Source organism: Amblyomma americanum, chromosome 9, assembly GCF_052857255.1.
Source record: "Amblyomma americanum isolate KBUSLIRL-KWMA chromosome 9, ASM5285725v1, whole genome shotgun sequence".
Lineage (NCBI taxonomy): Eukaryota > Metazoa > Arthropoda > Arachnida > Ixodida > Ixodidae > Amblyomma > Amblyomma americanum.
Genome location: NC_135505.1, coordinates 150,275,004 through 150,561,948, shown reverse-complemented (window position 1 = coordinate 150,561,948; position 286,945 = coordinate 150,275,004). Strand labels below are relative to the sequence as shown.

General features: G+C 49.5%; 7 protein-coding genes and 1 long non-coding RNA gene across 17 annotated transcripts; 5 read left to right on the top strand and 3 right to left on the bottom strand.

The window, feature by feature from the left end:
* Positions 1–24,868: 24,868 nt before the first annotated feature.
* On the top strand, positions 24,869–27,849 carry LOC144105747 (uncharacterized). The gene is made up of 3 exons (XR_013308875.1): positions 24,869–25,278; positions 25,775–25,872; positions 27,499–27,849. It is a non-coding gene; the product is annotated as an uncharacterized LOC144105747 (long non-coding RNA).
* A 19,144-nt stretch (positions 27,850–46,993) lies between these two features.
* LOC144104875 (uncharacterized) lies at positions 46,994–98,819 on the bottom strand. 2 transcript variants are annotated; one of them, XM_077638098.1, is made up of 2 exons: positions 98,344–98,819; positions 46,994–52,885 (listed from the first exon to the last, which is right to left on the bottom strand). In XM_077638098.1, exons 1-2 carry the CDS (start codon positions 98,374–98,376, stop codon positions 51,695–51,697), a joined length of 1,224 nt encoding a protein of 407 aa, XP_077494224.1. In that variant the 5' UTR covers positions 98,377–98,819; the 3' UTR covers positions 46,994–51,694. The 2 variants fall into 2 exon arrangements, with proteins under 2 accessions (XP_077494224.1, XP_077494223.1); XM_077638097.1 differs by lacking the exon at positions 98,344–98,819 and adding an exon at positions 57,563–57,974.
* On the top strand, positions 98,242–118,063 carry LOC144104876 (p53 and DNA damage-regulated protein 1-like). Of its 4 annotated transcripts, none has more exons than XM_077638102.1 (5): positions 98,242–98,344; positions 104,280–104,412; positions 104,930–105,033; positions 106,486–106,655; positions 117,906–118,063. In XM_077638102.1, exons 2-4 carry the CDS (start codon positions 104,282–104,284, stop codon positions 106,650–106,652), a joined length of 402 nt encoding a protein of 133 aa, XP_077494228.1. In that variant the 5' UTR covers positions 98,242–98,344; positions 104,280–104,281; the 3' UTR covers positions 106,653–106,655; positions 117,906–118,063. The 4 variants fall into 4 exon arrangements, with proteins under 4 accessions (XP_077494228.1, XP_077494226.1, XP_077494227.1 ...); XM_077638100.1 differs by lacking the exon at positions 98,242–98,344 and adding an exon at positions 102,494–102,651; XM_077638101.1 differs by lacking the exon at positions 98,242–98,344 and adding an exon at positions 102,494–103,750.
* On the bottom strand, positions 116,642–153,932 carry LOC144104874 (hapless 2). The gene is made up of 14 exons (XM_077638096.1): positions 153,702–153,932; positions 152,314–152,454; positions 151,332–151,466; positions 149,784–149,896; positions 145,606–145,762; positions 140,703–140,831; positions 139,695–139,825; positions 137,582–137,624; positions 128,327–128,511; positions 122,680–122,921; positions 121,951–122,048; positions 120,433–120,679; positions 119,425–119,548; positions 116,642–117,983 (listed from the first exon to the last, which is right to left on the bottom strand). Exons 1-14 carry the CDS (start codon positions 153,930–153,932, stop codon positions 117,806–117,808), a joined length of 2,154 nt encoding a protein of 717 aa, XP_077494222.1. The 3' UTR covers positions 116,642–117,805.
* Positions 144,166–168,930, top strand: LOC144104878 (transmembrane protein 229B-like). Of its 5 annotated transcripts, none has more exons than XM_077638105.1 (3): positions 144,166–144,385; positions 158,987–159,168; positions 166,078–168,930. In XM_077638105.1, the coding sequence occupies exon 3, from the start codon at positions 166,106–166,108 to the stop codon at positions 166,670–166,672; it is 567 nt and encodes a 188-aa protein (XP_077494231.1). In that variant the 5' UTR covers positions 144,166–144,385; positions 158,987–159,168; positions 166,078–166,105; the 3' UTR covers positions 166,673–168,930. The 5 variants fall into 5 exon arrangements, with proteins under 5 accessions (XP_077494231.1, XP_077494229.1, XP_077494232.1 ...); XM_077638103.1 differs by lacking the exon at positions 158,987–159,168 and adding an exon at positions 144,463–144,602; XM_077638106.1 differs by lacking the exon at positions 158,987–159,168.
* A 2,481-nt stretch (positions 168,931–171,411) lies between these two features.
* On the top strand, positions 171,412–175,563 carry LOC144105746 (transmembrane protein 229B-like). Of its 2 annotated transcripts, none has more exons than XM_077638851.1 (3): positions 171,412–171,891; positions 172,918–173,027; positions 174,270–175,268. In XM_077638851.1, the coding sequence occupies exon 3, from the start codon at positions 174,308–174,310 to the stop codon at positions 174,869–174,871; it is 564 nt and encodes a 187-aa protein (XP_077494977.1). In that variant the 5' UTR covers positions 171,412–171,891; positions 172,918–173,027; positions 174,270–174,307; the 3' UTR covers positions 174,872–175,268. The 2 variants fall into 2 exon arrangements, 1 of the variants encoding a protein (XP_077494977.1); XR_013308874.1 differs by lacking the exons at positions 171,412–171,891; positions 172,918–173,027 and adding exons at positions 173,522–173,742; positions 175,461–175,563 and having other exon boundaries at positions 174,270–174,922.
* Positions 175,564–210,065: 34,502 nt separating this feature from the next.
* On the top strand, positions 210,066–225,632 carry LOC144105745 (chitinase-3-like protein 1). The gene is made up of 3 exons (XM_077638850.1): positions 210,066–210,263; positions 214,732–214,895; positions 223,940–225,632. The coding sequence occupies exons 1-3, from the start codon at positions 210,069–210,071 to the stop codon at positions 225,435–225,437; spliced, it is 1,857 nt and encodes a 618-aa protein (XP_077494976.1). The 5' UTR covers positions 210,066–210,068; the 3' UTR covers positions 225,438–225,632.
* Positions 225,633–233,363: 7,731 nt separating this feature from the next.
* Positions 233,364–245,367, bottom strand: LOC144103788 (neprilysin-1-like). Its single transcript, XM_077636441.1, has 10 exons — positions 245,161–245,367; positions 244,243–244,408; positions 243,955–244,112; positions 242,509–242,786; positions 240,981–241,091; positions 240,625–240,866; positions 238,932–239,256; positions 237,104–237,315; positions 236,434–236,811; positions 233,364–233,947 (listed from the first exon to the last, which is right to left on the bottom strand). The coding sequence occupies exons 1-10, from the start codon at positions 245,300–245,302 to the stop codon at positions 233,713–233,715; spliced, it is 2,247 nt and encodes a 748-aa protein (XP_077492567.1). The 5' UTR covers positions 245,303–245,367; the 3' UTR covers positions 233,364–233,712.
* Positions 245,368–286,945: the final 41,578 nt, after the last annotated feature.

Genomic DNA, 286,945 nt, shown 5'->3' with positions numbered 1-286,945 from the left:
TAAAAATTCACAAATATAACAATAAAAATGAAAATAAAAATAGAAGTAAGTTAAAATATATAAATGGTAAAACCTCCTTTGAAAACAGGAATACTGCATACAGCTCAGTACTCGTTTTTATTAAGAAAAAATACAAAACAAGCATCAAAACCGCATGATGGATAAGGCGCGTGTGAACAATGGGAACACCGTTTCAGCAATGCAACTCAACCAGCCACCATTCATGGTTCATGCACTGATTTAACCTTAGCAAAGAGTATCTCTACAGTTAGAGCTGAAAATCTCAGTATATTTCATACCGATCATAAAGCACTCGCGAATGTCGTTGTGAAGTAATAAAGGGCAATATAAGTACATTTCACTTGTATCTCATTTCACTCTTTGTAGAGCCACGTGCGTGAAATTTTGGGTGACGTCGCAATGGGTAACTGGGTTTCGTTTTACAGCTTCGCTGTCCAACCACCTTCACAGCGTGGATTGGAGTCACCATTTTTCTTTTCCACATCGCCACGCGGTCTCCGAGGCGCAAACGAGGCGACGCGCAGGGCGACGACGCATGCGTCACTCACAGCAGCCGCCGCCTACAACGCGACGACGGAGACGTTGCCGGATGCGCAGCTCTCGAGAGCCCCCGATAACGCGGCTGTCGCTGCCGCTGCTGGAGTGCCGAGCTAGCTGGCCGGCATGTTTGCACTATCGGCAACGGGTCATCGTCAATAAGGACAGCGCATTTGCGAACCCATGTGTGATGCATGCGGGGAAATGGCCACAATAGTCCGCATCTAATTGTCGCCCACAAGAGAAAGTAAGAAAAAAAATCCACACGACTTAGCGGCGAACACGTCCCTTTTCGCCAGCGCTTGTCCTCAGTGGAGATGTACTCGTTGTCATTACGCGTGCTGTTGGATTCTTAAAAGAAGACAACCTTCTGCCCAAACGCTGATATTTGAAAGCACGCTTTAGCTCGTTCTTTAACACACACACGCAAACAAATATAATTGGCCCTTTGTTTTCACAACAATCTTAGCCACTTATGCGTCGCAGACACATGCACAACAGCAGCAGCAGCAGCAGGTAGAGAACATCGTGAGGCAAACGGGGATAAGCGTTTACGAGAACAATAAACCACCTGCGAACAAGAGCACCATCACATCTGCCTGATCACTGCGGGGCTCCCGGATACGGCAGAGGTGCGTACTGCTCCGATACAGAATCATTTTTATTTAACCGCCGAGCAACTCCCGCGTGACAATAATAGCCTCCGGCAGCCCCTGCTATGTGTGGCAAGTGCTGCAATTAAAAATATTCTTGGAACTGCCGCTACAGGGATCAGCCATTTGAGCTGAATCCAGCCGGGCACGTCGGAAGGGGGCGTTAAAATGTTGGCGTAAGGGAAGGAGGAGCGAGCGCGAAATGAGTCGGGCTGGAGAGACGAGTGTGGACTTTTCGAAGGATGTAGGTGTCAATAGAGGTGTTTAGCATACCGGAGACGTACTAGCGGAGACGTATACCGGTATACCGTACCCCTCCTGCGCACGCGCAGTGGTCCCCCTGACCCCAACAATGCCACTGCGCGTGCGCAAGAGGGTTCCGGTAAACCGGTATACGTCACGAGTCCGCGACACTAAAGAGTTAAGAAGCCCGCGCGCACCACCTCTTGTTCAGGAGTAGTACGCACCGCCGTAGCGCCTTTGCTGGGCCTGCGCAGCCTCTAGGCATTCAAGCACTCTATTCCGCTTTCATTGTGGCATTGAATGTCACAAACGCGTCTGACCTCAGAGGCTACCTTATTCTCGCTTCGGCAGACAGTGCCTCGACACTCCAACGCACACTTGTTTACTTTTATGTTTTGTAAATAGTCCACTGCAGCGCTCCCTTCTGTCCTTCCCCGCTATCGCTCCTCTCTCTACTTCTCCGCGCTATCTCCCGCTGCCTCTTTTATTTACGCCAGCCACAGCTAGGGTATGAAGGTATTAAACAGGAATTGCCGCGGCCGGTAACATTCCTTCCTTTTTTGTATTCTGTTAAAAACTACTACTACTACTACTACTACTACTACTACTACTACTACTACTGTTTCTGCTCAAATCCGCATGTGTCCAGGCTGACAGCAGAAACGACAGTGCTTGAATACGTGAAGGCGGGTTGAAGACGGCCCGTCTGCTGTGGCGATGCGTAAGTTCACAGTGAAGTTCGCGTACTCATCGATAATGCAGGGAAGTAAGCTTGAAGCTCTCCAACTTCTCGTTCGATAGCACAAACTTACTCCCACACTAGTCCTGGTCGTGCGCGGCATCTTGCCGCTTCCAGCTCAGTGCTGTCAATGTTCGCCTTCAAATACACTTCGGTTGCTTACTCTACCTCCAGGCAAGGTAGCGCCAAAGCATTGCGTTAACATGGCCAATGTTTACTCACCGATAGTCCCGCCCCAGCCTTGAGTATAGTAATGATAAAAAAAAAGAGGATAGCGACTTGGGGGGGTATGGGTTCAATAAAGTTTTCTTCACCTTCCCCAATGATGGTGTGCGTGAAGCCGGGGCGCGGGGCTCCGACCTGAGGGGCTTGGCCCACTCGCCTTTCAGCTCTGCATGCGAGAGGAACTGGAAAGTGGTTTGAGCGGCCAGGCTCGTACGGCGACGCACCGTGGGCTAGGTTCTTCTGGGGCTCGCGGACGGACAGCCCAGCCCGCGCGTCGCTCCAGCCATGGCAACAGCGCTTCCCCAGAGGAGGGGCTGCAGCTTGAGAAAGCGCGGGCGAGAACGGCAAAGCGAAATATAAACGAGAAAAAAAGAAAGGCGATAAGAGGGTCGGGGGCGGCAAAAAGAAAAATACGAAGCGCGCGCTGCGAGGCCTTGAGAAACGCGGAAATACGAAACGACCGCTCTTCGATGCCGCCGACTCGGCGGAGGAGAAACGGGACGCGCGCACAAAGCGAGAAGGCGGCTGGGACGCGCGAACGGGCCTTCGCGACGACCGCCTTTTCTGCTCGTTTTTCTCCCCCCCCCCCCCTTCCATCGTCTGTTTACCTTAGTTCTTCAGTTACTTGTTATTATTCCTCGAATGGCGACCCTCAACTGCAGGGGCTCCCTGAAGGCTCCTCAGTGCTGGTGTTTAAAGTGGGTTCTGTATTTATTCGCGATGATTTTTTTTCCCTCGTTCTCCAGCTTCTTCTAGAAGGCAAAGTTTCACCCCTCGTACGGTATTTACTGCTTCTTTATTCGTGACCTAGCATCACCCCAGCCTCCCCGGTGGCTTTCAGAAGCACGGCCGTGGCTTGCACGTGACACAACACGTAGCAAAACACAAAAACGACGCCGGGAATCGTTCTTGCCCTTCTGTATGGGTATGAACTTTTTTTTTTTTCACCTGTTTTATTGCTCCCGTCCCCGCGGTTTCGCCTCGTACGTGCTCTGCACTGCCACAGCGGCTCGCGTTTTCGCTTCTCGTTTTCTTTTCTCCCTTTCCACAGCGTAACTTCATGCGCCGACGAAAAGCCACGGGGGAGAGCGGGAATAATGACGAGAGAGAGGAACGGAGCTGGCGAAGGGAACCGGAAGGACAAGAAAAAAAAAAGCTGCAGAAAGCAACAAGGGCGATTACAAGCGACGGGGGAAGAGTGCGTCGCCGGCGCTCTGCGCAGCAGTGGGTCAGCCAGCAACAGCGGAGACAGCGAGGCGCTATTCCCCTCCGGCCTCCGCTAAAAGTGCCCTCTCTCAGTCCTTAGCGTCCTTCCTTTCTCTCTCTTTCTGTGAAGAAAGAACGGGGGGGATTAATACCGAGGTGAGCGAGGAGGGCTTCACGAGTTAGGCTTAACATGACGGGAGACCGTTGCAAGTGGTTGGTGTGTGTCGGAACAGTGGTGGGGGAAGCAGCCTGATTGTAGCTTGCATGCACCGGGCAGGGTCTTGTGGGGCGGGGAGGGGGGCAAGCGCATGCCAGCAGGACCAGCTAAAGCATGGGGCACAATGCGACCCCCCATCCTCCCCTCCCCTACCCCCTCGAAGGGCTGAGGAGAACACCTGCAGTCGTTAGGGGCCCGGGGATATTCCCGCTCGCCTGGGAACTGGGGGCATCTCTCCTGCCCCTCTTCCTCCCGCCTCTTTGGATGGCCCGAACTGCGGAAGGTTTCTATGCGCGCAGGGGCGTACAGAGAAGACGGGGACGGAGGGTGCGGTGTTCTCGGCTCTGCGCATCGGAGAAGGTGGGGTAATGCGAACACGCATCGCCGGCAGCGGGGGCATGCCTGCGGGCAAGAGGAGGGGGAGCTGAAAAGGTGCCCGTGAAAAGAAAAAAAAAACACGAGAGGGGGCACGTTTCGAAATTATGATGCCCCTGGCTCCCCACCGATGCTATCTCCGACCGCGTTTCTTTTTCTTTTCGCTCGCCGCGCGCTCTTTTCCATGCTGGCTTGAATTGGTGCCACTTGCTTCGCCATCCCTCGCCAGCAGCGATGCAAGGTGCCCACGGCGGAAGCGCGCAGGCCACGACGGGGCTCCCTTACCTGCTGCGCCTGCTCTTTGCCTGGCTTCGCTTGATTCTCCCGGTTCGAGCTCTTGTGCTCGATCACCGTTTTGTTTTCGCTCTGCTTGTTGCCGCAACGTATGAGGGCACAGGCGCAACGCCGTACGACGTAATGAACACTTGTTGCGGGTGCTTCGCGGAAGGTGTTTGCCTGCGCGCTTTGCCGGGGTTCTCCCTTTTGTTATTGCTAGTTTCAACGCCTGGTGGCATCGAAGTGCGTTTTATTTTATTTTGCGCCCCACCCAAAAACAAATGCGTCCGAGCACGTCGCGCGCAAATTGATCTTGCCTTCTGCCGTGTGCCTTGCATGGCTGCGAAATGAGACCTTGCCCTGGGGAAGATGAGAGCTTTCAATGCACTTTGACATGCAGTGGCGATATGGGAGTGAGATGAATGATGTTCTTAGCTCATCAAATTATTTTATTTATTTATCTATTTATTCATTTATTTCAGATACCCTCTTGGCCCACAGGGCATTATAGAGCGGAGTCATACAGCACAAAAAAAAAAGCGCAACAGATGCAGCAAACTACAACTTATTATTCCCACATAAGTTTTGCCAATAGCGGTCAGCGTACCCTTTAAAAATCTTCCGAGGCTTTTTTTGGTATTTTCTCTTTTCGCTCAAAGTGTTTTCCTTTCTCGGCAACAGAAGACAGATTTGTGAGGTGACCCTCGGATAGTTCCCCTTGTAGAGGAGGAACGCGTGTCATTAGAGAGTTTTGGCACCGTGCACAGAAAACAGCAACTACGGCCGTACTGGAAATGCGGGCTAGGCAAGCAAGGCAACATGCGGATGTGCTAAAACTCTGCGTTTCCCCGGAGCGCCGAAGCTCGCCGTAACTTTCGCACCGACTGATAACCTTTAGCTCCACCTGTCATCATCTCTGGTGTAAAAGATGGAACATAAAAGACAGCATTAAGAAGAAAACATGCCGGTGTCTACGCTGCTTCAAGACCCACAGTGAGGTTGCAAAAGAACGAGTCCTTGCAGGGAGGATAGCAAAAGAGGGGACGCCAACACCAAGGGGAAGACCAACGAAACGCCGTAGCCACCAACAAGCGCACCTTCAAAAGCCGATAACCATCGGCAGTCCTAACCAGTCTCTCTCGAACACTTCTACGAAGCGGGTCAAACCGCTCTTCGCGGATTGCGAGCATGTGGCTCAACCAAACGTATGGGCGCAAACGACAGCTCACCCCGTCGAGACACGTGTCTACGACACGAGTTTGTCACTGTCTACCGCGGGTATGCTTAGGGCTGGGTTTCAGCTGCAGGCGGTAACGATTAACCATTGGCTGCGTGATTTCATGAGTTTGTTAGACTTGCTTCGAGTTAGGTTAACTAACCTCAGAGGGTTTTAAAGGCAGGCGTTAACAATCAACGGTTAACAATAAAAAAGTGTGTGCGTTCATGCGGCTAATTAGATTAGGTTAGGCTTAAGGCTAGATTAGGTTTAAAATAAGAGCGCTAAAAAGTCACAAAAAACTGTAAGTCATTAGAGTTAACCGTAGTTTTTGCGAAGCTTAGACTCGGCTTAAGGTTCGGATTATATTATAACTGGAGCCGTTAAAATGAACGGTTGTGTTAACAAACAGCAAGGTACCGGTGCGGTGAACTTTTGTTCAGGTCATTTCAAAATTGTCCGATGAGCTTGCTTTCATCCAAGATTAAATGTTTATTCACTAGGGAAAGAGGTCACCTCGGCTTTTAAATCTGTCTCTGCTGGTGAATCGCGCTCTAAAGCGCTGACCAGTCTCGGTTTATCGAGCCACGGTGCATTGTGTCTTTTTACGGCAACAAACTTCGCGCGCGAGTAGCCCGCAAAGCGCGGATCGCAGAACGACCGCTGCCGGCAGCTGAACGACAGCCGGCACCCCCCCCCCCCCCCCTTCCCGGGGGTGTTCACTTTGTCCGCGCAGCAAAGTCCGCAGGTTTGGAATCCGGCGGCAACAGCGCGCGGCTTCCTCTTGTTTCAGAAACCCGAGAGCGCGCTCGACAATTTGTCGGTGCAGCGATACACAGGCCGGGCTATTTAAAAACACACGTGCGCTGCGTGACGCACAGCAGAGCAGGCTTCTTACATTGGGCGGCTTCGCTATTGTCTCTGTGCTCTTGTGTAGCCGCGCGGCTGCAGGTGCGCAGCCCTTCCGCGACCGGGTGCGCTCAGCTGCCTCTCGCTGCTGACGGGGAGGCAAAAGAGAAAAGCACAGAAAGTGTAAATGACGAGGCCGAGGGGAAATGTGCAGGTGAAAAAAGAAAAAAGCTCGGTTGCTGTGCTCGACTGTCGCTGCTGCCGGCCACCCGAACCTATAGTAGAATAACAGTAACAATAGTAGTAGTGGTTTATTGAAAGAAACATACGGAAAGGAAGGGAAAGATGTTGCCGTCCACGGCAACTGCTGTCTGAGCTATTGCTATCGGAGCATCTGAGCCGGGTAGAAATTAGTAACACGCTTAAGTCAATGCATTGGTTCACAGTGGCGAGTCGCCGAAGTTGCGCTCCCCACCCGTTTTCCTAGCGCTGCGAAACCGTAACTAAGCGAACCACCACTAGCCCGGACCATCACCTTGTTAAGAAATAAATCGCATATGCGACCCGTTAATGTGATTCTGCCTGAAGAGTGCAATGCGGTATCGTTACATTTCACATCCGTCGGAGCTGCTGTTTCAACTTATGCATCTGTCTGCGTTAACATCTTTGCCGATATTTGAACATACCCCCCTTTTTTTTCTGATTTCCGATTCTCTGTCTAGGTTGCTGTCTTAGAAACTAGGTTTCTCAAAACACCGTGGGCAGAGCGCGAGGACGTCACGAGGTAACGCCAACCCTACATATTTATTTATACTCATTGCCAGCAAATATTTATTAAACTAAATATTGCCAGTAAATATTGGCAACATATTTATTGCCAGTAAATGTTCCGTATTTTGTGCGTCCGGAAGTGAACGAAGCATTTCTGGGCGGCTTGCTTCGCGATAAGTCTACTGTAAATTTGTATATTTTCCACAAATGTTTCTCCCGTATGACTGGCTACATGGTCTCGCTTTTGTAACAGTATTTTTTTTATTTTTCTTCGCATTTTCATGGTTATTGCATATCCCCCCGTTTCAACACCCCTTCTAGTGAAGTTGCGGCATTGCGAATAAATAAAATGCTTCAGAACACGCAGTCCACAATTCCTGCAGGGAGGAATACGAGACTGCAGAGCGCACCGCTTCGCTCCGAGTGGTGGGAGGCTCGGCGCGATCCGCGCGGGCAGCGGGCGTAGCGGAAACTGCCGCGCGCACCTGTTTCCACAGCCGCCGGCAGAAAAACAGAGCGGCGGCGCAGCGAGATAAAAAGGTCGACAGGAAGATAGGCGCGCGAACAATGCACGCAGCCCCTTTGCAGAGCAGCGCCGCGTGTGTGTGTGTGACTCAGGGTGGCTTTGACGCATGTGCACGCCGACCGGCATTTGCTGTCGCACGCAGGAGGGGGGGGGGGGGGGGGGGGCTCTTTCTCCTCGCGTGATTCGGACACCGAGGACGATCGTGTGACGCGAGCCCCAGACTTCACAGCGCCGCTCTGCAAGCAAGGACAGGCTGACGATCCACGTTGACTGGGCATTCCATTCAGCCGCGGCTGTTGCATTGCAGATGCGCGCATTGCTAAGCAAACTTGCCTCGAACGAGAGTCAACGAAAAAAGAAGGGAGAGGGGAAAGAAGCGCTTGCGCTAATTGCGAAATACGAATCAAAATTGGTAAGCGAAAGCGGGATATACACTCGTTTCGTCATCTTGGTGTTTGTGGCTGCAATGCAAACGGCGTGATGCACTGCTAAGTTACGTAATGCATTGCAACGGTTATTGATGTCCACATAATCACGCTCCTGATCTGATCTGATCTCCGGAAAGCGATATCACGCCATCCTAGATAGCGTTGGTCTGAACTTTTGCGAAGGATATGCGCTTGTTCCGCATTCAGTGACCGGTGGGGTTGGGGTAAGAACGAGTGAGCGCTTTCCCTCGTGTTCTGGTAGCTATTTGCTCTTTGCTCATTGGAGCGTCCTCCGTTGGCGTTGAATGTCGCTGGGGGATCCAAGGCATCCGCACGTTAATTTTGCGGGATAGCTGATGAACCCTCGTTCCCAGCATGACCGAATATCCAACGCAGAATGATTGTAATGTTGTGGTTGCGGTTACGACATTTAGCTTTAACTATGATAGCGTCTATTTAAAGCGCGAACGTTACTTTGCTATCCTCTTCGCGACACAGGTGCGTTGCCTGTTACTACTTCCTTTCGCCACAGAATATGCTGAAAAGAGAAAGAGGCTAGGAAGCTGGCTTTTTTGTTTTCTGTGCCTTTGAACCACTGCGCGCGCACAAAGTGAAGCGGTAAGCTAAAAAAAAAAAAAGGCAGCAAGAACACAAAGCTTTAATGCCTGACACGAACGACCGGGCTTTTTGCCGCTAGCTGGAAAATTGCTTTTTCGTCGTCACATGCATTTCCGGAAACGTATCGAAACCGCTGCACAGCTACTAAGGATGTTCAAACGTCGGCTCAGTGTCACGTCCCCCCCAGTCTCGAGGGTTCGATTCCGGTCGCGGTGGATGCATTTAGGTGGAGGCGAAATGCAATATTTCCCTGCCACTAAACTGAAACTCGTGACGTCACGGGCGATAACGACTCCGTGATTATATACACCATCCGGGCAGTGAATGGCACCGTAGCCTGGCTTCAGGTATCCGCAAGAAACGGCTCTCAACGTCACCGCAGTTGTGAAATTGGCGGGCGGTGACGGTGCCCGTGTTTCATTGGAGATATTAGCGTAGCGCGATCCGCTCCAGCGGGGAGCCACTGCGCATGCGCAGGTCGCCTGAGGTCGCCGTCAGGTGTCGGCCAGCTGCAGGCACGCCATCAGCTCGTGCGCACTGGCGGCGCTCGGAAGCAGATCGCGCTACGCTAAAGCTGTCTATTATTTTTTTTTTGTTAAAACATTATCCGTTTTAAGTGAAATAAGCTTCACCATGCTTAGAACGTGGTGATCTATCGACACAGGCCAACTTCAACTGCCCCCCTAACTGCCCCTTCGAAGTACACCTTGCAACAGTAGGGAAAGAAAAGGGAGGCGAACAGTCACAGAGAACAAACAGTCACAGAATAGCGACTGTGGTGCATTACCTGTCATTTTCACGAGGTGAGGCGCCTATTAAGAGCTGGACGACCTGCAGCCACAGGTGCACCTTCGAGGCAAAGTGAACGGCTCGACGATTTATTGCAGGGTGAGCTTCGAGAAAAAACAGATCGCTGGAGGTATTACCTTCTTCCTCCGAAGTGCGATCGGCGCTAGCTGTTTCTATTTAACGCCGTCCTTCCTCCACAAAAAAACTTAGATAATAGGTCGGCCATAGGTTGGCGTTGGACGCATGCGCAGAGCGACACCCGGATCGCCTTACGCGCAGGGAGCGACCCCGCACCGCCTCTCCAACTTCCCCCTTGACAACACCGCACCCCTAACCCGAACTACAAACAACGCACTCCCTACGAAAGGGCGGCAATGGCCCGTCTCCTCCCCTTTCCTTCCTAGCGTTTGCTACAGTGCCACGCAAAAGTTGAAAGGTTAAATTTCCCCCTCACCCTTCATCCAGATGCGCATTATTGTAAACTCTGTACTTTGCGTTTCTGCTCCCTGAAGTGTGATTCCTGCTGCAGAGAACAAAAAAAAAGAAAAGAAGAACTACCCTTCCTACTCAAAAGGCAGCCTGGCATGTGCCTTTCATGTGCAATAACTGCGCGGAAGGCATTTAGCGTGATGTGCAGATGTTCACTTGTCCACGGGGAGATGGAAAACAGACGGGCGGCATTTGCACAGCGAGATCAGCGACAGCGCGCACCTTCACACAAAGTTCGAGGTTGGTATATATTGACTCTGCAATACGCTAGGGAAAAACAGGAAAAAACCGGCTGTGTGTTCTGCATGCGCAAAATGCGTTGTGAATTCTCGGAATTCGTAGGGCGCCCGTGAGCTGTAGCCGCAAGTCAGACTGCATCGTGGACATTAACATACAGAATAGAAGTGTTCCAAGCATATGCCAGGATAGCAAAACAGCGCAAAAGACAAGGAACTATAGGCACACACGGCGCTCAAGTACGTTAGGCTTTAAACAGAGGCCTAGACAATTAATAATTTTGCTAATAAGGGACTACGACGTTGCGGTGTAGCCTTGGTTTTGCATTGCTGATCGTGGTTATATGCTTTGTTAATCATTATACTGGTATATGATTAAAGTGTTATGTCAAGTGTATCCTATTTGTTTGCATGCCATGGATGAAACACCGTAGATACATGACACAGTGTTTTTAAAGTCGTTCTCTATGCATGCATATAAGTCGCGGATCCCGTTCTGCAGAAAATCCAGCAGCATCGTCGGCGGTGTTGTGAGCGGAAAAGCAGGTGACCGACCTGCCACCTAGGTCACATGACCTGGTGACGTTATCAAAGCCTGCCAGGTGAGTGTGTGCTCACGGGCGATTAACGTCCTAAAGAGACTCAGGCTATAAGGGACGCCGTAGTGAAGGGCTCCGGAAATTTCAACCACCTGGGGTTCTTTAACGTGCACTGACATCGCACAGTACACGGACCTCTAGAATTTCGCCTCCATCGAAATTCGACCGCCGAGGCCGGGATCGAACCCGCGTCTTTCGGGTCAGCAGCCGAGCGCCATATCCACTGAGCCACCCCGGCGGCTGTGCGTGTGTGTGTGCGTACGTCACGTTAAAATTTGTGAGCTTTTGTCCCGTGAGCCTGTGTCCGGTGAGCTTATATTGCGGCGTTTACATGAACCCGACAGTACAAGGCTGAGTCAAGTTGTCGGGTAGAAAACAGGTCACTGGGTTCATGTCAACGCCATCGAGTCAGTTCAGGATGTCGACTGGATCCCTCAACTCAGCCGCAAGGGGTGGGCTGACTCTCAGCCTCTCCACAGATTCACTTACTCCTTTTCCACGCTTAGCAAAATCATTTTCTGCGATCGCGTCTAGCCACCAAAGTGGACTCGTCTGTACCGAGTTCGTGTAAAGAGACAGTCGTCGAGTTGGGCTAACTTTTCTCATCTCGACCCTCCGCTGTCGGGTTCATGTAACCAGGAGGCCGCAGAGCGGTACAAGCATGCTGGGTCGGGGCGGCACTGCAAGAGGAGGGCGCTCCAAATATGCCAGTGAGCGCCTTCTCGACTGTTTGGTTGTTCCTTGGTGAGACTCCTTTCGTCACACGGCACGGTGTTCACCTGCGCACCAACGCATAAAGCGCCGTCGTCTCTCTCGCAATGCTAGTACTCAGTTCTTCGTGCTGTTCTTGTCACTCTGGCCAGGCTGCACCGCGGACATTGTGTCAAGGTTGGCCCTCACACGCTGAATCCCAATCTAGTCGATAAAGAAAGTTCACGTGGGACGCCCCTCTTGTCTGGAAGCGGCGTTTTGCCGCTCGATCAGAGAAACCTTCGCAGCATCCTGCAGTTTCCGTGGAGAGCAGCAGCGAGCAGCTGCGCGCTGGACACAAAGCGGCGTCGCTGGCAAGGCGATCCTGCATCGTGGCGGCATCCTCGGGGCTTTCTTATTATATGGTGGGAGTGGATTTAGATGCGGGAAGTTAGCTGGACTTGCAGGTCAACTTGACTTTAGGCGCCGTGACCTTCACGCTGTGCGGACGAAGCTGTCTGTCGGTGCTCTTTCTTGCCTCCTCCAGGACTGCTCTTTGATAACCACGACGTCGCAGTGACGTCAGCTGCGAGCGCAGCGGTTGGCCAGCGCGTCGCTCGTCCGTCCTGCCGCCCACCCGCCACCTGGCCCCCGCATTCCTCGGCGCTTGTGCACCCGGCTCCAGCCGCCGTTCAGTCATCCGCCCGCGGCGGAATCCGAGCCGCGCCGCGTGAGAACACGGCCTCCGCCGCAGCTGCGATCACTTACTTCCTCGTTCGCTGCGGCTCGCACTCTGGCCGGTGTTTGTCCCGCCTGGTCGTCGCTTTCGCCGATCCTCGCGCCTTGCACGGCGCTGCCTCGGCTGCTTTTCAGGCAGGCCGACGTGGAAGAAGAAAGCACTCGGCTCAGCGGTCGTAAAACACGCGCGTGCCAGTGCGGAGGAGGGGCCGCGCCTTCGCTCTACGCCTCCCCCCTCTCTCTCTGGAATCAGAAGTTACGCGCCGCTTGTTGTGAAGTGATAGATCAACGGCCGAACGACGTGCCAACCGCTGCGGGGGACTCCCAGAGGAAGTTGCGCCACCTCTTCATTGAGGGAACAGTCTCTCCGCTGCGGCTACACGGCGCGACAGTTTCGCCAGTAGCTCGGTCACGTTCGGCGCTGAGCGTGACGTCACAGCCAGACGGAATCATGCCCCTATGCAGGCCTAAAGTGGGAACGCGAGGTGTCACTAATATATCGAAAAACATTCAACAGTGCATCAGCCAATTCCATGCTATTCTTTGCGAACGATCGTTTTACTTCACCGGTAAAGGCATATCGACAAACCTTGCTCTATACGGGACGCATTTGTTTATTTTTATTCCTTTACTCATCGGCATCTTCGCTCTAGCAGTGTAATACGCTGTCACTTTGCACATATTTCCCTTTTTATTAACGTGTCGCTGCGAGTTAGCGCTGAGCATGTTTAAAGTGTTTTCTTCCAATAGCCGTCGTGGCATTCGCGCTGCGTCAATTCCACTGGTCATGAACACCAAATTTTTGGTTGCCTGTTTTCTTCTTTCAAGTGGTACGTAGTAATTGTCCGTGATTAGTGCGCATGGATCGGCATGTGGAATTCGCCTGTGCACGATAAATAATTTGTAACTGATTTTTTTTTTCTCATGCACCTTCGGACTCCATTTCAACAGCCCAATGGTGGCTACGACTGCAAGTTAAGCTTCGGTGACGCGAGGCTTAAAGTGACTGCGAAATAATCGCAGCTTTGTCATTTTATTTCACGCCAGCCTTCCCTCAAAGACGGAACGCCAACGAATGAAGAAGCGACTGAGCTAAACTAAACGTTGACGTCATTGGCACTGCTCGGCTGCTGAAACCGAGTACGAGAGAAAAAATTAAGTTGTTGGGCATAGGTAATGTCGCGACTCCGGATGTAGGGCCGGAGCCGAAGGTAGTGAAGACCGGCTCGGCGTTGAAAGACCACGGAGAAGAGGAGCTCTCGTAACAGAACGAATTTATTTTCGTCTTACATGTTGCAATCTTAGCGAGATTCCGAAGAATGCTCTTATTCCGGACTTGTTTTGCGGCTGAGGAAATTCAGCTACTGCCTCGACTTTCAAGTCATCTGGTCTCCTCTTTCCTTGCCCCACTACGTGTCCCAAATATCTCACTTCGGCTCGTGCGAGTTGGCACTTCGCGGGTTTCACCGTTAGCCCTGCCCTCTTCAAGCGGTCGAAAATGTCTTTCAGGTGAGAAAGATGCTCGTCCCATGTAGCTGAAAATATAGCTATATCATCCAAGTAGGGGAGAGCGTAACTCTCTGCGCCTTTTAGAACTCGGTCCATGAGCCTTGAGAAGCAAAATGGTGCATTCTTTAGGCCGAAACTTAACGCAAGGGGTCTAAAGGTGCCCGCAGGTGTGGTAAATGCGGCATACTGGCTAGCCCGTTCGGTCATAGGTACTTGCCAGTACCCCCGAACTAAGTCCAAAGTGGATACATAGTTCGCAGTACTAACTCTCTCCACCCGCTCTTCTACGTTTGGGATCGGGTACGTCTGATCTTTCGTTATGGCATTAAGCTTCCGATAATCTATGCAAGGACGAGGGTCCTTTCCCGGAACTTCCACAAGTATCATAGGAGACGCGTAGGCGCTTTCGCACGGTTCGATAACTCCCAGTTCAAGCATACGCTCCACCTCCTTCTTTAGCATTTCCTGCTGACGCGGAGCCATTCTGTAAGGCCGCAACTTAACTGGAACGTCGGACGTTAGCTCTATGTCATGAGCAATGAGAGCTGTCCTCCCAGGTGTCGCCGAAAAAAGGCCGTCGTACTCCGAGATTAAACTGTGCAAGTCAGCCCATTGCGTTTCGGTCAGTCCCTCAGCAGGAGCTGCCACTTCCATAACGGCATCAGCGTCAATGCTTTGGGCAGGACCATCCAGCTGAGGAATGTCCGTCGTTAGTTCCTCACTGGCGTTAAGAGCCATATTGACTGTCTGAACCTCGTCCACATAGCGTTTCATGAGGTTGTGGTGATATATCATGATATCTCGGCGCTTTCCTTTCCGCTCAATGGCGTAATTAGTGTCCGAAAGTTTCTTTACAACTCTAAATGGTCCTTCCCATTGAACCTCGAGCTTATTCTTACGGGATGGCCTCAGAACAAGGACCTGATCTCCTTCCTGATACGACCGCAACTTCGCATTCCGATCGTAATAACATTTAGCCCTAGTCTGAGCCTCCTTCATGTTAGCTTCTGCGATTTCCCGGCATCGGCAGCAGCCTGCCTAACAAGTCCAATATATATTCGACTACAGTCGGGTCTGTGTCTTTTGACTCCCAAGATTCCCTTAGCAAGCGTAAAGGGGAGCGTAAAGCCCGCCCGTACACGAGCTCTGCCGGACTGAATCCGGTCGCCTCATGAGTGACTGTCCGCAAAGCAAATAGCATAGCAGGGACACATTCATCCCACTGGCGTTTCTTTTCAAAAATCAGCGCTCTCAGTATGCGCTTCATTACGGAGTGGCACCGTTCAACGCTGTTCGACTGCGGGTGATATACAGAGCTATGAATTAGTTTCACCCCGCACTTCTCCAGAAAGCCGCAAGTTAGAACACTCGTGAACATGGTGCCCTGGTCGCACTGAATTTCCTGCGGAAATCCTACTCTTGCGAAGATGGATAGGAGTGCGTTGACTACTTCCACTGAGCTCTGTTCTTTGATGGGAATAGCCTCCGGGAACTTCGTGGCGGGACAAACCGCAGTCAGCAAGTATCGGTGCCCTGCTTTTGTTATTGGGAGCGGTCCCACGATGTCTATCACCAGCCGGCGAAAGGGCTCCGATATTAGCGGTACCAGTTTTAGCGGTGCCTTGGACTTCTCGTGTGGTTTCCCCACTCTCTGGCAAGTGTCGCATGCCCTGATGTAGTTTTCGACGTCCTTGAAGCAACCCGGCCAATAAAATTCAGATAGCAGGCGGTTTTTAGTCTTACGGACCCCTAAATGTCCCGACCAACCTGCTCCGTGACAAAGCGACAAAATGTCAGTTCGATACTTGGCCGGCACTACCAGCTGATCAAGGACGCGCCCTTTTGCACATCTGTAGTGGCGATACAATATTCCGTTTTTCACAGAAAATCTCACATTCTTACGAGCGATTCCTTCCTTAGCCGTATCCCACACATGCTTGAGAGTCTGATCTTCTTCTTGCTCCTTAATCAGAGCGTCTCTGGTCACCTTTCCTAGAATTCGGTCTAGTGAATCTGATGATGGAAGAGCGAACAGCCCTTCACAATCCAATCCTTCCCTACCTGATTGCCCTGGCTTGCCTTGATTAGCTCCTTCCATCTCAGTCCCCTCTTCATCCGAGTTCGTAGCGAACGGTTGCTCTGACATTTCGGTATTATCTCTGTTTGATTCCTCATCTTCTATCTCTTTCTGTCCGCGCTTCTGCGCTGTCTGAGGCTGTGTACCCGTGTCACGTGCGCGCAGCCCTTCCCCTGAGTTCGGCTCTGCCGTCTCTAACTTAGCCGCTAGAGCACGCGCCTTAGCTCTTGTGAGAGCTTGAACAACTCCTGTCAAGGTTTTCCCTTCATCCTTTAGAAGTCGATCAGTTCGGTTCGAGAGCAAGTAAGGATACTGGGGTGGTAGCTTGTTGGAAACTGCTGCCTCCGTGTGAACCTCACCGAACGGCCCGCTTATGGTCACGTCAGCAACTGGAAGGCAAACGCTTGCTTCCTCCAGTATAGGCTTGATCCATGCACATTTGCCGTTGTATTGGGTTTGCTCAATGTAGTCCGGATGCACCAGGTCAATCGTTGCTCCACTGTCCCTGAGCACCCGACATTTCTTGCCGTTCACAATGAGATCCAATAAATATGGTCTCAGAAGCTGGTCGTTAGTCGCTGAATCGCATGCGTAAGCAAATGCTACTTTAGGTTTGCGACATCCTGCAGCGATATGCCCAGTTTCCTGACAGTTATAGCAAGTGGGCGGCTTGCGCGCTTCAAAAATTTTTCTCTTTGAGCGGTCATCAACCTCCTTTCTTTCCGTTTCACTTTCAGACCTGTCAACCTTTGTAGGCTTTAAATTAGCCTCCGATGTCCCACTCTTGGGTTTAGGTACCCCTTTCCACTGGCGCTCTGTCCAGCTCTTTCCTCTCTCAACCGACCTGGCGGAAAAAACTTCCTCTCGTACTCCTCGGCGAGAGACATACTCGTCCGCCAGTTCGGCCGCTGCCTGCACCGAGCTGACTGTCGCCCTGTCCTGAATCCAAATTTTCATCGACTCAGGCACTTTGGACAGAAACTGCTCTATAGCGATTATTTCTAGAGCCTTACTGAACTCATCATTAGCTTTGGCGCCTTTCATCCATTCCACCAGATTTGCCTTCAACTCATAGGCAAACTCTGCGTAACTGGCACCTTGCTTTCTTGTAAGGCTCCGAAACCTTTGCCTGAAAGCCTCTGCCGATAGACGAAATCTCTTGAGAAGGCTTTCTTTCACTTTATCGTAATCGTCAGAGTCCTCTGCAGAGAGTCTGGCGATGACATCCGCCGCCTCGCAGGGCAGCAAGCCCAACAAACGTCGCGGCCAAGAGCTGCGACTGAACTGTGCTTTTTCGCAAGCTCTTTCGAAGTTAACGAGATAGAGGCCTATATCCTGCCCAATCGTGAAGGGCTGCAATAGTTTCGATAGATCGTAAAGATCTTTTCGTGCCACTTCCTCTACTGCTCGAACACCACTCGTCTTTTTGAGCTCAACCTCTAGGCGAAGTTTCTCCACTTCCAGCTCTAGTTGCTTTCGCTCAACCGCTTGGCATCTCTGAATCTCATTCCATGCTTCCTCTACTTGCCCACTCTCGGCATCAGAAGATTCTATAGCCACGATGATCTCTGCTTTTGTCATCTCAGGGCTAATCTTCACTCCTAACTCCTCACTCAGACTCACGAGCTGAGTCTTGAGCAGCCGCTTCAAATCCATGGCTGACAGCAAGCAGTGTGACAATGCAGTGGCCTCCACCCAGAAGTACTTTAAATCACGCTTCTGCGGCTGGCCTTGCCAGGGAAAAGATTACACCTCTATCTTATCAGCCTGGTACCCTAAAAGCAATGCCAACACTCACCCGTCCGCAACTGCCAGTCTGCGATCTCGGCGTGCTGTCCTCCGTCGGTCAGCCAGGCTCGATCCCACCGCTGCCACCAGTTGTCGCGACTCCGGATGTAGGGCCGGAGCCGAAGGTAGTGAAGACCGGCTCGGCGTTGAAAGACCACGGAGAAGAGGAGCTCTCGTAACAGAACGAATTTATTTTCGTCTTACATGTTGCAATCTTAGCGAGATTCAGAAGAATGCTCTTATTCCGGACTTGTTTTGCGGCTGAGGAAATTCAGCTACTGCCTCGACTTTCAAGTCATCTGGTCTCCTCTTTCCTTGCCCCACTACGTGTCCCAAATATCTCACTTCGGCTCGTGCGAGTTGGCACTTCGCGGGTTTGCCACCAGTTGTCGCGACTCCGGATGTAGGGCCGGAGCCGAAGGTAGTGAAGACCGGCTCGGCGTTGAAAGACCACGGAGAATAGGAGCTCTCGTAACAGAACGAATTTATTTTCGTCTTACATGTTGCAATCTTAGCGAGATTCAGAAGAATGCTCTCTGGTCCTGAACCATGGCTTTTTTTTAACCCCTCTCTATTTCCCCAGGTCCCTAGTAAAAGAATTGGCGCGGACCAATCAACGAGCACATATCCACTCGGCGCCACTGAGACCCGCCTCCCAGATGCGAGCACGTATATCACCGCGTAAAACAAACACAACCAGCAGTCCGCAGGCAACCACGGTCTTCCTGGCATGTCGGTCCGTTTCACCGCCGTTCTTGAGTGCGCCTCCTCTGCGGCGTGTCGGCTCCGCTGAAAGGACGTAACAGTAAACCGACCTCCAAGCGAAGCCGGCGATGCTGTCCATCACTCTTTCCCCGCCGCACCGGGGTCCGTTGGGTCACCCGCGGTAGCGTCCGCCGCTTACGGGTTCGGGAAACGACTCAAACTGGCGTCCCGTCCACACATTCCAAAGCGCGGCAGCCGTTGAGGCGTGTTGTTTTCCAGGCCTTGGTTGCGATCCGCTGGCTTCCGTGGAAATGCACTGGTGTTCTTGCTGTCACCATATGTCGTACTTTTCAGCTCTTCCGCCGACTTAACAGGCCATTCATTACAGTAACTTCTATGTGACGATTTATGTTTATTTGCTATTGTCTTGCTCATCATAACAAACAAAACACGCAGTCAAAGCACGACCTCCGTACTCTTTTAAACGTAACGCTCCACATCACACCCAGACTCGGGTTACGACGACCATCGTGCTGGTGAATGTGTGCCGTTTCCCACCAGTAACAGGCAGTGTTTATTTTTCCAGTAGTTGCCACGCTGGCCATGAGTTTTTAGTGCGCATATATACTATTTTTAGTGCGCATATATACTACCAACATGCGCACTACAAGCAGCACGACCGTCCTCATAATTGGACTAGAGTCTGGACGCTTCAAAGCCGCACGGGGGGTGCGAGAAACGCCCAAGTCGAGGGCTCCGTACTAATTTTGCCCCGTGGTTGCATGATGCACTTACTTTTGACACCGCCTGTACTTTCTGCAATGTATCCCGCTGTTTGCTTTGTTAGCTTTGACTCCCGAATCCATAGTATAGGCCACTTTGTCACGTTGCACTTGTGCTGTAAGCAGCTTACTACTGACCCATCAAGTACAGCTTGAAGGAGATAACTACTAAGGTTGCAGAGTGCGTACCTCCTTATCAATTTTCCCCATGCAGTAACGCAAAAGAGACCGCGATAGGAGGCGGGAAACATGGAAATCAACATTTTGTGGAAAGCGAGGGGGACAGGTCCCCGGGCCATGGGCTGCCTCAGCCCCACGGTGTAAGAATAACATACTGCCCAGCCCTAGCGATCCCGCACCGTGCCTCCGACTTCACCCTTCCGCACCTATAGCCCCAACAGTGAACTCCCCCCCCCCCCCCTCCCTCCCTCCCTCCCTCCCTCCCTCCACGGCATGGGAACAAAGGCCATGCTCCTACCCTTTCCTGCCTAGCCTTGGCTTCTCCAGTGCACAGTGCCTGCAGGTTTCTAATCGTCTACTGGGACGTCACAAGGCTTGAGCGCTGCAGGCGTTGCTAACCGTGGAGCTCATCGCACATGTTCCGGCATGAACAGAGCCGTGGAGTCACCGCAATCGTGCAACTGACGAGCCTTTTAAGGAAAACATATCAAGAAGAGCGCACTAAAAAGAAAACGCAGCGGCAGCTGCTGACGGACGAGCTGATCTCAGCGGCCTGTGCGCTCCAATCCAAAGGGCGCCGCAAGAGCTGCGCTGATATTCTTCCGGTTCACAGAAGGAGCCAGGTCGAACACCTTTGATGGGACGAAGTGCACTGACGCCATGGATTTCCGCGATTCGATGTTTCAGTTCTTTTGTCGGCACTCGCAGACATGCTGAGGCGAAGAAGACGCAAGCGGAGCAACGTTGAAAGGTGCAACGGGTCATCCGTTCCACCACGGTGTATCAAAGATCCCGTCTGGCTGCAGCCACTCCGTGAAGTTGAGAGATCCTGTCGAAGGCCGGCTGCACCGAGGAGGAAGCTGCCAGGCAAGCCAACAACGTGCTTTTAAGAAACGTCAGCTGAGCAAGTTGCAACCACAGTTCCAGAAGATGCCTGATGAGGAGCTGCCACAAACGATGTACACACGCAGTGGGACAGCTTGTTGCTAAGAGCCAATACTGAATAGAAAGAAGCCTTCGAGCCTCGAAGGCTCAAATTTGAGCAGCCGTCAATGCACGCGCTCAATGGACACCACTCGGCTATTGTATATGACAGGGTGTGACAAAGACAGCAGAAAAAATAGCTGAAAATATAAAGAACTCTCAAGTGGCGTCTGCACACTCTGCAATGCAGGAGAGTATTCTGATTTGATCGCACTTTGTTTCTCTGTAATCACCACGCTTGAGAGGCTATGAAGTTTTTTTTTTTTTCAAGCTGTTTTTTTGTTTCAAGGACTTCAAGCTGTTTTTCTCTTTTTTTTTAGGAGGATAACTTCTTAGACATACATATATGGTAGCGAAAAATAGCAGCTGATTAAAAAATTCCTTAAAAACTACAATCTTATGTAGAACAGAACCGGACAACAGTAATATTTTTTAGGTCTTCCTTCCCACCTGAAAAGTAAGCATGATGTAATGGCTAAACCCGAAACCGTTTTGGAAGTGAAACATGTTACTAGAATGAAGCGCACTTTCCGAGTTGTTATTTTTCTGACGCAGCTCGCCGTCGACCACAGTTTTAAATCACCCTTTAATATTTTTTCAATACCTCATTTACGAGCCTTCTAGATCACGCCCGGTTTTTTCCTGTTTTTCATACCTCATTAAAAAAAAAGTTTTCCTCTCAGATTCTCGTTTTTTCTTCTTATTTTTCCGAGCCCTCCCATCGCTACCGAGAGGCTGGGTCGGTGTCCTCCGTTCCCTCTCCCTGGTGCGACGTTCCTCGTCAGCTTAGGGTCACCCTTTCTTGGCCTCCTCACCCGCTTTTAAACGAGCCACCATCAGGGAGTCATCCCCGAACCTCGTTCGTCGACACAGACTTTCGGGACAAGGGATTATCAGTTCGGAGAATCGCAGAGAGGTCGATGACTCCCAACACAAAGTCTGCAGTTCTGACCGCAAAGCAGCTGCCACAATCGCACATGGGAAGAGACGTGCGCTGGCGATGAAGCCACTACAGGCGCTGCATGTCCAACCATCCCGATGTGTCACTTTTGGTGAAGTTCAGTCGCAGATTCGGAGTTTTCCGCATGAGGCTTTTCTGCTTATTTCGGAGCAAGCGGCATATCGGGACCGGAGATCGCGTGTTCCAATGGCAGATTGGGAGCACTCGCCGAGCGAAGATGGCCCCGTGGAGCAGGCCGAAATCGCCGCATGCGACCGGACGGCTGCCGTTCCATAGCAGATGACGCGCGCGGGGGAGCGCAAGGAACGCTGGGCACTTTTCTCTGTCAGCGGTGACGCGGGCTTGGTCCAGCCGGAGCGCCACTGCTCGAAGCGCAGATTAGGGACGATTGCTCTCTGCCGGATTCAGACGCTCGCTCCTGATCTCCGACTGGAATCCAGCATCTGCGCACAAACCCCGTCTTGTATCGTTGCACACTGGTCTTACTGTTGCTGTTTTCTGTGCACAAACCCCGTCTTGTATCGTTGCACACTGGTCTTACTGTTGCTGTTTTCTCCTATGCCCTCTGTGTTTGTTGTGCTATGAATGTGAACATTGAGGGATAGAGGCAACACAGACTCCGCGGCACATAGCCGCTTCTTAGCATTGTTCATCAAAGTTTGTTAATGTACAATTCTTAAAAAGTAAAAGAGAATCCGCCATTAATCCGACTCCAACGCCCAAATTAGTCAATAGTGCATGTGATGAACTTAGGAGGAAAGCTGCGAGCAACCTCTTTATTTCGGCAAGCAGAGACTGTACGTTGTTGGTACATAAGGCATTTAAAAGTCGTGGCATAGCATAACACAACATCTCGCACGCGAGCTTCAACTTGGAACAAACCAAAATTCTTGCTGTCGAAGTAGGTAAGTGACAGCATTGACCTTCAAGTCTGCTCACTGCAGAAACACAGTCTGATAATTGTTAACAGACTTCTTATATTCAACACTTAAACAGTAGACAAGTTATGTACTAAGAGAATATTAGAGACAATATTAGAACTTTTGAATAGTCCTTGAGCATGTAATGAGGGAGTAATTACTCATTGATATCCACCCGAGCGCAGCCATACGGCTATAGAGGAAAGCTATACAGCTTTCTCGGAAACTTCGTAGTTAAAGAAAAATTCGTCCTGGTCCGGGGCTAGAATCCGGGACCGCTGCTTCACTAGGGCAGTCGCTCTACCAACTGAGCTAACTGGGACGGCAAGCTTATGGTAGGGCGAGAGCGAATTGATCAATAACTCGAAGTGGGAACGGTGATGGTCAAATGTTTAGGGGACATTTGACCAGTCCTTGAGTATGAGCGCAAAAACTCATATTTTCGATACTTTCCAATACATTTCCAACAAAGGTATACTCCGTTCACATTTTTCTGTGCAGAATTCCCCACACCAAAAAGCTGTAACTAAGGTCAGAAAGAAAGAGGGCTTTATAGGCTTTATGGAAAGAGGAGGAACAGAACGAAATCTGACGAGTTTTCCCGCGCTTCTTGAGAGCTGGGTTTGCACATATTCAAAGTGGGCATCCCATGACATGTTTGTGTAGACGAAAGCACCTAGAGCTTTTATTGCGCCAACAAATTCTATTCAGCAATCACTAAGATATAACTCGTAGTCTATTGGCGTCACACGCTGTCGTGAATGGAAGAGGGCGGCCTTTGTTTTTGCTAGGTTAATGGGCAGCGAGTAGAACGCACTACATTTATTTAATTCTCCAGGGTGTGATTGACTGTGCGTAACAGTGACTGCGTATCGCTGCCCGAAAGCTACATAACGGTTTGCTAGAAACTGCAAGCTGATGTGCAGCTCAGAGTTGGCAGAATAATCTGATTCTAAGCTGGTCGGTGCTTAGCAAAGAGCGTGACAGCTAACAGGCTGCGTCGTGTGTCCTTATTTTGTTGCCGCTTCCTTGTTGGCTGTCACACTGTTCGCTTCTCAACCCTGGCCCAGCTGCAGAAGACACCGCATCGTTGCCATTTGCAAACCTCAACCCGTTGAGAGTGAGCCAACTTTCCGCTGGGAGCAGTGGACGAATGCGAGCCTTTCGTACGATTGGTGCTCGCCCCCCGCTCTCTCTGTGCCGTTCCACTTGCCCGCCTTATCGGAAAAGCTGACACTGCATGCCTGGGTTCGCCAGTACACACGAGCCGCTGTCGTAGAGCAGCACACACGCGAAGTGGGCGGCTGGTTTGTGCATACATGGCGTAGCACAAACAGCATATCTACACACTCTAGAGGCAGGGAAGGAAGGGTCCCCGTACTACAGGTCACATCAGTCGCTGAAGTAAGGTAGGCACGCCCGCACGTGAAGTGGCTGTGCATTGCTGGCAAAATTGAGTTCGGCCACTCTAGCCGTTGCCGGTCTCACAATGGCAGAAGAAATGGCAGAAGAGACAGAACAGCATAGCGTGACTTTGCTTCGACGTGAGGAGAGCAGCTGGCATATCTAAAAAAGAAAAAAAAAACCGTCTTGCGACGTTTACCTCGTGGATTATACCCCGCTATTCCAGCGCACTACGCCAGAATAGTGTCATGCCCAGCGTTCCTGGACGTTCAGCAACTAATCGCGCCATCGCTTGGCCGCCACAAGCGAGCACAGCTTAACTCAATGGGGGTGGTAATATAAACATTTAATTTAGAGACAACTAGAGAGTCCCTAGTGTTTCTGCGCGAACAGAGTGATTATCATGGCTGACCCTTCTTCCTCGCTGCAAAGTCTGACCAACAAAATGCTTCGCGCGCTCACACCAACTATTTCCGACGATCATAAGGAACATTCGGAAGTACCGCGATGGACGGACGGACGGATGGAGGCTGAACCCTCCAGTCGTGACTCCCTGGGCTTGATTGCGCCATATGACGCTACTCTAACATCGGTTCACCCCACTGTGTTGCAACTTAAAGAGAGAAAAGAAAAAATACTGCGTAAAAAGGACATAAAATCCGATGGGAAGTAAACAGTACGGGAAACAACGAGAATTATCCGCCTTCACCCCCGGCGCCCTTGTCACACAAGTAGCACTGCGAGGGGAGGAAGAAGCCCAAACCAGAAAACTAATTTGCCAACGTATACTGCCGGCGGCACAATGGCAAGGGAAAGAAAAGGTCAAACGAGCAGAAAGCTGGATGGGTTGAATGTGCAGCTCGTTAGGTGTCAGCCAACGGATGAGACTTCCGTGAGAAGTACCAACAGAGGTGAAAACCTCGACGATACCTTCCCACGTCAGGCGACGTCACAGTGAGAAGGCGGAAAGATTAAAATATTTCTTCTCAATCCATACGGACCCCTTTCGCCATTGTTCGCGGGGCTTCCGCAGTGCCGCTTAGATCACAGCGATGTTACAAGTATTGCAATGTCGACATTTCCGCGAGGGTGGCGACTCGGACGGCATCCCTGAACGTTCGCGCTCCTGTCGTCGCCCGGCCTTGGCGACGAGGACTCGTGGCGTCGCGCACAGCGACATCTTTTTTTTCTTTTTCTTCCCAGGGCGCGTCTGCCAGCGCAGGAATCTGCGGTCCGCCCCTCCCCGCCGGCACTGTGGAATGCCGACCGAGCGAACGCCCTCGGCGGGAAAGTGTTGGCCACGTGGTGCTTGACTGATCCCCGAAGCGGCGTCGTGTTATGCAAAGAAAGCGCCCTGTGTTTGCCCTTGGCGGGGCGCCTCGTCCCCCGAGGAACGCCAGAGACGTGGTCGGTTTTTTTTTTCCAGCTCAGTTTACACGGCGCTTTCTTCGACCCAAACGCTTGCTCCAACGTCCGACATGCTCAGCTGTGAGCGACCGTGCCCATTCTGCCCTCAAAGTGTTGGCGGTAAGCCTTCTTTGGGGTCCTCCCCATTTTCTGGAGAATCGCATCGATCACTGATGTAGCGGCTACCACGAGAAATGGCCCGCACCGAACATTTGAGTAGTGTTATAAAAAAATGTTATGCAAGTTTCAGTAACGTTATAAGTTGCATTAGAACTTTATTTTAATTTTAAAAATTCCCATGTAACGTTATAATTCTTGTAAGTTATTAAGAAAACATTCGTTAAACATTTAAAGTAAATATTATTCTAATGCTCACTTTTAAATGCTATTATGAGATCAAGAACTAACAAATAATGTTGTGTAGCATCACAAACGTCAGTTTCACGTTCTGAATCAGTTTTTAAAGCAGTCTCCAAACCTAAATAGTAATGTTTGAGTTACAACAATAAAACATCATTACAAATATATTTCAAGCACTGGTTCTAGGAATTTTCCCCACTATTCTAGCAGCAAAGATGTTTTTCAACTAGCAGTGCTTTGCAACTACATCTCGTAGCTGGTACTCGCCACGCACAGCCCCATCATTTTGTCAGGAAACTTTGGCTATCACCGATTCGCCACCACCAGCCATGGGACACCCCTCCTCAGTAATCGGTATGTGAGCTTGACTCCATGGTATCATACGAGTTGCATGTTGCAGTGTTGCCGTCGTTGTTGGTACTTGCAAAGAGTTGTAAGTTGTGTACCGTCACAACTGGCAGACCTGCAACAATGCACAAGCATGTTTGCGCAAGGTTTCATTTCATTTCATTACAGTTTATTTGTTTCATTCTGATTTACAGAAACCGGAGCAAAGGCCAAAGGCAAGAATTCTGACAAAGGCCTCTGCTTCGTATGCAGTTAAGCAGACAGGCATTAGAAACATACAAATCCACAATTGCGAACAATTGATTCCCTTTTTAGGGGACAAAAGGGATAAAACAAGGAACACTGAAAGGCCATAAATGCTAACAAAGCACAAGAAAAATAAATCAAATGATTTCAATGTTTCTTGCAGTATTACATTCTTCAGGAACATTTAGGGAATTGGCTTGCTGAAATCAAGTAGTTTTTAAGCGCGATTTAGTACAGGCGGTATTTGGAACTGTACGTGTTGCCTACCGTAGTTTGTCCTTGCTGTAGGGATTTTTCTGCTATGTGTGCGGAAGCAGTACTCTGCAGCGGAGTTTGCTGCACTGTAAAGTTTCTGGCTCTGGATAAGTTGCAAGAGCATATAAGAGTATAATTGGTTAGCCTTTATCAGAGAATACTTTCTGAATAATGGATCTGTCGGTAAATATTGCGAATGCCTGTGGTAGTTTTCAAATATGTGCAAGACTCGCTTCTGTAGAGTAATCAGCTTATGAAAATTGCCCTGCGTGGTTGTTCCCCAGATTAGCGAGCAATAAGACATTCTGGTGTAGAAAAGCGTATAATATAGTGAGGTTCTAAGCCATTGTGGTACCAATGGGCTTAGTTTATAAAGACACCTACTGCCTTAACTCGGCCGCCAGTTTCGACACGTGAACATTCCACGACAAGGTGTCCTGAAACCACACGCCCAAAAGTTTTTGAACCTTAACCCGCTCTAGACTGACACCACGAAAATTAAGCTCAATATTAAAGGTGATTGTTTTATTTATGTGCGCGAATATCACATACTTTGTCTTGCTGGTATTCAGCTGCAAGTTATTCTTGTTAAGCCAGCCCGAAAGGAGTTTCAAGTAATAATTAATATCATATTGAAGTTGAATAAGTGAATCACTCACGAAAAAAAAACGTTAGTGTCGTCTGTGTACATATTTTCGGAGAGTTTGGTATGCTGCAGAGATTATTTACGCAGATTAAAAACAACAGCGGTCCGAGAATAGACCTCTGGGGAACACCATTCTTTAATTTGGCATATGAAGAAGATTCTTGATTAACGCTGACGTATTGATACCGGTCGGATAAGTAGCTGTATATAAATCTAGAGCTTTTTCATTTACGAGAATCTCATGTTTATGTTGTTGAAATGTTTTTAATTAATGTCAGGGATAGGTGGTTCGAACGTTTACTGTAACGTTGCAAATACATTAGAAAAATGACATTAAGAACATTCAATTAACATTTGACAAAAAAAAAATGTAACGCTGTTGTAATATTTCGGTGCTACCGGAGTTGTTGCGATTCAGTCAGGATGCAAATCCCGCTCCAGCGTTGGAGACCAGCAGAGACTTTTATTCCGCTCCACTTTTGCAGTTAGCAGAAGCAACAGCACTGCAGACACTTGAAAGCGGCCGGAAGAGAGCCCACAGATGCTCGAAGGAAAAGCGCAGTGTGACTCACCTAACCGATGATCGTCGAGCGCTGAGTGTAATAAACATCAGTAGCTAGATCTGACTGGCACCTCCTTTAAATCCGGGTGGTGGCGAGCACCACCTTGCTGGTTTATGTATTGTGGTGGTCTGAAAAAAACCTATTTGTTTCCCAGTATGATACCTATTTTCCACGCTTCCTTTTTCTCTAACCTATTTCGTAACTATTTTTGCCATACGTCCTTGTTTAAGCTGTTGTACTTATCAACGCGTGCAACACGTCCGATTTGTTGTATGTACCATTAAGAGCCCTTTCTGTTGCAGTCCCTGATGACACTCACAGTAGCAAATAAAAAGATAAAAAAGCTTCACTTGTGGCCCACAGTTTTTCGTGCTCAACCTGCGTGCGGTGCGCCCGCAGGGCTGACTCGACCGCACCATCCTCCTCCTCCTCGGGCCCGAGCAGGCGCCGTCTTTCTTCCCCCGTGGGGGTTCAAGCGGGTCAGCGCGTTTTCCTCCTGGCCGGTTTTTCCTTTCGACGGCGTCGGCAGAGACTGGGAGACCCGGTCAGGCGGGCACTCCAGCAGGAGGAACCCTGCGGCGGCGATCGGCAATGCCGCTGCTCCGCTGGCCGCCTTCCTCGGCGGGGCTCCCTCCCGTCCGAGGCAGATGCCGCGGGCTGCAGAAGCTCAGCACCACCACGCAAGCGGTCGAACCTCGTTATAACGAAAGGCTTTATAGCGAAACAATGAATATAACGAAGGAATGACGATTCCCCTTTGGAAGCTCGGTCAACACGCGCTATAACGAAGCTACGGCTATAACGAAGTAATACACTCGCTCCTTCAACTTCGTTATGAAGGGGTTCAACTGTAAGATACAACTTAAAAGCAACAGCAGTTGTAGCAATGGGTCATGCACCGCGGCATCCGTGCAGTATTACTCCGCTGAACAATCACATCAGTGAACTGAATCAGCTTTTTGATGTCTGACCACGTCGAACAAGTCAGACGCATCAAAATACTTGAGCTTATTATCTCGCCTGGTGATCAGACTTTTGTGTAGGCAACGAGAAAAGATTTACCAGCGGACTACATTTACAGTGACAGCTGTTAAGAGCCCGTTCCTGGGTTTCGCGTCGTAGTATATAGTGTGTCGTAGTCTGTCGTAGTCGTCGGCGTAACCGCTGGGCGCATTGCCATTGACACCGCTTTGCCATTGGAGGAAGGTATGACGTCAGCGGAGAAATGCGTAGCCCGTGGGTGGTTACGATAGGAACCATCCGGAGGATGTGGTTACCCTGGAGCGAGGAGGGTATGGCGAGACTCTAAGAAGGCGCAACCGACCGGCGGTTACCTTGTAAGGACGAGGAGGGTTACCATGGAAAGACGTTTTATGGCGAGAGCGCAGGAAGGCGTATCCAGAGGATGGTTACAAAGCTAACCATCTACAAGGTAGTTAGTTACCTTGGAAGAAGGAGGGTGTGTCCGCAGCGGAGAAATCCCCAACCGGAGGGTAATTACCGTGGAATGACGAGCGTATGGCGAGAGCGTGAAAAGGCGCAACCGGTAAGTGGTCGCCATAGGAAGCAACCGTAGGGTGGTAATCCTAGAAGGAGAAGGATGGTTGCCATAGAACGAGGGAAAGCGTGTGAGTAGAAAGGTGTACCAGGGTAACCACCTGGAGCATAATTACCCTAGAATGAGGAGGCAGAGTATGGCGGCAGAGGAGGAATGTAGCACTGTCCATCTGAGACAACTGCTGCGAAACGCGTCGCCCGAAGAGAGGCTCACCGGCGGCGATGCCCTTCTAGAACGGAGGACTGGAGAGAAAGAGGACCCAGAGGAAAAAAAGATGACTATATCTGGAAAACTAAAAAGAGTGCTCTAGAACTCTACAGACGTGAGGTCGCTCTTATATTCCCTACCACAACATATCGTAAAGTACAAATACCTTAACAGCTGTCGCTGAATCTCGCCTCAAACGTTGGTAACGATCCTCTCAATTTTTTTTTGTCACGGAGGAATTCGGTGCGATGGTGTCTGCAGACTTAAGTTGCATTCGGCATAGCATGCAGCCAGCAAGTCGCGACCTGCAACGGTGGGCTGTAGATGCGGACAAAACAGGAGTCCACAGAGCAAGACTGGACGAGACGAGCGGTGCGTTTCAGAGAACAGCGGCCTCTGGCAAAAGAAACACCGGCTCGCACGCGCCGCTGTATTTCACCATCGCTCATATATTCTTAGTGCCCCCTTTACCTTGCAATCACTTCGATCATTTTTTTTCGGCATTCCTCACCGAACCCTGGCCAATCCTCCCTCGTAGTGTGTGCCTTGTCTGAAGAGACGAACAAGAACAAACAACAACAAGATACAACTCCTGTCGTGTTTGCATATTCTCCTGTATTGAGTACTGGCAGTGCAGTGCTTGCACGGGGTGTCGAGCAGTAAACATAAAAATAAAAAACAAGGGCCGCATACGTCATGGACCAACACCACATGAACGTTTAGACCGTGAGCGGGGTCGTGCGGAGACCCAGGAGGCCTGCGGGCCTCGAATTCCCTCGCTAAATATAAGGTTTTTCCATCCACCCATATATACAGCGCACGTTGGGGGAATGAAACTGACACACCTTTGTTGACGTCGGCTACAGCATGGAGGAGCGTTTTTAATTCTCGCCTGCTAAATTAATTAGTTGGTCTGGACAATAAACTCGGGAGATGCCCAGAATTTTAATTGAAAACTTCGAAACAACAACCTCTAATGGCGCAGATTTTGTTGCGGGGGCGTTATTCGCGCTCCGGAGAAAACGTTAGAAATCTGAAACGATATCGCTCTCAGCAGCACGTGTCGTAAACATCCCGCGATGCCGATGACGCGGTGCGCAGCCGCATTGAGTGACTTCACTGTTTTGAGCCGGCATCTCGATCGGTTCATCGCGTAATAAAGCGAGCGAAAATGTAACAGTTTTAGAAGCAACGAGCAATAGGCCTCTCCAATGCCTCGAAAAACAAAGCAGGGACTATGAAACGTACCACCCGATATGTGCTTATGTAAAAAGAACATCAAATAGAATAAATTTGTAATCGTTTAAGAAATTACGCTATTAGCCGTTTCTTTTGGCACCACTGCAATTTTCGAATTTCAAATTCTTGCATACTTCCAGAAATTTTAAAGTAAACAATGGTTTTACCAAAGTAACTGGAGAAGCATAAACATAAACATGCGCACGTATGTTATCGTCGGATGAAAACAAACGCGGTTTATGCTCCATTTCCGCCGTACGAACAAGCTTTTTTTTTTTCGTTTAATTGGCCAGTTCACCCGGATGTGGTTATACTGGCCTACTTGAATGCTTCGAAAACCACAACTTTTTTAATGCGAAAGCATTATACGGCTCATCGGCAACGAAACTCGGCGTTGTCGGCATTGACCAGTAGCAGTGGTCCCAAAAATACCAGATGACGTCACCGTGGTATCAAAGAAAAATAAAATTAATTTCTAAGGTGCGGGAATTGAACCCAGGGTTTTCAGATTGCGGGCTGAGCAGGCAACTCATTGGCCATGAAACCGCGTTGCTTTTTGGAGAACAAAGGCGAACCTACAATATGCGTTACTTTACGACAGTATGCTAATGAGTATACGTGAGCGACGAGAAAAGGAGAGGAAAACATTAAAAAGAAATTAAAAATGGAAAGTCAAAAGGAAATGAAAAAAAAAAATGTTTTCGCATTCAAAGCTGGTAAGCCTAGTCTTAAGTGCCCTCCGTGATTTTTTCCCCCCGTTTTATTGCGCAGCACTTTCTCTCGCGAGGATTGCACAGCTGCTTTTGGTGTTTCCCTCTCTGTCTTCACAACAACTGGCATGGCCACAAATTCGCGTCCTTTCTGTGCGGCCTCCGCCTGCTCTATCCGTGGTGTATCTGGACTGACCACTGGCCGTTTCCGGTGTACGGGCCTATCGTGCTTTTATCCTGAAACTGCGTCCCTTTGTTTTGACGCTTGTGAGTCCGCCAGTGTGCGCCAGAGCTCCGCTTGTCCCTAGGCGCTTTGAACAAACATTGACAGGTTTGTTTATTTCTTTGTTCAGAGCATCTACGAAACCCCTCCCTTCTTTGTGAATTATTATTCGTGAACTATTCAGTGACTACCTTTTTACAAAGTAATCAGCACTTTTTTTTTTCGGACAAGTTTTACGTCCACAGTTCTTCAGTGACAGCGTGGTTCTTGCTCTTACTGAGGGAGTCGGGTAGCTAGCTACAGTCGGATACAACTTAAATCCGCAGTGAAGCTCTGCCAACATTCTGGACCGCCGCACAGAATTTCTCCACGACGAAAAAATAGCCCGCTGTTGAAACTTTTCTTGTTAGCTATAAACAAGAAAAAATTTACAAGCTATATAATTTCGATACTTAGCTTGTTTAATATAGTCGGACAATAAAAACCTGACTTCGTTTACTGTTGCGGTTGACCAGCGCAGTATACAGGAAGCCGCGGACCGTGGCCCAGTGTTAGAAACTGCTGCTTTTTAAAGTTGCATCAGAGTCCTTGAAGGACTCTGGTCGTATCCTATTATATCGTCGGTGCTAAGAGAAGACGCGTTAGTGGGAAGCCTCGCCGCCGCCGCCAGGGCTGCGCTGCTGGAGGCTGCCTGCAGGGCACGCTGTCCGGTTTCACGGTTTCGTTCGCAGTTCCCGGACCGCAAGTCCACACTGCTAGCCGCGCGAGCCTCCCGAATGATCTATCCACCAGCTTACGCATTAATTAGGAGACTCCCCTCCGAGGGGTACACATTTCCCCCTTTCCTTGCAACGCCGCGCCAGTGTAAAGGATGCGCGACACAAGAGAAGACGAGCCAACAGGACAATCGCTCGACTGCCTGAATTCACTTCTGAGACGAGCGGAGTTTTGTTTGGGCCAGACAGTCGCCGTGTGTGTCGTCATGCGGTCGAGCAGGCATGCACGGCCCCGCGAGGCTCGCTTTGTTTGCGGGGATAGGCAGGGCAGCGAGCGTGTGTGGGCAGACGAAGCAGCGGGTCCCTTATCGGGCGCAGATAGCCGAGCATCCGGCGCCAGCCCTTGGGACTTTGAGCCGCGGCTGCAATCTAATCGGCGGCCGTCTCCGCCGCGGTACGATTCCATGCGGCTGCGCTCTGCCCTCACGTCGGCGAGGACGTTCGCTTTCTGCGCCGCCCAGACAGGCGGCGCGACCAACCCGGGGACGGACACCCTGGAGGCGAACTGCACACCTTAATTAACGGAACACCGAAGTTACCAAATACTGATTCCCCGGCTCTTTGACGTTTGTCCGAAATCCCCATTTATCGGCGAGAAAATTGAATTCAAAGAGATTAAACTGGTGCCGTGCTCAATGAGAACTGAATTAAAAAAAATGAATTGAGCGTAAGTTCATCGCTTTTCTTTTTGGCTGACACCGAAAACTCCACCCCGTATCTATATTGCGTGCGATAGCTCAGGCTTGCGTCTGGAGACATATTCTGTAAACAGCCATTGCAAGTTTTGTTATGTTCTCATGTTTTGGGTGTTCTTTTTAGCTATGTTTTGTGCATTTCACTGTTTGAAGAGCATTCCCTCATTCGACGCCTCATCTGAGAGGAGGTGTGGAAATAAATAAATATAACGGGGACTGCGTCGTTACCACGTGCTGGTATCCCGTGTGACCCAACGGAGCCGCGATGTGGCGCGGCGCTCTGCCCTCGCGCAGCGTAACTATACTGCGACATAGCATTATGGCGCCGAACCCCGACCGTAAAAGGGTCCTCCTCATCTCACTGCTCTATCAGCGCAACTTCTGAGCCGCTTCTCTCCTAACCCAGACAAAATGGCGGGCGCAGACAGTACTAGCCCCTCCTCATGGGAGGCTGCTTCTGCGGGTTGCTCGACCAAGTGGCCAAATATAGTGGACACAACTCTCCGTGAAGCCCGTGGACTCCTGCACACGTAGGAGCGCACCATTGCTGAGGAGCTTCTTTGGTTTTCCTTTCAAATAATCACCACGCAGTGTAGCTCCCTCTGCTCACACACTGTCAGCACCTTATCAGAGCCGTTACTTCGTTAAGGCGCTCTCGGGCAAGGACATTGACAACGTCCGTAACCGTACAAACTGCCGTCAACCCGATGCACGTGTATACTACGAAAAAGTGTTGCGCTCGGGTTTCTGCGAATGTTCTCCAGCACTTCCATCACGGCCGTCATCGTGCGGATATACACGTGATCGGAGGACCTGTGGCTTCTTCTGGACTTCGGCCGGTGTCACATTTTCTTTGCAATTCGAAACTGTGCAGCTTATTTAGGCTTTCTGCATAGACAAGTTTTTGAAAAAAAAAAAGTTTACCGTTCTGTCTCGCTGCCCGATCATTTAATTTGCACGCAGTTAGTTTAGGGCGATAGTACTTTACATAGCAACCGCTATTCTAAACTCGAACGTTTGTGTGCTAGTTGCACACAAACTTCATGCTATGTAGAAAAAAACAAAACAAGCCAAGATGAAGTATAAATCGCGTTCTGTAATACATCCCGAAGGAAGTCGGCCGAGTTTTCCGAAAATAAGTCTAAGAACGCCGGACGGAGCGTCAGAGCCATGCGTCCTGGCGACAGGTCGGGCAGTGAGTGCATCAGCGCCTGCGCCCCCCCCCCCCCTCGGCCTTGGGGAGCGTCTCGTACACGCACGCGTGCGGCGGCGCGTGAACTGCGCGCGCCCTCCTCCGCTCGTGGCAGCTTCAACCCCTTTTGCTGCTGCACCTCGGCGAGGTACTGGTCGTAATGGAGGCGTTTTATAGCCGGGTACAACTCAAGAACGTAGCACCTTTTTCCCGTCAAAGGACCCCCTTCCAGCCAGTGACGTCGGCCGATTCTCATGAGCCTGCTAGCATGACATTGCCACCCTGGCAGGTGGTGAATTAATGGCTGATCGCGAGAGACTGGTCACCCAATTAACGCTGCGGCCTATTGCTGCAGCGGTGCGTGTCTGCCACTACGTTGTCAGCGCTAATTCATGCAGCCCACATCTCTCTCTCACCACCGCCACGTACCTCAAAGCGCGAGTGAGGCGTCCACTGACCCAGGAAGCCAGCTTCCCCAAGATCATCCTAGCCTAGAACTTTGTCAACGCCAATGAACGCAAAGAACGCACGCCGACAACTTTCGCTCTGTATATCCTGGATTAGCTGAGCTAATCCACATCCGAATTATTGAAGCTGCTGCAAACCACCCGCTTCGCCCTTGCGCAGCTGTGTGCAGGCAAGAGCGGAGGGAGAAGCAAGCACTGAGTACCGTTATTTCCACGTACAGTCCGCATATACGGCGTATGGTCCGCACCAGGTACAGATAATCGCGTTCGGCATTTCACGCTGTGCTATAGTAGGTGATATCGAAGAAAAAGAAAAGCAATTTGTAAATCCCAAAAATTCACCTTTTTAAACAAGTATAGCACGTGGGCTGTATACCGGAATTTGTGGTAGTCGCGCATCCCTCCCGGCCCTGAGTGTCGGTATTTCAGCGCTGCTGAGTCGCATTCGGCGAGGCGAGGTCGCCGCGACATCGCAAGCACGGAGGGACAGGTCGGGAGACCACAGTCGCCGACTCGAAACCGAAAACCCGCAATGGGAACCTCGAATACTTCTTGCTTCATTACCCAGCTGGGTCATTCCATGCCAAAACTACCAGAGTTTGCGCACGACCCCCTCCGATATTTTAGATAAAATTTGTGGCTCTCTCTATTGACCTGGCTAAAATAATTTTACCCTTAACATTGGCGAAAAAAATTTCCTGGTCATCTGACAGCCCTTTGAATTTCTCAGGAGTGCAAAAGTTGGTCTCGCTAAAAATTTACAAAAATAAAATATTTTATTGTTGTACTTGACAATTTTTTAGGGAGAATGAAAATACATTGTGGGTTTTTGTGTTGCTTTATGTCAATGATTGTTTGCCCAGAAAACGCCGTTTTTGCAATTTTTATACTCTTGCGCAACATTGCTGAGCAACATCACATGTTTCGCCGTTTCTCTATAATATGTGCTATCTCATTAAATTGTTTAAAGTATGGTACAACGCAGTGTATCTCAGAAAAAAAAATGTCGAACTTAAAAAAAAAAGTTTGCTGTGCAGCGTTTTCCGGCATAAATTTCGTACAGAGGCGTTCCTAGCAAAAATATAAATTGTAGTTGAACTGATAGCTAGTTGCACTGAAATTTTGCTCAGCGCTTTTTATGGGAAACTTTTTTCGTTTTAAGCGAGAAAAAACTTCCAGCGTTTCACCTCGAGCCATTGTTGCCCCGTGCTGCCACTGCACTGCAGAACACGGTCGTGGCGCCGCTCACATTTCTATGTTGGGCCAGGATGGAACCCGCTTCTGTAGGGCCAGCAGAGGAGCACCATAGCCACTCAGCCAACGCAGCAGCTATAGGAAGGGAAAAGAGGCTGTGGCCTATATCTCGACCAGTTATTCATATAGTATCAGCAGCTTAAAATACAGTGAGCGGCACTGCGCGTGTGTATACAGTGTCAGAGATTTTCCATCATTGATCTTATCAATCCTCATGGGGGGTCACACATTCTTGATAACGCGAGCCGACTGAATGTTGAAGCGGTAGCCATGCAATGAAAACGCGCTGTTCGATAGCCAAGGCTCTTCGCCTCGTGGCCAGCGGCGCACCTTCGCCTCCCTAATGCAGCCCCCGTATAATGCAAGTAGTGTATACGGTCTAAATTACGCTCACTGTGGCCGGAGGACAACTGAAATGCGGTGGCTCACCTCCGTGACGATTTTCAAAGGCCGCAGATTGACTTGCCTGCACTGGTTCTTGTGTTGTCAGGATTGAACAGCGCACACAGGACGAGGACACCGGAAGAAACGACAAGACGCTGTCTCTTGTCGATGCACCAACTAGCTCAACTCTCCGTGCGTCTTGTGCTGTCTCCATTGCCACTGCCGAAGCTGCATGACGTCTTACGCACAGCGCGCAGCCTACTAAAGCCACCCTTCTGCGCTGCCTAGCGATCGGCCCATGTAGCAGTGGTGAGGACAGAATATCGTTTCCCTGCGTCATGCGTTTACTCGGCCACTGCGATGAAGCCGTCGCGACACTAGTCATGGCGCTGTGGGCCGATTTTGATTTTCAGAGCCGGCCAACACACCGGCTTCGTCGACCAGACAGTGGAGCACTCTTATCTCTTTAATATTAGTTCGTTGCAGCGCGCTTCCCGGGCAACGTACGACTCTCGGGAACCGGCAAAAGCGTGCCGAGCAGCGCAGTGGCGGAACGGGGCAACCATGGCTCGCGGTGCGGCGCCGAACTTCAAAACTCTTTTTCTCGCTTAAAACAAAAAAGGCTGCGATAAAAATCGCTCAGCAAAATTTCAATGCAACTAGCTATCAATTGAGCTACAATTTATATTTTACTACGAACGCCTCTGTACGAAAATTATGTCCGAAAAAGCTGCACAGCAAACATTTTTTTTAAGTTCGAAATTTTTTTAATGAAATATACTGCGTTGTATCATCTATTAAACCATTAATGAGATAGTTCATCCGAGGGCGATTCAGATGAAAGTTTTTCTTACCCATCGTCAGCAATTTGTTGCCGTTAACAGCGTTAATTCCACCGTTCACCCTGTCCTTTCCGGTGTGCCCCAAGGCACCGTCTTGGGGCCCCATGGTTTTTCTCATATTTATCGACGACTTACCCAGTAACCTTTCTTCTTCTGTACATCTTTTTGCCGATGACTGCGTCCTTTTTCGGGAAATAACAAATGATAGTGACAAGCACATGATTCAGTCTGACCTTAACGCTATCTCAACATGGTACAAAACTTGGAATATGACTTTAAATGCTGAAAAGTGCAAACTAATGCGCATTTCTCGCGTTAATAGTGAATTGCCCGTATATACTCTTAATGATGTGTTGCTTGATCCAGTTACAAGATATAAGTACCTCGGAATTCATATTACGTCTGACCTTAGCTGGCATGCGAACATTGAGCACATCACTAACAAAGCTAATCGCATGCTCGGATATCTGAGACGTAACTTTCACGCAGCCCCAACTAACATCAAACTTATACTCTATACGACACTCGTACGTTCACAACTAGAATATGCTTCATCAATCTGGGACCCTGGTGTTAAGAGTTTGAGCTACCTACTGGAGATGGTACCTACAACACAAATCAGCGCGGTTTATTCTCTCTCACTTTCGGCGTACATCAAGCGTAACCGCTATGAAAACTACCCTAGGCCTATCTTCACTTGCATCCCGACGCAAAATTGCACGCCTGTGCCTTTTTCACAAAATATTTCATCATGAGTATATTCGCTACGCGTTACTTCTTCCCCCTTCATATATTTCACGCCGCACAGATCCCATACATAAGGTAGGCATTGCTACATGCAAAACTAAAACATTCTCGGATTCTTTTATTCCTCGCACGTCATATGACTGGAAACACCTTCCTTCCTCAGTTGCCACAATTCCTGACCCTGTATTGTTCAGGTCTGCTGTTACCGCTTCTATTGAATGATATATTGTGTTGATCACTTATTCTAACTTATCTATGTTGTGATAATTTATTGCCCTCTGCTGTTGTTTGTATTTCGAGTGTTATTATGTATTACCCACTCCCCTCTGTAATGATTTGCCCTGAGGGTAAAATAAATAAATAAATTTACGAAAGTGACGCGCAGGTTTGAGGAGAGAAGCGTTCTTTAATGCGCTCATACACTGGGCCGAACGCGGTTGCGTGACATGCTCCAGAAGTTGAGCAGCGTGGTTTCCCGAGGTTTTTGACAGCTCAAGGCGCTTCCCGACGAGAATTCAGTCGCCGTATGGCTGCCGTGTATACGGTGAACGTTGCATTTCATTGGCCTCTGCCAAGCGTGGTACTTGTTCAGAGAAAAGCGTGCAAGTCGCAGAGACGATCCAAGACCGGGCCGAAGCCACCCTGCAACCGCCCACAACGCGACTGCAAAGCTCGATGAGCTGATCAGACAACAACCCAGGGCAAGCCTCGATGGACTGGCAGGGCGTGCGAACATCAGTCGCGGTTCGGTTGTTCGCACCGCAATTCATGCATCCATCTCGGTCGTGTGCGCAATGGATGTCCTCTTAGATTGTGAACGACCGCAAGCAGACGAAGGACGCTGCCTCGACCCATATCTGATCTTGTCTGCGTGCATTTGTGACCGGGGACAAATCACGGTGTGCCACTACTACGAGCCTCGAACAGCTTACAGTGGAAGCATTCCAGTTCGCCACGCGCAGGGGAAAAACAGCTGGTCAAGGGAGCCTGATTCGTGTCGGACGATGACGTGAAAGAGTAAGTCGCAGACTTTTTGAAGCACAATTGACCCAAGGAGTTTCACGAGACGGGAATTACGCGACTCCTCAGTCGATGGGACAGATGTCTGAATGCTCATGGACACTACTTTCAAATAAAGCACCCCGTTTGTCATACGTCGCATTGGCTCACTTTCATTTGACTCGCCCTCGTATTATAAAGAAGCGACGAAACATGCGATGTTACTCGCCAATGTCGAGAAAAAGTATAAAAAAATTGCCAAAACTGTTTTTTTGGGAAAAATAATGCAATAACGCAACACAAAAAATCTGCGCTACAATTTTTTTTTTTTGCTGTGCGAACAGAAACCAATGCATATTCATCTAAAGACATTTGAAGCGCACAAGTAAAATATTTGATTTTTTGTAAATTTTTTTCTGGCACCAACTTTTGCATTCCTCCGAGAAATTCGAAGGGCTGTCACATGACCAGCAAATTTTTTTCGCCAAAGTTATCAAGCGTAATTACACTAGCCGGTTAAATAAAGAGCCACAAATTTTATCGAGAAGGTCGAAGGGAGTCAGCGCAAACTCTGGTACGTCTAGCATTGAATCACCCCCCTCTAACAAAACCTATCACATTTACAAGCGCTGAAAATGACAAAATGACTAAAACCACGCGTTGCCGATCAGCGTTAGTCGGTGCAGTTCCGAAAGCCCGACGCTGCGCTTCCTGCGCGTGTATTTTTATCAGCGGATTTTCATCGTGGCGCGTGCACCTGCTCGAAAATCGAAAGCAGATCGCATGCACTGCGACGGGTCACGACAGCTCCGTTCGCGACCGCGCTTGCCAATGCGGCAGGGAGCCTTCCTTGCCTGCAATGCTGCGGCAGACACATACGCGGAGCGCGCTGCGCTCTCTCCAATGGGGACGAGCTCGCCCTCCCGGCGTCCTTGGCTTCCAGCCTGCTTGTCGTCAGCACCACGTGACGCACCGAAGCAACCGCCGGATAACGCACACGCGAGCACAGTCTCGCGAGCGGCGACTGCGCGACGCTGCACCCGTTTGGTTTTCGCCACCTACGCAGCCGATTTCTCGAGCTGCGGCAATACGGTTCATCACTAGCCATCAGGACACGCTTTCTTTTAATTCGCGCGCGCACGCACTTTCACAACAGGCGACTGATGGGCAGCTGTGCCGCGCCGCTTGGCAACTGGAGCGCGCTCTTCAATCATGAAGCACCACGCAGAAAGACACACGCGGAGTAAGGGATGATGCAACGCACAAGCTGGCAACTCAACTTTGTTTTACAGCGCGGAGAAATTTGTACCGGAAGAAGGGAAAGCATAACCACAAAAAGCGAGGACGCAAGCGCAAACTGCAGGAAGCCTCAAGAAGTCAACGTGATAATCGCACAAGTCGTGGAGCCTCGTGATGTCTTGTTGCCGAGGCAGGAGGTTATTCCCGACAGGGATGCGAGAACACGCGGCGGGGCACCGACCGACGACGAAGCACGCGTTGATAGCGGCGCTCGCCGAGGGCACGCGATATCGCGCAGTGCAAGCTACGCAGGCGACGTCCGTTGGACGCTCTTCGGAGTGTGTCGAAGCCAAGAAGAGTATACCCGACGCCAGGTATGCACACGCTGGGGAATAGTAGTTCCTCAGTCAGGGAACGGTGCCTCCGGATCAAGTGATCTTATGCAAGGTGTCCACCTGGGCGGCCATGGACAGCGCGCACTTTCGTGCGTGTTTTAAAAGCAACTTTATTTCTAATTTCGACCACCTGGGGATCTTTAACGTGCACTGATATCGCACAGTGCACATTAAAGATCCCCAGGTGGTCGAAATTATTCCGGAGCCCTCCACTACGGCACCTATTCTTCCTTTCTTCTTTCACTCCCTCCTTTATCCCTTCCCTTACGGCGCGGTTCAGGTGTCCAAAGATATATGAGACAGATACTGCGCCATTTCCTTTCCCCAAAAACCAATTATATTTCTTCAGCCGTAAGAGGTCTACGGAACTTGCGTAACACCACAGTTGGGCAGCATGCGCTGCAGGCGAAAATACTCACACGATGATTGCCAAGCTGTGCAGTGCATAGTCAATCACAGCTGTTCGCTGGGGTGACTAACGTTTTCATTTTTATTAAGATTCTTTTCAAGCAAAACGCGCGTGACTTCACTACGTTGTCACCCGTGACGTCACTGTGTTCGGACCACTCCGTCTTTTGCGTTGGCATCCCACGTTGTACTGTCCGGGCAATGCATGCGAACCAGTCAGCGTGGCGTGTTGCACTGACGTCGTGCGTGACGTCACTGCATGGTAACCAATATGCGTGGCCTGGTGTTGCGCCCACGATGTCAACGCCTACCATGCTAACGCCAACGCCGCAAAAAAACAAAAAAAGAGAAAAAAATGGGATATGTGCCCTTTTTCCCCGCTGTCACTGTAAAAAGAAACCTTGACTTCTCAACCTCCAAACAGACTACTTCCTTGGTAGCACTGAATTATCCGCAGTTTCAACTTATAAGTACTTGGGAGTCTTTTTTTCTACTGACCTATCATGGAATACACACGTAAATTACATATCTGCTAAAGCCAGTCGCACATTAAACTTTCTCAGACGTAACTTTAAGGACGCTCCCCTTACGCTGAAGGAGACATTATACATGTCTACTGTACGTCCGATACTTGAGTATGCTTTCGCGGTTTGGGACCCGCATACAAAACTGAATATTGAGGAGCTGGAGCGCGTCCAGAAACGGGCTGCTAGGTTTGTGTCCGCCGATTACAATTTCCAAAAAAGTTCTTCTGGTTTGCGCGAGAAGTTGGGATGGCCATTACTTGAAAACAGGCGCAAATATTTGAGACTCTCTTTCTTTTATAATGTGCTTAATAATAAAACTGGAATTCCAAAAGAGAAATACATTAGTGAACCCAGCTACATTTCCGCCCGCACTGACCACCCACTTAAGGTGCGCGAGTACAATTGCCGTATAAACGTATTCAAATATAGTTTTTTCCCACGAACAGTGCATGATTGGAACTGTCTCCCTTCGCGGGTCGCTAGCGCTCCTCCTACATCGTTTCTGACCGATTTGCAAAGCCACCTGTCAATATAAGTGCAATAATTCTTGTCCGAGTGTATTATGTTTTAAGCAGTGCTGTATTTTAAAATGTATCTTTTTTTTGTGTGTGTATGTGTGTGTTTAGGGTATGTTTGCCTTTCTACAATGGTTTTTATTTTGTTTGTTTGTTTGTTTTTGCTTCCGTGTGCATGGGTTTATTGTATTTTCTGTGTAGACCGCATCATTTGCCTAATTTATTATGTACTAGATGTTTGTTCTTATTTATGATGTTTCCCCCCTACAATAATGCCCCAATGAGGGCGCTGTAGGTACTGTGTATAAATAAATAAAATAAAAAACTATGTGTTTTGCAATGCGTATCCAGCTTCAGTGCAGCGATGCGTGGGACATAGCCAAACCTAGACACCGCGTGCATAAAATCACTGCGTGCTTTGACTTCGCCACGAGCTCATTACGCGCTGTAGGTTCCAGTCCTGGGATGGGAGACAACGGCCAGAGTAGCCAAGCAGAAAAAAAAAAAGTAAGAACCGAAAGTAACGATAAAACAAAATTGGTCAAGTATAACACCGCTCTTAAGCACAAAGGATGGCTGTCCACGAGTAGCAAAGCACCCTTCCAAGCTCCCACGGCGAAGCATGCGACACACAACACAAATGAACGCGATCATGAATCGCAAGCAAAGCTCTGCAGGTTCGCAGTATAGATCCACACGGTGGCATTTACGCCTCCGGCAAGTGGATAGTCTAGGGGAAAAACCGGAGTCAGGCTATCGTTTATCACAGAGCACAATCCAACTTTTAATGCCATGGGGCCGTCGATATCAAAGCGAATTATTAACCACTTAGTAATGTAAAGTTATCAATTTTCTTATCAGCCTGGGGACTGCTGATGCCGATCTAGGGATAACACACTGACCGGAGTTGGCAACGCACACTCTCATGTGTCTTGTCTGCGGAGCGTTTCGTTGTGCATGCCACGGGAGCGTAGCGCAGTCAAGGACTGCCTCAGTCCGGCTGCAATTAGACACCGAGCGCTTTGAAATCAACTCCAGAGGTCGGCCTGTGAGTCACGCCAGAGCGCTGCCATTTTGCTTTCTCCGAGAGGGGTGGCGAAACTGATAGCACGATCGACCGGCAATTTGTTCCCCGGTTCGCGTTGTTACCGGACGTTGTGCCGGTATTTATGCCTCGCAGAAAAGCTAAATGCCTGTACCCGCTTATCAGCTCAAGCAGGCAGCTCTACACAGAGGGCTTTCCATAGCGTCCGGAAACCCGGCGTCCGCCACTAGGGTTGAGGGCGCCCAAAATCAAGTTGGCCTAATCGCGTGGAAAGGTTAAAATGGTCTGCACACTTCCCCTAATCTCCGGCGAGCGAAGCGGATTCAGCCGCTTCTGACGCCGGCATGGGCGGGAAGCTCGCGGTGACAGCGATTGGAACATCGGTGACATTTTCTCCCTCCTTTGCCGCTGACTTTTGAAGTCACACCCCGCCCAATGTAACCACGTCGGCTAGCACGTCATCTGCGGCCGGTCGAGTCACCCACCAGTTTTACACTGGAAACATCGTATGCCCTTTCTGGGGCTCCGAGTCAAGGTCGGGGACCAGGGGCTGGTGCTAGTTGGCCGCCTCAGCCCTTCGCGGTCCATGCAACATGGTTAAAGCAGAACTTGGAAGTATGAGGACTCGCTTCCGAACACTAACCAGCGCGCAGAAGCCTGGAGTTACAATGCAGGCAAGCAGCTCACAGACCACAATCATTACCCGAGACTCGCCAAAAAGAGTTGACGTAAAATGTCGCAGCATTGGCGAAGTTGTGAAATCGAAACGAGAAGCCTCTCGTCGGAATTATTTTTCGGCTACGAATGTAAGAGCGGGGATGGCTCCGACTGCTGCTTCCGTGCGGTGACTAAACTATTTCGCGCCAAGACGCCAAGCGGAACCAGCGGCGGCGACAATGCTTCGCGCAGCCATGCGTCTGCGGGGCGCACCATTGAGGCGATCCACTCGGCCGAGCAGCGCACAGGCGCCTAAAGACAGCGCGCCGTGGCGGCCTTGCGGGCGGTCCGCCGAGGGCAACCTTTCGCCGCGCTCCGACTGCCGCGCAGGCTCTCGGCTGGACTCGATCGGGCAGATGCCGCACTCCGGCGTGAATATATATTGCGAGGCTGCCGAACGAACGCCGACGGGGCACGCTTGGGACTACAGCGCCATATGCAATATGGCTTCAGTACTACATGCCACTAATACAACCGCCTGCAGAGTCTCCGAACACGTGCGACACTAGTTGTGCTACGCCACAAATCAGCGCAAGCCTGTTCGCTGGATTTCTGCGCACTCCGAGAACGGCACGAGCCAAGTAACGAGGCAGTTGTTGTTAGTGGCTGCTTATTAATAAAGTAACAATGCAAGCGAAAAATAATGTTGCTAGCCGCGACATCTGCCATCGGAACCTGAGCTGCGGCTGGCGGGAATAAAAGGACAGGGGGAGGGAAAGAAAGGGGGGAGCGATAGTAACAAATAAGTAGGGAGTAATATATACCATGTACAAATACAGAATTTGGAAATAGGCAGTTGCCCTTGGGGAATTTCGCACCTGCTCTCGCTCGGTGGGTAGAAGGGGTTTTTCAACAAAAATACAAAAAGGAAGGAAAAGATTTTGCCAGCCGCGGTAATTGCTATCTGATATCTTTAGCACCCGAGCTGCGGCCGGCGGAAATAAGGGTAGCGGATAGCAAGAAGTTCAGGGGGGAGTGATAGCGAGAAAGAACAGGGGAGGGCTTACGCACTATTTACAAAAGTATAAATCGCTCACTGAGTGCAAAGGTGCCTTTCTGATCTCGGGCATGAGTAACCAACAGACAGAGGCCCGAGCCGGCTCCATGAAGACTCGTCCCAACGGAAGCGTGTAGTACCTTATCGGCATGCCTTGCTCGAAGTACCTTATCTCAAAAAGTACGCTCATTAGGATCCTGTGTTAAGCTAGCTGCCGGTCCCAGCTGGCACGTGCGCGCAAGCAGTGCCCGCAGCGTCGGCGCACTCTCTCCAAGAGGGAGAGGCCGCATTAGCCTCTGCTGCTGCACCGGTAGCCGCCGCGACAGTTATGGATGCTGCATTGTGCGCAGCAGCTTTGCTTTCTCCCCGGCGCTGTCGCAATTCTTACAGCCGCGTACGCTGACAAGCAACGCACGGCGAGAAAGAAGACGGCTGTTTCTGGGAAGCACCGGTTGTCGTCCGCTGGCAGCCCGGCTGTGCGAAGAAGCTCAGTGCGTGGAGTTGATTAGCCGACTCCGGAGCGAAGGTGGTGACCTCGCACATCCTCTGCGTCATAAGCATCCATAACCATCCAGCCGCACTGCCACGGAAATGAAAAAAATACAGGCAGCGATCCTACGACGCTTTGAAAGAAAGAAAAACCTGCGGTGCTTCTTCACAGGTGCGGGAATACTGGTGGGCCATTAATTTTGTAGCTCTTCTGTGCAAGCATTCCTGCCATGGCACCGCTGAGGTTTAGTGTTAATCCCTACCACTTTGTGCGGAGCTGCAATGGCCAAAGTCTATCAAAACATACGAAGCTCTTCTTCCAAATGTGTACTGAGAGATGCCAGGCGGAATAGGTCTATCCCAGGGACAGACTTCAAGAATGCGTGATCAAGTTTCATTGCGACCGCAGATACTGCGTCTCTCTATGGGAGAGGGCGATTGACGGTTTTGTGTTCCTCATCGCACCCGACGCCTTCAAGTCTGCGCTATATCTTCATTAATATCTCTACTACGCATGTATTTTTTTTTGTTAATCACCCAATCCTCTCTGTAACGCCAATCGGCCCCCGAGAGTAAATAAATGAAAAGCACATGTCACCTTATCTGCCTCGTTAATTTCACGAGTCGGCTGGCCGCCCTTCTTGCTGACATCAGCGCACTTTTCAAATGTACGACAGCAACCGCAAGGCCCGAGGTGTAAATCAGGAAACCCTCTGCTTCGTTTGTTTAGGCTGTCACAAAGCACACGCTGGCGATTGCTTTGCACTCCCGGTCAGGTCTATTGATTTTGTCGGCAGGTCCAACAGATTAATGTACTATTGCGATCAAAATACTACGCAACGCGTGTTCTCGGAAAAAAGTTCATAGCAGTGCTGCCTCGCTACCCAGCGGATACAGCATGCACAAAACGAGGAAAATGTTGGAACCAGGAACGTGGCGAGACAAAGGTATCCGAGGAATTTAGTACAGTGAGTTATCTGCGAACTCACACGCCGTTGCAGATAGGAATGCTCAACCAGTTAGCTAAGCGCTATTGGATTGGCTAGCGTAGTACCGACTGCTCAGGATCACCACCGACTTGGGGCCGTCGCTTCTTTAAGTACGTTTTACCGCTGCATGTAAGGACACTGAAAACTTGTCAACGCGAAACCATGCATTAACGGCACGAAGCGACGGTTCAGCAGGAGTTCCATCGCTGCTTCAGCACGCGGAGCATAGGGTGCTCTGTCCTGTACGACTTTCTTCGACAAATACAGCTCTTAAAACTACCATTTATGTGGTACGTACTGATACATGAGCGGCTGGTTTGAAAAAAGAAAAGGTTAATGCATACTCTATGCCACTTTTAACCGCACAGAGGGATTAATATTTCGCCGATAAAAACAAAAAAATCATATCTAGATAATAATATTCACCGAAAAAAAAAAAAACGCGTTTTGAAATAAACAGGGAAATAAGTCCGCCGAATTTTCGAAAATTAAAAGCCGAAAAGTCCAACTCCTAGATATAATTGAGCACGAAGGTAATCTGAGATTCTTCGCTGGCGCTTTTGATATCCTCGTGGCCTGTGCTCTTGACATAAAACACCTACCGTGCTATCAGCGAGCACAGAGTCCCAGATCCGTGCGTGAAGGCTGAGGACAACGCAGACTTAAAAATTCAAATGGCGACTGAACGTCGCACGGCTGCGACATTGATTTTTTGTCAGCAGCCCAGCAAGACTCCTTCGAAGGAGCTGGCAGAGACAGACATGCATCCGCCGACGCGAAAGAAACATGACACGACACAACGGTTTAATAACTTAAACATCTTGTATTTGTCTCTCTCAAAATCCATTAAGGTCTCCTGACACACACACACACATACACAAGTAAAAACAAATCTCTTCAGAATACAAAGTCTAGGTTTTTTTGTCATTTTGAAGTTGGTCGCATTTTTGTCATTGTTTATATCGTTCTGAAACAAACCAACAAAGGCACATGCACAAAAAAAAAAGCAATAAAAAGGAGGGAGAAGCCAACAATATAGAATTTGAGTTCTTTTTGCTTTGTACAAAATATATATGTCTATATATATATATGCACTAGTATAATATCCATACTCCGAACTGCAAATGCGGTTAAGGCCACTTGGAAACGGGGCGCTCTTTCTGAAGGCGAGGCGTTTGGTACAACAGTACAGTTCCCGGGTGCAGAAAACCGCGCCGCGTGAACGTTAGTCCAGAATGCAAGAACTGCAACGAACAAGAGAACGTCGCGCTGGGACGCCTAGAGGGGGCGCCATGAGTCGTCATTCGTTAGGAATGCTGAGTCTGCACAGACCTAGAAATTGGGCTGAGCCGTGAAATGCGCACTTGGTCCTTGTACGAAGAAAAAACACTCGGTGGCACAGCTCTTTCAAGGGAGGAAGCGAATGCAAGAGGCCGCGCGATGCGCCCAGTCTGGTCCACTGGCGAGAAGGTACAAGAGAGAGATGATGGAAGGCACTTTCGGTAGATAATGCAGGGGAAGCCTCGGGGGAGAACCGAAGGACAAGATCGTGACGGGTGGCCACGGACACACCAAGCATCACGTTTCAAAGCAGGGAAGCGTTCCTCGGCCCAGACCAGTGGTGCAGACAGGCAACGCTGGCGAAAGAGCAGTGTGATCTGCGGTACTTGATCTCGGGGCAAGTGACCCTCTCCCCTGTAACTCGTTCTGGGAGGTCGGGGAACGAGGGAAGCTATCACAATTAGTGCATCCGATAGGTTTGTTGCTTTCTAAGTTTGCCTCTCAGCGGGAAACCGCGTTTCTCTGTTCCATGAATCACCCTGAAACGGTGCACCGCGGCACATTTTGAGATCCCCACTGCATTTGGAATGGCACTGCTAACGAGTCCAGTGCGCCAAGCGGTGCTCCTGCGAGTCACGATCGGAAATAGCCAGCTGCTGACGAGACGCACTGCTTGCCGAACGGTCCCCGCAATGGCTCCTTCCACGTGGCGACAAGTGCAAGGATACAGACCTGCACTCAACCGGGCTACAACTGTCTAACACTGAATGTCGGCCAATAACAGCCTACGTGTGGCCACCATGCCTGTAATTTTTGCTAGACGTTCTGGTTTCTGCCCAACTTTGAACTTCAGCTCATAGCGTGAGTAGCCCCCGTCAAAATCTTGCATGCTGTATTGATAGCGCACCAATTAAGCACATTTTTTCAGGAGCCGTGGCAGGGATGCCACTACCGTTGCTCAACCAGAACTTGGGCACCCAGCACCACCGACAAACGGAATCACAAACACAGCGACCCATACGCTGCTAAAAAGGCCACGGTGCTGCTGACCACCTCTGAAGTAGCAAGGAGAGTGGCAGCGCAACTAGAATTACGCGGACAACAGCGAGTATGCACCACATCCATAGCATAGTCTAGGTACTGCGGCCAGGCTGCCCTGCACAAATTGCAGCCTGGCATAGTTGCATTGCAGTCAGTGCCACTAAATAATTTCACCAGTTTCCAACATGGCAGGACAAGTTTCCTTATGCTGTTTTTGACTTATCACACAATTTCTAGAAACTAAAAGAAATATTCAATGCACAGTAAAATTTCAACCTGAGGCGTTAACAGTAGACGTACCTAGGTGCTCTAGAATGCTTTCAACAAATGCGCATAAAGGCAGTATACGAACCATGGTAACTGTGCTAACAGTGGCAACCTTATCACTGCGACTGTGAAGGCAAAAGGGCAGGAAAAGTACGGCGAGAGGAAGAGGCCCACTTGCAATCCTGCGTCTTACTGGAGCTGAGATCTCGTACAATGTGTACCTGTCAAGTTTGTGTGTCTCTACTTTGAACAATGTGTATCTGTCTTGTCACTTGATAACCTAAACTCTACAATGCAAGTCTTAAATAACGAGTTGTGATGATTTGCACAAGACAACGAGGCACATGAATGACAAACCTCTACTGCAAAGGCACTAGATCAGTGGAAGACTGCACGTTTGTTTTACCATTTCCCATCACATAAATAATTCTTTGAACAAGTATGTAGGTGACTGACAGTCACACTCTGGTACCCAAGTAAAAGCAAGTGTAAAGCAGCTCCGAGAGGCCCCACTTGCAGCAAAGCTCCACGGATTATGGCAGCGCCAGTCTTAAATGGTCAAAACCCGACCAAGTCTTGTGTTTATTGCCCTTCAATCCAAATACCTCTTCCTAATCATGAAAATAACAAACCCTCGATGCACTGTTCTCGAGAGTAGCATTACAATAGAGGATGCGTATTCTTCCCCCCAATGTGTGCTTTGGAAGGCAGATATGTGCCGCGTGGTGTGTGTCAGTGCGGACTCAAAGGGCGGAGAGTGAGAGAAACTGGCTCGCCTTTTTGCGACGTAGCTTCGAACCTAGGTTGAATACGAAAATAGAGAAGGCAACGAATGCCTCAATGTCAATAAATAAATTAAATTCTCATTAAATACAAAAGTACACGCAAGAATTCACTTGGAACCAAAAAAACGGACAACGGCAGCTTGAATGAAGAGCAAACATGTGGGCATCAACTGAGCCTCATACGAAAGAGGAGAAAAAAAATCAATGAAAAAAGAAGAACCCTTGCACGGTGGTAGAAAATCACCAAGAGCCGTAAGCAGTACAGTTTGACTGCGGCCCAAGCAAAGAAGGGCAAGGTACTCCTTTCGGTGGTCGCAGCATGGGGAAGAGTGCTGAAAGATTGAGGACCTTTGCTGACAGCACAGATGGTCCTTTTCCACTATTGCCTATGTACAAAGCCCAGCAGGAAAGGTGGGGTAGACTCAATCACCAATCTGACACCGAATGCACTCAGCTGGCTGAGTGAAGCTAACACAACAGAAAATGTGAAAGCTGCTTATTTTAGTACCAAAGAAAGAAAAAAGGAAAACAAGAACCAGATGGATGTCCTGCTGACTGCAAACATGTTTTGCTTCTCACGATTTCACAGAGTCGATGACATAGTGTACAATGCATAATATAATAATAATAATTAATATAATATTATAATTAATAATCAAATAAATACGACAGATATCAGAAAGAATGGAAAGGCGAGGAGAACAACACAAGCACACTCAATAATTCGTAAAACCTGCAAAGGAGTAGCACACAGAATAAAACAGAACTTTGTAAGCCTGTGTATCTCTTGACCCAAACAACATAAGAAGGCACTATGGTGATGCTCAGCCAGAAGGTAAGCTTTTTCTTCTTCAGCGATTAGGTTATGACAAACTAAGACCATCATCTGGCCTAGTTAAACAAACGTAACAAAAATGTGCACTGTCCATGGAGTGCATCTGCAGCTCAAGAAAGCATACCAAAAGCAGCGATTACCTTTCGCGAGCAAGGAATGGTACGAAAAAGCAAAACCGACAAGAATCTAAACCAGGTTACTCACTGCACAGGCACAGAAAAATGCCACATCTTCATAAATTTTCTCGAGTCTCTGCTTACAAAGTTCAGAAAGAGACGTGATGCAGATGTGTATAGCTAGGCTATATTATGGCAAACATGTATTGGACTATAGAAGCACGGTTGACATTGGTGGCTCCTGTTCTGTTGGTTTGTCGAGTTCTTCACACATTCATGTTTCAGGGAGCTTGGTCCTCAGGACTTGAGCAGTGTGCCATTAAATATTTGTAATAATAAAATTATTAGCACACACACATACACACATAAAAAAAAAACAAACTAAATAAACACTGAAATGGCAGGCCCAGGCCTGTGCTGCCACCCAAAATGCCCAAACTTAAAGAAAGCCAGTGCTCCCCAGCAAGGCCTTATATGGAACGTTTGCCTCATGTTGGTTTGAACAGCAAATCGCTTTCATGACTGAGCGAGCGACAGACACTGAGCTAATAAATGCTTTCACTTGAAGCCCACTGGGGAAGCACAACTTGAGCTGAACTGCCACCACGGTGTTTTGTGCCAGACAGGGGGGCGGTTGTACCAAAGAACTCGTTCATGAGCACATATAATAAATAGGTGAAGACGTTTTCTCGACACGATTGTGACAATGCTTTCTGCCAGAAAACCATGCTTGAGAAACAAAAAAGGGCTGAAGACAGGCGACAGCAGGCTCTGAAGAATCAATCTTCCACCAGTCTATATAACCCGCTAATCGGTGCTTGCGCCAGGGTTAACTTATATTTAAAAAACGTGATTGATGAACAATGGTTGCGCATGAGAAGTTAGAATCCCTGATCACATCAGTGCTGTACAAGCTTTCGTCAATGTTACATGCGAGAAAGCTGCGATTATAGCTTGCCCTCCCCGCCGACCAAACACTAGTGGGCAGTTGAGGCTCTTTTGACTACTGCGTGTAGCACATGTGAATGGTGTGGCAGACACAGGATCCTGGGATAAGGGAAGGGTCAAAGGGTTTCATACAAAGCAGGCTACTCCCTGCTTGGTACCACCACAAGCTCGTTACCTTCTAAGCGAAAACAAAACAGAGAGAAAATACGGGGCCGCCTTCAAAGCCGCCGCTCAGTCGGAGTCCCGGCCATTGGCGAGCCGGTTGAAGATGGGCAGCCTGGACAGTGGAGAGCTGCACGAGCCCGGCGCCGGCGAGCCGCCGCCCCCGTTGACACTCATCGTGTCCAGCTCGGAGCCGAGCGAGTCGACGGGCGACGGCGGGCCCTCGATGATGGCGCCGCGGTGCGCGCCGCCAGTCCCGACCAGCGCGGGGAACGGGAACGCGCTGGTGTCGGGCAGCGACAGCGCCGAGAACGGGCTCATGGCTGCGGCCAGCGCGGGCTGCGAGCCGCCGAAGCCGTGGTGGAAGCCGCCCACTCCGCCGGACGAGACCCCGGGCGACGGCGCGTTGGGCCCCTTGAGCGCGTTTGCGGCCACGAGCGTGGCGAAGTCTTGCGAGAAGGAGAAGGCCGTGTTGCAGGTGGTCGAGTTGGGCGTGAAGCTGCCGCCGGAGAACGGGTCGTCGTACATGGGGCTGGACGGCGGCGACAGGTCGCCGGCCGAGCCGAGGCTCCCGAAGCTGCCCACGGAGAGCGCCTTGGGCCGGGCCTGCACAGGCACCGCGGCGGGCTGGCCACTGCTGCCGTTGATGTTGTTGAGCAGGTTCTTGCGCGACTCGTCCGAGTTGTGGATGAAGTGGCAGCGCGGCCCGTACGGGCAGAAGCCCGTCGTGTGGAACGTGCGGCACAGCTCGGTCTTGTACTTGGGGTGCCTGGCCAGCGTGCGCAGCTCGTGGCCGCCGTGCGCGAACTGGCACTTGTCGCCGTACTTGCAGGTGCCGCTCTCCTCGAAGGGCCGGCACAGCTCCGTCTTGTAGCGGCTCGAGTTCTGCGCCGGCGGCGGGCTCGTCGGCGTCGCCGCCGCCGAGATGGGCGAAGCCGTGGGCGGCACGGCGCCCAGCGAGGCCCTCCGGTCGACGGGCTCGCTGTAGCTGCGGTCCAGCTTGCGGTGGTCGGTGCGCGCCACGAGGGCCGCCGCGCTCACCATGCCTCCGGCGGGGGCTCCCTGCACGGGGGGCATCCGGCAAGGCTTGGGCGACGTCGTCCGCAGCACGACCGGCGTCACCGACGACGTGGAGCGGCGCAGCGGCGGCACGCCGTGGTGGTGCATCCCGTGGCCCGCCACGCTGGACGACGAGTGCCGGCGCGACTCCAGCACCTGCTGCGGACCCCGGGACGCTGCCGCCGCGAAGTTGCCGCCGTTCTGCGAGAGAGAGAGAGGAGAATGGCTCGGTCAGCACGCCATGCAGTGGTCGAGTAGTGAGCACGGCCGCAAGTAAACACTACCCAGTCCCGTGGGGCTGCGATCTGGCCGCTTGAGGAGGCAACGATCTAGGACGACAGAAATAAAATGCAACATGATCATATGCAATGCTTAGGTTGACAAGTCTCAGTTGATAGATTGCGCTTAACCGTTCATGTTGTCTAATTCTGTCCTTGTCAACCTAACTAAGCAGCGCACGTCTTACATATGACAACACATGCGCTTGTTCGTTGCCAACTAGTCCAAAGTGCCACTCTACATTTGACTTGCACTGTTTCCTTTTTGAAACACACAAGAAACCACTGTCCGTGCTCCCACGAAGCACAAAACGACACCTGTACGTCCCGGACAAGTGCGCACACTGCGAAGGCCGTTTTACTTAGTGGTACGGGCCCTTTATTTTTCATTCTCCCACCATAATTTTTGTCCTGCAGTACAGCCCATTGTGCCAAACGGCGGCGCGGGCTTTTCTTTTTCCCGCCCTTTCTAATTTATGCCCAGCAGCAGCCGCACATCATCTATCCGTATGTGCCCGAGACCAGCTGCAGTGAGGACGCGACTGTTTTCCGCGATGACGCCGCCGCTTAGCAGAGGGCTCAGGCTGTGGAGACTACTTTCTGCCTGGTTTCACCGTCATCGTTTCTGATGAAAGTAAAACGCCTGAAATAAATTTTATTACTCCATTCACAACACTGCGAGCGCATAAAGTTTAACCTTATTTTCAAAGCATTCAGGAGTCAGCGCCGTCGGATACGGGCCCCTCGAGACCATCCACGCCAAAAATTGGTCTACGGAGATATAGAAATTTATGAACGTCAGCCAGCACGTGACTTGCGAAGCTTCGGCTGTGCACGCAACGAGACACGATTCACGGCACTTCAAGGCGCTCGGCGACAAGCGAACGCAACAAAGGCGTAAAGAAACCAACAGACGGTGGCACCAGAGTACCTCCCACGAAATGGTTTTTATGAAACAGTTTTCCCCGCCAGCTTGCCAACGACCTCATTGGCTCGCAACAGTGTCAGTGCGCGGCTTTCACTGGCAAGCCATTCCGAGGCAGCGATGGGAGGAAAAGGCAGCAACGATCGCCAACGGTAACTATAAGCAGCAGCAGCAGTCGCTCGAGGAAAAAGAGGCACGCAAATATAACACACGCGAAAAGAAGAAGAGAGAGAAGCCCCACGAAACAGGCTCACGCGGAGCGGGGCTATCCTGACCCACTTCGGCGGCGAGACCTAAAATTGGGACTGCCCGCAAATGGGAGGAAAAAAGGGGGCCACAAAGAAGAAGCCCACCGGCGCGGTAACGCACCGCGGGCGAAGAAGCGTGTCTGCACGACCAAGGGACGCCGTCGTCGTGCACCAGGCTCCATCCAGGCCGACGGCATCGGCACCCGAGGCGGAAAACGCCGTCCATCGGGAGAAAGTGAGGCGCGCACCTACGGCGATTCGTCTCTCCTCAACCGCTGTCGTCTCTCGCTGTCTGGCCAGCGAAAGGGCTCGCGTTTCTCCGTCGCAAAGCGGGCCTGCCTACCAGCTAATGGCTTCGCCCGACCGTTGTGACGTCGTGTTTAATCCCCCGCGATGTCACTCTAGGTGACTGCTACAGCCGGACACAGTCCGCAGTGCCTACATTCATGATCGTCACACACTATGCTCCGTGCTACGGAAACGAAACGCCAATCCACAAAGACATTATAAGCACGAGAATTTTCAAGTCCGCGGCCTTCTTGGTTCCTGCAAAGGGTGGGCCTTGCGGATTCCTTCGTGAGGACTCTTCGGAAACTGTCCTAGTCTAGCGGGTGTTCCAGCCATTCTGAGGTGTCTTCAATTCCAAGTGGACGCTTCCACTGCACCACCACACCCCCTCCGAGATCCCCACCGCTGTTCTACCGCGCAGAGCCAGCTTCGCGATCGGAAAAGGCCACAGCTGCCTCACTGTGCACAGAAGGAGCGACCACGCAGAGACGACTGCGAAAGGTCGCCGAATCTCCGCCCCCCTCAGCGAGATTCTCCAGAGCATTCCGACAAGAAAAACCAGGCAAACCGAACTGCGGTCGAACGTGCTGCTGCGGCGTCTCAGAGCCCTTGTGAATAGGCGCACGCGTGACGTAGCAGGCTTTCGAGGCCAGATCACGTACGCGCGCTCGCGTCTGGAACCGGATCCCAGCAGCCATCGTTGGCGCTGGAATAGGAAAACCAAAAATTGGGAAGAGAGAGCGGACAGAACTAACGACGAGCGCGAAAGATCTCTTTTCCGAATGGAGTTGGGCGCTTTCTCGGAGAGGTGGTCCCCAGAGGCGGGAAACCAGTTCTCCAGGACGGCTGCGCAGAAAAAGAGCCGACGTTCGGCGCGGCCAGAAACGTCGCACTTTCATCGGAGGCGGCGAACAACGCGCCTGTTCGCTACTTTTCCAGGAAGGTCTGCGCGCACAGGAGGAGGCCTTCTCTTTTTCCCGGCCCGAATGACTCGTCGCAGCTGCGGCAAAAAGGCGACCGCTCTCGGCGTGTGGGCCGACGGCAGCGGAAGGAGTCCTTGGCGCGTCCTACTTGGCGCGCCTGTACGCGGCCTGCCTACTGGGATGGCTGCGCGCGAAATATTTGAGCCCTGAAACAAAAAAGCACCGCAAACTCGGAACATTTACAGTACTTTATCGAAGCAGTGAAACAAATGATCAAAGCGTCACGCCAGATTAGTCGTTCCGTTCATACAAACAAGCACCCACAATACTTAAACCCTAAGCTGTTCGCTGTTCAGTCGGTTTTGTGCTCTTATTGTGGTGCATTCGTTTTCTATTTGTGCAGATCATTTCTTTAAGTATCCTCTTTGTTTAATTTAAAGAGCCCTCAGACAAAGAGTAGAGAGGTACCTCCTTAAAAACAAAACCTAGTGCAAAGTCAGTTCCGATTCTTGCGACAGTACTCATTCGCCGGCCCTGAGCCCCATGTTTTCTATCCCTAAGCGTTAAGGGAATACAGCAGCGATGATGTTTACTTCCCTCTCCCAGGGTGGAGCAAATTTGTGATAAAAGAGTAATTACTCATTTCCATCCACTCAAGCGCAGTCATACGGACACAAAGGAAATATATACAGCTTTCTCAGAAACTTCGCAGGTAAAGAAAAATTTGCCCTGCGCGGGACCGCCGCCTCACCGGAGCAGTCGCTCTACCAACTGAGCTAGGCAAATCAGCAATTATCGGTTAAGAAAAAGGTTAAAGAAACAGAGAGAGCTTTGTGGAAAACAGGGATGCTGACGAAATCGGCACTGGGAACATACCGGACCTTTAAACAGGAAATTGTCAAAGAAAATATCTATGACAATTGTAGGGGAAGCTCTTTGTTGTTTGAGGCCAGGACTGCAGTTTTCCGGACTAGGACGCATAGAGTCAGGTACCATGAGATAGACACTTTGTGCGTTGCGTGCGGAGAGGCGTGCGGAAACGGCTGAACACTTGATACTTTTCCGCAAAGGGCTTCACCCTACAGTGGAAGGCAGCGGGGCTGACTTACCCAAGGCATTGGGGTTTAGGGATGAAAGTGGATTTTAAGAGGTTAGAAGTAACCAAGCGAAGGTTATCCGATTGGTGGCTAAAAGCAAGACAGGAGTAAAATTTCACAAGACATGGCTAGGTGGCTGGAGCCACCGCCCGATTTAAAGTGTTCAGCCGTATCCATCCATCCATCCATAACCGGGACGGCAAGCTTATGGTAGGGCGAGAGCGAATTGACCAACACCGTTCCCACTTCGAGTTATTGATCAATTCTCTCTCGCCCTACCATAAGCTTGCCGTCCCGGTTAGCTCAGTTGGTAGAGCGACTGATCCGGTGGAGCGGTGGTACCGGGTTCGAACCCCGGACCAGGACAAATTTTTCTTTACCTGCGAAGTTTCTGAGAAAGCTGTATAGCTTTTCTTTATAGGCATATGGCTGTGCTTGGGTGGATGGCAATGAGTAATTACTCCCTTATTACCGCAACAAGATGCGAGCTCAAAGGCAACGAAAACAATGTTCGGCAGCACTGACAATGCTTGGAAACCATATCAACTGAACGACTTATCAGTGCTGAACTTCGTTGCAGACTGAAAAGCCGAAACGCTTACGAGGCGGCCACGGGCAAGCTTTCCACACAACCGCGGCACGAAGGGCGTTCACGAGGAGATCCAAAACGGAGGGAAAAAGTTTGGGAATCGACCCATGGAACGGAAGCCGAGACCCCGTTCGTCGGAAAGCCTACGCTGCGGTCCGAAATCTCCCCGAACATTCGAGAGGCTTCGCCAGGCCGCGCTCCGAACCCCGCGACAACAAGTGGCGTTGGGAGAGCGCACGTAGCAACAGGTGGTTCCGACCGAGCGCGCTGTGAACGCGCGCCCTTCCTTGCCAAACAGCACAAGTTACGGTCGTGTACGGACAATGCCGGGTAAGAAACTCGTGTCTCGAGCGTTTTATGGGCCTATTACGAATGCTCGCTGTCAATAGGCACGGATGAAAGCCGCCTGGCGCCTCGAGTCGAAAGCTCGCATTCCTCTACATCAAGACGAAACCACTGATCGCCCGAAATCCGACCGTAACAACAGAACACATAGCGCGAAGAACGGCACAATATCCTCGTTCGCCTACCTTTCCGTACATAACATTGGGACTGTAGTCGTTGAAGAATGAGGTAACCATGGCTGCGCTCATGTCGTCTGCTGCCCTCTGTGCTCGAACACCGCGCTCCTTCGCCTGGGTCCGCGGACGACGGCTACTCGAAACTCAGTCCGCGCGCGCGCCGAAGCGACAGCACAAAATCCACGTCCTTCGGCCAGGGCGCGCTACACGTCTTGTCTTGTGTCGTTCGTTTCGTCGTCGCTCCGACGCGCGAGGGGGGGCCGCCGCCACACAGGCCAGCTCTTCTTCCAGCGGACAAAACACTCACACGACACACTTCCCTCGTTGTCGTCGCTGCTGGCGGCCCGACACACAGCACGCACACGCGTCCGTAGCCGCTCAACGCCAGCCGCGCGCTGGAGCGAGTTTTCTCGGCCGCCCGAGAGCGTAACCAACTTTTCAATGTGGCGGACGCGGCGTGACGTCATGGCGCCGAGTAGGCGGAGCTTCGCGCCCGCGCCGACCAATGGGGACGCACGGCGGAATTCAAACACGTAGACAAGAGAGAAAGGGACGCTGCCATCCCCCTCCGCGCTCCTCAACGCCCCCCCCCACCCGCCATTTTCTCTCTTCGGGGCGCTGGCGCTGTGAGAGAGGGGAACGGCTTTTTCCAGTGAGGGCATCAAACGACGTCACGAGTATGGGGGGAGCTCAAGCAACAAAACAGAACCATCAGCCAGCCCTGCTCAATCTCAAGCGAGAGGAGGAAGCAAACACAAGCGGCGAGCCGACTCAGGCGCCAAGATGGAGTCTGCTCGGACGAACTACGCGATAACAACCGCGCACCAAAACCCAAGCGCCCACCGCAGGACGCGGCGACGCGCGTATTTTTGTATTTTTTCTCCCTCAGCTGAATTTTCGCTCGCCAGCTAGGCACAGCACCTCCACTCATTCGGCCATTGCCAATTTTCGTTTACGACCTCTCCTGTCCAGTACGTGCCCGTTATCTTTTTTTTCTTTTTCCCCCGCGCCATCCCTCGAACAGGGTGGGGGGTTGTTCCCGGGGAGAAGGCGTGTCAAGTGGTTTGACTCCACAACCGTGGCGCAGACGGCGATGCTTGCTGCGCCTTGCGCTTTCTCTCAAGCTGTTTTCTTTGCAGCACGGGACAAACAATGCGGCCGTGTATGGTCCCCGCCGCGTACAACTTGTCGCAGACGCTGCCGGGTCCGCACGCACGTGGCATCACCAGGCGATCCACTCGCTTTGAGACTGCACGCAGCGGAGAGGTCTTCCCGTTATGATCTCCGCCTTGCGCGAATATGCGTTCTCTCCGTTCGCTGTGTGCGTGCTTAGAAGTCTCCACATATACAGCGAGTGACACTGTCGCCCCTACACGACGCCAGTGAATCCGCAACTGGTAAGCACGAAGAATCACTCGGCGCCTGGACAGGACGACGTCTATCCGAAGTTACCAGCAATGAGCAAACGCGTACAGACTAATGCACATTAAACTTGCGCCGATTAAAATGGTTTATTTTCACGAGAAGGCTGCAAAGAATAAACGAGCTTAGCTTGCCGAACGATTGCTCGTTCCTGCACAGTAATGCCCGTTACGGACTAAGCGACCGTCAGAGCAGGAGAAAAACAAACACTATTGGACGTGTTGAACGGAAATAACGTGATTAACCTTCAAATAGTGCTGGACTGTTCATGTTCGAGATGCCACATGCCGGACATCGCGTGACAGAGCCAACGCGTCGAAAGCTCGGAAAATTATCATGCCTCTTGAGCCATCTTCGAGCCGATCTCCCCTCCTGAATTGTCAACTCATCAAAGCATAGCGTACGCTGCAAATGAATCTGACATACCACATCGCCGCCATTTGTGAAACATCTAAACAAAACTCTTGTTGCTGACAAAAATTCCCCACATTCCCTCATTAATCACACTCGACCATCCCAACGACAAGAAAGAAAACACAGTGAAAACTAAGTACTATCCCCCTCAATAAAGTCGTTTCTGTTGCAAACACTCTTGTCACGGATGAAAGGACGGGAACTACTACTTGTTATTCAAACCACTGAGAACAAAGGGGCCCCAACAGCATAGGGATACCATGCTGATTCCCATTTTTTTCTACTAAAAAAATACAAGAAACGCACAGTTCAAACCAAGCCGCTGCCCACCGCCCAACCTTCAAGGGTGATCCCTAAATCCGCCCGTCTTCGTGCACCAACCGATCACACACTGGAGTCGGCCCTTGGCGCCCTGAAGCGAAGGCTATGGCATTTCGCAGAGACACTAATATTCAGCTGAACTTACACAGCCAGTGCGAACTGGGTTGGTCCTGCCACCGAAAACGCTCCGAGGCTTGACACCCATATGACTTCCAACAGGCGGGTTTATCGGGAGAAGGCCGCTACCCTGCATCTCGTTGGCTCGCTAGAATGTCGGACGCGCATCAATCACTTAAAATCGAAGCCAACATATAATCCAACAAACAAGAAAACGCGCACCCAACTACACAACAGCGACAATCATAAAGTAATAGACGCTGTTTTGACTGCTTGTTTTTTTCAGGCCTTTTGTTGCATATTTGTATTCCACTGTTCACACCACTCGTATATTGTTCCTGACAGGATCGATGGAATGCCTAATAAATAAACAAACAAATTAATTAATAAATAAAGCTTGCAGCCACTGAAGCTTGATTTTGCAAGGAAATCGAATTTCACTGAATGAAAGGATACTGACGACAAGAAAGTAGGTAAGAAAAACATCACTGGCGCCTGAAATATCTATATTTGCAAAGGCAGAGGGAAATATTTCACGAAACCAGCCTTGAAATGATTATGCGTTAGCTCCGCGGCAGCAGCCACAATCACCGGATAACATGGAACTGCTCATTCTGATACTGCATAGGCAAGAACAGCCGGAGATACGAGTTTACCAAAAAACAGGGTCAGTCCTCCGCATTCGAGGCGGCGAATGCGCGTCAGCTGGTGTGCCGACGGTAATAATGCACAGCGCGCGTCGTGTGTTTTGTTGGCACGGCTCTGTGCGGGCCGTAAGAAACTCCGCGTTCGTTGACGTCACACGGTGCAGGTGCGGAGCACTCACTGCAAAATCGCCAAGGCTCCAACACAATCAAAATAACTCGGATTACCAATGCGTTAAACGAGATTCAACGAGAGCTATCTGAGGGTGTTAAATATAATAACGTTAGTTCGCTATTAGTCGCCTCGTTCTCAGGTAGAGTGGCCGACATGTGTTCGGACCGCTTGGCATGGCGCATTGCCCCGACATCATGCGTGACGTCACCGTGGCGCGATGCACCTTTGTTCGCTTCCCTTTTCCCCCATGCACTCCTTCGAGTTTCGCCAACGCCGCAGAACCGGGAACGTGCTTCGAACAGTTGTCGAGGGCGCATCTGCAAATTTCCCGGCAAACACGCGAACCACGTACTACACAGTCGGCTGCCCACGATGCAGGAACAGGAAGCAGAAGAGGACACGCGGCATCGAGTTCTCCGTTTACGCGGCGTTTCCGGTTCAAGAACAATGACAAAGCTGACACGCTCAAGCTGCAACTAAACTGGCGCGTGCCCGTAACGAACAGTTCACGAGGGTTTCGCGAAACGCAAGAGCGCGAAGCTGTTCCGACTCGCGGGCAGCAGCAGCACTTGTTCGCTGCCACGCAGCCGTGCAGGCCGAAGCACACTCCAGCTCTGCCGTCTTTAGTCGCGTTTGCATGAATAATAATAATAACTGGTTTTTGTGGAAAGGAAATGGCGCAGTATCTGTCTCATATATATCGACGGACACCTGAACCGCGCCGTAAGGGAAGGGATAAAGGAGGGAGTGGAAGAAGAAAGGAAGAAGGAGGTGCCGTAGTGGAGGGCTCCGGAATAATTTCGACCACCTGGGGATCTTTAACGTGCACTGACGCATCGCACAGCACACGGGCGCCTTAGCGTTTTTCCTCCATAAAAGCGCAGCGGCCGCGGTCGGGTTCAAACCCGGGAACTCCGGATCAGTAGTCGAGCGCCCTAACCACTGAGCCACCGCGGCGGGGCGCATGAATGCGCCTTGAATCGACTTTTCGAGAGAAGGAGCGAATTTCGAGAAGGAAAGGCGCGACTCGTCCTCTACTCTTTTCCTCGATGTTTTTGCACTTTCCTTCAAAAAGTGGACTCGAATCGACTTCCGTCGCATTCACGTAAACGCGACTTTGTACTCGCGGTCCGCCTGAGCTCGACTCGGAAGAGCGGTATGCGCACGTCTTCCCTGACCGTGTCTCCGGTGGAGAAGTATACGAAGCGGTTAATTCGCTCTGCAAACAGCGCACATATTATTTGGCGCGAACGTGCTCTTCGCTTTGTAAGGACATGAAAAGGTAGGAAACTTCCCCCATAGCGATTACCACTAAAACAAGAAAATAACATCAGGTCATATGTCTCCACAACATTTATGGATGGTACCCCACGCGCACGACATCGAGAAGTGTTCAGGGCATCGTATGTAAAAACTTGTGAAACGCGGTGGCTCAATGGTTATGACGCTCGGCTGTTGGCCCGAAAGACGCGGGTCTGATCCCCGCCGCGGCAGTCACATTTAGGTGGAGGCGAAATTCTAGAGGCCCGTGTACTGTGCGATATGAATGCACGTTAAAGAACCCCAGGAGGTCGAAATTTCCGAAGCCCTTCGCTTGTTTGTCTCGCTTGTCCTCGTTTTTGCGCGCCAACTTCTTCAGTATGCATTTCAACCAACTAGCCCAACTTTCCGCCCTCGTAGCCTGAGTTGGGGCGTTAAACCACCATAAACCTTTCAAGGGAGTAATTACTCATTAGCATCCACCCTAGCGCAACCAAATGAGCAATTACTCCCTAATTACAAATATATGCTCTACCTTGGGGGGCTTACCATAAACATCAGACCTTACAAGGAGTACGCACCGTTTCACGGTGGCCGCCATTTTGGCGTACATGGAGCGCAGCGAAAGGTCACACGCATGTCTATAGCGAGATATAACTAAAGCATGCAGAGGCCTTCCTCAGGAGGCCCTACAGCCAATGGCACCGACCGACTGTGACGACGTCGCGGTTACTCCCCCTTGCGACTGCTAGTGTGAATCCCAGGGCGCTGGGGAGGGCAAGGGGTCAGCCGCGATGTCACGAAAAACGGTTGACGCCATGGGCTGGAGGGCGTCCTTTGATGTGCCGCTGCGTCCTTGCATTGCACCCGACTACGGTCAGCCACCTGCTCTGGCTTGCAGGGCTAAAGCTGTGTGAAGCCAGATATTAACTTGAAACCCCGCGGGAGATACGAAGCAGGCTACGACGAAGGTCAGCTGATCTGTGCGTACAGGGTTGTCCACTATTAAGGGGAACAAGCGAGTGCGTGGCCTTACGCCAGTGCGCGCATCGAACTTAAGAGGCATACGACGCGAAGCACTCATTCCAGGCTCCTCAGAGCATGCGCCAACATGGCTTAGATGCGCGGCCCGTGTCGAACGCACCGGCGCTCCGCGTATTCCCCTTGAGAGAGGTCAACCCTGCACGTAATGCCGAAGCCAATTCCAGCCACAAATCGCCACAGACGGCGCTTTCCTGAACAGCCTTTACAGTGTAATGTACAACCTTTGGCAAAAGTAACCAGGCTGCCCTGACCGCTGCACAGGCGGCCTTCATGTTTACCATCCGAGCCTGGTTATACATCTGGCAAAGACGATGCATTAAATGGACAGGGCAAACTTTACTGCTCGCTGGGCAGAGCGGTCCTAACAATTGAGGAAACGTAACGCGCCTGCCCTAATCCCTCTATCACAGTGAGCAGGAGGTAATCAATGAACTGCGTCGTGAGGACAGGGATGAAGAACCCTTGCCAAGCCGTACACCCACTTTCGCAGCGCAAATCGCGTTTGTCGTCGTACGCACAAAACGTCCGTGCAGCAGCCGAGCTCGACCATTGCTTGACAGACACGAGGGGGGGGCTTCATCTTTCTGTGCGTGACAGCATGTCATTTCCGCATTACCAGTTGTGTAACTCCCGTCCAATTTTCCGTAGAATTTTTTGCGCCGCTACGAAACCCGCGCAGCAGATTCGACCCAACATTCGCAGAGCGCACAGACACCGCGAGCGCCTGTCGCAAGCAGGGAGGAAAATGTTTCTAGCTGGGCCCCGCTCGGCCCAAGGTCGGCAGCTCGTCCCCATCGACGACGCTTCGGCGCCGGAAATGGGCTCAGCTGCCAAGCCGCCCCTGGAAGCGGTCGCCCGATCATTACCATATACTATACTGCAGCTCGGCTCGGACCAGGATGGGGGTAAAAACTGTTGAAATGTGCGAGCACCATCCCGTTGATCTCGACTCGCTCAAACACCCGTCGCTACGTCAACCGAAGACGAGAGCCTCACAGCAGCGTGCCGCTCGAAACCCCGGCAGGCGCAGCAGCTTCGCCGCAGCTGCTTCAACCTGCGCCGCGTTTCCAAGCTAAGAAAAAGCTGCGCGGAGGAAAGTTGTTGCGGTCGTGAAGGGAGCCAAGGCTCAATGCACGCGGGAAGACAAAATCTGGGGTTTCAACGAAGAGACGTGCACCACAGGCTAACGCGCATGACACGCCTCGGCCACATTATGGGACACTGGACTTAATTTATCTCAAGTTCTGACGAGTCACCTGGGCTTTGTAAAAGCCGTAGGCAAACGGCTTGATAAGGCCCAGGTAACTTTTACGGAGCAGAGTACGTCACACTCTGATCAGGAAATAAACATAAATATGCATGTGTTGCTTTCGGATAAAGAAAAATAAAAAAATACGGGACGACAATATGCGCGGGCGCCCACGTAATTAATCATCGCAACATTAAGGAAACAACACAAATTGCACGAACCAGCAGAACACACCTACATGAGGAAATGGAGAAGAAAAAAAAAAGAATGGAGAAAGCACAGCCGGGAACAAAAAAAGGGGGTGATTACAAGTCTGCAAAAAGCTGCAATAGGTGACGATTCTCGGCCGCTTTTCTTCACCTAAGTTTTATACTGAAGTAAAAAAAAAATGTCATTAGGAGTGGGCAGCAAAAGTGGAAATTAGTAACACTGGGAGCTTCAAGTGCACTATCTCGTTCGCCGTTATCTTTAGATAGTGAGGCACAGTCTCCATAGGTGGCAGGATGACGTCTCATGGCGTGATGGAGCATCTCCCACTGCGACTATAACTCAGTGGTCGGCTGACAACCGCAGTGCTGAATTCGACTTTCAATAAAGCACAAGCAGTTGAGGGAGTTTCCTTTACACTCATTCATGCAATACGGTAAAGTGACCGGGCCACTTCGCGCTACAAAGCATGAAGAAACTCGAAGGAAGGCCATAACTCAGACGTTGGAAATATCGCACTGCCTTTCGCCTCTGTCGTGAAGCCAAAATATAGGAGCGGAAACACCGGGTGACGGAACTTGAGATTTTGCAATGATAATGTCTGTCCATATTAGCGTGGCAACAATACGTGGGCCTCAATGGCCTCTGTACATTTTCACCATGTCAGTTGTCCAGACTGCGAATTTCGATATTAGCGAGGCGTGAATGCTTTGAAAAGGCTTCGTCCATGAAAACAAAAAACAAAAACAAAAAACTACGGATTTCGAGTTTCTCATTTACAGTACGGGGAACGATTGCACACTGAAATGCAGCCTGTTCTCTCTTCTCAATCCCACTCTGAAAAATATGGCGCGCACATCGAACGTTCGAGCCTCGCAACGACTGCAAGCAACGCTGTCCAAAAACTGCGTTCACTTAACGCAGCACCACCACTCGCAATAAGGCTGGTCAAACACAGGGGTTTAAGGGCATCACTGTTGTGCGGACTAAAGATTTTTAAAGTGTCACAGTTTATTGTTTATAACATTTCCCTCTTTCAGAAAGAATTCAGAACAAGTCTTTATGCTGCAGTCTCTCATAAGATTTAGGTGCGGTGGAATGGAATGTGGTTGTTGTAAAATACCGCGAAATGCTTTTTTCTTGACTTCTAGACTTGTCTGCACCAAAATAAAATATGGTTTACTGAGACCACTTCGCCAAATGGCTCACAAAGTGTCTTTCCTCGTTTCACCAGCATAGAGCTGTGAGTAAGTTGTGTACGTCCGTATATTCAAGAAAACGTCATTGGCACCAACTGTTTCTAAATCTATCGCGCCTGCCAACGCATAAGGTAATTAAGCGTCCCTGTGAACTTGTTAAAATCAGTTTACTCTCTGCCAGCTTCGAGCAATCTTTGCCCGGAATATCTGTAGATTACTTGAGTCAGCTCGTGCGTGGCGCGCACATGCACGCCCATGTCCGTGCGAGCGGAGGAAGCAAACGTTTTTGCGTTCCCCACCGTCGAAAGCCAACACTGCGCAGTGTGTCCAAGATAGCCCCAAGAGTATCTCCGGCGGGGGCCCTAATCGCCGCCACCACTCGACGCTAAATCGAAGGCAGGCACTTCCGGGGGAGCAAAGCGACGGCCGATCGTCTCCGGGAATGCGCGTACACTGGACTCGTCTGGCGCCGAACGGCCTTCGCGCCACATGCAGTGGAGACGGAATGCCAATGGTTGTCCGCGAGATGGCCCTTTTTCCCCTACAGTGCGAGCCGTGCATTTCCGAGTCGGCCACGCGGAGACACGGCGCGAGAAATGACGACGCAGACAGCAGTGCCGGTCTATTAATACGAAAAGGAAGGAGAAGACGTCGCCAGCCACGGTGATTGCTGTGGAACATCTAAACCAGCCGGCTGCTGCCGCTGGCGGAAATAAATGGAGAGGATAGCGAGGAGAAGGACGAGGGAGCGATAGGGAGAAAGGACAGGGGAGGGCTCACAATATTTATCAAGTATAAAAAACAAGTTTGCGCTGCTCGCGCGCGAGTGTCCAGGCACTGTCCAAATTATAATCGCACGCGAGCGACAACCGCACACATCTACAATATAGAAACACCGAAGCGGCCTACAAAATATGCTGACAAAATTATAACTCGGTTGACGGTTATGGCATCGAACAGTTAATGACACAAAGACCAACTTCTTTGCGCGAACAAGAGCTCCGAGGGGGCACTGGAAAGAGAGACACAGCAGCAAAGAAGTCTACACGGCTCCATCCCAAGTATTGCTGCCAACAAAAATCGATTCTCTGTCTCTTTCTGGGCTTGTCCGACAGCAAAACACGCATTTACGGCTAAAAAAAAATGAAGAAAAAATTGTTTTGAAGCCAATGACAATGTATACCTTAGCCTCCGGGTAAAATCAGTGTTGACGCGCATGCAGTTAAATGCGAAATTGGCCGGTGAGGGCGACACCTGCATTTCGCTTTGGGGTCTCTTCTATACGACAAAAGCTCCGCTTCCGGTGAGAGTGGCCTCTCTGTCACTGGCACACTGTAATCCATCGCTATATGCAGGCCGGCCAGTGTCAATTTATGTTCGGTGTGCCTTCAATACAGCGTCGTCACAACCACTTTACCTCCAAAAAGAGTAATTAAAGGACTCTAGACACTGCTATGAACGGGATGCACACCCGCCCAAGTGGATTAAGGCGCAGACTCCTATCGGGATGACCACGGTGGCAGTGACAGCAGCGGCAATTCGACAGAGGACGACTCGCTGGGAAAGAGCCTGTGGAAGTTTTCTCCGCCTCTGGACTCGGTGCGAATGACCTTTCCCCTATGACTGGTTCCCGGAGAAGGATGCCCGGCAGCAACCGACGACGGGGGAATAAAAGGGAAGGCACGCCAAGTAATTAGCCGTGTCCGACAGGAGCCCGCCGGACCGGAGAGAGCTCGAGGCCCGCGCCCCATAGCATGTGATTTGACACGGAGCCGCTTGAACCAACTTGCCGCAGGGCTGTGCAACTTTTCCCATCTTGGAGAAATGTGCCTCGTGTTGAATTAGCCTCCGCCGTATGAAGGTAATCACGCGAGCAACCAGTACACATTTATTATTGTGTAAATAGTTTGTACATATTACTTCTCCCCCTGTCCTCTATTCCTGTCCCCTCACCTCTTTCATTTCATTTCTCCATTCTGCCTGCTGTCCTTTATTTCCGCTGCCCCAGCTCAGGTGCTTCAGTATCGATGGCAGATGCCGGGGCTAGCAAAAATCTTTTCCTTCCTTTTTCATTATCATTTTAATAAAGCACTTACTCCTACTACTATGAAGGGGCGGATCCTTAGGGGATTTAAGGAGCGTGCTGAGTGAGAACGGACGTTCTGGGCCCGGGCGACAAGGCTCATCCAGTCGACGCTATGAACTTTGAATTTTTTATCACTTTTTATTTATTTTATCGCTATACCCACAGCGCCGTGAGGCATTACAGTGGGGAATTTTCGACTGTTTGCTGTTTTGTTTTTAAATACGTAAATAAGGTTCTTCAAAGTGCCATTAAACCCGCTTGTTTTCCTTTTCCATCCTTCCTCGTCGCTTCTCCGGCCCAACCATGTCCACGCTACCCTGCATCCCACAACTGATGGCAGCAGTGGGGTGATGCTACCCGAGTTACAACACTACCTAATTTTATTGCGTACTTTCTTCTTTCAAACGATGCGTTAGGCATTAGAATGCATGGATACCAACGTGATATTCACCTACGACCGTTAAATAATTGAATTTCTTCTCTAATGCTGTTTCGGCTTGATCAGCCGCATGATGGCTGTGACGAGTACAGTTGCACTTTAGGTCACGTGAGGCACGAAAAAACTGCAATATAAACCCCGACACGTAGTTTTAACTCACTACGCCACTTAAAAACCAGGCTGCTTGAAGAGCTATAATTAGAACAAACGATGTATCAGCAGTTATACTGCCGTTTTTTCGTGCCTCACGTGAAGTTCAGCCACACGTCACAGCCATCGTTCGGTTGATAATAATAATAATAATAATAATAATAATAATAATAATAATAATAATAATAATAATAATAATTGGTTTTTGGGGAAAGGAAATGGCACAGTATATCTGCCTCGTATATCGTTGGACACGTGAACCGTCGTTCGGTTGACGAAATCGAAACAGAAACGGTGTCAAGAAGATGGTTTATTGTTTATGGGGGTTTTAACATCCCAAAGCAACTCAGGCTATGGGGATGCCGCAGTGAAGGGCTCCGGAAGTTTCGACCACATGGGGTATCTTTAACCTGCACTGCCATCGCACAGTATAGGGGCCTCTAACATTTTGTCTTTACCGAAATACGACCGACGCGGCCGAGATAGAACCCGCGTCTTTCGGGTCACCACCCGAGCACCATAACCACTGAGCCAACGCGGCGAATCCGCGTCAATACGAAATTTAATAATAAATTATTTAGCGTTCGTTGGCGAATACCACGGGGTGCTCCATGTATATCAATGTCTAACGCACAGTTTGAAAGAAGAACACACGCAAGCATTAACTTGGTGTGTGTAGTGCTTTAATTGGCACGCCATGTGATTCACTTGGTCCGCGTTGCAATGAACTATCACACGCACCACCCCTTCAGTGTAATCATGCACAGCGTTAGGCTAGCCAGAAGCAATACGAGCAAAAAATGGCCACGAGAAAAAACAGCCGGCGTGATGGCACGCTACCTCAGTCGACGCCTATTTTGACAGCCTCGCAGAGCACTTCCCTACGCAGGCGTACAGGCATTACGATCACCACACGACATGCTGCACGCAAATGTGCACAGAAAGCCAGCCACAGTTGCTTTACGATGACTTCGTCTCTATGGAAACCAAAGCTCCCTCCCTGTCACGCAGACAGAGGAGGTGCTTGATGCACCGGCTGCACGTTTCCCTTGCTTCCCGAATTTCGGGACACACACGTGATTTAGCCGCGCACACGAAATCTGACCCCTCTGCTCGATGATTTCGTGCTGCAGCTTCGCCCGAATCTCTCCCACACGCCACCCCACGAAGCGGGACCAGGCTGCGAGACAAGCGGGACCAGCCTGCGGGCGAGCATCCCAGCCACACGCGCGAAGCTCTGTCGGCCGCGACGAGCGGGCAGGTCTACCGGGCACGGGTGCGCGAGTATTCGGTATTTTCGAATATCGAACCGAAAGTTGTGGCGTTCGATTCGGTAATCGAATCAACCGGTGAATGTTCAAAATTATTCGAATCGAACTCGTTTTCAAGTCTTAGAATATATGGAAAAAAGTCATATTAGAGCACGCCGGAGATTTCTTTTTTTCGAAGACTGCTTAAAAAACGGGGCCACTCCGAGGCCTCAAGCACGCTGCTGCGATCGGTCTGTGCAGCAAGGAGGGTTCAGCACCGCGACGCGGTCCGCTCGTGTGGGGGCATTTACAATACTCGTATACGTGACCTTCAAAGATTTCACGACGCGCCAGGGTTCAGTCAGGTTTAGCAAACCCTGCCGGCATCCCTGATCTCGGAGGCCATGCATGGCTCTAACTCCTGTCTCCCTCTCATCAACTGTCATTTCGCATTGGTTTGCACGCTGTCGTCGTCAGCACAAGATAACTTTCCTACGAGTATTACTTGAAGGCCACAGAGTTAATACACAAAGTTTCGTGTTGCGCCTTTCGGCAACTACAGCCGAAATTCCTTGCGCTTCGCACGAATATTCGTTTTGTACGAACATTCGCCAAAGTATACCGAATAACCACAAAAATATTCGATTCGGTTTCGAAAAAGCACAATTCACACACCCCTCCTACCGAGGACTACAACAGGGCGCTTTACGGTGGTGCGTTCAATTCTGCCGTCCTCCTCTGCGCGGGCATCGCACACGGGAGGGGCGGCGAATTAAGGGCAGCACTGCATCTGCGCTGCATTCGGAACAAAACTCGGGGCACGCCGCTGCCCGTGAATGCGGCGCACTTGGCGGCGGCGAGGAAGACGCCGCCATTCAGACAGGTTTCACGGCGCGTGAGGCAAACGACACGCGCGTTCGTCACCGTCGCGCGCAGTGCACGTAGCAGTGGGACCACGTGCAAACAACCTGACCCCATCATCACGCTACGCTAACGCTGCCCCTGAAACGGGCGCGAAAGTCTCCGTCGCCCCGACGCATTCATCGCCGCCGCGCGCGCGACAGCAGTCCCCGCGTGACGTCGCCGATTGCCCCACGGGGCGGAAACAGGCGCGCAAGAACACGCGTGGGCGGACTGCTCCAACGAAGAGAGGGAGGGCGGCCTTCCTCCGGTGAGTTGAACGACGACGCACCTGCGACACGAACCCGTCCGAGAGTCGCCGATGCTCGCGCCTGAGCGTGCCTCTTCTGCGGCCGGGTCCAAACACCTTCTCTTCACAACCCTCCAACACGCACCTCAGAGACTGCGATTGCTCGCCGCTGCTAGCCACAGACTTTTTTGTGCTGCACTCTGCAGTCCCCTTCATACTACGCCACCCATCTCCACCAACATGGGACTGGTGGCGCACCGCGAGTGCCCATCAGCCTCAACACGCTCCGACTAGCCACGTTTGATCAGAGCATAAAATCCACCTATCTCCCTGCGCCCACGCGGCTGACCGCAATGTTACTGCGGTAGCAGCGAGGAGCTCAGGCGCGGTAGAATTTCACTACGCACCACTGTCGACTTTTTTGTTTTTTCTATTTCGCCCACCAGTTCACGACACAAGTGAGACCCCTCGGCGGCGCGCTTGCTGTGAAGCCAGCCTGAGCCTGCGTTCTCCGCGTGCCAGCACGTGTGCTCGATGAGGTGGAGCAGTGAACAAGTGGTCCGCACGTTTCCCAGCAAAGGCGAGTCCCATTGTCACGACCTGAAGCATTGCCGGCCAAACCTTATCTTCCCGAACGGCTCCAGCGCCGAACAGAACCGATCCCTTCCTTAGGCCTCAGCGAACACTCATGGACAAGCCTGCGAGATGCGGGTTAACCAAAAAATAATGAAAAAAAAGGTTACTTCCGCGCCGCTTCGTCAGCTGGTGTTGTCCCAGTGAATGCACCACGCATGTTCCCTCGGTGTTCTGCGCTTTTCATTCACCCGTTTTGCCCCACTGCACAGAAATATTTTTTTCCCCTTCGAGCCCGCATCGCGCAAACTTTTTTTTTTTCATGACTGTGCGCGAAGTGCATGCTTATTGTTAATTCACTCTACACGCATGTTCACCCGGAGACACAGCGTTTCCGGCGGTCCAGAACAGCTATGATTACAGCTAGGACATTTGGACATGTCCAGAAGAACGCCTTTGACAATGCTCTCTCAAATTCTACAAATCCAGAGGGCCAAACACAGGCGCCCGTACAGGGCAGCACATCTCACCGGAGTCTGCAAACCAGGCCAGCATTCCAAGACAAAAAAAAAAAAAAGAAGGGGGCGAATTGAGCAGAGTCGCGGGGTGGGTACCCCAGCTCGAGGCAAACTAAATAGCGCAAACCGGCGCGCACCGAACGCAAAACGGGGTCGTGTTTACGAAACAACGGCAAACAATGCCGCGGGAGTGACCGTACAACGGCGACAGCGGGACCTGACGTAGCAGCTGGGTCATCGCAATTTCGCGACGCCGCGCCGTATTTTCTTCTGGGGCGCGTTAGAGGCGCCACCCGCCAACGATCCCGGGGCCCCGGTTACATAAAGCGACAATTTCGCCTCGTTCCCCGCAGTTAGGCGCGGCCGAGTGTCAAGGCCCGTCCAATGAAAAGGAAAGGAGAGAAGAAGAAGCAAAAAGGGGAGCAACGACCACGGGCTGCCGCCGCTGTTGTTGCTCGGGGGCCCCGTTACGCCACCCGGAGCTTAGCAGTGAAAAGCCGCAATGCCTCCGAGGCTCCCCTGATGAGCTGCCGGCCGACGGCACCGGGCTCACTGAAATGGCCTTCGAATCGACAGCGCACTGTCAAAAAAAAAAAAACAACGAAACGCTAAGTGTATACGCAGTGTGTAGTGTAGCAGATCAAAATGCACTAGTATTTGTTTGTGTGTATGTGTTTGGTTAGGTTAATGGGAATTTAACGTCCCAAAGCGACTCAGGCTATATGAGGGACGCCGTAGTGAAGGGCTCCGGAAATTTCGACCGCCTGGGGTTCTTTAACGTGCACTGACATCGCACAGCATACGGGCCTCTAGCATTTCGCCTCCATCGAAATTCTACCGCCACGGCCGGGATCGAACCCGCATCTTTTTTCCAGTCAGCAGCCGAGGGCCATAACCACTGACCACTGATTCACCGCAGCGGCGGCCGCTGTGTGTGTGTGTGTGGGTGTGTATGTCATCAGCTGACACTACCTGCCCTAAGTATTCCTTTACCACTTCCGGCACCTCGCTACCAATTACGAACTTCTGTTCCCTTGCGAGACTGTTAAACATTACTTTGGTTTTCTGCATGATAATTTTTACACCCATCCGTTTTGCTCTGCCTGTCTGACTCATTGATAGTGCTTTGCAGTTCAGCTCCTGAGTGACTCAGCAAGGCAATGTCATCACCGAATCGCAGATTACTTAGGTATTCTCCATTAACTCTTATCCCCGACTGTTCCCAATTCAGGCCTCGGAATACCCCCCGCAAAGAGGCAGTGAACAGCATTGGCGGGATTCCAGGCCGCCGCATAAAATCTATAACATTTCCAAATTTCCACCACTCATATACGTATATCCATCCTATAGCCAATATTCTGACATATGCCCATGGCGCGGAGGCATGACACACATTACTTGGACATGTCCCCACAAACCACAACACATTCAAGACGCGCAACGTGGCCTTGGAGCAGTGGGAGCTATATAGGTACTGCTGACTATACGGCACGACGTATGTCTGACCAACTTGCCCATCAGTTCATGTTGAGCAGCCCGGCCTTGGAGACCCAGGAGGCGCTGATCGCCACCGAGTCAGCCCGGGGATCTTGGACTGAGGACACCGCCCATTCCCTTCCAATCGCCTCCTTCCGGAACTAATAAATATTTATTTCTTCTTCTCGTTCTAAATGGTACAATCACAACGCACTAGTCAGAAGCTCCTAACGGTCCGTGAGGTGCGTGAAGGCGTCTCATGGCTTCATATGCTGGGTACGACTGTTCACATTCCGCCAACCGGTATAGTCTGTACCCAGATGGCTGACAGCTGCTGAACGCGTTTGTCAACACTTAAGAGGTACCTGCAAAGCCATTTATGCATCACGGCAGATGTAAAGACGCCTCGACGTCACCACTGTAATGGATGAAGGCCTAAAACTAAAGGTCGGCATCACTAAGGCACTGCCTTTCGCTTGTGTCCCACGCTCCAAGCACAGAAAAGGGACCGGGCGGTTGGCGCTGTCGACCGTTAATCCTGATCACAGTCCATAATTAAAGAAAACAAAGGTCCCAATGTGCTCTGCTATCCATTACCCGAACAGCAAGTTTCCGCTTAACGAGGCGAAAATGCAGTCGGAAAAGACTTGGTCCCCGGAAAAAATAATCCATAGTTCCAACTGTCAACATTTACGGGCCACGTATTCATATCCTAGCCTCGCGAATGAAACATAGTTGTGAGTAGCATTTAGTCCTTTCCTTTCGTGTCCCGAGGACAGTGTGGATCGACTGTGCTTCCACGAATTTCCCACACAGACGAAAGCGCCCAGCGCAGCAGTGGCCCTCGGGAAAAATAAGTTCGGCTCGCAGCTGGCCCACCCGGAGCCGACTGCACAGACACCGTCACGAGCCCGTACACCGGTGACGTCACGCCCGATGACAGCCGAGGGCGAACGGCCGCCACGGACACGCAGGGTTCCCTATCTGCGTCACCAGTTCATCGGTCCCGGAATGTGTGCGAAGACGATAAGCGCGGCCTCCCGCTTTTGTCCTTCCTCATTTGTCTTGCACTCCGGCGCGGTCTATTACCCCGTAGCCGAATATATGAGCGTCAGCGAGGGGTTAACCGCTGCAGCCCCGTACAAGCGACGTTATTCCCGGCAGCACCAGAACCTGAGCGCGGCACAAATCCAAGAACGACCCCCCCCCCATCCACACACACACACGCACGCACGCGCGCACACACACAAAAGCTGGCCTCCTGATGAGTCAGAAATGACAGTCGGCTTATGACGAGCCTGGCTCGTCCAAGACCGCTTGGGGGTTAAAGATAAAGGGGGGGGGGGGGTGGCGAGTAGTAAAGCACGCAGACTAGTTACATTTGGCAAAAACGGTACTCAGTCGCGGCCACAGGGATACGGAGCACGCTTCGAACTCCTCTCACAGAAGACCTTACCCAGAGGAAGTGTGGAGGTACAGCCGGGGTCAAAAGTATCCGACCCCTCTCCAAGTTTCGAACCATGCCGCCATGAATACGGGCGCCAAATGCCGCGACGCCAGGGATGCATCGTCAGGTGGCGCCCGCACGCAGCACGGCACGCGTTTCGGAACTTGGGGCAGCCCGGCTGTACTTGGCACAGACAGATCAGCGGCAACACTGAGCCACGTATTGGGCACTTGCCCCGGACTTCGGGCAGCGCGCGAACGACATCTACGCAGCCGGGGTTACACATCAAGACGCCCTCCCGGCACCGGCACACGGGCCCTAAAATCATGCCCTCTTCGTATTCACCAAAGAAAAGAACTCTGTCCCCTGTCCTTTAATTTCTGCAGAAGCACGAATCCTGCGCAATAAGAAAAAATGCATACGCTAGCAAATGCCGCTGGTGCGCTTGCGCACAACCTCAAATTTATTTCATCCACGCTACGCGTCAGAAAAGTTCGAACGCCGAAGCGTGGTGCGCATTATTTTGGCCGCACCTGCATACGCTTCGATAACAGCGCCGTCGATTCAGTGTCCGTGCCGCGGTGCCCGGGAGCACGTCACGATGAGCCGAGGAAAAGAACGCAGCGGGCGCTGTCACCGTGCAGAGGCACCATCAGGCGACCCAAAGCCAGCACCGAACGAGTCAGCTGGGCCTGGTACCAGGTCATGCGCACCAGCGAGAGGAGATAAGCGCGTCATTGCTACCACCTCTCCGGGCCAAAGGTCAAGCAATCGCTTCACTGCCGAAACCAGCTGCACGGCTTTTTATTACTGTGTAGACCGACTCGAGATTGTCGACTACGCCATCCAACGACCGTATATCGAAAGAAAGCTGCACGAGAGATAATCAGCGCATCAGTAAATCAGCGCTACAGGGACGTGTGATAGCGGTTCCAATTCGTGCTTGCGGAGTAAGCTCCAGTTGAGCACCAAATTTGCTGTCGTCCGCGGCGCTAAACAGCACTGCGCACGGGAGAATTTCGTATCGAGTAGTGAGGGTAATGCTGAATGAAGCCACCAATGGACATAACACAAACATGAAGTTCATTTCACCGTGACGCCTTACGTGATTACGCAGGCGGACCAAATAAAATAAAATAATAAAAAGATGCAGTGGCCAGGTCTAATGCAGTGTTCGCCCGCCGCGGATTCGAGACCCAATCGTGGCCAGAGAGTGTTTTGCCACAAAGCGTTTTGCATAGCTTCCTATCAAAGCCTGTTGGAAGGCTGTCCACAACACGGCGTAACAGGTGGGCCACCTGTTGCAGGCTTCGGACAGGCAAACAACGGCCAAGTCCGACGCTGGGGGGTTTTTAGTGCTAGCACACTAAAAGCTGTCGTTCAACAAGCTTCACAAAGCCAGGGCCCCCTTTTTTGGCCATACCCCCCACGTGGCGCGAAAAAAAGAAACAAAGTGTATATTACAAAGATAGCTGCACCTGCCACAGACGTTAGAAAGAAAATGAAACCATGAACAAATGGCAAAACAAATGAAGTATTTACACAATGCAAAGACATGGCAAGGCGTTTAAAGAGGAAGCAGAGAAATAACAAGGAGTAACATTCTGCAAAGCGGTTGTTTTTTTGTTGCTCGAAGAAGGAACGAGGAAAATTTGAACAATGAAAACAGGCCTAACAGTGTCTGAAACGTGACACATTGCGCTTTTTTTTTGTCCTGTCTGATAGACCGCTAAGAAGTCGCGGAGGCCGGTTATCAATGCGAAAGCATCGGATGGCTCATTGACACGAAAACCCGGCGTCGCCCAAAAAGTGCCGGCGTTACAAAACTCGCGATTGGTCGAAACAGTGTATTGACGTAAGCAAAGCCGGAAAAAAAAAACGAAATGTTAACCAACTACAAGTACTTGCAAACGCACCAACTACAAAGGAAAATTGTAACACAATTGGAATATAATCAGAACAGAATTTTAATGGAATTTCAGTGCTTTCGTAGCATAAGTTCCTTAAGTGCCCCCGAGAATTTTTAGGTCCAATGGGGCCAATACGTACACGAACGAAAGTTGACGGCCGCAGCCGCAATCGATTGCTGCCCGAAATCCAGGAAATACAGATTTACTCCGCCTCCTTCTTTTACACGCCGCGGTGGCTCAGTGGTTAGGTCGCTCGGCTACTGATCCGGAGTTCCCGGGTTCGAACCCGACCGCGGCGGCTGCGTTTTTATGGAGGAAAAACGCTAAGGCGCCCGTGTGCTGTGCGAATGTCAGTGCACGTTAAAGATCCCCAGGTGGTCGAAATTATTCCGGAGCCCTCCACTACGGCACCTCTTTCTTCATTTCTTCTTTCACTCCCTCCTTATCTATTCCCTTACGGCGCGGTTCAGGTGTCCACCGATATATGAGACAGATACTGCGCCATTTCCTTTCCCCCCAAAAAACCAATTATTATTACTCCGCCTCCTTCGGGAATAACCAAAAATTGGGCATTCGCAAGCTGCAGCAACATCTCGTGCCGCCCTGCAGGCAGAACACGGAAAGGAAAATCGACGCGTCCCAGGAGCCCAGCTGCCACGAGCTTGCCATCGCCCACACACGTACACGCAGGACCCAAATACATGTTGGAGGAGGAAGGAAAAACGACGGCTCGACGAAACTTGCTGCTCGTGAAGCAGCAAATTTAAATTCAGTCACTGCTGCAAGCGTATTGTACAACTGAAATTTCGGAGAACTTCTTCGAAGTCGGGAAATAGTAACATTTCTTGTAAAACAGCTGCGCAGCTCGGAAACGTGAACATTCTGCAACGCACCTCCAAGGACGTTCAAGCGAAGAAAATATCCATGCTAAGTGCCACTCCATGCTCGCCCATTACTTCAATGTGAAAGTTTCAAGCTCAAACGGTAGACGTTACGCATCACATACAATGCAAATTGGCATTTCAATGCTGCCCGCATTAAGGTAGGTAGGTAGGAAAAACTTTATTGAAAATGCCGGCAACCGACGGTTTGACGCGTCGTGACGTTGGCCAAGCGTCGACCCGGGGTTATGCCCTCCTCTGCACTACCCCCGTTCGGCCCGTTTGTGGTGGGTCGTGAGGCTTGTGCTTTTCGAGCGCACCCCGGGCCTGCTGGACGGCCCATAGTTGAATGTCCTTGTCTGCAGACTGCACTGCACTTTGAAGTTCGGGCGGGTATATCCTGGAGGTAGCCTCGGTCGGGAACCTGGCACAGTCCCACATGATGTGCCATTGGTCCGCCGGACCAGCTGCACAAACATTGCACACATCGCTCGGATAGAGTTCTGGGTGAAGTACGTGTAGCACTGCCGGGGCGAGGAGTGACCCGGTCTGTATCTGTCTTAGGATGACGGCCTCCTCCCGACTGAGTGCCGGGTGGGGAGGCGGCATTGTACGTCGAGATAGGCGGTAACACATGGTAACTTCGCCATAACTGGTTACGCGGTCCTTGGTTTCGAACCACCACACGGAACGGTCACTCTCGGGGGCGCGGAGGGTAAGCGCTCGCGCCGCCGAATGGGCCGTCTCGTTGTGGTTCGGCGAGGATGCACACTCGCCCGCGTGCGCCGGGAACCACTTGATACGGATGGTGCTGCGGCGGTCTTGGGGCTGTAGCTTGCCGATGATGGCGGCCGCCGGCGCGCTCACTCGCCCCTTGGCAAAGTTGCGCACGGCGTTCCTCGAGTCACTGAGCACGGTGTGACACTCGGCCTCGGAGATCGCCAGAGCGATGGCAACCTCCTCGGCGTCTGTGGCGTCCGTGCACCGCACGCTCGCTGCCGTTGTCGTGGTGCCGGTAGCCGCCGCAACGACCACTGCCGCGAAGCCTTCTCGTTTGTATTCCGCTGCGTCCACGTACCGGGCGTGCGGGTCTTGGGCGTGTTTCTCGATGAGGGCCTGGGCCCGTGCCTGCCGCCGTTCTTGGTTGTATTCGGGGTGCACGTTCTTCGGGATGGGGTCCACATGGATGTGAGCCCGCGCCTCCTCGCTGATCTCGCATGGTTGCCGGCTGGGGGTTCGGGGGTTGTAACCCAGGGATGTCAGTATACTGCGCCCCGTCTTGGTGGTAGAGAGGCGCTCCATTTGCGCGGTGAGCTGCGCCTCGGCTATTTCTTCTAGGGTGTTATGGACGCCGAGCTGCAGGAGCCGAGCCGTACTCGTGGTCTCCGTTAAGCCCAGCGCCGTCTTGTAAGCCCGTCTGATCAGCGTGTTGATCTTGTTCCTGTCAGTGACCAGCCAGTTGAGGTAGGCCGCAACGTAGGCGATGTGACTGATCACGAACGACTGGACGAGGCGCACGAGACTGTCTTCACGCATGCCCGCCCGTCGTGTCGAGACTCGGTGTATGAGCCGGATGGCGTCCATTGCCTTGGTGGTAAGTTTGTTGATGGTCTCGTCGTTGCGGCCGCTCTTGTTTAGCAGCAGGCCCAGGACTCTGATCTTGGGAACTTCGGGGATGCGTTGCCCCGATGCGGTCATGATCTTGATGTGATCGCACTCCCGAGGGGGAGCGCGAAATACCCTCGTGTTTAGTGAGGTAAAAAAAAATCAAAGCCTCGAAATACCGATGCCTTACAACTGTCATAGAAATCTAGAGCCTAAATCTATAGATTAAGCCTTCAGGACGTTTTAGCTTCTTTTTTTAATACGCAACAAACGCGATCAAGACTAACAACGGTATTTTTTTTTTTTGGGGGGGGGGGGGTGCCGTAACATCGACGCAACGTTTATTATTGTTTCTTCTTTACTAAAACGAACGTGTAGGAAACTTGTATGGTGTGCTGCATATGGAGTTCAACGTCTCAAAGCGACATTTGAGCTATGAGACACGCCGTAGTGGAGGGCTCCGGATTAATTTCCGCCACGTGGGTGGCATCGCACAGCACGCGAGCGCCCGGGATTTGACTCCGCTTTCTGGGGCTCTGCCATGCTACCCCCCCCCCCCCCCCCCCCCCCTTCACTTTGGTGTCCACCGCGTACTCTCATCGCTGAGACGGACAACCGCCGGCAACGTCGTACCCAACACGACACAGCCGCAACACATGAAAAACACGAGGCAAGCGGCTGTCCAATGAGGATATTCCCGCGTTCTCACCAGTCGCATACAACTCGAGAACGAAGCGGCAAAGGCCACTCGAAGAAGGCCTCCAGCCAATGGCGTTGAGCGGTTCTCATGACGCCGTGGTTAGTCCCCTTGGACCCGTTAGCGTGACATCTCGGGGCGTGGGAGATGAAAGGAGATTAACCAGGGCTTAATCGAATTAACCGAAGCCTAAAGGAAATCGGCTGACGCCATTGGCTGGAGGGCCTCCTTCGCTCTGCCGCTTCGTTCTCGAGTTGTATCTGACTGCAGTATAGTAACATGACCGCTCAATCCCCGTGCCCACTCGGAAACAACTGCCGCAGACGGCGCACGGTTCGCGTCGGCACGGTTCAAACAGCGCTCGGGGCAAAGCCGCAACGTCGCGCGCTGCCCGGACAACCGGCGCGATCCGCGGCTGAGGCCACGGTGGAGTGCGAAGAGGGCGGCCGGCCTGGAAATGGAAACGAACGCAGCCGCAACTTAACAGCGCCCTCGTCTCTCCCAGAGCCCTTTCCTAGCGTAGCCGGCGTCTCCTAACGTTGCCGCGTCGACGGAGGTCGATGAATGGCGAACCGGATTGCAGCAGCGGCGGCGTGGCGCGAGTACGCGTCAGAGTGGTTTCCAGAGCTCCTCTACAAGGCGCTGCTCCCTACGTCAGCGCAGTGGCGGCTGCCCCTTCAGGGCTCATGACGCGACCGGACTGTGACGTCAGCGCCTTCTTCTTCGCGCCCCAAGCCCGTGAACCACCTGCGGAGGAAACGGAGGGGGAGGTGTCTCAACGAACGAGCTCCGTCCCACCGTTTCGAGCACGCATCGTTGCGACAAGCCTTAACCGTTTCCCTCCTGTCATCTCTCCTTCCCGATGCACGCGCGCGAAATTGACGCTTCCAGTGAGACCCGCGTTGGACCGGGCCTTCCAGGGGAAGGCTTAGCAAGAAGTACAATTGGAGGACGCTTAAGATTCGTCCTTCAGAGTGGAACACGGCAGCGTTATCGGGTCCCGGTCGCATCGCCTTCTCATGCTCTTGAGCCGCGCAGCAAACTACCTCTCATGACACAACACACCTTGATACGTCCACATCGCGACTTTGTTGTCTGGTTTATGGGGCCTAACGTCCCAAAGCAACTCAGGTTATTAGAGACGCTCCACTTAACGCACACAGGCCCGTTCGCCACTGCCTGCGCGTCTGAAGCCCGAAGAGGTCTCGAAGGGTTGCACCCACGCTGTCGCCCCCTGCAGGGGGAGAAACCGTCGTGTTATCACCGGGCTCCGACCAGTTGACGTCTTCAAATGTTTCGTCTGCCAGTTCTCCACGTTAAAGAACCCCGGGTCGCCGAAATTACCGAAGCCCTCCACTACGACTTCCCTCATAGACCGAGTCGCTTTTGAAGGTACAACTGCATAAACCCAAACCGAACACGGTCATAACACCGCCTATCGTACATCATATCAATGCAAGCTACTCGCATTTACTTTCATCTCTACAACATCGATGGCACCGCAGCTCATGGCAGTCAAGTGAAATACTTTATAGCGTAGAACGCGATTGTTATCGCATCCTGTTTCAGAACTCGCATACTCATAGTTACTCATGTACGCATCAGTACACAAAGACACTTCATAAAGTCAAAGACCAACACGCATTCCCTAGGTCCACATTTATTCAGTTCGAACCAACGAGCCTTACAAGGTGCTATGTTTTGGAAATGTTATCAAGCAGAGCACAATATGTTCGTGACCTATTGTAAACTGTCCAAACAGGCTATAAAGAGGCGTGTACTCGCCTCGCAACCTGAAAGAGCTGGGTCGATTCCCTGTATCTCCACGTGATTTTTTTTTTATTTGGAGATTCGAGATTCTCCTGTTACAACCGATACGCGCTTTTCTGCGGCACGGGGCCCTTAACGCGTTAGAACGTCCCGTTGTCACTTCTCTCCAGTGCCAGATAGTAAGAAATACACGGTGCAAATCGAATCCGAATCGCCTCCTCCAAAAGTGACCCATTAACACGCCCTTGGCTCCTCCTCGCGCAGGCGAAGCTGATGCTCGAATCAATAGGGCAACGCTGCGACTGTCGTCTACGATCTACTGTTAATGAAAACTAAAGCTTAGTAACCATGCGTCCAGACGGCCTCGCTGTTCACCCCCGGCAACGACACAGCAGCCATCACTACGCTATCATTCTAGTACAGGTTTCAAACAATTATGGGATAGCCTTTAATGGAACGACATGTCCAAATGCACGCTCGGAAGACCCATCAAGAGCTGACAGAGGCTGAAGCCGATAGAGAAAAGCAGCCAAATAGCGGCTATCAAATGCGAACAGAAATCCGCATTTCTGACACGACCCCCGGGATCGAGTAACTTTCCGGTTACCCGATCACGGATGTCGTTTTCAATAAATTTTGCCCCGAGAAGGCGAACGTACGCCCATTAGTGACGCGCAGGCGACCGTAGAAAACAATAAATCTGCCGCGCGAAACACCGAATTAACAATTCTTGGTCGCAGTGGGCCCGTTTAAACCGCTATGACGTCAGTGCGGTGGTACATGCACGCTGTGGAAGAGTACAGCGTTTGCAAAGAGAAGCAGCAGGAGACAGCGCACACGCAGGAATACTACATTCAGCAGCTCCATGGAGAGGAGGAGGAGACGAGAGGGAGAGACCTCTAAAACGAGAATTTGTGCAGCTGCTTTGTCAAGCTGTAGCACGTGTGAGGAAAGAAGTACAAAACTAAAATAAATAAGGCAGGTAAGATAAAACCGGTCGGAGATCGGCAACGCTCAGAGAGAGCGGGCACGCAGCAAGAGTCAAAACCAGGAGAGGGGGGAGCGTGGCACTGAGGAATAAAATAAATAAAGGGGCGACGGACCTAAAAAACAACAAAAAGCAAAGCAAAACAGAGACTGGAGTCCAACAGGTCTCCGAGCACCTGCAGCGAAGCGCCAGGGGGATGTGGAAAAGCCGCAAAGCGGAAACTAGACAGCATTCGGCCCCCTCCCCTCCCCCAAGCAGAGGCTTTTTTCTCTTTATTTCCTAGGGAGGGCCAATGAGTGATGACGATAACAAAACAGAAGGAACACCGAGCTTGGAATGACGATAATGAAAGCAAGGACAACGGAAATTTCAGAGAGAGAGAGAGAGAGAGAGAGAGAGAAGGGAACAGGGCATCGCGCCCACTGCGTGCACTGGGCACATTTGCTCGAGAACTTTGCAGCCACGGTCGTCGCAACATGCCGCTTGAGGGAGAGGAGAGGCTGCGGTGACTGCAGCTCCACATCACTTATTAGAATCCGAAACAAACAAACATACGTCGCGGAAATTAGGTGGGAAGACTATTCACAAACGCATGCGACAAGAAGGAAACGTTGTGCGTGTGTGTGCGTCGGGTTTTATGGCGCGCTAAAGCAGGTGAGCTTATCATGCGCCAAACGCAGGTTTGGAAGGATCCGACTGATCTGCTGACGGAGTACCAGTTTTTTAAGTGCTACAGTTTGCTTATAACATTTCCTTCTTTCAGAAACCCAACTCGCGACGAGAGACAGAAGAGAGTAAAGGCAGGGAGGTTAACCAGGCGATGCCCAGCAGGCTACCCTACACGCGGGGAGGGGTGACAAGTGTACTATACTGCATTCGCGCATAAGAGTACGCTGGGGTGGAGAGGGCTGTCGTAGAAAAATGCGAATGTGAGTGTTTTTGCTTAGCTTGTGGAGTTTTTCATCAGGGAGCAAATAACTCATTTGGTATGCACCTGAGCGCAGCCATAAGGCTACGAAAATAATATACACTTTACTGTGACAGCTTCGGCACATAGTCAGAAAGAGGTAATTCCCCGTTTCACGAGTATGAAGCAACGTCCGGTGCGAAGGCGGCGTAAGGTTCAATAAAGCGGTCCTGGCGCTGACACGACGTCCATTTGCCGCAGATCGGCTTGAACAGGCGCAGCTCAGGTGCACGATTTTTTATGCCGGAAAACCAAGCTAAACCCGATTTCTTCGAAGAAAAAATGCCAAGAAAAACGTGGTTCAAATGAAATTGCCCCTTCACACACACACACACACACACACACACACACACACACACACACACACACACACACACACACACACACACACACACACACACACACACACACACACACACACACACACACACACACACGCGCGCACGCACGCACGCACGCACGCTACTAGCGCATAAACAGACACGGGCAAGAGAGGGAACAGGTCTGTTTATATGCGACACACAAATCCGGCCCTGGAGCAGTTAAGTTCATTATGCGAAGTCTATCTGCCTATTTTGTTATTAATCTACTCTCTACCAACTTACAACAATATTCGTGCGGAATATTTACTCGATGTACTTTACCCTGGTGAGCTCGTGAAGCACACGCGCAAGCTCTTCCGTTACCTCGACGAGTCGGGAGCCAGCACAATCTCAATGTCTGTCCGCGCGTTGTGGCTGTCCCTATATCGATGTTCCCCCTATTATCGATCGTGCAGCGTTTCTGAAGAGCAGCGCTTTCAGCGAGCTTAGCGAGTCCTCTCGTAACACTTCGCTGGTTGCTGCACAGGCAGCGCAGCATGCGTTCTGCGGTAATCGCATCGTTTTCTCCCGGTTCTCTTGCACGTGCGACATTAAGTGGTGCGTTATTACATGGAGTGCATTTCTCATACTTTTCTTCCATTCTATAATGGAGGTGTAATCCGTACGCAGTACAGACAGGCAGTCAGTCACTCGCAATCCCCCAAAGGTAAATCAGACGGCCAAGCTATCGTGAAGGCGACGCCGAAGAAGCGGCGCGGTTTAGGGTATGGAACGACATGAACGAAAAAAGGAAACGCGAAAGCACGCGCCCTTTCCAGTCCGCTTAAGCATTAATGAGGAGCACATCAAGCACTTTCCCGGGCCTCTCCCCTACAACACGAAACGAGAGAGTGTCGGGCAGCTTAATTCTTCCGTTAATTAACGCCCAGACAAGACGGCTTTTTCGCCAGCGAGGCACTTGGTGCACCAAAAGCACGCAGTGCTGCAGTAGAGCAGTAGTCGTAGTACGTGCGCAGCAGCGCGGCCCCTCCCCACTGCGGCGAACTGTGACAGGGCTCCGTTCCGTCTTCCCGAGACCCGCTCTGTGGCGTTTCCACGCAGTTGTCCCATTTCAACCACGAGTTGGGCATGATTTCCCTGTGCTCGGGGCTGGGGACCGCCTCCCATCAATTCGCGTTAAGGGGACAAGCTGAACCTGGCGTGTGTCGATAGGTCATTTGCGTTCGTACGACTTAAACGCTGTCTGTTCACTGAAGCTGGAAAAAGGAAAAAATAATACACGTGTCGCGGATATAAGGCCGATTCTGCAAGTAAATAAACTTTGTGGGTCGACAACAGTTTTTGAGACGCGGGTTCCAGAGGCCATTCACTTCGTAACAGTGATCACGGTGTCCCTGCAGTGAGGACGTCACGCATTCGGCTCGGTAGCAGGGAGATTTGTAAACGCAAATTCCACACCTTTCTGACGTTTTCCGCAGCTGATAGGCCTTGTGACTGCCTGCGTATATAATCTCTGTCTTTTAGCAAAATAATCGGTTGTCAGTGGCGCGTTGTCCCGTCGTTCTCACTTGAGACTGTCTGTACGTTGCGCTAAATTTTACTCAAGAGAAACGCAAATTACTACTCAGCAATAATTGCGTTCTTCGCTATCGGATGAGCAAGGTCCAGTGAATGGACTTTTACTGCGAACAAAAACTGGGTGGCGGTGTCTTAAAGTGTTCCTAAACCGGTACACTGGGCGCGAGCGGCACTGCACGGAACAGGCGACACGGTCCTCGGCTCTACGAAGCCACTGCGCGGCCCACGCACGCAGGGGAGGGGATAAGAAATGAAAACAGCAGGAGCGACCGCGGTGAAAAATGCGCCAGCAACAGAGTGACGTGCGGCTCTGCAGAAGAGCGGGAAATGGGAGCGGCCACGGCAGGCAGGTGCACAAAATGGCGGGAAAAGGTGCGCGATGACGTATACGCTACGGCCGTGAAGAGCGATAAAGGGAGGGACATTCCCTCTGTTACTTTCGAACTGCAATCCCCCCTCATCGATGAGACAACCGAGCTAAGCGATAATGCTTACTCGCTAATGCGTTTGACCGTGCTCTCGCGGTTTAAGCTTTTGCGTTTGTTTCCGACCGAACGAAGACACTACCCCGACAGCTGTGCGGAGCGTGCGCTTGGACGAGTCCTTTTCCCTTGCCGGTGACGTCGCCTGTCACGTGACGCGCACGCCCTCGACGACAACGCCGCTCACGCGCCGAGTGATCCACTAATTAACAGTTTCGGTTTAAAAAATCGACAGCCTCGTGAGACGCACCACTGTCGATGTTCCAAACTCGGCAGAGTTTGCGTGCACTCGGAATTGGTCCCAGAGACAGCGTTGCGCCCTAAATGCGGGAACAACGGAAGTATTGTGCAGTAGTGCAGCTTTGTCCAATGGTAAACGAATGTAACACCGCTGCAGTGCCGTGCTCCAATATGGTCTGATGAGCGCGAGACCAGGAGGAGGGGGGGTTCGCTACAGCACACGGCGGGTACCGTAATACCACCAAAAAGTCGTAAGTTACTCAAAGCGCATCCCGTGACCTGATGCGCGCCAAGACCTAGGACCTGCCACTGGTCCGACCAGAGCTGGCCTCCGTGACACACGCGCTCTCTGCAATCTCAATGAAACGGTGTTTTCGCACCAGAGCGCTCGCGAAATCGCCGACTGCAAGGCAACTCGCAGGCTCTTCCAAACGCGCTCCTCCTCTGCTCGCACGATACAGCCGAGCTCAGTCAGGGCCGCGGTTTGCTCCGCAAAGCGCGCAGCGGGGCCCAGCCCAGCGAGCAGCAGCAGCTACGCGGCCCACGAGAACAGCTGCGGCGGCGGCAAAGCAGGAGAGAGAGAGGGGGGCAACGCACACTTGCGCTCGTTCGCCGACGCACGTGGGAAAGCGCGCATCCGAGACCGCCGAGGATGGAACGAAGAGAATTCGCACATGCCACATAACGCCCCGCCTAACGAGCGAAGAACGAGCTCGGCACGAGGTTCCTCCTCCGCGAGGGGAATGAATGAACGCCCGCACAGAGCGGCTGCTGCACTGCACGAACCAAAAATCGGCACTGGATGCGTGTCCGTCCCTCTTACCTGCATATTTACAACTCGTCAAGCATCGCAGGTTTACGTCGATCGAAAAAGAAAGGCAGACACCGCTTTGCCCGTTTTCTTGCGCGGCGGTTGCCATCGAGACGACGACGACCATCAGAAGACCGAATCCGCAGCGCCAGAGACCCTTCACCACCCCTCCTCCTCCTCTTCCGCGCTGACGCAAGCGCATGTATCTCCCTCCCTCGCAGCTCAGGGACGCGCCTTGCGCAACGCGGGGAGGGGCGAAGCTCCGGCAACGAGAAGCAATCCCGGACACGCGGCGAAGGCATGCTCCGCCGTGTGCAGCATCTGCACGTCGCGCGCATGCAAAGAGGCTCCCCGTAGTAAACAAACTACAGCGAAATCATAACAGCAGCGGCTGCGTCAAAACACGACGCGCGCCTACCTCTCGACCGAAGAGGGGAGACACACGGGCGTGCAATGCAGCCTCTGCCCTGGTTGGCCGCCACTTTCCCTGGCCTCGCCCGCAAGAAGCGTGCCTCGGAGGTTTAATACAGGCTCCGCAGCGAATACGGCGGCCGCGCACAGCCGCTACGCATTTTCGTTACACGCGGTGGAAGTATAGTAATGCCTCTTGACAGAGAGACAGCGCGGCAAATACTCTCTCTTCGCATTGAGCTATTCCATGACGGTGCCCCTGTGCATTCACAGGAGGAGTTAGGGAAATAAATATCTCGTGCGCGCGCACGTTTGTGCGTGTGCGTCGGCTCAAGAGACGACGGCAGGACACAGTCAAGATGCCTCAAATGATGACCGACGAACCACTGGTCCAAATAGACGCCTGTGCAGACAGACACCAAGTCACTTTCACGGTGTAACTGGGGCTACTCAGATGCAGGAAGGAGACATTCTAACTGACCCCGCAAATAGCCACATTACGATGGGGCTGGTGTTGTCAAGGGAGCGGACAGAACGCAGGACAACGCCGGGCCAGTCGTCTGTGCGCACATTACCCTTCGACGTTTCGTTAGGCTGTGTCACGGAATGCCGAAGCTGAGCTAGCACTGCCGGTGAGGCCGACCGACGACGGGCACGGCTCAAAGCGCGACACTGCTATTCGCGTTCAGACGCATGCCTCATAACCGGCACCTGCCTACACAATCATCACGGAGGAGGGGAGAAGGGAACCATCCTTATTCCCGAAACATCTACCCGCTCACGAGGGGACACAGGGTACCGTCGAAGCCAGGACGCAGCGAGCCACGGAGAGTAGGGCTCCCTTGCGCTCCATCAGTTCCTTCTGCATCTGAAAGGCGCCCCAGAAGCTTAGGGAGCTTTCTTTAGACATTCCTCCGTTTCTCGAACCCCGTCCTCCCCAAGGAAGGGTCATGACAGAGCCCTTCTTCCCCGCACCCCCAGACAAATGCCGCCGCGACTGGAAGGAAGCATACACTAAACAAGCAACAAACAAACAGAAAAAGAGACGAAAGCAGTTCTCCCAACTTTTCAGTCCAAAGACCAAGTGGCTGCTCGTCAGCAGCGGCTGCGCAGCAGATGCCTCCCCGCAGGAGCCAGGCACAATGCCGCTCCTCCTCGGCTGGCAGCGGGGGAGGAGAAGGGAAAGAGGCACAGACCGCGGCCAGACGGGGGCCCAACCAACACCCTCTAAAGGGTGTTGGCCCAACCACCGGCGGCACCGAGCGTGGGAAAAAGGAGTCCCCGCACCCCCGTGCCGCTCCCTCGGTGAACACAGAAGAGGACGAGGAGGCTTCAAGTGGGGGTGGTGGATTTGTCGCCGCGAGAAAAACGGGCCGGAGGGGGGACACACCAGACGGCGACGACATGCTTTCGTTCCGCCACTGGCCTCGCCTCGGTCGCCCGGCGCACACGCCTGTTTGCAGGCTAACCCTCCTCCGCTACTCCTCCCCTTTTTTTTCTTCGCTGTCTCTCCCATCGCCCTCGCCTGGGAGCATGACGCGCCGACGCACGATGAAGCAGTCAGCGGGAAGCCGACGGAGGGAGACGGCAAGGGAAGGGTGCTAGGAAAAGAGGGAACAACGCAGCAACCGGTTTGAAACTCCCTAATTGCCGCCAAATGTTAGCCTACTGGGCCCAGTATGGCAGACCCTCTTTTGTCTCTTGCGCGTCATGCTTCAATAGCGATCCCATACAGCTAGCCGCGCAGCTGCTAAAGGGGGCTTAATAGCCGCAACTCCTTATGCTCATCTCTTGACCTTAAGAAAAAAAAAAAAAAACTTCCTTCGTTGCGATTCTGGAGTATGCGTGGCGTGTTTGGAGTTTGGGACCAACCCCAGAAGACCCCGACCAACCCCTCAAATCGCGAGGATACATAAGCACACTTGACATCGAGTGGAAGTAAGACATTTACTTTGAAAAAAAAAAAAAAAAACTTCCACATCTACGAGAAATCGTAGAATACCGGACTAGGACGAACTTTTATATACTTGCTCATTTCCTGCGCCAACTGTAATAGACTCGAACTGACTGCCTCGTAGCCGAGTGTGCTGTGCCAATGAAGATTTGTTCCTTTGTTCGAATTCCTTGCAGCCAGCCGGAAACGCTCTCGGAACCGCAGCTCATGGATAGCGCCCAGATGGCTATGAAGAAGCTTGACACAAGTGTATGATATCCAGGCCGATACAGAGATGAAGGAAGGAACTTGAGAAAGAAGACATTTCATCTGTGGAACCGATAACTGACGCGCTCTTGGAGCCACAGAGTAAATACCAAGGGAAGGAAGGAACGGGAGGGACTGCGATCGCAGGGTACAGAACAATCAAGCCGTGATAAGGTTAGGAAATCTGCGGCCATAGGGTGGCGCTAGACGGCGATAACTGGTGAACAATGGCAGAACAAAGGCAGAGGCACTTGTTGGCAGTGAAATGAGGTGCCAGACAGGAAGTCACCGAAGTGCGTACGCGTTGCAGCCGTTGCTCACGGAGAGCACGTATGTACGCTCACTTACTCTAAAAAACCGCCCATCGAAGACGAGTGGATTTTGCGACACTGCTCCGCACCTGCTCAATGGATTCCGGTGCAAATGACGTCGTCGACCGGAAGTGAAACGGACCCCCAGAATGGAGCACTCATCAAAGCCGCCGGAAATATCGTGCCTCCCTTGTAGGCTCCCCGGGTTCTTGAGATCCGATACATGCGTCGCTGAGCACTATTATGGCGCCGTTACTGCCTGAGTTGCCGATTCAGAAAGGCGCATCGTAGAAACGAAGCAGAATCAACAGAAAAGAAGGCCGGCATGATATAAGCGCTTCGATGAAAACAAAACAACATCTGCAAGGTATCCAAGCACTTATATCATGCTTGTAAGAAAAAATGCACAGGCGATCAGACGACAAGATGCAACAGATGCGCTTTCACAATGATTACTTTTCCACTGCGTCTTTGAATCTGACCTTGCCATCAATTTTTCGCTTGTGTAGACTGTGAAGGTAGGCGTGGTGGCGGCGGTGCAGTTTCTGGAGGGTGGAGGCTCATAGGTGATGTGTTTTTACAGGCGGGTCCCCTGATCTAGCGGGGCGCTGGATACGCACGCACGCACAGGAAGAGGGGTGCCACGGCTTTTTGTTGAAAGAGGTCTGTACTGCTACACAGCATGTATTTTATGCAATAGAATTTCCAAAGAACATGGCAAGTTTGAAATTCAAATCACTGCTGCCACCGATAACTTGGGCAGTTTAATTTTGTTATAATTCAATTCCGCTATCTTGTAGGTAGTGCGAGCACTATGTACGGTACGCACTTTCAGTTTCTGTGCACTATTTTTCTCAATCGCTGTTTTCATGTTAAGCGAGCCTCTTGCCACCAATCACTGCCCAGAGCACTGCGCCATCTGCCTGTCACTCTTCAAAACTGTACCCCGCCCCGGAATGGGCTCACCTGAGAGGAATATAGCTCTGCAATGAATGCTGGTATTAGAAATAGACATTCGCCAAGTTAATTTCCCTGCTATGAGATGCAGCTTGCATACAGGGAAAACCAAATAAAAAGAAAGGCCATACATCTTGAGGTCATACAAACTGCAAAGCTGTAGATTCCTTTCAGAGGTTCCATGCACAATTGTTTTGAAGAGGGCAATGTTCGTATAGGTGCCCATACATACACAATCTGGCAGAATTCAGTCATGCTCGCAATTCATACATAAACTCAAAAACCTAAACTTGCTGGCTTTAATCGGGAGACAAGCTGAAATGGCAGCAATCTAGTTACGGGGGAACTTGCAAACACGACATTATACATCAGGAATTCGCGGAGAAATTAATTATATACGAGTATGTGACACGTCCAAACACACGAGTTCATCACTTATAATTGTGCACAAGCTCGCACTTCTACTGTGCGGACCTCGCCCCTCTCCGTCCCCTTTAGGGCTTCCTTCCCCGCAATGCACCCTCCTTAGTTTAACTAACAAGGGAGGGTGCCGGCGTCCAACCAACACGAGTGCCATGGACAGCGTGATTGCTGCGCGTGCGATAGATAGCACTCCATCTTCGGCTGGGGAAACTCGACGCGTGCTGCGCGACGCTCCGCTCTTCCAGCGGGGCGAGGCCTCGTGGGGGATAACGTTCTCCCACATCTCGTCCCGTCCGGCTGCGCAGTACCTCCCCTGCCCTAGCGTGGGCGAACATTCGCTCGTAAGGTAACCTTGCCGGTGAGTCGGGCAACCTCGATTCCTGAGCGTATTTAGTTGCTAGCTGGCGTTATTGTTGCTGTAGCAATGACTGCCTGTTCGTGTCAGCCAGAGTGTCGTTCCTTTGTTTCCCAGAGCAAGGCCTGCCGTGGACAGCGTGCGCGATTACAGGGTGGGGTGTGGCTGCCCTGAACTGTGTCAGCCGCGATTAGGCGGGGAGAACGTATTTATCTCCCCCTATTATAACACCACACAACACAGATGAAATCATTGAAAATATTTTCTTACGCTCCAAAGCAGTGAACCCTCCACAAATCTTTTAACCTCATCAATTTTTGTTCTCAAAGTCAAATTTTACATTTGTCAAACACTGTAACAACACTCTACTTATCTATTCTGTTCTCCTCACAATTAACAATTTTACTTTTGTGAAAATTATTTTATTATCTATTTGTGCTGCTTGCTGCTGGAAAGCTTGATTGCAACCATTCTGTTGCAGTTGTATAGCACTGCTGGTGCATTGCACATGAAAGGTACACATATGTATAAAAAAGAAACAGGTGCTGTAGCACAACATGCAAACGACTATTATGTACACGTACCACACAATTACACTAAACAGCTTTGCTCACAACATGAGTTAAGTCAGCAGCATCACTGATGTAAACAACACTGCTTATGAAATTTAAAATGGAACAGGCAAGTGAGATTCAGAGAGCTGTCTTGTGTAGTAGTTTCAAATCATACGTGGAGTTCTACTCTGCTGGTGGACCTTGTGGTGCAATTTTTGTTCATACTAAGAGCTCTGAAGCTCATTTAATATTGTTACGATCAGGGGTTAATTCAGACCACGACAGGAAACTGAAACCAGCTGGGTCCGCTTGCCGAGCACGAGACGCAACCAACCACCTCGTTCTCCTCCTCGTCTGCGTACTCAGCGATGCCGACAAATATACTAGGCATCGCCTCTTCATGGGCGATGCCTTCCCCCTATGCAGCCAAAGCCCGCCAGGCGAGTCAAAAAGCACCGCGCGAATGGTAGGGCTTCAGCCGGGCAACGTGAGTCACGTCAGTTAGTGCAGAACGACGGCCGCTTGCTGTGAGACGCGCTATGCGGTAGTTCAGCTCACTAATTTTCACAATAACAACATAGGGTCCATCGTAGTGACACAGCAGCTTCTGGGACAGTCCCCACTTTGAGACAGGGCGCCATAAGAAGACCAAATCACCAGGGCTGTAAGTGACGTGACGGCGGTGGGCATCATAGCGCGCTTTGGTCCGATCTTGGGAGGCGAGTATACGAAGGCGGGCAAGACGTCGGGCCTCTTCGGCGATACGAAGTGTCTCGGAAATGGAGGGATCTTCATGAGGCTCTGCAGAAAATGGCAATATGGTGTGCAGGGTGTAGCGTGGAGGGCGAGTGTACAGTAAAAAGAATGGCGAAAATGCGATGCGCAAGAACCGAGAAGCTGCTCCACGACGTCGGCAGTGAACTGCCGACCACGTTCACTGCCGACCACGGTCACTGATGACAACTTTTGGGGGTCCATGGCGGAGAACTATGGAGCGCAGCATAAACGAGGACACATGATACGCCGTAGACGAGGGTAGGGCGGCGGTTTCACAATACTGAGTGAGGTAATCAACACAAACCACTATCCAGCGGTTCCCATGATAGGATTTGGGAAATGGGCCAAGGTCTATGCCCACTTGCTCGAAGGGTGCGGCAGGTGGTGTCACAGGGTGACCAGATGCAACGCTAGTAGGGCGCTTATATCGTTGACAGAGTGTAGCTGGCCCGCATTTTCAGGCAATAGGAGGGGGGCCTGGGCACAGTGGAGCGTTCGTGCCAACCCAAGATGTCCAGATGTAGGGTCGTCGTGCATGGCCTGCAAGACGGAGGTGTACAGGCTCTTCGGAACTACCAGAAGGAAGGGCTGTCCCGTAGAAGAATAATTTTTCTTACAGAGCAGACCATCTCGCAAGCAGAAGTGGTTTGCACCGGAGGGGTCTTCAGCCTCCGCAAGAAGAGACCGCAGGGTCGAAGCTCTCTGCTGTTCGGCTTGGAATGTGGCGAGGTCGAGAAAACACGGTGAGACTGACGCGACGCAGTGGTCGAAACCATCGATGTTAGACTCCGTCTCAGGAAGGGGCAACCGCAAAAGACAGTCCGTGTCAGCGTGCCGGCAACCGCTCTTGTAGGCGACTGTGTAGTCAAACTCTTGAAGCCAGAGAGCCCACTGTGCAGGTGCCCACACGGGTCACGAAGGTTACCGAGCCAGCAGAGGGCATGACGGTCGGTGACAATGGTGAACGGGCGTCCGTAGAGATACGAACGGAAACGCTGCGTGGCGAAGACGACAACGAGGCATTCCTGCTCGGTGACCGTATAATTGCACTCCAGCTTACTGAGCGAGTGACTTGCATACGCAAAAACGTGCTCTTTGTTGTCGCAGCGCTGGATGAGCACAGCACCGAAAACAACACCGCTGGTGTCGGTATGAATCTCTGTGGGAGCGGAGGGATCGAAGTGGCGAAGTACAGGGTGGGACGTAAGAAGGAATTTCAGGTGGCGGAAGGCGGAGTCGCACCCAGAGGTCCACTCGAAAGCCACATCTTTTTGAAGCAGGCCTGTCAGGGGCTATGCGATGTCCGCAAAGCGATGGATAAAGCGGCGAAAGTATGAGCATAAGCCCAAGAAACTTCGCAGCTCTTTGACAGACTGTGGTGGCTTGAATGACTTGACAGCTGCAGTCTTGGTTGGATCAGGTCTGACGCCGTCCTTGTCTACGAGGTGTCCAAGCACTAACGCTTGACATGCACCAAAGTGACACTTTTTAGAGTTAAGCACAAGGCCAGCTTTGCGCATGCAGTCCGGTAAATGGCCAACTTTGTCCTCTTCTGTCATGAGAGGAGAGACAACCTTGCATAATTTGACGATTTCTTCAATATACTTCGTACATGTCTCACCGGGAAGCTGAGCCTTTTGTGCCAGCGCTTGTTCAGCCCCATTCTTCCTCGCGACCGAGTCACCAAAGCACTTCTTGAGCTCCTCTACAAAGCGGTCCCCTGTCGTGAACGAATCCTCGTGGTTGTCGTACCACGTTAGTGCAGTGTCGGTTAGAGAAAAGACGGCGTTGGCAAGTCGAGCGGAGGAGTTCCACTTGTAGCGACTCACCCGTTGGCAGTGGGTGAGCCATTCATCAACGTCGTCGCTGGATGAACCTGCAAACGACCGTGGCTCCCGGTAATGCTACCATGAACTGCTGGGCACAGACCTCGGAGCGTCGCCGTCCAGGGACATCATGGGAACAGAAGGCGGCAGACCAGCAATGCAACGACTCTGGCGAAGGTGAAGCTGGAGATCAGTCTTCGGGGAACCTGTTATCCCAGCACCTCCACCAAGATGTTACGACCAGGGGCTTATTCAGACCACGACGGGAGACTGAAACCAGCTGGGTCCGCTTGCCGAGCTTGAGACGCAACCAACCACCTCGTTCTCCTCTTCTGCGTACTCAGCGATGCCGACAAAACAGACTAGGCATCGCCTCTTCATGGGCGTCACAATATATTCCTGAAGCTTAAGACGTTCAACCTAATTTGCCTTTACTAGCATGGAATAACTTCCCAACAGTGGTCTTGCCTCTAGGTGTTGTACAAAGTCGTGAAATAGATGGCTGGCATGTGACGTCAGGCGTGCCATGTGCCACGCACAGCTTCCATCGAGCTACCAAGGGCCAGGTGTTGTAAGTGGATTAGGAGATTAAATAGGCTTTCACAGTGCACCCAGTTCATCATTGTAGTAGCCTGCATGATTTCAAGGCAAGCCATCTTATAGTAACCCTTTATAACACCCAAATTATGAAGACAACAAATAATCATTACCTTTTCATTATGCTAGGTAATGTACAACCTTTGTCAAAACTTTGGAGCCCAGGGGTTTTGCTTCCGAGTCACACCGTGTGGCTTGTAATACATTCCAACTAGCCTGAAGGTAAGAAGATTTCTGGTCGTGCCCCCTACAGTTGGTAGGAATGCTACATGAGCCCTCTCTCTGCCCCCTTTCTCATCCTCTTGGTACTTCCTTTCTCATGATCTAGATCTGCGAATCATATCTGGTCAAAGTAGACAGTAGTAGTAGAAAGTAGACTTCAAATATCTCTATATAAAATTTCAAGCCTAATGATGTATCTTTTCTGTTTACACCTGCAAGACGCCCCGCAATTCATCCCTCAATTTACACAGCAGAGCAATGTCATCAGCAAATTGAAACAAACTAATGTGCGCTAGATTAATTCTTATTTGCAGTTATCCCCACCCAACTATATGAATACCTCTTACAAGCATACTGCGAGCAAGAGTGGAGTTGGTGTGCCCCCCTGCTTAAAGCCCTTCCAATTCTTTCACTACTCCTGCAAAGGCCTATGGCACAACATGTTTTGCCAGAAGTAACAGCAACCAATTTGGAATATTCGCATACCACAGTTCTGAGTCGAATGGCCTTACATTTAGTAGTTCCTTAACTAAAGCATGCAACCATTGCCCCTTCGTTCTGTTAGTGGAAAACTGCAACATGAGTAGTTTTGATAAAGTGGGTGGTTATACTCCGCAGACAACCTCTGAGTGCAGTATACAATCAAAGCTATGTAATATAAGCCCAAAAGCCAATATTCTTCGCTATGCTAAGCGTGCTTTCAAGCAGAAAAGAAATTAAGCTGTTTACGCATTACGAATTAATGAAAGACTGAATGGTGCACTGGGGATTCATACACTACATCTTGATGTTGCATTCAAGTTCACCACAGTGTTTCAGAGCCTGTCATATCTTATAAAGATTACTCTCATGAGCAGTGTATACAGTATCAGTATATTGCCAATATACCTTCTCAATGGCTTTCTTTTGAATGACTGGAATAAGTTTTTTGATGGTCAAGTTTATGGCTGACAGCTATACCTAAAAGCCTTTTCAGTGAAGGGCAAATTAAGCTCATTTATGTTGATCACTGATAAGTCAGTGAGGTTCATTTTCACCCTGTGGCCTTTTCCGGCAGACTGCAGGTCATGCCATGACGTGGGCGCAAATAAACAGATGAGCAAAATGCAGCTCACTGGCCCACAGGCAAAAAGGAATGAACCATGTGTAGTAAACATATCTTTGAGTTCAGCATGAGCAACGCAATGAAACATATAGGCTCCTGAGTGGACACAGCCAAAAATGTCAGCAATTAAAATATCTTTATAAATTGACATAAATATAAGAGGCCACGTGTCACTATTTGTTCAATTAAAATAGGTCAGCTGGCATGGCTGAGAAAGGAGCAATAATAAGCAATTGTTAACCAGCTCAATGCTTCGCTGTGCACAGGCAAACGAAACAAGACAGGCTGGAGGCAATCATTATAGAAACTTAATGAGGTATAAATGAACAAAAGGCACACAAAAAAAGAAAAACACGATGCGACTGATTGATTCTATCCCCCACAGTTGTCTAAATTATTACAAAGGTTCCTCAAGAGAAACAAAGCTATGGCTCCTGGCAACAAAAGCATTTCAATCATGCACATGCTTGTAAGAAACGATGCACAACATTATGCGGACAAAAAAAGTGACTTCAGTAGATTCACAAGTATTCAGCAAACATGGTCACTAACACAATACCGCTACTCAGGCACCGCACAGTATGTCTGAACAGCTAACCAAGTTAAAGGATTAGAGATACCTCATTTTAGTTGAATGCTTTCTTCTCTGCACTGATGCATAAGACATTAGAAGAAACTGACCACCCCGTGGTATTCGCCTACGACCTTTACAACTGAATTTCTTCTCATGCTGTTTCGGTTTCATCCATCCAGCAAGGGCTGTGACGTGCAAGGCCGTGCAAGGCACGTGTGGCATAAAAAAAATTGCCATAAATGCTGTTAATTTGTACTTTGAAGTTTACACGCAGGCTAGCTTCAGCGTTTTATTTCATTAAAAACTATGTATCAGCGATTACATTACAGTTTTTTCATGCCTAACGCGACAAAAACTCCTTACACGTTGCCGAAACCGCATCAAGATATTCGATTATAAATTATGACCCATATAAGCTAATGTCTAACAGAAAGTATGGTGTCCAGAGCAAACAATTGGGGTCTAGAGTCCTTTACAAGTTGCCACGACCACCGGAAGGGGAGGAGGAGATAAAACTTTATTAATTAAAAAAATAAAAACAGAACTCGCGGTCGACGCTCGGTGATCAGAAAACGGCGCTTCGTGATGACCTCGGTGGCTCACTCGAGGGCCCGGCGTTGGACTGCCGGGTCCGAGCTGAGTGAGTGAAAAAACATCCGAGCTGAGCAGCGCCGCCTCCAGAAAGGGAAAAATTTGAGGCGCGGCCACGTGCGTCGCGCACACCCTGCGGCGTCTTCAGGCTTACAATGCAAGTTCGAACTCTTAGCGAACTCCGCACAGAAACGCTACCCTCCGACGGACAGCAGCTCCGCGTTTTTAGTTCAGCCTGAAAATGCGGTGCGTTGACCAGTCGCCACGGAGCGCAAACGACTGCAGCTAATGGCTTTCCCGCCATTTCTGCGTCCCACTCTACCGAGTCAGCCCAACAACGCTGGCGCTCCAAGCGGAGGAAAAGCGTACCGCTCACCTACTCGGAACTGCTTTCGCTCTCAACAGGCGAATGCCACATGGCGTTATGCTTATTGAAATAAATTTCACGCGCCCATCCGGGCGACCACGAGCAACGCAGGGAACTGTTAACTTACCGTGAGTAGCATTCGTGATTGGTTCAGTCGCATAACACCAAGTCGATGGTCGGAACTTGAGCAGGCGCGGCCAGCGCAGCGCACGGCTTTCAAGCGAAGATCATCGAAGTGTAAATTCCACTTTCTCTTGGGGAGCACCGGAAGCACCAGCTGTCGTCGGCGGACACGTTAGGGCGCGTCACACTTCACTCCTGTCGGTGTCACAATGAAAATAACGCCGAAACTACAGGCCAAATGAGCCCGGTTGAAAGAGGCAAGCGGGCTCGCGGGGCTTGACACGGGCGCGTCACTCGCTAGGTCAGCAGCTGTCGCGTTGCCGGAGCACAGATCGGCCACGAGACGCTGCGTTAGAACATCGATGATAGCTGGATTTCGGGAACAAAAGCACTTCGCTTCGCACACGTGCCACGCGAGAAGGCAAACAATCGTAGTAAGCGGTCCAAGCCTCGGCAATGCTTCGCCGTCCCACGCACGCTCGCGCTGCACCACGCAACTCCGTCACTGCTGGACGCCACTTGCCGGCACCCAGCAGGGCTGCTGGCGCCATCTCTCGCATAGGGCGCCCACTATATCACGCAAAAAAAAAGAAAAAAGAAAACATGTTGGGCAAATGAAAGCGAAACAAAGGCACTGCCGCGTGGCACGAAACCGAATGTTACAAGAGCGCTGTTCTTTTCAATTGTTTTGTTGTTAATAACATTTAACCATTTGCGGTGGCATGTTATCAGGTTTCCAAGTACGGATTTAAGATTTTCTAGGGCGTTGTCGTGTACGTTGGGTGCAACTTGTGTTTAAAAGTTCGTTCCTCACGGCGGCATAGTGTTTGGTTAGACATTTTTGTTGCAGAAGCGGGTTGCCGTACGTGAAAACAAAAAAGAAAGTGTTTCCCTCCTCCTTACGCGAGAGCTTTCGTCGCAATAGTGTGCGGCACGCGACCACCCTCAGAAAGCCAGTATGCCTGAGTGTATTTACAGTTTACATGCCCCACTGACATTGTGCGAGCTGGTGGAGCGAGCCATGTGCCTCTTGCACTTTAAAGCTGTTCGATCGCACACCTACGCTGGTCCATTCAGCGCAGACGCATCTATTGAAAAGAACGAGCCAGTCTTTAAGCGCTGAGCCGCAGCTGTACGAGACAGCGCTCGATGGCGAACACCTGTTTGCGGCTGCACATCTGTCAGGTCTCACTCACTCATTTCTCGCGTATGTCGGCTCTGGCGCTCGCGGAGCACGTAAAGAGAATGTAACGCTATCTGTCATGCGCAGCTTATTTTGGTCTTTTGCCTTGAGGGAAAGGGCAAGGCACGCGTTAGCCGTGCATTAAAGCTGCTCCCGCGAAGCATGACGGATGATGACAGCATACCGGAAAGGTCAATGCAAGGGCCCGCTATGGATGCAGGCGCTCGAACGGCGTTGCTTTCGGGCGTGACGAATCGCTGCAATTACTTCACAATTAATTTAATTAAAGTGTGCATGCACACGCAGAGCGAACCATATGACAGCCTCAGGTCATATCCGTGCGCAAAAGGACCTCTTCGGTCATAACGTCGTATGCAGAAGAGAATGAGCATTAAATCAGTCATGGCAAACTACACGAAGTGTGGAGTCTCGTAGCTTGCTGAAACATTCAAATTTGGCCCAACTTGTGTTAACCACGAGATGTCACACCAAATGGCGTGGTAATCTATAGTGCCGCTGTTAAAGCAGTTAAAGCTCCAATTAAAGCTCTTATTCATAGTGTAAAGCCCATTAGCAGCTGAAGAACTTCCCATAGAAGCAAAAAAACTTTTATTAAGCGCATATATGCTGTAGGGAACACGGTGGCCGGAGCTGGCGAAGGACAGGGTTAATTAGAGAGACATGGGAGAGGCCCTTGCTCGGCCTGTGACGATCGAGAGGTGAATTCTCCCCACTAAGAATCCAGGTCAGGGTCTTTGTGGCTTTCGGGTCGCGAGAGGATGGCCCTACCCGCCGTGGTGGTGAAGAGAGAAGTGCGCTGGGAGTCCGAAACAGCACCCTGCATTTCTGAAAAAGTGTCGTGAACCACGAGAGCAAGCGAGGAGTCTAGTGGTAGACGTGCACCACTTGGGGAGACCCAGAGCTGAATTAAAGAGGGTACGAATAATCCTTCCCTTGGCGGCACAATAGTGAACTAGATATATCCAGTTCAATACAGCACTACTATGAAACGTGGTACGGCCGGAGGCCATATTGAATTCGATTGATGGCTGCAGGGCCATGGCGAGGGCGAGGCGCAGAGTGTCCTCTTCGCGCATGCCTTTGCGATGTCCAGCGACTTACAACCATGGATAAAAAAAAAGAAAGAAAGGATGGTCCGAGGTGGCCAAAATTCGAGTGTTTATGGGTTGCCGCGTCACTCGAACACGATCGCGGTCGCAAACTTCTAAACACACAACCATTTGGCAACACTATCAGTGAAACCCACTGATACAGTGAACTAGAATAAGAATAATATTCTAGTTCACTGTACCACTGATCTCCACTAGGTGGCTGGATGCCGAATTTCCGCTTTGCGAAGTAGGCGCTAGTGAAGCTATATTAGCTATATAGAAAGTTGGGCGGCATGTCCCGGAAGTTCAGACTGCTGTATATTTCAATGGAAAAAGTCGCGTCTTTCGCCCTTCCGTCCTCAGTTTTTCGCGTTGTTTTCGTGTAACGTCTACTGTAATATCAAAGGAATAAGCAAGCTTAATGTGAGAAATGTGGCCATTGTTCGGGTAACCCTGCAATTTCACAGAAACCGAAGAAAACAGGCATGACCCTGCCGCGGCAAAGGGGTACGTGCATTAAACACTATGTTCTTATCAGGTTCTTGTATTCCAAGCATAATTAGGAGAAGCAGTACAATGACGATGAGGCTAGGCCATCTTAAAACCGAATTTTCATGTAGCAAAGAAAAGGCGAATTATGGCGCGGAAATCCTGACACTCGAAGGGCCTCACAGCTGCCGCAGTTTCAGTTTCGAGTTGGTGGCGGACAAAGTCTTTTCTCATCTATGGCAGGTGATGTTTGTCACTTTAGGGTGCCATTTACTTTCCAGACGTGCTTTTAACCTAACTCCATAACACAGCTACGTTTCAGCTATGCAGCGCGCATGAGAAACGGCTAACGTACGAGAAAGACGAATGCTGCAGTGCGCGTGACGCTGTTAGAGGTCAACTGCACCAAGCATCATGAATAAAAGCCCATTCAGGCATAATTTGATGTAGTACGCAACAGTACATGATACACCCCCTACATGATACACCCCGTAGAAAAAGCAGTACCATACCTTATGGAGGCGCTAATGTGCACCAGCAGAACACCGCAGCACCTCACCAGATAGCCTCGCCCTCGCTCCGGTTCGGTCTAAACATAATTTGGTAAAATGGTCACTGCAAAGCCGTCTTCCTGGTGAAGGCTTCCATTCTTTCTTAAATTTATCGCCCATTGACGGCATAACTTGGGCTTAGAGCGCAACAACGTGCATCACTACAAAGAGCAGAGTTGACAACGCTAGCTCAACGGGACGACACAGAGCTGAGCAGACGAGGCTCATTACGTGATGTGTGTAGCGACGTCCTATCATCTGCTAGTGTCGTCCCATTGCGATGCAATGGACCCTTATTTTTTTAAACGTCTTTACCGAAGACTTTGCTGGTCGTGAAAAAAGACGAGAACGGTAAAAAAAAAAAAGAAACGAAATGTTGAGCGGAAAACGAGAACCGAAACTGAAAAATCGCACTGCCAAAGGTTGATTTCCGGGACAAGGCCGCTTACTTCCGTTGGTTTCACTTTCGGGCGCTCGATGCGCCATCCATCCCGTTAGTAGAGATCAATGGTGAAGCCACTGTAAAATAAATACAAATACATTAAAAATTTATAAATATATTAACAAAACTAAAAAGTAAAAACAAAAATAAATCAATGTAAAATTGTTGGAGTAATTTTTGGATGTGAAAAACATGAAACAAACATTATCTTAAATAAACACTGCTAAAAACAAAAATATCAATGAATTTTTATATTTATTGTGATATTTTTGAGTCTAATAATTATTTTTTAATCTATTATTATAACGTACTTACGACCAGCTTACAGCGCCAAGCTACAGAACATGGCGGCCAGAATATCCGCTTGTTGTTTACAAGCCTTACATGCATTACAGGCCGTGCGCGTGTGCAATGGTTTGATGTGTACAACCAGCCGTAGTTTTCCACGGTTCCAAGCGATTGATTCTTACGTCGCATGTCGGCGGCCAGATCTTCCAGCGCTGGGACTTCACTAGCAAATCATCAGTTTAAGAAGGTAAATTGAAGTGCAGGAATAACTGACGAGCGATCATGGCCTTCCTTCGGAGGGTCACATTTGTGCGAGGAGTTGAACAGGAGCAACAAGCCATCGAAGCGCACAATTTTCGATCTGCACAAGCCGCCGAGTTATTGAGTGGGGAATGCGCTAAGAGATTTTACGAAGACGTTGTTTCGCAACCCTCAACGTCGTCCGCTGACACGCATAGGCCTGTGACCTCGCCGGGCGTCGGTTCCGAGTGCAGCAATAACGGGCGACGACCGTCCCCCACTCGAGCTAGAGCTGTAAAAGTCAGCGAGTATTTCACTGCAGCTCAGAGGAACGATCTATCCGAGCTTAAGAGGTGTCTCCTTGCGGGTGTCGATGTGGACGCAACGGACGTTTTCGGTTGGACGGCTCTCATGTGCGCCTCCTGCGATGGCGCCGAACGTAGCGTGCGGTACCTTCTGAATAAAGGCGCCAACAAGCATTTGAAAAACACCCAGGGAAGAACCGCTGTCGAGTTAGCCGCGCGGCAGGGGCACGTGAACGTCGTCGAACTGCTGTGTAAGCCCGAGAAGCTTGACAGAGCGGAGAAAGCTTCCGACGTCTCGAAGACGAGTCGCGAGGCCCCCGGAAGCGATTCAGAGGAGTTCTGCAGCGTCTGCGGCAGGCCGTTCAGTTCCGCTGAGATGAAGGCGCACGAAACGTCCATAGTGCACCAGTTCAACCTTCGGCTGGGTAGGTCGCCCAGCTCTACTCACTACGAGATTCCGGAGAACAACGCGGGCTTCCAGATGCTCCTCGGGATGGGCTGGAACAGGGACAGAGGGTTCGGACCTCGGGAGCAGGGACGGAAGTTTCCCGTGAAAACCGTGCTCAAACGAGATCGCAGCGGACTGGGCGTCGAGCCGTCGGCGCCCAGGGTCACGCATTTTGGCCCTCATGACAGGGCCGCGATTGAAAACTTGCGCCGAAAAGGGTCGCGCGAAGACGCGGAGAGATCGCTGAAGAGGAAGAGGAAAGATGAAGAGGCAAAATTTCGAAGAATGAAAGAAATGGAGATCGAGTTTCGACGATCCTTCCACTAGCTCAGCAACAGCAAATGCCGCCTTTTGTAAGTATCACACTTCTTGCCATCTGTGGCAAGAGGATAGCTCATCAACTGCGAAGATAATGTAATGTGGGTACCCTGAAATTGCTGGCAAACATTTTTATTGGTTTACAGACGTTGTGCTACCCTGTGAGTAGCTCCAGTTGGGCTATTCAAGTATGGTTTCTCTGTGATGCGATAGCATAAGGCGCCCGTCGGACCATTTTGTGTTGGTAGCGTGATGTCACATTGGAGTCTAGGCAGTACGTAGTGGCGTTTTGGTATATGAGAGGGCTACGATGCTGTGTGTGGCACCTGTATGTGTGTGTATCAGTCGTATGACCAGCCATGACTCGTGACGGACGACGCCATCGGGCCTGAAATTACGGGTGCTTTTTTGCCCAGGCATTCCTGCAGTATAATTAGCAAATTTGGGTGCATATCTATGCAGGGTTCTCACTTCGTATGAGACTGATCAGTGTATATGTTCTGTGACAGAGTTCAAAATGGAAGGTTACATCCTTGTGCTTTTTCTCTTGTTCCTTTTTTGCAGAAATGAACCCTGCAACAGCGAGAGTGAAGCAGTTCTTGGCGGACATAGAGTCCACTGCTGAGACGATTCTGGCTGACAAGGAGCAAGCAGTCGAGCTTGACCGGCGCCGACAGAAGAACAGAGAAGCCCTGAGGTACAGGTTGTTCTTGTGATGTGTCATATCTCGATCTTTGTATTATAGTGTTAGACATGGCGAGCTTTCTTAATGTACAGGTTAAGCAGACATTAGTCGATAAGTGCCTTAGTTTGTGGTACTGCACACTGCAGTCTGCATAGATCAGTGGAAAATCACTCTTATTTCTAGCTATTTTGGAGCCTAGACATCGAAATGTGAAGTCCTCATATGTGGGAGAAAAAATATGCTCATCCGACATTGAGAAGGTTGGGTAGTTAAGTGTGTGACTGTGTTGCAGCAGAGCAGGGCTGTACTATAAAGGTATACTAAGCGTGCACTTTTCCTGAATGTCGAACTGTTCAGCATGTTTTGCATCTCGTATTATTCAGCTTCTAAGTACAGTAAGCCATAGATGTGAGCAGCCCTCGAGAGTAACTATGGCGCTTTTCATTATCAGAGCAGCTGCACGAAATGTGTGACCATTACAGCCAATACTGCTGGTAAGTCTCTAGTAATTTCTTCTTGCACTGCTCAGAGCTCTGCAAACCATGGAAGAGGATGTCCGAAGGCCCTGGGTCTGCATTGGAAACATGTTCATGAAGATCCCCAAGCAGAGGACCAAGGAACTTCTTGAGCAGGGTGAGCAAACCAAGTTGTAATGCACAGTCTTAGTTGCACAACAGAGCAGTCACTTGTTCAATGAATGTAGTAGTGGAAGCGGCCTGTCATGATTGTATTGGTGGTTGAGTGAGCTTCTGTTTGTGATGTGTCAAAAACAACAAAAAAGGCGGTCGATTTGCATAGTTAGGCCAAATGCAAATTATGTACGCTAGCACTTCGTTTTTCACTTCAATTCCGGTGTTCGGATAGCGTTAATGGGTTAATGCTTATATATGTGGAATTAGTCATTCTCTGCTTTACATTCATGGATTCCTAGGAGTCCTCTACCACTCCTGGCACAGCAGTTAAACGATGCACCACTGCTGCCACCGATGGGGCTTGTCAGACCCAGGTTGCTCTGCATGAGCAACCTTTTGTGTCCAAACATTAGTTGAACTGCCGCCTGCCACGGTGGGCAGTTTGCTCACGATACGATGGGCAGCTTGCGAGGTGCACACACGCATGCATGCTCATACGCACACAAGGGCAACCTGCCACAAAGTAGGCTTCAGACAAGTAGACACGCAACTGCCAAGTGCAGGGAATGGCCATTATAAGTGCTAGTGCACTAAAACATCTCGCATTCATCATGCTTGTCTTACCAGCAGCCAATGCTGTCGAAGCTGGTATGGTGGCCAAGTTAATCCTCCTCACAATGACTGGCACTGAAACTTGCCGACCCACATTTACATAGCTGAAATGTGCATGAAATGGACTAAATTGTGCCCAAGGACTGAACTCCACTTCCTAATTTAAGGCAGTTGATGTATGAAAGAGTGTGCTGAGTAAATGAGCAGGGATCAAATTTTTGCATGGAAATAAAAAAATTGCGTGTTGTATTATTATTATTGGGGCTCTAGAATTTCGCCATCAAGATTCGGCCGTGGTGGTTGAATTTCGATGCGGGCGAAATTCTAGAGGCCCGTGTACAATGCAATGTCAGTGCACGTTAAAGAACCCCAGGTGGTCGAAACTTCCGGAGCCCCTCACTACGGAATCCCTCATAGTCTGAGTCGCTTTGGGACGTTAAACCCCCATGAACCATAAACCATGTACTTGATGGTGCTTGCTCTTAGCTACCAGCTGCTGCTTCTCATTGCAGCAGTAGCTTATAGCTGAGAACAAGCACCACCGAGTAACCATAAAAATTATTTTATATCAAATAGCTTTATTTTGCTGTTTTTATCTGTTATATGTTTTATAGTTTTCAAGTAATGAAATGGGGAAGCCTAATATATTCTTTGAGCATTGGTTAGAGCACAATCACCTTTTCACTGCAATGTCACGATAATGCTTCTGACAGCTGTGAGACAGTGCATTGAGTAGCAGGTTAGGCTAGGGTAGTGATGAGCTGCTATGGTTTGAGAGGCCTGTTGCGCATGTCTTCTTGTGAGATGGTGATGCGTTTGTGACAGCCTTTTTCTCTTCTAGAACAAGAAAAGTTGGAAGAGGAGATTGTGTCTCTGCGAAAGAAGCTCAGAAAGAATCTCCAGGCCCTGCGTGAGATGGAAGGCAGATCAGAGGTCCAGGGCTTTTCCCTGGAGCCTCTCAACCGGGAAGAGATGCAGGCGATAAGCAAGGTTATCGGACAATCCTGAACGGTGAGCCGTTGTGCACTTCTGTATGAAGGCTACAACAAAGTTGCATATCACACTTTTTACTCAGCATTAAATGTGTGCATTGGTGCTTTGAACACATTTGTGTCATCACAGGAGCATCAGTTCATGCTGTGAAGGGCAGAAGTACAGAGAGAAAAGTATAAAAAAAAGAAGGCTGCTCAAGTACTGATCCGTGCTCCTCAGCATGGCTAGTTTCTGATCATTTGCATTCCTGCCTTGTAAAAAATGAGCACATGTCACTGTAGTTAGCTGGATGTATTGGTGCTGGTGTCAAGGTGTACAGTTGGGCGACAAGATTTTGTACCACCATATCATACAAAGACATCATGTATTATTTTTTAAAAAGAATTTCAAAAATTGGCACATAGTATGAACTAAAATTATTCCCCTCGCAGCCCATGCCAGAACTGTGCTTTTACAGTGTTGTCATTACAGCCCTTGCCGTACATACGTCACATACAGGTCAGGTTTGAACATGGGGGGACCTTCCCGATCCCTGCTATCTTCCTTTGGTTGCGAGTAGGGTTGGAAAGCTTTTGCAATAGCTTCTCTTCCTATCCTTATTTGTTTTCTTTTTTGTTTTTGGCTGTGCTGCTAGTTTATTATTTTTTCTTGCCGCCTTGCTCAATAGATGTAGCTTGGAGCGGCCACCTCTACAGGGGAGAGAGAAGTGACATACTGCACCTGTAGCGTTACTTGTATTCTTTTTCATTCAGTTCTAATGCTTGTTTGCATTTGTATATTACTCAGCAAAGCTAAAAAACATGGGGGAACTCTTTTTACTAATTTGCCAACCATAAGGAAACTGTGTTTTCCACCTCACATCTGTTGCTCAGGGTTACCGCAGAATTTTGGCTTCATAAGCCTGAAATTGGCTTTTCTGCAGCAGAATAAAATTGCTTGTAGCAATGAAGCTGACTGTGCAGCCGAGTGGCAGCACTGTTAGAAAACGATGAAGGAGTTGAGGATGCGAGTATGTGTCTTGCAGCCGTGAACTGAGCCATCATCAGTGTTTCTTTGTATTTCATGGCCTGTGAATAAATATCCTACATATACATCCCTAATTTCATTAAGATAAAATGTTCATTTCAAGACCCGCATCTTTCCTTAAGGGGAGACGTGGACCTTGAAATGAAATTTTTTTTATTAGAGATGTTTTAACGATATTAAGCTTATGTATGTATTTATTCTTTCCTCCTGTTTTCAAAAATATAATTACTTTTAGTATCCAATTAGTTCTCATATTATGGAAAAATAACCAAAGCCTAATTAGCTAATTTCTTACGGGCCCTGAAGACACTTTCCATCAACCTTTTTTGGTTCTGATTGAAATGGAGCTGTAGCCAAAGACCTTCCATGCAGAGCTATGCTATTAATATTCTTATTGAGATATATCATTCTATAAAAACGTTCAGTTATGTCAAAGCTCCCTAATTACTAAATATACTTCGGTTACATCATTTTTCAGCAAATTTGATATGTTTGACTCAGCCACCCAAAAATAGCATACTTCCATACTTCGGTTCTTTCCGAATTCAACAGCATAATATTAATTAAAAGTGTACTATAAAAACAATGAAAGCTTCTGTAAGGCTTAGTCATGTTGGCAAAAAATGGGAAGCTGAGGAAATGGCATTTGAAATGCGTGTGCTAGTCATTTGGAGGTTATTGTAGAGGCCTCAGAAAACGGCGAAATGCAGATGTTACAGGAGGATTTCTGAATGGTTAGTAATACCAGTATATAGGGAAAAGATCCAGCTTTCGTCGAGTGTGCGGTTGCGGGAAGCAAAGGGCTAGAAGAGCTGCCACATTTTGCTCCAAACTCGCCATTTTGCTGCTTCGGAGGCATCAAATCCATCGATTTTTATCGTATTTAGAGGTTGAATGAGAACTTGAAACTTTGCAAGTAGGTGCTCTAGTGTATTGAATCCAAATATGCTATTTCTGAAAAATCTAAATTTTCGCTTTTTTTCTTACCATTTCAGTACCTGCGTCTCCCCGTAAGGAGTTTTTTATAGCAGCAGTTTAATATTAAAGGCCTCTTCCTTGGGTTTCGTGTCATAACAGTAGTGTGTAACTGGAGGGTGGTTGCTGCGGGAACCACTCGGAGGGTGATAGATAGATAGATATGTTTATTTGAGTGTGCCTCAACAGCCAAGTGGCCTAAACGAGCGCACACTAGGTCAGATACATCAAAAACACCACTTCAAAAGATTTAAAAGCAGGCACGAAAACAACAATTAGGCAAATATGTCCATGTCATTAAACGTTTTGTTATATAAGATTTGTAAACGAGTCATTGGACAGATGGCGTGCAAATCGGGATAAAATGTGTCGAAACATTTTGTAGCTTTTGCATGCGGCACACGAAAATTCAGCGACATCAGTAAGGTCCCACAGTTAATGTAACCGCGCACGACGTTTTGCAGAAACTGCATGTCACGTATGCGTCGCCTGTCGCCAAGGGTAGACATATTGAGGTCTGCCAAGAGAGAATCATAGTCGTAGAAACGACGGGGACCAATATATCTATCATAATAGATGCGTATGAACTTACGCTGGACATTTTCAATTTTCGTGCAATAGGCGACAGATACGCTATTCCAGGCTACTGACGCGAACTCAAGACGCGGTCTCACAAGGGCACAGTATAGAGTGCGTAGACATTCGTGCCGTCGAAATTTTTTTGTTAATCTAGAGATAAGACCAATATGCCTCAATGCGCGTAACACAATTGAATTTACATGCAGTCTAAAATCAAGCTTTGAATCAACAACAACACCAAGGTCTCGTACATGAGCCACGCGAGAAATCTCACCCGCCAAAAGTGTGTAATCAAACGTAACTGTGTCGCGTTTCCTAGTTAGAGACAGAACGGAAGTCTTCTTAATATTCCATGGAAGGAAGAGGGTATGGTGAGAGTAGAGGAATGAGCTTGGTTGCCACCGAAATCATACGAAGGTTGGTTGCAGTGTGAGGAGAAGGGTGTGAAGTGAGCATAGGAATAAGTAACCAGATGGTGGTTACTGTGGGAATCATCCAGAATGTAGTTTCTGTGGAAGGAGGAGAGTATGGCAAGAGTGGGGTAATGTGTGACTGGAGCCTGTTTGCCTTGGGAACTGTGGATGGAGGAGGATATGGTGAGTGGAGGGATGCACAACCAGAGGGTGGCTGCCACGGGAACCACCCAGAGTTTGTCGTGGAAGGAGGAGAGAGAGCATGGTGAGAGCGGAGTAGAATGACGGTATTCTGAGCCACAGAGCCGGAGCAGTTCTTCCATGTCGGCAGTGATCTTTTGACCGGGGTCACTGATGATTACTTAAGGCGTGCCGTGGCGAAGGACGGTTTGGTGAAGCAAGAAGTAGGACATGTTGGCTGCTTTGGCAGAAACGAGTGCAGCCGTTTCTGAGGAGTAGTGCATTGCTTCAGGTGTAATGCAGAGGGCACAGCTTGCGACGTAGCGCTGTGTTGTTGTGTATATCATAGGCCAATAAAAATGTTATCCGATCCTCGAGAGGGTGCAGGCCTAACCTTGATGGAGGTGCTGGGTGAAGGTACTTGATGTGTTTTGATGTGGGTAAAGGTACTTGATGGAGATGCTGGGTAAAGCCGAGATGACCTGAAGTGATGTCATCATGAATGGCACATAGGACGACACCGCAGAGAGAAGCCAAAACGACAAGCAGCAGATGGGTGCCATCATTTGGTGCCATCAGCACCGAAGGAAAATAATAAAAAAAGCAGTATATAACTGCACCAAAAAGCACTTTTGGCTGCTCTAAAAGCTGCTGCAAAGTGACCTCGGCCAATCACATCACTGCGTCTGTGATTGGTCAAGAGGTCGCAATGACACATTGAGGACATTGGGTGCGGATCACAGCTTTCTGTGGTGTTGTAAAACCAATCATGGCAACTTTTTTTTTCGCTGACCTTCAAAGAAAACATACCCCAGTTCATTCATATCACGTATCACATGAAAGTAAAAAAAACACAACCAAAGTAATTCTATGTCTAGCCCAAGCATGTGCCGGCAGGAAAGATGCGTATGCAATCTATGTATAAAAGGTGTCGGCAAAACCTCAGCTTGCATCCTCGGAAAGGAATGGGTACAAACAATGCTCAAGCTAATTACCAACACCGGATGTCTCCTGCCTCACTTGGTAGACCGTCATCCCAAAGAAAAGGCTCAAGGTGTTGTGCACAAAGTACCCTGCTCTGAATGCCCAGCATTGTAGGTTCGAGCTTGCATCCTCGGAAAGGAATGGGTACAAACAATGCTCAAGCTAATTACCAACACCGGATGTCTCCTGCCTCACTTGGTAGACCGTCATCCCAAAGAAAAGGCTCGAGGTGTTGTGCACAAAGTACCCTGCTCTGAGTGCCCAGCATTGTAGGTTCGGGAAACGAAATACCTGTTTCACGGAAAGGATGAAGCAGCCCAAAGCTGACGTCAAAGTGAGCAAAGCGGAGTAACTGGCGAGGTCACATGAGGCGTGTGACCACAGAATAGGTTTTGATGGAACTATTGTGCTGAGATCAAGCTAAATTCTTGCACAAGGCTGCTGCTTCAGTCATGGAACCCTTCCCTTTTCCTAGACCCACAGTTTTATGTTCAGTGACCTGGCAGTCAATTATATCTGTGTTTAAAAGCCAAGCTGCAATTTGCCCGCAATCACACCTTGACAAAGGAACCAAGTAAGGTTTCAAAACATCGTGTTTTCTTAGAAATTGGTTTGCATTAAATTTAGATCCAAAACCAGACAGACCTCTGTTGAACGTTTTCATTTTAATCTTGTAGCTGTGATTGGTGACGAGGCCGCAGCGGGTGGAAAAACAAGATGCCGCATATGGACAGCTTCAATGCTTGCTTGCTTGTGTGGACGTGTCGAACCGAACCTTGCTCAACGCACCCCAGGTGGTCTGGCTGTGCCTGTGCTGAGGAGAGTGACACATACCTGAGCCTCTATAAAGCTGCTGCAAGGGCTCTGTGAGCATGTAAAGCATGTGCCATGCGGCAAAACATCTTGCAGAGCCACCATGGCCTCCCACTCAACAATGGGCTCTTCTCAACAGCTAGTCCGCACAGAATAATTGTGTCCTACATGGTTAACACAACGCGATTAGCACAGAGGCCTGCTGTGTGCCCCCTTGCATGAAAAAACCAACACGCAGATGCAGCCACATTAACATAGGGTGTATTATGCAATTGGCTAGCTTTATGTAAAGTATTTCAGTCCTTGGCATAGATTTTTCTGTCGCGCATTATTCCCCAATAATTATTTTGTCTCAAGAATATGTTAGTCATTTTAGTTTTCATAAACGCTTAGGTTGTTAGGAAATAACTGACCCCTTTCTTATAGAAGTTCTCAAAAGAATGTGGGCGGACTGTAACTGCCCCGAAGGTCATCCTCAAATTCTGTGCTGTGAAGGCGAAAGTTGCTGCTACGAGAGCTAGTTATGCAAGGCACATTTATTAAACTGCTGTTGCTGGAATTGCCTTCTGAGACGAACTCAGTTGGGCTGAATTAGCTGATGAGGTGAACAGTTCAGTTGAGGGACCAGTTTAGATATTCACGCACAAAGTTAGGAGAAAATCTGGTTAGCATCAAGCACTTAACTTGTTTCTGCGTTCCAATTTATGTGAACTGTTGCGACCGGAGCATGATTGAGGTGGGGTTTTAAGTGGAGATATTTCAGCATGGCAAAGCAGCGGTGGAGTACATCCGACATTTAGCAAGGTGCATTCTGCTCTTTAAGTGCAACAACCGGTTTATCAGCTTCTTAACACTTATGAGCAGAGCATGGCAAATATGGGCATGAAAGTGAAGTTGTCACAGATAAGGCTAGAACTCTCATATCTCAATATTTGACTGTAGGGCATTTTCAAAATTATTTTTTTTCCAGGGTTTCGAAAGGGGCATCCCGAACACTTTTGGTCAAAGGTCTGAAATATGTGGAGTGTGAAGGGTCCACCCCTTGTGGATGTGTCTGCTGTGATAATTTTTCAGAGGTCTCTTGTATTGTTGGCAGTTAAAAGCGAAAAATTAACCCTTAGTGTTTCTGGGGCTTTCCCTTTCCTCTTGTCATTTCTGTTAAATTTTATGGCAGTTAAACTACTTGTTTGGTAATAGCTGGACAGTATAAAATGGCGAGCGCAGTCTTGGAGTGCTTTCAAATTGGGAATGAGTGAATCAGGGCCAGGGCTCCAGACAGATGCAGCATATGCTAATTTAGAGTGTGCCAATGCTTTATAAAGTAATTATTTTAATGAGCTAGATGACTGAGAGAAATTTCTGCAAAGATACCCAAGCATGTGGTTAGTATTATTTATTATTTAGTCAGCACGAGTTTTCCAGGACAGGTTAGAATGCAAACACCCAGGTACCTATAAGATAACACATTTTCAAGAGAAAAATTTCTGATGTGATAAGTAGAAGGTGTATTTGAGACACTGGAAATGCTCACTTTCTTACACTTATTAATGTTTAGTTTCATGTTCCAACTATTACACTAATCCAGGACCTTGCTAATGTTGGATTGAAGGTGAGACATCATTATCATGATTAATTTGCAGTAGGTAACACGGTCATCAGAAAAAGTATTAATTGAAGAAGAAATGTTAGCCGTTAGGTCATCTGTATAGATGAAAAAGAGGAGGGACCTAAGAACGGACCCTTGAGGCATGCCAGAACAGGGGTAAAAAAATGAGAATAAGTGTTGTTCGCCGTTACAAACTGTGAATAATTTGAAAGAAAATATTTTAGCCATACAAGAACATTAGAGACTAATGAACATTACCTAATTTAAGAAAGAGAAGTTCATGAGGAAATGTGCCAAATGGATAGGAGTAGCCCAAAAATAAGCAGTTTGCCATAGACCCGCTGTCAAAGATGTAACGAAGGTAATGTGTGAAACATATTAGCTGAGTTTCAGATGAAAATACTTACAGAACCCCATGCTGGGCAATGCTGAAAGAGGAATCTGATTCTGAAGAGGGAATAAGATGATAGTACATGACATTTTCATAATCTCAAATGGAATACTTGAGTGACATAGGTAGAAAGTTATAAGGGCAATGTTTATTTCCAGACGTATGCAGATGCAACATGAGAGTTAGGCGCACGATTTGAGCAGTTTTTTTAATTCTGTGAGTGCAAGGCTTATAGTATTGTTACACAACTTTTAACTTATTTGCTGCAAAGCTATACCTTGTGTTTCACCTAAGTTGTTCTCCATTAAGTTTTTGAGTTAGGAGTGTGCTTCTTACGGCATAGCATTGTCAGTGGTGTAGCAAACTAGAATAAAGCTGAGACATGGTAACTATAGTGGGGTGGTTAATTAATGGTGAATAGTTAATTTTTTTAACTAGTGCTGTTAGTATCCGTATTTATTGAGAGGCATATAGCCTACCGTAAGTAGTATCTATGTCAGTTTTTATAATTCCGAAAAATTAGTTGGTCTCAGCGCCTTGGCCAAGAAATATTGGTTACATCGTGCCGAAATAGGTGCGCTTTGGAGAAGCTTGCAGGCAAAACAACCCCACCAGTGCATGTAACTAGTCAAAATAGCCAAAATTTGTTGGGCCACAGTGCCGAGGGTAACTGCGTTTTCGAAATTCTAAAAACAGATATGAATATTACTTATGGTGGGTGACACACCTTTAAATAAATAAGGAGACTAAAGGAAATAGTTGAGAAGTGAACTACTACTCAATTTTAGTTAAACAGCCCACTACTAGTTGGCACATCTTAGCTGTATTCTGATGCACTACATTGTTGACAATGCTATGCCATAAAAAGCACTCTTCAGACTCAAAAAGCCTATTTTTAAAAATTGCAGAATATTTTAGGTGGAACACCCGGTATTGCACTGCCACAGCTGATGTGCATCACTGGTCTGTTGTGAACTTGTCATGGGGATGAATACTATAGATCTGGCAGATGTGTCGTCATTTAGCATGCTCTCTTGTGACTAAGCATGAATGCATGCTTAGAATCGGACACATGGCTTTCTCGTTGTTTGAGGTGCAGTCTGTTCTTTCTGTGCCGCCTGCCATAGGCAGTCAGTTGCTTATTCATGGCCAGCGTAAGCTCTGCTCGTCGAAGGCGCTCAAGAGAGAGCTGTATTGTGGACGCAATTGCGAAATCACCGGGTACTTTTCATAATTCGTGAGCACTGTTTAGAGCCCAGAAACTAGAACTTGTGTGAGACGTTATTTGCGGAAGACTATGGACAGGGAGTCTCTGAGTGAACATTTCAGAGTTAGTGTAGTGCTTTGAGATGAGCTATTAAAATAAATCGTACTTAATATTTTAATTAGGGTTTAAGGACTGATTAGCATCCACCGTAGTCCAGCCATATGCATACAGAGGAAAGCTTTATAGCTGTCTTTTGTCATCTTCAATAAATGACACCGGTATGCACTGGTGCTTAATCTGATCTGAGAAATTGCACCAGCGCGCTTACAGCTCCGTGGGCCCCCGCATACAACACTGGTTTTGGGATAGCTCAGGTTTAAGTTTATTGAAGGCGCCGTTTTTGCAGCATGAAGAAAATCGCCGCTGCCTGTGGCCGGGGCAAAATTTTCTTACATTGCAGAATTTTTGAAATGGCTGCATAGATAATGGCAATGGCTGTATGGCTGCACTTGGGTGAATGCTAATGAGTAATCAATTTATAATTAAAACCCATTCCCCATTGGGGATTTCCCCTGAATTGCCGCTGAGGTGCGTTATCATGCATACTCTGATCTGTGCTGCACACGTGACATTTCACCATTTTTTTTAACGCTAGGCTCAGGTTATATCCCCTTCAGTCTCTGTATTCACAAATGTCGTCATGATAAAATGTGCTTAGGTCTGAAAAATCTTGTTTGAAAAGATATCGAGTTAGGCATGCAAAATGAACGCAAGAATTTGTTGTTGTTTTTTAAATGAATAGCGGCCTGTTTTCATGAATAGCTGTATTGTGGCTCCAGTAAGTGTCAATTTTTGTTTGCTTGTTTTGCAAAAATAAATGCTTTGAAGTGCCTAAATTTTGTTGATTCGTTTAACATTGACATATTATGTGACAGAAATGAACCAAAAATCTATAATTGAAAGCTTGAAGAAAGTGATGTCACAGTATGGATATATGAGGACCCAGCAGAAATTGCATAATTAATAATTGAGGAAGGCTGGAAGTTTGTTTTTCTGTGCAATTCTGGCAAACTTGATTCCTAACAAGAATCTGAAATGAAAATTTTCTCCCCACTGGATCATAATTTGTGCCTAAAGGGGATATGAACACCCTACTATTTTGGGTGGTTTTTATGTTTCATTGTCATGAGAATTGTTCAAGTGATAGATATTGGGCATTATATCTTTTTGTTTAAAAATAAGGTGAAAAATTGGGTTTTTTATTCCTCAAAGAAGCCAGATAAACACAAACTTTTAGCCCACTTACTTATTGTTTTTTTCTGAGAACTTTCGCCTGGTTGCATTGCCACTTTTATTTGTTGCCTGTGCGTGCTTGTTCCACAGAACCAAGGCCCCTACCTACATCCTAACTGTGAAAGAAATTCTTTAGCTTCGAATCTGACAGTTGGCACAACAGGTGTAAAAGAGTACACGATAGTGACAGATGTAATGATGCTGTATATTCTTCTTGGCTAGGTTTTATGAAATACTCTTCAACCTCATCTGCAAGCAGAGCCTTGTCTTTAGTGAAAGTTGCTATAAATTGGGACAGTGCGGGTTAGATCACCAGGAATGAACAGTTAAAGCCTTTCTCAAATGGGCTTGTACTTGCTGGTACTTTGTGCGTGGTAGCTCAGTTAAGCTGTTTCCATAGCTGCAGAATAGGAGATTTTTTTTCTCAGGAATCTTATTTAACCCTAATCCTCACTCTCTCAGGAGTATAAATCAGGAACGATCAGTTGTGCCTTACAGCCTTACATTGTTTCTCGTGAGGAGGTAGAAACCATGCTCTACAGTTATGCATATGTTTTATTCATGTTAAAAATAATTGGCGTTTTACATCCTCAGTGATGAAAAAAAAAGGCGCATTGCGTGCTAGATTGGCGGCCATGACGCAAATGAGGTAATAGCAGTTATGTCTGAAATGTCTTCTGCCTTCATGGCGTGTCCTGACCCATTGCGTCAAAACCAAAAATCTTTGCTTCTAGCTCTTCTCTCTGGAAGAAAAAGAGGGAACTGACAATGTAAACCATCCCTGCAGTGTTAAAATGCCACTGCAGTTGAAGACATTAAATTAAAGTGACATGCGTGCTCCCAGTTGTCGGGTCCCCTCTCTAGAAACAAAATGGCAGTTGCTACAGTGACTCAGAAATGCACATCACATAGCTTTGAACTGTGAGTCAACCCTTTATATAAAAGGCGCAAGATCTGTGCATGTCTCACATGCACACAAACGGAAAAATTGTACTCAGAATATCTAGGAACTCAATGAAATCACTTTGAAGCTGTTCCACCCATTGTTTTTGTAGGATAAAATGGTGCACAGTTGTGCCAATGGCTCCGTTAAAACGACCTCAAAGTTGTTATGTATCCATGCCTCAGTCTTTTGTATGTATAAGACAACTTCCATTAGAATTTAAAATTGCTTCATGAAGTATTACCGAGGTAGTTTGACTGATGGAAAAGGCTCAAAAGCTAAACAATTTTTCACATTTCATTTTTCAAATTTCATTTTTCCTGCCAAGATGAGTCTTGTTGAGCTGTACACTATCATTTTTTTAAAAACACAGAATACCAAGCGGGCCAATTAGCGAAAGATAAAACACATTGAATGGTTTAATAGTTTGGTAGTGTTCAGCATGCAAAAGTATAACACATGGATACACAGTTTTCTGTTTGCCAGTACTTGAAGCAAGTGGGGGGCATATGTCACGCTGCCCTACAAAGGGTCAAACGTGAAAAGCATCTTGGAGAGAAGACGCACACATGCAATCGTGTGCATCACTGTCATGTGTATATGTCTGCAGTGTCTTCATTTAACATGCTAATGTATGTAAGTCACTTCATTTTTGCATTTGTTCAGGCACATATGGTCATGGATGACAGTGTGCATGCATTCATTTCCCGAATCGTCACCTCAAGAAAGGAGAGGCTTGAGGTTCAGGGTGCAGAAAGTTACATCAGGGTGGTAGAATAGTCTTGTATTGATACATGCATTATCCTTGGCTGGCTACATACCTGGCTCTGACGGAATTCTTTTCTTCTTCCTCTACAGAGAATGAAGGGGAGTATGCAGAAGCAGAACAGGTTCATGCAGAAGAGGGAGCCCGGACCGACAGCCTTCTTGTCATCTCTTAAACATGAAAAGACCTGCTTTGTTCACTTCATCATAACAGGCACTTTAAATGCTCATAAATATAAATTGAATGAGAACTTTGTGTGAACTTTCTGTGGCAATAGAGCGCTTTCTTCAGGCATTACAGACAACAGAAATCAGTTGCATGCTCCTTCTCTGTAATCATACTCGAGACAATCGCGGACATAAATTCCTCATAAATTTTCCTGTGGGAGATAGGTTACAATGAATTTCCTTTCTTATGCTGTTCTGGATTCTGTCTCAGCAGCTAAAGGGTGGCTGTGATGTCAAAATTTAGTTTAGCTCATGCGAGCCGTGCGAAAACATATTTTAGTTGCTTCTTTGTTGTGATTTCCGACTCTTGGGACAGGTATTGTTTAGTCAGCACAAAGGTATGATTGTACTTGAGTTTTCTAAGGTCACTTGAGACCTGAACTAGGCTTTGACGTCATAGCTATCATTCGTCTCCTGAAACCTAAACCAACACAACATCAGAAGAATGAATTATTTTCTGGGTGGAGCCGAATTCCACGTTGTGATCCATGCGCACCGCATTTACATGAATATAATGTGAATTTTTTTTCTTCCTGAGTTCATCGGTTTTCGAATGCAGCGAGCATATAACGATTTTTTTTTCCTCACTGCTCCTCAAGATAGCTTCAGCAAGCTTCACCACCTGACTTCAGAAATGCTACGAGAAGCGAACTTTTCTATGACCATGAGGCCGCGTGGTGCACACGAGCAAAGGAGAGGGTGGCTATAAAAATGAACACAAACTGACATGGGTCGTTGAGAAAGGGAGGGCACTGAAGAAGATGGCCGCAGTAGGGAAAGGAAAAGGGAAAACAGGCACAGTACTGGGCTGTACGAAACGAAGCAGTGACTGCAGCCGTAGGTGCGTGGGAGAGTGCATGCGTTAACACGTCGGAGGCTTTGCTGCGCATGATGTTGTGTGCATTTCGGAAATGTTGACTTTGAAACGATATTGATTTATCCATTGCTTCCATAATTTTGCGCGGCTGCTGTGTTTTTTCGAGCTCTCTATATATATTATATTTTTTTTATTTTCACGAGGTCTTGAACTCCCCTTCGCATGTACATGTAAATACGGTAGCAATGTCTTGTGAACCATTCCAAAGAAAACTCACAACCAAAAATTTGGTGTTCACACTGCTTTCAGCCTTTAGGCAGTCAAGGGAGCTGTTGCAGCTTGGTTTCTACTCCTTCGTGCATTGTTTAGTCAGCATAAATTTTCTTAGTTGTGGGGTTTACTAAATAAAGATATTTGACATTTGATTACAGGAATGATAGGTATGCAAATTGTTGCTGCGTGATAACATTGTATAAGCATGCAGTGAGTGTCTTAGTGACATGATTTGTTGATGTGGCACATTAGCTAAGCTACAGTGTTGTCCTTGTAATGCATGGCAGTACTTACACGTTGTATGTTAATGAGGCATTTGGATCTGTGTCGTTGGGCTGTTCAAGTAGAGAAATATAACTTCGCAGGCCCCATCTTGCAACTGGAGGACTTGCAAGACCAAGCACTGCTTTGAGCAGACCTGCACACAGAGGCCATTTTATAGTGTTGGCTGTATGAGAGGGTTTTTGGGGGGTAAATGGCATTATAGAATGAGCAAGCTAACTCTTGAGCTGTCTCATAAGTGTGTATATTCTATTGCATACTGTTTTTTTTTTGGCCGCATGGCCAGTTTTCATAGTTTACATATACTGCGAAAACTGCGAAAAGCACGAACTGACGCTGCATGCATGCTTTGCCTATAGTAGTAGTGGTTGTATAGTTTCCTTGCCTTTCTCTGGGCGTGTACCAGAACAGCAGCTGGTACAAATTTGTATAAGCAGTTCAAAAAAAGTTCTGGGAAGGAATTTGGCATCAAAAAGCATCGCTCAAGCCGAGCAAGAATCCTGACAAGTGGCTTAGGTCAGCAATGAGAATGTATAGAGCTGTGCCTTCCAGACCTTGAAATGTCCCACCTATCAGTAATTCTCATTTCTGCTTGCAGAATTGCTAACATAATTGCAGAAATCTTTTACAACATATATGAGAGAGAAAGGTAAAAGGGTCATTTGCCAAAGATGCAGGAGGCCTACTGAAAGATGAATTTAAGTAAAAGCTAACTTGAGCGGTGAACTAGCCTAAAATTTTTATAGAATGTAATTCCGCATAGGCAGGTGGTGGAGCAGTTTAAAAATTTTCTCCTGATTTACTGCATGCATGTGCGTATTTACTTGCAGTTTTATCATCCTTAGACGTTCAATTTGTATATGCTCTAATATTGTTTGCTTGATAAGTACATAATTGTTATATTTCTACAACGAAGGGACCATTAGATATGAAATGTTGGAAGTTATAACGTTACTTCAATGTTTTCCATGCCTGGGCAGCGTCAGTGGAGACAGCGCAGTCACTTGTGCAGGTTCTTACCCATGGAGAGAAGAACTTCGAGGATGACGACTGTGATGGACAAGCCGCAGGACACGGGATCTGCAGTGTCCTCTATAGCCGGGGCACTAAACAGGGGTTCGGGTATTACGTAGTGGTGGGATGAAGTCGTTGTCGGTGGCGTTGTTTGCTGCACGGCAGCCGCAGCGGGCTTGGTGTGGGAGTTGTCGCTTCGCTTATCTCGGTCCTCCACACCGTCCACCTTGCATGCCACCTGCTCACCCAGGCACTGCAAACCGCGGTAGGTAGGACATCGATGTCTGCTCATACGTTCACGCTGCACCTGTGGTTCTGTATTGTAGAGACAAATATTTTATGCATTTTACTAGAAAGGCCACGATTGAGTCCCATGGAAAAAAGGGCGGTGAAAACGTGTACTGTTGTCATATGGGAACTGGACGTAATGCCTAGACAGACCATGTTCCAGAGCGTGATAGCACTCATTGAACACACACCCACACATACCAGCTTCCGGGTAACAGTAACAATCTCTAGCATTGGCGTTCGGCTGCTGATCCGAAGGTCGCGGGATCGAACGCGGCAGCATTTCGATAGTGACGAGCAGAAAAAATGTCGGCAAAGACATTTGAGACTGCTTACGTGTGAGAAGGCGTAAGCCCGCCCGCTCAATTCGTGAACGCAGTCGCCGTGTGCTGGGGCGTGATATAGCCCGATGCCGTGCAGCTTGCAGTCTACCTCTGCATGCCTCTATGTAGGGGAGGGGGAGAGTTTCAGTCCGTTAGTCCGCAAAGATCCTTCGATCTTTGTTCAGTTTGCTGTCAATAACGCCATCTTCCCGCCTTCTTTTTGCTGTGAGATATGTTAACTAGCCTGATAGCACATCTTGACCTTGACTCTTCTATTCTAATGTCTGCCACCGGCTAGAGCATTATGTCGAAAGTAAAAAAAAAAAGTGAATAGTAAACTTTGCTGAAACGCTCTGCAGTATCCGGGCACCGGGGATCCCATGGACGAGCCCACCGACAGTGCATGCAGTCGGGGCTTACAAGGTCACTGTCCACGAATACTACATGCGGCAAAAATTGGCCTTTGCTAATTTACCACCGTCACACCCAATCTTTTTGGATACGTGAAGTTCGCATCCTTCGCCGAATACAATTTAATCTGCTTCATACACCAGCCAAACTTTCTAAGTGCCACACAGCCTTTAAATTCCCGGCTATCCTTTCCCCCCACCACTACCGTGGGTCATCTGGCTCGCCTCCCAAGACTTTAACCTGCAACGTGCCCTCGTCACCGTGGCTCAGGAACTGTTAAGCACTTGACATAAAGGCTGTTTTAATAAACGTGCCACACCACCAGCACCTATCAAGGGGTCATTTTCGCGGAGGCTATATATACCTCTGCAAATAATGCGTAGTAGATTCGGGTGCAGCTTCAAAGCTCGCGTCTGTTTACAGTTCTCCCAAGTGTCAAGCGCGGTTTCTGTCCGCTCGGGTATTCCAGTTATACGTAAGTGAAATTCGTAGCAGGGCGTACCGTGCACTGGCAGTGGAGGTAGCAGAGGCAACGCCCCTTTGGACGGATGAGGACACTCCTTGACGTGATGACATGGCGGCCGTCGCCTTCGAGGGCCACTGCAGGCATAAATATAGCAAATATTAAGCGTCGACACTTCGCAGAACATCCAGCACAATTCTGCCGTGAATTCAGCCCACGCCCTTTTATCTCCCAAGCAGTGTGCTAGTGTACGAACGAGCAGCCGCTCATTGCCTTTGATCCACATGAGTAGTACTCCATAATTGCTTCGTGTACTTTTAGTCCCCATTTGTCAGTCTGACGTGTCACTGCCTTTAGGATGCAAAAGACTGGTTCGGTTTTACGGGGCTGATGTCATCACAACCTACGCACTGTGGCAGGTGGACCCCGAAATTCCGGAAGTAGGCCCACCGCAGAAAATGGATTAAGGTGTATTAGAGGGTGTATTACAGTGAATTAGTGAATCGGATAGTGTAATGCCGTAAGGTTATCTAGTGGACGGTACTTGAACGTTTGTCAAAGTGACTCATGCATACCATTTAAGGGCAATGTAACCAGTTCCAACTGGAGTTTAGGCGGGAAAATCGCAACAAGAACATTATACACTCATGGTTGCTATAGCAGGTAGCCTAAAGGTTGTCGCATTTTGTGTGACATTAAGAGAGCCCCCAAGTTTTTTGTTCCGTGCTCTCGCGAGGCGCATTCTGGTGGTAGCGGCTGGCCTCGTACCGGTGCACCAGACGTCGGCCGTGGGCATGGTGCTGTTGAGGCGCAGTGAGAGCAGCATGAGCCGCTTCTCTCCCGGCGAGAGCGGAACCAGGTCGGTGCTGGCCGACCCGAAGCCAAAGCTGCAGCCCCGGATTGAGGCCTTCACCAGAGCGGGCCTGTGGCCCTTGTTGGTCGCATACAGCCGGATCAGCACCGGATTGGTCACGGCTGTGGTGGTCACCTCGGACAGGGACTGCCTCGCGCTGCACCGTGAGGAGCGTCGGAGATTGCTCGAAGAGAATTCCTAGACCAGAACTCATAAGCCTGTTCACTTATCATTGCATTTCATTTTATTACCTTAAAGGCCCCAAAAGAGTGGTGTTACATATGTGGTGGCAACAATTAAAAGCACAGATTCACAATAACAGGAAAGTTTTTACATTTTCAGCGAAAGGACTTGGGCAAGTGATGATGGCAACGTTGTTTGGAAGGCCGTTCCAGTCTGCGGCTGCACGAGGAAAGAAGGAATTAGAAAAAGTAACGGTGCGTGAGCGTGGACGGGCAACTTGTAGGTGATGGCTGGTGCGATGAGGTGTGCGTGCTGGGGGAAGAATATAAGGTGCCATGTGCATAGGGCTGTGGAAGAATTTGTGAAATAAAGACAAGCTGGTAATGCGATGGCGGAGCGATAAGGGTGATAATCCGGATGCTGTTTTTAAGGAAGAAACGCTGATGTCATAAGAGTACGATGAATGAATGAATCGACCAGCGCGATTTTGAAGATTCGAGGGCATTGGTGAGGTAAGCTTGATGAGGATTCCAAATGGGCGATGCAAATTCTAGTTTAGACCTGACGAATGATTTGTAAGCTAATAACGACGAATTGGCAGTTAGCCTCATAAGAAATGCGTAAAAGGGAAAAATATGATAGGCTATTACATTCTGTGACACATTTGCAGTGCCACGGCCGCTTGATCTCCCGTAGCCGCGGAAGAACCACCGAAGTGAGGGAAGTCTCCATTTCAGGTACGTGTAGTACATTAAGTCCTCTGGGAACAAAGTCACGTCATAGGGGCTTGCTGAGCTTTTCTCTAGAGTTTGTTTGTTTGTTTGTGCGCGCGCGCGCGCGCGCGCGTGTGTGTGTGTGTGTAGGCAGCCTTCACTGGGCTTTTATAACAGTGTGGTCATATGTACTGGTGGAGAGTTGTTGATCAACGAAGCTATCTGATTAAATATTGCGACCAGATATTTGCTATGTGCCGCGAAAACTGTACAGGTTTGCCTTTGACGCTCTGTTAATTGAAGAGCTCAAAACTTTAGATGTCAAAGGACTAATGTGCTCTGCTTGTTTCAGAATGTACATATTGCTCCCTCTGATTAATTCAAGCCCATATCAGGCTAACTGGGAACTTATTCAGCAAATGCAGGAATATTTTAGAATTTTCACTAGGGTTCAAAGGGGGCGCGAGAAGGCTTCCACCGCCGCGGAACGTCCACTGAGCAGCGTTTAAGGTCGCAACAAAGGATCGTGGAGGGCAGGAATGCAACAGTGGCGCCCATTTTTGTGCTCAGTTACTCGTTATCTTCCCACTGACGTGCTCTGTTTTAGTTGGAAGGGCAGAAGCCAAGCGACATGCATTAATATGCCGCGGAGGGTTGCCAGTGATAATAATAATAATTGGTTTTTGGGGAAAGGAAATGGCGCAGTATCTGTCTCATATATCTTTGGACACCTGAACCGCGCCGTAAGGGAAGGGATAAAGGAGGGAGTGAAAGAAGAAAGGAAGAATAGGTGCCGTAGTGGAGGGCTCCGGAATAATTTCGACCACCTGGGGATCTTTAACGTGCACTGACATCGCACAGCACACGGGCGCCTTAGCGTTTTTCCTCCTTAAAAACGCAGCCGCCGCGGTCGGGTTCGAACCCGGGAACTCCGGATCAGTAGTCGAGCGCCCTAACCACTGAGCCACCGCGGCGGGGCTTGCCAGTGATGCTGTTTCATTTTTCGTGACGCCGCTAATAGAAGAACAATATATGAAGACGTTTTAGCTTTGCAGTGATTAAGAATGATTGTTGGGAGGCAAAAATATTAGTGACGGACGAAACAAGAGATCTCGGATAAGCGCCCACTTATCCACACAAAAATGCGCACACAATTTCTTTTTGTTAGGGCAGATGCACGAATATAAACGATTATGTAAGTATTCAAGAAGTAATATATAAAAAAAGACGCTACAGGTAACGTGTCGTCTCATTTGAGCTCCCCTGACACCAGGAATTCCATTTTTTTTTTACATAATGTAATGGAATGCTCCCCTCCACATGCAGAAACATTTCGCGCAGTTTCAGCCGCCGTTGCAATTTATCGTGCGGAACACCAGGTTGGCCGTCACCCGTTAAATGTACAGGTGGTTGTGATTGCATGAATTTTTTCCAGGTGTGCAAGAGAGTCTTCCACTGCACTACTACGTAAAAAGAATTGAAATTCTTTTGGTACGCGGCTTGTAAGCGAGGGGAATTCTTATCTTCAGTTGTGAATTTTTAATTAATTTTTTTCTTCTTCCTATGGCAGGCATATGTGTACCGACACTGTCAATAAAAATTCGTTGGAGGCACTTAGATATTTTCCTGTAAATAATTGTGTGCAGTGGCCGCTCGCGCGCACTTATTTTCGAACAGAGCCTGGACATTAGAGCGCGAGTGGCGCGGACTTGATTACTTTACGTATTTTGTAAATAGTGTAAAAAGCTCTCCCCTGTCCTTTCTTGCTATCGCTCCCCTCTGTTTCTCCTCTCTATCCTCTCCCTTTCACCTCCGCCGGCTGCAGCTCGGGTGCTTAATATTAGCAATTGCCGCGTCCGGCAACATTCTTTTCTTTCATTTTTTTTATTTTTTAATAAACCACTAATACTACTGCTACTTAGATATCTCTTAACTGCGGCAAGGCGAAAGGCGTTTGCGACTCATTGACTCATTGCACTGATCTGAATTTGAGCGGTGACATCACCCTGCGCATGCGCAGTTGTTGCTTGGCTGCGGATCACGCCACCCGCCAGTGGGCAGTTAGCTCACAGTCCAGTTGGCAGGTTGTGATCAAGTGACACGGTCACGTGACCTAGGATGTAATGCACAGGCACGGTCACCGCGAGTATGAGCCATTAAAGGCTTCCGCCTTAAAATTGCGTTGCAAGTTAGCGGTTGTCAAGGTCCCCTTGTTTTATCCGTCGTGCTTCTTCTATCCGCAATAATCAGTCAATAACGAAATACCAACTTGCCCGCACGTGCAGACTAGATTTTGTTGATTACAGAAGGTGCCGCACGAAGTAACTTTTGGAGCGCATTATCGTGTCAACGCGTTTAAAAGCGGCACGTTAGTAGTCGGTGTGTACAGTTGCCATTTCACTGGTTCGCCATCTCTTGTGCGGTTTCCAAGGGAGATTTCTGTCTGCATCGCACCCGTTGTGTGTAGCGTTCCTTGCCAACACTCCGCTGGACAGACAAGCGAGCTCCAGTCTAACGAACTGACTTTTGCCAAAGGACGACCTTATGGTTTGACGCTGACGACTCTATTCATAATTTCTAGCCTCTCATCGCGCCACTGTTGGGCAGACAAAGTTTAGTACATAGTAATGGAACAGTAAATCATCCATGCCGTCGTTATTTCCGACGGAGGGGTGACAGTACAGAACACGAGGCAACACTGTGCCTTACTGCGCAGACTTGCTTCTTGTGCGTCATTCACTTGAAGAAAGTTCGTCGTCGTCACTTTCGCTGAAAGCAATGTGCATCATTCACGCGTTTGTCAAGACAGAGGCGTCGTCGTGGCTTTTGCCGTTCAATATTTGACGACCGACTAGCCTAATACTGGAAACGGGGCATTGAAAGTAGGAAGTTGAATGGATTAAGCTCGTCTGCTATATAGAACGTGTCCTCGCACCGATACTGGCACAGTGGTGCAGCGGTTAAGCGATGCGCCACCGCCCCGTCAGGTAGCGGCTGGTGCCGCTACCGGTAGGGCTTATGAGGCCCAGGTTGCTCTTCCCGGGCATTAATTTAATTGCAATCTGCCACGGCGGTCAGTTTGCTCACAATCCGGTGGGCAGGTTGTAATGACGCCGCAAGGTCACGTGACCTAGGTGGGCCACCTAGGGTGCATGCTTCTCCGGGGATTTTTTCCTCGCAACGCCGACGTTGAATTTTCTGTAAGATTTTTTTTCAAGGCCAAAAAAATTGAAACGACTGTTACCACTGTGTAACATGAGAGTCAGTAACAGCTGCTAATATATTTATACCTTACGGCGTTTATCTCTGTTTTCCCCACATACTCGTTTTTCGACTAGCCCTCCTCTCCAGCCCAGCGCTCTAGGCGCGCGGTGCAAAGGACCTTCTCCTCGGGCGGCGCATTTCTCAAAGCTTGCATTTCTCAGCAGCTGCCGCGTATGGATCACGATACATTCCTCCGTTCTCGCCTCTCTCTCCCTCCTCCCACGGTAATCCACGATCCTCCTGCTCCGTGCCACCCCTTTCCGCTAGCGCCTTACGCTCTCGCTTCCTCCTTCCAGGATAACCACCCTCCGGTCAAGCTTCCACACGCTCTCGGCATACCTCATTCTTCCACGGTAACCTTTGGCGATTCCGCCGCTCTCACCACACCTTTCTCCTTTCATGGTAACAACCTTCCGGACGGTTTTCGTGGCCATCTTCTTCATGTACGCCTTCATACGCTCTCGCCATACCGTAGTCCTCTTTCCAAGGTAACTACCCTCCGGCTGGTTATCGTGGCAGCCACCCACCGGTTGCGCATCTTTACGCTCTCGCCATACCCTACTCCTTTTATGCTAACCTCCGGTTGGGGATTTCTTCGTTCTCGCGATACTCTCCTTCTTCCACGGTAACCACACTCCGGATGTTTCCGGTGGTAACCGCCCACCGGTTAGATTCTTCCACTGACGTTATGCCCTCCTCTTTCCACAGTAACCGCCCTCCGAGTGGTCCACACGGCAAGGCACCCACAGGTTCCGCCGACGATTGTAACATGCCACCCCTACGGCGCGAAACCCAGGAGCGGGCGCGATATATCCTAGCCTCAAAGATTAGCGTTGAAAAATGTCTTGGCATGACCGCAGTTTGCTTGCGATAACGCCCTTCTTCTAGCTTGTGAAAGCTCAGTTTTCAGTGAGGGCGCCTCATCGAAAGAAAAGGCCTCTGCATTCCTCCTGTGAAGTCACGCACCTTACCAGGTTTACCATACATGGTCAACCGGGCAAGCTTCGTGTTCTAAATTCGTGCCGTGATATGGTGACGTCACAGGAGGAGTGCACTGGCCTTTTCTTAAGAGGAGTCACTTTACTGAAAACGGAGCTTTCAAAAGCTAGAAGAAATGATAAGCAGACCTAGCCACCACCGGGTGTTATCGCAGGCAAACTGCAGTCAAGTCAGAACATTTGACCGCATATGGTCAACCGTGCAAAGTGCGTCACGTCACGGGTGCAGTGCAGAAGGCACTAGAGTGGCCACATGTGTCCTTGGAACGCGGCAACACAGGCCAAGTTCAATTTGTGCCCCTTTCACTGAGGCACCCTAGGTGCTTCCGTGTGCCTCAACGCTGGAGCGACCGAGGAGGCGGCGCAAGGGCAGTCGCTCCCATGGAGCGTTGGGGCGTGCTTACGCGGAGGCGCGCAGTTTGAATCTGTCGGCGCTGATCTCGAGGAAAGCCATGCTGAGGTGCTGGCCCGCGTAGCGGAGGGCCAGGTACCGCCGCCCCGTCCTCTCGTTCACCACGATCGGCTCGTCCATGGGCGTCGCGAAGCCCTCCAGGAGGTACTCGCCCCGCTGGCCCTGCACCCGCGCTTCCTGCAGGCGAGGGCAGAAAGACCGGGCGGCACGAAGCGAGGCATTGCATAGAACTGCTAAGACATTTACACAAAAGGGGCGAAGGCTCAGTATGTGTGCACGTATATTAGACAACGGTGGTATTGCATAGAACTGCTAAGACGTTTACACAAAAGGGGCGAAGGCTCAGTATGTGTGCACGTATATTAGACAACGGTGGTATTAGCTGTTCTTATGACAATCACCTAAGGTAATGGAAAAGTTTGAGCTGGAAAGGACGCAGACAAGCGCTGTCAGTGTCCGTTATCCACTAGTCCCTGTGCTTTTCTGGTGCAATTTTCTGCTCATTACAATAGCCTAAAGCGTTTTAAGTAATAGCAAAGTGCGCATTTAATAACATGCCGCTCTGCGCTTAGACCGCCTGCGCAACCAATGGGACCATTCGCGTGACCGAAGCAGAGACTGCGCTCTCGGCGTCACAACGTACAAACGCTTGGAGTTGCATCATCTCCGCTTCACCACGTGGGCATATTTCCCGCGCGTGTGAATGCCAACTGGCGCGCGCGCGCTCCTAGCTTCCGTTTGTGAACACGAATGGGAACACACTTCGTTTGAACGCGCGTTACGTAATATACCTGTTTTTTCTTTTTTTTTTTGCCTCGTCGTTATTGCGTCACCAGTGATTGATGATGGTGATGGACGAAACACAGAATACGTGGATGAGGAGGATCGTAAATACAGTGTCATTTTATTTAGACGTGCGCAAAATCGGCGCGAAGGGCACGCTTCGGGGACGGCGCAAACGCGAGGTTTAGTTTGTACGCAACGAACTTTAGGAGAGCCTTTCGAACGGGACCAGTTTTTCCTCTGCCGCTTTATCACCACGAAGCCTGCGAAACGTCCCCAGTGTAACGGTTATCTCGGCTGACGTTAATGCCGCTCAGTGTGTGCCCACGCATTCCAGATCCTTCGCTTTTATGACGACCCCCATTTCTGTAATCTGTACTGTAATCGGGTCTCAGCCTGATTCTTAGAATGCGGAGAACACCGGCCTGATTTCGCGACCTGATTACTTCGCTCAGGAATCGTCGCGGGGTTCCTGGCAAGGCGCTGATTGCAAGCACATTGACGCTGCACTGCAAGCACATTGACGCTGCACTGTGAGCTGTCGCGTGGTTCGATGAAGTGAAGATAGCAGCAATGTCACCGGAATAAGTGGAGAGGGGAAAGCGTGATAAGCAGCGTTCTCGGTAAAGGTGAGAAGGGGGAACTGCCTGTGCGTTCCTACAACTGCACTGACGCATTTTGAGATAAGCTGCATTCCGGCTGCCTCAAATGCTGATGGTGGTGGTGAAAAACATTTATAAGCAATAAATTTTTTTACAGAAAGGTGATTGGGGTAGGACCCTATTGGCCCTTTCCCCTCACAGTACTAGGTGGAGCCCCTATTCCGGGGCCCCATTGGCAAGCAACGCCGCCCGCGTCCGTTGAACCAAGGCCTTTTGGCTCTTCAGGTCTTGACAGCCGAGCAGGGCCGCCTCCCAGTCCTCTCTGGTGGGGTTGGGGTTGGGGGGGATAGATGGGTTAGATTGACACGCCCAAACCATGTGGAAGGTGTCAGACACCTCCCCACAGAACTGGCACGTGCCATCAAAGGATGTATTGAAGTGTTTAAGCACCGCCGGGCACAGTACAGTGTTAGTGAGAATTTTGATGAGGAGGCGCTCGTCAGCGCGATCCAGACCCTTACAAGGGGCCGGGTAGCGCCGGTGCTCCTCCTTGTAGTAATCGGTGATTTGTTTGAATGTAATGGCCAGATTGTCTGATTGGGAGTACCCTTCCAAGGACAGGGAGATAGCCCGGGGAGAGAGTGCGCGGGCGGCCTGATCGGCCTGTTCGTTTCCCTGGAGGCCCTGGTGACCGGGGGCCCAAATCAGGTTGCGTGGAGTTGGATCTTCAGATCGACAGCGATATTCCAGTATGCGCCAGGCAAGCGGGGGAGCCCAGCCCAACTCGTAGTTCCGACAGGCCCCTCGCGAGTCGGTGATGATGTGTTTTGACTTGGGATTCGTGAGAGCCAGAGCAATGGCAATCTCCTCCGCGTGTGTTGCGCTGTAGGCTTTGAAAGTGAGCCCGTTAACTGTGTTTGTGTTGTGTACGACTGCGGCCGTGTACCACCCCCCGTGGTGTGGGCCGGCAACGTCTACGTAATACACATGTTCTTGGTTACCATAGTATCGCGCCAACGCTTCCGCGCGCGCCTGGCGACGACCGCTATGGTCTTCACTGGACATGTTGCGGGGAAGGGGTCGGACCCGGAGGGCGCGTCTCCAGGGTTCTGGCACTCTCTCCCTTTCCTCAATGTGGTAGTCGTGTTTGATGTGTAGCCGGTCCAAGAGGCGGCGACCGGACGTGGTCTGTGCAAGACGCGTGTATTGGTTGCATAAGTGGGCCTCTCGAAGCTCCCGAAATGTGTTCACCACGCCCAAGGCCAGAAGCCTCTGGTTGGACGTGGCGATCGGAAGATCGAGAGCCCGCTTGACGACTTTCCGCAGGATGACCTCCAGTTGGTCATCATCATGTTTGCGCAGGTGCAAGTAGGGAGTTGAGTAGAGGATTCTACTCGTTACGAAAGCATGGGCAAGCCGCAGTGCATCCTTGCTTCGTAATCCGCCCCGCTTGTTTGAGACCCGGCGGACCATTCGGCCCACCTGGTCTCCCACCGTGCGAAGTTTGGCTATGGTGGTGTCGACTCTGCGTTGGTGGTGTATGAAGAGGCCAAGGACGCGGATCTCCTTGGCCTCCCGGATCGGTCCCGAGGGGAGACTGATGCGAAGCGGAGTTGTGTCCCGGGGGGAGGGACGTAAGTGCACAAATTCTGATTTAGCTGGGGCGCACTGGAGTCCGCAGTAGGCCGCGTAGTCGTCGACTAGGGTCGCTGCTGCTTGCAGGCAGGACTCCATGTGGCCCAGGTTGCCTTGCGTGGCCCAGATTGTAATGTCATCCGCATAAAGAGCGTGATGTATCCCGGGCAGAGAAGACAATTTGGAGGGAAGGCGAAGCATTGCCAAATTGAAGAGCAGGGGAGACAGGACCGCGCCTTGAGGTGTTCCCCTCGAGCCGATGGTGTATGGCCCGTGTTCCGCATCTTGTATGCGTATATAGGCTTGACGGTCTGTAAGAAATTGACTTATGTAATGGAATGTTTTGTGGCCACAGTTGGTGTTACTGAGGTGGTCCAGGATTACTGCATGTTTGACGTTGTCGAATGCGCCTTTAAGATCCAAGGCCAGGACCACCTTGTCGTTTTGGGGACATTCGACAGGATCTAAGATGTCGTGGTGGAGCTGCAGAAGTATATCCTGTGCTGACTTGTGAGGACGAAAACCGAACATGGTGTCCGCGAAAATGTGCTGTGTTTCGAGATAATCGGAGAGTCTGTCGCGCACCATCGTCTCCATCAGCTTGCCGACACAAGACGTCAGAGAGATGGGGCGAAGGTTCTCCACATCGATAGGTTTGCCGGCCTTCGGAATGAAGGTCACGAGAGCCGATTTCCAATCGAGAGGGAGAGGAGTCTCTCCGTCCCAAATGCTATTGATGTATTTGAGGAGCGCGGTGTAGGCTGCGTCGGGAAGGTTGGCCAAAAGCTTGACCGTAACCTTGTCGCGCCCAGGTGCAGTGCCCCGCTTCATCTTGCTTAAGGCCGCCCGGAGGTCGTGGAGCTGGAACGGCTTGTCCAGCTCCGCGTTCTCTTCGCCTGCATACGAGTACGCCGCCTGCCGGGGGTCCTTAGTGGTACAAAGGTATCGATCCCTGAGCGTGTGCGCTAGCTGTGTTGTCGTTCCTGTAAAATTGTGCAATGCCCTATGTAAGTGGCGTTGGGTTTCCGTGCGTGTTTGTATTGGATCGATGAGAGCGCGGAATAGGCGCCACGTGTTGCGGCCAGACATCTGGCGCGCAGCCGCGTTGCACCGGTCCACCCAGTTAGTGTCGGCTAGCTGAGTAGCATATTCCGCTGCTTGTTGTGTGAGTTCGAGGATGCGTTTCTTTAGGCGTCTGTTATGTTTCTGTTTCTTCCATCGTTTGGTGAGGCTGCGGCGGGCCTCCCAAAGGTGGAGCAAGTGGTTGTCCACGTCCGTTTGTGTTTCTGTGAGCTGTATCTGCTTCTCGTGTTGCGTGAGTGTAGACGTGAGCGATTTGGACCATGCGTCGTATCCCGACTGGAGGGGATCTACGATAGGTAGAGATGTGCGGAAAGTCGTCCAGTCCGGTACACGAGCTTGTGTTAGTGGGCGTTTCAGGGGACGCATGTAAATGGTGGTGTTGATTATACAGTGATCACTACCCAGAGTGTCCTCTGTATTCAGCCAGTCGGCATGGCGTATGTTGCGTGTAAATGTGAGGTCCGGGCAAGTATCTCGTTGAATCGAATTTCCGACTCGTGTTGGGTTGGCGGGATCAGTGTGTAAAGTAAGTCCAAGTGTGGAAAGAAGTTCCGCAAGCTTCCGCCCACGTCTGTCCTCCCGGGGGTACCCCCATAGCCTGCTCGGGGCGTTGAAGTCGCCGACGATCAGAAGGGGATCCCTTCCCGCCACCTGCATTGCTTGGGTGAAAATTTCATTGAACGTGACGTTCTTAAGTTTAGGTGGGCAGTAAATGTTTAGAATGTGTACAGGTGGGTCAGACCGCTTTAGGGGCAGCACGGACACCATCGTGTATGGGAAAGGCGGTGTTGTGGGGAGCGTGACTTCCTGCGCAGTATACTGCTTGTGAACAAGTATACATGTCTGCGGGTTGTGTTGAAATGTAGTGTAGTTTGTGAGTTTGGCACCGGCGCCGGGTTCCTGAAGGGCAACCACGGCGACGAGAAACTCAAAGGCCTCAAGATAGATGCGCAGATGAGTCCGCTTCGTGCGGTTCTTGAGACCTCGGCAGTTCCACTGCGTTATTGTAAGCGGCTGAGTTGCTCTTGCTCGCGACTTAGGGTTGGGGGCCATGGTCGGAGGCAGAGGGTGGGGTTACGTTGTTAAGACTCCCCAGTCCGCTAGTGCCCGGCGCAGACGTGGAGGAGTCTTCCGAGAAGTCAAATTCATCGGGAATAACTCTGTTGAATTTGGAGGGGCGGTTATCGTCCCTGATGGGCCCTACGCGTTTAAGGACGCGCGGATTGTCTTTTATCCATTTTTGGATAATGTGAGTTACTGCTTGGGTCACCTGTGCGATGACACTCTCCACCTGACGCGCAATGGTATCGTGGATAATTTGGGGGAGGTCAGCCAATTGTGTTTCAATTGCGGTCACCCGGCTCTCCAGGGCCGCGGCGCGACTCTCCACATTAGTAGGAATCTCCCTGTCTGTGATATTTTCTTCCTCTTCGCTCGACGCGGGCTGAGTAGGGAATTTGGCTTTGAGCGAGTTAAGCTCGCTGGCTAGTTTTTCGTTTTGAGCTCGCAAGAGGGCGAGCTCGCGCTTGAGTTCTTGCGTCTCGGCGGTGCTGGTGGGGGAGGAGGGAGGAGGGGAAGAAGAGGAGGCGACCCTCGCCCAGCTGCCTACCTTGGGTTGGTTGCAGGCGGCTCCGCCAGGTGAAGCGCCGAGAGCTGGGAACTCCGCTGCTCCGGGTGGTGGCGTTACCGTTGCTGTCTTGCCTGGGGGAGGCATCACGCCACGTCGTGGCGTCTTCTGGTTGTTTTGCTGCCGCCCTCCCCGTGTAGCGCCGGAATTGGCTCCCTTGGATGGCGTCCTGGGCCCTGGCTGCGGCAGCTTGATGAATTTGGCGGTGCATTCGCGGGAGCTGGTGAGGTGCGGGCCCCCGCAGATTAAGCACATAGGGTTGCAGACGTGGGGGGCCATCCCCTCAGTACCAAGCCCCACGTTTTGACCACAAAGGCCGCATCTTTCCTTGACCGGGGTGGGACAGTTGTCCACCCGGTGCCCCAGTGTGCCGCAACGGTAGCACGCTGGCACCGTTTTTTTATACTCCTTGACGGGAGTCAGTTCTGCATTATAATGGACGTAACGCGGAACGCTGCGTCCCTCGAAAGTCAACACAGCTACATTCGATTTTCCCAGCTTGCGCACATGGACTAAATCACCACCGCGCCACTGCACACTATGTTTCAAGGATTCGCTGGTTTCAAGGTTATGCACAGAAATCACACCACGACACACATCACCGGTGAGCTTGAGGTGTCCGTGAAGCGGGAGCGATCCTTTGCTGGTTGTAATTTGGATGTCCGTCAGAAGCTTTTGAGCTACCTCGGGGTTCTGCGTGCCGCAGACGATAATGTTTTGCTCCCAATTGGGAGAAATTGTAATCGCATTCATATGCTGTCTGCCGATGAGTTCCGAAATGGCAGCGCCGAGCTCACCTTGCTGGAATGCTGTCTTGAGGGCGACCGTACTGCGTGGCCGCAGCACGATCACGTAATCGTCAGGGTTCATCCTGACCGTCGGCTTCGGCGTCCACTTGGAGACTGGTGAAAATGACTTTTGTGGACCTTTAGAAGACGGAGCGCGAGCGTCTCCCGTTGCTGATTTGTCGAGAGGAGTCTTGGGCGTTGCAGCTCCTCGTGCGTTCTGCCGGCGGCGGCGCCGGCTTTCAACGACTTGAAAAAGGGCAGCTTGCTGCGCCGAAATGGTGGATGGGCCATCCTCTGGTTGGCTTGCAGGGACAGACGACCACGACAGAGTCGTGGGGTCGTATCCGCGTTGTTCAGGCAGAGCCATGTTGAGCGGTTGACCGGCGGGCGTCTCCGCAGCCAGCGGCGGGGGAGCCGAAGCCGTTAGGCTTAGCTCGACCGCTACGTGGTGATGCGGAGGGTTGCTCGAAATGGCCGAAAATTGGGCGTACCTGGGTCAGATCGGTGTCTCCAGGATCCTGCTGACTTCACAGATGCAGTCGCACAGGTTTGATAGGTGTTACACCAGATTGCCGCGGTTCCAGTCGAAAATCGACGGAGCCGATGTGCAACGCGTCCGATCGCTGCGTCTGCTGTCGCCAAATGCTGATGGCAGAGTGTAGTGAGTTGAATGGCAGAGGGCATATAGTTTCTAAATATTAGGGAAAGCTGGCACCACCGTCTATGCGAGTTTCTTAGAGCACTTCACCCACCGCGGGAATACCGGGAAGGCCAGGTTTGACATGGATATAGTTTGAGGACGAAAACTTGGACTGTGCCCAGAAATTGGTAGTTGCGCCCCGATGCTCTCCTCAGATGAAATTATTTCAAACACTGCGTTTGAAATATTTTTCTTTAAATAATAAAGGCAGAAATTTCTATTATTAAAAATAACAGTTTAAATAATAAAACTTCAATACATTTAACGCAAGTGAAAGTTCGGCGTTATGCTGGAATGGAAACTTTCACAGCATTTCTTCGAGGTTTTCCTCGAGAAGAGTCGCATTTTCACGGCTGAATCTGCATTTTGTGCCCAACCATAGTCAAGCCATTTAAGAAACCTCGTCGTACCGGCAATCCTGTGCCTCTCCATGGTGGATCAAGTGCAGCGCCGCCAACTTTCCCTCTGGTTATATTAAGAAACTCTGTGGGCAGAGGGCACTGCAATCTCCCTGCTGTTAGCTGCGTTTTAAAAATAAATATTTTTCCGCCTAAATAGTATAGTTACGCCTTAAGAAAGACAATTTGTTAGTATTCCAGCGCAAAGTACTAGCGGTTAACTTTTTTTTGCAGGAATGTGCACAATTTCGTACTATGTTGATGGAAATAGCAACATCGAAATGCTGCGACTCATCAAGTAAACCCGAAGGATTGTAGAAATAATTTCTATTTCAAAGGTGCATATGACGCTTGAAATAGCGAAAAAAAAATAGATTGACGTTACTACTGGTGACAAAATATATCTGCGCAAAAATGGCGGACAACGTGCTCTCTGACTCGCTGTTTCGCGTATTATTTACTGTGTTCGCTATATGGATAAAAAAAAAAAAACTTTATTTCCAAGATGAAACACGCAAAACTGAGCTGAAACAATGAAATCAGTGCTAGGCGCAGCAAACTACCAGTGGCAAAGTAAAATTGGTAAAGTAATCCTTGCCTATAAATCTGGCGATAAAAATGCAGTTAGTAAATACCGCCTCATATCACTAACAAGAGTACCATGTAAGTCACTTGTACATATGCATTTAATATAACTTGCCATCTGGAGAGGAACGACCTTTTTTTTCCACGCCAAGACGGGTTCAGAAAAGGGTTCCCCTGTGACACCATCCCCAGAAAAAATGCCCGCCGAAAAAATGCTCCGGAAACAACAATCTAGGGAACAAACGTCCCCATTTTCGAAGTAGGAAAAAATGTCCCCAGAGCCGGTGTCACAAAACGTCTCGTACGTAACCCCACTAATGCCACTTTCAAGACCAATTCGCACTTCACGCCGCCCACATAACAATCAATAGGGTTTCAACGTGTATTTGGCCGAACGCTCGCTTTTGACTCATCTGCACTGCCGCGTGCTGCAAAGTGTTGGGATAGTCTTCCGGAGAGCATGTGAGCCATTAAGATTTAAAAATTAATTGAGCACCTTCCTGCAGTCATAATCACTCATTGTATAGTTTGTTCATGACGTGAAAGTTTTGTCCGCACATTGCCGCTATTGTAGACGGTAATTATTTCCTGTGTGTCGATATGATACGTTTTTCTTACATGATTTATTAATTGCTTGCAGTACAGAACGTGTAATATTGTTTTGCTTTGTATTCTTATACCTTCTACTATTTCCTGTCTCTAAATTACTGCAGCACCTTCTCCTTTAATATATAAGCTACTTAAACAAACAAAAAATCGTGAGTTCCTTTTGTACACAACTGTGCCTCTCTCCTCTTAGCACGTAAGAAGTGCCCGCATATTTGAACAGTTGATAGCTGCCACTTTTGTCTCCTTTCTGTCAGCGGCGCTTTGCTCTGGATTGTTGAGGCGTAGTAACAAAAGCGCCATCCCCAGCAATGCGTCGAAGCATTTTCTGTAGTCGTTATTGCGGGATGTTAAGAGACGACTGTTGGCTGCTGAAAAATTTCTCGCGTTCATGGATTAGCCCAGCAACGAAATGCTGCCAAGGCGCAGCTTTCTCTTACGTTGTCTTGGGACCACATGTCCAGAGGCTGGTACTCGAGGCAGCTGCGAGGAAAAGGACAAGAAAGAGAAGCACAAACTTCAGGCCACTGGTTTAAAGGACTCCCCCCCCCCCCCCCCCCCCCCTCAACACACACACGCGCGCGCACACACATGCAGCCGTCGCGGTGGCTCAGTGGTTATGGTACTCGGCTGCTGACACTAAAGATAAGGGTTCGATCCCGGCCGCGGCGGTCGAATTTCGATGGAGGCGAAACGCTAGAGGCCCATGTACTGTGCGATGTCAGTGCACGTTAAAGAACACTGGCTGTCGAAATTAACCGGAGCCCTCCACTACGGTGTCCCTCATAGCCTGAGTCGCTTTGGGGCGTAAAATTCAATAAAACCATAAATGACGTCGACAATTTGAACGTTTGCAAGCTGGCTATGTTCACACGTATTGCGGAAGGAAGGGGGGAAGGGGGGGGGGAAGGGGGGGGATTGCAATTACAACCGCAATCTTCTAGTTGCCTCTGAGAGAAAACCAGTCGCAGACGGCCCGAGTGTACGGGAGACTTTTGCAGACGCCAGCAAACGATAGTCAAGCAGACAACTTCCTCACAAAGTTAAGAGCAGCGCATAAATGGGGATCAACATAATATATGATTAGTAATTAAAGCGGGACAGAACCAATTAAAAAAACAAACGAGAGTGTCAAATAAAAAAAATAGTCGATTTGGGTAATTATGCCATATGCGGATATGTGCTCTAGCATGGCGTCAATTGTCGGTTGGAGCTACGACCTAGTAGGTGGTACCAGGCTACCACCTAATTACCACCCCACTTCCGTTTAGCTACTGTGCAAGCGTCGTTCGAATCACGTTCTCCTCCCAACCGCTGCTGCTCATTCCGCTTAGACTTGATGCGCTTAGGGGCGGTGCCGCCTAATTGGTGCGCCAGGTTCTCGCCTAGTTGTCACTGGATGCACCTTGGCAAATAAGCCACCCGGTGGGCAGGTGAGCAGTGGCACAAGGCAGGTGTTATGGCAGGTGTTTCCATCGGTGGAACTGGGGACTTTTGCCATCGGTGGGACTTCTTAACGCTATTCTGTTAAAAAAAAAAAAACTAATATGAAGCATCAGTCGTGCGCAAACACGCATAATTCTACAAGAGCATTACATAAGGATATGGTAAAAACGCAGCACTTGGTTATCACTGTGTAATTCGAAGTTCAGAGACAGATGTCTGCGATGGTGGATAGTGTCATTAATTCGTTATTCTTTGTTTTCTTGTAAAGAAGAGCGTACGTTAGAATGCTGTCACTCAGGACGGCACTGTGTTTGGACCACTCAGCTTGGTGCGTTTCCATGCCGCGTTGCAGTAACGCCACTTGTTGTCGAAGAATAAATTTTACCAGCCGAAAAGATACGAGGGACAAGAGGAGAACTACACAGGACAAGGCTGGACTAACAACTGACATCTTTCTTGTGCACATTCCTTCGAGTAACCGTCACGCGTGCACCAAGCCAAAGCAGACAATCTACGTTTAATCGCCATTTTGTTTAATCGCCCAAAATGGCATTAAACGTAGGTTGTCTGCTTTGGCTTGGCGCACGCGTGACGGTTACTCGAAGGAATGTGCACAAGAAAGGTGTCAGTTGTTAGTCCAGCCTTGTCCTGTGTAGTTCTCCTCTTGTCCCTCGTCTTCTTTTCGGCTGGTAAAATTTATTCTTCGACGTGTCATGCCAACTGGCCCACCATTCAGCCTTGCTTCGTCACTTGTTGATGTCACTGCAACTGCAATCGCTCACTGCACTGCCATTCATTGTGGCGCGGAGTTACGCCGACGCGGCGCAGACGCCTCGGAACCGGGAAACGTGAAGTTAACAGCTCGCTGTGAAACAAAAAATGCAATGCATGGCATTTCATTCTTTATTATTATTGCTATTTTTGTTTTATTATATCAGCTTTATTAGTATATGATATATGTTACGTCATTGCATTTTTATTTATTGTACCGAATATAGCGTTAAACGAATAACACCGGTCGACCATTGGAAGTGAACGTTTAGATTTCACTGGAAATATCGCGATCTGCTGCTGCTTCCTTTCGGGCGCAGGCTCGTGCAGCCTCACCTGCCGACTTGCTGCAGACAGCGGTCGTCTTGGTTCCAGAAGGCCCTGAAGTAGGACCCGATTTTGGAACAGGCCGTGTCGCCAAGGTCCAGCAGGTGGTTCGGAACGACGAGGTAGTCTCTCGCCCCGTTCTGCCACCGTTGTGGGAAACAAACCCTGCTGTCGGGCTATCTCGTTCTCAGCACAAGGCGACACTTCGATGCTATGTTGTCCTGTGTGGTCCTTTCTTGTGCTCGTCTTGGTTGCGCTATAGTTCTTACAGCTTCGATGCTACAAGTGAGGCGCGACTGCTATGTTTAACTCGCTTTTCCCTGTGCTTGTAACCATATATCAAACTCAAAGGCACTTAGAGTGATTTGATTAGATATGGCATTGTACGAAATTTCTTCTTCATGAACGAGCTTCACTGGATCTGCAGCAGCTGCGACGTCTGTTTTCGGCACAGAAATTACGGAGGGCACTTATGACTAATTACATGCTGTGAATGCGATGGCATGCACGTGGGGTGTTGTGCTGTCATGTAAGCACGCGGGATGGCGCACTATAACGTAGCGGCCAGCGAAGTTGACATGTTCGCGCCACCCGAATGGCAGTTGAAGACGACGATACGTAAACCCAGCGCGAGAGATTGGCAGTTGAGCGCGCGCGGTGTAGTGCTACGGTGATAGCGTAGTGCTGGCTGTTCTGCAGAACGGGACCCTTGTATACGCTGTCGTGTAACAAATTTTTTCTCTCTCTTTCTGCCGTTCTGGCAACCCAGCTCGGTTAAGTAATTAGCCGGTTCCATCCAGTCCACGTCCGCTCGGTTTCTAAATGTTGGAGAGGGGGGTTAGCCGAGATGGGCGCACCAACTGCACGCGCAATGAGCATGCGCGCGACTCCGCCGCTGGCGACACCTTCGTGCTTCTCCTCACCACAGCGCGCGAAAAAAGAGAACGCGAACGGACAATCTCCGTTTCCAGCGCTGTGACAGTGAACTCAAGCATGTGGAGTTCAGCAGCAATGCACCTTCATGTGCGGCGGCAGATCGTCGGGCGCCATGCCTGCCGCGAAGTGCGGCACCAGGAGCCGGTGCGACTGGAAAGGAAGGCCTCCCGCCGAGTAGGGCTGCGCGCTGCTCAGGTACTTCGCCACCACCTGCGACAGAAAGCGGTTGAATGCTTGCGAGCAGTACATATCGCATTGTCCGGTTATCATCCGCCGCAGTGGGTAAGTGGTTAAGGCGCTCGGCTACTGATCCGGAGTACCCGGGCTCGAACCCGACCGCGGCGGCTGCGTTTTTATGCAGGAAAAACGCGAAGGCGCCCGTGTGCTCTGCGACGTCAGTGCACGTTGAGGCTCCCCAGGTGGTCGAAATTATTCCGGAGCCCTCCAGTACGGCACCTCTTTCTTCCTTTCCTCTTTCACTCCCTCCTTCATCGCTTCCCTTATGGCGCGGTTCACGTGTCCGCCGAGGTGTGAGACAGATACTGCGCCATTTTCTGTCCCCCCCCCCCCCCCCTAAAAGAACTAATTTAAACTGTCTGGTTATCTGAACTGTGCGGGAAACAACAGCGTTGACATTAATTCCATTTCAAAGAGACAAAGAGAGAGAGAAAAGAAAACAACTGGCAGACGATTACGATAGTGGGTAATGCGGAATTTGAGCGCTGCTCTTAAGCTGCGGTACCTGCCATGGATGACAGGCGGCGTGATACGCTGCTAGCCACCTTCCGGTGCTACATTCCTCCTCCCTTGCCGCGGCAGGTGGCGTTTCGCTCTGCTACCGCCTGCCAACACGCCGCCTGTCACACACCTACACATGCCGCCTGTCAGGTGGCCTATTCCGACTACGCATACGACTGCGACGCGGAACGCTGGAGCGGGCGCCTATAAGAGCTGCACTTTAAAAAAGAAAGGAGATGATGGGAACGACTTGGACGAAGTGATTGCGCGCGTGCCCTGCGCCCTGGGTGTCCTTAATGAACGGTGACCTGGTGCTTCTTCTGTATTCCGCGCGTTCTATGGCAACATTACCAGGAAGCGAGTATACTGCTGCATATATGTTTTCAGCGTGGTTTCTAAGTCCTTATGTTTCTGTCGGACATAACGCGTCACTCCTCTCCGTGCCACGATGAGTATTCTTTAAGCAGTGTTGGAAACAATTTTTATGTTTTGAATGTCGGTAAAGTGCGCGCGCATAAACTTACATATTGTTTATAAAAAATAAATAAAAACTCGGCATTATTCTAAAAGAAACGGCACCCAAAAAAGCATGGAACTAATCAAAGAAAAGCGCGGGTTGAGGGCTGCTCCTTATAGAGTGAAGTGGTAAAACTCGCCAGATCTATCTTCATTGAACTCTGCATGTATATTCGTATTTGACCTCCCGAAGCGACTCATGGGCTATCAGGGACGCGGTATAGTGGAGGGCTCAGGATTAATTTCTACCCCCTGGGGGTCCTTTTAACGTTGTGGTGCGCTGACATACGCAGGGAACGCGTTTGACCTCAATCGCTGGGATTTGATTCCCGCCCGCCGTGGCAGCTCAGTGGTTATGGTTTATGTTTTATGAGGGTTTAACGTCCCAAAGCGACTCAGGCTATGAGGGACGCCGTAGCGAAGGGCTCCGGATAATTTCGACCACAAGGGGTTCTTTAGCGTGCACTGACATCGCACAGTACACGGGCCTCCTGATTATCGCCTCCATTGAATTTCAACCGTCGCAGCGAGGATCGAACCCACGTCTTTCGGGGCAGCAGCCGAGCACCGTAACCACTGAGCCACCACGGCGGGTGCTCAGTGGTTAGAGCGCCCGGCTACTGATACGGAGTTTCCGGGTTCGAACCCGACTGCGGCGGCAGAGTTTCGATGGAGGCGAGACGCTAAGGCGCCCGCGTGCTGTGCAATGTCAGTGCACGTTAAAGATCCCCAGGTGGTAGAAATTATTCCGGAGCCCTCCACTACGGCACCTCTTTCTTCTCTCACTCCATCCTTTATTCCTTTTCTTGCGGCGCGGTTCAGGTGCCCGCCGATATGTGACACAGATACTGCGCCATTTCCTTTCCTCAAAAACCAGCTTTCATTTTCATTTCGATTCCGCGACCTTGGGATCAGCACCTGAACGCCGAAGCAGCTGAGTGCTGAAATGGGAACAGCGCGCACACAGGGCGAAGAGAGGAACGTACGACACAGGCGCTGACTTACAACTTCAAAACAGGGGCGACACGTGTGTCAGCAGTCCATCCATCAGCCTGATGTCTAAGGAGACTGCCTATCTAGACAAATGATTTTATCTCGCTTTTTAAGTTCTTAACTATTTTACACCAAGTGTTAGCCTCGTTCCCGTTTTTACCTGACCGCATGTTCCATCATCCATCCTTCACCTGCATCTTGTTGTTTGCTTTCTCTCATGTCACCCTTCCCACAGGCATCGTTTCTTGTTAGAACTTTTATAGCTTTTAAGATTCTATCGCTTTTATCCGGCCCTTTATACCGCCCCTGACGTTGACTCAGCTGACAGCTTGCCGCGAGACTACTTATATGTGTGTGCACCTTTAGAATTAACATCAGTTGTTCGCGCTGTTCCATTTTCAGCAATGTTATACCAACTAGCCCGCAACAACACCGTCGTAAGCAGCTCAGTCACAGCGGCGAGCGTTTGTTTATAAGTGCCTACCTGCTGTGCATTTTTCCCGCCTTTGTCGTAAAGAAAATAGGACCCAAGTTCCAGGCATGCGAGGTAAACATTTGCTGCTGCCTGCTCGGAACAAAGAGAGTCGGTGGCGCTGTTCCTAGCATTTCCTGCCTACTTGTAGAGAATGCTGAGCACGAGTGGGAAGCTGCTGCTGTCGACTGCACTTTGGGAGTGCTGAGGCGGCGCACCACATTTCGCGATAACAAGCGCCTGAAAAAAAAACGCTAACTTGGGCTTGTTGGTCAGTCGTCATAATGATTGACATGGACACAGCGGAGAAGGAGAGTACACACCTCCTCCCCTTTGTCTTTGTCGTGAAGGTCTTCAGGGCAGGAATGCCCAGCCGAAAGCGATCGAAAAGAGTCTTCAGGAAACCTATAGTGCCAGTCTCGAGTCACTTTTACCAGATTACCGGCCGCGGCGGCCGCATTGGTGGAGGCGAAAAGCAAGTAAGATTATGTATGGTGAGCGCAAAAAAAAAAAAAAACAGAACCTAATGCGATTCAGACTTAACCCGAAGCTCTTGACCACGGCGTCAAAGTACGGTTGGGCATATCAGTGGCACGCAAAAAAACACATTGTCTTCATTGTGACGCAACAAAAGCAACGCAAACTATCGTTTTTTCCACCGACAAGCGACCGGCCTGTGTACCGACTGTTATCACGGGTGAAAAATGCGTGGACGTGCTAACCGCTAAGCTGCTACTAGTGCTCGTGTCCACTTACTGCCAGATAGTGCGACAGAGGCCCGCGCAGCGCGATTAAAGTGACAAGAGCCTATCTCTGCAGCCATGATAGGGGCGAAAGTGAACGTGAACACATAAGGTGCTGGCCATATGTTGTCTCCGCGCAAAGGCCCCTGCATCTGCCCGTTAGCGATTAGGTGACTACGAGGGAGACAAATCCACAGCAGTGAAACTGATATTGGACGACAGAAAATAAGGCGCGTATGTCGATGGCGCTGATGTAGGGAAGCATTGCATGCGCACAGCTACTTCACTGCCTGGAATAGCAGGTCGGTTTCCTCTTATTTTTTACAGACTTTGTTAGCCGGCTATCACGACTTCCTCCTTTCCTCTCACGCTATGCTAGCCACGACGGCGTTTAGTTTCTGGCTGCTCAGCTAGCTCCGTCGTGACGTCAGAAGCACCGAAACACCGCGGGCGAGTTTCCGCCGGCATCACAGATCGGCTGTGCAAGCAAAGGAAGGCAACGGACTGACTGGACATTCGGTGAGCACCACGCTGTGCGTTGAGGTTTTTGCTTTCGAGCAGTTGCCGGCTACGTTAGACTCCTCCAGCAGTGTGCGGAATTTTGAATGGGGGCGAAATGAAAACATTCTTGTGTATAGGACTTCGGTGCACTGTCACCATCCCCAGATGGCCGAAATAAATCCGGAGCTCTCCATACGGAGTCTGTCAGAGCCCAAAGCGTCGCTTCGGCACTTAAAACTCCGCAAGTCAAATCAAATTAGACCAAATCCATTTTCTCCGAGGCAGACATAATCTATAACGAGAGGGCATGTGCACGAGTTAGTTCTTCGCAATTTCCATGTATATCGCCTTGTTTGTCATTTTGTTTTCTGTTTCGGCCGTGAGACCTGCTTAATGAGCACTACAAATTTGATGCAAGAACTATATATTTTAAACGACCTTAAACGCTTTTCAACAGAATAGAAAGCTGAGCGAATTGGAGGCTATTCATGCAGTTTTCGTGGGCGCAAACTTTACAAAGAAGCACAGAAGGACACACGACCCGTCTTTTCTGCGTCTTTGTAAAGTCTGCGCCCACTAACACGGCATGAAAAGCCTCCAACGCGCCTGGATGCTTAGTCTGTCCAACTACATCTCTTGTACCAATAGCTGCTTTACGTGTGGTAATACGGTACGTATACTGTATACCTTATTTTCTGCGTCTTTGTTAAGCTTGCATCCACAAAAAAAACAAGATGAATCTTAGATTATATTAACACGATAGGATATTGGTGTCAAGCTAGGGACAAAATGTAGTCAGTATTAACCCGCAGTGCCTCCGCTTTCGCACATTTATTTTGCGTGCCTACGAAGCTTTCCGTATCGACACATGAGCTCTGTGTCCTTCGCCTAGCGGTTGTCCCCGTCCGAACGGAGGAGGGTAGTTCCCGTTGGGAGTCCAATGGTAGCGCTAACAGCTCACACTGTCGCTGCCTTAGAGAGAGAAAAATTGTCGGGCCGTCGGAAGACAGCGGCTGCTCACAGAGCCGTCGTCTGCGCGACTGGCCGGGTAGTCGGTGCTGACGAATGCACCCCGGGGCCCGGTCACGCTCTGCCACGACTGAGGCCCGGTCTTCTTGAACACGTGCAGCTCCAACGCGTGGTACACCACGGCCGGGCCGAGCGCCGTGGCGAAGTACCTGCACCGCCACGTGTCCAGCTTCCTTCGCGCTCATGTTGCAATGTCGGTGGACGAGAGCCTCCAGCACACGCGAGCGGCGATCCAGGTGTATGGCTGCCCTGTCTGCTGACGTGCGCCCCATTTCGCTATCGTGTGAGAGAAGAGCACGTGAGCCTAGCTCACCTTCTCCACTAGTGCGGCCTCTGAATGATAACAGAACTATGCGCTTCGACTGCCGCTCACAGGTCCCGGAGGCTTTTGTCCCTGATTGTGTACAGTTGTGAAGCATCGAGAACACTCGACGGCGCTCTTATAGAGGTATATACATCGAAAGTGAAAACTCTGCTGGCTGTAACTGAAGAGCGTGCCTTCCTTCGTTCTACTTCCGCAACGAGTGCATTGCCTACACTCTACACGTATACAGGCTTTACAGCGCCGTATCATGGGGGCTGCCATCTTTGATCTCGTGATCACGCCGCCATTACACGCCTCCTGACTGCTCGGCGCGGGCCACTTCGTGACGGCTGCTGCGCCTGATGGTCCGGTTCCGAGAGGCAGTGTCTCGGCTGATACGATTGTAAAGGAGTGGGCAGACAACACTATGGTTTGGCCAAAGCTTCGAAGGACACGTGAGAGCGCCAAAACGAGATCGGGCTTCATGTCGCAGAGAGCCGTTCGGCTCTCCTTCTTCGAGCCCAGGGATGGATCGCATGAATGCTTGTATTTGCATCCGCTGAAGGCTTTGCTGAATGTTTTTATTGTTATTGTCTAAAACGGCAAGGTTCAATGCTGCTGCGGCAGCGCAGGTCGTTGTCGTGTTGCGTACATGCATGCAGGCACCGCTCTAAAACGCTCACATGCACGTCGTACGCATTTCTTTACAACCTGTTAGCGGTGCTTACAAAACCTAAAATATTTTCTGGTGGTTTGTTACACAGAAAGGCGACACAAATAAATAGGCACAAATTTTAACTATCATTTAGCAACTTCATATGCATAAGACAGTCTTCAGGAGCTGGCGTGCAATCGTTTCGAAGGATTCCGCGATATTTTTGTTAGAACGCGCGCATGGAAACGTTGTAATAATACACGAAGTTCAGAATTATGTCAGCCTCAAATATAAAATTGTGGTACGCTCCACGCTCGATATGCGGCCATGAAATTGCTCAAGGTCTCGTTGGTGGTAAGTAAACAGTTTCACTCTGAGCACTGGCCTGCGTAGTCACATTTAGCGACTGTCTCGCATGGACCGCGAGGAAGTGACAACCACCCAGCATACCAGCCGTAGCGAAAATGCTTTATTCCGAATATGGTCCACGAAAACCGCGCTACATGGACAGAAGTTCAACAATAGCACCAAAACAACATAATCTGCAGTAGCGGTATGTAGGAGCGTAAGTAATCTTTCTTTTCAGTTCCTAATTCATCCTCGGGCGCTCCTGTTAGTAAAGGCCGCACACCCTAACTTTCGAGCAACGGGGTCTGGCTACACACGCGGACGCAACAGCACAGCACCTGAAAGCACGAAGTGATGGTTTCGGTGCCGGAACAGCTGTTCATGTGGCTATGTTGTGCACTTACCCCCGCAGATTTTCCAAGTTCGAAACCTCTCTTTTTATATTGGCTATCTAGCGCTGGCGAACGTGTTGCGTTCGCCCGTTCCGAAAGGTTGCATGCCGAACGGGCGCGACAGGGGCAGTACGTCCTTGTGCGGTTCGGTTTCGTGAAGCTCGCAAACGATCGCATCCCGCACCTGTCTGTCGCAATTCTTGCGATCCACAACAAAGCACGTATTTCCTCTACCAATACATTCGGCAGCCACCCGCGATATTTCCACTGCTGCGTCGAGGAGTACCCGCTGGCGACTGACGAGGCCCGTAAGGGCGCCGTGTTCCGAGCAAGCCTGTGGCGCCCTCTGGTCTCAAACGGAAGAAGTGCACTGTAAACGGTCTATGCAAAAAAAAAAAAGAAAAATTAATTGCAGCCTATCTTGTTTGCTACGCCGCCACGCAGGGAGGAGTTGAAAATGAAATTCGTTTTTGAGGAAAAGAAATGGCGCAGTAATTGTCTCACATATTCCGTTGGACATCGGAACCGCACCGTAAGCGAAGGAAGGAAGGTGGGAGGGAAAGAAGAGAGAAAGAGGTGCCTAGTGGAGGGCGCCTTTGCGTTTCGCCCCCATCGAAACGCGGCCGCCGCGGCCGGGTTCGAACCCGGGTACTCCATGAGTGCCCTAACCGCTGAGCCACCGTGAAGGGTATGTTGTTGTTGTTAATGGCTATTCATTAATAAAATAACAATGGAAGGAAAAGATGTTGCTAGCCGCTGCATCTGCCATCGCAACGTGAAGCACCTGAGCTGCGGATAGCGGGAATAAAAGGACAGAGAGAAGGAAAGAAAGGGGGAGAGATAGAGAGAATGGATAGGGGGTAATATACACTATGCACAAATAGAGAAACCCGCCGCGGTGGCTCAGTGGTTAGGGCGCTCGACTACTGATCCGGAGTTCCCGGGTTCGAACCCGACCGCGGCGGCTGCGTCTTTATGGAGGAAAAACGCTAAGGCGCCCGTGTGCTGTGCGATGTCAGTGCACGTTAAAGATCCCCAGGTGGTCGAAATTATTCCGGAGCTCTCCACTACGGCACCTCTTGCTTCCTTTCTTCTTTCACTCCCTCTCTTATCCCTCCCCTTACGGCGCGGTTCAAGTGTCCAACGATATATGAGACAGATACTGCGCCATTTCCTTTCCCCAAAAAACCAATTATTATTCACAAATAGAGAATATGAAATAAATGTGGGGTGGTGCGCCGCGCATGATAGGAGTACTCGGTGCGCGGGCTTGCGAATTGCTTGGGGGGAGGCGGGTATATATGCACACAGATCCTGCCGCGGGAGGGAGCGGCGTGTGGTAGACTGTTCTTCTTGGTGAACACTGACCCCACCGGAGCCTAAATTATATCATGCTCGAGAGTTCTTGCTCCGTTTCCACCGCGCGTGTGTGGCTCTGGCTGCCCGCATATATACGTGCTGCGTTCCGAGTGCGGAGCCAACTCGGCTGCGTTTGCGGCTGCTGTCCCGAGAGCGTTGTCTTTACGTTGTTAAAGCGCCGACATCCTCTCAGACTTTGTTTTAAAGCAGGAGTTGCTTATGAGACACACTGAGTCGCCAATCGCGCAAAGCTCCCCCAGCCACGGGGATCACGACCACCCCGATGAGGTGACCACCCCGAGCGCGCAACCCTCGTTCCTGTTGCCAACTTCATGACCACTGGGTGGGACGCGCGGCCGCAGGACGTTGCCAAATGATTCGAAACGGCGCTTGGTCACTCTGTGCGTTTCTGTGTAGGGGTTATAGGTGGTTAGGAGGAAGGGCGCGGAAGCAGTTTTACCGTGAGTGACCATTGGGTCGTGTTCTGTAAATGAAGGAAAAGGGAGAGTTCAAAGAAATAAAGCGTTTACGCGTACTCTGGCTGGGTTTCGCGAATTAAGCAGCACAGCACGAGCGAAGTAAGTTGTAAATTTTAAGATCTGTAAGAGTTTAATATTTGTAAGAGACCCGAAGCGGGCAGAGTGGGTGAGGGAACAAAAGCGGGTTAGTGACATCCTAGTCGAAATCAAGAGGAAGAAATGGGTTTGGGCAGGGCATGTAATCCGAAGGCAAGATAACCGCTGGTCCTTAAGGGTAACATAGTGTATTCCAAGAGAAGACAAGCGTGGCAAGGGGCGGTAGAAAGTTAGGTAGGCGGATGAGATTAGGAAGTTTGCGGCGATACACTGGATGCAGCTGGCAAAGGACAGGGTTAATTGGAGAGACATAGGAGAGGCCTTTGCCCTGGAGTGGGTGTAGTCAGGCTGATGATGATGATGATGATGAACGTCCCGAAGCGACACATGGGCTACGCCCCGTTTCCTTTCCTCAAAGACCAATTTTTGTACGTGAGATCACGCGTTGCCGGTGACCGTATGCTGTGGTTCATTACAACTGCAGGTGAGCGGCTGCCTGGGCGCCCTCCGGGGGTTAGTATAGGCATGCGGGCTCACCAGTAGGGGCTCTCTCGTAGGCAGTGAGTGGTGGGACTGCGCCCCGTGGCGTCGCACCTCCGCTGCCGGGAGCGCGGCGCGCACTCTTCCTCCGAGCACGGGCAGCAGAAGCCCTGTGCGGAAGAAGGCCTCCGTGCTGTACTTCTGTGCATGCATTATACTTTAGATAGATAAACTAAATCACAATTACTGTCAGAAAAATCACGAAGAAATTGCTCTCCAACGAAAACTGAGCTTCTCTTAAAAGACGACCATACATAACAAAACACAGGTGTCGCCATCACCGGCCGATTTCGCAGATAGAATGCCTGCACCGATCTATGGGCGCGAAGGCCGTTCAATTAAAAACGGCGGCACCTCTACGGTAAGGATGTCACTGTCGACTGGAGGGAAAACTTTTAAATTATCTCAACCATGCATGCGTTTTTGCTGCCGGACAAAAAGGAGTCAGAGAATCAGTTTTTACTGAGAACGACAACCGGATGGAGTTGGCCTTAGTGTCCATTCATTACGTCACTGAACTACTGTACCAGCAAAGTAATTGCATTAATCTGATCCCATCACGGTAATTTCATTACTACCGTCTGTGCTTTTCCGTACTGTCAATGGCTGGCCACGAGCTGATCACCTCATGCGCCTCGCGGTTCTCAGTGGCCGTCATGCGGAGACGAAGCTGAGGGCTTGCGAGTGAGCGAACAGTGGGCGCGAACGACGGAAGCGTTCGTTGGCGATGGGGTGGTAAGCAGTAGTTCTAATTCGGCAAATTTCAAGCGAAGCCATGAGGTTATTAAAAGTGAATATTCAAAGAAGCGCGGGTCTTTCGCTTCTTGCGGTGCCAATGTGCACTGATGGACACCATCAGCTTAAATGAAACGGGGGACCGAGTGGCTTCACTACTCTGAGGCGCCGGATGAAGCGCACTGTCGACAGAGGGAAATAAATACCCCGCTGCAGTTGACTCCTCCCTCGAGTAGTAGAAGTATTCCTCGGCGGCGCATTACCCGCCCAGAAACTGAAATTGAATATTCGTTTTGGGGGAAAAGAAATGGCGCAGTAATTGTCTCGCATCCAATTGGACACCTGAACCGTGCCGTGGGGGGAATAGATAAAGGAGGGATTAAGAGAAGAAAGGAAGAGAGAGGTGCTCGTAGGGGAGGGCTCCGGAATAATTTCGACCACCTGGGGATTTTGAACGTGCATTGACATCGCAGAACATACGGGCGCCTTAGCGTTTCGCCTCCATCGAAACGCGGCCGCCGCGGTCGGGTTCGAATGCGCCAAGAACGAGGATAATTTTGTAAGGCAAGACAAAATACTCTGTCATACCATCGATTGAAGGGACGGCTGGCCTTAGTCAATTAGTGCAAGTGATTTCGACTGCCGCTTCTGCGCTGTGTGTCTCAGATGCCAGGAGGATGTATCCACACAGTCTGTTGGTGTAGTTGGTGGGACATAATCGAAGTCTAACAGCGCCAAACAGACGGCACGATGCGGAGCACACGGACGAAGCGCGCACTGTTTGCCATTATCTCTCTTTTCCCGACCAACCTTGGGGTACAGCTGTTCCGGGTGGTAGCCGCACTGGAAGGCAGCGATGTCGTTCGAGTAGCACGCCTTGAGCGAGTCTGGACGGGACAGGTTGGCCGCCGTGTACACCACCTCGGCCAGCTTGCCGTTGACGCTCTGCTCGCGAGAAAGTGTGTAGGCATGCATTTATTTGCATTGGGTCCAAGTACAGTTGTCTGAGCACCACGGGGTTCGTCGCCTGTCTCACGCAACCTGCAGAAAACTGCGCTATTTAGGGCACGTTAGGCACGTACGCGAGTTAGGATTAGTTCTCGGCTAGTTAAGGAACAGAAAAGGTAAACCTTCTGGAAGGAACACGGTTATTCGTGGTTCGTTATTCCTTGACTAAACATTTTATCTTTAGTTTGACGTTGTCGCACTGCTTTTGTTTAATTTTCCTAACACACTGATAACAGCTCCCACTGCAGCATCTGCTGTGGGACCTCTTTCTGTATATCACCTACCCATGTGTTTGAAATTACCATCAGAGATAATAACCTTTCAACTTTCTTGAACGTCACTGGGAAACTTTTCTCTGGCTGATTCAACGAGACGCAGAATTAAGACTTGTCGCGAGAAATACGTTTACGCGAAAATGAATGATAAAAAGACAATCTGGCGTACGCTGTGTCATGACGCTGTAGCAGAAATGGACACGCTAGGAACGATGCTTTGCTCTTCATTATTTTTTTTCCTGCGCTAAACCATGCAGCTGCAGGCGTTACCCACCCTCACATTTCCCAATCTATAGTTTGACGAGCGAGAATTTGGCGTACGAGTGCTAAAAGTAGGGTCAATGAGGGCCAGCGAGGCGTTGTGTTTTTCTTCTGGTTGCGCAACGCCAAACACGACAGAGCTCGCATCATCTGCGCAACACGGCCGCTCTATCTCTTCTCGGCTAACGTGTCAAAGTGCTGCGACTACGCAAGACAGTCCTGGCGAGCCTGTCAGAGGAGATGCTTGCCCCGAGGTAGTGGAAGGCGTGCGCGAGGACCACTGGGTGCTGGTATATCTTGACGACCAGAGGCTCGAGCAGCTTGACGCTCTCGCCGCTGCTCTCGTCCACGGCCTCGTCGATGAACACGTACAGGTCTTCGTCTTCGACCTGCGTCGCAAAGAGCCTCAGCTTGAGCGCAATTGCTTTTCCATCATGCTGTAAGACTGCTCAAAAGTAAGACGGCATCCACAGCTGAAAATTAGGAATTCCCTTGTCCGAGTCAGATAGCATGTCGACGGCAAGCCACCACGTGCACTTCCTCTCACATGTTGTCAATCACTACTGCGCTGTACCAGTGCCTGCTTGAAAGAAATGGCATCTGCACTGCTCCCGTGACGTCACGCACCTTGTCTGGTCGACCGTGTCACGGCATGAATTTAAACACAAAGCTAAAGTAAACAAGCGACGGCCTCATCTGGGCAAGGTACGTGACGTCGCAGGAAGAGTGCAGAGGCCTTTTCTTTCGAGGAATGACTGGCTGTACTCAACATACACGGTGCCTATACGTTGTCGGCCGGCGCTGACCCGAACCTTTCATCCACTATGACGTCACATTGGTGTCTCACTGCCCTCTGTGGGCCGATAGCCTAGACCTGCGGTGACCAGTTACGGAGCTTCGAGAACCTCGACGAGAGCGGGCTCTAGGGAAGCACTGGCGTCATTTCCTTCGATTCGCTGTTGGTGATAATGGAAGCTTTTATTTCCGTGCTCGGATGTTTGTGCAACAGTCACGGTGCCTTCGCTAAAACTTTCGAATTAGCAGTAAATAACACTGAGCTTACAGCACTGCGGCCTCGAAGATGGCTGGATTTTATTTATTTACTCATTTTGCCATCAGGGCAAAACATTACAGAGGGGAGTGGGCGATACATAATAACACTGAGAATACAGACAACAGCAGAGAACAATAAATTACCAAAAACATAGATAAAAGAATAAGTGATCAACACAATATATCATTAATTAGAAGCGGTAACAGCAGACCGAAAAAATACAGGGTCATTATATGTGGCAAATGAAAATTTCTTGCGCGAGCAGCACGATTTGTTAAATGATTTCATGCGTGTCATGCAACGGCGCTTGCTCGCCGCACACGCCGGCCCCGGCTTATGGAGCCACGGGCCATAAAGAATAAATTTTCAACCTATAGCGCTCGGTCTGTTCACTTAGTGCGCGAGCACACATGCTGCATATAGCTTAGGAAGCATATTCCGTCTCCTACAGCCGTTAAGATGCCCATCGAATTTAAGATTGAGAGAATTGTTAGGCCTAACTATGTAATGTGGACACAAGTGGAAACGCGTGCAACGGTGAACACAGCGGGCTTCGCGCAGCAGCGCTCGAGCGACGCCCACCTGGTCGGTGTTGTTGATGCGCAACACGATGCCCAGCTTCCTGTTGCACGCCGTCAGGGCCGGCTGGGACGAGAGGAAGCCGTGCACGGCGCTTCCGCTGCGCGAATGGTTGGACGGCGCCGCCTCGCACGGCACCAGGACCACCTTGGCCGTGACCTGGGGCTCCGCGGACGCCGCGAGCACGCCGTACACCACCAGCAGAGAGAGCCGGGATGGCAGGACACCATCCATAACTGCCACACTGACTGGACTGGATTGGATTGGATTTCGAAACTTCGTAGTGGGTGGGAAACCGCCATGCTGATTCCTGTGCACGCATTCTAGCTCAGAACAACTGCATACGGCTGATCGGACTTGATTCATCCAGCGAAGCTTTTCACATTCATATAATCGTTCTTTTGTGCCTTGAGGCACTAATCACCACAAAAGCAATTAAGGTTTGATGATGATTGGGTGCTCGCCTTTGGTGAGACGGCAGGAGGTAGAAGAAGAATCCGCTCGCAAGGGCTGCCGTTTACTCCTCCCGTCTTCCTCCCCTCCGTCTTCCTCTCCTGCCTGCATTTCGTTCGTTGGCCCTTTCTAACTTACGAAAGCCCAGTTTCTGGTGGTAGGGGTCCTTGCGATTAGAACGCTGTACCCTGCCGATACAGGCCGATTTCAGTTTGTGCTCTTTTCGAGGCACTTACTGATTTCCCAAAACGCTTTCAAGCATGACTATTTTCTACTTCTTTAGAAGTTGAAGACCAAAGCATGATGCACATTTACAACAAGCGCCAGCGGCATCGCAAGCGCATGCCGCCCCATCTACTGCCACGTTAAATAATTGAAATGAGAGAGATAGAGAGATAAAACATTTATTATTTCAACAACCAGCATGCGCCGAGTGCACGTAGCCGGCTTCTCGAACTGTTTCTTGGAGATCTTTCGTCCACTCAAGAAAAAAAAAAAGATAAATACTAAATTTTTAGCGTTAATCTCGTGCTTGTACATCAGCTTTCGAGTTACACAATGTTCTCGTATACACTGGCGAAAAACAATTGCTTGTACTTGCCGAAATTAAAACCAACGCAGCGTGAAAGAACAACTAGAACGACATCGATGCACATTTTGGGCTGGTGTCGCACAAAATATAGAAAGCAAACAATGCATTTCTTGCTACTTCGCTCAAAGAACTGAACGAGAGTAGTGACAGCTTCTGAAACGCATCACCTTAAGGTTTATGCACATTTGGTGATTTCCAACAGGTTGCGGTATCTCGGGTTACTTTGCACGATTAGCCTCTTGATGTGGGTCTGCCCCGGTCTCCCTGTCTTCTATAGAACGCCAGCCTCATTTCAGTCTGCATGTCATCTAGGGTCCTTTCTTCTTGGAGTTGCTGTTTGCCTCTGCAGACATGGGGTGACCTGAATACAGTTCTTCCTTTTTATTTTCCTCAGTCCGGCGATTGTCGCCCTTGTCGCGCGAATGTGATTAGAGTGCGGAGACAGCTGTTCCAGTGACTCCGATACTGCGCACCGGTTCCTGTATAACTCTCCCGCATACTCGATAGCAGGGCTCCCAGGGCCGGCTCTCCTCTGGGTCGAAGTTTCCTGGCGTCACCAAAGCGGAGGAGCGGATGTGATTCGCGATCTGGAGCCGGTATCCGCCGTTCGCTTCCTCGCCGAGGGGAAGATTGTCGCCGGTTCCGGCCGCCGTTTCCCATAATAGAGCGAGGAGAAGACAATGCAGCTCGCGGAAGAAACCGTTCCATTTCCGGTTCTCCCGGGTTTACCTCTTATTGTTTTCTCTTTTGTTAAATACTATTCCTTGTACTTGGGCGTTTCTTCTTCTTCTTCTTCGGGAGAAGTCTTGCTCGAACGGACGTGTGCAGTGAAGAGACGGCACCGTGATGGACCACTTCAGTATGGAACAACGCAAATCAAGAGCTGGTAGAGGCTGTCACCTGCTCTCTGGTCACACGGGAAGACGACGTCGGACAGTTTGGTGGGTGGGGCCGACTGGAAACGCCGCGCGACTTGTTCGGGCTCTTTGGGCAACGTCAGGCAACATAATTAAGTTCAGCAGTTGTAAAAATTTTGGAGCCTAAATGGTTTTCTTGTACCCAGGCTGTGTGTCTCCTCATGCACTGCCAGTGTTTGAAGGTGAGAATACTGGTTCTCAGCCTTAATTCCGGTAGCACGTCAACGAATGCTATACGTGAGCCTCGCTACGCTTTAGGAGCGAATGCCTTGGGCTGTTTACCTTTAACAAAGACTACATATTGAAATACGTGAAGAAGGTATTGCGTTATAATTCGCGCAGATTGACGCTCTGGGTGCGGGATCGCATATTCTTCAATCTGTAAAACCGCGATATTACTGCAGTGGGGAGCGACGTAGACTTGTACACGTATTGCCTGCGTATTTAATGCACTTGTGTTCCTTTTGCCTCCTTAACATTGCTATTTCTCACGAGATTACAAATCAGAAATTCCTGCTGAATATTAGTTTGGTAAAACAAGAACGAATCAGAGGTGGCAGTATACAGTGAACATCACTACAGCAAGAACAGAACGAATGATTTCCCCGAAGAAGCTTAGTGACTTTAATTACCTTTTCATCAACAAGATTACCAGCCAAAAATATTCAGAAAAAAGTCACTCGCTTATTCTTAATAAATTTCACATCATGTGAAATAACTCATTAAAAGAAGGAAAAAATGGACTAGTTGACTGAGTAATTAGATAACTTACTGGCTGAGTAAGCACACGCAGATGAACGCGCGCACGGACAGGTAGGTGGTGGTTGTGTTTTTTTTATTAAAATAACAGCAAAAAGGAAGGAAAAGATTTTTGCTAGCCCCGGCATCTGCCATCGATACTGAAGCACCTGAGCTGGGGCAGCGGAAATAAAGGATAGCAGGCAGAATGGAGAAATGAAATGAAAGAGGTGAGGGGACAGGAAGAGAGGATAGGGGGAGAAGTAATATGTACAAACTATTTACACAATAAGAAATGTGTCCAGGTTGTGCGCGTGATTAGTTCATTTTAGAGGAATTAAATCACACACGCGCACAGCACTGTGTTGGCTACAACTGGAGTGGGGCGTAGAGTTATTAATCGTTCAAGGTAGAACTCGCGGTAAAGAGAGGAAATATACCGCTTTTGTCGTCATGCTTAAAAGAGCAAGACAATGTGCCAGTGTCAGTGGGGGCCACTCGTACGCTGCCGCAAGGGAAGTTTCTGTGGCACGAGCTGGTGAACGGGCTCGCCTATTGAAGCGAGTTCGGCGAACTCACCTAATTCAGTCCATCGGCATAACTTACTTGAGGGCCACGACAGGCTTCAAGATGAGTTCCTAAAATCTCTTTGTTTGAGATTGGTTATAAAGTCTCCTACTGCGCGCTACTACTAAGTGATACATTCTACTATATTACATTTCTTCTGTTACTGCTTTTGTTTCATGCTCGTTACTAATTCGAATATACGGTTGCGTTCACGTACTGCAGTGGCGCGTATACAACTGCTCTAATCGTGAAAAAAAGAAGTTGGAGAATCATGGAGTAGTAACGGTTTCGTGCCTTTCAGTTCCTTCGCTCGCTGTCGCCGACATGAATTTGGACAGACAGCAAACAAGTTTCCACAAATTATTGTAGGTTTATTGTCGTCTTTGTGATTAATGACTTTTTTTTTGCCGTACAGAACCTTGACGCTCAAGTAGCACTTCACGACGAAAAATGCTCCCGCTAAAAGTGGCACTGAACTTGCTGATCTGACTGCGGTGTTTACCTCATTAAGCGGCATTCAGAGGAAAAAAAAAACAAACGCAGAAATAGGCTTTCAAGCAATAATAGCTTGGGTTCGGCCGGGTTCGAACCCGACCGCGGCGGCTGCGTTTTTATGGAGGCAAAACGCTAAAGGCGCCCGTGTGCTGTGCGATATCAGTGCACGTTAAAGATCCCCAGGTGGTCGAAATTATTCCGGGTCCCTCCACTACGGCACCTCTTTCTTCCTTTGTTCTTTCACTGCCTCCTTTATCTCTTCCCTTACGGCGCGGTTCAAGTGTCCAACGATATATGAGATGCTGCGCCATTTGGTTTCCCCCAAACCAATTATTATTATTAATTATTATTAATAATAGCAGTGGCCGCTAAAAAAAGAGAGAAAAAGAGTGCATGGAGTGAAAGGAGCGTATTAATTTTTTTTTGAGGGAAGGAAGTGGTCCATTAGCTGTCTCACTTCACGGTGGACACGTCAACCGCGCCATAAGGAAAGAGAGGAAGGTGGGAGTGAAAGAAGAGTGAGAGAAAAGAGAAAAAATATTTTGTGCGATTTATTTTTCTCGTGTGCCACAGGGCTTGCTTCGCTGTTGGTGTTGCACTGTGGGGAAGTTGCGCCGAAAGCCGGTTTTTCGTGCATCGTTTCTCCATCCAAAGTCTGTGATTCTGTCGCCTATACTCAGCCGGCGCCAAGCTTGGCTGCTGAGCGGCCGAACCTCTGCTACCGATGCTCCCCGTCACGTGGTCTCCCGGGGAACTTTGCGAAGGACGCCCTACCTTTGCAGAAGGGCCTGGAAGGATCGATGGCTGCCCACGGGGGGGGGGGGGGGGGGGGAAGGTAAACGCGAACGTGAGAGGCCTTCAAGAGGCACGCAGTGCAGCGTTGCTCTCCAGAAAATCGTGCAGGCATCGAGGCGCGCACCTGAACGATTCTCCTAACCTGCACCCGCAAAACGTTTTCACATTTCAGTCGTAGGCATATGCGTTACCTGTGCTGATTAACTGAACTGATTAACACCAACGTAATAAGTTACTCCTTGAAGCAGGTTAGTCCATTTTTGAGCGCTCGAGACGCTCGCTTAGCGCGCAAGCTTACCGATCTATGTTGTCCGAAGAAATGCGCAGCGCTAGGCTGGGACAGACAGGACACACGCACACAGCGCTCACTTCCAACGGTGAGTTGTTGCGCCCGCTGCAGTCGCGGCTGCTTGGTTATTTTTGGCACTGACGGTACGTGCCCAACGCCTGAAACTGCGAACGTACCCGAGCAGACGCGTACAGCGTTGACAAGGTTTGCTTTTGGGGCTTTGGAACTCGCACTTACAAATACCTGACTCCGACTTGTAGGCCAACTGCAGGAATGTGATAACAGTAGAAGAGAGATAGAGATAGGGGAAAAATACACTACGATAGTAAAAGTTTATTATGGTGCTTTATTTCAGCAGATTAGTTGGAACTACTTCTATTAACTGGTGTCTAAACTTCCGCAGCGAACAACTTTTGTTGCTCGCTCGTCGTGCTCTTTCTAGAATTCGCAGCGCGTTGGCTTCGCCCCCAGCGTCCTGCGCTCAGTGTGCCGGCGGCGTCGCATCCTCAACAAGCGAAACGAGAGCGGACGAAACACGTGATCTGCAACCAAGGGCGCCCCCATCTCTTCTAGCGTGGACGGCGTATAGACTGCATCGGGGACAACAATCGGAAACGCAGGAAGGTGGGGAGAATACCGCGTATTTTCTGCCGCGGCGCTGGATATGCATAACGCATGGCTCCCGGACACACATGGTCGCACAGAGAAAGATTGGCTGTATTAGTTTGATCGAAGAGGTTCGAACGGAGCGAACGCTGGGTCGGCATGCCGCGTCGGTTCGTCGCCGGAGCGCGGCGACATCGCAGCAGGAAGGAGACAAGGAGACCCCCCCGTCTGATGATACGCTGTAGCGACGGCGCTACCATCGCACTCGCCCCGCTGTCGGGTACGTGCGCGCGCGCGTGTGTGCGATCGAGCTTCTGCGCTATTGTGACGTAAGTACAAGGCCGCGTCCTCCTGTGTGGTCGCCGCGTCTGGACAGCGCGCTCGGATGCTGCCACCTCGTGTGAAACAAGGTGAGATGAGTAGCGTCCCCTTTCCGGAGCGTTGTTAACTCGCAGGTGCGTGACATTGACATTTCATAGGAGCCTGGCACGAGTTTCTCAGTACGGCATGGTTATGCTGGCATGCACTTCGCCCTACCGTTGTGTAAATTGCCGCGTCGGGAATCTCAAGCCCGTCAACAGTTGCCATGGGTCGTGCGAATATGTCTTCAGTCTAAAATTGCGATTACATTCTAGCGCGATCACGGTGAAAACCGCTACGAAAGGAAGCATGAATGCTGATGTTGCATTACATATACTTGCACAAGCGTTCTCATGGCCATTAATATAACCGCCGGGTGCCACCATGTGACAGTATATGAGCCCCTTTGCCTTCTGTGATATTTCCCCCTCTTTTGTTCTGTTCTTTTACCCTGCCAAGCTAATAATAATAATAATAATTGGTTTTTGGGGAAAGGAAATGGCGCAGTATCTGTCTCATATATCGTTGGACACCTGAACCGCGCCGTAAGGGAAGGGATAAAGGAGGGAGTGAAAGAAGAAAGGAAGAAGAGGTGCCGTAGTGGAGGGCTCCGGTATAATTTCGACCACCTGGGGATCTTTAACGTGCACTGACATCGCACAGCACACGGGCGCCTTAGCGTTTTTCCTCCATAAAAACGCAGCCGCCGCGGTCGGGTTCGAACCCGGGAACTCCGGATCAGTAGTCGAGCACCTAACCACTGAGCCACGCCATAACCGTTCTCACTTTCTTTTTCGCGACGGAAGAATGCTGCCACCTGGTGTGCCAAGGTGGCTCCACAAGACGAGGAGGTTGAGGATTCAGGCGCCCTGACCGCTGCTCGTGATTGGTGCTTCGGCTCTTCGTACAATATTGTTTAGCTTGCTAGGAGAAAGAAAACACTAACTTGTCTCGGCTGGAGTTACGTGCAATGAATGTCCACTCATCCTTGAGCCATGTTGGAACATAAACATATCCAGCTTTTTGGACAAAAATTTCGGACATCGGAATATTGTATGTCCTCTTATGGAGATATTGAAGGCAATGGTGCATTTTGATGCGTAGCAAAACCTTTCTTTCAAATTTTGTCCATCGCTCGCATTGAGAAGTCAAGACTGCCGTAGAAAACCGATGGGGAACGTTATTTTCTGATCATTTCAAAAACGTTAAACACCAAAAGAAATGCAAGTCTGCCGACGGGACATGTGCGGATACATTGATTGACTGTCATAGTAAAATCTTGTAATATATATATAAAAATTGCGTTCATAAACACTTTCCCGCTGAAAAGTGCTTTTGTCCGCAATGGTTGGGTATGAGTGCCCGAAGCACACAAGGACTGGCACAGAGACAGTGCGGAATGTTTCGCATCGCTTTTAAAATAATGTAAGCGTCGGTTCGCACACCCAATAAGTGAGCAAAGCAATAAAACGGAAGTCGATTTCAAAACAAAAATATATATATATATATGCATATATTATGAAGGAAGCCCACAGTAACTGAAACCAACTAGCATAGGGAATATTTTCACTTATTTTGCGACTTTTGCAATTAATAAGATTGTGCCAGTGTGTGCATGTATATATATATATATATATATATATATAATTGGGATAAGAGAAATTACCGAAAAATGAAAACGCAACAGGGAGAAAACGTAGCGCACTTATTCGGCTTTTCGATCGGGGGCCGGTCTTTGTCAACCGTAACGAAGACCGGCCCTCTGTAAAAGTAGAAGAAAAAAAGCGCTCTAAAAATGGCACGTACGCGTGCTCGGCGCCTGTTGAATCACAGTCCAGAAGGATGTGAGCGCATAGCGATCTCACGCAGTGCGGCGACTGGACATCTTTCTGGACTGTGACTCATCACGCGCCGACGACGGGCCCTCTTTGCAGCTCTTATTTTTTCTATTTTCGCATTGCAGCAGTCTTTTTCCAACCCCTTACTGGCCTGGAACAGTCACGTAACTCTCTCTCTCGCTATATATATATATATATATATATATATATATATATATATATATATATATATATATATATATATATATATATATATATATATATATATATATATATATATATATATGTTGCGAACGTAGGTTGCGTTGGCTCCGCAGAATAAAGATTTAAGAGAAGTGGGCACTTCTACAAAGACACTTTTATTTATCAACGTCTGCCCGCACGCGGTCGAAACGTTGATAAATAAAAGTGTCTTTGTAGAAGTGCCCACTTCTCTTATATATATATATATATATATATATATATATATATATATATATATATATATATATATATATATATATATATATATATATATATATATATATATATATATATATATATATATATATATATATATATATATATATATATATATATATATATATATATATATATATATATATATATATATATATATATAACACAGAGCGGTGGTAATTTTAGAAAGAAGAAAGGAGGGCGTACTGAACGACTCCTTGGTGTCTGCACGAAACAACCCAATTTTTGAGACGCGACGACACCGTACAAATAGAAATAAGCATTCACTTATATTCTTAAGAGTATATTTAGGATCCCTGTGTAGGCATGACCGAATATAAAGTTTACGGATAAGAAAAGCGAAGGGGGGTGGGGGCATGAAGCACCATAAGAGAGGATGAAACTCACGGCGATCTCACGAGATCCGCACTCCTTGAAAGAGCTTGAACAAGACCTTTCCCCGCGGTGTTTCGCTTCAGGCGAGACGCAAGGTTTTTTTCCTCGTAGTCCCTCCGATGCTGCGGTGAAACCAGGACTTTCCTGAAACAATCTCCTCCGTGACGCAACGCGCTCGGTGACGTCGAATGCGAGCGAAGAAATGACCTTACGCGCGCCAAGCATGCGTAACTTGCAAAACTGGCGGGCACCAGGTTGGCAGCGCACGCTCCGAATGGCGGGAAGGCGCCGGCTGAGCTGCAGTGAAAGCCGGCATTTGGCTGCCACTCGCAGCGCGCATAGGAGACCGAATACGCAATACTCAGGCCGCCGACGCATCGGGGGGAATCCCCGAAGGTCGAGTGCGTTTTAATCGAGGAAGGAATTTGTAATTACCATCCACCTGTGCGCCAGAGGCGACAGAGGAAAGCTATACAGCTTACCTGCAGCTTCCCTTTGCAGCCGTGTGGCTGCGCTGAGGTGGATGTTAATTGGTATGAGTGCAGCGAATTGGGCTTATTGGTGGACGTTCGGAATTAAAAAGAAGCTCGACGGACGGGACGCAAATAAGCAGAAACCACGAGCGCTGACTATCAACTGGCGGTTTTATTTCAAGAAGCGCAGAACACTTATAGGATTGATACGCCGTGAAAACAAAGGCAAGGAGAAGGTGCACGCAGTGCTAGAACAAGGGCCAGTTGGTTCTGCGTATTGGCTAAAAGGTGCACAGCGCGACATGATTGAGTAAAAGGAAAGTGGCCAACTAGGCGGCTGAGGCGGGAACTGTAAAGGAAAAAAAGCGAAGAATCAGAACGACCGCGAAAGACAGAAACAGATGTAAACAAAAGACAACAAATTTCATAACAACTGTACAAGACAACTAGATCTAGTGGCAAGGCGCGTATCAGAAACCTGATCATATAGAAATGGGATTTCCATTGAAAACAGTGACCGACGGCGTGTTCACGCAACGTTATTCTTTCTTTTTGGATGCTTCTCTGATGTCGTGCACACGCTGGTCACGATTCATCTCTGTGCCGAGCGTCGGATTTAACGAGGCGCGGGAATCCTTTCTACGGGCATAATGAATACCAAGCTTGTGTCGCTTCTATGAGGATTCGGCAACAGGTGCTAACCCTGCTATTCATTCCACTTGAAAGCTCGTGAAGTCTGCTTCGTTGTGCCCTGTTCGTAGTGCTATTTGATGCGCGAAATAGGTAATTAGTAATTACTTCCCTGACTGATACCCAGCACGTCTGGTTACTCGCACGGCTCCCTGCCACAAATGAAAACTCTTCAGAGGAGAATTTGCTGTTCTCTGGCGTTAAACTGCGGTTAAACGACTTGAGGGACACGTGAATAACGGTTATTCCTCGGGCGGGATTACAAGGCTGCCGCTATCGTTTCTCTTTTGACTGGGAATTCGTAAAGTGACCAGAAAGTTTGCTTCGGCATTGTTAAGAGGGCAATTTTATTGATTTCGGTGCAGCAACCGGATAAGCTCTCTATCACCGGAGTACCACCTTACATTTTCGAAGGTGGTATTTTCGCGGACACGAACCCTTTTGCTATCACAGGCGATCTACGTTCGCCCACACAGTTTGTGCCGCTCTCCTTAAAGACGAGGTAGGCTTGCGCAGTTTACTGCCCCTTAACGAAGAGGAGCTTAATTGTACCTACGTTTCTAGTATCCGCGGACATCAACATACGACGCTACGAAAAAAAAATATAAGCTAAATTGGCCGGCTAATGCGTCCGAAAATAATTGGACCGCTAATAACAGGCAACTAGATTTGGCGACCTGCAGTGGGGACAATTCCCGCGCGGGCGAGTCTGCCCAGAAAAACGGGCAGAAAACGAAGGCTTGTCAGTGTGCCGCTAGATTCAGAAGCCGAAATAAATCTCCTTCCGATAGTAAGAGTGACGTCACTGAGCTGCTGTGCTTCACATAGGCGTCGACGGATTCTAAACGCGACGGTGTTTCGGCGTGCCGACAGTGGACGAAGGTCATCGTCTGCAATCTCTCACGTTTGACTCCATGTTTCTTTTTTTTAATTTATGGGAAGGAGACTCATCTGGACATCAGGCTGAACGTCGTATACTGGAGACTCGGATGGCTGAAAGATTTCGGCCTCGCAACTTAATTAAGGAATGAAGTGTGTGCGCCGATTTGGTGCCAAGTTTTTGGCAATCACTTCCGCGGTACCTACGCGTAGTTGCTTCATTTGGATCAATCGGTCAGGTGGCGACAAAATGAAAAGCACCCGAAAAGAAACTCGGGTGTGATGCGAAATGTGGTGTGGCGCTGTGCGTGGTACTCTGCTTTGAGAGCACCAAGCTAGCCTTTAGCTTTCGGACCGGCTCTTAGAATTTGCGAGCGTAGCTGATCGTGCCCGTTGGTGATTCGCGACAGCTAGGAACACAACACAGTGCAACTTTTAGACAAGGACGAAGAAGAGACGGAATGCCAGCGCTGTGGTGTTCAGGTTTTTCTTCGTCCTTGCGTAAAAGTGGCGCTCTGTTGTATTGCTAGCTGTTGTGAAAGGTATTTCTTTCAACACTTCGTTTGACGACTACAACGTGTGGAAGTGAACTTTCCAGGCGAACACTTCGGCACAACTACGAAGTCCCGAAATAAATGTGCAGTAAAGCAGAACTGCCTACAATATCTTGCATTGGAGCCGAACATGTTACGTTTTCAATAATTTATTTTGGTATTTTATGCGTAAAAAGTTCAATTTTGCCTTGTTTTTATACTTTATATTCCTTGTAGAATAAATTGGAACAATAAAAATCAGTATTTTTGTGATTTTTATTTGTCATAACAGTTTTGGAGGGTTAAAATAAACTCTAGCTGACGTCAATTTTGTACATCGCTAAAAAATGTGGCGTTCGCAATCGCGCAAACTGCACTTAGGCTGTGCTATACATAGTTATGCACCGAACAAACAGCTTAAATGGTGAAAACCTTGAGTGCAGCCAGGAGTGCTGTGGAACTGTGTAACCAACGCCGTTCCATTGCTGCCTACGCCTGCCGCACGAACAATTCCCCCCACGTCTCATTTGGTTGTCTGCCAGCTGCTAACTTTGGCGAAGAAAGACGAAGGACATGCTTGTTGACATTCTGCAAATTTCAACGCGATATCTTTGAATGCACTGTGGAGTCTTTGCTCAACTTGCTAAAAGACTCCGGCGCACGCCAATGCCAATTCTCCTTAGCCAAGCAGGGGCAAATGACGCTATCTGTGAGTGTCCCTTTTGTCGCATTGTGGTCACGTCCGCGAATTTACCGCTTGATGCTTTAATTATAGCTGCTCGGTGAAAATCAACACTTCTATCGTCAGTGCGGGGGCTCCCCAGAGAAGCGTCTATCGTTGGTTTTTACCTTTGCTACAACGAGAATTCTTTCCTTTTCCAGCGCCGTTCTCTGTCTAAAATCTTCTTGATTTAATGAGAGATTTCAGCTTGTTCAAATGTTTGATTGCAAGCCGCATCGTACAAGCTCGACCGTGTTGGCCCCACATAAAATGTGCGCAAGTAAGCGAAACCTCTTCTGCAACCAGTACTAAGAGGAGAAAGTGGGTTAACGTGAGAGGAGATTTGGCCAGGGCACTCAGTACACAGAAGACATAATCGGCGATATCTAGGCTTATCTTGAAGAGATAAGTTGATATGAATATCAAGAGAAGAGGAACGTATATTTGGAAGTCGCAGAGAATCAAGGGTACTGAAGAAATTCGCCGGAAAAGGCTGGCATAAGCACGTGGTAAACGAGGACCACGAAGCCTTTATTACGCAGCGAACTTCACTTAGTCGCTTCAACTTGCCTTTTCAGATTCATCGTAACTGGAGGCTAGCTCGAAATGGCTCCAACTGGAGGACCAACGGGTACTGGGAAGGTCGCGTCATGGCGTCCGCTGTCCCTGGCCTGCCGCGTGTACCTGTACGCGCTGCACGGCTACCTCATCGAGGTTACGTTCACGGCCGCCTGGAACCTGGTGGCCTCCGGAAGCCTCGAGCTCCGGGGCCACAGCAGCGTCTGGAGCCTCGCCATCTACTCCATCTCCTGCGTGGCCATGGAGAAGATCAACGGCCTCTTCCATAGGCGGGGCTTCGCTCTTCCCGCCAGAGCGCTGGCCCATACCTGCTGGATCTACGCCTGGGAGTTTACCACGGGCCTTGTGCTCAGGGCCATGGGATGGTGTCCCTGGGACTACAGTGACTTCCAGTTCAACGTTGCCGGACTGGTGACGCTGGAGTACGCTCCGCTGTGGTTCCTCTGCGGCGTGCTCTTCGAAATGCTCATGTTGCCCAACGTGAAACAACTGGTGTGGGTGCGTCACGTGGAACCTGCCCAAGGTTTAGGATACGCGGCCCCTGTTCTCCCTTTGAAGAACGGGTACGTGGTCCCCGTTGCGAAGGAAGACTGACGGTGTGCCGTGCGGGCGGTGATTCGCTGAACTCAAGCATACCTGAATGTAACCGAGGTCACTTGGCCTAGGCTTTGACCGGAAGGAAGGAACCTAATCTGTGTTGTTCTTTGGACCATGCTGTAGCCTGCTTTGTTTACTCGAGCTCGTCTACTCTGGGTGGTACTGTCTCGGCCGATGAGAAGTCTGCGACAAGCAGCATTACGTGTCTGTCGACTCCTGCGGCGCTGCATGGTTGGGTCAAAAATACGAAGTACAGCTCAAAGCAAAAATAAATTGAAGCTAGCTAGGTATTTTTTTCCCTTATGGCATATTCGCAAGAGGTCAATCATGACGCAAATGCGATGAAATATAGGTACAGCTCTGGAACATATTAATAACGGCTACTGTGAGCAACCTTAGCAATAAAGAAATGTATAGTCTTGGTGAAAAGTCTTAAGGCCACAGCGTTCAGCTGCAGCGGAATGAATGTAGAATGCTCTTTGTAGCGGATCATTCAAAACACAAGTCAAGCAGCAAGCTTTTCTACCGCAAGAAGAACACCTCTGCTAGAATTTCAAGGTCATTGGGTCTTTAATAGTGCCTTAATGGCTCTGGTATGCGGCTGAAGCGAAAGGACTTTGGCCTTAAGACTTTTGACCAAGACTGTACAAATTATCAGGCCCAAACACGAGATGAACTATTTTCTTTAGAGCGATTTAAAATTTATGTTACTTAACCTTCTGATATCTGTTCAAAACACTTGTAGACACGTGTATGTCTCGCTAAGTGATGCACGCCTCTTCAACATAAGGATATATTAAGGCGAAAGCCTTTAATGGGTCATACTCTCAGTGACCGTCCGTCCGTTGCATCCAAAGCCTGGAACAGTGCCAGCTGTGACCCTCCCCCGAACCGGCGCACACCATCCTCGCCCCTTGGCGACAGGTGGCGGCGCCGAAGCGCAAGCGCAGCTGCGCATAGCAACAGTGACGTCACCTGCACTGGCAGCCGCAGCGAGTACGCGCTGCGACGGCGCTCCTTCGCCAGACGTGTCGTTGCATGGCGCCCACAGCCGAATGGCCACAAGCTTTCGCCGAACACACTTTAGAATTTCCAAAGTGTCCCCCTAAGTTTTTCTTTATCTCCGTGGTCCGGATGCCTCACGTTTACACGTGCGATACGCCCAAAGATACGCCGCGTTCATCTAGCGACGTTGTTCGGTTTAGCCTTGCCGATGTTTCCTCTTACGTGCACGAGTACATGAGTGAGACTCGTGAGTGGCCCCACTGTTCGTCTCACGTGTGTGTCATGACTCGGACACGGGTGAGCGATGCTCTTTTCGTCGGTTTGTAATCGCGACATCGCACGACGCTGTCGCTGTTCAGCGTTGCTGTCTTTGAAGTAACACGGTTGATTGGACTAGTTGGTTGCTATCCATAATGCAGACAAGATTCGCAACATAAATAAAACGCACACAGAAGACTAGGGACAAACAAGACAGGACCTGTCTTGTTTGTTCCTTGTCTTCTGTGGTTTTATTTATGCTGCGAATTTTGCCTGCATTATGCTGTCTTTGGAAAACGAGTGCCAGCCGCTTGGTACGGTCTACCAGTTCGCAAGAGAAGAGCATCGAATGGACTGAGAAGAAACACAAAACAAACAAAGAGGTAAGCGAGTCTATGCACACGACCGTCCTGGGATGTTGCGAACATTCACTGAAATCGCTTTACGGGCAACACTATAAGCTAAGAGTAAAGCCAGTGCTAGCTGCAGTGAAAGCGCAGACCGTGGTTATCAGGGCTGGGCACGGTACTTGAAAAAAGTATCTTCGAAACCGATACCCGATACTGTCAAGAGTTGTGTTTCCGACACCGATACAAGATACCAAACCAAAATTGTTGTCCAATACATACGCTCGATACTGTATCGTAGATACTTAGATACATAACTGAAATTGCCAATACTGATAAAGATGGTAATATAATTTGTTACGTTAAGGAATTTCTCCGTGGTCCCTGGAATTTTTTGGTGTATTTGATAAAGTGCATTGCATTTAAAAGGCTTTAAACGAATCTGGCCGCACTGATTTCAACTTCTTTAAGCTCCAATGTCGGTGCAGCTGGTTTCGTTAAAACTTTAGGATTGGAACGAAGCCACGGTGACGTTGAAACGATCACTACCACAGGCAGACTAGCAAAGTTTCTTTTTAAGCTAGTGTTTTTCATGCGAACCAGTCTATGTGCACTTGACTTCATACGAATAAACCGAGAACTGTTTCTGATGCTCTTCGCCTTTAAGAGTGGAACGCGACAGCGTGTTGCAGCACTGCCAGGGAGTCCACGGAACGCCATCGCCCGTTCGGCGCGATGCCTTGCCCGTTAGACAAATCGCTCTGCTAAGTACGGTGAAATGGACGCGCGGAGCGGCAAACCACGTAGGCGCCTTGCCGAAACACGCGGGACTCAAGTTGCAGTCGTCGTTCGTCGGCACGTCGTTCTCGACAAACCCGATGCCACGAACTCCAGCATAGCTTCCGCGCCGAATGAACGGGCAGCAAGCCGCAAGCTTCGTGGTGAACGCGCCTTGGATGTGCGCTGCGTTGTTCGCCGCTCACCGCGTGATTCCTGCGTGCCCACAAGGCCCCACTGCGCCCGAACGAGACGAGCGGGAGGCGCTGCCGTCGCGCGCTATCTAGTTGGGGCAGTGGGGCACATTGCGAGCAGGAGGAGTGCGAGGAGGATTTTTCGCTCACGGCCAACGCCGCCGACGCCGACGACACCGGCTTTTCTACGACACGGGGCCCTTAACGCTGTCGCGCTAAAATGCAATCTCTGTGCACTTTGGAAAGCCGAGCGATCACTTACCCAGTGATCGCTCGGCTTTGACATCGCTTTGACATAGTACCCCACAGCAGCCTTATATTAAAGCTACATTCCATTTGCCTTCCGCATGTTCTTATTTCTTGGATAAGTGATTATTTAAATAACAGAAAACAATACGTCGCTCTTGGTGGACAACAATCCGGCTTCCTGTTGCGTCTGGTGTGCCCCAAGGAAGCGTCCTGGGGCCTTTACTGTTTTTACTGTACATTAATAATATTGTCAATGAAGTTGTGCCCGGTGTTCAGATCAGACTATATGCCGATGACTGTGTGTTATCTCGCGAAATCTCGAGTGCTCTTCATCAAATAGACCTGAATAATAGCCTCACTAATATAGTGAACTGGTGCAGTCGGTGGGGGATGGCTTTAAATCCGGACAAGACTGTTTCTCTCTGCATTACTCGTAAAAGGAATCCGATAAAACATGCATATATTCTTGGGTCATCCCCGCTTAAGGAAGTTACTTCGGTCAAGTACTTGGGTGTGACAATCACTCATGATCTGTCATGGAACGCTCACATTGACAACATCTGTTCATCTGCGTTCAGAAATCTATGTTTCCTGAGACATAAACTTCGGAATTCCCCTCCCAACGTAAAGCTTCTTAGTTATCTATCTTTGATTAGGCCAAAACTCGAATACGCGTGCGTAGTCTGGGATCCGCATACAGCATACAACATAAAGAAGATTGAAAAAAAATACAAAGGAAGGCAGTTAGGTTTGTGTTCTCAAAATTTTCCAAACCTGATTCACCCTCCGAAATAATGCAGTCTCATGGTATCCCCCGCCTTGAGTGTCGTCAAAAAGGTACCCGTTTAGATTTTCTTTCCCTCTTGCTCAAACGTAAGTTGGGACTTGAACCGTCATTATATCTTTTCCCTCAACCCGCAAGAAGCACCCGCCACTATCGCACCAGCCTATTAGCACCATACCTCGCACGCACAAATGTGCTCAAGTTTTCTTTTTTTCCGCGCACAATAGCGGACTGGAACTCTCTGCGCCCCACGGACCAACAGTGACATATTTGACATGAGCCATGCTTTGTAACTGTATGCATGTTTTTTTTCTTTTTTTTTTGTAAACTGCAAGCTGCCATGTCATTTTTCTGATTCACTCATTCTGTACAGTGCCCGTCCTGCTTGGACTTAACCATGGTCTGCAGTATGTACATAAATAAATAAATAAATAAATAAATAAATAAATAAATAAATAAATAAATAAATAAATAAATAAATAAATAAATAAATAAATAACAGCCAGCGATCTGCTGCCCAGCACGAGAGCATGCAACGACGACGACATCCTCAGGACATCCAGAAAGGGATCCTTGCAACATAAACCTTGCACTTGCAAAGCAAATTTTATTTTGCAAGACATAACATAATATAACATAACATAACATAACATAACATAAGCTTGCAAAGCAGGGTTTATGTTAGGGAAAATTGTGCGAAGTGATATCTTGTAACCAGCACTTTCGAGAGCAGTGTGTGCACGCCCTTCTTTCGTCAAAAGCACAGACAACTCAGGTATGCTGTGGTCTCGAGCCCCGTTTGCCAGGTCTGCGTGACAGTGCTTCTTTAGATTTACGGCTTGCTGAAAGCGGAGTAACAGTATAAACACGAATTAACCGCGCTGGCATGCACTTGGAACGAGCGAAATCGAATGGCCATGCATTTCACGGAAACCTTTTCTTGCATTGAACTGAATAAGCGCCTTCCTCGGGCTGTCTCGGGCGCGCGGAGTGCATGATACAGCGAACAGCGGCCTGAGTTGCAGTGACGCCGGCATTGGCGAGCCGGTTCAGGCGACGACGACCAACCTTACTCGGCAGTCTGTCGAACGATGTAGGCGGGGACGCTCGCTTCGCACGTGAGCTGCATGGAACGGCCCTGTTCACCCGATCACGGGAAACGCGGAAATTAGACCGAGACGACCGCCGGAAGGTGAACGCTGCTGCCAGGTTCATTACTCGAAGAGCGCTTTGCGAGAGAGAAGGGAGGAGGGCAAACAATGGCAAAGGCAGGAAAAGAAAGGGGCGTGCCAGATCAAGCGCAGAGGCCGCGGCCGAACGGATGCCCCCGCGCGAGCATTCGGAGAGGAAGCGCTCGCAAGTTTGACAAGCCAGACGTAGTACAGGGCCCGATCGCTGCGCGACAGTCCGGGGGCAGTTTCGGACGCAGCTGCAGGCTTGGCGATGCCTCGACACCGCAGCGCTCCCGGCTTACTCAACCCCGTGCACGCACCCGCTGCTGTACGCCGGGTCTGTCCCGTTTAACGGCCTCGGGAGAGGCGGCAGCGCTGCCCCAAAACGACGTGCTACGAAACTGAGACCGCTGGCACGCCTGAATGAAAGGTAAGATGAGCTTGCTTGGCAGCGTGTTCGTGCTGAGAGGCAAACCTCTGGCTCTAATCCGCTTCGCGAGGGAAAATTTGCACCCGAATGTTTTCAAGAAGGCGCTTCGAAGACTTGCCGTATTTCTTTTTAACATTTGCCTGAAGCAGATGAAGTTTGCCAGAATCGCACATTCACTGACAACGCACTCCCTCAGCTGAAAGCATCCTTAATTAGGAATTAACATAGAAAGTCGCTGTTCGAGTGAACGGCTTAGCGGTGGAAATTTTGTGCTGTGCTGGACAGTCATCGGCGTAAATTGGAGACTCAGTTGTCTACGCTTGCCGACTGTATGTAGTTGAGGAGTGGTGCAACTGATAGGTACTGTACGTACTTATTTAAATCAATGGCGTCGGTCAGCATAGCTTTCTGAATTTCAGTCCTTTGCTTTCCCGCACCTCGACACTGGATCTGTATTGCTGTTTTGTGGACGATTACTAAAGATCCATTGTGCATAACTATTGCTGTTTGGATAAGCACACAAAATGAACATGGAAGAGCAAAGCCTCAGTGTGCTTGCCAACGTTTCGTCCAGATAACTTGTCTTCGTCTTCACCAGTGTGCTCAGCTCATCTGGATAAGGTGAGCCCACTATTGCCTCATCAACGACGAATGAGGAAAGCTAGGCAAAGAAGAAAGGGCCCTCTTGAAGGAAGCGCAGACAACAAAAGCTGCTGCAGTAATTTCTACAATCATTGCATATTAGGTGACCTTTCGGGGCCTAATAAGACAGCCATTGAGCTGAACGCCTTGTTACTTGGTAGCTTGCTCTATTTCGCGCCTCGCATCGTAGCTTTACGTTTTAAAATATTACCGCAGTCTCCCCCACCCCCCTTGCTTTGTAGCGTAGTAACATTGCCTCTTACGCATTGATTCAGTCAGGAGAAATTCACTGACACATAATTACATTGTGCATTACAAGCTGTTATGCCTTTACAACCAATTTTTTGTTATTCTTTCATGGCTGTATTTGGGGACCCCTACAAGTCGGTCTCCAGACAACCAGATATCTCTCCGGGTCCTCTAGTTGGTGGTCAGATGTTTCCGCGGAGGTGACCAAAGCTGGCGACACGGACGCAATGAAGAAACACCGAAAGGTATAGTTCTCTCTTCTTACCCGGTGACGTCACTTCCGGAATTAGGTGACCCAGGACGCATTTTTTCTCGATGGCGGTCTAATAATGTCACATTAAAGGTAAAGAGGAAAGAAAAGGAGGAAAACACGAGAATAAATCAGCTCCACACAGAGCAGAGGGACATTCAGCCAACTGCAAAACGTGCGGATAGGTTCTAAGTAATCGGCAGCCAAGAAAAAAAAAAGATGCTAAGTAATTCGCCGAAATATTTATGTTCAAAGATTGCTCTATTTATATTTATCAGCCGCTTGAGATAAACCTCGAAGAATTTTATCCTGTTTCGATCAGCATCAAACGCTGTCCAATTCACCACCGTGGGTATGTGCCATTGCTTTTGAGACAACAACAACAACATATCCGGGTGCAATCACAAGAAAAATTATCCGTGGCAAGAACAGAACTTGTGAAAAAATAGCTTGCAGGCGCGTGCAGACTACGGCGGCGGAGGAAGAAGCAGAAGTTGGTTTTGTTCTCATGGGCTTACAACCTCCCTTTATCTTTAAACCTCTGCTGTCGTTTTATTTGGCACTCATCACCAAATCGCGGCTTATGCTCCCTCGTGGGTAGGTGGCCTTTCAGCAGAGGACAGCAGCAGCAACAGCGAAGGCAGAGCTAACCACGGTGTAGGTGGCATTCGGATGAGTGTCGTCGCGGGTATGCATGCCATTCATTCCCGGTAAGATCAGCTCTGGAATTGTTTTGCGAGAAGCTACGACATAGACCTTCCTCGGGCTGGCTCAATAAACGTGGAACGCAAGCAGCTGCTCCAACTTTCACCCCTGTTATCTAGAGGCGTCATTCTGATGCCTGGTCCTGTAGGGCTGCACTCAGTCAGAACTGATAAAAGCGGCTTATGGCTGTTCATACTGCTTAATCTCAACATCATCACCAGCCTCCCTAGGCCCACTGACCACGCCAAAGGAACGTTAAGTAAGCGCTGTACGCATAAGTGTAGATTAGCTACGAGTTTGTGAGCTCTGAGTGTGCATTCTTTCTTCTTTTGTACGCAGCGCGGATAGTGAAATAAGAGTGCAGATTTTTCGAGCACGTTTTGGTGCGAACATGAACTTTGTTGGGCTTACCGCAGTACACCGATGGCGAAGTTCTGTTCCGCCTATATACACTTTAGGCGGGCCTTAGTTTGTAGCATGCCCCAACCCATCCTGTTCCAGTTATATGGAGCAAGTGTTTAACAACTTGCAGATTATTTGGCTCCACCTTGCTAAAAAACAACACCGGCTATGACATCGGTAAGCCACTCCCGCGAGATCACGCCATGGCGTCCGCTGTCCCTGGCCTGCCGCGTGTACCTGTACGCGCTGCACGGCTACCTCATCGAGGTCACGTTCACGGCCGCCTGGAACCTGGCGGCCTCCGGAAGCCTCGAGCTCCGGGGCCACAGCAGCGTCTGGAGCCTCGCCATTTACTCCATCTCCTGCGTGGTCATGGAGAAGATCAGCGGCTTCCTCCAGATACGGGGCTTCCCAGTTCCCGTCAGGGCGCTGGCCCATACCTGCTGGATCTACTGCTGGGAGTTCACCACGGGCCTTGTGCTCAGGGCCATGGGAGGGTGTCCCTGGGACTACAAGAGCTTTCGGTACAACGTTGCCGGGCTGGTGACGCTGGAGTACGCGCCGCTGTGGTTCCTCTGCGGTGTGCTTTTTGAAGTGCTGCTCCTGCCCAACGTGAAAAGACTGGTGTGGTTGCACCAGGTGGAGTCTCAGACGAGTAGGGTTAACAGACCCGACGTAGCAGATATTCATGTGAATAATGGGCACGCGACGCCCAGTCCGAAGCGAGAGTGACGACACATCCGAGGATCAAGAGGCCGAAGCGTCCCATATGACTGCCGTTTTGTAAGTATGGGGAGGAAAATTGCCAAGTGTAAGCAAGGTGATCGTTACACTGCCCCTCGCAGGATCCGATTCCTGCAAATGTGCTAGCGAAAGACTGTGCCTCCGAATTGGTGCTGTCAGACTTTGTGGATGAGATTCGGAGGCATTACTTGATAAAACAACGCACTACAAGCACGCCATACATTGAGCAATGCTTCCGCCATGAGATCACTGGATATTTTTGCAGCACGAGTACGATTCATGTTTTTAAGACACCAACGCTATTGAATCGTACCAACGCTTTCATTACAATACGCGAGTAGTGCGACAGTTTTTATGTAGTCAGGAGGCGCTACGTGCGTTGGATGATTCTAAACGCACTTGCTGCCAAAACGGTGTAGGTGTACACTCGTCTGTTTTTCAACGGGAATGGGCAGAAAAAGTGACTGCCCTGAACGCCGCGCTGGTTATTTCTATCATTTCAGTACCTTTCCTTGACTCTCTTAAGGAATGGGGATCGATACTAGCCAGCGGAACTGATCATAACTTTGGTACACAGGCTGATCTGGTTTCGAGGAGGTCGTCTTCTGCCGCTCGGTGCAACGGAATTCTTCTGCTGCGCGGAACACAGCGGAATTAAGACAGACGTCACAGAAAGATTTATCTGTTTATGCCGTTACTGAAATAAATTCTTGTCTATCATTACAATTTTGCACAACTTCAAGAGATATTAGAACGTCCGAGATAGTGCACAGTGGTAGCTAGTACTGTACTACATAGTGGAAAAAGTTGCATGCACTTAAAAGCTACAAACTACCACGGGTTAAAAGAAGAAAAAAAATGTCTTGTATTTCTTCTTAAACACTCCAGTTGAAAAGGTGGCTAAAGAGCTTAAATTAGCCTTCCGTAGCAAACAAAGTTTGTGAGTTAACTTCAAAGTTTAAAGGCCATGTCAGTACTTACGGGTAACGCTATTATGGTGACTTATTGCCAAATTTCATTACACCAGCCTCAGAGAAACTTTGCTTGGGAAACGGGGTCTCCGACCGAAGCGTTGCGTTGGCGTGCCAGTGATTCGTTCCACCTATAAACTGCTTAAATTCGCCTCGTGTGGTAAATCCCACTTGGGGCCTCTTTTAGATGTGCCTGTTGAAGCCCACAGTGACGGGATTCCGAAGGCGCAGTCTCCTCAGTGCACTACCGCGGCGGCTAAGGGCGTGTAGTAATGTTATTAATGACATTAGTAGCTATATTATCAATGTGTTTATTCCGTTTGAGATTGTTAATTATCCACAACCCAAGAGAAAATATTCTTGGCTCAGAAATTGAATTTAAGCGTGTCCTTCCAATGAGCAATACACATAAAAAGTTTTCTCAAAATCTGCCATCTGCCCATCCTCATACCATCCAACAACGTTCTGAAATGCGTCATTCAACGTTACGGAACTCAGCTGCTGATCGGAAAGACGCGGGTTGGATCCCGGCGCCGGCGGCCGAATTTCGATGGAGGCGAGATTCTAGAGGCCCGTGTACTGTGCGATGTCAGTGCACGTTGAAGAATCCCAGGTGGTCGAAATTTTCTGAGCCCTTGATTACGGCGTCCCTCATAGCCTGAGTCGCTCTGGGACGGTAAACCACCACAAACCATAAACCAAACTACACGCCCTTATCGCTTGAGATGTATCACGATGGTGCCCGGTCGATTACGCGACGTCCAGAAACGTTTGCGACAATGTAAGCGCGTTATCCGGAAAGTTTCCCGTCATGCATAAATAGATCACGGCTGACAGCTACGGCTATTTTGATCGCGATGACCGCCTAACGTGCTTGTTTAGCCATCGCCGCGTCCCACTAGCTTTCTATATGTTGTGGAATGCTGCCCCTTGAACAAGTGCGTCTGAGTCGTCTGGTTTAGGTGCTCTGGTAGGAGCACACGGCAGTGCAACTTTTAATCAAGCAGAACGTCTATGCGACTCACAAATGTGCGTTGGAAGTCGTGGCAGGTCGTCAAGAAGCCGTGTTATCGAGATACGGTCTAGTGGCCTGGCTTCGCTGCCGTGTGCGTAAAGTGAAATGAAAATGAAAATTGTTTTTTGATGAAAGGAAATGACCCAGTAACTGTCTCACTTACCTCGGTGGACACCCGAACTGCGCCGTAAGGGAAGGGATGAAGGAGGGAGTGAAAGAAGAAAGGAAGAAAGAGGTGCCGTAGTGGAGGGCTCCGGAATAATTTAGACCACCTGGGGATCTTTAACGTGCACTGACATTGCACAGCACACGGGCGCCTTTCGCCTCCATAGAAACTCGGCCGCCGCGGTCGGGTTCGAACCCGGGTACTCTGGCTCAGTAGCCGAGTGCGCTAACCACTGAGTCACCGCGGCGGATGCGTAAAATGGTCACCCTTCGTTTTCGTCGCAGAAATTTGCGCCCGCCCAGCTCAAGTGATTTTGTAGCCCTTGCAAGCGCCACGCCGTATCGTTCGCAGTCACTGCAAAGAATGTGCCTGTCTGAGAGGTCCGGCCATCCGTCTCGAAGTGCAAGGTGACTCACGCGCGTCTCTTGAAGAGCGGTGACGCTCCGCTTTTCTCTGCGACGGCGGGCTTCGCTGCTGCTTTTGCTGCTGGCTAGACAATGGGATTTCGAAAGGGAGGCCAGTACGACATGCCTACCACAAGCAGGAACAATCGGGGCATCCGTTTTTACTCAGCCCATCTGCTGAGAGGCACTCAAAGGAGGTCTACAAACAGCAGCAACAGTATCTCGATCTTAGCGATGGGTACCAGGTTACTAAAACCCTTTACAAGGCGCAAACTCTGTGCATCTCTTACATGCACACATTAATAAAATTGCACTCAGAAAGCTTCTAGGAATTCAATATCATTTTCAGCCGTTTCGACCACTGGGTTTTGTAGAAAAAAACGGGCACACAGTTGTGCCAGTCACTTCGTAAAAGGACCTCAAAGGTATTACATATCCGTGTCTTATTCCCTTGGACGTATAAGACAACCTGCATTAGAATTTAAAATTGCTTCGACAGATATTAGGAGGCATTTTACTGATGAAAAAGGCTCAAAAGCTCAGCAATTTTTTTCCCGGTACCCATCGGTGATACAATGGGTACAAGCTTTCCCCTGGCCTGGTGCTCGGCTTATTTAGGGTTAATGCTTGGGAAATGGGTCTTTGACCACGCCTTGAGAAATCGAAAATACGTTGTGCATGGCGCTCTTTGGGCACAGATGCCCTTGCGACATAAAAATCTATCATCATCATCAGAAACTTTTCTATTGTTTTTCCGCGGCCAAGATGAGTGTTGTCGAGTACCCACGTTTATAAAAACACGACACCAAAGAGTCCTATTAGCGGGAGATAAACACACGGAATAGTTTGCTTGAGAGATGGTAGTATGCAGCACGAAAAAATGATACTCAGGTGCACCGTTTTCCTTTGCCGGCGCTTTAAGCAAGTGGGCCACATGCGTCCTAAAAAGGGTTAAGGGGCGAGGATGCTTCGGTGCACTCTACCAACCACCAAACAAGAGGTCACAGCTGCTTGCCAGAGGCCGCGACCCCGGGTCAAAGTTTTGTTACTTGCTTGCCCGGGTGAAATTTCTCCAGGGGTTATGTGGGTCTTGTCAACAATGGAAAAAGTTCTTTATTATCCGCCTTGTATGTGCGCTCTGCTCGTGGCGTCAGTGCGGGCGTGGCTGCAGCTTTGTCTCTGGGGAAACGCGCCCACTGCTTTTATTTAGCAGCGGTGAAACACGCCGGCCAGCGAACATAACTCCGCTGCTTGGAAGCGTTGGCGGGGGAATATGCGGCAGGAATGTGCGCTCCATAATTGGCTCATAGACTTAATCCTGCATGGAGTCGGAACTCTTTTCGCCTCTTTTAATGGTCGATTAAGGTAGTTTCTTAAATCTTGGACCGGTTGGTTTCACACTCTCGAGAGAACGCTTGGGAAAGCGGACAGATAAAACACGGACGCCTTGCATGCCTCCTTTCTGCTTGTCCGCGTCCTCCGGCTTGCATTTAAATAATTTATTGGTCACATTTGCCCGCTGCTGGCAGAGGCGGTTAGGCTTGGGTCTTCCGGCTCATCGTAGTCATACATGCTCTACTTGACGTTTTCACACAACGCCTGTATGCGAGAGAGAGAGCTGGCAGGGATATGCTAACCTTTCCGGCATTTTCTTTCTGGTATTTTTTCTTTTCTTGCTTCGTTTTACTCTCGCTGACCCATGCGCAGATCGCAGTGATAATGTCGAATACGCTGACTTGAGCGTAGTGCGCCACAGTGCGCTCTTCTGCTCAAGAGCCGTTTCGCTTACGGCGGGTCCTTTTTGCGAGCCCGTTCCGCCTTGCAACACAAATACTTTTTAGGAACGTTGGCAGAGAAAGCTCGAAAAATAGCGCAGCGAAAAAAAGGGGCGACTACTACCTCGTCTGCGTGTTGTGCTGAAGCGTTTTCAAAGCGTCCTGATGTGCTCTGCTTTCATTCTTCACTCGGCAGAATGGTGAGCTGGAAGTTCTCTTTCGCGGACCCTGTGCCTTTTTGAGTTGCCACATCTCTTGCTCGGTCGACCCGAGTGCAGCTTCAATCTCGGCCGAGGAATGCCGACCGCCGGTGCCCCGTCGTTTCGCTTCTTAGCGGCCTCGAAGGTTAGCTCCCTGCTGGGCGCTCACGCGCCAAGGACTCGGTCGCGCTTTCTGCCTTTGCAGCTGCTCACGGTCGGATCTCACTCGTGACCCGGCAGCCGAGGTGCATTGCGAGGCGAGGGGCGCAACCTTCGGCCTACCTCAGCTCTCCGTTTATCTCTCCATTTCCTGACTCTTCCGGAACCGGCTTTGGGTCTAATGGCCTCACGGCGACACCGTTTGTGAAGGGGCTTGGTTTCAGTTTGTTTTCGTGCTCTATTCCTCTGTAAGCAGTGAACACCCAAGTAATCCTGGAGCCTTCCGTGTTAGGCGTTTGCAAAATGTGCGCCCTCAGCAGGCTGGGGCGAGTGTTGTTTGTTCTCTCGCTTCGAAGAATGCGTCAGCGAATTCGCAAACGCCGGAGGTTACTGCTCGCTGTGTCCAGCCAAGAAAAAACAACAGAAACGGCCAATACAAACATTGCAGCGCGCTTTTCTTTGACTAAGTCACTGTTCGTGTTGTATATTTCTCAGATATTATCTATATCTTTCCCTCTTCTTTCTTTCCTCCTCATGTAGCTGCTACCGGAACTTCCTTCTTTCTCACTCCCGTACTGAATGAGTTTTGAAGACGAGTTCAAATTTAATGCATTTATTTGAGGTCAAAAGTTGAAAATAAGATAGTGGCACTGCGGGAGCCTAGTGGTTCCCACGGCACTACAGTTTTTGCCCACAGGCTCAATAAGCTAACAGGTAGCGTTTTTTTGTTTACTTATGTGCTGCATACACTGGCCTATGCGACTGAAGGTCACCGGAGTAGGCTGTCTTTTCCTTTGCGCGGGTTTTCGGATGTGGAAACAGACTTAACCGTAGTTGTCTCATGGACGCAGTGCCATGTAGAAACTATAAGTGGTTTAAAACACAGAAGGCATGCCAATGCGCCCCTGCCCTGATATAAATAATGTGAGAAAGATATGAGCAGCGGGGAGTGATGGAGAAAAGGGATGATTTTCATTTCAGTTCAGCTCCTCGTCTTTCCCTTCTGAATCCCGAGAGTGTACTCAGCTCCATAAATCCGCTTCTAAGCTTAATAGCGAAACTATACCGGTCTTCTTGTATTGCAGCTGGACGTTACCTCAAGGAGGGAGAGTAGCGGATCGGGATAGTTGGTGCACGTTTGACATTTTTCTAAAGCGCTAAAACAACACGGACAAAGAAGGAAGGGACATGGACGAGCGCTCATCCCTGTCTGTTCCTTCTTTGTCCGTGTTGTTTTAGCGCTTTAGAAAAATGTCAAAGGAGGGAGAGTGAGTGGCAGAAAAAAAACTGGAAGCGGCATCTAACTCTATTATGTCTTGGCAATGCGATAACATTAGCAGCTGTTGATGCCTTTATCGGAAGGGAAGTCCTTTCCAGCATGGTGACGTCACTTTCCTGCAGCCAGTGGGAATACTCCGCTCTAGTGACGTAACTTCCGTCAAGCCGATCAGCGAATTTAGCCTCCCACGACACATTTTCTTCCCGATGACACTTGTGATGCTATCGGGTAAAAAAAGAAAGCTAACTGCTCCATAACCGGGTGGTATGCTTCAACAGCAAATACAGGCAGATGTAGAGGTGATGTAGAGGGCAGATGTAGAGGGCAATAAGAGAGAGCAGACCCGAAGCGGTGGCCCTGGCTAGCGAGTGAATGTTTAACGGCCTCATTTGTTCTCGGAGTACCCGCGGACGTGGAGCAGTGCGGCGCAACCGAGCGGCGTTGTTCCTGACGGCCTCTCAGACATGTGCATGCGAAGAATCATCCTAGTCGTTTAACTTTATCTCTCTCTCTCTTTCTACCTTACCGATTGAAGGTGAGGATGCGCGACCAGACATCCATTTTGGTTGTCTTTGCGCGAGACGGAAAGCAATGGCCTAGGGACTTATCTCTAAGGCCCTGTGTAACGGTGCTAAAGGCAGCGGCGTTGCCTGCCCTTTTGTAGCTTTGGTTATTATTGGCTGTCGCCCTAAACCGACGCAGAACATTTAATACCGGTCCGAGCTGTATGGCAACATGAATGAGCGGGCGCTTTTGTTCTACATGGCACGTCACATCGGGAAAAGAAGCGACGTTAGCAGCGAAGACGACATCGTTTTCTCGGTCGTGCTAATATAGAACACTCAGAGGTTACCTTCATCAGATACTGTCGTTATCGTAGGTTGATGCATATAATGCGAGTTACGCTGAGTCATCTTTACACGCAGGACAAAGGCGGAATGACCGAACGCACATCAAGTCGACGAACGGGAGCGCTACCAGCGGTGTATTTTTAACGCTTGCTTGTTTCGGATTTATTTCTTCGTGCGAAGTCTATTATGTGAACAGGGCCGCATTCTAGCTGGAAAAAAAAAAAACTCACTGAGCGCTCACATCGTGGCACTCGCGTCGAAGAAATTTCGTAAGGGCACAGTTCCTCGCTTGTAATATGCACCAACTGGCATATAAGAAAGCACCATGTAAAAGTCGTGGCTCGGTTGCAATGAATGGAGCAAAAAAAAAAAAAATGAACCTGAGAAAAGCATAGCTCTCGAACAATAGCGATTCTAGAGACGAGACTCAGATCATCTCTCCTTTGTTTGAGCGCTATATTTTCAAGTATGCGTCACCAAGTTGCCCAAACATATTCTCTTTAGTAGAGACGAAGGCCAATTAGATTGGACAAAACGTCTCGCGAGAGAGCAGTGCTCGGTTAGGGCAACCAGTTTTATTCTTTGCGCTGCGGGGCGCTTTATGCGAGCCCGCCTCGTATGGCAGCAGACTATAAATAGATCACTCTTCGCCCATCATCCTCTTGTTAAAATTCTTCCCGGGTGAAAGGCCACACTAATAAGAAAAAAATAAAAACAAGGAGGCTCCTTTCTTGTCATGACCCTGCTCATGTTTTGCTTCGATGAACACTTCTACATTTGAGGATAGAAGCTAAGTTCTGTGCTAATCTTCTATATGTTATAGCCAAGTAACCTAGAATACGCCAGCACACAAGCGGCAAACATTAGGTTCATTCCAGCTGGCCTGCCCCGCGGGGCGTAGACAAGAATGAAACAGTGCCGAGCAGACTAACACCATGTGTAGATGCCCATTAAGCGGTGAAGTATATTCAGCGGAGTCAATCGCACCGCCGCTACACATCCGCCCTCTCTTTCCGCAGAAGGTTTTTCTGGGGCAAAAATATCACCTTTTAAAATACTTATTATTGTCAACACTATATTATTATAAGCGAGGTGATAACTTGCGGGTACTTTTTTTTCAACACACTGTTTTTTCAACGCATAGTTTCAACGGAAAGCAACTAGCACATACAGTTGAACCTGCATACAGTTCCACCCAGCCGGTTCAAACCTGCTTGTCTGACTCGACCAGCACCTTGGTCGTGTGGCTTTGTACGTCATCGCCCTCATGACCAATAAGCTATATTGCGCCTAACGCAGGAGGCGAAACCACATGTCAAGTGCCGCGGTGGGCAGACTGCTCAAAACCCGGTGGGCATGTTGTGAAGTTGTGACGTCATCGTCCCCTAGACCAGTCAGCGAAGTCACAAGGCGAAGTCTTTGCCATCTAGACCAATCAGCTGCCTGTGTGACTAACGGACGCGAAATCGCATGATACGCTGTCCAATCAGATTAAAAAAAAAAGGCAGGCTGTCCCTTGGCGCCTGCCAAAGGCTGTCTCGATGTTCATCATTTCTAGGTCACTGAGAAGCTGCACTTACAAGAGAAACTGTAGTTCGGGCATCGAGGGACCTACGCGTGGTAGCGCCTGGTAACCGAGCGTGCAGTCGCAAACGGAAAACGTGCTTTGAAACGCCGCAAGTTCCGAGAAAAATCGCGCGCGAATTTGTATGCTCTGCTGACTCCCTCGTAGTCTCCGAGATGGCGCACTCTGTCCGTCGCATGTGGTGTTCCTCTGTATGCTCCCATTACTAGTCGCATTGGCTATTCCCGACTTTCAGCGAATTAACACGAACATCCATTGCGTTCGATTGGAAATGGTTGCTTCAAATAAATTAATCATCGCCTCCAACGTTACTAAAAGATGCACAAAATAAAAGCATCTCGCGATTAAAAAATTGGCGGACACTTAAGCTTCGTCTTCAAAAGCAGAACGCAACCGCGTTATCGGACTGCTGCCGCTAATCGGCAGCCGCTAACTGCAGCCTCGCTTGGAGAAGCGGGGGGGGGGGGGGAGACAGACATGAATATATGTAGCCCTTGTCAACAATACGCAGGCCAATGGGTTTGTTTCCAAGCCGCGCAGTGGGGCTCTTTAGCACATTTGACGGTCCGAAGCATGGGAGGGTTGAGGACGAGTTCCTCCAGCCTTCGTGAAATTAGTGTCCCTGAGCGTTCAGGAGAAGCAGACCCCTTGGGCTGTATACTTTTAACAAAGACTGTACACCTATAGACCACTCTTGTTTTTTTTTCTTCCCAGTCCACCGCTCCAAGCGCGCGGCGCCGTCTGCGCTGAGCCTCTACTCGGGCGAACGCGTTCCGCAGTGGCCGCCGCCGCAGACCGCTATCGTCTTACCGTCCTCCTTCCAAGGGAAACCTGGTTCTCCTCCTCCTCCGGATGGTTACCGTGGCAACCACCCTCATGCGCTCGCTCTGCTGGTTGCGCCGATGGCCTAGGAATCGGCACTTAACAGCTGTGGTGCAAACGCCAACTGCATGCCGTCAGTGAGATCTGAACCCACGACCTGCGCATGTGGCGTACGGTGCTTTACCAACTGAGCTACGGCGGCGGCGGTTGTCCGCCCTTATACTTTCGAAGGTTTTTAAATACAGCCGAACTTTGAGAGTGCTCACTAGCGCCGCACCCATCCATAGCGGCGGATGTGGAACGTCCTGTCGTTCCGTAAGAGTCACGCGGAACGTGGTGGTGGAGAAAATACTTTAATGAAATTGTTTAGGAGGTTGTAGCGGCGATTGGAGCTCTCAGTCCGGAACCCCATTGGCGTAGGCTGCTTGCTGTCCGGGCTTTTTAGATGAGTTCTTTTTGACTCGTTTCGTCCGATCTGGTCAGGGCTGCCTCCCACCCCTCCTGCGTTGGCTGGTTATTAACAGTGACCGCCTGATTTCGTTGGCAGGCCCATACCATATGGTACAGGTCTGCCTACTCCCCGCATAATTTGCATGGTGAGTCTAATGACTCCAGATCTGTTGCCTGTAGTCTTCGTGGGTTGTTGTAAGAGTTGCTATGTAGCTTTCGGAAGTGTAGTTCCTCCCCTTTGTCTAGTGTCTTAGCCGGCGGAGGGTAGACGCGAAACGTGATGGAATAATGAGGGCAGGAGCTGTGTCCTCAAAAAACAAGAGACGGTGAAGGAGCTGGTCCCTCGTCTCTTGATGCGCTATAACTCGGAAATGTTGACCAACAAGCCTTATACCCCTGTCACACGGGCACTCTAAAGGCACTTTGAACTAATGCTCCTTTACGCTCCCAAAGGAGCACTACTTCAAGGGAGTTCGTCCGTGCTACACGGTCGCGGAACGACCTTCGCAAGAAGTTTTTAGCGCCCTTATCGGCGAAAAGCGTTATTAAAATTGCAAACCTCACTGCACATGTAAATACAGAAATGTCACATTTTTTTAGTAAATTAGTTTTATAACCGTATTATGTTAAAGCAACGCAATTTTAACTGCAATAATGGCATGATTTTCCAAGTACAGAGCATAACATCACAGTGCTGGCCACACTGAGCCGTGGTTACCGTGACGCTCGTATATCTGGAACGAGAGTATGGCGTGGTGAGACTGCCACAAAACAAATGATCATATATTTTAAAACACCACTAATCTTATGAAGTGAATTTATAAAATGAAAATTGAACGTTTCTTTTTTCAATTTATTTATGCTGTTAACTCGCTGGGAGAGAGAGTACTCCCTTGAAGCCTCAAAGGACGAACTCGAGCTGCCTTGTTTCGAAGCTCCTTTGAGCTAGGTGTCCTTTGGCGCGTCCGTGTGTCAGCGCGCGTTCGTCCTTAGAGTAATGGAGCATTAGTTCAAAGTACCTTTACAGTGTCCGTGTGACAGGGGTATAAGTTCCGACGTAACTGAAGAACCTTTGAGACCACGGAATATATGAGGGAATGTTACTTTTCTTCATTTATTTTGCTTCGTGGCTTCGGTATCCACCGGCTGCATATGGTTGTCGTTCCTTCTACTGTCTTCTAATTACAACCAATCAAATTTCTGCTGACAAAATGCTTAATAAAACTTACAAACGTTCTTTAATGCCTGCCGTGGCATCAAATTCTATTGGGCTTTTTCTTAATTCGAAAGCGTTAATCTTGTCCGGTTCGCTGATAGAAGCTGTGCAGGAGTTTACGTACTGACACGCTGCATTTCTCTGCGGTCAGAAAAGGCAGACTCGCGAAAAAGCGCCGCTTATCGAGCAAGGTTCCCCAGTGGCTGGTTTCATTTCCGCCGGTTTTCATCAACCCAGCCAAGATGAAAGCCAGAGGCGTCGGGAAACGCAGTTACTCGATTTGCTCCGCCGTTTACTCCAGCTCCTCCTGCTGCTCGCACTCGCTTAACCCTGCCCGACGCCCTTATGCCTGACCAGCGGGAGTGCGCACAGGTTGGGCAACGCACTCGCGTCCCTCTGAGAGCCAGCGGTTGTTACGAAACACGAGCCCGCGCAGTAAAAGCGCAAAACACGCGCACTGGTGAAGGAGGGCGTAAAGATAACGTGGAAGACCATCGAACCGTCCAAAGAGCGAAAGGAAGGAGCTCTCCTCGTCGCTTTTATTGTCTCTACGCGAAGGCGTGGCTCCTCCCTCATCTGCGCGGTAGTTGCTTCTCGGGCGTTTGTCTTGCCGGACGGAGCGACGCGCTCCCAATGCCACGCGCTTCGCAGGTTGGTTCTGGGCCGCTTGTTTTATTGAAACACGCGGCGTGTCGTAACCGGGGAAACTTTGCCTGCTTGCGATAAAGGGGACTGGCTGTGTGCCCCCTTTTCCCCCGCTTCTTCCCCGACATTCCCTTATTGCAGCAGGCGCCTGTTACGCCCTCGTCTCCCATCCTATTACTTCGGGTGTTTCGCTATCGGTCGTGCCTTTCGAGCCCTGAAGTACATGCACTCTAACTGGGTGCCAACATATGGTACGCTCAGTGTGCTTCTTGCGCGCACCTGCGCATAGTTCAACGTTACAGGTCCCGTTCAGCGGAGAACCCGGCTTCGTAGTTGGCGTCGGCGTGTGAAGAGAATACGGATTGGTCAGGGGGGCCGTGCCATCCCATGAGGAGCTGCGAAATTGAAAAGTGACTAAAACATTAGGCACCTTGCGGTCATAAGGTACCGACATGCCTTATACGTCATTATGAAATGCACGAGTGTAAAGGAAATGAATTGCGCTCAAAAGAAAATTGGGAGAATTAGATACGAGTGGTCTGTGGCCTTTAGAAAAAAGAAGTATGCCAGCCAAAAAAGACGAAAAAGGCACTGCTTCAGTGGCCTTCTTTAGGTCACGCGTTAGGCCCGCTACCCGTAGGCCATCGAGGCTCTTTATTTTCAACGTGGTATTTATGACAATGATGCGATGTTTTATGTACGCACTGTTTTCTTAGTGTTTGTATAGATAGGCCCTCGAGAGGCATTCATTGGACTCATTTTAAGGGAGGCGTGTCTTGTTCGACAGTGTCCGTGTCTGTGAAGTGGTGATATGCAAAGCGGACCCCAGGCTGCTGAAGGGACGCATCGACGCTACAGCGTTGTACCCTCAAGGCGGAGCTCGAGCGTCCCCCGATTTTTTCGTTGATGCGAGAGGCTGCATCGCGACTCCCAGGTGTGTCCGATGTTGGGTTGCACTCCGCACCGCAGAAACTCAACGCCGCACACCGCGGTATCCGTAAGAGTCGCCACACTCAGCCTTCATGGCTGCCACTCTTCGGTCCGAGTGCGATGCTTTGTTTTCGCACCCTTCTTCTGAAACTCGGCTTTGCTCTTTCAATATGCTGCACTCAGAATCGGACAGGCGGCAAAAGATTAGAGTCACGTAGTACAAAGAAAACATCACGCATATTGGCGTGGTACACCATCCGTATTCGGTTGCTGATCAGGCGACTACGTAATGCAGAAGGACGAGAATGCAGGCGAGAACATTTTACAAGGGCTTTTTTTTTGCTGCATAGACTATTCTGCATAGAGTACGTGTTGAAAATCCTAAACAGCGACATCTTCGCGCCAGGTTCTGTTTTCTTGCCGTTAGCAAAAGTATCACGCGGGCGGAGCACGGCATGCCGGAGTTTCTTTCGTCATACGCAATCCCAGTCCCACATCGTACGTGGACGATTGAGTCAGTAAAAATAAAATATGTTGCGCACTGACATGCTCGACATGTGCTTACTGTTTGCTGTTCATCTTGAGTTTACTTCCGACAATTGTCCCCTTTTCAGCCGCGGCAGGTACAGTAAACACACATTTCCATGCGTTTTGTATATATACGGTAATATTCCATTTGTCCTCTTTTATTTGTAATTATCCTTTCTTAAGCGTGTCTTCTCTCTAATGAGAGGATATATAAGCCATTAATTTCAAGGGTAGTGTCATGGAGGCAGGCGCATCGTAATCAAACGCACAGGTTGACAGTGAAGTGTTCATGAGAGAAGGCACAAGACTGAGCGTGTCCCGGAAATCACACGCAGTGGTGAACAAAAGCACGCGGAACATTCGGGGTGAGAACTGTGCATGGGAAGGGTTGATTGGTTGGAGGTCCGAGGAAAAAAAAAAACAGAAGCGAGAAGGTAGAATGCGACAGTGCTAGGCGCTTTAAACCTGTTCCTACTGTTTTACTTTTTTAGTGCGCTAAGCTGATCTGGAGACAGACACGGGCGCACGACGTGGGTTCCCTGCAGGAGAAAAGTTTGTTCGAAAAACGACATCTTTTTTACGGGCCTCCTTCTTGAGTCGTAAACCAAGACGTTGTAGTAGTGTCGAGTGCCAAGCGGATGCAATGACGTGGGAATACTCATATCATTCACCGAGTTATTGAATTTGGGTTGAAATATTAGGTCTGGCTCAGCAGAAAGCGGCTCTGAAAATTGGAAGACGTTCACGGAGGTATTGGCTAAGCCGCATAGCCATGACGGAACAGCACCATTTCTCAATAACTTACAACCTTGCATTCACCATAACAGACCCCTGTGAAGTAATGCATGGCCTTGGTTTCGTAGCAACAAAATATAACGTTGTGGTAAATGATCTGAAGATGAAATTTTTTTTCTTTTACTGAAGTCTGGCTTACAGAACTGTCGCACTCCTACGTCGCATCATTTACTTTGCACACCCGTGACTTCTGATGCGTCGATGTAGAAAACGTGCGACTCAAGAAATTTTTTTACCTGAGACAGTGAAGTGACGAGACTGTTCGCTAGCTTAATAATGAAAAAAAAATTTTGCACGAGGTTGATTCGGTGAATACTGCATACACTGGGTACACTTGCGCAGACAGGGTGCATTGCCGCTAGAAATTCTGAAGAAGCTATAGAGCAAGCAATGTACCGTGACTGCTTGAGGATCGAAAAATTGCTGCCGGCTTAGCATTGTTAAGCACAAAGTATGCCGCGAAAACACAATTGTTTGCAGGTACACGCCACTGCCACGAACCTGAAAGCGTGATTGACCCAGGGAGCCTGTCATGCGCGTCTTCAAATATTTCATCGTCAATGCCAAATGTACGGCGGCGGCCTATGCTGCAGTGCTGCGTTTCTGCAGCAGTGTTGTTGGCGCATTGCTATAATGCCGTGTGCCTGCCACAACGTTCCTCACGCCGACGCATGCAGTGCACATCTCTCTGTCATTACCGCCACATAGCTCAAAGCGCGAATTTTATAGAATTTTATAGAAGTATTAGTGGACGAAGAATTTTATGTGCAATGCACTTCGGCTGCGGCAATAAACTAGTGCTCTCGCGCCACCACGGGGTCGAATCCCGGTCGTGGATATTTATTTGATTTCCTTTTATTTATTACTTTCACTTAGCACGAACCCCCGAACACTGTAAGCATACAAGCATCACAAGATATTGCCCGTGGTTTACCAATCAGAAGAATAGCGCTTTCGCACTAATACATTTGCCTTGCTCCGAGGGACGAGATGGTGAGAAAATTTTCCTGTAATAAGACCAACACCCGAAGTAATGCGTTATAGGCTTTTGAACGCTTACTTTCCGGAAATCAGGCCAGAAATCCGGAGAACCGTGCACCTCAAGAGGCTACGATGTCGCCTATTCGTCCTGGACCATTTGGCACGATCTGTCGGCGGCCCTTTCTGCAACGTTAACCGCGCTGCTGCCGACAGCAGTGAACTGGAGGCTGCGTACCTCCACGCCTTGCATTTAATTCGCATCCCTGCCACGCAGCGTCTGAAGACGTGTATTCTAATAGTGAATCCGTCTTTCTCACACAGCTGCTTTCGCATGCGCATCTCTCCTCCTCCAGCTCCTCTGGTTGAAAACAAACCCTCCAGGTCCTCCTGCGCATGCATAGTTCGTTCGTGTTAGCGACTGGAGCATGTGACAGATGGGGCAACTGTCAGAAACCCACACACCACTTCTCAGGCGCAGGTGGCGCCTCGTGGAACCCAACTGCGCCTGCGTCTCGCAGATGCTTTCGTTTTGAACCAGTAGCAGACGAATGTTTTTGCCATTTCACAGACGGCGCAGCATGTTTTGAAAATTGCGGATTCAACGTGATCGTGCTAGTTGGAAAGGGCTTGGAAACGTCCGCAGTTTTTCTGCACCTATTTGCCGCAGTTTGCTTCGTGAAGTCCTCCGACAAGTGACCGGTGCTTCGCGACATTTGCCTCTGCGTCGACGTTCTATGCGCCCCTTGTTTTCCTTCTCCCGGCTTGTACGGCTTGTTTGCCAGCGGGGGTGCCTGCGTGTAATGGCTCCGTGAAGCCGTGGTGTGCAGTGGAGGTAGCTCCTGGGGCTGTTAGGAGCGAAATGCCTTCCCTAAAGAAGAGAACCAGCAGCAGACGATAGAAAGCCGCGCCCTTTTCGCGTAACGTTATGCGCAGCCGTTTCGGCGAACTCAGAGTGGGACGGTTTCTTGGACCGTTGCCATGTCTCTTCTGTGTTCCTCCGTGCTGCGTGGCTCGGCGCCTCCTTGCCTTCACTCCTAGTCGACGGTTGCAGGCAGAAGAGATTGCCCTTCTTAGCGAAACACCGAACCGGTGGTGAAGGTCTCCCCAGCCCCCAAGCTTTTGTTTTACTCCAGCAGAAGTCTGTAAAAAGTGAGTCGACAAAAAAAAAGAAGAAAACAGCCTCTGTGCACGTTACGCTTGCAGACGTAAGTTCCCGTTCTACAAGGCATTCCAAGGAGATTTTCGTTGTAATGCATGTAAGATTTAGATGTAAAATTTCATTGTACACTCTGGTAGTACTTCTGCTACTCCTTGTAGTTGTGGTAGTACTTTATTTAGTCTCCTGCGCCCTCGTCAGTCCAGCTACTGAGCGAAGCATCCCTATGAGATGAACATGCACAGCCAAGAGGTTGAAGTCGTCTCGTGCTGCAGTTTCCGGTCATTACTATCCCAGAGTCTTGCCTCTGCGATAGATGCGACGTGAATAACAAAACCTGTTAGTCCGGAGAAGCTTGTGTTCTTTTGGTGCACAGTGCCTTGTTGCTTTGTTGTTAACCTTTGTGCTCAATTCGGTTGATGATTCGTAGGTAGTCGAAAAAAGATGAAATTTTCGAGCAACGAAAGAAAGAAAAAAAGAGAAAGTAAGCCTGGGAAGGCTGCCTTTTCTATCTTCCTGCAATGTTCAACGTCGGTAGCTCTAATGTATTTAAAAGGGAAGAATGCACTATTTAGCTCATTTGAACAAACAAAAGCCTGCCGTAACTTTTGAGCGGCTAAAACGACTATCAATGCGGGGACAAAATTCTTGGAGCGAGCTTTAGAGCAAGCGCGCTCTACGATACCTTTGGATACCTTTGGGTTAACGGCTGCACCGGAAAGAAAATTTCGTGGAAACGCATTTGTGGCGTGAAATGAAGCAGAGCGAAGGCTTTCCATTGCGCTCACGGCACGCGAAAGATCATAACGAAGCGAATGGTTCGAAATGATGTCTACTGCAGGGCACACAGCGCAAATGGCGGCACAGTGATCAAGCATTCAGGTGCTTTAGACCTCTAAGGAGGAAAAGCAGCCGAGAGACACTGCGCTGTCGCAGCTGCACGAGCGTGACATTTTATTTATTTATTTGTTTGTTTGCATTACCCCTCAGGGCTAGTAGCATTACAGAGAGGGAATGGTAAATATACAAAAACAGAGAGAAGATACAGATGGTTACAAGAATGTTTAAATAGCATCTGAATATACAATGTTAGCTATTGCTATGTGGAACTGCTCATAATTTACAATGCCAGCAACTTCTGCGGGAAGGTGGTTACAGTCACGTGAGGTTCGCGGCAGGAATGACTGCGAGAAGCATTTCGTGTTGCATGACACAATTCCTAATTTGTGATTATGATCAATGCGGCGGGAATCATAAATTCGCTGGAGGATGAGGTGATCACGTAATGCGGGGTGATGATACAGCTTGTGGAACAAGGCGATACGAAACACTTTTCTACGCGATGTCAGTGTTGGGAGGCAGAGATTAGATTTCATAGCAGTTATACTCGCTGTGCGGCTGTAGTTAGCAAGAATGAAACGTACAGAGTTATTTTGCATCATCTGAAGATCATTAAGTCGCCATGAGCAGTGTCCCATACAGGTGTTGCATACTCGAGTTTAGATCGCATTAGTGTTTTATAAAGCAATAGTTTCAAATTCGAAGGAGCATTAAAAAAGTTGCGACGTAAGTAGCCTAGCATGCCATTAGCATTTTTAATTTTGTTCTCGGCATGAAGAGACCAATTAAGATTTGAAGTAATGTGATCGCCTAGGTATTTATATGACGAGACTGATTCCAACGAAATGTTACCAATGCAGTAGTGAGGCGGGGCGGAAGTTTTTCTAGACACATGCGTGACTTTGCATTTGTTAATATTTAGCTGCATTAACCAATCTTTGCACCAGTTCCCCATTGTGTTGAGGTCTGACTAAAGTAATGTAATGTCGTTAGCGTTGGTTATTTCTCTAAAAATGACGCGATCATCAGCGAATAGGTGAATATGAGAGTTGACGAGAGGGGAGATCATTAATGTAAATTAGAAAGAGTAGGGGTCCAAGAAGTGAACCTTGTGGAACCCCCGAAGACACCTCGGTAAAACTGGAGTTATAACCGTTAGCAAAAACAAATTTTTAGCGATTAGGTAGAAAACATTCAATTAATTTCAATAAGTTAGTCAATATTCAGTTGTTCTGGTTTGTGAAGTAAAAGTTTGGGACATAACTTGTCGAAAGCCTTTGAAAAGTCTAGAAATGTACAGTCAGCTGGTGATGATAGGTCTAGAATACGATGCAATGCATGTGTAAACGATGTTAACTGTGTTTCGCCATGCAGAGTAAATTTTCGAAAACCATGTTGCTCAGACATAAAAAAAGGAGTTAGATTCGAGGAAGTTAACGAGGTTGGTGAATATTATATGTACCGGTAAGGGATATGAGACGGTAATTACCAGGGGATGGTTTGCTGCCGGATTTGTAGACTGGAACCACCTTTCCGATTTTCCACACAGTAGAAAGCGTTGAATTGTTTTAAAATTTGTCGTGCCTGCATAGAATTTCTTCATAAGAAAATGGAAGCCGTATAGATCTTCACCCGCGGCCAGCACTCGATTATATGATGCGTTCCTTTCGACTTGCGTCTGCGACCGGGGAAACAATCATTAAGATAGAAGCCTGCCCGCTTTATTGGCGTTACCATCCTTAGTTTTCTCTGCCCATGCTTCCAGGCATCAATCGCTCCCACTCACGTCTTAATTATTAAACTGAGCCTCCGCACTGCCCAAAAATATTTAATGAATGATTTTTTCTTGACGGTCTCACACAGAGGGTCCTGTAACGGAATAATGAGTAAAGACTTATCCGCCAGGGCGATTGAGCTAGGCAAGCCAGAGTCGACTACTTTGCTAGGCTTATTATTATTATATTTTTTGCTATAATGTCTTTGTTCCAAGCGCACTGCGCGTATGTACTGTTCTGCGACAGATAGGCGCGGTGTGCTGGAGCAATTAGGCTAGCAACAAAGTAAGCAAAGCCGGCCCCACATTACTTGAGCCAGGGGCTGTTCGCCGAAGAGGACAAGAGCAAACCCGACACACATTTCAATAGGAATTAGAGCGACCGCACAAAGCAGAGCGACATGGCCAAACGTTAACTGGTCACATCGCGCGCTCGTAGTAGTCGACTGAAGGGAGGGGGCCATCAAGGCGAGACGACAGTGCACAACGTGAAAATGGAAACGAAAGAACCATTCGGAAAATGAGCGGAGAGAATGCATTTGCACTCTGTGCGCTTTTTTTTTCGTTAGCAAAAAAAAAAAGATTTACAGAATCAAGGAATAAAGAAAGAAAGGAAAATAAAGGAGCGAAAAGAGAGGGGTAACGCAAAAGGAACGACGCCGACCCCGACAATGGGAAAAGTTTAAAAGAAAAATGGCAGAGAAGGAATCAAAGCGAAATGTCTGTTTCACTTTGTGGCTCTTTAACACGCACATTTTTTTCATAACGCAGTAAAAAAATATATGGGAAGACCTGGCGAAACTGCAAGGCCTTGCGGCGGAAAGTATCTGGCAGTCACTCCCTTGCTCCCGGTACGACAAGGGGACAACGGAAAAGAAGAAAATAAGGGAAGGGGGTCCTTCCTTCAAGTGAAATGTGTTTCATTTTTCTTTTCCTATAGGAGGCCTACCTACATCGTCCTGATGTAAATAAAGGCGACTTGACTAGAACTTCTGGAGCGCCGCGGCGGCCTTATTCCTTTGTCTTCCTGGCTGACTGAACAAAACGAAAGAGGAGATGCGGAAGCACAACTGAGCGAAGCATGACTTTTTAGAGGAAAGTCTCGCTTCGCCTTCAGCTCCCAACAAAACCCGGGGCTCTGAAAGAAAAACGAACTCTCAGAACTGATTCTATTTCATTTCAGTTTTTGTTGTTTCCATTTCCTACTTTCCAGGAACTGAGTGTCCATGTTACAGCACGCACAGCTCTGGACGCACAACACTCGCTGACACATCGAGACGAAGGCCAGCAACAACAACAGAAAAAAAAGAACTACGTTTTGAGTTTTCATTCGTGCCCTACTTATCTTGTGAAGGGCTAACAACAACAACAACAACCACTTATCTTCATAGAAAATTTAACCAGAGTTCTTTTCGGGGATAATCTGATATAAGTTAACACCACAGTGGCACGGAACGAAAATGACAATTTCATTACCTTTGCTATGGAGTGCTTCACTGGAGAACGCCGGCAATATTGATGAAGTTGACAACAGATCGATATTATTTTTATGGTCGATTGAGGAAGTTTCTTTTTTTTTGTGAAGTTTGGTCGCCGTGCTTTGCTTATGAGTTTTTTTTTTTACATGGCTTTTAATCAGACTTTCTGCTGACTTTCTATCGTACCCTGTGGGTGTGAAAAGTTTATGCATGCTGAAAACTAAGTCTGTAGCTTGACAAAAAATGTATGCGATAGCAGTCGTCAAAAATAATGAGAAAGTTAGGCACGTCGGGTGTCGCAATGAGCCATAGATAGGAACGGGCCTCGAGGCGAACGCCAAGCTGTAGGCTTCGGTACGAGGAGAGGAGAATAAAACAGCGGGGGCTTTAAGGAGACCGGACGTGGTCAGTGTGGGTGGGCGGAAGCACGCAGCGCCCTATCTTAAACTACTGCCGGCACCCATATATCAGCGACAGTCTTGAGACGAGGCGCAACTTGCACTCCGGAACTGGCCAGGCCTGCAACGGAATAAACCTACAGCGCTAGGTGTTGTTGCTCGTCCATTTTGGGAGCATTTTGCAGAGAGTTAAAAAAATTGCACGCTGGACAAAGCATTTTTTTCCGGAGCATAGCTCCGACTCCTTTCCTTTACCGGTTTTATGCGCGATGTAATGGCTGAAATGGCACCGTTATAGGAAAACCATTCCCTATGCCTTCAACTGTTTAGGTTTTAGGTTTTTGTGGGGTTTAACGTCCCAGAGCGAATCAGGCTCTGAGGGATGCCGTAGTGGAGGGCTCCGGATAATTTTGACCACCTGGGATTATTTAACGGGCACTGACATCGCGCAGTACACTTCCTTCCAGCATTTCGCCTCCATCGAAATGCGACCTCCGTGGCCGGTGTCGAGCGCGCGTCTTTTGGATCAGCACTATTATGCCTTTAACTGCATGGCTGGTCTGCACGTACACGGTATTTCCCGCCTACTTGAGTAAGATAATTAGCGCGCCTGGAATGATGTCCTGGGAGATATGCGGATCTACCCAACGGAGCATAACGAGCACCACAGTAAGGCCTAGGAAGGCATCAGAGTCAGTAGCCGCTGTCCAGCTGCGAATGCGAACAGACAGTTTTCAGTATTTATTCTGTATTTCTACTGAAAAAGTTTGTTCGCCTCCAGAGAGAGAGAGAGAGAAAACTGAGCTGGCTGAGGGCCTGAACGCAGGGCGGGCAAAAACACCGGACGGCTGTCTCTGTTGTCACGCACATCGCTGAGCACCCACTTCGGTTCAGCCGAGTGGAAAGACCGCTTGGAAGGTGCCGAGCTTGACACAGAGAGGAAGCAGTAAATACATTGTCCGAGTGCCGCTCAGGGCGCCAGTATGCGAACGGAAAATTACGTGCAGTAAGTAAAAGCGCCGGAATGAGGAAGACAGTATCCGTGTAATACGCTACCTCCGCAGCAATACCAAAGCTTTGAACATAGGTGTGGGAAAGCTTTTGCACTGTCATGCCGAGCTGAGGGGACTTATTGTTTACCTAGTACGATCTGGGCTTTGCTGTCGTAAAGATCAGGAATAAGTGGCTTTCTATACAGTCTCGAATGAATTACATGACCTACCTCAGGCGCAGATCAATTGCGATCTCCCTGAAGCGCTGTACGACGACAGTAAAGTCGAAGGCTGCAGATTCGAGACGACATGCGTGTCCTTGTCAATGTCATATCTAACTATCAAGTAGTTAAAACCCTACCAGTATACTATTTTCTCGGTACATATTTTATATCTTACTTTTTCTTAGCTCTTTAATACTTTTACTTTACGTACTAAGAGTAACGCTACGCACACGCTTCCGGATAAAGTGGTCAGCATGGCCATTCTTTATTTGGTTCTTGCTTTCGTGCCATGGGCAGTAAGGCAGGGAGAACTTGCACGCGGTGTTTTGATGCGCTCGCACTCGAATGAATACGGTCACGCTACGTTGCACCGTAGATAAGAGTTCTTCGCAGTAAAAAAAAAAAAACACACGCACAAGAAAATCCAGTGATGACCACGGGTGGAGCAGCCTCGGAACAATGAAGAACAAAAAAGATGACAAAATAAAAAAAGTGCAGTGACTGTGGAAGCCCACCCTTTTCTGGAACGAGGCCGTAAACCAGACTGCGTGACACCTGCGAAAGAGAGTGGGGAGGCAACGCCGTCACTTTGTCTTCCGGGCCTGGTCACAACAGGGCGGCGCGGTGCTTGCAACCCCGAAAGGAACGGACAGCCTACGGAGCGTGTACTGCAGCCGGCCTGGCTCGCGAGTAACGTTGCAGACAAACTGTGCAGGGAGTCCACTAGCGCATGGCCAGGCCGTTTGCGTTTGTCCCTCTTCGAACAGTGTGTGTTTTCCTTCGCCCTCTAGCGGCATTCTTCTGTGGGAAGGAAGGGAGAGGGGACACGCTCGAGTGCCCATGGCGTCGTACTATATGCTTGAGGCGATTGTTTAGACCGGACCGACACACGCCGTATTTCTCACGGCACGAGGAACGAGACGAGGCCGAGGTTGAGAGAGGGCGAAATATAAATATCCCGAAGAGAAACAGCGCTACGTCAGCTTGTTGCTGATGGGGAGAAAAAGAAAAACGGCACAGAGAGGGCTCGAAAACATGGGTTGGGAGACCTCCCGTCGTTAAATATTTTAGCGCCTCCCTGCTCCGGAGCAGCCGTTTTCTTCGCGCGTCGTCGTAACTCCCGATTAAAGCAGTGATGGGGGCCCTGCACCCCCGGAACACATCACAGCTCATGAAAGGCAGCGCTCTCCGAACGGCAATGCAGGCAGGGCTTGACAAAGGCGGCGACAGAACTGCGCGACGCATTTGTGGACAAGTAAAGCTCGTTTAGACGCACCATGCCTGCTTTCACTGTGATTGTTTCAGTATCAATGAGAGCTCAAGTCCAGTTTCGATCTTGCAATTACATGTTACTGCATAAGCAGTACCTCGGTACGGCGGGAGCACCGCACCGACCGCTCTGGCTGCTTCTGGGTGGAACTGAGGCGGATGAGGAGAGGAGTTACAAGGAACAGGTTTGCACATAATTGAGAGGGAGACATGTTGATTTCAGAGAAGGACAGAGGTGGTCGACCTGAAGGATGACCATTTGCCATGCTACAGGGGAAGAGAAAGAAGACTAGAAGGAGGGTTGTGACGGTGTTGGTAGAAGAGCGATGGAAATATATGCAACCACATCAGGAGAGCGCCACAGGCCGATAGCCGTGCTGAGCAAGAAATGTATAAGCGCCCACATTACTTGCAGAGGTTTTGGTCTGTCCGGCCAAGCGCCCACCACAAGGCCCCCCGAGTTTGGTCTCCTCTCGAAACGCGCCAAGAAGCCGCCAACGATACTTGTTTGAGCTCATATGCAGGGCATAACGCTGTAGTACATATTTCACAGTCTCAGTGGTGTCACAAGAAGAACAGTCTGAGGAGTCCGCAACTCCAACTAGTTTCATGTACCTAGGCGCGAAAGAGACGCCCCGATCGCAGTCTACGGAGAAGACTTGCATGATTTCGCGGAATTTCTACGTGGAATGGAAAAGACAATGACAGCATCCAGGCCTTTCAAGCCTTTCAAGACACAAATTTCGTGTCTGTGGTCGAACCTCGTGCCTCCCTGTCGCACTCTTTATAAAACTAGAAAGAAGAAATGTGGCTAACAGTCTTGAAAACGGCCCTACTGATCGAAGGCTATGGCTAAAGGCGCTCTCTGCTTCCGCGTCCGTTTTCACGTTTCTATGAAGCCCCCCCCCCCCCCCCCCCCCGTTTTCCCTGAACCAACTGAAACAAAATACGGTGGCCTTTTTTTTTGGCGCCGAATTTCATACTGGTAGGAGCTTTGCCCGTAAAAGAATTCATTCTCGAACTTGAAGCACAGCCTTCGAGCGAGAAAATTCACACCGCGGTTGAGGTGGCCTTCCGGAGATGTGGCGGATGGCTTCCTAAAGTGCCACAAGATCCGCAGCGTTTGATGTGGTTTAAGTTCGTTAGCGCTTTAGCCCGCACTCCGATGACCTGTTGGCGAACAGTCTCACCATCAGCCGTCGACAAGTAAACTGAACGGCCACTGAGGTCGCTTCTATCTCCACAGAAATGTAGGTACGATAGAGCCAGGCTCTGGGGCTGTGCTGGTCCCACATACTGGTCATAATTCGCTACATGAATGGTTAGAAGTCGCAGAAGAGACAACGAACGATCGCAATCACTCGATAATCCCTGAAACTGGCGAATAAATAAGTGCGAGGCTAGACTCCCACTTATTAGGGCGGGTCCAACAGAAGTGGGAGGTAATCGGCAGTCTGGTTATAGAACTAACATTTGCAGAAGCCAAGGTAGAGAGAGGTTGGTCAGATGGTTCTTGGTAATCACAAAGTGAACCAGGGAGGGGAAAACCTCACGGTGCTTGGCAATGTTTCGACAAGTCCACTTGTGATTTGTCCAGAATACGGACTATAGACGACCAGTGTGAAAGATAATGCGGGTACAGCATCTACTGAAGCTTTCTTGAAATTCGTCAAGTATACAGGTATGGTGTAGCACCTTTGGTTGGTTACACTTGTGGTCTGGACTTGAAACCAAAACACACTCGTCTGCTGTTGTGGGATGTAGGAAGGCAGAAGTTTGGCGCAGTTTTCTAGGATATTTTCCATATGACCGTTGTTATTGTGTGGAGGCGTTTTTCTTCAGTCTTTAGATATGACAATAGATGTTAACGTTGTTAAGCATTAAATGCCGGTATGCAAAACGACCGACTAACAGGTCTCAAGTGGGAATCGTTGGCCCCGCCGCGGTGGCTCAGTGGTTAGGGCGCTCGACTACTGATCCGGAGTTCCCGGGTTCGAACCCGACCGCGGCGGCTGCGTTTTTATGGAGGAAAAACGCTAAGGCGCCCGTGTGCTGTGCGATGTCAGTGCACGTTAAAGATCCCCAGATGGTCGAAATTATTCCGGAGCCCTCCACTACGGAACCTCTCTCTTCGTTTCTTCTTTCACTCCCTCCTTTATCCCTTCCCTTACGGCGCGGTTCAGGTGTCCAACGATATATGAGACAGATACTGCGCCATTTCCTTTCCACCAAAAACCAATTATTATTATTATTATTATTGTTCTCGCTCGGAGTCGGCCGTGGACAGAATGCGCGACACTCGCGTCATTTTAATGTTGCCTGAGCTGATGTACCATCGGGGACAAAAGTTTGCGGGGCGCGAGTTCTTGGAAAAACGTTTATTGTAGCTACACCTCGCTACCCTGTCGCCTGATATCGTATGAGGGTCCAAATGCTCCTCCCTCACTTTTAACAATAGCGGGCGACTGGGTAGCGAGGTGGAGCTACAATAAACGTTTTTCCAAGAACTCGCGTCCCGGAAACATTTGTCTCCGATAGTGCGTTTGGTGTTACCGCAAAGCATGACTGGGCGCCTTCCGCACAAGATTTGACGTTAGGTCGCGTCGCTTCTGGTGTATCAAAACGGTTGCCTTTCAGCGAAGGTACGAAATAGCCATAGCCGATGAGCCGCGACGGTGGTAGAAGCAGCAGTGTGCTTTGGACCCTATCACAAGGGGCAATGACAGCCTGTAAAGCACCCACACGAAATCGTGCAAGAAGTAAACAGGGTGTGAAAAATGTGTGTTCCCGAAGCCCGTGGGCCTCGCCCGTCCGAGGAGACACTCTTCGCTAATGGGGTTTTAATTGGGTGAAACGTAACAGGCTTTGCTAAGTGCCCGTTGCGCGCTGCCCTTGCTCGGCGCAGATTGCGCGAACAAAGCACCGATTTCAAACTTCCTCCCTGGGGTGTGCTCCCAGCTTCGCACACTTTGTTGCCAGTAATTAGCAGGTCACCGAATGAAAAGCTACAAACGGGGGTGTCGCCGTGGGACGGAGATATCGCACGTTGAGAATGTGTGAATGGAGGCTTGCATGGAAGAACATCGAGCAAAGAAGTTTTAAGGATCTAAGTCGCTTAAGGACAAATATCGCTGCTGCTCAGAGAATTAAAGTCATGGCTACCAAAGCCCCGAACGACGGAGTGTCACAGAAAAAAAAGATCGGGGTTTAACGTGGTTAAACCGAGTACACGTGCGAAAGCGTGTGTTTAGCCTGGTTGGCTCAGGGTTTGGCTATGGTGGGCTATTGATATACTGGGTTTGGCTAAGGTAACCCTCAAGCCAGCAATTCTTTTGCAGATGGACACAAACGCCACGTACTACCTGAAAGCGCGATTGAAAGCTTCCATTCGTGCTTAAAGGCGCACAGATGGAAGTTGATAAAGAGGGCGACTTTCAATGCATAGTGGGAGCGTGTGTTGCAGTTTCCACGAGGCGTGCTCGGCTGCAGCGGTAGCATCGGGCTCTCGTGCAGTGTCCAGCGAAGCTGATCTGTCCGCGCCGCCGCGGGTTCGACCCTCGGTCGCGGCGATGTTTATTCTATTTCTTTAGGTTGGCCGAGGCCATCCTCAAGGTCAAGCTGCACACACGATTCCTGCTTGGAACCGTGTTAAAGGGGCCCAGAAACACATTTTCAGTGCATTGGTTTGCCCGCTGGTTGCCTAAAAGGAGTTATGGTGATGCTATTAGCATCGGTCGTACCACGTATACTCCTGTTTTTAATATTTTAATTATCTCGCAAAAACAACTTCATGGCGCTGACGGTGTCACCATACAGTGGCGGTTTTTAGCATCAGATATGACATCACAGAGGGCGAGCTTTATGATTGGACAGAGAGTAAATATACTGCAAATTGTGCTAATAACTAGAGATGCGTTTTGTCAAGTTTTTGTGCTCTTTATTACATTAACAAAACCAACTTGTTTGCCCTAGATAAAAGCACTGTAAAGCAAGTAAAACAAAAACACCACTAGAGGCTCTGGATACTTTTTGCATCGACGGACTTTCTGTAAACATCCTACGACCTAGCGCTAACATTTATCGGTACTCTCTATGTATCTGAGAGCGGCTTTGCAGAGTTGATCCGATCGAGCCACTGCACTCTATAAGCGTTCGTTTCTGTCCCAAGGAATGATGCGTTCAGTTCACATTTAGCAGACAGTGCGCATCGTCAGCTTGTGGAGGATCACAGGGCGGCGGCGCCAGATGGCGCCACGTTCCCGTCAACAGCGCGCGCTCCTTGCTCGCCGTGGCCAACCAGCGCGCTAGGAGCAACGTGCGATGGTTGGCGGTAAGCAGTAGCGGTACGCGCTATGCTAAATGTGTCTGATATCTTGCGCAGGCTGTCACACCGTCGCAGTATCTCGCGCTCGAGATGGGATCCATAAGTAAGGGAACGTCACTGATCAGTGTTCCCTTCTGCGCCGTCGTGGTGACGATGAAGCATCGCTGGGTCAGCTGGGCGTTCACATGGTTGTTGTAACCATGCAAACGGCGCCGCCAGCCTTGGCATGAACGAGTTACAGAGAACAGGCAGCCTAGGAGTGCAAACTTCCGCCACGTGCTAAGATAAGCTGTTTTGATTGGTCGCACAGTGTGTCGCCATTGGGAGAGTGAAATGGGAATGGGAAGCTGCGCGAAAATAGAGTTGAGGGCAGCATTTTGTTTGCTTGTATTTTGAAATTTCTTCTTTGAATAACTCCCGTTGCTATGCATCGATGCTCGAAATTCTTTTTGAGTCAGCATCTGTGCGACATAAAGAATCCATCTGAAGTGTAACCAGCATCCGCTCAAGCGGTGTTTCGCAGCCCCTTTAAGTAGTGCTTTCGCACTAAAATTACGGAACGGTCCGACATCTCATGCGACAGTTCTGTGTAGTCGTTGGATTTACCCTAGTTAATTACTTTGGTGCTTTTACTCTAAGCCGAGACTTCACACATGCGGCAGAATTTTTTTTGCAAGGTGAAGAGTGGAAGATGAGGGCCCAGGGTGGCGGTTGGGGGATTGGTGAGCAGCCCCTTTCTAGGAGGGTGGGGCATGAAGGTGGCTAGTTGGCAGGGGAAGGGGGGGGGGGGGGTGGCGTTTGTTGAGGGCAGCTGGCTTTCCGATTGCGTCTTCCAATTCGATTTCAGCGTTTCTCTTCCGTTCCGCTGCTGCGAGCGCGGCTAGTGGGTGCAGGCCTTAAAGGGACACTGAGGAGAAATTGAAGTTGGATTGTATCGATAGAATACCAGCTCCTGATCACAAAAACGCCACTCTTACTGAAAACAAAGCTCTTGTAAGGTAGAAAATAGCAAGAACCAAAATACAGGTATCGCCACCACAGGCCATAGGACAAGAGACGCCACCTTGGAGGAATTTTCCATCCTACTTGGTTTCGCGAATCTCTGAGGCTGACAAAGGTAGGTTGCGCGGTTCAATATTGAAGTAAGTTTTGTTTTAAAACCAAAAGTGCACTTTTATCACACAAGAAAGGTAGGCAAAAAACAACCTGAATGTTGGAAGCAAAGAAAACCGATGCTTGGCGGCACCACAGGCGGCCAGGAGAGTTTCGATTTTTTATGGCGCTTCGCGTCTATGAGCTTTGCGTGCCCCGTGGTTTTGTTCTTGACGCGCTTCGATTTACAAGCGCCGAACAGCAGAGGAACTCCAAGTGCCGCTTCAAGTGCTGGTTAACCTTTGAAGGAGCCTGTTAAGGCTTGTCAGATGATTGCCACGGTCGATGAAAAGCTGTGATGGAACGATGGTCGGTGATCGTACAAGGCAGCACTTGTGTATTCGCACGCTTGCCCGGCGAAACATTCCCGGCTGTGCCAGTCAACTTCAAACTACTTAACGGAAATCGTTTATTAGGGACGGGAGACAAGGTACAAGGCAGTTCAGAAAAATTGCTGATGGCCTAGCTCTGTTAGGCCAGGATATACCTAGAGAAAGCGCGGAGATTACTGCATCAGAAGAGTGCATTCACTAGATGCGCCTTTATTGATAGTTGTAACTTGAGCCATCGTGGCGGAGTGGTAGCGTCTCCGCCTCAAACGCCAAAGGGCCTGGTTTGATTCCGAACCTCGGCACAGGGTTTCTTTTTTTTATTCAGTGAGTGTGCGGGGGGTTTCAGTGGCTGCCATAGATGCCGCCACCGAATACGCTGGTTAGCGGTTAAGCGCAGGCTCTATTAAGGCGCGTTTATGCTCCGGCGTAACGCGCGTGCACGCGCTGCACGGCGACGTCACATCGGCCAATGCGAGACCCTCTATACTCCAACTGCGCTTGACCGCCGACGCGTTCGGCGGCTTCGGCGCACTCTGACCGCACTGGCGGGGAGATTGGAGCATGTATCTATTTCGCGCCGAGTGCGCCAGCCGCCGCCGGCCCGGCCAGACTGATTTGGCTCCGCGGCGAGGTGCGCGTTATATTCGATAGCTGCGGCAGTTGGGCGGAGCTGTTCTTTTCGAGCTCGGATATTTTAATCCTTTCACAGTACATATCTGAAGGTACATGCAAGTTGGCGAGAGAGCCAGATCCAGTGGGCCCGTTGGATCTAGCGGAAGCCGTTGAAGCCTCGTGCGCCGGCTTTGGTTTCAAGCCGCCGACTTTAAACACGACCACCCTCGAGCACCCATTTGTTTCTTGTGGCAGAAAATAAATAAATAACTTGGCCCTTGCAACCGCCTGCTGCGCCGTGCAACCGCGCCGTTCAAGGAATCACAATCCGTTGGCTCCAAAGCCACGGCCAGCCTCCAATGGGCGCAAGGCGCCGACCTTGTCCTGGCCCCTTGCGACTCCCCGCACTGGGGTTATGATATTTAGTTTGCAACGGCTGCTCACTGACGAAGTGGGAAACCACCCGCCGGCGCCTAACCTAACCGTGCTCCCTCAAAAGCATCGCACGCTCTGTGGGGCTGAGGTCGCTGAAATGCAGGCCAGAGTTTTTGCGAGAACTACGTCGTCGGGTTCGGGAACGGGATCCATCGTAACGCTGGCAAGAGGCCGGTGAAAACGTAAACGAGGCGACGGTGGCGACCCCCGATAGATGCCTTCAACGTGCGGTGGCGGTAGCTTTCATTTCGGCAGCTGCTAGACCGCACCGCTGCCTCCAGAAATCACGGAGTCTCCGTTTACAACACGTTGCACGTCACTCCGTTCTGTGTCGTCATAAGAGTTTTCCGTGTCGTCATAAGAGTTCTGGAGTTTGAATAGGAGCGGCGGGAAAAAATTTTTCAACTTCGAATCCAAATTTCTTTGAAATAAATGCATCTTTCGCTCCCGGACAAACGTCACCAAAGCCATGAAATGCCGAACTATCAGATATTGCTAACAAAAAAATTTTGATAGGGTTCTCCTCAGTGTCCCTTTAAGGAGAGCGGAAGTAAATGGGCTGGTAGTGATCGGCACTTCTGGAGGTCGAGGTGGGCGGGGGTGGAGTGGGGCGGTTGGTCCAGGGTGGTGGTGGTAGGATGGGCAGCCCCTTAGCTAGAGGTGTGGTGGCGAGTGTGTCTGGAGGGTGCAGGCTTCATTACGGACATATTTTCGTTACTTTGGGGCTGCCATAAAAAGCTGTAAAATAAAAGGCCCCAGCCTGCACCGCACTCACACACAGGCTTAAACCAATTCGAAACTTCAAACAATCCGTCCAAGTAAGGACAACTGATTCATTTGCACTTGTAGGCGAAAAATAAAAAAATGTGGGAAAAAAATGCTACGTATAGTAGCAAGACTACACGCCGTGGTGCGGGCCCGGGCAGGCTCCCCTGATGTGCCCTGCGCAAAGACAGACAGACAGACGCCGCATTGTGGCACTGATACTGATTTCGCGGTAAGTAAAAGAGATAAGTCCACGCTAGAGGCCTTTCGCTAGCACTCAACCACTCCGGTTGTGCCCTCGCTCTTTCTTTACGCCCAAGCCGCCAGTGCTGTCGGCAGTGTTTATGCCATACGGTTCAAGGGCTCGCCGATACCCTAGTGATGAACTGGACACCGGCCCAGAAATACAGAACACTGCAAGACGACAAACCGACGAAGGGCTTTAAAAAATGGCTTCAGTCAGTTGAACAGAGTCAATGTCACACTAAACTAGCTTCAACCCAGAGGTGATCTGTACCGAAAGAAGGCCCAACACGAGAAAAACAATAAAAAGAGAACAGATAAAGCAGCAACAAGCGATTAAAGAACGTGATGACAATAGAAAGCAATCTTTCTTTGGAAAATGATTGAACTACTCCGCTTGGCTGCGACGAAACGATGAGCCAGCAGCGGTGGATGAACAGCTGTGTTGCGAACCGGATCAAGGTGGCGGGCGTGTAGGGCTCTGCTTGACGGTAACTGTACGCACTACTCACGTTTTTCTTCTTTCGTTAATGCGTTCTAATTAGAAGCCCCATTGTGAGGGTGTGTACACGGAAGAGCCGCCTGCCAGCCGTGGCAGGTGGCAAAGTGGAGAGGGGATAGGAGGGAGAGGCCGGCTGCCACAGAAAGAACCCGCCAAAAGAAATACGATAAAAGAGATGAAGTTGTGAAAGGGATAATGAACATTGTTTACGGGTCCCTCTAAATGCATCTCTAATCGTGATCAAATCCGTGCAAGGTGCACGCTCTTCCGGCATCTAAAGTAAATAGCCACGATCAGAACTGAGTCTCTTTCCTGCCTCATGGTGCTGCTTTACGAATTCACATTAACGCCACGTCTGACCTGGTAGCTGTATGGCAGACAGAAAGCGGTGGCATTGCATGCGACAAATAGGCAAAGTCCGTCTCAAGAAACTTCACAGCTACACAAATCGCTACATAGTATACACAAAGGCTTGTAATGCGAACGCGTTGTAAACGCGTAATGCAATTAAGCGGCCTTTAAATTTTTTAGTTTGCGAGTAGCCAGTTTTTTTCTGGGCATGCATTGATCACCCGTATGTACGACCTGCACGCGGCGGCGCAGGTTTAAGGAGGGAGCGCCACGGAAGTTAGTGCGAGCCTTTCGCCGAAATGCAGAAGCTCGTTTGATTTATTGCGCTCGAAAGGAAGCTGGTCCAACACGTTTCTAAGCGACATCACATGTTACTGACAGTCGACAGTACCGTGCGAACTGGATAAGATGCGCGTTCGAAGATCCCCGTTCTCGCAGCCCAATAAAAAGCAATTTCGTTCTTGAAGTGGATAGCATGACTGGTGATAAATTTACAAACAGTCGCGGGATACTGCATGAACGTAACCTCAACGCAACCTTACAGCTACGTTATTTAAATACGATTTACCGTTTTTATGCCCTGATGTCGTCCTTTTATTTAGTTTCGTTCACAATACAGTTTTTGCTCTTCTAACAGCAACCTTCTTGGGAGGCTTGTTTATTACCAGCTAAAATGTTGCGCAGGCACAGTGCTATATAACCCCTTCAAGAAGTGTTAAGCGCTGTAAACGAACCACCATTATTGATTGTGGCTTTTTATGATAAACTTGAAAGTGGAAAATTGACTTGGTTGAACTGTAAGTTCCAGCTGAGATTTTCCTGGCTTAGAAAAAAGCCGTAAATCCTACGTAATGAAAGCCGCCACGGTGGCTGAGTGGTTATGGCGCTCGAGTGCTGGCCCGAAAAACGCGGGTTCGATCCCGGCCGCGGCGGTCGAATTTCGATGGAGGCGAAATTCTAGAGGCCCGTGTGCTGTGCGATGTCAGTGCACGTTAAAGAACCCCAGGTGGTCGAAATTTCCGGAGCCCTTCACTACGGCGTCCCTCATAGCCTGATTCGCTTTGGGACGTTAAACCCCCATAAACCAAACCAAAACCAAACCTACGTAATGAAATAAAATAAGAAAATAAATTATGTAAGGTGGCCTAATTTCTTCAAGAAACACGTTCATTTTGCGTTGACTTGTTAATGTGATAGCATTAAAACCTTCGTCGGGAAGAAACTGTGCTATGGAAAGGTAAATTAGCTGACTGGCTATAGGAAACTGACCTTCCAGGACCGGAGCATTTCCACTGGCTGATTGGCTGGAGGGAAGGGACGTCAATTCCGGTAAAATCATCAACGGCCAGTAATGCTACCGAACTGCCAGCGCGAATTAAATTAGGTGTTCCTGTAAGTTTTTTTTTGTTTCCGTGAGCACCTTCGGCTACCGACCAATTTAGTCGCGAAGCTTCGTCCTTTGCCTGTCTCCACTGCCACGCGACAATGTCCCGCTGCGTTGTAATTATGAAGCCTGTCCATCTAGGCCTAGTTTGCATTGACTTGATATTCTTCCAACAAGACGATTTTGATGGTCTTGCGTTACGGCCAGTTGCATCAGCGAGGACATGCCATCCATGCGGGAGCAGCAGATGGAAAAAGACGAAAGCAGCAGAGGCACGCGACGTCCGCGCTGGTTCGTGCGAGTGGCAGAAGAAGTTTGCTGCCTTCGGTGGAGCGGACACACCTCGAAGTCACATCCTCATTGAAGCCAGGTGAGCCCTTGTGGCTTGGGAACTCTTTCAGGACACGTTTCTATTACTCTAGCTGCCACTGCCGCTGAGCCAATCTCGCGTTGCCTTGTACGTAATGATGGTGCCGAGCGGTTCTTGTGGCCACAGCTGTCCACCGAAGCGTGGATAATGCACGCGTTTTCTGTTCGAGGGACTCGAGTGGCAACACTTCTCTTACAACACGCATCTATGGGGCGCATTGCTAAATTGCCCGCTTTAATTGTTACACGAGGCCCCTAAGCGGGACACAAAAATATTTTGGAATGAAAAAAAAATATGCCCCACAGAACTCCCCAAATCAGCTTAGGAATGTGTTGATTCGTTGAAACAAGGTACACACCGGAAACATCGAATTTGGACTGGCGCTCTTTGCCTGAGACCACCTGAACATCATTTTCCCTTGTGCTCACTAATCAACGACCGGCGCGAACAGAAGGCATATCTTTTAGACTCTGGTACGCACCAGGCATTGAAAATCTGTGCATAATTTCAAGTAAATAAGTTATTTTTCGAGGGTTCCTCTTTAACTCCCCCAATGGCGCTAGTTTTCATCCTTTTCCCAGTCATCAGTGCATGCCTGCCAATTGAGTCGTAGTCATTCGCTCCGGCAGATTCAGAAACTCAAAATTCAACTTGGAACTTTGTCAAACTTTTGGCGCAAATTGATGAAATCCGAAACAAAGCCTCGACTGGTGGACCGTTGCCTTCTCGCCGTTATTTAGGAAGTAGACTACTGGGTCGTCGTTTGCTGGCCAGCGTTCTCCCAAGCTGCATGAACTAACTGAATTCGCCAAGAACAGTGTTTAGACGCTTGAATGGCGTGCTCTTTTCGACCGGCCTCCAGCCGTCGTATATCAACACGCTCACTGCGACAGCGATGTTCAAAGACCTACTTTCTGTGCGTCGTGGTCCAGCGGTGGGCCACCCTTAAATTTTCTGGTATACAGCGCGACTCATCAGTGAGACACCGGCGAAGTCAACTTCATGGAAGGGCCAACAGATGGCAATAGCGACCTGGAATATGTGCTCTTCGCAGGCTTTTTGAAAAACCTGGGCTGTCAGACGGCTTCATCGCGCGACTCAGCATTCGTGGCCGCACAGCACAAATATACGGCGTGAACCACGGGTAGGTGAGCCAGGACGCAAAGGACGCTTTAAGACGGAAATGCCTATTGATTTACTTCGAGCTTGTGGCAGATTCGATCGCATCATCATAGAGACGTTGAAACGTTGACAATAAAGATGGGCGGTGCGTGCTGCGCGGTCAAGCACAGCACAGATGCATAAATCTTTCAGAAGCCTGTGGAGTCAGACGCGTTTTTCTTTAGCGCCACTACAGATAGCCTCGACAAGTTGAGCAGACGGCCTACTCGGCTGAGGGGTTGCGCGTAGAGGGGTATAGCCGGGTGCAACTCCAGAGAGAATCGGCTTTTTCTCGTCAAAGTACCCCCTTTCCGGCCAATGGCGTCGGCCGATTCACGTAGACCTGCTAGCGTAACAATGCAGGGAGTAGCAGATGAAAAGGAATAGCCCCCCCCCCCCCCCCCCTCCATGGTCGGAGATAGATTCCCCCGTTCACTGTCACGCCACTCCCTGCATTGTGACGCTAGCAGGTTCATGAGAATCGGCCGACGCCATTGGCCGGAAAGGGGGTACTTTGACGAGAAAAAGCCGATTCTCTCTGGAGTTGTATCCGAGTATAGATTGTAGGGTAGGTGAAATATTCTTTCCTCGACAGCACTCGCGTGGGTGCTGCCTCAGTGCCCCGCTCTCTCCGCTCTTCCGCAGCGAGCGATGCCAGTGGGCCAGCAGCGCCCCGCAAGGCTCCGCCGAGTCCGCCTCGTCAGGGTTGGCCCCACGCGAGCCGACCACTCGTCCCGCACCAAGGCGGTGTGCGCGCTCGCCCTGTGCGTCAACGCGGCCACCATCGCGGCGCTGCTCTGGGCGCTGGCCAGCCGGGAGCCGCTGCCCGAGGACTACCGGGAGAAGGTGGCTCCTCCTCTTACCCGCGCGGTGGCTCAGTGGTTAGGGCACTCGACTACTGATCCGGAGCACCCGGGTTCGAACCCGACCGCGGCGGCTGCGTTTCTATGGAGGCGAAACGCTAAGGCGCCCGTGTGCTGTGCGATGTCAGTGCACGTTAAAGATCCCCAGGTGGTCTAAATTATTCCGGAGCCCTCCACTACGGCACCTCTTTCTTACTTTCTTCCTTCACTCCCTCCTTTATCCCTTCCCTTACGGCGCGGTTCGGGTGTGCGACGATATGTGAGACTGATACTGCGCCATTTTCTTTCCCCCTTCAAAAAAAAACAATTTTCAATTTTTACATTCCACTGGCTCGCTCCTACCACATGTAAACGACACCTTCGTAGATTAAACGCACATGAAAATACAGAGCGTGGCGACAGCTGTAAGCACTGCTGTTGTGAAAAACGCCAAAAAAGAGAAGCATTCAAAGAGCCCATAACGTGGAAACATCTCAGTACGTGGGTGGTTTTATTTGTCGAAGTGCAGCCACCGCTGCCGATTTTGATCTTGCTATTTTTTGTGCCAGTAGCAAGCAGCCACAGCCACCCATCTAGGCATTGCGAGTGACTGAAAACGAGTGAAAAGACGTTTGAAATGCACGTCAAAAACGACCGGCCTTAATATTGTCCCCCAGCTCATTTTTACTCATAATTAATGCCTTATTGCGTTAAAGCGGAAGGTGAAGCGGCCATCAGGGACGTGGTAATGAAAGCTTCCAGATTAATTTGAAACGTCGAGGCTTTTTTTACTTGGCGGACGTGGCACGCCACAAGGAATTTTTTCAGTTCAACGTTCTCTGGGGTTGGGAATCGAACCTTGTGCTCAGTATCAGAGGTGATAACCAGGCGCAGTTTTGAAGTAAGACCACGACGCTTCTGCTGCAGTTGTTGTGATAACGAGGCACTGTTTCTATAAGAACTTCGCTTACAATGCCTCTGTCAAATTTCTGCATAATGCTTTAACATCAGCAAATTTGGTTAGTCTAGTTAGGACTAGGCTAATTCGCAACGTAAAAACAGCCGTACATTCTATTGGGTTCCGACGGGCCACAATCACATCATATCTCGCCAGTCGTCTCGCCATTAGTTCCGCTGCTTACCTGCGTCCTACTGTGACATTAGTCAGTCATCGTGTGAATCCTTTTAAAAATTCATATTACAAACACTTCCATGCCAGAATTTATAGAGATATCTATTGGGCGCTAAAGAATCCATCAGCTGCAGAAATAACGTTTCCGACACCAACGGGAAGTCAGGAAAAAGCGCCACATAATATACGCCTAATAGAAACAGCTGGGGCCAACTTTTTGTAGGCGCACTCAATGCCAGACGGGGGCAGAGCGCAGGGGCTCTTCTCGAGCAGTTTAGCGCATACTCGAAGCGGGGGAAGCAGCCGACCAGCTGGCAACATAGGACGTGCATACGCGTCGCGTGGTTCTATACACCAGGAGCCGGCCGCCAGTTAGGGCTGTCATTAATTTCACTCATCGCTTTCGTTCCCTTCAGACTATTGGTCGAGGCAGTAAGTGTATAATACCTTCGTACTCGAACGCAGTTCCAAATTAACGCGTTCACTGTGGCAGCGATTTTCGTTGTTCTAATCCATGTGCGTCTTGGCCCACCGGCGGCCACCGCCAAAATCTCTTTGAACCATCAGTGAGCCACCGACGAAGCCAATTTCTCGGAACCGCTAACAGACGGCAATATCAACCTGGTATGTGAGCTTGGCACTTAAAATTACTTTACGTGCTTTGAATGCGAAAGCATTCTCTTATTGTGAGATCTGTTGCGAGGTTCATTAAACATTCCTTCCTTTCTAAAGACGCACCTGCTCATTAGCCTACAGTAAGAAAACGTAGGTTCACCTTTATTCGCCAACAAGCAGCGCGGTTTTGAGGTCTATGGGTTGCGTGCTCACCTCGCAATGTGAAGGCCCTCGGCTCCATTCCCCGCACCTTCAGAGTAAAATTTATTTTTCTTTGATGTATACGTCATAATCTTATGGTCTACTGCTGACGTCATGCGAGATGAAGGTGGCGTCACTGGGAGGTTTTGATGGTTAACGCTGCGAGGTTTTCCTTTGACTATGCGCCATATAATAGTTTCGCATTAAAACCTGAGCTGTCCCTCGGCGTCATCCCTTGTATATTCGTGGCCGCACAGCATGACGCCAGTGATCCACGCCCCGTGATCCAGCGCTGCATGTGTGCCTCGTTTCTTTCCGCTCATTGCGCTGTCGTCTGCAGTGCGAGTGCATAAGGCAACGAGACCAGGTTTATATCGATCATAGCACGCTGGCTCACACGGAAAAAGATAAGCTGAAGGGTGTGCTATCATGAGCAATATGAGCAGGAACCCGGGAGCGCATGGCAGATAGCCTCAAACCATCCTTGTGGCGATACACGGCTGCCGCTTTCAGTAAATAAGTGGAGAGAGCGGTTCGGACGTTGTGCATTCTGCCTGTACCCCCGTCACGCGAGTGCTTCTACAGATGTGGAACATGATGTCTGCATCTGAACACGATAACAACTTACCATCGCAGGCTCTGGAAATGCGTCCTTGTGCAGTGATAAAAGGACACGGCTTTTTCGCCTCATCATTTCTGCTTTTGCTTGCCGTTACTAAATGGGGTACTTCGGACAGCCGTTTGCTGGGACGCCAGTTCTTTTTTTCTCGGCCAAGACAGGCGAATATTTCACTTCAGCGACAGACACAAAGCTCTTCTTTCGATTGTCAACGATGGCTAGGGCGCCTCTCAGTGAACAAAATACAACAGTAGAGATGTCTTTAAAAGGCCGCTCTCAGCGAAATATTTCTTCTGTGGCAGGGCGGCCGTTGAACACCATAAAGATGGTCGTCCAAGCATATCTAACTGAACGACGGTTGTAAGATGCACTGCACGACAGACAACCACGCTGCACCACCCAGGGTGAAGATCTGACCACTGTTGGCGCTGCTAGCGACAATACGTTTCAAACGGCGAAGGTCGTCCGCTGTACACTTGGCCATGTGAGGGACGACACCACGGTGCGACGACTCGCAGAAGCCGGTCTGTGAAGTCGCACTGCCGCCCAGACACCAGTGCTCCCGACGGCCAACGAAACAGCTCGGCTCAAGTTCGTCATCAGCCACCGTGGATGGACCATGAACGAGTGGAAGATTGTGCTATTTTCTCACGAATCAACGTTTTCGAGCCACCAGGATCAGAAACAATGAGTGTAGTGCACAGAGTGCTGACGTTTTAGCACGCAAAACATAAAGGAGGTTGCATCAAGCGGACGCAGACAGTGAATTAGTGGGGTGCGCTTTCAAGCGCTGGTTTTGCTCCCTTGGTCAAAATTGATGGAAAATTCACCAGCGGCGCCTACTACACAATGTTTGATGATTCTGTATGCGCGGAACAGACCGCACCCGGGTGTCAGCTACCCGGTCCAACAGGACATATAGCCTGTGCACACAGTTGTGGCAAGCCCTTTGCGGCAAGCACACCGTGCGTCGCATGGTGTGCAAATCTTGCCGACCTAAACATTATCGAACACGTCTCGGGCCCTACGAAAGTCAGCGTTTCCAAGCACTCCTTGGACTTGGCCACAACAGCGCAACTCTGGGGAGCAATACAAGCGGAGTGGCGGCGCCTTCAACATGACACTGCTTTCGTAGAGTCTCTCTGAGCTTCTCTGCCTTCGAGGACAAAGTGCGTAATAGGGGCCGTCAGTGGCATGACGCGCTATTAGGACATCCACTGCAAAAAATCGGAAAAAATAATGACAAAACTGTTTTGTTTACATCGTTTTGATATGAAGTTTTTTTTTTTACATTGAAAGACATTAATAAGAAACGTTTTCAGCTCACTGTTCCGTATGGCGACCGACTGAGAAGTAGACTTCCTTCAAGAGCGGCCTGCACGGAGCGATTCATGCCCGCAAAATTGCCCTGCGTGTGAAAGGCACGCGGCCGCGTTTGGGAACTTGCACAATCGTGGGCATCCGTCGGGCCCGCACCTTGCGCTCGTTATAGTGCGCATCTGGTGACACGGCCGCCTACCGTTCACAGGCGGCGCAATTTATCGTGCAAAAAATGTTCAACACAATCCGGGCTCGACCTAAGTAGCGGCAGTAGGCACAGAACCCTCTCCACTTATTTGTTGAAAGCGGCCGCCGTGTATCGCCGCAAGGAGGGTGGCAGGCTATCTGCAACTCGCTGCCGTGTTCCCTGCTCGTATTGCTCACTATAGCGCACATGGCTCGACGATAGCAGCTTCGATGGGCTGTAGTTTTAAGACGGCCTTTACGGCCGAATCTCGGAATCTCGCCATTTTCCGTCCAAATAGTGGCTGAAATTAGTTCCTGTGCGACTGCGTCAACAGCGCATGCTGATTTTCACGTATGCTTAACTAATTTTTCGCTAATCTGTATTTCCATTCGTGTAAGGCCCTGGACCCATCGAGCGACTCCGGCGTTGGACACATTGGCGGACCCGACGTTCGTGGTCGGCATGGGGCCCGCAAGCCGCCGCCACCCAAGCAGAGAAGGCAGCCCGCCACGGAACCATTTTCGGACAGCGACGACGACAAAGAACAGGCCAGGCCTCTGGGGTATGTGCTTGTATCCTTCTTGTTGAAAGAAAAACTGGTAATGGCGCAAGCAACGGGGACACAGAAGGCACACAAAAGACAGGACTGACGCCAACTTACAACTGGGGTTTATTGCACCTAGCCTGCCTTTTGTACCACAACCAAGCCATATCAACAAATGCGTAAACGTTGTACATATCTAACGGCAATTCATGCGAACATTGGCAACAAAGTAACGCTGATCACTACAGAATCTAATCTACACAGAGCTTGGGAAGCCAACTTCTTTTCTGGCCAGCAGAAATAATAACTACATCATCCAAGGGGCATGACAAGTCCACACTATCAATTTATGAAACGCGTGAAGAAGGCGAAAAAGAGCACGAATTGAACGACTATAAGATAAAACCACGTGAATAAAAGATGACAATAATGAAGGATGAAGTCTGAAGATACAGTGCCTAGCGTCAAGGGATAAAAACTGAATATCATTCCTGTAATTTAATGGGTAACTCAGATAGGCCTGGCATGGCTCGTGGTCTGTGCGTGGCACGCCAATACTATAGTTGTACCTTTGCTAGTCAGAGCGCGAGTACAGGGATGAGGACAAAAGGGTTGTGGAGTAATTTTGCATGGGAAAGTTGGAGGCCGCGCAAGGCTTTGGATGTCGCTGAGATAGTGGCCGCACAAAAGTAGCAATAATGGGATACGTCTCACAATAGAGGAACCAAAAATGTTCCTGCGCCAGACACGGGGCCGTAGCGCTGATAGTGCTGCCAGTGCACTTATATTGCATACGATACATGACGACAGCTGCCTGAACTCTACAGCTGTGAACTCGAAAGCTCTGAACTTTAATACCTGAACTGTAATGCCTTGGGTGTGCTTAAGAAGCAGTAGAAGACAGGAGCTGTCGTAGTGTTCGTCGACCGAATGCTAGAAGTTGCCTAAGCCTATTCGTATATTATTACGAGGTTAGTCCAGCAGCAGAAACGGTACGCCGTACACAGAAGACACATCACGAAACGGGTCACACAAGCATTAGCGGCAGCGTCTTCGTCTTCGTCGACTACTCAGCGACACAATAACGTCATCTTCGCTTGGCGACTGCGTACCGTGACACTATGGCGCCGTCATCTTCCCTCTCGGAAGTCTAAGAAAAAGGAACAGGTTCCTCTTCGCGAAAGGGGAAGTTTTTTTTCAGGAGGGACGGGTACACAAGGCATTGAGAGGAGGATTGTTGTTACCCTGCACCGGGGTCTTTCGCCCTGTCACAAGGCGAAGATATCGGCGTTGATTTTCGTGTGGATGGTGAAGGCTAACATTTGAGCAGATCAGATCTGTAGTAGCTTGTCGCTGTAATATAGCTACGAAGTCGGATGTTGTGAAACCAACTTATTTTGTTCAGCATCTGTGGAGAAATAATCTCTGCGCTGTGGCTACCCAGCCAAAAGGTTGAGGCCACTTGACGAAGAACGAACAAGCTACGCAACGTGCCTGCGCTTGCTTAAGCCAAGCAAATTGTGTGCCTATTATTTAGCACGCGGTTACTGACGTACGATGGTTGCAGGCGGTTGAGGTGATCGGCGTTTCTTTTATGTATGTGTGCTTTCAGTTATCTTCTAGAATTCATGTTTTTTTTTTCGTTGGCTTGACCGAGAACTTTCATTGGCCGCCCTCTTCAATTATTGTTCGCTTTTCAGGCACTTCCCTTGAACTGATAAAATAGCACAGAATCATAAAACGAAGACTGTTAGCAAAAGTCGCAGGGTATTCGAGGCCTGCACACTGCACATCTGTGCATGCGCGAGACATCAATGCGCACATTCAAGATATAAGTCTGCAATTTTGTAAAAGGCTTTCATTTTTCCTTCTTAAAGTTCATCCTCAGCAACATAGAAGCATTAGAGAAGGGAGTTGTGCACGCAGTACGAAAGCCCAAAAAGCAGGAAGCCGAGCAAAATAAAAGCAGAAGTGTAATGCTAATCTAAAAGAGACAAGTGCAAAGGCACAAAAAGAAAAAAAAACAACCAAAATACTGTTAGAAAACACGCTTACACAGCTAAAATACATGCTGTGATATTTTCACATCTCGCTCTTGCATTCGCACACTTGAGCACTCCGCACAGAAAGTGCTCTTCTCTCGTCGTTCTGGTTCGCACTTCCGCTGTCCTGCTGTTTCTTAAGCGGCGTTGTCAGCCACGCACTTACACAGAAAACACACAAAGGCACAAGAGAAACACACTCTCTCAGGGACACACACACATGCGGTGCCTCCAAGAGAAACAGGAGTATCCGAGACTCCGCATTTCGGACGTCCTTTGACATTTGTGCACCTGGCTGCGGGGCCGGGTGAGCACGCCGCCAGAAACTGGCCTCCCGACCTCCGAACAGAAGGGCCGCCCCCACTATGGTTGCAAAACGGGGCGGTCTTCACGGAAGCAAATATATAAATGAAAAGGGCTCCCACTTACAACGCAAACCGAAATATGATGGTAATTTAAAACAGGTTGCTGCAAAAGAGATGGCACGTAAATTGTGATGAAGGACAGGGCATGCAGTTGTCCGAAAGTTTTGTGTAAGGCGGTTTCATACAAAAGCATAAAAAGCACGAAACCGAACAATACAAACAGCTATGCGGTGGTAGGCTAAAACAGAGCACTGGAGAAAAGGTGGAGGAGTGAATTGTGAATAAGAACAGGATCTATATTTGACACGACGTCTTGTGCAAATCGGTTCCAGTCGGCTGGTGTGCGCGGTATGAATGAATAAAACGAGTGGCCGGTAAAAGTCACAATATAAACTTTGCGAGTGTGTTCCATGCGCGATGAGATATAAAATGGGCGAGTAATGAATTGACGATTTAATTCGGCATGTTGATGGATTTTATGAAATAAGCAGAGTCGAGATACTTTTTCTGGTGTTGAACAAGTGGGAAGATAGATTTTTTTTCGGAGCTGTGACGCTGTTTGTGTGATTATAGTTGCAAGATGACGAAGGTGTGACGTAGTGCAAGAGAAAGAGAAAGAGGAAGAAATACACTCCAGCAAGAACTGTCAAGTGGACGTCAATGCGGTCCTCCAAATGAAAAGTCGCTGTAACAAATGTGCTCGTGTTCACAACAGTGAAACATGCCCTGCAAAGGGACGCATGTGCTTAAAATGTGGCAAAAGAAATCATTTTGCAGCTGCGTCCAAAACGAAGAGCGCTAACCTCTGCGTGAAAGAGCAAAAAGTGGCGTCACTGGAAGCGAATTCAGACGGACAGGCAGATAATTTCTGGTTGCAAACTTTATCGCCAAGCAGCAAGAAAGACGACCGCTGGACTGCAATCGTGAAAATAGAAGAAACGCCCGTTGCCTGCAAGCTTGATACAGGAGCCAATTGCTCGGTCATATCACGCAGCCAGCTGCAGAAGATAACTCAAAAGCAACCCGAAAACTGCGCTGTCGTGCTGAACACATTTTTTGGCTTTCAGAAGAAAGCAACGAAACGTAGTCACCTTCATGTGACCGGACCCGAGGGAACATTTGAAACGACATTCTTCGTAATGGAAGACGACATACCCGTGACTCTTAGCGGCTCAGTTGCCGAGAAGCTAGGCTTGATTCGCCGAATTGCTTCACTGGAGCACCAAGAGCTGTACGACGTAGTCAAGCCGTATGAAGACGTCTTCTCCGGATTAGGCGAGCTCGAGGGTGTCGTCTACCACTTGAAGCTCAAGCCAGGTTCCCAAGGAGTGGTCAAAGCAGCACGCCGGATTCCGTTCGCACTCGAGGACAGAGTAAAAGCGGAACTGGACCGCATGGAAGCAGCCGGAGTAGTTTCCAAGGTGACCGAGCCAACCGAGTGGTCCAGCCGCATGGTTACCGTCATAAAGAACGACAAGGTACGCATATGTCTCGATCCATCTGATTTGAACAAAGCGCTGCTGAGGGAACATTATCCTATGCCAACGCTAGAAGACATTGCACCGTCTCTGTGTGGAGCACAATACTTTTCGACTTTGGATGCCGCTACGGGATTTTGGCAGATAAAATTGGATGAGGACAGCTCCAGAATTTGCACAATGAGCACTCCGTACGGTCGTTACAGGTTCCTACGTATGCCTTTCGGCATTTCTTCGGCTCCCGAAATATTTCAGCGCGCCATGCACAAAGTATTAGAAGGTCTCACTGGCACAGCAGTCGTAATGGACGACATTCTAGTCTGGGGTCGCACTAAAGAAGAGCATGACGCAAATCTTGTCAATGTGCTGACAAGATGTCAGGAGCACAACTTGAAATTGAACAAAACAAAGTGTAACTTCTTGCAGGAATCCGTCAAGTACCTAGGCCACGTGTTGACGCGCGACGGGTTGAGCCTGGATCCAGGGAGACTGGAAGATATTTTCCACGTGCAGGCCCCTTGCAACCGGAAAGAGCTACAGACATTCTTGGGTATGGTGAACTTCGTTTCCCGCTTCATTCCTAATATGTCAACGCTCACAGCATCGCTCCGAGAACTTTTAAAAAAGAATGCTGCATGGGTTTGGGAAGACAGACACCAAAAAAGCTTTGAAGCACTGCGCGAAGCACTAGCAACGGCTCCCATATTGGCATATTACCAGAAGGGCAAACCAATCACCCTATCTGTAGACGCCAGCCAAAACGGAATTGGCGCTGTGATAATGCAGGATGGACACCACTTAGCTTACTCATCTCGCTCGCTGACAGAAGCACAGCAAAGGTACGCGCAGATAGAGAAAGAGATGCTAGCAATCGTCCACGGTTGTGAAAAATTCAAGGACTACATTTTCGGGCAGCCAGAAGTCATTGTGGAATCTGATCACAAGCCGCTCGAAATGATTTTCAAGAAGCCATTATGCCAGTGCCCTCTCCGCCTGCAGCGTATGCGTCTAAACCTACAAAAATACCATATAAACGTCAAGTATACTCCGGGAAAACAACTGTTCATCGCTGACGCGTTATCACGTTTCCCTAATAAAGCACAGCTCGTAGAACATTGCGCGCATTTCCACGTTAACGCTATCGCTTGTCTTCAAGCTTCAGACAGGCGCCTGGAGCAAGTTCTGCGGGAGACGGACCGTGACCCAAGCATGGTGAAACTTCGCCAGTATGCAAGCACAGCGTGGCCCATTGACAAGGCTGACGTCCCTACCGAGCTACGCAGCTACTGGAGCTTCCGCGACGAGCTGCATACTGATTCCGGCCTTGTGTTCCGGAGCAATCGCCTTATCATTCCTGCCAGACTGCGCAGTGAGGTACTGGCTTCTCTTCATGCCGCGCACACAGGAGCAGAAAAAATGAAGGCACGCGCCCGAACCGTTGTCTTCTGGCCAAGTATAAACAGCGATATTGAGGAAGTCGCTCAACGCTGTCAAACATGCCAAAAGTACAAATCAAGAAATGCGCGACTACCGCTGTTAAGTCACGAGATACCAACTCTGCCCTGGGAGTCAGTAGGAGCTGATATTTGTCATCACAACGGTGCCGAGTACTTAGTCGTTGTTGACTTCTACTCTTTCTTTTTTGAAATCAGGTTTGTGCAAGCGCCGTCAGCCAACAAGGTTATTGCAGCATGCAATGACATCTTCGCAACACATGGCTTCCCAAGGCGACTTTGCACAGACAACGGACCACCCTTCAGTAGCCAACAGTTCAAGGATTACGCCGATAAGATTGGCCTGCAACACGTCCGGTCTAGTCCGTACTATCCCCGCTCGAATGGAATGGCAGAAAGAGCAGTACAGGAAGCTAAGAAGCTGTTAAGGCGGTTCCGTTTCGGTAGCACTGAGTTTTGTGCCGCATTGCTTGAGTGTCGAAATTCACCTCGGGACTCTTCTCTGAAGTCCCCTGTGCAGAGGCTCATGGGCCGACAGACAAGAACGCTGCTTCCTGTACCAACTAGCCACCTACAGCCACAAACAGTGCCACCCAAGACCGTGCGACGAAGGCTAGAAGACATCAGGAGCAAGCAACGCTGCTTCTACAACAGAGGTACACGGCCTCTTCCAGAGCTTCGCACTGGCTCGACCGCAACTATGTACAATGTGCCTTCAAGATCATGGTCCCCTGTCACGGTCGTACAGCGGGCTGAGACTCCTCGTGCCTACATCGTCAAAACGGAAGAGGGTCAACAGTTTCAGCGCACAAGAGAACACCTCAATCCGGCTCCTCCTCCCTCGTCTCCAGACCACAAGACTCCCGCGCCGCTGCCAGCTGTGGGAGTCCCAGACACTACAGGGACATCCGAATCTACACAACTCCGCAGGAGTGAACGGAAGCGCCAACCACCACGAAGATACCCGGCGCCTGAGTTCTGAAACTCTACTTGATTCGACGATTAAAAAAAAAAAGAGAGAGAGAGGGGAGATGTGACGTAGTGCAAGTCATGCACACGCGCCTAGCCGGACAGAAGCAGCCCCCATTTCTGTTATCTAACCGCTTGCCTATATAACCGCTCGCCTTCTTCAATAAAGGTCATTCATGCACCATGCTTCGTCGTGTCCACAGAAGGGTGCCGAGTTATTCTAATTTAGCTTGAGAGATCTGAAAGTGTCGAAAGTCCAGGATCTCAGATTGAAGACGCATGCTCTAATTAAGGCCTAACTAATGTGCTGTACAATGTTAGTCTGACTGCAGTAGGTGCAATAAAAAAGTTCCGACATAGATCCAGGATATGATTGATGCTAATAATGTAGTTGATAAACTCCAACTACGTTATTCCAAGTAAGTTAAGAAGTTATGTGCACGCTTAAACACCTAATCTGAAAATGGTAACAGATTAGGGTTACTGAGAACACACATAGCAGGAAGAGAATTAGTACGTGACATACGCATAGCGTAGCGTTTATAAATGCTTTGACACCATTGAAAAAAAAAACTGATTCTGTAGGTGCAAGGTGTTAGTGTTAAGTGGTTTCACGTTAAATAACATTGTCGTCGGCGAATATGTGAATAATAGTGATGGTAAAGTTATGCAGATAGGTCTTTAACATAAATTAGGAAAAGCAGAGGATCTAGCACCGAGCCTTGTGCTACACCACATCACACAGGCACAAGAGGGAGTTCACATTATTTTCAGAGGCAAACTGACTGCGGTTGTCAAGATAATACTCTACCCAAGTTAATACCTCTTGTGTTAACTTGAAGCTCAGACGCTGAAGCTTGATAAGTACGAGAATGGCAACTGATTATGTCAAATGCTTTGCTTAGACGTAATGAAAAAAAGCGCAGTCAGCCTGAGAGCGGTTGTCGAGAATTACGTGGAAATATTATGCAAATGGTAGTAATTGCGTATCGCATGAACATGATTCCCGGAAGCCGTGTTGCACTGGAGTTAAGCAAGTTGAATGGAAGAAAATTAGCTAGTTGAGAAAAAAATAAAATTTCCAGTAATTTTCATGGAAGACTTGAAGCGAGATGGGTCAAAAGTTTAATAGAAAATGCGTGGCAGCGGATTTATAAATTGGAACCACCTTCGCCATATTCCACCTGTCGAGCAGTACAGGGTAATGTGTCTGCTGAAACAGTGTGGATAATATTGTTGAGGAATACACTTCTGTTTGAGAAACCTGGCATTAATTTCATACTGACTAGAAGAGGGACACAGTTCCACGCAATCTATTAAATTTCTTAATACGACAAGTAGGACATGACAGCGGCACAGCACATGTAACAAGGAGAACGTCAGATACAAATACATCATTCACAGTCGAAGCACAAGCATATCGAAAAATAGGCGCACCTCTAGAGTCAAAATGGGAAACCTAATTCGTATTGTTATTAGTGACAATTTTACAAAACTTGTAATAAGGGAGCAATTACTCATTGACAACCACCCAAGCGCAGCTATACGGCTACAGAGGAAAGCTATGCAGCTTTCTTAGAAACTTCGTAGTTATAGAAAAATTCGTCCTGGTCCGGAGACGAACTTCTTCGACTAAACTGTTTCGAACTATCAATGAGCACCATAGGAAGTGTTTCATTGAAAAAGGTACATCCTTCGGATTCTAGACAGACTGATCGTAGATGGCGGCAACATACTGAGTCAGCAACGTTCATTGCCTGTTATGTTTGCTGCGCGAAATACGCGTATTTTCCGGTTCGAGAGACGATTCCGAAACGAGTTGTACCATAGGAGGGTAGATGTGTGGGCCAGTTGGTGAGACATCAGGAGGCTATACACCGCAACAGAGACAGGACAGAGCGAGGTGACCGCCCTGTGTCATCTCCCTCTGTCCTGTGCCTGCTGCGGTGCATAGCCTCCTGGTGTGTACCATGACGGCTGGGCGTTAGCAGGCACATTTTTTTGTGGGTATGTATATGAACTAAGCTTTTATTTTATGAGAATACCTAGTTATCTAGGACAGACCATGCGTCGGAACATGAGAGGTAATGGTCAATGAAGAGCGAAAGTTCGTTGTAACTGCGTCGAAATTATCCTATTTGTACTTGTAAATAACTTTGCACTTGCTTCAGCGAACGGGTTCGTTAATGTTAGTGATATTCCACGAAGCTGTGGACGTCAGATCAGGCAGGAGGAAAACTATGCTAATAAGTTCCGAATGTGTAGTATGGACCAGGTCTACAGAGTGCTAGTAGGCTCAGCTCCAGTATGATTTGAGCCATTAACCATTTCAGTGTGGTTAAATAAAGTAGTATCGAGGAATGCCTGACACTGCGTGGAAAACAGAGTAGAGTAGACGCCCAGATTACGGAAGGGCACTTAAAATTTCCTAGTAGCGCTGGAGAAGACCTTGGTACCGTGTAATATTGGTGTTAATATTATCATGCAAATCATTAAAAAAACTACAACCCGAAGCATGGGGACGATAGCAAACCCAAAGTATACGGTTCTGATTTTTTAGAATACTGCAAGTTGTTTACAGCTGATGAGAAAACAGTTTACTATAGCGGCTTTAAAGTTCGGCTCCGCCTCTGGTGGCTTAGCGCGAGTTTGCTGTAATCGTTTCGAAAATATCAAAAACAAAAAAGTTTTGAAAGTATGAAGTGATCTCAGTCTTTGGGCTCTACCGGGAACTTGTTACCTCTACTTTTGCAGTGAGAATCCTGAGAGTACCATGCACCCGGACCACACTGACAAAGTACACAATGATGACAGTAGCACGCACCCCACGCTTGTTCACAACGCAACTGAAGACGAAACGACTATCGTCACTCAGATCCCAACAGCTGGCACAACGGAAGCTACTTCAGAAACTACCACAACGAATACGACAAAATCGACAGCGATGACTTCGAATTCAATGACAGCGCCCCCAACTACCAGCACTGCGGTGACCACAACCATCGCACAGACGACTTTCCTTGCCACAAATAGCACCCCCTCGACAACCTCGTCTACAACGACGACTACCGAGGAAGTACTCAATTTCGAGGTGGACGTCAGCCCGTCATACAGCGTCGTGTGCTACTTCAACCACACGAGCTACAGGCGAGAGGAGCCCATGTCGTTCCGCACCGGCCACGTCCCTGTGCCCTACTGCAGCCACATAATCTACGCCTCCGTCGGAGTGGATGACGAATACGCGCTGGTGGCCAAGGATCCGGCGTTTGACATCGAACGTGCCGGGTTCGCGAAGTTTTCTGGCCTAAAGAAGCGCTACCGGCACGTGTCTGTGATGGTGGCCATTGGTGACGACATCGGCGACTCGAACGCCTTCCAGCGCATGTCCACGCAGAAGCAGGACGTCGTTGCGTTCGCGCGCAACGTCGCCTCCTGGCTCCAGCAGTACGGGTACGACGGCGTCGTCATCCAGTGGAAGATGCCGGTCAACCGTAGAAACGACAGCGGTGCCAAGGCGTCGCGATACCGACAGAAGCTCCGCGGTGTTGCGGCCGCACTCCGTGACTCTCTCGGTGCCAACAGCGAGCTTTTCGTCGCAGTTCCGAACAACGAGGAACTTCGCCGGACGTACTTCAACTTCGATGAACTGTCCCGTCACGTCGATCGGTTCCTGGTGGTCGGAAACTGGGTTCTGCGGCCAGAAGACGGCTCCAGGGAAGAGAGCAGCAGCACGGTCAAGGTCACGGCGTTCGCTGACCCCCTCAACGATGTCCTCCAGACACGCCACGCTCTGGTCGGAGCAGGGAACGTGCAGCTCTTCCGCAAGTTCTGCTTCGTCCTGTCGGTTGGAGCCAGGACCTACACGCTGCTCAGCTCGGGGAAGCACAACGCCCACGCTGCCGCGTCGGGGCCCGGGAAGCCCGGGCCTTACACCCGCCAGCCCGGCCTGTTGGCGTACTACGAGGTCTGCAGCCAGACGTGGCCCACCGCGGTGCAGGGAACGTTCGCGTCGTACGTGGCCCGCGACGACCAGTGGGTGGGCTTCCTGGACGCCAGCAACGTGCAGCGCCTGCTGAGGATGGCCCTGTACAAGCACCGGGAAGCCTGCCTAGGCGTCTGGGACGTGTCCCTCGACGACTTTCGCGGTGTGTGCGGTGACGCGTTCCACTTCACCAAGGTGGTCTCCGGCTGGCACGACAAGGAGCGGAAAGGGCGCCGCCGCGAATTCGGTTCGCACCCTAATAAACAGTGACGCGCTGCTCGCATCCTTATCTTTGACCGTTCGCCTGCTTCTAGTAACTAGCTGCCCGAAACTAAGTTTACTTCGGGTATAGTGAGTTCGTCGCGTTGTTCGAGAAATGATTGCCAGTTGAGTGCCTATCTCTCCTGATTCATCATCGTAATTTCCAGATAATCTCTTGGAGTGCTATTATTGCTGCGCAGCACTGAGATAATTATAATAAACTATGACACGTCTCCAACCAAAAACTTCAATTTAAAATCCAACGTTTCGAAGCTGGCTCGGCTTCTTCAGGAGTGACCGGGGCAATAGCTAGCGTCTCTAAAGGGGCCCTGATACACATTTTCAATGCATATTTTTGCCTGTTGGCTGCATATATTAAGTTATAATGATGATATTAGCATCGGTCTTACCGCGTATATTCCGGTTTTTAATATTTTAATAATCTTGCAAAAAAAAACAAATTCATGGCACTGACTGTGTCACTACACAGTTAGTTTTTAGCAGTGGATATGACATCATCGGGTGAGAGCTTGATGATTGAACAAACAGTAAATATATTACAAATTGTGTTGTGAAATGAAGATCATGTTTGGGTTTTATATTAGATAAAAAAAACAACAAGTTTGCCCTACGTAAAGAAGGGTAGCGGATCGGGCTAGTTGGTGCAGATTTGACATTTTCAGAAGCGCTAAAACACCGAGGACGCAGAGGGAACAGACAGGGACGAGCGCTAAGCTGTCTGTTCCCTCTGCGTCCTCGGTGTTTTAGCGCTTCTGAAAATGTCAAGCCCTACGTAAAAGCACTGCAAAGCAAGCAAAACAAAAAAAAGCACCACCTTAGGACCTAAGCGAACGAATGTGGAATGGCTCGATCACATACATTCCGCCAATGCATTCTCATATACATAGAGAGTAGCTTTAAGTGCTGTGTGCTAGGTCATACATATATGTGTACAGAGAGGTACGAAGTCCTGCAATGTTTTTCATCGAATGACTTTGTACCTCTCTGTACAACCAGCAGCAGCTTGTTTGCGTTAAGTTAGAAGTGCGATAACCAGCTTCTCATTAGTGCCCAGGCTCTAAGGACCCTCGCTGCTAGCGGTGAAGCAGTAAATCCCCTGTCCAGAGAGAGGGAGAACGAACAGGCGAAGGCAAATCCTACTAGGCGAGAAGGACTTGCCTGGCCGCGTATGAACAGAGCTCACTATGCGGGAGCTGCGTGGGAAACACCGGGCTGAGCGCGTAATCGTATTGCGCGCTAGGCGCGTCGCACGATTAACGCTAATCTCTCGCTTCCGTAATGACGCTTTGAGCCGGATATCGTCAGGTGCCCGCAGTGCTACGCTTCAGGGGCCGGGGAGTCGGGATGTTTGTCCACCACACAGTGGAAGCTCTCCGCCCAAGAAGAAGGCGTCGTCTGTCAATTGTTTGCTGCCGGTAATCTCTTCTCTTCGAGGTCTCTTCCAGAACCTCGTTCTCGTACACCAGCTAGGCCTTCATTGACGAAAAATAAAAATAAAACGAACATCACGAAGTGCAAGGCTTCACCAATGCTTAGATGAGAACCAGGATCTGGTCGCTACAAAACAAAGAAAGAAGAGACAGGAAGAGTGCTAGCTGACTTGAAGATAAATATTTAATTCTCAGTATGAGGAATAGTGCAAGCTGTAAAAGCTAACAAAAACATCAAAGCTACAACAGCCGTTCAAAGGTTAGCTTCCGCACAGCACTTCAAGCGCCCATATGTACAATATTCGTATGGCTGAAGGTCCAAGGGCGCCAACCGATATCATTTGTTTCTACGAAGAGTATTGGATTGGGCAAGTTGGTCAGACACGATAAAGGGAAGAATGGCGCAGCATAAAGTAACGAGGACAGCACAAGAGCACACACGCACAAGCGCCAACTTTCAACTTGAATGTTTGGCTGCCACTACACCGAATTCATACAAAGCAACGCGGTCTTCAAAGTAAAGGAAACCAAAACAGTGACGCACGTGGACGCGATTTGCGTCGCAACAAAACATGATAACGCGCATGGAAAACACCATGACGACCGCACTAAGCTGAACAGCAGCATGTGGAATATCCTTGTCGCAGATGAGATTCCTTTTAGGAATCGCGTATAGCAGCAGCGAGAGAAGAGGGGCAACACTCTGTATAGATCCAAAAGGGAGCAGTGTTTGTTTTTCCAGACAGCGGGGTAGAAAAGTGACATCGGACAAAAGGACGCTATGTCGTTTTTTGGTGGGACTCACATGCCAGCAAAAAGCGAGCCGGGGAGACCATTAATAACGGCACGAGGGCTCACTTTCCCGACGCAGAAAGAGGGCGCGCGATACGCGGTCCATTCGTTGTGTTCGGCGCTGTGAAGCTGTCTGGATTTCGCGCCGGCGCGCATTATGCCTGTGACGGCACAGCCCACGCGGGTATGGTTTCATGCCCGCTTTGTAAGCAAGGAGGAGTTTCAAGTTTTCCAGTGGATCTCAGGCGAAGGATCCCCGCTTATGAATAGCAGTCGGGGCTGCGAACATAAATCGTATGTCCATTGGGTTTTGTCGAAAGGAAAGGCGCACTAACTGTCTCACTTCGAGCTGGACACCTAAACCGCACCATGAAGACAGGGAGGAAGAACAGAGTGAGAGAGCCGCCGCAGTGGAGGACTCCGAATGAACTTCGACAACCTGAAGTTGTTGGATGTGCACTGACATCGCGTAGCACACGGAAGACGTGGCCACCGCGGCCGGGATCCAGGTCGGAGCGCAGGACGTAAGTGCTGTGCCGTTCAAATTTCCCACCGCTCGAACCAAAACCGTGACGTCATCACTGAAAAAGGACTCAATGGCCTGGTGGAAGGTACAAGCGAACACCAACTTTCCGCCAGAAGTCTTAGGTATATACAATCAGCACAAGGTAGAGGACAGGGTATGTAAATACTGTGGAGCTAAAGGTACTTTGGCACGCATAACTATAGAATATTGTGGCAGCTCCCCAGGGGCTGCGGAGTTCGATCATGGAACAGCCTGGGACGATTTGCTGCGAAGCGAGGATTCCGCTACGCAGAAAAAATTCATCAGCCAGGCGGCCGAGGCTGTGACTGACCAACGGCACCGTCCCCGGCTAGGTAGCCCAACCCCCGAGCCCTCGGCTTAGGCTGAGGCCCACGGGGGAGCAAGCTACCACCCTTTGGCTAAAAAAGTTGACTGACTGACTGACTGAATGACTGACTCCTTGTTGCACCTCGATCGCGAGGAAAGTGCACACAAGCCGTTGCAGCTACGGCGCATTTCCTTCCTCGCCTAGCGGGCGCTCTGCAGAACACTTTCCAAGCATTTTAACGATGGCCAGAAGGTGCAAGCTTACCGAATCCTGCTTTCCGAGGCCATTTACCTTTTATCCTTTGCTGTGGTCGTCAAGAAAAAGACCACGGCATACTGAGAGCTGTGACCCACCCTGACAGACAGGATAGGCACATTTATTAGAACCGAGTATCGAGCACAAACGTCAGGTTCCGTCTGTGTATTATCAAGTAGTACTTTGGCGTTTGTGCTTTCTGGTCTTGGTAAATACTGTATTCGATTGTGCGGATGAAAGGAATAAACTTTACACACCATGCCTGTACAGCCGCCGCGGTGGCTCTGTGGTTATGGCGCTCGGCTGGTGACCCGAAAGACGCGGGTTCGATCCTGGCTGCGGCAGTCGAATTTCGATGGAGGCGAAATTATAGAGGCCGTGTACTGTGCGATAACAGTGCATGTTAAAGAAACCCAGGCGGTCGAAATTTCGAGAGCCCTTCACTACGGCGTCCTTCATAGCCTGAGTTGCGTTGGGACATTAAACCCCATAAAGTAAACCTAACCAAACACCGTAACACTCTAACGTAATCAAAGATTTAAAACCTTGACAGTGCGCATGTTTCTCAGTGCTTTGCGTTGTGCGGAGGAGCTCGGCGATGACGTCATGTTGGCTAAGATTTAGGACTTTCGTTGCCTTCGCTTACTCGTTTCGTGCCTCGTCGAGTGCCACTGAACAATGCTTCGTAGACTCTACTTTCGACGGCGTTTCATTTCATTTTTGGAGCAAACGTTCCGCCCTTGGAAATGTACCAGCCCCTCAGAATGACGTCATATTGTGACCCTACCCGGCAGTGCGCACTGCAGAGAAGCCTGAACGCCATCGCGGCTATAATGGCGTTTGCGCCGCAATTTTAGACAATAGCACAGAGAGACTTCGTCTGCTTCCCTTGCAAGATTCATATACTCCAATTCTTTAAGCGTGTCGAATTCTGCAACCTCTTCGGTCGCCCATCGATATCGTCAGTCTTCGCATGAAACGTAAGGCCACAAACCCCAGCTTTTTTTCCGCCAGCGTAAAAAGCAGACAGGTTTACAACTGGGATTTCAAGACGTAACCGCAATGGCAGGAAAAGTGTAGTAGGTCCAAAATGTCTTCCGGACAGTTTCAGACCAAGAAGTTCATTGCTTTGTCCTTTCTTCTGAAAGTTTGCAAGTAGCAGTTTGGAAGAGATTATCAAGGAGCCGTAAAAGAGGAACGGTAAAAGTGTCAAGGCCTGTCGTAAAACGGGAATCTCAAGCTTTCACATCACTTCAAAAGGAAAAAAAAAACACTGTTGGAGAATTACAATGTGTTCTCCAGCACCACAGCGTATGTCACTTGGCTGCGGGTTTCTTGTGAGACACAATAAAGACAAGAGATTGAAGCAGGGAAGAAAAGCACAAGCTTGCAAGACTGTACAACTTTTAGAGCACCGAAGATCACTTGCAGCCTTAAATGCAGCCTAAAATAGTGGCGTGAAAGTGCACGGGCCACCGAGCGCCGGGCTTGTCTTTAGCCCATGCATGAACATTGCAGCGGGAACTTATTCACAATGCTTAGGAGGGCGCCGGAGAGAAGGCATGGAAGTAGGTTAGAAGCGTACACCTGGGACTGCAAGGAGGTTCGTTCCACAGCTCTGGGCAGGTAGTAAATTGTTCCGAGAAATTTACAATGGGTCTTAAACGCAAAGGAAAAGTGTGCGCCGGAGCACTCAGCTGCAAATATTTCCTAGCATGTGAAGAAAAGTAAACATTGATCTGAGTGCGCCAAAGGTTGAAAGCGTGCAATGAAACGCGCCTCCCACACGAGTCCTTAAAAGGCAAGAAAGCAACGTATAGTAACAAAACATAACGCTGAAAGAAAAAAGTGTACACGTTATTTCAGCTTCCGTGGCTTCGAAGAACAATCACTGGGAAGTATAGAGATGACGAAATCAAGACGTTCGGTTTGTGGTCGGTATCCATAACATATACAAGACACAATGACGCTTCCGGGCAAGGACTGGCGCGCACGGTATGACCGCCTTTTCTAGACGGCGCAGTGTGAACTGCCTTCACTTTAGGACTTTAGCAGCGAATGCGAAAGGTTTTGTGATGTGCGACCGGGCAAGGAAGAAAGGAGGGAAATGGTGCAGCGATCTGTGTTTTTGAGAAATATTTAGCGTTAAAAAGCGAGAGAGAAACAAGAATGGAGAGGCAGTGAGGTTGACGAGGTGACGCCCAGTATGCTTACCTACGCAAATAAATGTTCGATAGTTAGGGGGTCCATTCAACGAAGTCAGAGTAAAAATTTGAAAAGTGGTCGTGTTTTAAATTAAACTCAGCTGCGATGAATCTGAGGGTTAACCACTGGTCAGATTTCAGTAGATCTCCGAGTACTTAGACTTTCTTCAGTTCTTCACGGTGATGGCCTTTTGACCGAGAGTCGTGTTAAGCGGATTCTCAACCTGCTGCAAGTGCTTTCAGCCGTCCAGAAAACTGGTCTCCACAAAGCGGTCTCTTCGTTGGCGTGTTGAAGTTATGCCTATGTTCCAGTGGCATTATCCTCGAGTTTGAAGTAAAGGTTGATCGCAGAGCGTTGCTTGTAATTATGGGCAGACATTTTCGGAAAAAAAAACATCGCTTGTCGAAACATGCATTAAGACTAGCAGTTAACAAAACGGTTTCCGCTTTAACTGAACATCTATGGGGACGCTGGCTTTAGGCGAATGATAAGGAGAGCCCCATTCTGAAGTACCGCAGTACTGCGCGCTATGAGACTCGTATTTTTACTTCATACAGGCATGTTATTTTTGCTGAACCTACGCAGGCACGTCGCGAGGTTTCGCAGCGACGAGCGTGCTGCAGGCGCACACGGATGCGCGAACACACAAAGGCAAACACACGACAGCATATCGCTAGGAGGGTGAGAAGAAACTGAGTGAAGATAGCACCCCCTTCAAGGCGAAGCCAGGGAAACGGGTGTCACCATGAGCCAAGCAATCGTTTTGGCTGTTTGCACAGGAATCGGCTTTTGAAAAGCCTAATCTCGTTTTTGCTTGCGCAGACATCGTTCCAAGCGAGGTGGGCAAACACTACTTCCGTATTCAAGATCACTGCATTTCATGTGCAAACGCTGCGGAGTTTGCTCAGCGCTTTGATGCGTAAGTACAGAAAACATGGAAAGCAGTGGAGGGTGAAGGGAAGTGGGATTTGGAATCTGGGCTGCAGCGCGGATGGAAGGGATGGGACAGTTAGTCTCTTTCTTTGTAGTAATAGCAGTATCAGTTTGAGTTTAAAGAATTTCTTGCTACAGAGAGCAGTGGGCCCCGGGAAAGAAAAGCCAACAACAACATCCTGAAACAGTGGCGCCATTGGCCACATGCAAGCAAGAAAGGCGTACATAAACTTAAGGCATTATTCACAATCTCTGGATGAACAGCGGTGGTGAACAGCGGCCGGCGGAAATAGGAAGACAGGGAGAGGATAGGAAGGGAGTGCACAGAAGTGAGAAATAGCAAAAAAGTGGAGGGGAGAGGTTTATACGCTATTCACAATGTTTACAAAAATCAAAAAGGTGAACGTTTTTTGTTCGCTTTGCCAGGTTTACGCAGCTTTGCAACCGGAAGAGCGCTGTAAATTAAATATGCAATAACATGGCTAAAAAAAGGTGCCAATGATAGCAAGAAGACATCATGAGTGCAATATACAAAATCACATATTTACATATTTTACTCAACGCAGACTGGGGTCAGCACACTGGAAGGAGCCGTTATATACGGGTGGTTCCCGTACATGGTCCAAAAAATGAACAAACTTCCACACGTTCCTTGACACGAAACCAAATATATCGGTGGTGAAATTTTAGACCACAGAGGCTGAGCAGTTTAGCCGGCAGTAAAGTTCGCCACAGTTACTTAATTTCTGATATTATATTCAGCTTGTAATGTGCTAAAGACGCACAGAATGTTCTCGTTGTAATATAAGATATAGCAACTTCAAATAGCTCAGTGGTAGCTTTAGTAAGGACTGCACTGCAGCTGTGCCAGCTTCGATCATCCCGCACCTGAAGCTCTCCCGCAGCGGTTGTTTGCATGGCGTGCCTAAGTTCGTTTAGTCGCGGTCCCTGTGAACACACTTAAGATGCACATCTCGCGGTTCAGAGGTCGCAACTTTTCTATTAGATGGCGCTGCGGCCGCTTGTGGAGAAGGGGTTTGTACATGACTTCGCCCAGCTGATGGTAATGAGAAGCGGCTACTCAGGGGTCTGAGTGCTATATTCGCCCGATGCCTAACGAGGGAAGCAGCTCTGCGGTATCGTATCGAAGGCAGTAAATACAGGCTGTCAGTGCAGTCTGTTTGCGCGGGACACAAAGAAATGTGCGAAATACTGTGGGGTGGAGCAAGCAGCCACAATAAAAACTTGAACGTTTTACTTCGTAGAATAACTACATTCCATGGGCACTATATCTATGCTATTGCCGTAAAAAAAAAAAAACACTTAACAAGGACATTTTCGACACAGCCTTATCTGGCGTACAAAGTAGTAGTATTCTGAACAGAAAAAAAAAAACTACCGATGCGCCATTTGTCACTACATGGGTCGAGCGAACACTGCTCAGAAGGGATCAATATTTATATTAAGGAGCCTTGCTGTATAATATTTCCCACATATAGCTAGATAGCGATTGTTTTCAACATCTTAATCAAAGCGCGTCACACGGACCATGGCGCAGTGTCCGCAAAGGCGCTGAGCAGTTTAGCCGGCAGTAAAGTTTTCCACCGTTATTTCCCGCACTATTCAGTTTGTCTCCGAGCAGCGGCCAGGAAACTCCCGCCACATTTGGCTTCAGGCTGCGAACTGCTCTGCTATACGCGATAAAAAAAAAAAAGAAGCTGGGTGCGGGCGGCCGAAGCACAAGAAAGACGACGGAGATGGCGCTGATGATAAGGTGCCACGCATAGCACAGCCCTAGAGGAAGGGGCACTTGGGCTCCACGTTGAGGCGGTCGTGGGTGCGGCACGAGAAGGCGTCCGAGAACTCGGGCATGTTGGCCACCGGCACGTGGCACCGGTAGCGGGGCCACAGGTAGCCCACCTCCTCCCGGCTGGTGCACGTGAGCAGGCAGAGGCGCATGAAGAACACGCGGTCGTGCAGGCGCCGCTCGCGGGTGCGCGACACGCGGGCTCGGTACTTGAGCCGGTACCTGCGCCAGCAGCCCTCTTAAATTCGACGCTTGCCGCTCTTGCCTCGAGCTAGAATGGTCCCACTGGAGTACCAAGGGCCTTTGGCAATGCGGGCGCTGATCTCAGAGGAACCAGCGCAAAAAGAACAACGGACAAGAAACGAGGAGGCCGACACGGACAGAAGCGCTGAACTTTCAACTTTATTCCGGAAGAATTATTACAACGCATTTGTACAGTAACCTGTCAGAGGCAACGACGCACAAGCAGAGCAAAACAATAATTGCCTCTGACATGTTACTGTGTAAATACATTGCAATAATTCTTCCGAAATAAAGTTGAAAGTTCAGCGCTTCTGTCCATGTCGGCCTCCTTGTTTCTTGTACGTTGTTCGTTTTGCGCTGGTTCCTCTGAGATCATGGGCTACCAACTAGCACAACAAGTTTTGCTGAAAGCGGGCGCGAGATAAAACCTCGTGATAAAACCGTACGAAAAGGGATGGTGTAGGTAGGTATATAGTCTTGATTATACTACTGCTTGTCTTTATGCGTTAACTATGCCTGTAAAGGCGACGAAAGGGTCGGCAAGCCAGACAAAAGAAAAGTGTCCGTAAAGAGGTTGTGCTCTGAACACACCAGTGCTGTACTTTTCTTCAATACAGGAAACAATAACCCTCCGTAGATTCTTTGGAGCCGACACGTGTCGAGGTACCGAAGCTAACTGTGATGACTGTTGAAATAAATACCCGCAGCTACCAAAGAATAGCAGCAAATATTAAGCTTTCTGTTCGTTTTGGGGCTCTTTAGGCTTCATTAATAGAGAATTTTACCCTCTTAGAAAGCGATTCGCAGTGCTTTCTGCTATGAACTTCCTATTTATTAGCTTTCAGCAGCCAGTTACCATATGTTTAGGCCAGACGAAGTGCCCCACGACACTTTTTTAGGCTTTAGAAATATCATTCATTGCTCACTGAACTTCTAAAGGTCAACTGCACCATGTGTTTCAAATCGTTTAACACCGATTTCGTTCTCGAAAGCCACGAACGATGCGACAATGCGGTTTGTGCAGGTGGATTCCCCAGAACAGCGGGAAGTATGTACGTAATAGAGCTCTACATTTAAGCGATCAATTTACTAAATTTAACTCACCAACTTTTGATTTTTGACTTTATGGGGCAAAATTATATAGCCAAATCGAAGGCCATCCACATGGCAGGTGAACTCAGCATTAAATTGTCCTTAATAGGTAATGTGGATCCAAATATCGAATGTTAGATATACGCATTTGGAGGCTTTGAGTTGAATTCCTCTCATTACACATTTATAAAATGGTGTCGCTCGAATTTCTAATGCAGCAAATGCAGACGCCATTTGTGTATTTTACGACGCAGAAGCAACTGATTTCCGTGACGAGATTACGCGCAGCGACAATTTTATGTCTAATGCGAGGAAGTCAACTCAAGTAGCATTCAAATCTGTATTTCGATGCTCGATATTGGGATTACAATTCCCAAATTTGCCGACCTTCAATTTCTCAATATGCTCTTGCCTCCTAAAATAAAAAGCAAAAATTGTTTACTTATATTTAACCAACTGTTGATAAATAAATAAATAAATAAATAAATAAACAAATAAATAAATAAATATGGCGCTTTATCAGGTGAATAATGTCCGCCATGCTGTAGAATCCACATTCACAAAACGTTATGCATCGCTCATGGCTTTTCAAATAAAACTGTGTTTTGAATAATTTAAAACAATAGGTATATATTAGCACAGCCTTTTCTGTCAGTGAGCTAGCACGCATTAACACGAGGCTTCAAGCGCCGAAGGTGCATTGAGGAACTGCTCGTTAAAGTCGACGACCGCCTGACGGCGGCGTCCATGGAAGTTAAGTTATCCGCTGTGTTGGTAGTCGTGAGTGGCCACAGCCTACGGAAAATACACAGCGCACGCACGCACCATGATGCTGGAGACATCAGTGGTTTGAGCACAAAAAAAAGGCGCTCTTCATAGAGAAGTTGCTAACAGGCACATCGAGCTAAGCCAATGGGATACTTATTTTGAACCGAATTATGATGGAATTCATAAGATTTGTGAAAACTTCAAAGTGGTCGCTGTCCCTATATACCTACCCCTCTCCAGCGCGCTAGAAAAAAAGGTGCATAATTTGTACGCATGCCTTCCGATTCGCGGCGGTTTTAAATTAAAGTGACTGTTTGAATTGTTTTGTAGTTTCTTGAAGCTTTCAGCCCTACTCTGCTTCTTTACGATTCTAAGCTATGCTGTTTTTATTTGTGTGATGGTTCGTGCAGTTTTTCTATCGTCTTTTTACGCCACTAGTCTCTTGGTTCACGCTGCTGCTGATGTGTTAACTTTGCCTTCACTATCCCTAAAATCCAGAGCTTCAGGTGTCTCCTTGGTATCTCGACGTATGCCTTATACTACACTGCCCCCCGCCGGCCACGTAGGCGTCATCTTCAAGCCCTGTGGAGGGATGTTCCCGGCACCTGTTGAACGCAATGCGCGCTGCCCTCGCCCAGAGGAACACCTGGTTCCTCTGCTCGTCGATGAAGGCGGAAGTGGAGTTGCTGAGTCGCCGGTACTGCTCCTCGTAGCAGCGGCTCGCCTCGTCGTAGTTGTGCACCGTCTGGTCGGTCCACCAGAGCTCCTCGATGCCGCTGGCCGACAGGCGCGACCCCTTGCGGCCCACGGCGCTGCTCAGCGCCATTGCCACCAGCACGCCCAGGGTGCCGTAGTTGAAGGGCTCGCCCACGCCCTCCGGGTAGAAGAGCGGCGGCCGCGTCAGCAGCGTTGGCATGAACAGCTCGGCGCCGCTGCGCAGGCTCCACTGCTTCAGGTAGTCCACGTCGCCCACCAGCTGCAGCCTGCGCCAAGAGGTCTTTGCACGCGCCGATCGCCCATCCCCGATATCGTCGCCACCAGACAGCTGCAGTCAGTACTGCAGGGCTTTCTGCACATTTTTATGCGACAGCGTGGGGGCCTGGCCAGAGCAAAAAGCGGGGGTGGTCCGTCCGGCTTGTCCAGAAATTTCCTATTTGGCTGTGGGGGGTAGCAGTGACGTCATTAGTAACGTCAACAGAGCGGAGAAATCTCACTGGGCCGATATCGGCAGTCTGTTCTTTTTCTGGCCTGTTAAAAACGGGACAAGACACTCACTTGCCGTACAGACCGTACTCCTCCTTGCCCACGTCTCGTCGCAGTGCCGTGTCGAGCTGGGCCGTCTCGATGTAGCTGTTGACGAAGTCGTCGGGCGGTCTGCTCAGCTTGGAGTAGTTCACCTGGCGACTCACGGTGGCTGCCAAGTCCGTGATGTTGGGGTTCACCGCAATCAGGCGCACGTTTTTCACCTGCGGCAACATCACTTTCGCCTGATTGTTGTCCGACAGAGGGGGCACGCAAAACATTTCCTGAAAACTTCAGGCCATAGACTTCGACCCTGAATGCACGCATACGTAATCTCGCCGCAAATTAAAAAAAAAAAACATGCACCCGTATAGCATTACTCTCACCTCATACGGATTCTGACAGTGGCAAATATCACAAAGATCAGAGAAGATAATATTACAAAAAGCAAGAAAGCGACCCAGCAAAGCAAAGCGATGAGCCAAGCAGGCTAAACACATGCTTTCGCACGCTTACAAGGTTGAAATACATTAAAACCTTGCCACTTTTTTCTTCGTTTTTTTGCGTTATCGCGTTCTTTCCTTGGAAAGGGGAGGAAGGAGTGTCACGGAGGCTTGGAGGCACTCGTGGCTCTCCCCTCCTGAGATAAGCGGGGTTGTCGACTCCAGGCATTAACTCCCCAGGGCCGTGTTTACAGTAGAACACGTTCTTGGGCAAGTTGGTTCACAGCTTGAGTAGATGAAGCACACAGAAATACAAAAATACCCCATCGCTGGTCATCCATAAGAATGAAAGTATATTTTTAGGTAAGTTCAGAAAGATTTGAATCACTCTTGTTCCCCCCTCTGTAGTATCCTTCCCCTCGCACTAGTCATTTACCTGTTTGTCACATTTTGTTTTTGTCTCCCTTTCCACCACGCCTTCCTCTTGGCTATAAATAAGCCGCTCTCGAATTCAATAAACAGTTGCAAGTAGCGCCGGTCTCGTGTCTTTCTTTTCCTTTGGTTGGTTGGTAACAACTTTACTTAAAAGTCCTGCAGAGCTTTCGCCGACCGGGCCTTAGAGACCCACGTGGGGACGTCGAGGTGTTGCCTCGCCGTCGCCTCGCGTGCCTGCTGGACGGCCCATAGTGTGTCACCGAGGCTGGGGCTGCGCAAGGCAGCGGCCCACCGCGGCGGGAGGGTTCCGGAGTTAGCACCGTCAGGGTTTTTGCCACAGTCCCAGAGCATGTGGGGTAAAGTTGCTATAGCAGTGTGGCAGACCTTGCCATATATTCGTAGGGTATGTTCCGGTGTAGAGTCTGTGGTATTGTGCCGGGTTGGGGTACGTGAGCGTCTTCAGTTGTCTGAGGGCCACCGCGTGCGCCCTTTCCAGCTTGTCGTTGGGCGGAGGGAAGGTTCGGCGGGCCAGGCAGAGGGCCTTGGTAATTTCGTTGTAGCTGGTCAAACAGTCTTTGGTGCTGTATTTTTGTGCGCTTCATCTACTCAAACCTTGTTTACAGCGCCTCGTCGTTCGCTTAACCGAGTTGTGCGGCCACACTTTTTCACCATACCCGAGGTTCAATGCCATTGCCCAATGCATATTTTCACGGTAGACCCGCCCTCGTTCGTACTAAGCGAAAGCTTGTTACACCGCTGCCTTTTTAAGTAGGCTCGACTGTATTGCGAAAAACACGCAAGCATATTTACACGAGAAAGCACAAGACAAAGCCACCACAATAAACAGCACTTCGAATGTGCGCCCCCGGTCAGTAAAATTTAGTTAACGTCCTGTTTTGTGTAGCATCTGCAAATTCTCGAAAGCAAATGCAGCCTAACTATCCGAATATCGGCACAAGCGGAGGCCAGCGATGAGGGCTCGCCTTATCGATGGCCTCCAGGCGCGACGGCAGCTCCAGCCAGGTGGCCAGCTTCATGTGGTCGACGACGCCGTCGAGGATGTCGTCGTACAGCTTGCGGCTGGCGTCCACCGCCGACACGTTGACAGTCAGGTTGGCCACCAGCGAGGGCCACGTGTAGAAGAGGATCTGGCGCGTCGTGTTCAGGCACATGGTGACCACGTCACGCGCGTTCTGCTGCTCGTAGCGGCGGAAGAAGTCGAAGCGCAGAATCTCCATCACCACTTGCACCGTGACGTAGGCACTCGCGTTGGTCAGACCGCCGCCTAACACCAGGCCCATCACTTCCCTGCGAGGAGAAAGGGGGGCACTGCACCAGCGGCGGCTACGCTGCGTGTTGTGTTGGTTTTTAGGGTGCATAAGCAGTAAGGCTATCATGCTCCAAACGCAGGGTCTGAATGTGTGTCTCTTGTGTTAAATGCACTAAAATGCCAAAATATACAGTTTGCTTAGGACATTTACATATTTTATAAACTTAAATGTACAGAACAAATTAACAAGAGCATCTTCACCTAGAAGAAGCGTTGCATGAAAAGAGATGTCTTCATTGTAAAGCAGAGTAAAATGTCATTTCTCGCTGTCTCAACTTTTGTGCGCGAGACTAAAACGCGGTTTACTCCGAACTCGTCTCCGGATGTTTCACATAGGTGCTTGTATTGCATTGGCATTATGATGAAGTCATTTGTTAAGATGTGTGCGCCAGAAAAAGCGCTTTCATTGCTGAACATTTTGGCATTCAAGTCGGCAGATTACTTCCTCGTTCACAGTGATTCCAACTCGTGCCGTTGATAACATCGAGAGCCGTGGAATTTTCCGCTGATTTTCAATGTTCTCCGATTCCCTCCCCGCTGTGCGACAGAAGTGCTCTATTGGCAACTAAACGAAAGTTACCCGGCTGTCAAGCGCGTAGTCTCTCTCTTCTGTTGCATGTAACAATATGTCACCTGGCATCACCACACTGTGGTTTCTTGAAGGAGCCAGAGGTGGCGATCATCGTCAACAGCTTAACTATTCCACCGCAGAACAAAAACCTCGCTCATATCCCTCCGATTAACCCTATATCCTCTGCCAGCTCCGGCCGCTAAACCCCGCAAATTTCCTGAACTCATCCTTCCAACTGACTTTTTCTCGTCCCCACAGCGCTTGTATTCTTTCGGAATTCATCCAATTGCCCCATGGGCTCATCAATTACGATGCCTCTGAATGACACGCCCTCCCCATGCCGGTTTATTTTTTCATGATTTCAAACAGGACGCCGTTAACTGAATTCGGAATTCGTTCTCTTACCAATTCTCCTCTATTCCCTCCTCTTATAGTTACACCTATCCTTTCACTTTGCATAGCTCGCTCAGTTGTCCTAAATTTAGGTTCAACCTTTTTTGCTAACCTCTTCTATTCCGTCCCGTAAGTGAGCACTGGCAAGATACAACTGTTGTGTTCTTTCTTGTACGGTGGTTATACCTGTCTGAATATTTTCATTTTCTAGCTTGTATTATATCTTTCCTCTGTGAAGGTAGCTTCTTTGATAATCCGTCGATCTAGGCCACCTTGCCCTGAATGTTCCTTTACGTTCAAAAGACCAGACAGACCTCAACAAATCATTTGCGAACGTGAGTACACAACCACGCCACGGTCCCTTGAAAAGGCGCGTGCTTGCCTGATCTGTTCGAAGCCCGTGACGAGTATCTCGGAGTCCTCCTTCTGCCAGTGGCGCGGTGACACGTCATGGTTGATGCGCTCGAGCCACACTTGAGGCGTCGTGTCTTGGTGAACCTTCCCCAGATCGGAGAAGTTCCCAGACTTTGTGCGCGACGGCTTGGCGAACTTCGCCTCCACGCTGCGGTCGATGGTGTCGACGTAGCGAAAGCTTCCTTCCAGCGCCGACCGGTGCCCGATGACCTGCGCTCAGGTCGAGGAGGGGAATGATCGCCGCTGTTGCGGATTTCGTACGAACGATACACTGTGCCTAAAGGAGCATTCTGACGCTAAAACAGTCGCCAGCGCGGAGCTCACCTGCAGCACTTCCCTCAGGTAGTCGTGGTAGATGCGCTCGTTCGACACGGGGGTGGCCTTGTACCGCAGAGAGCTGCCTTTGCTCATATGCAGAAGATCTGCGTCGCCGACCTGGCCCATAAGCAACCGACAATTTGGTTGACCAATGAGTTAATCGTTCTACTAAACAATCAATACTCATCCTTACTAGGTCTAATCTTGTAACCACTCCCCTCTGATGTCTCTAGCCAATAATCAGTACAACCAATAAAAGCTGTCGCGGTGGGTCCGTGTTAATGGTCTTCAGCTGCTGACCAGATTTTGATCGCAGCGGTCGCATTTCGGTGGAGGCGAAATGCTAGCGGCCCGTGTACTGTGTGATGTCAGTACACGCCAAGGAAACCAAGGTAGTCGAAATTATCTGAAGTCGCTTTGAGATGTTCAAACCCCATACACCTATAAACCCACCGTGCACAACGAATGAATCGGACCCCAAATGAATTGCAAAAAGCGATGTTCGCACAAGCCACCAATAATTGGCGCTAATTCTCGCTGACTGCAATAGCCGAACATTTTCTTATTGAGGTAAGCGAGAAGCAATGCAAGCGAATAAATTTGTTGGCGAGCGTATAGCTCACAGACATTCAGAGTGCACTTTGAGATTAAAAAAGAACGAAGTAAATACTCAGGCGCATAACGGCAAGTGTAGCGTGCGAGCGCGCAGAAGAAGCGGAGGAAGCGGCGGTGGCCCTCACCCTCACGGATCCGACGTGCACCACAGTTCTCTGCGACTCGCGACAAACGGTCAAAAACTTCGCCAAAGGATGGATCTCACAGACAGCGGCCCGAATTCTGAGCAATCAAAAAGTCCAGTGGGAGGAAGCTTTTCAAACCAGAATCCAGTGGTTCCCGGCGCACATGGGAGAAGTATCGAACACATATCGCAACCGAAACGAGACGACACACGCCAAGGCACGCGAGCTCGCGAACCGCGCCGGCGACCATCGTCCATGGGACAACACCAAAGACTGTTTGACCAGCTACAACGAAATTACCAAGGCCCTCTGCCTGACCCGCCGAACCTTCCCTCCGCCCAACGACAAGCTGGACAGAGCGCACGCGGTGGCCCTCAGACAATTGCAGACGCTCACGTACCCCAACCCGGCACAATACCACAGACTCTACCCCGGAACATACCCGACGAATATATGCAAGGTCTGCCACACTGCTCTAGCAACTTTACCCCACATGCTCTGGGACTGTGGCAAAAACCCTGACGGTGCTAACTCCGGAACCCTCCCGCCGCGGTGGGCCGCTGCCTTGCGCAGCCCCAGCCTCGGTGACACACTATGGGCCGTCCAGCAGGCACGCGAGGCGACGGCGAGGCAACACCTCGGCGTTCCCACGTGGGAGACCTAAGGCCCCGTCGGCGAAAGCTCTGCAGGTCTTTTAAATAAAGTTGTTACCAACCAAGCAAATGCTCAGGCCGAACAAAAATCATTTATTTCACGCTAAAGCAAAACGCAGTACATTATCCTGCCGTCCTGACCTTGGTAAATGTCAGCTCGAAGACAGTGATGATTCCTCGGCTGATGGCCAAGTGAATCATCTGGCTGATGAGCTCCTGGGCGCTGGAGCCTGAGACCCAGCGGGCAGCGTCTGTCCTCTCGAACACGTCGCGCACCTGATCGGGCACCGATCGCCGCGTGGTCATGAAGCGGTAGCAGCTGGCATACACCGCATGCAGCAGGTGCACTCCGTTGGCATCGGCCGCCGGGCGCCGACCGGCGTCCAGCAGGCTGCGGTTCACGCTGCTCCAGAAGGCGTCTGCGAGCGCCAGAACAGTCAATGAGAGCAAGAAAAAGGCCTAAAGAATATCTCCCCTTCACTATTATGCTGGCGTTAACTACACGAGGCCAAGGACTGCGTAAGCATTTCCGAGATTTTTTTACGGCATGAGCCCTTATATGCAGCCCACCTCAAGCCCTCACGTGGACGAAGCCCGTCCAAGGTGACCGATCAAACCGGCCAGGAGAAAAAGATGGGAAAACGAGAAATGTGTACAACAGCTGTATCTTACCGCTACTCACCTACGGGGCAGAGACGTGGAAGCTAACGAAAAGGGTTCAGCTTAAGGACAACGCAGTTAGCCAAGGAAAGAAAAAGGATAGGTGTAACGCTAAGAGACCGGAAGCGGGCAGAGTGGGTGAGGAAACAAACGCGGGTTAATGACATCCTAGTCAAAATCAAGAGGAAGAAAGGGGCTTGGGCAGGGCATGCAATACGAAGGCAAGATAACCACTGGTCCCTAAGGGTAAAGGAGTGGACTCCAAGAGAAGGTAAGCGTAGCAGGGGGCGGCAGAAGGTTAGGTGGCCGGATGAGATTAAGTAGTTTGCAGGCATAGGGTGGGCGCAGCAGGAAAAGGACAGCGTTAATTGGAGAGACATGAGAGAGGCCTATTCTCTGCAGCGGGTGTAGTCACGCTGATGATGATGATTATTAGTCCTATCAAGGGAAACGTAACGGTATATAAGTGAAAGAGAGTGGGAGCCCGGACCATAGGAGCCATGCCGGGCTTAAAGCCAAAACAAAATAAATGAAAAGGACGCTCGTCACGCTCGTGCTTGCGAGGCTCGCCGTTGACAAAACCCATTTGTGCTCACCGCCGAGTGAAGCTAACAATACACATGCTCTGGTCACACGCAGTTGGAAGACGAATTGCATGTTCTCGCCGATGAGCCTTCACCGGTGTCGAGGATTCCTGCGATTGCGGATTGCGACATTCAAAGCTTACTTTTGTAAAACGGAACTGTCGTTCGTGCTTCACGGCAAACAGAATGATACTAGCAGCTGAGAGAAAATATGCTCGCTAGAATATTCACTAAATAATAGCTCCTGGTCAAAAATTGTGGCCCCTATTCTTTCGCAGTAGACCCATTCGGGCTAGGCGTGTGCTGTTTTGTAGCTTGGGTTGGCAGTGGGAGAGAAACCCACCCTTGAGGTCTTCGATGAAGGATAGCGCAAATGCACGGTGATGGGACCAGGAGTGGCAGACGTAGTCGTAGAAGTCGTTGCACGGGTCCACGCTCTCGAGGAGGTGCTCCTTGAGGTAGGCGGCAGCCTCGCGGCACTCCGTCGTGTAGCAGTCGTACCTGGACACGGAATCCGTTGCGCTCAAGGAACGCGTCGGAGTGAAGCTATCCGCGTTTGTTTCTGGCCCTTAAAACCTCGCTCGGGAAGATTTCGCGCGCCTGCCCGTACGCGGCGGAGGAAAAGGCGTACCATTCGCGGTACTGTCCCGACAGGTAGATCCCATAGATGCTGGCAGCGAAGAAGAGCACCACAAAAATGGCTGCCATGGCAGTGATGACTATCGCTTGCCTCGAGATTCCGCGAGACTGGCGGACCGCCTCCACGTTGCGCACGTTGCCCAGCAGCTGCAGGATGTCTGCGAGAGGTCGGGACTTCACAGCATAAACAGCTGCTCTGTGGGAAGTATCTAGCTCCGCTGTACACCCTCTTTTTGCGTTTGTGCGAACGGCTTTAGAGCCTGGCTCTTAGCCGACCATTCCTAGTTCGTGGCTTCAGCATTCCTCATATAAAAGCAATGAGACAGGCACGTTGCAACGCGTTCTCGCAGGGAGCCACAAACGCATGAGAGGACGCCGCAACCGGGCAAGGGTTGCACCGCGCCGCTCTGCACCACTGATATTAACTTGTGAAATAAGGCGCTATATTGACTCACACAAAAAGACAGGACAACAAGCACAGGCGTTCGTTCAGCGCAGCGCAATATTAGAGGCCTTGTGCAATGATTCACAGGGTACGCTTAAAGGTATTTAAGTGGCATCCAAGTTTTCTGCCTCAATATATCGCAAAATCAAGCTGCGCTCAAATTTCGCATACATTTGGGAGCGCTGTAGCCGGCGTTAATTTTTTTCCCGCTAGCTTGACATACACAGAATAAGTATCGGGTTTCACAAATTTGGCTAAGTTTTTGCTCATTTCCGCCGCTAAACACAATGTCACGGCCAGAGGTCACTGGGTTAAACCAGTAAATTCACCACAATGCGTTGAGGTAGAGTTCCGCCAACATTACAATCGGCTTGATGTAGTACAGCAAGTACAGCAGTTAGATCTATGGGGTTCTGCCCGAAACCGGTAAATGAGCTTGAGTTGAAACAGTGAGAGGCCACTCGCCTTCTTTGCCGAGGAAGACCTGTCCCTCCAGCAGGTGCGGCGCGAAGCGGAACACCCTGGCGGCTGCCCCCGGCTTCACGAGTCCCTCCTCGCCCGGGTGGAACATGGGCCGTCGGCCCTTCTTCGAGCGTCCCTTGGCCATCGCGGCCCGCGGAAGTGCTGGACGCCGTTGCTACGGTCTTCTCGGTGGCGAGGCGAGGCACCGCTCCGAATGGGCGCTTCTTCTTCTCTGTCTCGGCGCGTGGAACGCGCCAGGCGTGCATCATGCGCCTATTCCTCTTTTCTTTTCTCACACTGTGTGCTAAGGAGGAGCAGGCCTCGAAGAACGAAGCCGTTCGCCACACAGGCCTCTAGGCGCGGAGCCCCCTACTCCCTCCCGGGTCCGCGTACCTGAGTTGGGAAGGTAGGGGTGCCTCCTATATCGGTGGACAATAAAGTTTTTTCTCTCTCTTTTAATGCGAAAGCATTACTTCGCTATGTCGGCGAGGTCGTGTTCGCAAAACGTTTCGGCAGCCGTTGCGCCGTTCTCATAAAAGTTAAAATCAAACGAATAATTGCAATCAATAGAGGATAATGCGAGGGTGATGTTCGACAAAATTTGGTGTCGATAGGATGATTAGTTAATTAATTAGAGGCAAAAATGTCGAAAAACCTTCGAAATAGCGCGGACATCGATATGAGTGGATGGGAAAACAACCGTGGACGGCATTAATAGTGCAGGCATGGGCAAAGGAGTGGAAAAGAGTTTGAAATGGATTGCAATGTGTTTGATGAATGATAATTTATCGAACAAAAAAGTTTGACTGGCGTAGAGTAATTAATTAGAAGCAAAAGTCGTCGGATGGCCGAATAGGATGGACAGGATTATAGTAGGTGAACGGGAAAACAGCAATGGCGCCAAATTACAAATACCAAAATGTGTGATTCAGGTGAAAACAGGATATAATCAAAGTAAATGAGATTAAGTAATGTGATTTATTAAAGAAAAAACTGATACAATGACTGTAAACGCAGTGGCGGCGAACCAGCGCGGCTGTCATGGTAGCACATGCTTTCGCATTCTTACACATAAGCAGTTTTTGGGCTCCATAAGAATGGAACGCGAGACCGGGACACTAGGTGCTGTCAGAAGTCCGTGCTTATCTGCGACCTCCTGGGCTCGCTCGATTACCTGACGCTGAACGGCCAGGCACGAGCTGAGCAGTGCGGCTTCCCATTGTCCTGGAGTAAATAAATAATAGGGGTGGGCGAAATTGCATCTCAGGGATATGGATCTGTACGGGCCCGGGGTATACGTATCTCTGTCACAAAAGAATTCACTTTTCTGCAGTACGCTCGGCTACTGATCCGGAGTTCCCGGATTCGAACCCGACCGCGGCGGCTGCGTTTTTATGGAGGCAAAATGCTAAGGCGCCCGTGTGCTGTGCGATGTCAGTGCACGTTAAAGATCCCCAGGTGGTCGAAATTATTCCGGAGCCCTCCTCTACGGCACCTCTTTCTTCCTTTCTTCTTTCACTCCCTCCTTTATTCCTTCCGTTACGGCGCGGTTCAGGTGTCCAACGATATATGAGACAGATACTGCGCCATTTCCTTTCCCCAAAAAACCATTATTATTATTATTATTCACATGCAATTACATTGCACAGAGCACGAGCGCCGTTTATATTAATGCGACAGCGTTATGGCTCCCGTCCTAAAGAAAATGGTTATTGTTAGCAAAAAATCGGCTAGGGTAGAGTGGCTGAGGTGACCACTCTATCCACCCAGGTTGGCCGTGCTATGGCCAGCCTGTGGACAACTTGGGCCACAAGATTCTGCTTGGCCTCGCGCAACCACCAAATGGTCGAAAAATGAGCCGCTCACTCGACTTTGTGACATCGTCCTAGGACAAGTGACCTTGTGCTGTAATCTCAACCTGCCCAATGCATTGTGAGCAAACTGCCCACCGTCCCAGGTGGCAGTCAAACTAGTGTTTGGTCGTGAGAGGTTGATCGGGAAGTGCAACCTGGGTCTCACGAGACCCAACAGCACCTGCCATCGCAGGGCAGTGGCGCATCGCTTAAACGCTGCACCACTGCGCCAGGAGTGGCATACGAGGGCTCCTAGAGAGCTATGAACGCAATGTCGAGATTGGCCGACTCCGCACGTATGGGAATTTACCCATTAACGCTATCGCTTCATAGCCTTAGGTGCAGCTTATGTGTCTCCTCCAATGCTTTCTTGGCTCTATCGAAACGCGACCACCGCGCACATCGGGCAATTAGCCATAATATGGAGGCGCGCTCAAGCATCCCTCCGCGGTAACAATTCGGCACGTACGCTGCTGCTCCAGGACTTGCAGGAGGCGATTGAGGGAAGGCGAGAAGGGTTAACAACGCACCGGTAAATACTAGAACACCATGGGCTAAGCTAAGGGTTTAGATCAAACGCACAGAAACGCGAAGCAAAGAGGAGCAGGTCACCGTATGTAGACTAAAAACTAAAAACGTGCCATTCAGCCTGCGGACATCATCGTCATCATTAAAAACTAATATCTTCCCACATATAAACCTCTTGCAAAAGGTATCTCCCTATATATACACACGAGAATGAATGTTTATTCTGAGTTGAGCACCCCAATCGATACTGTACATTATGGGTGTGTGAGGGAAATAACTCTACCACTACAAAAAATTTAACACTTCAGCAAAGCGGGTAAATGCTGACCAGCTCGGACCCAGAGAACAAGAGAAAACTGCCTCGAAGAGACAGGGAGGTGGCAGATACAGAGGAGGTCCCAGACTAAAGGACTCACGGGCCCAGGGCACCTCGAATAGGTTGAATTATGGGTTATGGGGGCTTAACGTCCCAAAGCGACTCAGACCATGAGGGACGCCGTAGTGAAGGGCGCCGGAAATTTCGACCACCTGGGGTTCTTTAACGTGCACTGACATCGCACAGTACACGGGCCTCTAGAATTTCGCCTCCATCGAAATTCAGCCGCTACGGCCGGGATCGAACCCGCGTCTTTCGGGTCAGCAGCCGAACGCCATAACCACTGAGCCACCGCGGCGGGTTGCACCTCGATAATAGTTCTATTCATTCATTCATTCATTCATTCATTCATTCATTCATTCATTCATTCATTCATTCATTCATTCATTCATTCGACCGGGACTGAACCCGCGTCATCGGGATCAGCAACCTCAAAAGATATGCAGGAGGGAGTGAAGAAAGGACGAAAGAGAGGCTGTAGTGAAGAGCCACTATTAACTGTGACCACTTGGGTTTTTTTTTAACGTGCACTGACAAGGCGCAGCATGTGGTGGGCACATTTTACATTTCGCCTACGTCGAAACGCGGCAGCAAATTCATCCGACGTCCTTATGAGCAGCGGGACTACACGGCAGAAGACAGAAGGCCGGATTTCACCCCGCATTCTCGTGATCAGCCTCTGAATACTGTACAAGATGCTGTCGCAGAGACAGTGAGCTTGGACGGCACATATACCTATAACGCGGACATAAAACTAGCCAAGAACGATCTCACTGTGCGGCATTTGGTATCTGGAAAGTGCATCGTACTGTTTAGATTTGGTGACATTTAAAACGTTAAAATGTCATCCACCAGCACGTGCACTCTCCTTTGAAGTGAACTCTAGCACCATGTAGTGCCCTTATGTGTGCACCGTAACAGGAAGAAATGAGGAAAGATGCGCTGCAGGCTGTGCCAGAAACTTCGCGGAATAGTCGTTAATAATTACTGTCGCAAAGTAGCCGCCTGAACCCAGCCATGATTTCCTCGGCGGAGCTGGCGGCGCAGCTATCAAACATTCAAGCCCGTTCCGACGCTGGCAAAGCCAGCAGGCTTAAGAAGTGCAGGCGCAGTGTTTTTCAGAAGTGCGCTTCCAGCGCTCCTCCCCGGCCGCCTAAGGGGGGGGGGGGGGGAAGGGAGTTTAATGTCATTGAAATTCAGCGCACGCGCCTTCTTCGGCAGTAGCTTCAAGAGTCCTGTCCACCTTCCTTCGATATTGAACACACAGACCCACCTGCGGGCGGACAATGGTCCGTGTCGGTGAAGAGAAAAGAAGACAGAACTCAAACGATATAGACGGCGTGATCTTTCAGGAACTCTTCAGTTCTCCTTTCCGTTCCTTCTCACTGTCTCCGGTCATGTTCTGAGCAAGTAACCTACGTCATGTATCTCGAGGACAGGGGGTTTGTGTAGGTCTAATGAACGAATTAATGTCTTCGAATGCCTGTTTACGTCATTGTAACTGTCTGCCTTTTGGTACCAATAACCTGCCTGTTGTCTTGCGTGCTTTGTACGCCCATCTATGTTAAACCCATCAAACCCGTTCAATACCACTTTAACACTCTGCACGTTTAGTTATCAAGTGCGCTTCAAGTGCACTTTACAAAACAGTAAAACTCTTGCTTCGGCTAGTTGGTTCATAATTGAAGATGTGATGAAAACGGCGGGACGAACAACGCTGGACAAAAGTAGGACACACAGGACACGCTGGTCCTGTCCTGTGTGTTCTACTTTTGTCCTGCATGGTTCGTCGCGGCGTTTTCGTTACATCTTTTAGGAAAAAGAACACCTACTAGAGACATCGCACGCGCGCTATTCCACGGCATTAACTCTTTTTAATTACATCACAGTGCGCGAATCAGTGAGTGACAGGCCGTATGTCTCCTATGTATTCGTTGGCCTTTTTCTTTTAGCGCTGTTTTACAATACTTCCATAATGCACCGAAATGCCTAAATGTAAGCTTTCGCGGGGAATATACTTCTTTTAGTTGTTCTAGCCATTAATTGTGACATGACTTATATGCAGAGCACCGCTCTGGCTCACCCACTCGCATAGTCGCTTAACCCCCATCTAGAACTGAGAAATGACACGGCGGAAATTCTGGGTTCGCAGATTGCACGAGGCAGAAGCACCGAGCTCCATTCCACGGTATATAGACGTGTCCGTGTTTCCTTGCTTCCGTCCCATTATTCTACCGCGCTCGTTTTTTCAAACATTCGCAGTATCTAGAGTCTGGCGTTGCGGCGACAGAGTGTAAAAAAGAAAATCACGCCCGCCAGGCCGCGAAAGAAGACGGAATTGAGAAAGCAGATTTTGCGACGCACGCACCTTTCGCTTGCGGCCGCGTTTCCGGCGACCGACGTATACGGGGAAAGAGAACCAACACGATGTCTGGTGGCCTACGGCCGCCGCCTGGCAGCAGTGACGTTTCTTTTACTGCCGCCGTCGATTTTCCTTTCCGAATTCGAGTGCGATCAGTGTGGGCGTCAAAGCGGCACTAGGCGGCACGAAACGCTCGCTCCCACCGCAACGAAACCGAACTGCGTGCTGAGCCTGTTGGTCCTGGCAGAACACCGGCGTATCAAGAGGCCGACGGCGGCGTGGCTGTAGCGACAGGTTTACAGTATTTCTATCTACTTCTTTATTCGCTCGATACCACTCAAGAACTAAGCGGCAAGCTTTCCTCAGAGGGCTCCCTGCAACCTGTGGCGTCGACCGGCGACAGTGTGTGTCCTTCTGGCCCTGTGTCTCGTCATTTCGCTGTTAGAACATGACTATCGAACTCGCCCCGCAATTCAGGCTTCCGACCTATCGTCCTGACGTCACAGTTAGTCGCTTTTCACCGCCCAGTCATTTGCGAAGCCGTAGCAGGCTGGCGTAAGACGCCTGGCGCTAACGAGGCACGAGCGAGCTTTCTGGCCCTGTCTGCGTTACCCCGCCGGCTGCACCATGCGCAGCTCTGCTGGTCCGTCTGAAACTGCAGGAGAAGTTCGTCGTGCCATGCTCCGACGTTTTGCAAACCAACGAAAACTGTACTGCGAGCACATGTGTGCGCATCCTTTCCGCGGACCTCTTCCCAGCTATCACCGCCAAGCGTCATGAACCGTCGCAGCCAACCCAGGAGACCACGCTGACCAGACAATGTTGTGGGCGTTGTTTTGCACTGTGCGGCACCTGTGGCTTCGAAGTTCGCTGTGCTTGTGCTCTGCAGGTAAGCGCCATTTGATTCATCTCTTTTGTTTCTGTCCAATTCCGACTCGCCATCTAAAGGACTGTTTCTCCCCTGTACCTGATCCAGGGTATCGCCGTGTGTTTTAACGTGCCACGTTGCTGTGTGTGCAAGGGCACTGTTCTTGCAGAAAGCTCTCACTTGACTCGCAACGAGAGCGAGTTTCATCTTCGTAATGACATTTCTTCACATACCGAAGGAGAGGAAATAAAAAGAATCTTGAAGTGTGCTTAAAGCAAGCCGCTACTGTCTTAGCAACCATTTCGTAGAGAGAGGTTGGGCAGATGGTTCTTCAACAAGAGAGAGGGAAAGTGAACAAAGGAGGGGAAAGCGTCAGGGTGCTTGCCAACGTTTCGTCAAGAGTACTTGTCTTCGTAGGGGCGTAAACGAAGAGAAGTCCTGTGCGGATTTTCAAGTTTTCTTTTTTTTTTTGGGGGGGGGGGGGAGTGAAGAAACCAAGAGGGACTAGTGAGCAGGGCTGGTTCCGTGTGGAGTGTCTCAAATCAGAACGGCGTGGCATGTCGCCGTCCACTGCAGTGGTAATGGTTCTCGGAAGCGCTAAATGAATCATCATGCAAAACATCTTCGCCCTACGCGAGATAAGCCGAATCCTGTGAACGCGGTCGCTGAGCACTATTCAAACGAAAATGTTCTGGCATTTTATTCCGCTTCTGGCCTTAGCGAGACGAATACGTTCACAAACTTATCTTGCGCATGAACACCTCAGACGCTGCAGCTGTGGATACTGAGGTACAGCAGACTTGATTGGCTGCTCGCGTACGTAAACGCGGAGTCCTTGCGGTAGCAGATTTTCCTGAATTGAGGTAGTAGGGACTTCGAGTGCGTTAGAGGTAAACTATTTCGTTTAGATTATGTCCTATGGGCCATAATACGGACAGGTGAGCTAATACGGAGAACTACTATCGGCCGGAACAGTAAATGGGCGTCCAGCCAGGCCGGCGCAGCGGCTGCGCGGCAGCACCGCGACGCTGTTATCTCGTGCCGCTCCCTTGCAGCCAGACGTGACGGCAATCTTCTCCCTCACTCTCGTGCAGGTGCTTGTCACGCTTGATAAATTTCCAGTGTCCTGCTTCTGCTTGCGGTGGCGATGAAGGCAAACGCGCATCATCAGTGGTCGAGCGCTTCCCGCCGTCGCCTTTCAGCAGTGGGAGCGGATGACCGCGTGGCATCTAAAAGATGCACTGTGAAGCAACGAGGCCGCGTTTTGTTCTCGCGGTCTATTTGTATTGCCCTCACAAATATTATCGCATCATCCACCGTTGCTGTATTCTTAGCAGCGGGGCCTAAGGCGCCGCATCGGCGGCTACCGTGACGCGCGCTTTTTCACTCCGGTGCGATAAGAGAGTCGGCGAGCTTTGCTGAGGTTGCTGCTTCTCTGTCGGTGTTCTCTTTTCGGCAGTGGCCCCGCAAAGAGATTGATGTTATGCGCAGCGAGTCCGCTTGAAAACTGCTTTAATTGGCTGCTACGATACGTATATTCGCTTGTGAGACTTTCTTTACGAGAGTAACGTCACGAAGTGGGAGTGTTAGGAAGAATTACAAAAATTGTAGTCAGTAATGAAAGTTTACTCGCGGAAGCAAATAAAAAATAGCATTCGGTGGCTTGAGATTTTAGTGCGAAGAAAAGTTGCCGTCTACAGCCATGACTTTGCTTACTCGTCGTGACATCGAGTCGTAGGGCGACGCCACTAGCTCCGGACGTCGGCGCAAGGCTTCCCATTATTTTCCGACGACATGCCATATGGCTGGTCCGCTCTACCTCCGCAAAGGAGCCGGGAGGCAAGGTCCGTCTTCAAGATTCCCCATATGTTTTCGATGAGAAGAGTTAGGTTGTAGGCCAGTTGGCCAGACATCGCTACAAAAACCGCAGTAGACACAGGACCACCCTCTGTTGTCGCCTGCCTCCGTGCCGTCTCTGCTGCGGTAGTTATATTTTCGATGAGATTAAAGTCAGCCCCGTTAGGCGGCCACGGCAGCTGTTGCACAGCATAGCGCTACAGAAGCGCGCTCTCAGCTAGCGCGCGGTGCACAAGGCTGCGGTCGTGCTGAAAGGTGTAGCAGGCAGACAGGAAAGCCCGTCCAGGACGTATGAAGTCAAGTGCTCGGTGTTGATTTTGCAGTGCGTGTGCCCGGTGAACGACCACTTGCCTTACGATCGAATCTTGAAGAAGGAGCTTGCCTCACCGGGCCTTTGCGTTGGTGCAACCGGTCAGCTGTGGCATACCTCAAGGAAGAATGACGTGAAAAATGTCGCCAAATCTAAAGTGACGTCGCTGGACCAGAAGTGACGTTGCATATGGTAAAGACATCGACAATCTCTAGTGGTTTGCCATTGCCAACACTCAGTGTAATGCGGCGTCTATGGCAATTTTTCACCTATATTTTGATGTGCAGAAGTTTCGGTGTTCATGTTTAGGTGACCAAGTAGCTGAACTACTTTACCTATCCTTCCGCCATTCTTTGTAATAAGCGTCCATAGCATATCGCTTGCAAGACGGGACACTATAGTTGCAATCAGTCCTGCAATTAGTTTTTTTTTTGTCTACAGTCTGCACAGGTGGCCACTGGTTGACATTAGTCTTGCTTTGCCATTGCAGCGCATTAACAGTCATGCGTCAGGTGCCTCCGGGGGCAAAGGCTGAAGTGCATGTGGGCAGGGACGCTTAAATGAGGAGTGTCGGTGATAGCCTTTGTTGCCTTACAATGTTCAAAGCGCCGGCAAGCGTTATGTAGAAAGAGCACCGGGCTCCAATTTGATCTGCCTGGGCAGGCCAAGACGTTGAGCAACGCAGGCACGAGATGGAGTACTGACGCAAATGCCCTTTGAATTACTTCTGGTGGTGAATTGCCCAATGCACTGCCCCCCGTTATTCAAGTATGTATTGTCGAGCAAATGGTGGGTGCCGGATACATTCCGAAAGTGCTAAGGGAAAAAGGTCAGGCTTATTTAGGTATAATCTGTGACGCAAGAGGTGGGCTTGAGGCTTCTGTTCACCGCGTTTACACTTTAGCTCAGAAAATAACTAATATTGGCTCTGCTGTGGGAAGGTTAAGATTCAGCCCTATGGCCTTCGTGACTAAATTTCGCTTCGTTTTTTCCCCCACCTTTCGTCGTTCGGCTGTTTCGTCAGCGTGGCGCACTACTCCAGGCGGTTGGGCAAGCGGGTCTCGCCTCACTCACCAGCTGCGTTTCGCAACGCGGGGCTCAAACGACACTGTGCGCATCGAGAAAAGGCAGCTTCGAGAGCGTACAGGAGTCGTTCTTTATTACTGCCATTTATTCGTTTCCTTGACACGAGAGCAGGCTGCCACCCCTTCCACATTCCTTTCCACGCACTTTCCGCGAAGGCTGGCTTCTTTGCTTGCTTACTCCTTTCGTCGCTTTGTTGCTCCAGCATTGAGGAATCGCTTGGTTGCATGACACGCTTTCACTACTCTAAATATGGTATGCAGAAAAATACATTGTGCCGAAATAAAATTGGGGAACAGAAAATATTGAGAAAATGGAACGCAAGCAAGTAGCTCCCTATCCCTCTGTAAAAAAGGCAGAGTGAAGCGATGGAGAGCTGCTATATTTTTCCTATCTGCCGTAAGGAATACCCGATACACGCGTATTTTCGAAAACGTGTTAGTGTGTCTGCTATTTTCGTTAATTAGGTTTGTGGGTATTAGTTACATGCATATCCCTTTGCGTAGGAAGAGAGCGCGTGTTGCGGGAGCATAGCTTCCGCTCCACTGTCAGAAAGTTGTCGCGCAGTACAGCTTCTGCACTTTTAACAATGAGATAGCTTTCGAATACCAAGCACGAAAACCCATGTTTTCTGCTATAGACTTCGCCCGAAAGGAGGCGCATAGGAGATACACGGAGCGTACCAAACTGCTGGCCTTGGCATATGCTGAAGAGAGTTTTTGAAGAGAAAACAACGGATGGTGTGTGCAATAGTGCCGACAACTTACCGCGTTGTTCGCAGCATTGAAAGCCTTGTTCTCATTTGCTCTTCGGATTGGACTATGGTTTGGTTTGGTTTATGAGGGTTTAACGTCCCAAAGCGACTCAGGCTATGAGAGACGCCGTAGTGAAGGGCTCCAGAAATTTCGACCACTTGGGGTTCTTTAACGTGCATTGACATCGCACAGCACACGGGCCTCTAGAATTTCGCTTCCATCGAAATTAGACCGCCGCGGCCGGGGTCGAACCCGCGTCTTTCGGGCCAGCAGCCAAGCGCCATAACCACTCAGCCACCGCGGCGGCTTGGATTGGACTATGGTGCGAACATATATTTACTTTATGAATGCGTTAGTTTCGGTTGCTTTGTGTTCCTTTCTTAAGAGGCTTTCTCGTTGCTGCTTTATTTTATTAGTGTTCTTAGCCTCACTTATTCCATATTGCTGAAACATTTCTGCACTGGCAGGAAATATGCAGCCTCTGATAAATTTCTTAGCGGAGCTTCGCTTATGCGGTGTCAGTGCCGCCAAATTTTTGTCTCCAAACGCTCGCAGTCTTTCAGTATCCTGTTCGAGGTGCATAACAAGCAGAAAACAACGGGCATTACATGACGTGTTCGAAAAAAGAATTCACAGGGACACCAAATTACATTGTTTTTGGCAATGCGATAGTATTCGAACGTTTTGATGCCTTAACAGAAAGTGACTGACGGGGCTTGTGATACCCGGATTGCTCTTACTGAGCAATGCGGGGAAGCCTGAGTATATTCTGCACTTCGGCCTTCCGTTGTGTGAGTCATTTTCTTCTTAGTCACTAGACCACCTGCCGTGGGTGGCAAGGTGGAGGCTTTGTTCTTGACGCAAAGCATGCAGAAAAGGACGAAAGCGAGGAAAGACAGACAAGTGCTGTCTGAAGCTTCACATACAAGAACCTGGATTGGTGACATACCTTCTCGCCAGCCAATGGGTAATCTCCTGTCGGGTGATGTCATGTCCCACCCCCGCCAATGGGATTTTTCCGGTCTAGTGGCGTCAGTCACGCCGTCATTTCCCGCCAGCAGATCAGTAGATTTCATGATGAACGCCGCCGGACGCCGCCAGATTTTTCTCTGATCAGCTTTTTAATACTATCGAATGATATATCCTTGAGAAAATTAGGGTGACCGGCTTAAATTGAGGGCTACTTTTCCTCCAGAGTGACTGGCTGCGTATGTGCAGCTCAGCTCGTACAATGTTTGCCGCACTTCTTGTCCGCTGTTTCCTGCTGTCTATATATCAACGAAATAATTTTGCTCGAGTAAGCCTTCTGTTCCAGGCAGTTTGGAGTTGCAGCTTGGTGAGCTGTAGGTCGATTTTTCTTTTCTAAGAAAAAAATCAAAGCAGGATCCCCTGCTTACCGGTAGACCTTGGCGCTCCAGTGAGAACTTTGTGGATTATGTTCACATTACGGTGCGGTGTCGACATTCATGATACTCGCGAGCAATGAAATGTAAATTTACATGCACGTAGCTCGGCTGCAGTGACCACCAACAGTTATTCGGTGCGAACAGAAAAAGCCAAGACCCGGTCGTAGTGCTACGCGAAGTGTGCCAGCAGCTCTTTATCTTAACAAGGCGTGGCTAGTTGGTGATCCATAGCGCTTGCCTGTCGTCTTTGTTACGTCCCATGTGCTTTCCGCCCTTGACGTTTACTATAGACCATTATCCGTCGCACGCACGAGTTAATGCGCCTGTCAAACCTCTTTCACCTATTTCGTTTCCGCACTTTGCGGCACTTGATATCTTTTTTTGTTGTCATACCGTGTACTTGTCGCAAGTCATTAGTGGTTCTCGGCTGGTCACATAAGCTGTCCCTCGACTGCTAGCACGCTAAGAATGCGGTGAAGATTTTGGGCGACATCACCTAACTCTGATTTTTCTAATATTTGCATATTGCCCCAGGGAATCAAATAATTTTTATATATACGAACTGGTTAGCCGAATGGAACTGGTTAGCTTTTCCAAACTCACTTTCGCGCTGACAGCGATGTGGCTACTGCACCAGTGGGTAAATACTATGAACTTGACAATCTCAACACAGCATTTAAAGTACCGTCCCGCTACTTCAGGGCATTTCACCTAAATGCTCGAAGCATTAAAAGTAATATGCCCGATGTGCGCAAGTTCTTCGATGACTTATCAGATAAATTTGATGCTATATTACTCACAGAATTCCGGCTTTCTGTAGCTGATAGCCCACCGACAATACCAGATTACATTTATCACGGCATCGTGCGGCCCGCATACAGAGGCGGTTGTATTGCTATGTTCACCGAAGCCTCAATTACCTGTGCAGTTGTCAACGAATTAACATGCATTACACTCAGTGTTGAGTGCCTTGTGGTACGGTTGAAAAATATTCTTATAGCAGCTGTCTATAGGCCCCCATTAAGATACAAGCCCCAATTTTTTGAATTCATGGAAACTTTGCTGTCAAACCTCAATTCAATGCAAGGAGCATTCTTAGTTATGGGTGATGGGAATATCAATATGCTCGGTGAAGATTCATCTTCTGAGCACCTAAAAACCATACATCGAACTTTCGCTTGTTCAAATATAATTTCTTTGCCCACCCGTGTTACCGATACCAGTGCCACACTTCTCGATATCTGCATTACCAATGTACCTTGTGACCAGTGCTTATCAGGTGTGCTTTCCTTGGATATCAGTGACCACCTCCCGGTTTTTACATGTTTGCCGGCAGCGATTGCCAAAGAGAAAGTCACTTATAGCTCTACTTATCGTGACATAAGCTCTGCTTCGCTCGAAAAATTTTACACTGCGATAGAAGATATTCACTGGGAAAGTATCTACACCGAATGCGATCCTAGTCATGCATGTCGTCTTTTCATCAGCAAATTTAAGGCCTGCTATGAGAAACATTTTCCCCCGGTGCACAATTCTAACCTAAGGAAAAAAAAAACCGCAAGCCTTGGATTACGACCACCTTGGATAAGAGAAAAGTAAAAAACAAAATGTACCACGCTTTCCTCCAATCACGTGATACTACTCTACTAAAACAATTCAAGGCATTTCGTAACAAATTAAATGCCGATTTAAGGAAGGCAAAAACAAGCGCGTATAACCCCGGTCCACAAAGGTGGAAGTGTAAGTGATATATCAAACTATCGCACGGTATCTGTTTTGCCCATATTTTCTGAGGTGTTTGGGAATGTTATTAATGCTCAACTTACAAATTTTCTTACTAAATACCATGCTTTCAGCGATTCGCAGTACGGCTCCCAGAAAGGAAAATCAGTTGAAATGGCCTTACGACAAATAAAAGATGAAATACTTGAGAACATTGATAACAAAGAATTCCCTGTAGGCTCAAGAAAGCATTTGACTGTGTAAATCATAACATATTGCTCTCAAAGCTGCAAGATTATGACATACGTGGCGTTGCCCTTGATCTTAACAAAAGTTATCTCTCAGACAGAAAACAGTGTGTAAAAGCTGGTGACCTGACTTCTTCGATTACAACGGTAAATCATGGTGTATATCAGGGGTCGATCCTGGGACCTTTGTTGTTCATTCAGCATATTAGTGACATGTGCAATTTGCCTCTTTCCCAGAAACTGGTCATGTACGCTGATGACACAAATATTTTTTCTCCGCACAAACCGTAACTCAATTGAACACTGTCGTAAATAGTTATTTGATAAAACTTGAAGAGTGGTTGCATAAAAGCAGATTAACCTTGAACGTTAAAAAGACTAAGTATAATATTTTCTAGCCACATAACAAAGCCTGTGACACTGAGCTAGTTCTAAATTTTCAAAGTACAGCTTTGCAGCGTGTGGCATCAAACATTTTTAGGCGTCTGGTTCGAAGAAACGATGTCGTGGAACACGCATGTTAGTAAGCTAGTGTTGCAAAAGGGTTGCAAGCCCCAAGGGTAGCGTTGGCCTGGCGGCCTGGGGCAAAGCTGGAAACATCCGAAGGTCCCGGCAAAGGATGAGTCGACTGGCAACAGAACAACTTGTTTAATTTGGCATCGCAAAAGAGCAGCCGGTCAGGGCGACCACGTTACTCGAAGGAAGGAATCGAAGTCTCTCTGGCGTAGTAGTAAGTGGATGAAAGGGGAAGAGGAAAGGAAAATGCACGGGCCTGTGACTGGTGTTAAAACACCACCACCACTGCCGGCGTGCAGATAGAGAGAAGGATAGGTAGGGTTTCAGAGGAAGAAGGAAGAACGCGCGCGCAGGGGCGCGCGTTCCTCCTCTCTGGCGTCCGGGGCAGCGGCTTTTTTTATACCCTCGGAGTCGAGGGCAAGAAGGAACGCCTCGGGATGAGTCGCACTAGACGGCGACGCGCAGACATGTCCAGACGTGACGTGCGCGTCCGCCGGGCCGGCGCCGGTCAGACCTCCTCGCCTCCCAGTTGGGGAGCTCCTCTCTCCGGCTGCCGCGCTTTGACAAGCGTGGGCACCAACATGCACACACACACACACGCACGCACGACGACATGTGGCACTGAAACCTGCCTGGACGCGCTTGGCGGGAGGCGTTGCGGCCGCGATGAACGAAGCCGCGGCGTCCGTTGCATCCGCGCCGGCTATACCGCGCGTCGTAGGCGAGACGTAACACTAGCGATAGAATTAGGTAGAACAGTTGGCTGTCTCTATAACCAGAGAGAATTACTTCCAGTGAGGCTCAAAAAAGCAATATATTTTGCTAATTTCTACCCTCGCCTTTCATATTGAATTTTAGTTTGGGGAGTTACAACCGTCAATAATTACAATAAACTGGAGCGACTACAAAAAACGGTGTTGCAAATTCTTGAGAGCTTTTATGGAAACCCTAGCCAGCTATCTACTGACCCCTTGTTTACTAAAGATAATATGCTTAAAGCAACTAAATTATATAATTACAAACTGTCTCTCTATATGCATAAACATAACCTTCCAAATAACACGCACCCTCCTTTGCATGCTTACAGCTTACGTAAGGAACTGAAACCAGTGCCGCGTACACGAACAAATTATTGCCGGTCCGCTCTTGACTACCGCATACCATCGCTGTGTAATAAACTTAAAAACCACATTGATTTTACTGCCCCGCTTAATACATTTAGAATCGAATTAACAAATTTTCTGATGAGGCAATGAATATTACTGCGATCCAAATAAATGGCACTGACAATAAGAACTGACACCACTACTCGACCGACGGACAACTGATTTTTTTTAATCAATTATCTTTTGTTTGCATCATAATGTGCTGGCGTGTTTTGGTTTTTAAGTGTATTGAAATGAAATATATTATATTGAAATATTACTTTATAACTCTTCAGGAAGTGTAAACACTGCATTTCCTATTTGTATAAGCTTCCTGTTCATATTCATTTTTGACATCTGCTATGTGTACCATTGCTTAGGAAGCGTAGGCACTGCATTTGCTCTAGGTATAAGCTTCATCTTCATATTATTTGATTGTGCTGTGAAGTCCACTGCGTGATGCTGCCTGTAGGCCCCCAGGGCCCAGTCAAGCTGTCTGTGACAGCTTTTTGCCTGGGGGACCCCCAACTTGTAGGTTGGAAATAAAGTGGGCTTGGATTTGGAAAAAAAAATAAGCCCACATGGAACCGGCGATAGGGTTCTTTCGCCCACGCAACATACGACGCTTTTTAGTGACGGCCGCAGTTGCATGACTCTTGAGATACGGCATTGATTCCGCATTTGAAATATGAACGCACCCAGCGTTATGCACAGAGCAAAGTATACAAGCAACTTGCAGTAATAAACGACAGCAATCGCAGCAAGAGTACGGGGTAGCGATGTTTGCTTGTTGCCGCTTCCATGGTCACGGGTTGAATGGGTGTGTTTCAAGAGGCTGGAGAAACGCGTCGCAAAGTGAATCAGAGACTTTCTTTGAGCGCTGTTTGTGCCACAGGCATGTTTACATGAGGCCGAGCACAGCGCTACTGTTTGAGCATACACCGCTGCAAGTAGCGCTGGGCAAACACTCATTTTAAATTCAAGAAGCTTTCGCCTAGCTTGGGAGTGGAGCGCAGTTTATTGGTGGTTCTTGTAAAAAAAAAAGTATGCAAGAGACATGCGAGAAGCGGGGCAAGCGAAAAGGTACAAAACTAGAGAACGCTACAGAACTTCTAGTGAGGAAGAGAGCTTCACGCTAGAAGAAAATTTGCGTCCAGCTTGCCGCGTTTCAACACACCTGGGAATGGATCGACTCATAAAAATAGGAAGTCAGAAGTTAAAAAAACTACTGGGAGAATTTCGGTGTTAGCTTGTTTTCTTTGTCTTTTTTCTGCTTAATACGAAGTAGATTCTTTCGCTTTTTGTACGCAATATAAGGATGGTAAATGAAGGATATTAAATTTTTCTTCTACACAACTGGTTTATATTTCCGACAGAAAATTAAGAACAAACATTTTACGAGATAAGAGTGTACATAATTACTCAACATTACCTGGCCAGGATGCAATGTGTTGGCATAAATTTATTTACATAATTTTTCGAAATATATCTATTAGGAATAAGCACTCATTAATACGTGATGTGTGGCAGCAATTAAGAAGAAAGCGAAAGCGAAATGTCAACCGACGCCTAAATACCTTATGTGTTTGCAGTGTGAAAGCGTTAGAAGCTGTTGATGGTTTTTCGAGCAGTGACGTCGCTTTTCTCCAGGCCGACGCTTTGGCTCAGCGGTTAAGGCGCTCGGATGCTGGCCCGAAATACACTCGTTCCATCCCCGCGCCGGTCGCATTTAGATGGAGGCGAAATTCTAGAGACCCGTGCCCTGTGCGATGTCAGTGTACGTTAAAGAACCCCAGGTGGTCGGAATTATCCGCAGCCCTACTGAACGAAGTCCCTAGTAGCCTGAGTCTCCTTCAGGCGTTACACCCCACAAGACAACGAAACGAAACTTTTCTCCAGCCACCCTGAATTACCCGCTCCAGGGATGTCATCTCCCTTCATCCAGTGGGAATTATTCTGTCTAGTGACGTAACGTCCCTAAAACCAATGGCCGAATTTCATGAAGTCTAAGGTTGGACGAAATCTCGTCTGGTCGGGTAGTAGCGTCATAGGAAAACAATAATACATGAATCGCCGACCAAAGGCTTGTGTCAATAAACGACGTTTCGGCTTCCCTACGGAAGCCTTGTTCACTGAAGGCTTTACTAAAAAACCCGGCTCTTAAATACGTTTCAATAACCGTCCGAGGCATCTTGCATACACTGGCGGGAGATTGCCGTCATTGCGATTAAGTGTTTTTTTAGTCGTTTGTATCGCCAGCGACTCAAGATATTGGCGTGTAAGCCCGTTTCTTTCTTTGGCGATAATAGAGGCCTCATTCCAGCAGATACGATGTTTTGCTGATACGGCATGCTCCGCAAGAGCGTTGGCAACTACTTTTTGGTTTTCTACGTCCTTCTTGTGCTCTTTCAGGCGCCTTCGAAAATTCCCGCTTTCGCCTATGTATACATAATCGCACTCAGCACGAGGGACCCGGTACACCACGCCCGGAAATTTTTCCTTTTCCAGCTTTTCCTTCACATTCACAAGTTCGTGCTGTAACTTGTGGGTGGGAACGTGGGCAACGTGAACGTCGTACGAGCGCAGCACACGTCCCAGTGCTTCGCTTACACCAGGCACATAGGGGATGGCGGCACGTGATTGGCAATGGTTGCGGGCCGTGTTCTCTAGGAGCACTGAGCGGCGTTCCACGGAGGCTAGAAATTTCCTGGGGTAGCCGCAAGTCGTCAACTCACGGCGCACTTGCACCAGGTCCGAGGCATGGTCTTGATGTCGTGAGCAAATTTTTTCTCGACCTTTCGATGAGTGAAGCCGCAACAGCACGTTTGTGGCAGGCCGGGTTCACTGAGTTAAAATGTAGGTACCTGCCCGTGTGGGTCGACTTCCTGAACACTCGAAAGGAGAGGTTATGGCCCACTCGCTCCACTAACACGTCTAAGAATGGTAGTTGGTTGCCAACCTCCTCCTCGACAGTGAACTGTATGGCCTTTTCCATGCTGTTAATGTGCCTGGTGAACGCAGCAAGTGCGTCCTTCTTGACTATCCAAAAACAGTCGTCGATGTACCGCAGGAACACATTAGGTCGTGGATGGAAGGATGCCAGAGCCCGGTTTTCGATGGCTTCCATGGTCAGGTTGGCGGCCGTGACAGAAATGGAAGCGCCCATAGCAGTTCCGTGCACCTGCTTGTGGAACGAACCTCGAAAAACGAAGTACGTGTTTTCGAGGCAAAACTTCAACAACCGTGGCAGGCCCTGTGCCTCAAGGGGTGTTATTTCGCTGAGCTTCTCGTCATTTTGGAGGGCAGCCGCGCAAACATCTACCGCTAGATCGACTGGGACGCTGGTGAAGAGCGACGTAACGTCAAAAGACACAATGATGTCGTCATCCTCCACCACGACGTCACGCACTTTTTCAGTGAAGTCAAACGAGTTGCGTATCAATGTGGGTCCTTTTCCTACTAGCGGCGCGAAGACACGGTGAAGGTAGCCCGACAGCTGGCATAGGGGCGAACGGGTAAAATCCACTATCGGTCGCATAGGGACGCCCTCATTGTGGATTTTCGGAAGGCCGTATAAAGCAGGAGCAGACCCATTGTGACAAAGGAGTCGGTAGTAGAGTGCCGAAGATAGATCGAAGATAGATTTTTTTCACGATGAGGTTTTAATGCTGTCACACTAATAATAATACTACTGTCTTAATCGAATGCGTTGAAGAGGAATCTCCTCGTGTGGAGTAAATCGGTAATAAAGGACAAATTGCACATTAGCATCCTCCCAGCGCAGCCGTGCAGCTACAAAGAAAAGCTGTATAACTCTACCAGGAGCTCCGCAGTTGTAGAAAAATTTGTGCTGGTTCGGGGTCGGCCGTTTGGAGTTTTGTGAAACATAATTTACTTCGTTCTCTATTTGGCAGAGAAGACAATTATTTGCGACGTGAGAGATGATAAATTCACTTAAAACAAAGAAATCTCGGCTAAGTGCAACACATTGTTAAAAAAAAAGATAAAAGTTCGCTTTGTACACAGTCGTGTTCAACGCGCCTTAAAGGTTTAATGTAATTTCGCGTTGGATGTCGCAACAACTAAGTTGTCAGGACTTCGACTTTCTGTAAATTGATAGGGAGAAAGGAAAACAAAACAAAATTACGGGAACATTGAAAGAGTTGAGAACGACCGCTACTGCTGCACGCAGTAATGCAGGAAGCCAGCCTCACTTTCCCAAGCGCGGCAGTTCTTGACAAATGGACACGGCGTCATTTCTCCTCAAGACAGGCAGCGTGAAAAATGACTGCATTTGCATAATAAATAATGCTCGCGTGCTCATTTCCTCTCGGGAGTCAAACCACAGGTTTACTTCGGTGTGGCTTACTTGTAGTTGCCTAGCAGTGTGCTCCTTGTGTTGCTGGGGATTACCTACAGTCATCAGGCAACTGTCCTCTTCAAGGAGATTTATAGCGCTCGACTTTTAATGTCGCACTGTTTGATTTTCGATGCTGTAGCAGAAACGAGAAGGCGTGCGTGCTCAAGTCTTGTTGTACCAACGAGCCCAACATCTTTTTTTTTAATAACTAGCCGTTTATTTGAGCGAGGAAGTGGATGTGACGGGGAAGATGACGTAGCTTCGATCAGCACCAAATCAAGGAAGGTTCCGAGATTAGGAAACTCGCACGGAAGCGCTGGTTGCGACATAGAGGTATTGAAATCGGGAGAGACATTTTTCTGCACGAGAAATAACTAGGCTTGGGTTTAGGATGATGACAGTTGTGTGATGGTAGTAAATGTGCAGAAATGACGTGCGAAAAAGATAATTGTGGTGTTTTCGGAAGAGAGGCAGCAACGAATACGAATGCATGGATTTCAGTCCCGTTAACAGTACGGTGGATTTATTAACTTTTAACTCTGGTAAATTGTGTATTAATAAAGCGCGGTAATAAATTTGCAGCTGTTGAACTATTTTAAGCAAAGTATCTTCTTTTTCAGAGTTTTTGTTTAAAGCCCTCAAAATAAGAAAATGGAAGTTTGAAGTTTGAAGTTTATTTCCATTGCAGTAAGGAATGAGGGACCCGAGACAGAAAGTGAACGTTAAGTCACTTGACGGCGCTCGGGCCTCATTACATTGCAAAAAGGCGAGGTGTCGGTAATAACATTTGGTGCACTTACAATTTATGCAGTACATCCCAGTACATTTAAAGACATTGTAGCTCTTACTACGCATACTTCAGTCTTTTTTGTTGTTAAAGGTAAAAGCACAGTATGAATGATAAACATGATCAGCGAATAACAGCAATTGTACATAACAAACCCGTAAAAAATCCAAAAAGACACAGGAGGAACACACTGCAGGAAAACCAGAAAAAATTACATTTGCGAGGGAAAGAATGAATGTCTTGTTTTCTTATTTACATTTTCAATATTAACTTTATTTTGGCGAAAACAGTTTAACAGAGTGGGCACAGTATGTGCAAGCAGCATTTGCTGGCCAATTAAACATCGTTCGTACGAAAGGTACGAATGGTATTTCAGTCTCACGAGCGAAACATATTGCAAACCCGATCAAGGAATTCCACGAGCTGTTTGCGAGTTGCTTTGGTAGCCGGAAGTATGTTGTGTAAGCAGAGCAAGGAATAGTCGGGAGAAGGCGGACACCTTCGCCAAATGAACCTGTCACCTCAACCAGGTGCCGTGCGCTGAACGGGTGTCACCTTCGCCACGTGACAGCCGTCTCGTGCACGTGTTGCCGCACCTGAAACGTAGCACTGAAAGCATGTTGTGAACTCTTAAGCAAGGAGCAAGTATAGTACAAGCGAGGTGAGAAAACAAATTTTGTCGCTGATGCAGGGCACGCCCTTCTCTGTTTAGAGCGCTTTAGAAAGGCATGTATTGCTGCACGTATTCGGTACAACATTGGGGGGGGGGGGGGGGGGGGAGAGAGAGAGAGAGAGAGAGAGAGAGAGAGAGAGAGAGAGAGAGAGAGAGAGAGAGAGAGAGAATATCTTTGGAGATTGACAGCTGTCACTTGCAAGTGAAGCTCCATAATTGCATCCTTCATGTTATTTTCATAGCAGGTCTTGTTTGCAAAACCCAAAAGCTGTACTGAGCTTCTGGGTTAATTTTCACTTTGCTCTATTCTGCGGGATCAAAATAAGAGTTTTATCTCTCTTGCTCTTACATACTTTATGGTTGCTGAAATATTGTTGATACAATGAACTAGGCTGGCTGCGGTGCACAACAGAGAGGGAAATAATTTTGGAGCCGAAGTTAATGCCGCACTGAGACCAAGGATTTCGTTTAAGACGTTGTTAGAAGACAGCAGCGCACGTCCGGATGCCAACGAAGCTGTCCAGGAAGCTTCTCCTTTTTTGGAGCCAATAACATTTTAGAACATTTGGCGGCATTCAGAAATGAACATTTTATATTACGTAAAATTACCCTCATACTTTTATAGCTATAGACCTCTTGAAGGCTACTTGGTCGGCTTCGCCAGATAAAAGCTATGAAAGCACGGAGAAAACGAAGTGTGGAGAGAAATGGCCAGAGCTTTATGACATTTCAAATGCTCCTATGATGTGTGCGGATGAAATTTTTGTGATTTATTTTGTCTCCACGTCAATATACTGGCAAACGGTGGCCGCAGCTGGCGAAGGACTGGGTTGATTGGAGAGACAATGGAGCGGCCTTTGCCTTGTACAGATGAACGATGTGCGCGAAACATTCGACGAACCACATAAACGGGAGAAACACAAGGACCGGCTTGTGTTTCTCCCGTGTATGTGGTTCGTCAAATGTTTTGTGCACATCGTTCATCTGTATCACCATGCACCAACTAGGCCCACATGTTATTGCTTTGCCTTGTAGTGGGCGTGGTCAGGCTGATGATGATGATGTTAATGATGATGATGATGGTGACGAACTGAAATGAAATCGAGGTTTTTTGCGTACTGAACACAGTCAATGTACAGAAGAAAATAAATCGGGGCTGAAAAACAACTGCCACAAAAAATGAAACAAACTCGGAAGTTAGCGCCAGCGGTGTATGTTCTGTCTTCGTCCGTAGTCTTGTGTTCGCGCTCCTTTTCGCATGGATCGATACCAACTCGCCCAACTTTCCACCCTTGTCAAATGGTGTGCTCCTGCTCCTCAGACAGGTGTGCACGGGCGTTGAATAAATGTATATCTACGTCTTCGAGCAACAGAAAAATACGCAGAATATCTGGGTGGGGTAGAATGGGACAAAGTTGTGGTGAGCTCGACTGAAGTGTGAAAAGCGAACCGCTGTTCATGCTCCGCACAATAGCCGCCAGTTTAGGAAGTCGAACGGGGAGTTCAAGTGAACGTGAGCACCCGGTCGTTCTCCTGTAGGAAGGGGCGTTAGCAATGACGAGAGATTTCAGTTCTGTTATGACTTTTCGCATAGCAGTAGGCTTCCACATTTTGTTTTTGGTTTATTGAGAGAGGTTAATGGTGCCTGGCCTAGGGCCTGCAGAGTCCGCGGGCAGCACAAGGCGACGAAGACGCATGATACCGCCATTTGTGGAAAAGCAACGGCACCCCAGCACAGCGAATAGTGAATCCCTGTTCCCCTAAAGGGGCATTGCTTAGCTAACTATAAGTTACTGCAAGATAGGGGTATACCTCAGTCTTCTTCAATCCGGTAGCTTCGCGGTTATCTCCGGATTCTTCATTTGTGCCTTTAGCATTGGTTCTGCTTCACTTTATTTTTCTCGCTTACAGCGGAGGCTGCCTTTCTTTCCCTTTCCGGCCGGTAGCCTGCCCGGCCAAACAGGCGCTGCGAGGCGATATTGGTTCGATTCCTGCAATGCCAGGAGCGTCTGCAGACACCGCGTGTTCATGTGCGAGGAGATATCGCTGAGCGGGGAACGGGTGCACTCCGCCAACGAGCTCCCAGTCGATAGCCGCGGCGTAGACTGCGTCGTAGATCGCAATGTCCCATGAGTACCGGACATTGACGTTTCCATATATGCGTCCTCCGAGTGCCATAAACTTTGACGACCGCAGCGCCGGGGAGAGAGCGAGATAGGCGGCGGTTTCTCGACGCCACGCGTCTGGAAGTTTACAAGCGCCATGAACAGGCGCTGTCGCCTGCTATCTGACATTTATTCTTTTTCAGTCGCTTCTTCGGGGCTTCCTGCGGTGAACAGTCCGATGAGTGGTACGCGCCGCTCCGTAAATTGTGGAAGCAGCTGCCTAACGATTGCTTTTCCGAACGGCGCAATGTCACGAGCAGGGGACGAAATAGGTCTGCCTCATTAAAGCGGAGACTAGAAGGCTTCCTGTCAGCCTTATTGTGGCATCAGGGGTCTGGATGGAACATATTTGTTTCCATGATTTATTGTTTCGACGAAGGATACGGCATCTAAATGAAGGCAATGTAATCGAACTTTCGTGTTTTGAACTGTCGAGTGCGGCCGCAAATTTTCTCCTTAACTTCCCGAGTTCGCTGCATAGTACGAAAGTCTGCGCAGAGCTCGCAGCGTTTGCACACGTGGCACTCCGTGAGAGTCTTGATCGTCTGAAATTAGCGTGTTAACAGTGCAAAGTTAATTATGTAATCTAACAGAGCTGTTACGAAAAATCCGTGCAGAAAAAAATAGATTTTCGGCAAAGGATTTAAACGACATCAAATAATCTTAGCTTCAAGTGTGCGTCGTAAGTAATCCGTTGGAGTTCAGTAAACACTCGCGGGTTGAAAATTTCCGACCCTCTCGCACAACCTCCCGCTAACCCTTGTAACATCAGCGCCACTACATAGAAGATGAAGGGAAAGGAAAGGAAGTCATTCAGGCATTACTGCCTTGAGGTGGAGGGTGATGACACAGAATGGAGAGTGAGATGAAAAGGTGCGACGTGCATGTTGCCACAGGTCACTTGTTACTGGCAAGGGCTGCCGGGCTGCGAAGGCCGTCTAAATCGAGAACGGGCATTTGCAGCTCAGTGTGAATATGACATGAATCACAATTCGGAGACAATAAATATGGGCAGTGAGCCGCCTGCGTCGCTGCTATCGTAGGATTGTTGGCACCTCTTTTTAGTTTTCGCAAGCACCACCCATGAAGCTAGCCTTGCGGTGTGCACTTGGACGCAGGCGGATTCGCAGTCGAATGGGCTTAGCATTGCCTTAGGAGTCCGTGGTGCGACTCCTGGATCCGCTAATGATGCACACCAGCAGCTGTGTACTGCGGCGACCGACGGGGCAACGCTTACGCCTCTCGTGGCGCCATCTGCGCGAGCAGATTGTCGGTTTATCACTGCACCTGTTAGAAGTACTGCCGCCGTCTCCTGTGCTAGCAAGGTGTTCTTTCCGTCACCCTGTTTTCTGGCCTCATCTGCGCCGTTTAGGGGAGGCGGCTATGTGGTTCTCGTCTTGGTCTTTTCGGGTATAATTGCAGAATGAGCAGCACGATCCTACTAGAGGTCCAATAACGTAATAAACGAAGTAATGAAAAATACCCACAATTCATTATTCCACAATCGCGTGAGAACCAGCGGCGACGTATTGAATAAGCATCACGACTGTGGGGGGGACGTCTAAGTGCATTTTTGGCGTACCGCAACGTTTTTACAGCCAGTAAGATAAGGCTCATTTCGTTATTATACATACGCGCTCATTTAGTCAGTTTCTGCTGTCTAGCGCTACGCAGTCTCACTTGATGCGGTATAGTGACCTCATAGCTTTCCTTGGTTCATTATTTTATGAGACTGCATGACCTAAAAGAACCTGCGAGAGCCGCTCACACTGAAGTCAAGTAGGGTTACACTCCGTGATAAAACAGTGAGACTACAAAACTGAACGGAAGCTGCTTCATTTAGAACACTGGTTCAGGTTAGGGCCCAGCAATCGGCTACACCTGCGTGTAGAAGCAGCTGTGCCCACTTCGTCGCCCAGTGTAACCTCTCGGACGCGGCGCATTCGCGCAAAGCCGCCCGCTCTGCTTCGTGGCTTTATAGTGCCGCACGTGTAGCGCATTGTGAGGGGACCCTCTTATTCCAGACGCGCATGATGGACGCCGCGTGTCGCCTGAACATCGTGCACCACGAACTATTCACGGGACTCGGAACCGCGTGCATGTATTATTAAGTGCGTAAACTCGGGCCCTCACTTTTCGCATCCGATAGTGCGACAGCTTTCTCCACCTTTGTAAGTGGCGCGCAGCGTTGCTTCCATTCAAAACGCTCGCGCTCGCCCCGCCGAGGCCCCCGGGGAATTCATTAGCGCGCGCGCAGCCCGGCCGCTTCAAAACTGGCGCGGGATTCGTCGGGCGGCGCAGTGGAACACAGCGGCCATCGCTCACGCGGCTTTGACAGCCCAACTAATCGCCTGGGAACTCGCGCAGGGACTCTGCTTCCCAGTGTACCGAGGAGGGTCGACTCTCTTGGCTGGCTGCAGTGTTTGCGGTGTTGTCGCTCAGAACAGCCTCGCCTGTATGCTGGAATGGCGACTGCTGGGTTTTCTTTCTTTATTCGGCAAGCCGCTTACTAGCCTTTCTGTGGACCTACCTCTCTTCTTTCAGGTTCAGATGCTTTATGCCGTACTGCTTGGTCAGAAAGTGAAACTAATGCAAGCCAAGCGTACAAAGTGGCTGTTATCGTAATTTTGTATTTTTTGCGCCACCGAGGCTCGACGCCTGCGTATAGTTAATGAATCGGGGAAAAGCGCTCGGCCGTAATAACTCAGACAAGCTTTTCGTCCCTGGCCGCTACTCTGAGAGGAAAGTGGCTCTTTGGCGGTGGCGGAGAAAGGAGGGCGGAGCTGCGCGGGCTAATGTTTGGGGAGGGATTGTGCAAATCTGAACTTCTCCGGAAACTTGGCAGCTGGCGCACATGGATGTTCCAGAAAACCAGATGACCCCAAGAAGACGGGTAAGCGCACAATTGAGCGCTACAGTGCTGCCTTTCAGCGCGCCTGAACGCAATGGCGTCAGCGATTGGCTGTTACTTAAGTGCTGACGTCATTTCTTAGCTCAAAATATTTCTTAATGTAGTTGCCCGGCCGCCCCCGTGGCTCAGTGGTTATGGTGCTCCACTGCTGACTCGAAAGTCGCGGGCTCGATCTGGGCTGCGGCGGTGTCACATTTCGATGGACGAGGAATGGTAGAGGCCCGTGTGCTATGCGAAGTCAGTGCACGTTAAAGAACCCCAGGTGGTCGAAATTATCCGAAGCCCTCCACTACGGTATCCCTCATAGCCTGAGTCGCTTTGGGAAGTTAAATCTCTGAAAACCATAAACCACAAGTGGCCGTTCTGACGGCTTTGACGTTTAAGAGTAATTCACTTCTTGTTACAAAATGTCAATTGCTCAGATTTCCGCCGAGTTGTCAGACAGATACTGCGCCATTACTTTTCCCCAGCACCCAATTTTCGATTTCAAGTGACCAGTGGACATTAATGTGGATTTAATTGCCGCATTGTGATTGAAATGAGAAAAATGAACAAAAATTAACAAATTATAATATACTACTAAGGTAAACCTGACAGGCAGAAGCGCATACTAGTAGCAGGCAATAATTATTCAAAATAAGCCGTCAGCCCCTTCTTGCTGTGCTTATTAGGTACTAGTGTGTCGTGTGCGTGTTTCTTTCATTGTCCGACCAGATACGGCTTTCAGTAATTATGTTTTAACTTTAGGTTATTTTTTTAAAAAAGGTATCATATCCGGGTCCATTCTGTATAAAGGCGATGAAATGGCAGCCGCTGTGAAAGTGCCAAGTCGGGCCTCGCGAGGACTCTGCGAAGTAGTGATGCCGCTGAGGCTACTGCAAACGCCGTCTTCAGATCAGAACAGCCGTGGTGGCCGGACGAGTGACTTTGCCCGTACTACAACAGAGACAGGCAGAGGAACGCTGGAATAAGAGAGGTGGCACCGTTGGGGCCGCCGCTGTCGGGGGCGACGGGTTGGCGGGCAGGGGAAGAGGGCCCAGGCAATTACACCGAAATGCTTTTTGACAGTGGCCGTGCAGTTTGGAGGGAGGGAGGCATTAGGGGAAATTAAGAGTCAACAGCGCTTTCCACGGCCGCGGCACCCCAGTCAGGACAACGAACTGTTGGCTTTTGCTTTTAGTCATGCGGAGCCCGAGCACGGGGTGCGTTTCTCTGCACATCGCTTCGCTTTGGATTTTTTTTCTCTTTCATGCAGTCTTCCTTGTGGCCAGGAGTTCCTGCTATTGCTGGCAACTCTTTTCCAATTCCTGTGTCACTCTTTTGCGTCTTTATGCTGGCCCTCCATTCACCGACTGTATGGCCCTTGTTTGCGTTGGCTCTGTAGCAGCCGCATGTCAGCATTTTGTAATGAGATTCTTCCCGCGTCAAAAGAGGGATGAACACTCTTCCGGTGCTCACTGCGCTAAAGTAGTTTCGCATTTTGGTTCCTGCCTATGCGATTTAATGGGCGATTCGACCGCTTGTCCCGCACCAGTTGAAGATGTTGGATAGGTGGTCTTCACTTTCATGAAGATGGATCTGGCCGTTATCACCACTCGCAGCCTTACGGGCTGCGGTTGAGTTCATCAGTCAAGAACCTCCACAAGACTGGACGGTTTTCACCGACTCTAAAGCAGCCCTTCAAGCCCTGCAAGCTGCGCTACGCCGCGGGTCGCAGGAACAACTTGTTGCTGGGATCCGTCTACTTTACCACGGCACCGTATCCAAAGGTCATGGCATCATTTTTCAATGGCTGCTAGGACACTGTGGTATTAATGGTAATCACCAGGCCGATGCGGCTGCGCGTTCTGCTCACAACGACGGACTTCCAGTGAGGATCCCAATATCAAGACTTGACGCTGCGTGTGGGCTTCGCCCTTTGGCGCTGGAGCTCATACTTTCAGCGTGGAACACGGGAGAGTTTTGCAACCTCCGCCTCAAGGCACTGGACCCTGGACTGCGCCTTCGTCTTCCACGTAACTTAGCACGTCGCGAAGCAACATTGTTATGCCGTTTATGAATCGGTGTTGCTTTTACAAACCACTATGCTTTCCGTATGGGGATGGCCGACAGCCCTGCCTGTGAAAGCTATGGTTGTGAGGAGCCCATCGCTCATCTTCTCTGTGAGTGCCCTGCATTTGCGAGTGCAAGACAGACACTGTGCTGTGCCCTGGACCGCCGCGATCCTCGCCCATTAGCACAGCAAAAGATCCTCGGTCCGTGGCCACAGCAGTCGACTGCCCTCAAGGCATACAAGGCACTCTTTGCCTACTTGAGAACGGCTGGATTGAGTGACAAATTGTTACAACGTTGTGCGTGTGTGTGTGTTATGCCTTTTTCCCCTTCTCTCTTCCTCCTTTTAGTCCCCTAATTCCTCTTCACCAGTGCAGGGTAGCCAACCGGAACCCCTTTCTGGTTAACATCCCTGCCTTTCTCTCCTCTTTATCTATCGACCGCTTGTCATATCTCGCGCGTCGTCCTTTTTTCTTCATGTAGCACGAATGCTTCGACATGGCAACTATGTTTAATGGGATGTTTTACGAGCCTTCCGTCTCTGGAGTCAGTTAGCTCCACTTAATTAAGGACATCTGCCGAGGTGCAAGCATAAACAAGTAGCAAGACGGGAATCCTCTTCAAGAAGAAAATTCAGTGAAAAGACTAAAAATGTCCCGATAATGACATATGCTCCTGGTAATCTGGGATGATGCTAAAGTTTCACTCGTAATAATGAGGGATCCTATATCACGCGGTATTATACGCTGTCGACGATGTCAATGCAACATGATATATATATATATATATATATATATATATATATATATATATATATATATATATATATATTGTAAGGCTAAAGAAGAAGATGCGTCGGATGATTTGAAAAGACGAAGACGAGGTGACAGTGTTCTCGAGAGTTTTTGCCAGCGCTACGCTTGTGTGTCTTTTGCCGATCTGATCCCAGACTGCTGCCGTTGCCGTCCCCGTCGCCCCAGTACCTCGTAACAAACCCCTCGTTACATTTGGTGGAGGTGCGGGGTAAAAACATCGGCCCTGGAGCTCCGTAGTCGTGCTCTCCCGGCGCGCACGATGCCTGAGGACGTCCAACACCAGGCCGTACAAGTGGGCCAGGCTGTCATCTGTGCCGGCTCTCTTCGTCAACGGGACCCGACCATTTTCAGCGGGACTGACGAGAACGATGTGGAAGATTGGCTCACATCGTACGAGCGGGTGAGCGTATACAACAAATGGGACGATGTGACGAAGCTAAACAACGTCATCTTTTATCTCGCCGGTGTGGCTAACCTCTGGTATCGCAACCATGAGGCAGATATTCAAACCTGGTCCATTTTTAAGACTAAATTTGCAGACGTATTTGGTCGACCGGCTGTCAGGCAACTCCGAGCCGAACAGCGATTGCGTGAACGATCTCAGCAGGCTAGTGAAAGCTTCACTAGCTACATTGAAGATGTCGTCGACTTGTGCAAGCGGGTCAACGCTCGTATGTCGGAAGCCGACAAGATCCAACACATCTTGAAAGGCATCGATGACGACGCTTTTCAGATGCTTCTAGCGCGCGACTTGCGTACCGTTGCTGAAGTCGTCACGCTGTGTCAAAGCTTTGAGCAGTTGCGCAAGCAGCGGATTCTGACACGCCAGCGGCCACAGCAGGTTGAGTCGCTCGCTGGGCTCACGCCTGCTCCTGACCCCTCGCTGCTACAGCAGATTAAAGACTTCGTGCGGGAAGAAGTGGCACGTCAACTTTCCTTTCTGCCGAGCGCTCACGACCGACCATCATATCTGACTCCAGCGCTCCGACATACAATTCAAGAGCAAGTTGCTGAGGCTCTTCCACCGGCTCATCCGTCACCACCTGTCACGGTTCCGCTGACATACGCTGACGTTGTCGCCAGACCACAACCTGTGGCGGCTCCGCTCACATATGCCGAAGCCGTCGCGAGACCGCCTCCTGTCGCGGCTCCAGTGACATATGCCGATGTCGTAGCAAGACCGCAGCCGCCAATCTATAGTGCGCCTCCGGCGCATTTGCGAGGGCCAGTGGCTTACCGACGACCTACTCCAAGGGTAAGCGATTCCTGGCGCACAACGGACAATCGGCCGATTTGCTTCTTTTGTGGTCTCCCAGGTCATGTAGCTCGGCATTGCCGCCGTCGTCTCCCGGACGCGGAAATTCCTCCCCAAGCTCCTGGGTACTGGCCCCCACCGAGTCAGTACTCTGTACCAGCTGCGCCGCCGCAAAGTCGTACTTCCTCGCCGGACCGTTCTACCCTCTCCAGCCGCCGGCCCTCTTCTCCACGACGCCGGTCTATTTCGCCTATGCGACGTCGCCCCACCGCTAACCAGGAGGAAAACTAGGCGCCGCAGTTCCTGAGGCGAGAACTGCGTCCACAACGAACTTCGAAAGGCCTCATCCGTCAGCCGCTAACCTCATTGAAATTTCCGTCGACGGCGTTTCTGTCATGGCGCTTGTCGACACTGGTGCTGCCGTTTCCGTCATGGACGCAAAGCTGTGTAGTTCTTTAAGAAAAGTAAGGACGCCAATTGCTGGACTCTCACTGCGCACCGCCAGCGCTCAGAACATCCAGCCGTCAGCAGTGTGTACCGCTCGCGTTGTAATCCAGGGGACCATTTATGCCGTCGAATTCGTCGTACTGCCCTGCTGTTCTCATGCTGTTATCCTGGGCTGGGATTTCCTATCGCGCCATGCTGCTATCATCGATTGTGCTCGAGCTGAAGTCGAGTTCTCTCACCTGCCCGAAGCTGTCTTGGACACTGCCCCTCCTGGTGCCTGTGTTAAGGCTCTAGTTGCCGAAGACATTGACCTGCCTCCCTGCTCTTCCGTCCTCGTACCCCTCTCTTGCGGCCCTCTTCGCGACGACACTGTCCTCTTCACTCCGTCCCCTATCTTTCTGCACCGCAAGTGTCTGCCTCTGCCATACGCTGTACTGACTATATCCGCTGGCCTCTCCGTACTGTTCGTGTCTAACCCATTCCCGTTCCCCAACGCCTTGCGCCTAGGTGAATGTCTCGGCACGGTACAACCATTCGCGTCTCTGCTCATCCGCGAAGAGACGGACGACGCGCCGCACCTCTCCATAGCCGCACTCAGCCCACCTACTGCTGCGCCCGATCCCACCTCAACCGAAGCATTCCTTCGCTCCATCGACGACAACCTTCCAGCGCCGCAAAGGGCACAGCTTCTCACTTTACTTAATCAGTTTCGCTCATCATTTGACTCACATCAAAGTTCCTTGGGCCAAACTTCCACTGTCACCCATGCCATCGACACAGGTGACCACGCACCGCTGCGACAACGTCCCTATCGTGTGTCTGTCGCCGAGCGCCAAGTTATTGAAGACCAAGTCGACAAGATGCTCCAGAGCGGCGTCATTCAGCCCTCAAGCAGCCCATGGGCGTCGCCTGTGGTGCTCGTCAAAAAGAAGGATGGCTCCATACGCTTCTGTGTAGATTACCGCCGCCTTAATAAGATTACGCGCAAAGATGTCTATCCCCTCCCGCGCATAGACGACGCTCTGGACTCTTTGCAAGGGGCCGAACTCTTTTCATCTCTTGATTTGCGTTCCGGGTACTGGCAAGTTCCTATGAAAGAAGCCGATCGCCCCAAAACCGCCTTTGTGACACCGGATGGCTTGTATGAATTTACGGTGATGCCCTTCGGGCTTTGTAACGCCCCCGCGACTTTTGAGAGGATGATGGACACCATTTTGCGCGGACTTAAGTGGAAGACATGCCTTTGCTACCTCGACGACATTGTGGTCTTTTCCCCGGACTTTGACACCCACCTCTCCCGTTTGAAGCACGTCTTGACCTGCCTCTCTGACGCCGGCCTGCAGCTGAACTTAAAAAAATGCCGTTTTGCCGCTCGTCAATTAACCATCTTAGGTCATGTTGTCTCTAAGCAGGGCGTCAGTCCCGACCCAGCGAAACTTCGTGCTGTGGTTGACTTTCCCAAACCTACCTCCATCAAAGACCTGCGCAGCTTCCTGGGTTTGTGCTCATATTTCCGCCGGTTTATTCGCAACTTTGCGTCCATTGCTGCGCCTTTGACTCAACTGCTGTCTGGAAGTGCGGATTTATCACTGTGGTCTCCAGCGTGCGACGACGCATACACCACCTTGCGCCGTCTCCTCACGGCGCCGCCCATTCTGCGCCATTTCGACTCGGCCGCTCCTACCGAAGTTCACACGGACGCCAGCGGTGTTGGCCTCGGCGCTGTCCTCGCCCAACGAAAACCTGGCTTTGACGAATACGTCGTTGCTTATGCTAGCCGCACACTCACACCAGCAGAACGCAACTACTCCGTAACTGAAAAAGAGTGTTTGGCGATTGTATGGGCCCTCGCGAAGTTTCGACCGTACATTTATGGGCGCCCTTTTGACGTTGTGACCGACCACCATGCGCTCTGTTGGCTTTGCAACCTGAAAGACCCCTCCGGCCGCCTCGCTAGGTGGGCCCTTCGCTTGCAAGAATATGATATCCGCGTCGTGTATCGCACCGGCCGCAAGCATCAAGACGCCGATGCACTGTCACGCTGCCCCCTTCCAGCCGAGATCGCCAGCCTTTCCCCCTCCGACGCTTCTCTGCCCTTGCTTCGCCTCAGCGACATGCCTTCAGCGCAACGCATGGATCCCTGGATCGCTTCCCTTCTCGACTTTCTCGCCAACCCGACGGCTGCTTCACCGTCACGTGCGCTCCGCCGCCAAGCTGCCCATTTTGCGATCCGTGACACCCTACTTTATCGCCGTAACTACAACTCCGAAGGTCGCAAGTGGCTGCTCGTTATTCCACGTCACTTACGCTCGGAGATATGCGCATACTTCCATGCTGCCCCCCACAGCGGTCACGCGGGCGTTTTCAAGACCTACACCCGCATACGGCTGCGCTACTACTGGCGCGGAATGTACACCTTTATCATGAAGTACGTGCGCGCATGCATTCCCTGCCAACGTCGCAAGACACCTCCCCATCGTTCTGCTGCTGAGCTGCAGCCGTTACCATGCCCTCCACGCCCGTTCGACCGCGTTGGCATTGATTTATACGGTCCGCTTCCATACACTGCAGACGGCAACCGTTGGGCTATAGTAGCGGTGGATCACCTTACACGATATGCCGAAACTGCTGCCCTTCCGGCTGCCACAGCGACGGACGTCGCCTCCTTCATTTTGCACCGATTCATCCTTCGCCACGGTGCACCTCGTGAACTGCTCAGTGACCGAGGCCGCGTGTTCTTATCTGAGGTGGTGAAGGCGCTTCTCAAAGAGTGCAACACGATTCACCGAACTACCACCGCCTATCATCCGCAGACCAATGGCCTCACTGAGCGATTTAACCGCACACTCGGAGACATGCTCTCCAAGTACGTCGCTTCTGACCACACGAATTGGGATCTCGTCCTTCCGTACGTTACTTATGCGTACAATACCGCTACGCAGTCTACCACCGGATTCTCTCCTTTCTTCCTACTTTACGGCCGCCAACCTTCTGCTACTATCGACACTATCCTCCCTTACCGCCCTGATGAATCCGAATATCGGCCTGTTTCCGACGCCGCGCAACACGCCGAAGCCTGCCGCCAAATTGCCCGGTCACTCACCACTGACACCCAGCATCGCCAGCGCTCCCGCCTCGACCAAGACCAAACCCCACCGAACTACACTTCTGGTGCACTTGTGTGGCTCTGGATCCCTTCAGGAACTCCCGGTCTCTCCTCAAAATTTCTTGCGAAGTACCATGGTCCCTACCGTGTGCTGGAGCGCACCTCTCCGGTTAATTATATCGTGGAACCCCTCACGCCGTCTCCTGATCTCCGCCGCCGAGGACGGGAGACCGTTCATGTCCAGCGCCTCAAGCCCTACTACGACCCCGCCGTCTTGCCATCATCCTAAGTCGCCAGGATGGCTCCTCTTGTCCCCGGGGTGATTGTAAGGCTAAAGAAGAAGATGCGTCGGATGATTTGAAAAGACGAAGACGAGGTGACAGTGTTCTCGAGAGTTTTTGCCAGCGCTACGCTTGTGTGTCTTTTGCCGATCTGATCCCAGACTGCTGCCGTTGCCGTTCCCGTCGCCCCAGTACCTCGTAACAAACCCCTCGTTACAATATATATATATATATATATATATATATATATATATATATATATATATATATATATATATATATATATATATATATATATATATATATATATATATATATATATATATATATATATATATATATATATATTCTCCGTTTTTTAGAACGAATCAGTATATGCGTTAAATTTCTTCACTGTTATGCAAATAAATGCGAAAAATGAAATAATATAAAGGAGGGCAACAGTCACCGAAACCAAGTAGCATACAGGAATAATTTCTCTTATTTTATAACTTGTGGCCTTAATGAATGGGATAATAGTAGTAGTGTAAATATTTTACCACTGAAAAATAACTTATTTGAAAACTTGAGAAAAATCAACCACATGTCGCCGGTGGGATCCGATACCCGCGGCGGCATGTGGATGTTTTTCTTCTGCATATAATATATCAATGCAGTATGCGCTGCGCGCTGGGCCAAGGAAGACTTGGACGATAGCAGAGAGATCCACGTATGCACAGCACTACTTGAAAAGGGAGAAGGGAAGCTCTCTCTGTCCTTTGAGGAAACAAATGCATTTCACGGAGTTGACAAACATAGCGGAAAACAAGAGTGTTCTCGTTGGCTAAGGGGAAAAGAGGAAGGCTGTAAAGCAAGATGAAAAAAAAAAATAAGCAGAGGTAAGAATTGTGCGGGGCTGAGAAGAGGCGGGTTGCCTCCGAGAAAACTCTCGCCAGAAATAATATTGGCGGAGGCTTCTTATTCTTCTGCGGATGATGGAAGGATGGAAAGTGGAGGACACGGGCTTGTCTACTGGAGGACTAGCCTCCACGCCCACTGCCAGCGTGTCATAGGAGGAGGTAGGGGAGCGGAAGAAGATTGAAAGGAGAGGGTCACAAAGGCAGGGCAACCACGTAGGAGATGCTGGGCTGTCTCCGCTGGGCTTCTTTCAGAGGGAGCGAGTAGTTCGAACAGACGAAAAGAAAATAGGATAGAAAGAAAAGCAACTAGGAAATAACAAAAGGAAGAAACAGCGTGCATAAGCGCATCACAGCATGACGCGCTCCGCGGCGGTGCAGCTGTTGAACACGGCTAATATGAAAGTTAGGACGTGTTGTCCAGACTGCGTCATTTCGCACTGCTCAAGACAAGCCAGCGGTCGTTACGACGGCAGCGCGCCGCCGCATTGGCGAAGGGGGCCTTCATGCGAGCTGTTCGCCTGCGCTGCATTCCCTTTGACCTTGGGTTGGCTTGCGTCCCGTGCGTGTGCGACGCCTCTTGTCGGAACGGAATAGTACGCACGTCAGAATGCGGGGAGTCGCAAAGTTCAACAAAATGGGAGGCGATCAAGTATGCACTAAGAAGGCCAATTACTCTGTTGTCTTTCAAACCAGCAAAAACGATGCACACGAACTTGGCCCACAGTGCGGCTTCAGTGGATTGGCGTCTGATTTTACCTCGCGATGCCCTGATTCTGCCTTTCGCTGACTATTGGCGAGTTGCTGATACTGTTCGCAGGATAGCGCCAGAATAAGTGCCGCTTGGCTTGTGGAGCTTCTGAAGAAATGATTTATTTGAAGTCGCCTGTCAGTGTAGAACTACCCCTGCCTCCTGTACTTCGCTCTCTATGGCGACTGTTTCCACAAGGACACCTAACTTTGATCGGCACTCGAATATGTTGAAGCCAATGCTTCTGCTTGCTTGCATTTTAGGGACTCGTCTCCTTTCCAGTAAGCAGGGACAACAAAAACGCCAATGCGATAAAGCCATATTGAAGCATATTTTTCACAGTCGGCGACATGATTTTTCCGTGCACTGGCTGAAAAGCTGTCAAGTCCACGGACTGTATGACCTTCGTCATCCGCCCAAATTTCTCGCGGATTATGCCAGCGCTGCATTCCGGACTTGTCCGTAGAAGGTGACGCACTCCAAGTAGCGAACTGCAACGCTATGATCGGAGCCGGATCAAACATTCATGCAGCGTGAGAATGGAAGACGTCGTCGCTGCAAGCACGAAAACATGACGCGGGACAACTACAACAAAAAAAAAATCCACAGCCCGAGTCCGAGCTATGGTCGTCCGACAAAAGCGCAGCAACAAAGGCCTTGAGCGTAAGCATGGGACGCACCTTGTTGCGGTTGCAGGAAAGCGAACTGACTGAACGCAAGAAAGAGTGAAAAGTAAAAAGAAAGAAAAGGCGCGATGTACCGGAAGCGGCGCTGCATTATGGCCGCTGAATATTTTAGCGTCGCGGTCCACAGTGCAGCCTTTTCTGGACCGTCGTGTCCTCTAATCTTGGGCGGCGGCGTTTCTACTTGGCAGCAGCATGCCCGATGTGGCCCCTCGTGCATCTTGCATAGCTCTCGCTCTTTTCTCCTTGTTGTTTCGTCGCTGCTTCGTGGCCCCTCCATGAGCAGTTTTCTTCAGGCCGACTTCTTTGCCGGCTTCGAGACTGCCTTCCGTAGTTTTTCTCTTATCGATTTCTTCTTTTCCTGTTGTACTGATTATTCATTCGTTGATTAGTGGTCCCGAGACGATAGTGCAGTCGCAGAAAAAGGAGCATTTTTAAACTATCGTACGAATTTCTGCCCTGTCGGAGAATGCTTCTCCTGGGTTTCGGGCCGAAGTGCTTTTTTGATCCCCAAGTGGCAATTTTTGACGGATCTATTTGTTTGGCTCCTCGAAGTCCTTCTCCGGAGAAGGAATGTCGCTGAGGACGCCCAGTTTTTTAACGAAATTATGTTGTGTTTGGCGCATGATGGCCTGAGTTGCTTGTGCGCCATAAAACATGGTACAATACAATTTTTGATGGATCCAAACTGACTTCGCTCCACCGGCGCTCAAAAAAAAGGTCTATTTTAAACGCAGCTTATAGCCTGCTTATTGCAGTAACTGTCTCTTACAGCAATTTCAACCGCAGTGTTTGCAGAGCCTGTGGCAGAATGACCCCATAACTTTTTTTGGGAGGAAGTTAAAAGGAAGTGGGCGAGGAGGACGAAAAGACAGGGAAAGCTGTTCGAGGACAAGACCGGAACTGTGAGTGTCGCTGATTTAACAGCCACTTCCGTTCTTCAGAACATGAGGAGACGGACGCGAAGAGGATATGCGCGAGTTGGGCAGCTCGAACATTCGAGGAGGCGGCGACCGAGACGTCCGGAAAGCAGTCTCACTGCGTCCAGAGAACACACCACTTGGCCCGACGTATCGGCATGCTGGCGTACTCGTCTTAAACTGGCCGAAACAAGATTCATATGGCAGCGGCAGCATGTGTATTTTGTGTGCAGCGAGGACCGTTTGTTGTAGTTGTGACAGGGTTCAAGAGAGGTTATGTCGTACGTATTACGGGAGATTGGGGAAGAAGACAATAGATATGCAAGAGATAGTCTAAGCTTATGAGAAATTTCAAAAGGTAAGATAGCTTCGAATAGCTTAGAACAAGAAGAGGAAAGGCAAAAAAAAAAAGGCCAGGAATCATTCACAGAAAACAAGACAGGGTTATAAATTTCACGAGCCACGTGTGTTAGAAGGAAGGGACAAACACATAATTACGCGGCCGTGCCCAAATGCAGCCAACATTTTAGAGCGAAAAGCTGTACTCCTCCCATGCTGAGCCTGAAGGTCAACTGGCTCTTGGATTTGACCTCTAACGGGAGGCGTGCCGCATGTGCAAAATCTCGCGGCTGGTGCCTCGAACGTCGGCCGTTCCTCCTCGCCAGTTGTGGCATGTGATGTCACGTGATTCGCTCTGGCGCTTGGCAGCCACGTCTGCCGCTGCGCCGACCGCCGCTCTGGACGCTCGCTCTTGCACTTGTGGCACGTGATGCATCACGTGATCTGCTCTCGCTGAAACAACGTGCTTTCGCTGAACTCTTGAAAAAATAAAATTAACGAAAGCTAAACCGTGCCTAACTATGCTTAACAGAGCTTTCGCTCTATGTCCTGGCTGAGGTGAGTTGAGCCACAGCCAATTTTTTTCCGTGCGATACCCAGGAATTTAGCCAGATACGTGGCAGCAAGACCGTTCTTGCGAAGCCCGCCACGACTTCCGGTGCGGGGCTTTCAGACAACGCCGCATAACAGTTCAGTTGTTCTGATTTCGCGTTACGGCAAGTGAGCCTGAGCCAGTGTATTGCTCTTCCATCTCCCTTCTTTTCCCCTTAACGAACATCGTCTTTACCGGTTATGCCCTCAGGGCTGATAGCAACCAGTCGATGTCGGCAGGCCTTTGCATCAATGGCGATGCTTGCAGAGAAGCTCAAGAGTGGACTGGCTGAGGCGTCACCACTAAAAGTGGCCGCGGTATTTTAGTTTTCAATTCCTAACGTAGTGATCGAGCGCGTTAGACTAGCGAGCGCTCTTCTCTCTCATCCACGTTTGAAGACTTCAGTGACAGTGGTCCGCGTCTCCCCTTTTGCCAAGACATACGGGACCTTAGCCTGACCACTTAACGTCTCACAGCGAGAAACAAAGGACCACAGTGAGAGCTGAGTTCGCCTCTGGGAAAAGGTACAGCGAAATTCAAGGTACGTAGTAATGATCCCGGTTTGCGACTTTGTTTCAACCTTCGCAGAATGTCATTTCGACCGGCGGCCGAGCGCGGCAATGGCGACGTGACGGGCATCGACGATGTTGCCCTTCCCGTTTGCTCGACTTATCGTGTTACCATGGACGCCCGTGCTTTTCCCTCCCCTCTCCTATATTTGCCATGTGGCCTTCTCCGTCGCACCAACTTCCTCACAGGGCATCGGCGAGCGGAGCAAATTAATTTGGTCCTCCTTGAATGTTCACCCACTTGCATATTTTGCACTTGATTCGGATGCCACCTTTTTCTCTTTTTTTTTATTGATAAGCCCGTGTCATGGAGTAGCCTCATTATTTACCTCAACTCCTTCTCCCATCCCGCATTTCCGGCTCTTGCATGTGTTTCCTGTTGTGTTCTATCGCTCTTTTGCCGGGAGGAGGCGACCCGTATGAATATGAAAAGAAGCTATTGCCTGCTGGACGCGTGTTGTTTCCAAACGGACTGTTACATTGAGGAAAAACTCAGAACCCTGGGGTCCTTCTAGAGCCGCGTAAAATTGAGATTTAAAGCTCGTGCTGCAAGCCTTCTTTTCTCAATGCCGTTTCGGGCGTCTCGTCTCTGTGAAAAATCAACACGCGCAGGCATCCTGGACACGTTGAAGAAATGCCGTCGCTTTTAAATATTTGTCGCTCTCAGGTTTTTTTTTTTATTCTCTAAGTTCAAACTCCCAGAAGCCCCGTCTCTCGGATGGAAGGCGAATGTGTGCTTGATGAACTTTCATTGGGTGCTGAAGCAGACGCGACATTTGTCACCTGCGATGCGAAAGTGGCAGTTTTTCTCTCTAGCTGCCTGCAGGTTTCAGCTCTTTCGGGATCTCCTGCTTCGGCGCCTTTCCACGTTTGCTCTCCACCTCTGCCGTGTTTCTGACCTCATAGAAGAGTTTTTTTTTTTTTAAATCCTTTTCCACTAGTCCCTAGTTGTTGCTTTCTGTGGACCGGACACCGCTTGCCTTCTCTCGAAATGTATGAAGAATGCGACGGCGAGTAACTGGGCCCAGCCAGACACTTGAAGCATCCGCCTGAGAAGACTAAATCCGGGTATGAAATTTTGGGTACCACGCGGAATTCCGCGGCCTCGTGATGGTTTGATACAGACTTCGTTTAGATGTTGCTTCAATGCGAAAGTACTTGCAGAAAGAAGACGCGAAGAATGATTCCATGCTTCCGCACATCTACCCGGTTTAACTACGTTAAAACGCTACCACTTTTTTCATTTTCTTTACAAGCTACGGGCGATGCTTAACGCCACGCTTTCAGTCGCACCTGCCGAAGAAATCCTTGTTTCTCTACAGTTGGCTCAAGGAAACAGCTTAATTGCTTCGCTGAGGCTATTGTTTGTTCTCATCACCCTCAGGGCAGCATTCGCGATTCCAGTGTCGGCCTCGATAGCTCGCTAATTACTCAGCCGGCTCTTCCCGACGCAAGGCGCCAGAGCACACTGTGCAGAACGCGGCCCGTGTCAGTTCACCTAGCCACGCTAAACACACGCGAACAATCGCACACAGCACTGTGTAGTGAATTCGCGAGGCGCGTCGCATTTGTTGCAATTAAAACTCCATCAGTGCGCAGCAGTCAGACGCGTTGAGTGCAGCGCATGTTGCCAACGTGCTTTGGATGCTGCGTTTTTTTCCACTTGGAGTTCAACCACTGTTCATAAAATTCAGTATCGACCTTTTACGAAAAACTCAGGATCTCGCCCGACGTACTTGTCTTCAGATTTTTGTATAATTTCAGTTAATAAGAGCGAAACTGTAGCTTAACGCACTGGTTATTTGGCTTTTCGTGAATGATAGAGGCACATGCATTGTTTCGTGAGGAAGTTGTGTTCCTCTCTCTTTCTCAAAAGCCGCGAAAGGTGAAAACTTTCCATCGATCGCAAACACCTGCCCCGAGCCCTTCTTGACCTGGTTTCTAAAGAATGGCAGGTGATGAAGTTTTCTGTGTAGGCCGATTAAAAATGTATAATTTTGGAACAAGACTAGACGCAAAAGTATGGCTCGTTAGTGAGGTTAGTGTCACTAATAGAGACAGATTGTTCTCCCTTATAAGGAGCTGCACTTTTCTTAAGCCCCGCTTTTCATTTTCACACTTTTATTCGTGATTTTCCTTCTTTTTCGCGACGCGAAATTTTTGTTGGGACTGAAAGAGCAAAAGCTGAGTTTTGAAAAACTGCGGTCGTGCAACCCAGAAACTTTGGGGCCGACAGCAAATCTGAGCAGTCACGGGGAAACCATCTTTTTGTTATACGTATCGGTCACAAAAATAAATTTATCAAATAGGGTTACGGCAGAGGCATTGCCAGCGCTATACTTGTGTCGCTGTCTTTCTTCTAAGCGTGTTAGTAATATTAAGACGCAGCCTAGAACTGCCACCTACTTGGCATGCATGGCGCTGTGGCCTTTCACACACAAGAAGTGGCCTCTATTTTAAAGAGAATTACATTGATGTCGCAACACTTTGACCACTTGGTCAGAATGGAACCCATTGCCTTCCTTTTCGCATATGCCTAGGCCAATAATCATGGGAAATGAACTGCCGGTGTCTTCCTCGCCAATCTACTGATTATGCCGGCAACGTTTTTTTTGTGCCTTCATATGTATATTGAGAACCTAATAACACTTCTGGCTGCAGATATAAATCCAGCCATAGGCACTGCGGACGATCTCAATATTCGTGACTCTGCAGACGTTTAGAGCAATAACTTCTGACACACGCATTTAACATCTCAGCAGGCTTCTACTGGAGAAGAATTAAAGAAAAATACTTTTGTAGGATAATAAAAAGTATAATATTTATTTGCGTATATCTTTTGCGGCTTCTCTTATGCTGTGCTACATGCCACGCTCGCTAAATAGAAGACACCACACCATAGGCACGCCGTTGCGAAAAAGGCCTAGGCTTGTTCTATTTTACCATTTACGTGTGCAGCAATAATAGTTGCCATAATTAGGGCGGCATTCGATCTGCTACTGTCTACCATGTCGCTCAGCCTGCATGAAACATCGCCCTTTTCAAGAATTTACAACATCTCAGTCGGCTTGTAGTGGTGATTGCTTTGGCATAAAAAGAGCGCATGCATTTTACAACTCGATGTTATCGACCCCATAATAACCCATAGTTCACACCT

Excerpts from the sequence above, each read along its gene's own strand:
- LOC144104875 (XM_077638097.1), bottom strand. The coding sequence starts at position 57,625 with ATGAGCGCAGCCATGGTTACCTCATTCTTCAACGACTACAGTCCCAAT. Across the intron at positions 52,886-57,562 it reads CCAATGTTATGTACGGAAAG|AACGGCGGCAACTTCGCGGC; the intron begins GTAGGCGAACGA and ends TCTCTCTCGCAG.
- LOC144104876 (XM_077638099.1), top strand. The coding sequence starts at position 102,687 with ATGGCCTTCCTTCGGAGGGTCACATTTGTGCGAGGAGTTGAACAGGAG.
- LOC144104874 (XM_077638096.1), bottom strand. The coding sequence starts at position 153,932 with ATGGATGGTGTCCTGCCATCCCGGCTCTCTCTGCTGGTGGTGTACGGC. Across the intron at positions 122,049-122,679 it reads GGCCGACGTCTGGTGCACCG|TGGCCCTCGAAGGCGACGGC; the intron begins GTACGAGGCCAG and ends TTATGCCTGCAG. Across the intron at positions 120,680-121,950 it reads ACCTCCACTGCCAGTGCACG|TGCCTGGGTGAGCAGGTGGC; the intron begins GTACGCCCTGCT and ends CGCGGTTTGCAG.
- LOC144104878 (XM_077638106.1), top strand. The coding sequence starts at position 166,106 with ATGGCTCCAACTGGAGGACCAACGGGTACTGGGAAGGTCGCGTCATGG.
- LOC144105746 (XM_077638851.1), top strand. The coding sequence starts at position 174,308 with ATGACATCGGTAAGCCACTCCCGCGAGATCACGCCATGGCGTCCGCTG.
- LOC144105745 (XM_077638850.1), top strand. The coding sequence starts at position 210,069 with ATGCCAGTGGGCCAGCAGCGCCCCGCAAGGCTCCGCCGAGTCCGCCTC. Across the intron at positions 210,264-214,731 it reads CCGAGGACTACCGGGAGAAG|GCCCTGGACCCATCGAGCGA; the intron begins GTGGCTCCTCCT and ends CATTCGTGTAAG. Across the intron at positions 214,896-223,939 it reads GAACAGGCCAGGCCTCTGGG|TGAGAATCCTGAGAGTACCA; the intron begins GTATGTGCTTGT and ends CTACTTTTGCAG.
- LOC144103788 (XM_077636441.1), bottom strand. The coding sequence starts at position 245,302 with ATGGCCAAGGGACGCTCGAAGAAGGGCCGACGGCCCATGTTCCACCCG. Across the intron at positions 244,409-245,160 it reads GGTCTTCCTCGGCAAAGAAG|ACATCCTGCAGCTGCTGGGC; the intron begins GCGAGTGGCCTC and ends GACCTCTCGCAG. Across the intron at positions 233,948-236,433 it reads GCGCGCATTGCGTTCAACAG|GTACCGGCTCAAGTACCGAG; the intron begins GTGCCGGGAACA and ends CTGCTGGCGCAG.